We start from the raw sequence: 236407 nt of genomic DNA, 5'->3' as shown, positions 1-236407 counted from the left end.
TATCACTAAGTTCCATATCACTGGCTGTACATTTAAAGAACTGCTACATTCAAACAACCAAAATCATTAAGGGATAAGGTCAGAGCATTTACTATAATTAAACAAAAGAGCAGAAGGAAGGAAGAGTAGTGGTTTGCCAGAGACAAATTAGAACCACCTGGGAGGTGTTTAAAAGTCCCAAGGGTCAGGCCACACCTCAGATCAATTAAATCAGTATCTCAGGAGTGATACCCAGGCATTATAATTTTTTTAAAAATAAATGCTTTATTTTAGAACAGTTTTAAGTTTACAGAAAAATTGAAAAGGTAATAATGAAGTTTCCATATATGCCACGTCCAATTTCCCCTACTAATAACACCTTATATGAGCACGGTACATTTTCTGCAATTAATGAGCCAATACTGATACATTATCATTAACTAAAGTCTATAGTTTATTAATGTGTCCTTAGATTTTCCCTAATAGCCTTTTTCCTTTTCCAAGATTCCATCTGGAATACCCCAGTACATTTGGTTATCATGACATTTTAGGTTCTTCTTGGCTGTAACAGTTCTCAGAGTCTCCTTGTTTCTGATGACCTTGACTTTTTTGAGGAATACTGGTCAGATATTTTGTAGAATGTCCCTCAGTTGGGGTTTGTCTGATGTTTTTCTCATCATTAGACTGGGATTATGTGTTTTTGGGTAGAATACCATAGAAGTAAAGTGCCATTCTCATCACATCTGATCAAGGGCACATACTGTCAACATGTCATTGATGTTAACCTTGATCACCTGGCTAAAGTAATCTATGTCAGGTTTCTGTAGTATAAAGTTACTCTTTTTTCCCCCTTTCCATATTGTACTTTTTGGAATAAAGTGACTATGTTTAACCCACACTTAAGGAATGGGGAAGTTATGATCTACTTCCTTGAAAGCAGAATAGCCACATAAATTAGAAGTATTTAGCACAGGAAATTTGCCTATTCTTCATTTATTTATTTATTCAATAATGTACTCACATCAGCATGAATGTATATATATTTATTTCATGTTTTGGGTATCAATTCAATACTAAAGTATTGTATTTATTTTGTTGCTCAAATGTTCCAGCTTTGGCTACTGGTAGTTCTTCTAGTTGGCTCTATGACGCTTTGACATATCCCCTTTGTTTTGTGTGTATGCATGTGTGTGAGGGTTGTTTCTTCCTGGAACTTCCTTACTTTTTGGCATACAAGATGCTCCATGCACACCTTCTGTATTTTCTTCTGTCATCCTAGAATCAGCCAGTTATCCAAGTTGTGGTTCATTTAGTTAGAGAATAATATTAGAAACCAAGATCTTGGTGCTAGGTATACTCATTGCTACTGGGGTGTCATTAACTCTACACCCTCTCAGCTGACAGAGCAAGGAAATATGTGTGCATTTACTAACCCATATCTATATAAATACACATATCTATAAATATTTCTATGTGTAACCATCAATATCTATATTAAGCTAATAGGAGTTGATATGATGTCTCCAACTGTTATCCATTACCTCGTAGATTATTCCAGCCTCCTCCTTTTGCTTATCTGTAACCTCCCACACCAACAGGGAGAAACTTAGCTCTCACCATTGTCCATCCATTTACTTAACTGCTCAATTCCAGTATGCATGTAGAGCAGAATCAGAATTGCTAACCTGTACTTCCACAGGAAACAACTTTTTCAGGTAGAGTAGCATGTTATGTTATAGGCTCCTTTATAGCCTTTAGTCTCACAGTCTCCATTCATTTCTAAAGTTGTTTAGGTCAGCATCATTTTTCCTTCACACTCCTCAGTGAGGCTGTTTTAATACATTTGTAATACAGTTAGCTTATTTTGTCATAATTTTGCATTTCATCCTGGAAACCTCCAATCCCCTAAATGATTTGTTAAAGATTCGCATACATTAAAGTTCACTCTTCGTGTTATAAAGTTCTATAGGTTTTGACAAATGCATAAAGTTATATAACCATGATTACAGTATTATATAGAATAGCTTCACTGTCCTAAATAATCCGCTGCGCTTCACTTATTCAACTCTCTCCCCCTTTCCCTAAGCCCCTGGAAACCACGAATCTTTCTATTATCTCTATAGTTTTGCCTTTTTCAGAATGTCATTTAATTTGAATCATATTTTCAGAATGTCATTGAATTTGAGTCATATAATGTGTAGCCTTATCATACCAGCTTCTTTCACTTAGCAGTATGTACTTAAGATTCATCCATATCTTTTTGTGGCTTGATAGTTCATTTTCTTTTATTGCTGAATAATATTCCATTGTGTTGATATGCCGCAGTTTGTCCATTCATGTATTGAAGGACATCTTGGTTGCTTCCATCCATAATTTTAGCAATTATGAATAAAACTGCTATAAACATTCACATACAGGTTTTTGTATGGATATAAGTTTTCAAGTCAATAACTTATTTTTCACATTAGTAAAAATATTTGATTACTAGATAGTATGTTAAGACTGTCAGGCCTCTGAGCCCAAGCTAAGCCATCATATCCCCTGTGACCTGCAGGTATACATCCAGAAGGCCTGAAGTAACTGAAGAACCACAAAAGAAAGCCAGTTCCTGCCTTAACTGATGACATTTCTCCATTGTGATTTGTTCCTGCCCCCCTAACTGATCAATCGACCTTGTGACATTCCTTCCCTGGACAATGAGTCTCATGATCTCCCCACCCTGCACCTTGTGACCTCCACTTCTGCCCGAAAGAGATAACCACCTTTAACTGTACTTTCCCACTACCTACCCAAATCCCATAAAACTGCCCCACCCCTATTCTCCCTTCGCTGACTCCTTTTTCGGACTCAGCCCGCCTGCACCCAGGTGATTAAAAAGCTTTATTGCTCACACAAAGCCTGTTTGGTGGTCTCTTCACACAGACTCATGTAACATTTGGTGCCAAAGACCAGGGACAGGGGGACTCTTTCGGGAGACCAGTCCCCTGTCCTCCCCCTCTCTCCTTGAGGAGATCCACCTACAATCTTGGGTCCTCAGACCAGCCCAAGGAACATCTCACCAATTTTAACTTCGGTAAGGGGCCTCGTTGTATTCTCTTCTCCAACCTCTATCGCTATCCCTCCACCCTTCAATCTCTCCCTTATTTTCAGTTCCTTTCCCTTTCTGGTAGAGACAGAGGAGACGCAGTTTATCCGTGAACTCAAAACTCTGGTGCCGGTCATGGACTCGGGAAGACAGTCTTCCCTTGGTGTCTAATCACTGTGGGAACATCTGCCTGATTATTCACCCACATTCTAGAGGTGTCTGATCACCGCAGGGATGCCTGCCTTGATCCTTCACCTTGGTGGCAAGTACCACCTGCCCCTGGTGGCAGGTACCACCTCCCCCTGGTGGCAACTACCACCTCCCCTCTCTCCGTGTCTCTACCCTCTTTTTTCTAAACTTACCTTTTTACTATGGGCAACCTTCCACTCTCCATTCCTCCTTCTTCTCCCTTAGCCTGTGTTCTAAAAAATTTAAAACCTCTTCAACTCTCACCTGACCTAAAACCTAAGAGTCTTATTTTCTTCTGCAACACCACTTGGCCCCAATACAAAGTTGACAATGGTTCTAAATGGCCAGAAAATGGCACTTTTGATTTCTCCATCCTACAAGATCTAGATAATTTTTGTCGAAAAAAGGGGCAAATGGTCTGGGGTGTCTGACGTCCAGGCATTCTTCACACATTTGTCCCTCCCTAGTCTCTGCTCCCAATGCCACTCTTCCCAAATCTTTCTTCTTTCTCTCCTGTCTGTTCCTTCAGTCTCCACCCCAAGCTCTGAGTCCTTTGAATCCTCCTTTTCTATGGACCCATCTAACCTCTCTCCTCCTCCCCAGGCTGCTCCTCGCCAGGCCAAGCCAGGTCCCAATTCTTCCTCAGCCTCCACTCCCCCACCCTATAATCCTTCTATCACCTCCTCACCTCACACCTGGTCCGGCTTACAGTTTCATTATGTGACTAGCCCTCCCCCACCTGCCCAACAATTTCTTCTTAGAGAGATGGCTGGAGCTGAAGGCATAGCCAAGGTTAATCCTCCTTTTTTTTTTTTTTTTTTTTTTTTTTTTTCAGCCAACCTCTCCCAAATCAGTTAGTGTTTAGGCTCTTTTTAATCAAATATAAAAACCCAGCCCAGTCCATGGTCCATTCGGCAACAACCCTTAGATGCTTTACCACCTGAGACCCAGAGGGTCCAGAAGGCCATCTTATTCTCAATATGCATTTTATTACCCAATCTGCTCCCAACATTAGAAAAAGCTCCCAAAACTAGATTCTGGCCCTCATACGCCACAACAGGACTTAATTAACCTTGCCTTCAAGGGGTACAATAATAGAGAAGAGGCAGCCAAGCGGCAATGTATTTCTGAGTTGCAATTACTTGCCTCCACTGTGAGACAAACCCCAACCACTCTCCAGCACATAAGAACTTCAAAATGCCTAAACTGCAGCAGCCAGGTAGGTGTTCCTCCAGGACCTCCTCCCACAGGATCTTGCTTCAAGTGCTGGAAATCTGGCCACTGGGACAAGGAATGCCCACAGCCCAGGATTCCCCCTAAGCTGTGTCCCATCTGTGCAGGACCCCACTGGAAATCGGACTGTCCAACTTGCCCGGCAGCCACTCCCAGAGCCCCTGGAACTCTGGCCCAGGGGTCTCTGACTGACTCCTTCCCAGATCTTTTTTGCTTAGTGGCTGAAGACTGACACTGACCAATTGCCTCAGAAGGCTTCTGGACCATCACAGACACTTTGGGTAAATCTTATATTGGAGGGTAAGTCCGTCCCATTCTTAATCAATATGGAGGCTACCCACTCCACATTACCTTCTTTTCAAGGGCCTGTTTCCCTTGCCTCCATAACTGTTCTGGATATTGACGGCCAAGCTTCTAAACCTCTTAAAACTCCCCAACTTTGGTGCCAACTTGGACAACATTCTTTTATGCACTCCTTTTTAGTTATCCCCACCTGCCCAGTTCCTTTGTTAGGTTGAGATGTTTTAACAAAATTATCCTCTACCCTGACTATTCCTGGACTACAGCCACATCTATTGCTGCCCTTCTCCCCAACCCAAAGCCTCCTTCATGTCTTCCTCTTGTATCCCCCCACCTTAACCCACAAGTATGGGATGCCTCTACTCCCTCTCTGGCAACCGATCACACACCCATTACTATCCCATTAAAACTTGATTACCTTTACCCTGCTCAATGCCAGTACCCCATCCCACAACAGGCTTTAAGGGGACTAAAGCCTGTTATCACTCGCCTGCTGCAGCATGGGCTTCTAAAGCCTATAAACTCCCTTTACAATTCCCCCATTTTACCTGTCCAAAAACCGGACGAGTCTTACAGGTCAGTTCAGGATCTGCACCTTATCAACAAAATTGTTTTGCCTATCCACCCTGTGGTGCCCAACCTGTACACTCTTTTGTCCTCAATACCTTCCTCCACAACTCACTATTCTGTTCTTGATCTTAAAGATGCTTTTTTCACTATTCCCCTGCACCCCTCGTCCCAGCTTTTACCTCGTCTTTGCTTTTACCTGGACTGACCCTGACACCCATCAGTCCCAGCAGCTTACCTGGGCTGTACTGCCACAAGGCTTCAGGGACAGCCCTCATTACTTCAGCCAAGCTCTTTCTCATGATTTACTTTCTTTCTACCCCTCTGCTTCTCACCTTATTCAATATTTTGATGATCTTCTTCTTTGCAGCCCCTCTTACCAATCTTCCCAGAAAGACACTATCCTGCTTCTTCAACATCTCTACTCAAAGAGGTACCAAGTATCCCCCTCCAAGGAACAAATGTCATCCCCTAGCGTTACCTATCTTGGTATAATCCTCCAACAACATACACATGCCCTTCCTGCAGACCATGTTCAGTTAATCTCCCAGACCCCAATCCCCATCACCAAACAACAACTCCTTTCCTTCTTAGGCATTGTTAAATATTTCTGACTCTGGATACCAGGCTTTGCTATCCTAACCGAACCACTTTACAAGCTCACAAAGGGTAACTTAACTGATCCCATAGACCCTAAGTCTTTTCCCCATTCTTCCTTTTGCTCTCTCTCAAAAAGGCCCTGGAGACAGCTCCCACACTAGCACTCCCCAACTCATCCCAACCTTTTTTCTTACACACAGCTGAAATACAAGGCTGTGCTGCTGGAGTCCTCACACAGGAGACAGGCCCATGACCTGTTGCCTTTCTATCAAAACAACTTGACCTCACAGTTCTAGGCTGGCCCTCATGTTTGTGTGGGGCAGCAGCCACCACTTTAATACTTCTAGAGGCTCTCAAAATCACAAGCTATGCTCCACTTACCCTCTACAGTTCTCACAATCTTCAAGCATTAATATCCTTCTCATACCTTTCACATTTATTGTCTGCCCCTCAACTCCTCCAGCTGTATTCACTCTTTGTTAAAACTCCAACAGTAACTATTACCCATGGGCCTGGTTTCAGCCCAGCTTCTCACTTAGCACCCAACACAAGTCCTGAATCACATGACTGTATTTCTTTAATACACATAGCATCTTCTCCTTTTCCTCATATTTCTATTCTTCCAATTCCAAACACAGACCACACTTAGTTAATCTATGGCAATTCCTCTAAACCCAATCAATCTTCACCAGCTAAAGATGGATATGCTGTCATGTCCCATACCTCTATTATCAAAGCTGCTGCACTTCCTCCGTCCACCACTTCCCAACAAGCCGAACTGATTGCTTCAACTCATGCACTCTCTCTCGCTAAAGGAATGCACATTAACATTTACACTGACTCCAAATATGCTTTCCACATCCTCCATAAACATGCTGCCATTTGGGCTAAAAGAGATTTTCTCACCACACAAGGCTCTTCCATTATCAATGCCTCCCTAATAAAGGCCCTCCTTAAGGCTGCTCTTCTGCCAGCCAAGGCTGGAATCATTCATTATAAAGGACACCAGAAACCTACTGATCTTATTGCAAAGGGAAATGCCTACGCTGACAGGACAGCAAAAACAAAAACAAAAACAAAGCCAATTCCTCCATACCCACTAATATTTCAGCCCCTACTCTAGAGGGCCAGTATTTTTCTTTCTCCTCTATCACTCCCACCTACTCTTCTTCTGAAAACCTGCTCTACCAGTCTTTTCCAACTCAGGACAAGTGGTTCTTAGATCATGGAAAATTCATTCTTCCTGCCTCACAAGCTCAGTCCATTCTTTCTTCCCTTCATGGCCACTTCCATGTGGGATACAAGCCTCTGGCTCGCCTCCTGCAGCCCTTCATCCCCTTCCCTTCATGGAAATCCATATTTAAGACCATCACCTCTCAATGCTCTGTCTGCCATGCCAACAGCTCCCAAGGCTTTCTCAGGCCTCCTCCTTTTCCTACACATCAGGCTCATGGATTTACTCCAACACAAGATTGGCAGATTGACTTTACTCATATGCCCCATGTCCATAAATTTAAGTATCTCCTGGTTCAGTCGACAACTTTAACAATAGATCAAGGCCTTTCCCACTAGCTCCAAAAAGGCTACTGCAGTCATCTCTTCCCTTCTAACAGATATAATTCCCTGATTTGGCCTCCCTTCTTCTATTCAATCTGACAATGGTTTGGCTTTTATTAGTCAAATCACCCCAGCAGTTTCTCAAGCTCTTGGTATTCAGTGAAAACTTCATACCCCTTACCGTCCTCAATCTTCAGGAAAGGTAGAATGGACTAATGGTCTTTTAAAAACACACCACACCAAGTTCAGCCTCCAACTTAAAAAGGAAAACTCTGTATATTTTTAAATGAAGAGTGTTGTTTTTACCTAAATCAATCTGGCCTGGTATATGACAACATAAAAAAAAAAAAACAAAAAACTCAAGGACAGAGCCCAAAAACTCGCCAACCAAGCAAATAATTACGCTGAACCCCCTTGAGCACTCTCTAATTGGATGTCTTGGGTCCTCCCAATTATTAGTCCTTTAATACCTGTTTTTCTCCTTCTCTTATTCGGAACTTGTGTCTTCCGTTTAGTTTCTCAATTCATACAAAACTGCATCTAGGCCATCATCAATCATTCTATACAACAAATGCTCCTTCTAACAACCCCACGATATCACCTCTTACCATAAAATCTTTCTGCAGTTTAATCTCTCCCACTCTAGGTTCCCACGCTGCCCCTAATCCTACTTGAAACAGCCCTGGGAAATATTGCCCATTCTCTCTCCATACCAACCCCAAGAATTTTCGCTGCCCCAACACTTCACCACTATTTTATTTTGTTTTTCTTATTAATATAAGAAGACAGGAATGTCAGGCCTCTGAGCCCAAGCTAAGCCATCATATCCCCTGTGACCTGCATTATACTAAGTCTTGAAGTCAGGTAGTGCGACTCCTCCAATTTTGTTCTCCTTCTTTAGTATTGCGACAGGCTTTTTTTTAATACTTTAAGTTCTGGGATTCATGTACAGAACGTGCAGGTTTGTTACATAGGTATACTTGTGCCATGGCAGTTTGCTGCACCCATCTACCCATCATCTACATTAGGTATCTCTCCTAATGCTATCCCTCCCCTAGCCCCCCACCCCTGATAGGCCCGGTGTGTGATGTTCCCCTCCCTGTGTCCAAATGTTCTCATTGTTCAACTCCCACTTATGAATGAGAACATGCGGTGTTTGGTTTTCTGTTTCTGTGTCAGTTTGCTGAGAATGATGGTTTGCAGCTTCATCCATGTCCCTGCAAAGGACATGAACTCATCCGTTTTTATGGCTGCGTAGTATTCCATGGTGTATATGTGCCACATTTTCTTTATCCAGTCTATCACTGATGGGCATTTGGGTTGGTTCCAAGTCTTTTTTGCTATTGTGAATAGTGCCGCAATAAATATACATGTGCATGTGTCTTTATAGTAGAATGATTTATAATCCTTTGGGTATATACCCAGTAATAGGATTGCTGGGTCAAATGGTATTTCTGGTTCTAGATCCTTGAGGAATTGCCACACTGTCTTCCACAATGGTTGAACTAATTTACACTCCCACCAACAGTGTAAAAGCGTTCCTATTTCTCCACATCCTCTCCAGGATCTGTTGTTTCCTGATTTTTTAATGATAGCCATTCTAACTGGTATGAGATGGTATCTCATTATGGTTTTGATTTGCATTTCTCTAATGATCAGTGATGATGAGGTTTTTTTTTTCATATGTTTGTTGGCTGCATAAATGTCTTCTTTTGAAAAGTGCCTGTTCATATCCTTCACCCACTTTTTGATGGGACTGTTTGTTTTCTTCTTGTAAATTTGTTTAAGTTATTTGTAGATTCTGGATATGAGCCCTTTGTCAGATGTATAGATTGCAAAAATTTTCTCCCATCCTGTAGGTTGCTTGTTGACTCCGATGATAGTTTCTTTTGCTATGCAGAAGTTCTTTAGTTTAATTAGATCCCAGTTGTCAATTTTGGCTCTTGTTGCAATAGCTTTAGTGTTTTAGTCTTTGCCCATGCCTATGTCCTGAATGGGATTGTCTAGGTTTTCTTCTGGGTATTTAGGGTTTTAGGTCTTATGTTTAAGTCTTTAATCCATCTTGAGTTAATTTTTGTATAAGGTGTAAGAAAGGGGTCCAGTTTCTGTTTTCTGCATATGGCTAGCCAGTTTTTTCAACACCATTTATTAAATAGGGAATCCTTTCTCCATTGCTTGTTTTTGTCAGGTTTGTCAAGATCTGATGGTTGTAGATGTATGGCATTATTTCTGAGGCCTCTGTTCTGTTCCATTGGTCTACATATCTGTTTTGGTACCAGTACCATGCTGTTGTGGTAACTCTAGCCATGTAGTATAATTTGAAGTCAGGTAGCATGATGCCTCCAACTTTGTCCTTTTGCTTACAATTGTCTTGGCTATATGACTCTTCTTTGATTCCATATGAAATTTAAAGTAGATTTTTCTAATTCTGTGAGGAAAGTCAATGGCAACTTGATGGGATAGCACTGAATCTATAAACTACTTTGGGCAGTATGGCCATTTTCATGATATGGATTCTTCCTATCCATGAGCATGGAATGTTTTTCCATTTGTTAGTGTCCTCTCTTATTTCCTTGAGCAGTGGTTTGTAGTTCTCCTTGAAGAGGTCCTTCACACCCCTTGTAAGTTGTATTTCTAAGTATTTTATTCTCTTTGTAGCAACTGTGAGTGGGAGTTCACTCATGATTTGGCTCTCTGTTTGTCTATTATTGGTGTACAGGAATGCTTGTGATTTTTGCACATTGATTTTGTATCCTGACATTTTGCTGAAGTTGCTTATCAGTTTAAGGAGATTTTGGGCTGAGACAATGGGGTTTTCTAAATATACAATCATGTTATCTGCAAACAGAGACAATTTGACTTTCTCTCTTCCTATTTGAATACACTTTCTTCTTTTCTCTTGCCTGATTGCCCTGGGCAGAATTTCTAATACTATGTTGAATAGGAGTGGTGAGAGAGGGCACTCTTGTCTTGTGCCAGTTTTCAAAGAGAATGCTTCCAGATTTTGCCCATTCAGTATGATATTGGCTGTAGGTTTGTCATGAATAGCTCTTATTATTTTGAGATCTATTCCATCAATACCAAGTTTATCGAGAGTTTTTAGCATGAAGGGGTGCTGAATTTTATGGAAGGCCTTTTCTGCATCTATTAAGATAATCATGTGGTTTTTGTCATTGGTTTTGTTTATGTGATGGATTACATTTACTGATTTGCATATGTTGAACCAGCCTTGCATCCCAGGGATGAAGCTGACTTGATCATGGTGGATAAGCTTTTTGATGTGCTGCTGTATTCGGTTTGCCAGTATTTTATTGAGGATTTTCACGTGATGTTCATAAAATGAGCTAGGGAGGAGTCCCTATTGTTTGGAATAGTTTCAGAAGGAACAGTACCAGTTCCTCTTTGTACCTCTGGTAGAATTCAGCTGTGACCCTGTCTGGTCCTGGGCTTTTTTTGGTTGGTAGGCTATTAATTACTGCCTCAATTTCAGAACTTGTTATTGGTCTATTTAGGGATTCAATAGGGTGTATGTGTCCAGAAATTTATCCATTTTTTCTAGATTTTCTAGTTTATTTGCACAGAGGTGTTTATAGTATTGTCTGATGGTAGTTTGTATTTCTGTGGGATCAGTGGTGATATCCTTTTTATCATTTTCTATTGTGTCTATTTGATTCTTCTTTCTTTTCCTCTTTATTTGTCTAATTAACATTCTATCTATTTTGCTAATCTTTTCAAAAAACAAGCTCCTGCATTCACTGATTTTTAAGGGGTTTTTTGTGTCTCTATCTCCTTCAGTTCTTCTCTGATCTTAGTTATTTCTTGTCTTCTGCTAGCTTTTGAATTTGTTTGCTCTTGCTTCTCTAGTTCTTTTAATTGAGATGTTAGGGTGTCAATTTTAGATCTTTTCCATTTTCTCCTGTGGGCATTTAGTGCTATAAATTTCCCTCTAAACACTGCTTTAGCTGTCCCAGAGATTCTGGTACTTTGTGTCTTTGTTCTCATTCGTTTCGAAGAACTTATTTATTTCTGTCTTAATTTCATTATTTACCCAGTAGTCATTCAGGAGCAGATTGTTCAGTTTCCATGTAGTTGTGCAGTTTTGAGTGAGTTTTTAAATTCTGAGTTCTAATTTGATTGCACTGTGGTCTGAGAGACTGTTACGATTTCCATTCTTTTGCATTTGCTGAGGAGTGTTTTACTTCCAATTACATGGTCAATTTTAGAATAAGTGCAATGTGGTGGTGAGAAGAATATATATGCTATTGATTCAGGGTGGAGAGTTCTGTAGATGTCTGTTAGTTCTGCTTGGTCCAGAGCTGTGTTCAAGTCCTGAATATCATTGTTAATTTTCTGTCTCATTGATCTGTCTAATATTGACAGTGAGGTGTTAAAGTCTCCCACTATTACTGTGTGGGAGTCTAAGTCTCTTTGTAGGTCTCTAAGAACTTGCTTTATGAATCTGGGTGCTCCTGTATTAGGTGCATATATATTTAGGATAGTTAGCTCTTCTTGTTGCATTGATCTCTTTACCATTATGTAATGCCCTTCTTTGTCTTTTTCGATCTTTGTTAGTTTAAAGTCTATTTTATCAGAGTCTAGGATTGCAACCCCTGTTGTTTTTTGCTTTCCATTTGCTTGGTATATCTTCCTCCATCCCTTTATTTTGAGCCTATGTGTGTCTCTGCACGTGAGATGGGTCTCCTGAATACAGCACACCAATGGGTCTTGACTCTTTATCCAATGTGCCAGTCTGTGGCTTTTAATTGGGACATTTAGCAAGTTTATTTTTAAGGCTAATATTTGTTATGTGTGAATTTGATCCTGTCATTATGATGCTAGCTGCTTATTTTGCCCATTAGTTGATGCAGTTTTTGCTTAGTGTCAATGGTCTTTACAATTTGGTATGTTTTTGCAGTGGCTGGTACCAATTTTTCCTTTCCATATTTAGTGCTTCCTTCAGGAGCTCTTGTAAGGCAGGCCTAGTGGTGACAAAATCTCTCAGCATTTGCTTGTTTGTAAATAATTTTATTTCTCCTTTGCTTATGAAGCTTAGTTTGGCTGGATATGAAATTGTGGGTTGAAAATTGTTTTCTTTAAGAATGTTGAGGAGCCAAGATGGCCGAATAGGAACAGCTCCGGTCTACAGCTCCCAGCGTGAGCGACACAGAAGAAAGGTGATTTCTGCATTTCCATCTGAGGTACCGTGTTCATCTCACTAGGGAGTGCCAGACAGTGGGTGCAGGTCAGTGGGTGAGCGCACCGTGCGCCAGCTGAAGCAGGGGCGAGGCATTGCCTCACTCGGGAAGTGCAAGGGGTCAGGGAGTTCCCTTTCCAGGGGTGACAGATGGCACCTGGAAAATCGGGCCACTCCCACCTGAATAGTGTGCTTTTCCGACAGGCTTAGGAAACGGTGCACCAGGAGATTATAGCCCGCACCTGGCTCAGAGGGTCCTATGCCCACGGAGTCTCGCTCATTGCTAGCACAGCAGTCTGAGATCAAACAGCAAGGCGGCAGCGAGGCTGGGGGAGGGGCGCCTGCCATTGCCCAGGCTCGCTTAGGTAAACAAAGCAGCCAGGAAGCTTAAACAGGGTGGAGCCCACCACAGCTCAAGGAGGCCTGCCTGCCTCTGTAGGCTCAACCTCTGGGGGCAGGGCACAGACAAACAAAAAGACAGCAGTAACCTCTGCAGACTTAAATGTCCCTGTCTGACAGCTTTGAGGAGAGCAGTGGTTCTCCTCGCACACAGCTAGAGATCTGAGAATGGGCAGACTGCCTCCTCAAGTAGGTCCCTGACCCCTGACCCCCGAGCAGCCTAACTGGGAGGCACCCCCCAGCAGGGGCAGACTGACACCTCACAGTACCGGCCAGGTACTCCAACAGACCTGCAGCTGAGGGTCCTGTCTGTTAGAAGGAAAACTAACAAACAGAAAGGACATCTACACCAAAAACCCATCTGTACATCCCCATCATCAAAGACCAAAAGTAGATAAAACCACAAAGATGGGGAAAAAACAGAGCAGAAAAACTGGAAACTCTAAAAAGCAGAGTGCCTCTCCTCCTCCAAAGGAATGCAGTTCCTCACCAGCAATGGAACAAAGCTGGATGGAGAACGACTTTGATGAGTTGAGAGAAGAAGGCTTCAGATGATCAAACTACTCCGAGCTACAGGAGGAAATTCAAACCAAAGGCAAAGAAGTTAAAAACTTTGAAAAAAATTTAGACGAATGTGTAACTTGAATAACCAACACCGAGAAGTGCTTAAAGGAGCTGATGGAGCTGAAAGCCAAGGCTCGAGAACTACTTGAAGAATGCAGAAGCCTCAGGAGCCGATACGATCAACTGGAAGAAAGGGTATCAGCCATGGAAGATGAAATGAATGAAATGAAGCGAGAAGGGAAGTTTAGAGAAAAAAGAATAAAAAGAAATGAGCAAAGCCTCCAAGAAATGTGGGACTATGTGAAAAGACCAAATCTACGTCTGATTGGTGTACCTGAAAGTGATGGGGAGAATGGAAACAAGTTGGAAAACACTCTGCAGGATATTATCCAGGAGAACTTCCCCAATCTAGCAAAGCAGGCCAACATTCAGATTCAGGAAATACAGAGAACGCCACAAAGATACTCCTCGAGAAGAGCAACTCCAAGACACATAATTGTCAGATTCACCAAAGTTGAAATGAAGGAAAAAATCTTAAGGGCAGCCAGAGAGAAAGGTCGGGTTACCTACAAAGGGAAGCCCATCAGACTAACAGCGGATCTCTCGGCAGAAACCCTACAAGCCAGAAGAGAGTGGGGGCCAATATTCAACATTCTTAAAGAAAAGAATTTTCAACCCAGAATTTCATATCCAGCCAAACTAAGCTTCATAAGTGAAGGAGAAATAAAATGCTTTACAGACAAGCAAATGCTGAGAGATTTTGTCACCACCAGGCCTCCCCTAAAAGAGCTCCTGAAGGAAGCGCTAAACATGGAAAGGCACAACCGGTACCAGCCACTGCATAATCATGCCAAAATGTAAAGACCATCAAGACTAGGAAGAGACTGCATCAACTAACGAGCAAAATAACCAGCTAACATCATAATGACAGGATCAAATTCACACATAACAATATTAACTTTAAATGTAAATGGACTAAATGCTCCAATTAAAAGACACAGACTGGCAAATTGGATAAAGACTCAAGACCCATCAGTGTGCTGTATTCAGGAAACCCATCTCATGTGCAGAGACACACATAGGCTCAAAATAAAAGGATGGAGGAAGATCTACCAAGCAAATGGAAAACAAAAAAAGGCAGGGGTTGCAATCCTAGTCTCTGATAAAACAGACTTTAAACCAACAAAGATCAAAAGAGACAAAGAAGGCCATTACAAAATGGTAAAGGGATTAATTCAACAAGAAGAGCTAACTATCCTAAATATATATGCACCCAATACAGGAGCACCCAGATTCATAAAGCAAGCCCTGAGTGACCTACAAAGAGACTTAGACTCCCACACATTAATAATGGGAGATTTTAACACCCCACTGTCAACATTAGACAGATCAACGAGACAGAAAGTCAACAAGGATACCCAGGAATTGTCAGCTCTGCACCAAGCGGACCTAATAGACATCTACAGAACTCTCCACCACAAATCAACAGAATATACATTTTTTTCAGCACCACACCACACCTATTCCAAAATTGACCACATACTTGGAAGTAAAGCTCTCCTCAGTAAATGTAACAGAACAGAAATTATAACAAACTATCTCTCAGATCACAGTGCAATCAAACTAGAACTCAGGATTAACAATCTCACTCAAAACCGCTCAACTACATGGAAACTGAACAACCTGCTCCTGAATGACTACTGGGTACATAACAAAATGAAGGCAGAAATAAAGATGTTCTTTGAAACGAACGAGAACCAAGACACAACATACCAGAATCTCTGGGATGCATTCAAAGCAGTGTATAGAGGGAAATTTATAGCACTAAATGCCCACAAGAGAAAGCAGGAAAGATCCAAAATTGACACCCTAACATCACAATTAAAAGAACTAGAAAAGCAAGAGCAAACACATTCAAAAGCTAGCAGAAGGCAAGAAATAACTAAAATCAGAGCAGAACTGAAGGAAATAGAGACACAAAAAACCCTTCAAAAAATTAATGAATCCAGGAGCTGGTTTTTTGAAAGGATCAATGAAATTGATAGACCGCTAGCAAGATTAATGAGGAAAAAAAGAGAGAAGAATCAAATAGATGCAATAAAAAATGATAAAGGGGATATCACCACCGATCCCACAGAAATACAAACTACCATCAGAGAATACTACAAACACCTCTACGCAAATAAACTAGAAAATCTAGAAGAAATGGATAAATTCCTCAACACATACACCCTCCCAAGACTAAACCAGGAAGAAGTTGAATCTCTGAATAGACCAATAACAGGAGCTGAAATTGTGGCAATAATCAATAGCTTACCAACCAAAAAAAGTCCAGGACCAGATGGGTTCACAGCCGAATTCTACCAGAGGTACAAGGAGGAACTGGTACCATTCCTTCTGAAACTATTCCAATCAATAGAAAAAGAGGGAATCCTCCCTAACTCTTTTTATGAGGCCAGCATCATCCTGATACCAAAGCCAGGCAGAGACACAACAAAAAAAAGAGAATTTTAGACCAATATCCTTGATGAACATTGATGCAAAAATCCTCAATAAAATACTGGCAAACTGAATCCAGCAGCACATCAAAAAGCTTATCCACCATGAACAAGTGGGCTTCATCCCTGGGATGCAAGGCTGGCTCAACATATGCAAATCAATAAATGTAATCCAGCATATAAACAGAACCAAAGACAAAAACCACATGATTATCTCAATAGATGCAGAAAAGGCCTTTGACAAAATTCAACAACACTTCATGCTAAAAACTCTCAATAAATTAGGTATTGATGGGACATATCTCAAAATAATAAGAGCTATCTATGACAAACCCACAGCCAATATCATACTGAATGGGCAAAAACTGGAAGCATTCCCTTTGAAAACTGGCACAAGACAGGGATGCCCTCTGTCACCACTTCTATTCAACACAGTGTTGGAAGTTCTGGCCAGGGCAATTAGGCACGAGAAGGAAATAAAGGGTATTCAATTAGGAAAAGAGGAAGTCAAATGGTCCCTGTTTGCAGACGACATGATTGTATATCTAGAAAACCCCATTGTCTCAGCCCAAAATCTCCTTAAGCTGATAAGCAACTTCAGCAAAGTCTCAGGATACAAAATCAATGTACAAAAATCACAAGCATTCTTATACACCAATAACAGACAAACAGAGAGCCAAATCATGAGTGAACTCCCATTCACAATTGCTTCAAAGAGAATAAAATACCTAGGAATCCAACTTACAAGGGACGTGAAGGACCTCTTCAAGGAGAACTACAAACCACTGCTCAAGGAAATAAAAGAGGATACAAACAAATGGAAGAACATTCCATGCTCATGGGTAGGAAGAATCAATATCGTGAAAATGGCCATACTGCCCAAGGTAATTTACAGATTCAATGCCATCCCCATCAAGCTACCAATGACTTTCTTCACAGAATTGGAAAAAACTACTTTAAAGTTCATACGGAACCAAAAAAGAGCCTGCATCACCAAGTCAATCCTAAGCCAAAAGAACAAAGCTGGAGGCATCACGCTACCTGGCTTCAAACTATACTACAAGGCTACAGTAACCAAAACATCATGGTACTGGTACCAAAACAGAGATATCAATCAATGGAACAGAACAGAGCCCGCAGAAATAACGCCACATATCTACAACTATCTGATCTTTGACAAACTTGAGAAAAACAAGCAATGGGGAAAGGATTCCCTATTTAATAAATGGTGCTGGGAAAACTGGCTAGCCATATGGAGAAAGCTGAAACTGGATCCCTTCCTTACACCTTATACAAAAATCAATTCAAGATGGATTAAAGACTTAAACGTTAGACCTAAAGCCATAAAAACCCTAGAAGAAAACCTAGGCATTACCATTCAGGACATAGGCATGGGCAAGGACTTCATGTCTAAAACACCAAAAGCAATGGCAACAAAAGCCAAAATTGACAAATGGGATCTAATTAAACTAAAGAGCTTCTGCACAGCAAGAGAAACTACCATCAAAGTGAACAGGCAACCTACAAAATGGGAGAAAATTTTCGCAACCTACTCATCTGACAAAGGGCTAATATCCAGAATCTACAATGAACTCCAACAAATTTACAAGAAAAAAACAAACAACCCCATCAAAAAGTGGGCGAAGGACATGAACAGACAATTCTCAAAAGAAGACATTTATGCAGCCAAAAAACACATGAAAAAATGCTCACCATCACTGGCCATCAGAGAAATGCAAATCAAAACCACAATGAGATACCATCTCACACCAGTTAGAATGGCGATCATTAAAAAGTCAGGGAACAACAGGTGCTGGAGAGGATGTGGAGAAATAGGAACACTTTTACACTGTTGGTGGGACTGTAAACTAGTTCAACCCTTGTGGAAGTCAGTGTGGCGATTCCTCAGGGATCTAGAACTAGAAATTCCATTTGACCCAGCCATCCCATTACTGGGTATATACCCAAAGGACTATAAATCATGCTGCTATAAAGACACATGCACACGTATGTTTATTGCAGCATTATTCACAGTAGGAAAGACTTGGAACCAGCCCAAATGTCCAACAATGATAGACTAGATTAAGAAAATGTGGCACATATACACCATGGAATACTATGCAGCCATAAAAAATGATGAGTTCATGTCCTTTGTAGGGACATGGATGAAATTGGAAATCATCATTCTCAGTAAACTATCGCAAGAACAAAAAACCAAACACCGCATATTCTCACTCATAGGTGGGAACTGAACAATGAGAACACATGGACACAGGAAGGGGAACATCACACTTCGGGGACTGTTGTGGGGTGGGGGGAGGGGGAAGGGATAGCATTGGGAGATATACCTAATGCTAGATGACAAGTTAGTGGGTGCAGTGCACCAGCATGGCACATGTATACATATGTAACTAACCTGCACATTGCACACATGTACCATAAAACCTAAAGTATAATAATAATAATAAAAAAAAAAAGAATGTTGAATATTGGCCCCCACTCTCTTCTGGCTTGTAGGGTTTCTGCAGAGAGATCTGCTGTTAGTCTGATTGGCTTCCCTTTGTGGGTAACCCGACCTTTCTCTCTGGCTGCCCTTCACATTTTTTCTTTCTGGTGTTCTCTGTATTTCTTGAATTTGAATGTTGGCCTGTCTTGCTAGGTTGGGGAAGTTCTCCTGGATAATATCCTGAAGAGTGTTTTCCAACTTGGTTCCATTCTCCCCATCACTTTCAGGTACATCAATCAAATGCAGGTTTGGTCTTTTCACATAATCCCATATTTCTTGGAAGCTTTGTTAGTTCCTTTTCATTCCTTTTTCTCTAATCTTGTCTTCATGCTTTATTTGATTAAGTTGCTCTTCAATCTCTGATATCTTTTCTTCTGCTTGATCAATTCAGCTATTGATATGTGGGTATGCTTCACAAAGTTCTCATGTTGTGTTTTTCAGGTCCATCAGGTCATTTATGATCTTCTCTAAACTGGTTTTTCTAGTTAACAATTTGTCTAACAGTTTTCAAAGTTCTTGGCTTCCTTGTATTGGGTTAGAACATGCTCCTTTAGCTCGGAAGAGTTTGTTATTACCCACCTTCTGAAACCTATTTCTGTCAGTTTGTCAAACTAATTCTCCATGCAGTTTTGTTCCCTTGCTGGTGATGAGTTGTGGTCCTTTGGAGGAGGAGAGGTGTTCTGGTTTTGGAATTTTCAGCCTTTTTGTGATGGTTTTTCCTCATCTTTGTGGATTTGTCTACCTTTGGTCTTTGATGTTAGCAAACTGCAGTTGCGGTTTTTGTGTGGACATCCTTTTTATTGATGTTGATGCTATTCCTTTCTGTTTGTTAGTTTTCCTTCTAATATTCAGTCCCCTCTGCCGCAGGTCTGCTGGAGTTTGCTGGAGGTTCATTCCAGACCCTGTTTGCCTGGGGGAGGCTACAGAACAGCAAAGACTGCTGCCTGTTCCTTCCTCTGGAAGCTTGTTTCCAGAGGGGCACCTGCCAGAAGCCAGCTGGAGCTCTCCCGTATGAAGTGTCTTTCGACCCCTGCTGGGAGGTGTCTCCCATTCAGCAGGCACAAGGGTCAGTGACCAACCTGAGGAGTCAGTCTGTCACTTAGCAGAGCTCAAACGCTGTGCTGGGAGATCCGCTTCTCTCTTCAGAGCCTACAGGCAGGAACATTTAAGTCTGCTGAAGCTGTGCCCATAGCTGCCCCTTCCCTCAGGTCTTCTGTCCCAGGCAGATGGGAATTTTATCTATAAGCCGCTGACTGGGGCTGCTGCATTTCTTTCAGAGATGCCCTGCCCAGAGAGAAGGAATCTAGAGAGGCAGTGTGGCTACGGCGGCTTTGCGGTGCTGTGGTGGGCTCTGCCCAGTTCGAACTTCCTGGTAGCTTTATTTACACTGTGAGGGGGAAAACCGCCTACTCAAGCCTCAGTAATGGCAGATGCTCCTTCTCCCACCAAGCTCGAGTGTCCCAGGCCGACTTCAGACTGCTGTGCTGGCAGCGAGAATTTCAAGCCAGTGAATCTTAGATTGCTGGGTTTTGTGGGGGTGAGATCTGCTAAGTTAGACCACTTGGCTCTCTGGCTTCAGCCCCCTTTCCAGGGGAGCAAACACTTCTCTCTCACTGGTGTTTCAGGTGCCACTGGGGTATGAAAAAAACCTCCTGCAACTAGCTCAGTTTCTGCCCAAATAGCCGCCCAGTTTTGTGCTTGAAACCCAGGGCCCAGGTGGTATAGGCACCCGAGGGACTCTCCTGGTCTGCGTGTTGCGAAGACTGTGGGAAAAGCATAGTATCTGGGCCAGAATGTATCATTCATCACAGCACAGTCTTTCACAGCTTCCCTTAGTGAGGGGAGGGAGTTCCCCAACCCCTTTCGCTTCCTGGGTAAGGTGATGCCCTACCCTGCTTCTGCTCGCCCTCTGTGGGCTGCCCCCATTGTCTAACCAGTCCCAATGAGATGAGCCAGGTACCTCAGTTGGAAATGCAGAAATTACTTGCCTTCTGCGTTGATCTTGCTGGGAGCTGCAGACCAGAGCTGTTCTTATTCAGCTGTCTTGTCCAGGTCCTGGGCATTTTTTTCTTTTTCTTTTTTTTTTTTTTTCTAGCTTCCCAAATGACTCCAATGTGTAGCCAAGGGTAAGAATCACTGCCTTGGAGACAACTGGGAATAGAAATAAGAACATAGATTTTAAAGTCAAGCAGCCCTTTGTTCAAATTCATGGTCTGTGTTTCAAGCCATTTGAAATATTGGGGCTTTAGTTTCATGTTCAGAAAATGGAAGATTAAAAGGCTTATTCAGGGTATTTTGTCAAAGCAACATTTTGGAAGAACCCAACATAAGGATGAGCATGTAGCAACTGACCAGTCAAGACAAGTTCTCTTTTCTCTACTTTGAGTGCTTTCTTGACTGTTTTCTTAGTGTACTCTGCTTTGACCAAATATTATGAAAGATTGGCATAACTATTACTATGAAATATCTCTCCATAGATGCATGAACACACAAAATGGGTTATAATCCAGCATTTTGCTTCTCCTAGAAAATGGCTGCATAGATTCAAGAAATAAGCTTGTTTGACATTTTTCTTTTTAGAAGGGAGTGATTCATGTTAAGCCCAGGGGACTTAACTGGTCTATTTTTATTAATTATTTGAGGAAGGGAATAATCTGACTACATGAAAACATTAATAGGAGAATAAGAAGCAAGTAGCACAAGTGATTTTTAAAAATAAGGGTGAAAAAAGTATGTGCTTTTTAAAACAAGGCAAGCAGCAAAATGATCAGGAAGGACATATTTGAAGCAATGATGGATTGTTATGACTGTAACTCTGTACTTTTTTATTTGAACCATTATATTAGCACACATTTACATAAAGAAAATTATTAGGTAAAAAGCACAGTTTAAAGATTTTTGTATAAATGCCGTCTTATTTTCTAAAAACTAATCCTTTGTGTTACAGAGTAAAAAATTACATCTACAAGCAAGCAAACAACAATAAAACACAAAGTCAGAAAAGGCAAAAAGAGAACTAACATTCATCAAGTTAGTTACTCCAGGTTTCATGCTAGGAATTACATACATTTAAATTACTTAATCCTGTGACAAATTTAATACAATTCTCACTTCACAAAATCTCAGAAAAGCTAAATAACTTGCCATGAGGCATACCTTTAACATGGCATGGCCAGGACACTTCGCAACTGTGCCACAAATCCAGGCATTGCATTCCCATTCCAGGATTCATTTTGCTATAATGCTCTGGTTCTTTCATTTCTGAAAAGGAAAAAGAGTGTGGGGTCACAAAAATATCTCCAAAGTTTTATATATCTTATTTTTTCATTTTTATTTTTAAAATGGATTACCTATTGAAATGATAAAGTTTTGGATACATAAAACTTTCAACTTTGGTTACAAAGTACACTAATAAAATTTTCAGCAATTTCTTTTTGTTTTTTACTTTTAATTTTTATTTTTTTAATTTTATTTTCTATTTTAGATTTAGGGGGTTTGTTACATGAGTATATTGTGTGATGCTGACCTTTGGGTTTCTAATGATCGCCCAAGTAGCGAACGCAGTACCCAATAGGTAGTTTTTCAGCCCTTGCTTCTCTCCTTCCCTCTCTCCCTCCCCACTTTTGGAATCCTCACTGGGGATTCTATACATTTTATAAACTGAATTTTAAATCCTGCTTATTTTCCTGTATGGATATCCCAAGAATTCTGGTTCTAAGTAGTTATGAGAGGAAAGAAATCTGTCATTACTTGCAGGACATAGGCAGGCACACTTTCACAATGATGCCCCAAGACAGTAAACTCCTGTCGCATCTCCTCAGCTGTCATTAGTGAATCCCAGAGGCCTCCATTCTGCTTTCAAATGATCTGCCAGCCCAGCAGCAATGGCCATAATGAGACTCAGCCACAGCATAAGAGATGCTGGCTTCTCACAGGACCGCGGGACCAGGCCCACCTGTGCCTCTCCCTCAGCCACAAGCATTAAGCCCAGAGAAATTCCTCACAACAAAACTGAAGACAAAACTCAAATGAAAATATCAGGAGGTCAGAACTGGTCACAGAAAACATGGAAGAACCCAGTTAAAAGTTGCTGTTTCCCAGCTTCCCTTATGACAGGTACTTTTGTGCATAACCTCTCTTCATTTCCCTGAGGCGAGGTGATGAGACATAGACCAACAGCATGGAAGACGCAGCTCTAAGAAAGGAACTGTTAGAGAACTCACAGCAGCTAGCAGGTGTGAAGCAATGCAGGAGTAATTAAAGATACTCTAAGAGAAAACAACCCTCTGTCATGTAAACTAAGAGGGAATGGGGAATTGGTGATTTAAATTTTATGATATTTTATTCACAATAGAGCTGAATGGCATTACCCTCATATGCATGCTGGGAATTCCAGGTGGGGTGATTTGTAAGTCATTTGTCTAGGGTCTGACTGTCCATCTTGAAAGCCAGAAATTTAGCTTTGTCCACCTCTTCAGAGCTACTCATTTTCTCCAAAACTTTCATGCTAACCTAAAACACATACAAAAATGCTCAGGTTTTTGTTTTCAATTTATAATATTCTTGTTTTTATTTTAATAGGACAGAATTTTCTATTAGTTATTACACTCACATCAGGATACCATCCTAATAGCAGTTAGCTCTTGCTGTGTAACAGCCATGCAAAACTCAGAGACTTTTTTTGCACTTTAATGGATGCAAATCAGAGACTTAAAACAAGGTATCATTTGTTTTTTTCTCACGTATCTAAGAGCAGCTGGAAAATGTTGACAATCTGGGTCAGGTTCAGTTAATCTCTCCTGGGCTTTCTCAGGCCTTTATGGTCAGCCAGTGGTTGGACTACAGGCTGGCTGATCAAAGAAGGCCCTACATATGTGTCTGGTGTTGTCTGGCCATCAACCAGAGTAACAGGAGTCAATAGGCCTCATTTCTCATCAATGAACAGGTTGGCCTGAGTATGACCCGATGGTGGTTGTGCAGGGTTCAGAGAGAGAGAGAGTTAAGCATTCAAGGCCTCTTGATGCCTATGCTTAGAACGGACACGCTATTCTTAGTTACTCCATCTTGAATAGGGGCTAGGTAAAGTGGGTAACTCCATCTTGAATAGGGGCCAGGTAAAGTGAGGATGAGACCTGCTGGGCTTCATTCCCAGGTTAGGCATTCTTAGTCAAAGGATGCTATAGAAGGTTGGCAGGACTGGTACCACAAGATGCAGGTCATAAAGACTCCACTGATAAAACAGGATGTGGTAAGGATTCCAGCAAAAACCCACCAAAACAAAGATGGGGATGAAAGTGACCTCTGGTCATCCTCACTGCTCACTATACATTAATTATAATATATTAGCATGCTAAAAGACACTCCCATTAACGCCATGACAGTTTACAAATGTCATGACAATGTCTGAGCTACTGTATATAGTCTAAAAGGGGGAGGAACCCTCCGTTCTAGGAATTGCCTGCCCCTTTCTTGGAAAACTCATGAATAATCCACTCCTTGTTTAGCATATAATCAAGAAATAACCATAAATTTACTCAGTCAAGCAGCCCATGCCACTGCTTTGCCTATAGAGTAGCCATTCTTTTCTTTCTTAATAAACTTGCTTTCATTTTACGGACTCAACTCAAATTCTTTCTCACACGAGTCTGGATTGGGAACTCTTTCTGGTAACACCATCACTTCCACGACATTCTATTGGCCAAAACAAATTACAAAGCCAGCCCAGGTTCAAGGGGGTGAAGAAATAGTTTCCACCCTCTGATGGGATGAGTTGCAAAGTCATATTGCATGTGGGCCTAGATACCGGGAGGGAAATAGTTACAGCTATTTAGGCATCAATCTATGACACTACCCATTCTCAGGCTCTTGGAAACTGAATAAGCAGAGGTTGCTTGATGAATACAAAATCAAATATAATTGAATGATGCTCAGGGATTATTTCAACCAAGCGTCAAAAGAACTTAATGAGCACCCTTGCTCCAAAACTGGAATGTACCAGAATACCAGACTCACACTTTCTCTCTCTCTCTCTCACACACACACAAACGAACACACACACACACACACACACACACACCCCTTACATGTCCCTTTGGAGATAATCTCTCAGTGTGGATTCCTTCTTCAGATGTCTGCCACTAAACTCTTCTATTATGCATTGCTTTTTGCTGGTTTTACTCTTAGGGTGACACCTGTTTTCACATAGTAGATTTACTTTCTGTGATCTCTATACCAATGACTGTGTTTGTTTTTTAGTCAGTTATGGCTACTGAAATTGTTTCAGGAAGAAAGGAGGAAGACATTCTCTCCTTAACTACCACCTACCTTCTCAGGAGTATAAAGGCAGTGGCACTCCTGGAATCTGGAATAATAATCCTTCTTTTTTCTTTCATTCGTTATGACTATGATCAGGAATTTCTGGCCCAGTCAAATGGAAGAGCCCAATCTCTGTGGGCCATAGCTTTATTGCACAATTAGGAATGTTTCCTGAACTAATTTGAAACTGAAACCTGGTAATTTTGTGGAAATTCAAGGAGCCCAAACTCTGTTAGAATAAATTAACATTTTGGTTTTCCATATTGCTTTGGAATGAGTCATTCTGTAAAAATTAGTTTTCTAGGTCGCTATTTCATTACACAGTGCCCTCCTTATAAGAGCCCAAGGGAAAAGTTTCTCTCTGATCTCAGAATGGGAAATGCACACTGCTTTCTAGTACTTAGAATGGTTTCGTGGTGACTCTTATTACAGATAATGAGGATCATGGACATAAGGGCATTGCCTTCTTTGCATTTCCTGCTGGACAGCTTAGCACCAAACCTGAGACCCATTTATAGCTGATTGACAGGCCTTTTTGGTGTGAATTTTAGATGTTAACCTTGTGCTAGCTTTGCCTTATCTTTCTTATTTCTATATACAATCTGTTCTGCTTCCTCATTCAAATATTTTTATATTTATATTTTTCTACTTAAGATACTTATTAAACAGCCTTAAATATCCTTGGAACCTCAAAGAGAGTAAATTAATTAATTAAATATATAAATATCAACTTCACAATCATCTATTTTGGTGGAACCCTTACTTTTTGAATTCAGATACTCAAGCTGAGTTAATCACCCTTCTCAATGGTTTATTTCATAATCTTTGGTCCAACAAGATCTCTATCATTTTATTTATTTTTCCTTTATCCCACTCTAATTCCTCTACTGCCCCAAGGCAATCATTCAAACTATGTCCTTTTGTTAGTAATTGTTCTTATAAAGCATATAGTTTTATATAAACATGGACCTTAACTATATGCAAATGTCATTGTTATCTACCTCAACCTGTTTCTTTTTTCATCCAGCTTTCTGCTGAATAGTGTGAATCGAATGCATTTTGCCTCTCCACTCCCCAAATTGCCTCTAGTTCCCCACCACCAAGAATATCCTGCGATGACCAGCCTTAATCACAGGGAGAACACTTTTGAGAATGAAAGGGTGATATTAATAATTACACTAGAACAGCAGTTGTACACTATGACTGTCCCAGGCAAGTTAGGATGCCTCATCACCCTATTCCTATAGGGCCCTTGGAAACTCTTGGATAATTTTTTTGTGATATGGTTTGGCTGTGTCCCCACACAAATCTCATCTTGAATTGTAGTTTCCATAATCCCCATGTGTCATGGGAGGGACCCAGTGGGAGGTAACTGAATCACGAGGGCAGGTTTTCCCATTCTCTCATGATAGTGAATAAGGTTTTTCCATGTTCTTGTGATAGTGAATAAGACTCATGAGATTTGATGGTTTCATAAAGGGCAGTTCCCCTGCACATGCTCTCTTGCCTGCCACCATGTAAGACATGCCTTTGCTCCTCCTTCACCTCCCACCATGATAGTGAGGCCTCCCCAGCCATGTGGAAGTGTGAATCCATTAAATTTCTTTTCTTTATAAATTATCCAGTCTTGGGTATGTCTTTATTAGCAGCATGAGAACGAACAGACTAACACATTTTGTGGTATACATATGCAGGAATGAATTTGGCTTTCCAGGTCAGAAAGTATACATAGGTCTAATCTGCTCTTACCAATAGAGTCCTCTGTAGAAGTTCTACACCAGTCTACAATCCCATCAGCAGTGTGTAAGCATTCCCATGGCCCCACATCCCTGTTAACACTTGCCATTATCCAGCTTCCTAATTTTTGCCAGTCTAATACATGTAAAGGAGTATCTCATTGTTTATTTTACATTTTTCTGTCATCTAAGTTTGAACATCTCTTTACAGTCTTGCTAGCTTTTTGTATTTTCTCTTCTCTGAAGTTTAACTCTTCATCATCTTTGCCCATTTTCCATTGATTTGTCAGAGATGAAATTTTTCTACAGTGAGTACATATTTCGTTGTCTTAAATGGTGCATAGCAAGCATAACTATACTTTCTTGAAGAACTAGGTCACATGATGATGATATAAGTAACAATGCTGTAATTATAAGATACTATAGACCACACCTGTAATCTCAGGACTTTGGGAGGCCAAGGTGGGTAGATCACATGAGGTCAGGAGTTTGAGACCAGCCTGGCCAACATGGTGAAACCCTATCTCTATAAAAACACAAAAATTAGCAAGGTGTGGTGGCAAATGCTTGTAATCCCCGCTACTCGGGCAGCGGAGGGAGGAGAATCACTTGAACCCAGGAGGCAGAGGTTGCAATGTACCAAGATCACGCCACTGCACTGCAGCCTGGGCAACAGAGTGAGACCGTCTCAAAAATGAATAAATAAATAAAAAGATACTATAGAGTCTAGAGTTAAATGGGTACCAACCAATCAACATCTAGGAACACTTTTCACATTTAGCCATTTGTATCTTTCTCTTAAGATAAAATGAAAGATGCTCAGCTGTATAATCTACTAGATAGTATAACCTGGCTGTCTTTCCAGAAAATTATTCACTGAGTCAACAACTAAGGAAACCACATTCCAAATGATTTCTTTGGACTCTAGCAAATTTTTTTTTAATTGCAGCTATCAATGTCATCTGTCTTAGCAGCATCTTCCCAAGAAGCACAAAAAATAGATTATGGGTACTGCCAGTCAACTTTTTTTGTCTCTTTTATATAACTCACCCTGCTTAAGGATATGAGGGATGATTATCTTGCATCATTTAAAAGTTTGATTGGGGCTGGGCGCGTGGTTCACGCCTATAATCCCAGCACTTTGGGAAGCTGAGGCGGTTGGATCACTTGAGGTCAGGAGTTCGAGACCAGCCTGGCCAACATGGTGAAACCCCATCTCTACTAAAACTACAAAAATTAGCTAGGCGTGGTGGCAGACACCTATAATCCCAGCTACTTGGGAGCATGAGGCAGGAGAATCACGTGAACCTGGGAGGCAGAGGATGCAGTGAGCTGAGATCACGCCACTGCACTCTGCTTGGGCGACAGAACAAGACTCCGTCTCAAAAAAAAAAAAAAAAAGTTTGATTGGGACTTCAATAGAGGAGTTTTACTTGAAAACCTGTACTTTTTTTTTTTATTATACTTTAAGTTTTAGGGTACATGTGCACAATGTGCAGGTTAGTTACATATGTATACACGTGCCATGCTGGTGTGCTGCACCCATTAACTCGCCGTTTAGCATTAGGTATATCTCCTAATGCTATCCCTCCCCCCTCCCCCCACCCCACAACAGTCCCCAGAGTCTGATGTTCCCCTTCCTGTGTCCATGTGTTCTCATTTTTCAATTCCCTTCCGGGAAAATAACACCTTTAAAGAGATGATAGTGGAACAAAGATGGAAAATAAGTTTATTTCACATAATACCAATCGAATTGACAATGGTTGCCCAGAATATCATGTTGAGAAAAATTCAGAAGCTGAGTACAAACTCAGTAGGCAAGATAGCCAAGATGGATTAATAATGTCTGCCACAGTCCTGTTGTGGGGTGTTAGTATGTATGCCATGTATTTGTTATTTCTACCTAAATAGACCCTCACTTCGTCTTTAATGTTTGACTATGAAAAAAAATTCTGGCATAGGTATCCTTTAGCATTTCATCTTGAATGTTATGAGTTTCAAAGCTCAGTATATTATTTACAGGATGAAGAAAAATGCTTCATGATATCACCTCTTAACTTCATTTTCTTTTCTGGGAAATGCTTGATTAACAGTACAAGTCAATGACCATGAAGCACTGAATACTTTCTATGTGCCTGGCACTGATGTGAGCACTTCATATCTATTAACTCATTTAAGCTACACAGAATATCCATTTTACAGATAAAGGCACCAAGGCCCAAAGAGATTAAACATCTTTTTAAGGTGCCAGTAAGTGAGGATTCAAACTCAGAAGTCTGACACTGTAATTATTGCTCTTAAATATTACATCATGTTGATGCCTATAAACACCTTATCAAAAATGAATGCTGTTTTTCGAGTAAGATACTAATGAAAATGGTTTCCAATCCCTAGGCACTTGGGTACTGAGTGGGTACTCAGGTTCTAAGCTCATGATACTGATGTGGAAATTAGAAAGACAATATATAGAACTAATTAGAAAAAAATGTTGCTTATCAATCCATTTGTTTCTGAAACGTTCAGAATGTTTATTTTATCATTCCCTGTGATGAGGTTTATAAAGTCAGGATCAGGATCATCCTATGAAGTAATTATTCCTATTAAATGAATGAAGAAATGGAGGCAAGAGAAGTAGCTTGCCCCTAGATCACACAACTGATGAATGATGAAGCTAGGATCCCAAGCTAGGTGGTCTGACTCTAGAAACCAAGTCTTTTTCTTTTCTTTTTTTTCTTGAGATGGAGTTTCACTGTCATCACCCAGGCTAGAGTGCAATGGCACCATCTCGGTTCACTGGAACTTCTGCTCCCGGGTTCAAGTGATTCTCCTGCCTCAGCCTCCCAAGTAGCTGGAATTACAGGTGTGCACCACCATGCCCAGCTAATTTTTGTGTTTTTAGTAGAGATGGAGTTTCACCATGTTGGCCAGGCTGGTCTTGAACTCCTGACCTCAGTCCACCCACCTCGGCCTCCCAAAGTGCTGGGATTACAGGGGTAAGCCACCACATCCAGCCTGCACCCAAGTCTTAAAAGTGCTCTGTTACTCTCTACTCAGAATTTACAAAGCTTTACTTTAGGTTTACTCCAGTTTAGATACAGGTAAATATCTGAAACTCACTTCAATTGCTTACCTCATTGGCCAGTTGGAAGCATCAAAACTTGCTGTGTAACACTTGGAATGCTTATTAAAAATCAATCAGTTACATCATTTCTACAAAACAGTTCAGGATAATGACTGTTCATAAATCAGGTACTTCTTCCCCTGCAAAAGTCACTGAATTCTTCAACTTTATGACTTCTACTTTTAAAAAAACTTGTTTTCCAATATGATGACCTCCTCTGATAGCACCAAGTCCCCTAGAGGAAAATACACATAGCTCAAACACCTGTGCTGCTCTTATAACCCTTTCTCTTCTGCAATTAACAATGGGCCAGAGATAAAGGGGCGAACCTAAGATTTTTCCAATGGGCACAAGTTTGTCATAGATCCCATAGGATGGTTTCAGGGATGGTGCTAATTATTTTGCTGCTTGTAGGTATCTTACCAGCAACTCATATAATCCCAAACATTATGATCTGTTCCTGTGAATCTGTGGAGAACTAACTGTGATTTTTCCGAAGCTAGAAAAAGCAGAAGCAGGAGTTGAACCCAGATCTGTCTGGTATCCAAATCTAGGCTTTTCTCACTGTTTCAATTGACTCAAGATAGTGTTTGTCTGATCTGTTATGGATATGCCTACCTAACTGTTTCCCACAATTCTATAGGTGTCCTCAGCTATTGGAGCCTCAGAAAACCCCTTTTAAAGCCACATCTCTCTCACACTTAGTATTGCGAATGCTTCCTGAAAGAGCCTATTCTCTCAGCAGCTGGTGATATTTGATTTGATTAACACCCTGGGACCTATCACCACACTTAAAGATGATGCCTAATTAACTGCTTACATTAAAGAGCTGGCACTTTCTGCATTTGGTTCACACTTCCAGCCTCAATCATGTTTTCGTTTCAGTAATAATATTTACATGATTAGCAAATAGTCAATTCATACTCTGGTGTGGACCTAAGCTGTGTTTGGGACTTCCCAAAGCAGATGTCCTTGACAGGTGTAAAGAACTAGGCTTTTTTCACAGCAAGAGTCATAAGCAAGATCTTCTGCTCATTTGTCAATGAAAAATTATGTTTGGATCCACAAATATTAGTTGAGCACTGACCTATTCTAAATGCCAGTCATTATATTTCCAAGGCCCCCATACACCCTCACTAGTCATATTAGACTCATCTCAGTTTTGTTATCCTTTTTCTTTCTTTCATTGTATATTTATTTTATTTACAAATTTATTTATTTAGATGCATAGATTAGGAAAAGTCATTCTACGTTAGACAGTCAAAGTTTTAAAAGGCATTTACAAAGGTCTCTCAAGTGATTTTCATGCAAAAACCAGAAATACATAGCCTTAATGATACTACAATTAAGTAAGCTTGTGATGTTAAATGACCTCCAAGATGTGAATGGACATTGAAGGAGCACAGAGAGTTTCACCCCAAAATATAGCTCCCTGATATAATGAATATTTTGAATTGGAAACTCTTTGAAATCAACAGGCCTTGGAAGAGACTTTTTCCCTGTCTTCATAAGGACTGGATGCAACCACCAAGATGAACTATTGCTTTTCCTTTCTTTCCTTGTAATCTTATCATCTATTTCAAGAAAGGAGAGGAAGAACATAACTAGACCAGGCCTAACCTTTTTACAAAACGATGTCTGTCTCTCAGGTTCATTCAACTTCCAAAGAGAACCACAAGTCAATCTGTTCACCACCCACCCCCTCTGCAATCCACTCATTATCCCAAGTCTCCAGTCATTTTTCCCAGTAATCATTTAATGGCCCTCAACAGAATTACCTATATTCTCTATGTTCCCCCTTGCCTCTAAAAGGTTATATAAGTGTTTGGGCCTCATTGGGAAATAGGGAAATCACTCTGATTCTCCCTGTGTGCATGGTTAAATAAATTTGTATGCCTTTTCTCTTATTAATCTGCCTTAACGTAAGTTGATTTTTCAGTGCACCCTCTGAGGGCAAGGGGGAAGCTTCCCCTTGGCTCCAACAAGGTCAAACTGGAAAGAAGCAAAGTGCCACAGGGCTATTCTATGCTTTATTTATTTATTTATTTATTTATTTATTTATTTATTTTTGAGACAACGTCTCGCCCTGTCACCCAGGCTGGAGTGCAATGGCGTGATCTCGGCTCACTGCAACCTCCATCTCCTGGGTTCAAGCGATTCTCCTGCCTCAGCCTCCCAAGTGGCTGTGATTACAGGCATATGCTATCACGCCTGGCTAATTTTTTGTATCTTTAGTAGAGACGGGGTTCCACCATGTTGGCCAGGCTGGTCTCAACCTCCTGACCTCATGATCCTCCTGCCTCGGCCTCCCAAAGTGCTGGGATTACAGGCATGAGCCACCATGCCTGGCCCTATACAATATTTTTAAATCAAGAATTTGGGTAATGATATAGAAAAGCAAGATTATATCTTCTGGTAACAGGAATTTGGAAGGGAGAAGCCAGCATTTTGGATGACAAAGTTCTTGACAGACTGGACAATGGGTTGAATCATAATGTCATGAAATTTAGTAGGAACAAACGCCAAAAAACCACCAGCACAAGTACTAGATGGGGAAGATGTGGCTTCATGGCAGCAAGGGTGGAAAAGACTTGAGGACTGCACTTACACGAGACAAGCTTATATGAGACAATGGTGTGACGTATGGACCAAGTCCCTAATGCATCTGTTTGGCTGCACCTGTAGTGTACCAAGGCTTAGAATGGTGAGAGCTCTGCCCTCACTTCTGCTAGTCAGCTCACTCTTAGATATTACATTCTGTTTAGTTGTATGTAGGTTAACCAAAAATGATATTCTAATAAGAACACTTTTGAGAATGAAAGAGTTGCTAGTAATAATTAAGCTCAGAAAATAGCCATAAACTAAGATCCCTGGACACATGGGACCTCTGTTAGCTAGTTATAAAAGATGCAGACAAATTGGAGGATATTTGGAGGAAAGGCTCAAGGAAAGGAAGGTTCTCAAAGAAACAGACAATGATAAAATTAAAGGGGTGTTCAGCCTGGAGAAGAGTAGCCCGAGGTTTATAAGAAAGTATTTTTTTTTGAGACATTTAAAAGCAACAGGTGGAAGAGGGGTGGGGCTTGTGAATTATGGGTCTTGAAGAATAGAGAAAATTACAGCTTCTCAGGCCAGCCCAAGAGGAAGGGAATGAAAAGCCAGTCTCCAACCCTAGATGTTACAATTTTATAAAACAAATTTGGAGTGCTTAAAAGACACCAAATCTCCAAACTGCACCCCCACCCCAATTCCAATTCAATGATGACTATTTTCTGTTGTTGTTCTAACTGTCCCCAGGATGGACCCTGTGAAAGACTTTTTGAACATCAGCCTAATTACCACCATCAGTTCCTGTTCACATGCCTACTTACTTCTTCAAAAAAAATCTAAAAAATAATTCTTTCTTAATGAAACCCAGCCATTTTTCTTTTAAAAATGTTATTTCATGGTCTAAATATATGGTAGTTCCTCTCTCTTTTTAAGATCTTGATAGCTGGACTTTATAGAAGTTAGACACCCACAGGTTTGTGATTCACTGGGCCCCCTCTATAGTTTCACATATGCCTTTTTCGGGGAACTATTTGGACTTGAGAATCTTCTTCAATATTCTTCTCTGTAAAGACCAATGCAAATATCACGTTATACTGAACGAACCTAAGACACCAGTGGTTGTAAGATGCACCACTATTATGTACCAGTAAGAGAGAATAAAATGCTGCCAATTACACTCTATTCCAAATTTCTTCACAAGTAGAGTATCCAACTCCTCTGAGTCACTTTCAACTCAGAATTGGCAGATTTGTTCCCGTTTTTCATATGATATTGGTATCCATGTCATCAAGAACATTGAAAATCCAGCATTTATTTACAAAACATTCTAATATTATCTTTGAATCTTCTTCCAAGCAACTAACACTTGATCTAGAAGCTTTGATGTTACTTTTGAAAAAATCTAACCAGCAGATGACAACAGTAGATTTACTTTTTTATCCAGTAAATCAGGATTTACTTTTTCTTAGTTTGTTGACTGAAACTTTGAGGGGTTGAAGTTGACCAGTTATGCCATTGTGACTAACAACAAAATTTATACTGCATGGGCAATGACACAACATTCCAATGCCACCAGACCAACAGATGTCTGGAATGTTAAAATGTAAAGTATGATTGTATTAGATTTGACATAAAATAATAACTCCTTTTGCATATCTGCCTTCTTGTCTTAGGTGATACCCTTACCTGATAATCTGAGCACTGCTTTCCTAGCTGACTGAGATAACCTTTATTAGCTCCTTTTTACTTTAGCTGAGCATCTTCTCAAATGCTCTACTGGGTTGTCCTTATTTCTATCTTACGTACAACCTACTCTACTTTGATAATATTCCTAATCCTTCCATTTCAACTAATTTTCCATTTTATGGTCATCAACTAATAGAAAACAAAACAAAAATGAAAAGGTCAACCAAGATTTTGCATCTCAAAAGAAGACACACTTCATCTCTCACTGTTTTAAAGAAGAGCTACACAGCTTTATGGTAAAGAGACAGTTCTTAGCCATGGTTGTGAGAAAAAATAATTTGTAGAGATATTTAAAATGTAGACTGCAGTGGGATTACATAAGACCCACTCACTCTGACTCTTGGAATGAAGGGTGAGGCTTTCAAAGAAGCAGGCATTTATATCTCAAAAAGTTCCACAGATTAATGTGACATGTCATCTAAGTTGCAAACCCTCAGGAAGATAAGGAAATCAGGCATTTTCCAGTTCATCTAGGGACAACTTTATTGGCACATATGAACATAAATTTGAAATTAAGAGGGCTTAAGTCTAAGTGGGCTGCAAAAAACAATCCACATGGACAGACCATGGTTGTATTCAAACCATGATATTCACACCATCCTGTACTCAACATGATTCAGCTAAGGGCTGTGAAGGACGCTGTGATGACCAGACATGGGAATGGGTATGGTGAAAGCATAGGCAGATAACAAAGGATGAGATTTCCTTTTATCAATATCCCAACATCCCAATTGATGCCTGGTCTGAAGAAACAGAGAAAGTCATCTTTTCCTCCATTCTTCAGCCATAGCTTTCCATGGCCATTTCAGGGGCAAGATGACTTACAGTATAATTAAGAAATAGTTTCATGAATTGGGGATATCCTACAGCTTTAGAGTGGAGGGTGCTACTAATGAGGGCTTCTATTTGGAAAAAATTCAAATCCCTGCACCAAAGGGCTCAGAAGGCAGGTTTATGGCTACGGCAGAGCTCTGATATCCTCTCCTAATCATCTCCATTTTTAGCAAAAGCTCTTCTGAATTTTAGATAGACATTAAGATCCCCCATGTTGCCTGGGTAAAGTAGATAATTGGTGATTCTACTCTTGGCTCTATTGCCTTTTAATTGTGCCAGGGAGTTCAGAATGCAGTACCTACTCGAAAGCCCAGATCACCTCTTGCTCACCTGTAGATCCAGGGACCTTTTGTTTGTGACCATGGAAGAGTGTAAGACTGATTGTCTCCTGTAAGCTTCTTTTCCTTCTGGGCCTAAAGCAGAGGCTGTAAGCAGGAATACCAAAAGCACAAATCATTGCAAATCAGTGCTGATGGCTGAAATAAATACTTATGCTGTTCTTTTACTTTTGCTACCATGTATTGAACAAACACTATGTGTCAGGCCCTTTATATACAGTCTTATTTATTCCTCACCACAACCTATGTAGACATCATTGTTCACCCCCATTTTACAAAGAAAAAACAGACTCAAGTTAAGCAACCCCCAAGGTCACAGAACAAGTAAGTGCTGAATCCAGGAATTAATCTCAGATCTGATTCCAAAATCAAAGGTCTCTCAAACATTGGGTGTATTTGAAAGGCAGTGAGGAAAAAATAATATGTATTGATGGATGGATAGCAGAATGAGTAGATGGACAGATATGATAACATAAATATAATAAAGGGTATATTATAGAAACTAATGGTCATTACATGGGTGTTAAATGAATGATTTTTTAAACTGTTTTGTATGTTTGAAAAAAATTGAAATAAGTTAGGGATAAAGAAGAAAATTGTGAGGAATTCAAAGACATTGCCAATTAAACATTCTTGTAAGCATCTGTCTCATGTTTCACTAACTATGTGTTTTAGAATTTTAAGTTAATTTAGTTTGACAAATATGTGTTAAGGCTTTATTATGTAACAGGCACCAAGATACCTGCCAGCCTAGGATGCTAAATTCATTGTAGGTGCTGGGGCTGCACAAGATGGAGCTCTTCTGGGGTTTACAAATTAGCAGCTGACACTACCATGACCAAAAACCTGCAATACAAAGCTGACTTGATAAAGGCCTATCATGGACTTGTGAGGTGCTGAAGGAGCATGAGGATGGATAAGATAATAATAGCTGAGAGGTTTGGAAAAGTGTCAGGGAACAGACAAAATTGAAATTGCGCCTTAGAAACTGGGGAAGATGTCAAAAGGACAGGAAGAGGAGCAGTATCTGAAGTAGGGGCTTTGGAGCAAAGGCACAGAGGTGGGACAGGGCCTGCAAAGAATGCACAGGAAAAGAAGAGACTGTTGGAAAAGAAGGAAGGAAATGCTGGGCATTACCCACCACAATGTGGAACCAACTTTCACAAAGGAAATGTTTGACAATTATTAGAATTCTCTCAGATTTTACTTTGTTGAGCCTTCGTTTACTTTTCAGTAAAATGGGAATAATATCTGGTCTCACAGACACTGTTTAAAGGATTAAATGAGGGAAAATGGTGAAAGTTCCTAGGAGAGTGCCAGCCACATGGTCAGCACTTACTAAGCAATGCAGTCTGAGCTACACCCACGAACCTGAGGCTGCACATAGACTACATAGCAATAGTCAAGATTTGTGTTAGGCTGTAAGACAAATCTTGATTGTGAATTGTGTTACAATTCTCCTAAATTCCAGAAAGGAGGAGCTAAATAGTTTTGTCAGGTATGACTGATCTTTTAATTAACTTATTGATTGAATGACTGGTTTTACTTTGGGTTCAGGACTCAATCAACAAATTCAATTGTACAAGAAGTGAAACTTTATTTTTCTGTAACCACTTATCTATTTTGAGCCTATCTTCAGTGTTAGAACCTAATTTCCCTCAGTTCTACACCCCCATCCTTTTCACTGAGTTCCAGGGGTCTGACATTGTACCAGAGCAATGGGTGGAGGGAATTATCTCTTTCTCTGTATGATGCTATCTCAGCACTAGCCTTGGGTGATATGACCTTGTTCCTGGTAGGTCTTCACCACTGAGCTGTTCCCCAGCGTGAGACTCCTTCAGGCGTGGCACATTTTCTCTCAACTGTTGCCAAGCCCCTTGTTGGCACAGGAAACTTTATTGCACTGCTCAGGCCACAGGGGCACCGGCAAGCTCTGTGGGTCCTTCATTACCATTCTGGTGGGACTTTTGAGCACAGAAGACTCATTCTAACATTTGTGGGCTGTGCTGGGGTACACTCAGTTCTTTGAGGCTGGCTCAGAGCATCTGTCCCCTGGATACCACTCAGCCATTTCTGTTCTGGGGTTTTGCAGTCTTCTTGAGCTCTACTTGGAGGTGATGGCAACCCCAATCCATCTTCAGTTCTGTCATCCACAACCTTCTCCTCTGAGGAGCAGGGTATAGAGTCTTTTTCTCAGAGGAGAGGGGAGCCACCAGCATCTAAGAGCTGTCTCTGCTTCCCCTTCCGCCTCTACTTTCCCTTTGCTCCTCCCCACCTTCCCACAGCATCTAACAGTTCCCTTTCCTCCCCTAGCTCTAGCACTGTCCTCACAGCATGCCTGGAAAACTTCAGGTCCTACAAGGGGTGGGAAGCCTTGCATCAATTCAGCTTAGTGTCTTTATGACAAGTTCCCTCAGGGTCTTGACTTTGGAAAATCAAAAGCCTTTTTTTTCCTGCTCTCTGGTGAAACTTCTTTTTTTCCTGATAGAACAAATGATACCTAAATGGGTTTGGGGGAGGATGCAGAGGCAACAGGAGCTGCCAGAAGAGGAAAATCAGTTAATATATTTTAATATATTTAAAATATTCTGCCAGTATTCTCCTCATCCCTTTAAATTGACTTCATCCCTTGAACAAGGTGGGACATTTTTCCTCCTACTTCTTACATCTCAGAATTTCAGTTCCAGGTGACCTGCTGTAGGCTGGGCTGGAGTGGCACTAGGTGACCCTAATACTTAAAGAAGATGAATCACACTTCTTGAAAGCTGCCTCACCCTTAGAGTTATGGCCAACTCCCTGGAGGTTTCTTCAAGAAATTCAGCCGATGGCTCCCCAAGCTGCTAATCACCTAAGTGCATGATACTTTAGAAATAACACTTGATTTCTAGTATTTGCATGGCTGGTGTGCCTACCCTACAGTCTTTGAAAAATTATAACACAAGATTCTTTAGTTGGGGCTATGTGCTTCACAAGCTTCACGTGCTAATAATCACAACAGGGAATTAAGTATTGCTCATACTGCCACCTGTTCACGTATGGCTTCTTTCTTGCCTTGCTGGTAAGATTTCTGCTCCTCCTCATCCTTTAAGGCGTGTCTTTAGCTTGATACTGGAGTCATTTCTTTGGTTTCAGTTACCCTCTCTGGTTCATATGATAGTCTTCTATATCAAGCTTGGAGCCTGAAAGAGAAGTAACTTGTCAGTTAAAAAAAAAAAAAAAAGATAAAAGCCAAAGATCAGGATGTTTGAGAAAAAAAAAAAATTAACTTGGTTCTTTTCTTCACTAATTACCCACCCCAGACAAGACCCCAAGGAGTTTCATTTCTAAAACATAAATCTCTATATTAAGAAGACCCCCAGTTCAGGTCAATAAATACTCATAGGGTCTATCTCTCACCATGAACCTGCACAGGTAAGGGCAGAAAACTCTCTCTCCATTAAGTACTAAGAAACTTTCCTTGTCACAAATTAAAGTCCTCTCCGGTGGCCAAAGATTTATCAGCAACCTTGTTCATAATGATCATCTTACGAATGGTGATTAAGAAAAATAAATCATTTCCTCTTGCTAATAAATTGCTCCAATTGCTTCAAAATGGCAGACTTTCTGCTGAAATGAACCTCCCCTGGGCCAATAATAATATTCCTAGAGAAAAACTGGGGAAGTAAGGTGTTGAAATGCGGTGGGGCCCATATTTCCAGCATCTGAAGGGAAACAGCAACACATGGCTTCAACATCTTACCTATATTCTTCAACAGCCCCTAGAAGAAATGTTGACCTCAGATGAGCTGAGATTTTGTTCATCTTCACTCATCCGAAGAGTTACACCTTGATTATTCAGTTGAACTTTTATTATTTAGTAAACAAGAATATAAACACCCAAGATTTGGTGTTTTATCAATTACAGCCTTTGTCTTCTTAATTCTGTACAAAATACAAAGAAATTTCTCTCCCAACATCCTCCCTCAAAATAAAGCACATGCTTTAAAAAAAATCACCTAAGCAGACTTTTTCCAAGAAGCACATATAGTACTTTTTATTCAAGGCAACATGCAGACCTGTTAAATTTTTTTTTTTTTTTTTTTTAAGTTTGCAGTCTTCTCTGAAGACTTCAATAAAGCAAAGGGAGCTCATATGCCTCACCCAGTCTGCCCAACTTAAAGTAGTGTGAGGCAAGAATCATCCACATACAGAGTTAAACAATGAAATTTTCCAAGTATATACATGCTGTGAGAATCAATAACCTCTTCTCAAACCAGCAAATTGGTTTCAAGTATTCAGTTCACTGGTTACATCCAACAGCCACAATAAGAGGCCACCTCCCGAGTGAAAGGGAAGGTGAAGATGAATTCTTGAAAAATGCGTTCTCATCAGAATTCCTGTGCTTCTTACTGCATGGAGGGTGTTTGTAAAACTCTTCAGAAAGAACATTGAGTTTAATTTCAGGCAATCTTTTTGTTGATTTTTTTCTCACTAACTTTAATTTTCTTATGTGAACTGTGATATACAAAGGCAATCACTTTCGGAGTAAAATTAAGAATGACAAAAGTAATTTTTCAAAAACTTCTGTAGAAATAACATGGTTCAATTAAGTTTATAGAATATGCCCAAAAGAAAAATATAAGAATATTCACATGAAGAAATATTAATCTAGTGCTCCGAAGACCAGAATATATACTCCAGGGGCGTCAGGGGCAGGAATCAGGAAATAGAGATAAAAGTTGCTTTTTGAGATTTTTCTCGCCTTAAACCTGAATGCTTCATGCTCTGAAAGAATCCAGTTATGGGAACACAAATTACCTCATCCTCAGTTTCACTTTAAAATACAATAAATAGGTTACATTTTCTTTTTTTCTTTTTTTTATGAGATAGAGTTTTGCTCTTGTCACCCAGGCTGGAGTGCAATGATGTGATCTCAGCTCACTGCAACCTCTGCCTCCCGGGTTCAAGCAATTCTCCTGCCTCAGCCTCCTGAGTAGCTGGGACTACAGGCACCTGCCACCACGCCCAGCCAATTTTTGTATTTTTTTTTTTAGTAGAGGCAGGGTTTCCCCACATTGGCCAGGCTGGTGTCAAACTCCTGACCGCAGGTGATCCGCCTGCCTCGGCTTCCCAAAGTGCTGGGATTACAGGCATGAGCCACCTCGCCTTGCCACAGGTTACATTTTCCAGTGTTATTAAGTTGCTTATGCAAATTTAAAGTCATGAGCATGACTTCAGGATCTGTGCTTTTTATGCCAAGTGCTCCTCTTTCTCAGAATTTTAACAATAATGTTTTTTTCAGAGTGCTGTGCAGTATATCATCTCATGAAAATAACTCATGGCATAATTTGATGTTTTCTCAATCTTAGATTTCTCTTTGCAGCCAGGCTATTCTTTCTAAAATAAAACTGATATTCTCTAGAAAGATTTGCCTGAAGCAATTGGCGTTTCTACTGAGCTATGTTCTGGGAATATTTGTCAGAAAATCTGGTCATTGAAAGCAGAATTGTCTGTGTCCTTCATTCCCAGGCAAATAACCTGTGTTTTCTCTTTTCTTCCTTCCTTCCTTCTCATTCCCTGAGGGCATCCACCCTTCTCTCCAGCAATCCATGTGTCATCACCTCCTCAAACTGCCTTTCCTCCCATGCTCTCAGATGGCTTCTGCACCAATCCTTCTACCCTTGGAATCTCCTTTTCTTTTCTTCCTCTTGACATGGAATGTTAATACAGAAATTCTTGCAAAAATATGGCTACCTTTATAGTCTAGATAAAAGAAAAATCTTCCTCCAGCGGGGTAACTTACGTTTTCTTTTTTTAAAATTTTTTTTGGGGGGCAGTTTTTTAAGTTCCAGGATACATGTGCAGGGTGTGCAGGTTTGTTACATAGGTAAACGTGTGCCATGTGGTTTGCTGCATCCATCAACCTATCACCTAGGTATTAAACCCAGCATGCAGTAGCTATTTTTCCTGATGCTCTCCCTCCTGCTGCCATACACAATAGGCCCTGGTGTGTGTTGTTCCCCTCCCTGTCTCCGTGTGTTCTCATCATTCAGCTCTCACTTATAAGTGAGAAAATGTGGTATTTGGTTTTCTGTTCCTGAGTTAGTTTGCTGAGGATGACGGCTCCCAGCTCCATCCATGTCCCTGCAAAGGACGTGATCTCATTCCTTTTTATGGCTGCATAGTATTCCATGGTGCATAATACGTACCATGTTTTCTTTATCCAGTCTATCATTGATGGGCATTTGGGTTGGTTAATGGGATCTAATTAAATGAGATCATTGATGGGCAATTGGGTTGATTCCATGTCTTTGCTACTGTGAATAGTGCTGCAGTGAACATACGTGTTTGTGTATCTTCATAACAGAATGATTTATATTCCTTTGAGTATATACCCAGTAATGGGATTGCTGGGTCAATGATATTTCTGGTTCTAGATCTTTGAGGAATTGCCACACTGTCTTCTACAGTGGTTGAACTAATTTACATTCCCATCAACAGTGTAAAAGCATTCATATTTCCCTGCAACCTCGCCAGCCTCTGTTGTTTCTTGACTTTTAATAATCGTCATTCTGACTGGCATGAGATGGTATCCCATTGCGGTTTTGATTTGCATTTCTCTAATGATCAGTGTTGTTGAGCTTTTTTCATATGTTTGTTGGTGGCAGAAATGTCTTCTTTTGAGAACTGTCTGTTCATGTCCTTTGCCCACTTTTTAATGGGGTTGTTTTTTCTGGTAAATTTGTTTAAGTTTCTTGTAGACCTTGGATATTAGCTCTTTGTCAGATGGATAGATTGCAAAAATTTTCTCCCATTCTGTAGGATGTCTGTTCACTCTGATGATCGTTTCTTTTGCTGTGCAGAAGCTGTTTAGTTTAATTAGATCCCATTTGTCAAATACTTGCTTTTGGTGCAATTGCTTTTGGCGTTTTCGTCATAAAATCTTTGCCAGTGCCTATGTCCTGAGTGGTATTGCCTTGGCTTTCTTCTAGGATTTTTGTAGTTTTGAGTTTTACATTTAAGTCTTTAATCCATCTTGAATTAATTTTTGTATAAGGTGTAAGGAAGGGGTCCAGTTTCAATTTTCTGCAGATGGCTAGCCAGTTCTCCCAGCACCATTTGTTAAATAGGGAATCCTTGCCCCATTGCTTGTTTTTGTCAGGTTTGTCAAAAATCAGATAATCATAGATGTGTGGTCTTACTTCTGAGATCTCTATCTTGTTCCATTGGTGTATGTGTCTGTTTTTGTACCAGTACCACGCTGTTTTGGTTACTGTAACCTGTCGTATAGTTTGGAGTTGGGTAGCATAGTGCTAGCTTTGTTCAGTTTGCTTAAGATTGTCTTGGCTATACAGGCTCTGTTTTGGTTCTGTATAAATTTTAAAATAGTTTTTTTCTAATTCTGTGAAGAATGTCAATGATGGTTTAATGGGAATAGCATTGATTCTGTAAATTACTTTGGACAGTATTTTCTACTGAAGTGCACGTACCTTCAAAGGGACATATATAGAAGTAAAGGAAAAGGGACCTATGCTAGCCAGCATATCACAGGGCTCATGAGCAGCTTCTTCCTTTGAATGGTCCCTGGGCTCTCCTCCATTCCCATCACTCTGGCCCATCCCACACTCACTACTAGAATTGCAGACCTCAGAACATGTCTTGATGACATCTTTCATCTATGAAGCTCTGGAAATTGCTAGTAATTGGAATTCTCTTTCCCTTCATAGCATCCAAGTCCTTCTCAAAGGTCATAGGGACTTAGTAAATGTTAGGGCTTAAAACTACTATTTTAGGGACACCTCATCTATTCAACAGGCCTTTATGGACTGATCTAGAAGTACTACTAACACTAATTATATTTTATTTACTGATAACCTTAAACCCCTATTTGTTAAAGGAATTTTAGCATTATTAATAGGATTGTTGATGACAAGCCTACCACCTAAGAAAAACTATGAGTTAGAACCAACTGAATTACACACCTAATCTTTGATAAAGAGTATATAAGTTGAAGGCTCCTCCTTGTCTGTTTGCTTGTTTTTCACATTTTTTACCTTTCTGCATATTTATTTATTCAACAAATATTTGATAATCCCCTGCTACACATTCTATTAGGTGCTATGACTAAAACAATAGGCTAAAGCAGACAGCTCCTGCCCTTGTGGATTTTACAGTCTAGTAGAATAGACAGACAACCAAATACTGGGGGAGCGGGGAGTAAAGTTGCTACAATAACAAAAGTTAAAAAGGATGGGTACACAGTGCTATACTAGGAATAATCAGTCTAGTCAGAGAGTCCAAGGAAAGCTGAGTAAAGGTGGCAGAAAAGAATGTTCCAGGAGGAACAATATGTGCAAAAGCCCCATAGCAAAGGCAGCTTGGCAAGGCAAGGGCCTGAGGAGAAGTTGATGTTGGCTGGTTGCGGTGGCTCACGCACATAATCTCAGCACTTCAGGAGGCTGAGATGAGCAGATTGCTTGAGCCCAACAGTTCAAGGCTAGCCTGGGCAACATAGTGAGACTCCATCTTTACCAAAAACGAAAAAAAATTGCCCAAGCATGGTGGCACATGCCTGTGGCACATGCCAGCTACTCAGGAAGCTAAGGAGGGAAAATTGCTTGATTCTGGGAAGTCGAGGCTGCAGTGAGCCATGATCACACCACTGCACTCCAGCCTGAGCAACAGAGAGACCCTGTCTAACAAGAAAAAAAGAAGCTGATAATCAAGAACATATATAAGCAGTGGAGTGGGGTACATGATGAGGCTGCACAGGCTGAACTTTATGGGGCTTTATGAGGAAGAGTGAAGGAAGCCACTAAAATTACCTGAAAAACATTTGACAGGATCAGTTAGGAACTTTAGATCAGCTCTACAGTCACAGTGTGACAAGAGCAGCTGTCCACCATCTACGTCTTGAAGGCCATTGCTGGAGTTCTCATGAGAAATAAGGGTCACTTAGACTAGAGTGGATGGAGACAGACTCAAGATAATGGTAGATGGGAAAACTCACAGGATCTGGTGGTGGGTTGGATAAGAGGGCTGAAGCTCAAGAAGTATGGCCAAATGACGCTTAGGTTTCTGATGGATCCTAGTTTAACTATTTGGTGCTTTGCTCTGTCGTTGGCTGTTGCCTATGGTTTTTAAGCATGAAATATTTTTTTCTTCATGCTCCTACTTCATCTTGAAGGGAAAATTCTCTATTGCTTCAAACCTAACAATGCAGAGAGTCCCTCAGCATTATTCCACCAAATTCCCCAAATAAGATTCCCAAACAATTTCTGTTTCTAATATTTTAAGTAAGTTTGATCTCTCCCCCATATATATTATTTCTGTCTAGTATAATTTCCTTCATTGAAATGGGAAATCAGAAAGTGTGATATAGTGGTGAAAGATTTTTTGCTACAAATCATTGAAATCAACTTGAACCAACTTTGACACTAAAGAGAATTTATTACAAGAATATGAGAGTGTCTCATGCAATCAAATGCAGAAATGCAAACAAAACAGGAGTAGGATGGAATCCCTCACATTCTCTCTCCATATTATCTGTTCTTCTCTGTATGGTGGCTTCAGTCTCATCTTGGAAGGCCGGTTTTCTCCGCACTTAAACCCACAGGATTGCCCCGTAATAGCTCCTGTGTTTATATGCTCTGGTTTTAACCACAAGGACTGACCTTGTGATTTGTTTGTCCTCAGTGTCTCAAGGATGGAAATGTAGCCTAGCTATGGGTCAGGTGTTCACCATCACTTCACTCTGGCTGGGGGATGACTGGATACAAGAGTTCAAGGAAGAACTAGCCAACACCAATTCTGAGTTTTCAGAGAAGGGAGAATTGTTATAAACTTGGCAGACATGCCACATGGAGAAGGAGGGAAACAATAGCTCCTTTGCTTCAGTGAACATGTGTTAAGCACCAACCGTGCTCCAGGGCCAGGCTAGGCTTGTGGATATAAAAACAAGTACAAAAACTTCTACTTTCAAGGAACGTAACATGCAGCACTGACTGTGAACACACCTGTAAAGCAAGGCTTATTCTTATCCCCTCATTGTCAGTGTGAGGAAGAGGGAATTAAAAGGAATACAGAGCATAAGGGTAGGCAACGAAGTCCCGAGAAAGCAGTCCAAATCAAGTACCTATAATAAGCAAAAGTAAAGAAGTGGGACCCATAAGAACTGCTGGAAGTTTGGGCGGCTGAGCTGACAAGAGTACGGTGTCTGTGTAGTTGATGTGGTAAGAAATGAGGCTGAAAATTTATACACGACCCTTCACTGAGGATTTATAAGTAAGGGGGAGGGATGAGTGAAGAACAAAGGGAATAGATACACACAGGCCAGGCAATAGAAAGATCCCTTCCAGACTTGTGGCTTGATTACCAGGTAGTTAACCTGCAGGCTATACATTTCCAATTTTCCCCAGTGTGTGACATGCCTGTCACTTTGCAGATTTAGTTGTGTTTAATCTTTCCTTTTCAAACAATGCAGAAACAAGCTACATAGTTAATGTAGTGACTTTGACCTACAAAAAAGAAAAGTTCGTATTATTTCCTTCAGCTTCCTTATCCAGCACAATTTCCCTTCCATCCTTTATCCTCTCAAGCTCTTTGTTTCCTTTTATGATAAGTTTACATTCAGATTAGCTACCTCTCTAGAAAGCTTTCATCTCCTTTTCAACTTCTTTTATTTCTGGCCTCACCAGATTTTATTTTTGCATTTTCAGCACTCACTAAATCTCTATTCATTTCTCTGAGCATTGCTGTCCATTTTAAATTTCTATAACACTTTACATCAATAGTATTATTTTTCACTTTTCCATTGCTCTTTCAATATGATCTCAAAGTGCAGAACAGGAGATATTAAGCCAATTTTAATTGAATAAGTAATTTAAACATCATTCTTAAAAAAACAAAAACACTTAGAATTCACTCCTTTTTTACTTAGAATATTTCCCCATAGGGATGAAAATTGGTTCTTAGGGGGCAAAAATATCTTAGATATCACAGTGGTTTGTAATCCTCCAATCCTTAACCCTATCCAACTGCATAAACAGATATATACCATATCTGTTGTATAAAATTTCATGGGAAGAGGAAGCAATTTTTTTAAGTCTTAAAAGTCTCCTTAATGGGGCAATAATAAAAAGAAATAGAAAATGCAGAAGAAAACAGGTTTAGCTCTAACTTACACTTACATAGTGTATAAATATACAAAAGTTAAATGCAATCTTTCATTCGATCTCTACAAAGATTGAGGTGAATTGGCTATTTATTAACATCTTTCTCAACATGTAGATTGATTACCAGAAAGGTAACTTCCTAGTTGTGTGACTTTGATGGCAAATTCCCCTCCATCTATGATAGCATAAAATACACATTTCTTTAAAGCAGAGATTCTCAACTTCAGAACTACTGATATCTCGGGCAAGATAATTCTCTGTTGGGAGGGTGCATCCCTTGCACTGTAGGATGTTCAGCACATCCCTAGCCTCTACACAGTACATGCCAGTAGGAACTTCCTATCACCAACTGATGGGACAACCAAAAATGTCTCCAGACACTGCCAAATGTCCCCGAGGTAGTGGGATGGAAGAAATCACTCCTGATTTAGAACCACTGATTTACAGCCTACTTAAAAGAAAGATTACTGTTTTTAAATTCATATGCAGTTTCATAATAGCCAAAAGTTACTGAGCATTTACTATATACCAGGCACTTTATATGAATTGGCTCAATAATCCTCCCCACAACCCCGTGGGGCAGATACTAGTATCATGCCCATTTATGAATAAGAAAACCTAGGCCATAAGCATTGCAGTTTGTAAGTGGCAAAGCTGGGATATATGGGTACTCGTGTTGCATTTATATCACAAAGAAGTGCTTGAACTACTGACTCAAATACAACTATTTTCATTTATACAAAATTATCTGTATCATGATTATGATTATGATGTTGACTTTAATTTAAACCCAGGTCTGAGAAATGAACCATCATGCTACACTATTGCTTTCAGAACTAAAATGTCCTCAGCTATTCTCCTAAATTCTATATGCTTAGTATAAACTATATGCTTAGTATAATTTCATTGTTGTAGAGATTACATATACTGTAGTCACACATCCACAGATATATGCAGAAAAAAGGCTGAAAATGCACATATCAATTTAACAGGATTTATCTATGGGAAGTAGGATAATGAACATTTCTAATTTTTATCTTTTGCTTACCCATATTTTCAACCTTTGCTACAACAAATAAACTTTCAAAATTATAAAAGTAATAATTTTTTAAAAGATTTGATGAGTTAGGTGAATAAGGATAGAGTTTTGGGGGGTAGAGAAAAAAATATTTTGTTAGATAAGTTCCCTAAATTTGCATTGCTTACACACTAACAGGAGTACCATGTCCACAGATGACTAGAAACTAGACCAGTGGTTCTTTGTTCTCTAATTTTCTACTGAGACTAAATAATACCCTTTTCCAAATTTTCAAGAAGAATTAAATTTAGGGACAACATTTAAAGTTTTGTCCCTGTATATTTTCTTTAAATCTTAGATATTTGCCTCTACTTGTTTCCAGAAAGACTACGAAAAGGCAAAATAAATAACTGAATTAGAAGCAAATAAGTGTTTGGGAAAAACTTGGACATCTAAGTAGATTACTTAATTTGTGGGATTGGTAGTCACACAATAATATTATTTTCTTTTTGGATGATTGAATTAAAAATAAGTACTTCATGACTTCCAAATACAGTGACAGCTAAACAAGGTTGAACTAGATTGAGTTCAAGGGTAGGCCCTGCACCTGATTTTTCTTTATAATTCCCATCAATTGGCATGCTGTGGAAGCCCATCATGATGTTAATGGATTTTAATGAATGAATACAATGAAGAAAGTGTTAATGTTTTAAGAAGAATAAGTAAAACAACTGACATGAGAATTGAGAGGAGAGATGCCAGGCTGAGTTGTGGGGACAGAGACTGGCTAGTTGTTCACCAAACAATATCTCCTTTCTCACCTGGAAATGCAGTTAGACAACATTCCCAGCATGCCTTGCATTTAGGTGTGGAAATGTGATCCGTTTACATCCATAGGAATGTGGGCAGAAGGCAAGAAACTACTTCTCGACCTGGCCCATAAAAGCTACCAGCTGAAGAAAGAAGACCATGGGCACCTGGTGGAAGGTAGAACTATGGAATGGAAGAAGCCCGAGTCCCTGAAACTCTGCCAAGATAAAAACTGCCCAACTGGAAACACCTACACTGGACTGTTCAGACACAAGAAAATAGGTATGTTATGCCTCTGGAATTTTGGAACTGTTTGTTACATCAGTTGGCTACCCTGACTAATACATTTGGTTCAACCTGAAACCACAAATGCTCAGAAACCAAGCCTGGAACTGCTGCAAGCTTTTTCTATTCAGCGGATTCATAAAATCTCTAACTAATGCTGCCATCAATCTGTTTTGTTTCCAGAGATAACAGTACCACTGTTATTAAGATAAAGGCAAGTGTGTAAATAAAGCACTTAAGGTCACAGCTGAACTTAGACATATGGAATAAGAAAATTCCCTTGAACAATATGTACTTACAGAGGTCTGTCTTCATTTTCATGTACCTTGAAATACTAGAGGGTTTGCTTGTTTTCATCATTGGCAGAAGATAAGCATTAGCAAGAAACATTGCCAGAAATACAGCAAGAACAAAAATGCCTCTGGAAAAATATGGAGAGAGGGTTGCCCAACAGATCCAGGGTATCATCCCATCCCATCTATGCCATCCCATTCCCAATGAACATTTACTGAGTACACCCATGTGAGTCAATGTACTTGTTACTGGAGATATGAAGATAAAAGAGGCAGCCCCTGCACTCAGGAAACACCACGTGCAGGAGACAAGCATGTGCACAACCAGCTCTCTAGTGTGAAGATATTTCCAGGCTATTCAAATAGGCATAGTGGGACACTGAAGAACAGGTGCTTACCTCTACCTGGGATAATTTCACAGAGGCAAGTGGTTCTTAAGAGTCCCAAGTCTACCCTTGATAAAATAGCAACTTCTTTGCCTTTTCTCCCACTATACATAAATTAACAGCTTTGGCTGAACACTAGCTGATTATCCAAAGAAGGTGCAATAAAAAAAATATGGAGGCTCCCTTATTATCAAGAATTTGAGCACATGCCACCTATTTATCTGTATTTGCTAGTCAACATCTGTTAATGCTATATAAACGCTAGAAAAATAAAGAACCTACACCTTATTAAATTTACAATAAACATAAATTTACTGTATTTCTCCCTGTAGTCAACAAATATCTTGAGGGAGACACTTTGAGACTATGCAAATTTCTTTGTTCCTCAAACCTTTGCCCACTGTGTCTAGCATACGTCGATGGATCCATCTGCAACAATCACCACTGTGGAGGTGGCCTGGGGCAGTTTTCTCTCATTCTTTCCACATTTATTAATTGAAATTCTATGCAAAAAAAAGAGAGCTGCCACTTCTCCATATGCAATCAATCTTTATTCTCATGGATTACATATTTGAGAATTCACCTGCTTGCTAAAATTTATTTGTAACCCGAAAATCAATACTCATGTCATTTTCTCGGTCATTCACAGACGTGTACAGAACAGCAAAAACTTTGAGAATTCAACGTGCTTGTTCTCAGCTGAAATCAAACAAGGTGATACTCTGCCCTTCTTGTTTCAGCTCTCATCCTGTAAACAAGTGCCCTTTTTGCAGTCTATTGAGTGCCATATTTTTCATATTTTTGTGCCTTTTGTTGGTCATTTTGCTGTTTAAAATGCCCTGAAGCATAATGCCGATTAGCTGACTAGTATTCCTAAGTGCAAGAAGGCTATGACAGGCCTGCCAAGGAAAATAACATCCATTAGAGAAGCTTCATTCAGGCATGGGTTATGGTGCTGTTGGTGGTGAGTTCAACGTTAATGAATCAACAAAAAATATTAAATAAGGTGTTTTTAAACAGAAATACACATGAAGCAAGATTATCTATTGATTAGTTGACAATAGCTCACAGAAATCTAAAGCTATATTTCCCGTAAGAGCAATGGGTCAGTATTCGCTAATTCAGTGTTCATAGTGACTTTATAAAACACAATCACCATGAATAATGAGAAGTGACTGTATCTATTCAACCCATTATTTATTTGTGTCCCTATGAACTCATGGTTCATATTTATATTCTTTAATGGACTACAATCCAGTACTATCATTATGTATTTTGTGGCTTAATTTTTTCCATCTTTGGCCATTTGAATAGCAACTTTATAGTGGAAAAGTCTAGTGGTGACCATTTCCACCAGGTGATCAACACCAATATCACCAATAACAATACATGCTGACATCATGAAGGCCATGATTTGATGCACCTAGAAGGATGAGGCACCATTTCTATGGTACTCTTGACAGGGATGCATAATCTCAGTTCAATCATGAGAAGATTCCAAATGGCCTGAACTGATGAGCTGATGTGCAGCAAAATAACAGATCAGTACTGTTCCAGCTGTCAGAATCATGAAAGACAAGGAAAGATGGAGAAGCTGTTGCACACGACAGGAGACCAGAGAGAAATAACAACTAAATGCAACATGGAATCCTAAGTGGAATGTTGGAAACAACAACAAAGAGACATGAATGGGAACCTTCAAAGTGAAGTTCAACTGAAATCTTTAGTTTATGGTACTGTACTAATATTAATTTCCTTGTTGTAATAATTATACTATGGTATGTAAGACGTTAACAATGGAGTGGCACAAGGACATACAGAAACCCCTCTGTACTGTTTCTGCAATTTTTTTTGAAAGTCTAAAAGTAGTTCAGAATTTTAACCACTGGGTCATCTTGCACACTCCTGGTTGCAGAATTTGTGGAAGGCAGCAGTGAGGAGGTGGGTGAGAAATTCAGTTTCAGAGACCATTAATTTAGTGAAGTATTCCATCTTCCAGATAGTTTCTCTAAATCCAAAAAAAACTGGAATAGTACAGTAAATAAATGCCTTCTATTTTAAGATATTACAGAAGGCTTAGTTGTTTCTAGGCAGGATACTTCACTTCTAGCTGGTGACCTTAGACAAGCCATCATTTCAGTTTCCTCATCCATAAAATGAAGGGACTGAAAGCAATAATCTTATCTTATATCTCATATTCCTTAGAACATAAATTCTTATGATTCTAAATTAAACTTGTTATTCAGCATTTGAAATCAGGTTCTGCAAGAATACTCTTTTGGATGGTTATTCATTCTGCTTTCTTAGTAAAAAGCAGCAGTATTGACATATTACAGAAAATCTAGTAAACAAATCATCATCGTTTGAAGAAATTCTGTGGCAGTGCTCCCTGAAGCTCATCTACAAGATAGATACAAATTACATACTCATAAACAATATAAACATACCTAAGAGATCAAGAATTATGCAGCTCTTTAAAATGTATAAGGTGCTAGGCCGGGCGCGGTGGCTTACGCCTGTAATCCCAGCACTTTGGGAGACCGAGGCGGGCAGATCACGAGGTCAGGAGATCGAGACCATCCTGGCTAACACGGTGAAACCCTGTCTCTACAAAAATAGAAACAAATTATCCAGGCGTGGCGGCGGGCGCCTGTAGTCCCAGCTACTCGGGAGGCTGAGGCAGCAGAATGGCATGAACCCGGGAGGCGGAGCGTGCAGTGAGCCGAGATCGCGCCACTGCACTCCAGCCTAGGTGATTGAGCGAGACTCCGTCTCAAAAAAAAGAAAAAAAAAGTATAAGTTGCTAAAACATTACATGGGAAAGCAGGTTATAAAAGTGTACATATGCACATATATAATGATCCCAGATAAACATTTTCTCACACAAATATTTTTAGATGGGGGTGTGGTAGAACTTCTAATAGTCTTGTTGACTGTTATTTTATGAGACATAAGTCACTGATATAAGAAAAATATACGCTATATACTGATAAAATGTAGCATTCAGAATAAACGATAAAATATCTATATACATTAATCGTCGTCATATCATAATGGAAATCACAATTTTGTCAGACATTGCTAAATCAGCTGAGAACTTTAACTTCTGCCTATTTCATGAGTGATTCCATCGGGGAAATACTAGGAGAGTAGGATGAGAAATAAAGCAATGGATTTAATAGTGCTCAGTGCATGATCACTTTACCAGGGTTTCAGAGGGAGGCAGGGGATGGGGAGATTGAATGTGAATCGTTTGTGGGTTCATGAGACAACTTCTCTTCCTTCTTTTTTCATGTGACAAATCCATCAGTTTAGTTGAACAGTAAAGAAGGAAGGAGAAACAAGGTTAAAGACAAGAATGGAGTTCAGTCTGTGGCCTTTCGCATGGGTAGTAATTCTCTGCCTCATTTAATAGAGACAAGAAAGGTACTCTGTTAAGAATTATAAATTTAAATATTTTGAGCTACAATTAATACACATTATTTATTTATTTAAAAGCTAATAACTCATTAGGTTTAAAATAATCCTCTAATCACTAATAAATTCAATTTGAATATTAAGATCTGTTATTAATAAAATAAATATGGTGACCAAATTAGCATAGGATAAATACCATGGACTCTTGTCGTCCTTAATTAACTTGGTCAAATAATTTCATTCTCTGGGCCCTATTTCAGCATCTCTAGCATGGAAATAATGTAGGTTATATCACATTTGATTATAGTGAAGATTAAATAAAATAATGTACATAAAATGCTTAGCACAGTATCTAATAAATGCTGTATATGTATAAACTATTAGTATAAAGTAACTTTTAAACAGATAAATTATGTATGTATATGTGTGCTTAATAAATGTGTGAAGAAGATGGGAAAGAAATATAGCAAAATATTAACAGTGGTTATGTATGGGCAGTAGGGTTATGGTACTTATGTTTTTATTTATTAGATTTCTTTATTTTGCCAAACTTCCTACAACAGACAGATGTTTCCTGTATAATGAAAAAATATATTGTTTTACAAACTAAGCAAAGTAAACAAGAACTGTAAACCCACAAATACATTTATTTATATCTTTTTTAAATTCTCAATGATCCATTATCTAATCTTTTCTGACCCAGAGAAAAAGATAGATATTGATGGTTCATTTTCACTTTATCTTAATAGAAGTTGGGGTGGGTTTACCAAGCATCTTCATAGACAGAAATGCAGGATAATAAAAAATTAATTGGGGAAGAGTGAAGAGCAAAGGAAGAAGATCTCCAGGAAGAGGCTGAACTAGAAAAAAATGAAGAGACAGGAAAAGAACTAAGAAAGAGGGCATTGCCAAAATTCTCACAGACCAAAGAAAGGTTGCCAACAGAGCATCAGAAGGAAGAAAAGACCAGACTTTACTGTGGGATATTTTGTGCAAGAACCATCCATAGGAATTTTTAAAACTCTATTGGAGACTTTTGGACTCCAGCCCTACATGTATGGAGCTTGGAAGTTGCTATTCCACCTTAACAAAAATTAAGCTGAACAAACTAAAACATCAAAAACTCTTCTTAAGTTTGAAAAAGAAGTGAGATCACAATTGCCACAAATAAATCAAATACCTGGTAACACAGCTAACAAGGGAAGTGAACGATCTCTACAGGGAGAACTACAAACCATGGCTCAGAGAAATCAGAGATGACATAAACAAATGAAAAAACTTCTCCTGCTCACAGATAGGAAGAATCAATGTTGTTAAAATGGCCATACTGCCCAAAGCAATTTACAGATTCAATGCTATTCCCATTAAACTACCATTGACATTCTTCAGAGAACTAGAAAAACCTTTTTTTTGTTTTTGAGACAGAGTCTCACTCTGTCACCCAGGCTGGAGTGCGGTGGAAAAATCTCAGCTCACTGCAACCTCTACCTTCTGGGTTCAAGTGATTCTTGTGCCTCAGCCTTCCAAGTAGCTGGGAGTACAGGTGTGCACCACCATGCCCAGCTAACTTTTGTATTTTTAGTAGAGATGGGGCTTCACTGTGTTGGCCAAGCTGGTCTCAAACTCCTGGCCTCAAGTGATCTGCCCGCCTTGGCCTCCCAAAATGCTGGAATTACAGGTGTGAGCCACCGCACCTGGCCCAAAACTGTTTTAAAATTCATATGGAACAAAAGAAGAGCCCAAATAGCCAAGGTGATCCTAAGGAAACAAAAAAGCTGGAGGCATCACACTACTCAACTTCAAACTATACTACAGGGTTACAGTAACCAAAACAGCATAGTACTGGTACAAGAATAGACACATAGACCATTGGAACAGAATAGAGAACCCAGAAATAAGACTGCACACCCACAACTATCTGATCTTTGATAAACCTCTCAAAAACAAGCAATGCAGAAAGAATTCCCTATTCAATAAATGGTGCTGAAGAACTGGCTTAGGCATTAGCAGAAAATTGAAACTGGACCCTTTCCTTATACCATATAAAAAAATTAACCCAAGACGGATTAAAGACTTAAATGTAAAACCTAAAACTATAAAAACCCTGGAAGACAACATAGGCAATACCACCCAGGACATGGGCATGAGCAAATATTTCATGATAACACCAACAGCAATTGCAACAAAAGCAAAAATTGACAAATGGAATCTAATTAAACTAAAGAGCTCCTGCACGGCAAATGAAACTATCAATAGAGGAAACAGACAACCTACAAAACGGGAAAAAATTTTTGCAAACTATGTATTGGGGTGATCAGACCCAACACCAGGTCGTGGAGGCGGCCAAGTCTGGCGGAGTCAAAGGATTGAGAAAAAGACAGTTTGAGAAGTAAAGTGGGACCAGAGGGCCATCATGATTGTGGAGGCTGTGAAGGCCCTGAGCTCTGGGAGCCCACACTATTTATTGGTAATCTAACAAAGAAACAGGTGGTGAGAATGCGGGGGTCAAAAGGGCGTGTTGCATTAAGCACATGATTTTACAGCTGTGACGGTTTAGCATTTGCTCTGCTATTTGAGATAATGGAGAGGAGGTTCTTTTAACTAAAGATACAATTGATCCCAGGAGAGCAAGGGGCAAGGAGCCAGCATGTCTAGACACATTCCAGAGCCACAAGCCCTGGATTCTATCCAAGCCACAAGGGATTTTATGCCCTGGGCTTAGATTATGGTGAGTCAGGGTAGCCTTCCACCCTTTAGCACAGGCCTTGGTGTTCCAAAGGCCACAAGGCATTTTAGACCCTGGATCCCGGACATGTTCCAAGACTCTTTTACATTATGTCAGACATGCAAGCCCTGCCTCGGCTTCTCCCAACATTCAGTTTTTCCCAAAAACTATGCATCTGACAAAGGTCTAATCTCCTGCATCTATAAGGAACTTAAACAAATTTACAAGAAAAAACAACCCCCTTAAAAAGTAGACAAAGAACACAGACACTTTTCAAAAAGAAGACATGCATACAGCAGCAAGCATATGAAAAGAAGCTCAACATCACTGATCATTAGAGAAATGCAAATTGAAACCACAATGAGATACTGTCACACACAAATCAGAATGGCTATTATTAAAAAGTCCAAAAATAATAGATGCTGGTGAGGTTGTAGAGAAATAGGAATGCTTTTCCACCATTGGTGGTAATGTAAATTAGTTCAACCATTGTGAAAGAGTAGTGATTCCTCAAAGACCTAAAGACAGAAATATCATTTGACCCAGCAATCCCATCACTGGGTATATACCCAAATGAATATAAATCATTCTATTATAAAGACATATGCATATGTATGTTCATTGCATTACTATTCACAATAACAAAGAAATAGAATCAACCCAAATGCCCATTAATGATAGACTGGATAAAGAAAATGTGGTACATATACATCATGGAATACTATGCAGCCATAAAAAAAGAATGAGATCATGTCCTTTGCAGGGGTCATGGATGGAGCTGGAGGTCGTTATTCCTTAGCAAACTAACAGAGGAACAGAAAACCAAATATTGCATGTTCTCACTTATAAGTGGGAGCTGCACAATGAGAACACAGGGACACATAGAGGGAAACAACACACACTGGGGCCTATCAGAGGTGGGAATGGAGGAAAGAGGGGATCAGGAAAAATAACTAATGGATACTAGGTTCAATACCTGGGTGATGAAATAATCTGTTCAACAACCAACCATGACACATGGTTACCTATGTAATAGACCTGCACATCCTGCACATGTATCTGGAACTTAAAATAAAAGTTTAAAAATAAAATTATTTCCTTTGTGTTGATTTTAGATAGCCTGATGACTATACACCTTGGTGATATCTTTTTGCAATGAATCTCTCAGAAGGTCTTTGAGCTTCTTGTATTTGGATGTCTAAATCTCTAGCAAAACAAGGAAAGTTTTCTTCTATTATTCCCTCAGATAAGTTTTCCAAATTTTTGCTTTTTCTTTCCCTTCATGAACACTAATTATTCTTAGGTTTGGCCATTTTACATAATTCCATATTTTTTGGAAACTTTGTTCATTTCTTTTAATTTTTTTGTTTATTTTTTTCTGGTTTAATTCAAAAGCCTTGTCTTCAAGCTCTGAAATTCTTTTCTCTACTTGGTCTAGTCTGTTGTTAAAACTTTTGACTGCATTTTGTAATTCTCTAAAGGTGTCTTTCATTTCCAGAAATTTTGATTGGCTTTTCTTTAAAATATCTATCTCTTTAGAAAATTTTTTCATTCACATCCTGAATTGTTTTTTAAATTTCTTTATGTTGGTTTTCACCTTTCTCTTGCATTTTCTTGAGTAACTTAACAATCAACCTTTTGATTTCTTTATCTGGTATTTCGAATATTTCATCTTGGAAAAAACTCACTTTAAATATAAAGATGCAGGCGAATTAAAAGTAAATGGATGAAGAAAGATATAACATGCTTACACTAATCAAAAGAAAGTGAGATTCACTATATCAATTTCAGACAGAGCAGACTTTAGAGCAAAGAAAGTTATTAGGGATAAAAAATGTATTACATAATGATAAAGGAATAAATTCACCAAAAAAAATAATAATCCTTATATGTATGTACCTAACAACAGAGTGTCAAAATATGTGCGGCAAAAACTGATAGAACTGTAAGGAGAAATAGATTAATCCACTATTGTAGTTAAAGACTTCAACACTCTTGTATCAGGAATGAACAGATCTAGCAGGCCGAAAATCAGTAAGGGTATAGCTGAACTCAACGATACCATCAATTAAATGGAAATAATGGGCATCTATGGAATACTTTATCCAGTACAGCAGAATGTACACTCTCGCCAATCTCACATGGAAAATTCACCAAGATAGACCACAAAGGAAAAAAGGCTATTACAAGGGAGAAAAGACAGTCTTTCAATAAGTTGTGCTATAACAACTGGACAACCACATGCAAAACAAAACAATACAAAACAAAACTAGAAACAGACCTTACTCCCATCAGAAAAATTAACGTGAATAGGTTGCAAACTGAAATGTAAAATACAAAACTATAAAATCTTTAGAAGATAACATAGGAGAAAATCTAGACAACATTGGTTTTTGAGATGAGTTTTTAGATACAACACCAAAGGCGTGAACTATGAAGGAAATAATTAATAAGCTAGATTTCATTAAAACTATAAATTGCTGCTCTATGAAGGACATTGTCAAGAAAATGAAATGGCAAGACACAGACTGGGAGAAAATATTTGAAAAGACATATGTGATAAAGAACTATTATCTGAAATATACAAAAAACTCTTAAAACTCAACCATAAGAAAATAAACAACCTGACTAAAAAATTATCTAGAGAGGTACAGCAAGATCTCCAAATAGAAGGCTCCACCAATTGACCTCCAAAGGAACACAAAATTTAACAACAATCTCCATAAAAAAAGCACCTTCATAAGAACAAAATCAGGTGAGCAATCACAGTACCTGGCTTGAACTTTATATCATTGAAAGAGGCACTGAAGAGGATAGGAAAGACAGTCTTGAACTGCCAATGCCACCCCTCCCACACCCCCTGGCAGCAGCCGTGTAGCACAAAAAGAGAATATGTGTGTTGGAGGAGGGAGAGCGCAGTAATTTAGGGAATTTACATTGGAATTCAGTGCTGCCCTGTTACAGTGGAAAGCAACACTGGGAAGAACTCAGCTGATGTCCACAGAGGGAACGTTTAGACCACCCCTAGCCAGAAAAAAATTGTCCATCTCAATGGTCAAAACTCAAGTTCCAGCAAGCCTCACCATCACAGGCTAAAGTGTTCTGGGGTCCTAAATAAAAGTGAAATGCAGTCTAGGCCACAAGAACAGCAATTCCTAGGCAAATCCTAATGCTGTGCTGGGCTCAGAGCCAGTGGACTTGGGAAGCATGTGACTAAGTGCAATACCATCTGGGGCAGCCAAGAAAGTGTTTGTGCTATCTCTCCTTCAACCCTGCACAGTGCAGCTTGCAGCCTCTGAAAGAGACTCTTTCCTTCTGTTTGTGGGGAGGAGAGGGAAGAATAAAGAAGACTTTGTCTTACAGCTTGGATACCAGCTCAGCCACAATAGAATAGGGCACTGGCCAGAGTCCTGAGGCACCCATTCCAGGCCCTAGCTCTAAGATGACATTTCTAGACATACCCTGGGCCAGAAGGGAATCTGCTGCCTTGAAGGGAGGGACACAATCCTGATTGGATTCATCACCTGCTGACTACAGAGCCCATGGGCCCTGAATAATCAGCAGCAGTAGCCAGGCAGTACCTGCCATGGGTCTTGTGTTTAACTCTAAGATGGACCAGTTGTGGTGGCTACAAGGAGAGCCTCCTTCTGATTGAGAAAAGCAGAAGAAAGAGTAAAGGGGACTTTGTCTTGCAGCATAGGTACCAGCTTGGCCACAGAAGGGTACCAAGCAGGATCTTAGGGTCTCTGAGGCTAAGGGACAGCCTTGGCCTTAGCTCTTGGACAGAATTTCTGACCTGCTCTGGGCCAAAGGGGAGCCCACTTCCCTGAAGGAAGAGTTCCAGGAATGGCAGCATTCACCACAAGCCAACTGAAGAGCTCTTGAGCCTTGAGTAAACATTGACAGTAGCCAGGCAGTGCTTCCCATGTGTCTGGAGCAGTGGTGGCCATAGGGAGAGACTCCTCTGTTTGTGGAAAGGGGAGATAAAAGTGGGAAGGACTTTTTCTTGTTGCTTGGGTGACAGCTCAGCTGCAGGAGAACAGAGCACCAGGTAGATTCCTAAGGTTTTTGACTCCAGGCCCTGCTCCCAGATGGCACCTCTGGACCTACCTAGGGCCAAGGGGAACTCATCACCCTGAAGGGAAGAACAAAAGCCTGGCTGGCTTTGCCACCTGCTGATTGTAGAGCCCTAAGGTCTTGAGTAAACATAGGCAGTAGCCATGTAGTGGTTATAGTGAGCCTTGGGTGACACTAGTGCTGTGCTGGCTTCAGGTCTGCCTCAGTACAGTCCTAGTGGTCGTCACAAAGATGTTTGTGTCACCCCTCCCCCAGCTCCAGGCAGCTCAGCACAGAAAGAGAGAAAGACTCTGTTTGGGAGAAAGTAAGAGAAGAGAATAATAGTCTCTGCCTGGTAATACAGAGAATTCTTCTGGATCCTATCGAAGACCACCATGGCAATACCTCTACAAGGCTGCAAGAGCCACAGCGTTACTGGACATGTGGTGCATCCCCAATGCAGACATGGCTGCGGTGGCCAAAAACATAGATAACAATACCCAAGTCCCTTTGAATATCTGAAAAGCCTTCTCCAGAAGGATGGGTATAAAAAAAGCCAAGACTGCAAAGACTACAATAAATACCTAACTCTCCAATGCCCAGACACCAGCAAACATCCACAAACATCAAGACCATCCAGGAAAACATGATCTCACCAAACGAACTAAATAAGACACCAGAGACCAATCCTGGAGAGCCAAATATGTGACCTTTCAGACAGATAATTCAAAATAGCTGTGTTGAGGATCACAGAGAAGGATTTCAGTATCCTATCGGATAAATTTAACAGAGACTGAAATAATTAAAAAAGAATCAAGCAGACATTCTGAAGCTGAAAAATGCGATTGATATACTGAAGAATGCATGAGAGTCTCTTGATAGCAGAAATTACCAAGCAGAAGAAAGAATTAGTGAGCTTGAAAACAGACTATTTGAAAATACAGAGGAGACAAAAGAAAAAAGAATAAAAAAACAATGAAGCAGGCCTACAAGATCTAGAAAGTAGCATCAAAAGGGCAAATCTAAGAGTTACTGGCCTTAAAAGGGAGGTAGAGAGTGAGATATGGGTAAAAAGTTCATTCAGAGATAATAACAAAAAACTTCCCAAAACTAGAGAAAGATATCAATATTCAAGTACAGGAAGGTTATAGAACACTAAGCAGATTTAATCCAAAAAAGATTACCTTAAGTCATTTAATAACCAAACTTCCAAAGGTCAAGGACAAAGAAAGGATCCTAAAAGCAGCAAGAGAAACAAATAACATACCATGGACCTCCAATATGTCTGGCAGCAGACTTTTCGGTGGAAACCTTATAGGCCAGGAGAGAGTAGCATGACATATTTTAAGTGCTGAAGGAAAAAAAAGTTCTATTTTACCCTAGAATAGTTTATCCAGCAAAAATATTTTTCCAACATGAAGGAGAAATAAAGACTTTCCTAGACAAAAAAAACCTCAGGGATTCCATCAACACCAGACCTGTCCCACAAGAAATGCTAAGGGGAGTTCTTCAGTCAGAAAGCAAAGGATGTTAATGAGCAATAAGAAATCATCTGAAGATACAGAACTCACTGGTATTAGTAAGTGCAGAACAAAACACAGAATATTCTAGCACTGTAATTGTGGTGTGCAAACTACTCATATCTTAAGTAAAAAGACTAAAAGATGAAATGATAAAATTACAGTAACTTTTCAAGACATAGGCAATACAATAAAATATAAATTGAAACAACGAAAAGTTAAAAAGCAGAGGGATGAAGTTAAAGTATAGGTTTTTTTAAATTAATTTTCTCTTTGCTTGTTTGTTAGTTTGTTTATGCAGTCATTGGGGCCTACTTGAGGGTGGAGGGTGGGAGGTAGCTGAGGATAGAAAAACTGCCTATCAGGTAGTATGCTTATTATCTTGGTGACAACATACCATGTACACCAAACCCCTATGACATGCAATTTATCCATAGAACCAACTTGCACATGTACCCCTAAAACTAAAACTAAAATTAAATTAAATTAAACTAAAATAGAGATAGCATATGATCCAACAATCCCACTGCTATGTATATACCCAAAAGAAAGGAAATCAGTATATCAAAGAGCTATTTGCACTCCTATGTTTATTGCAGCACTATTCACAATAGCCAAGATTTGGAAGCGAGCTCAGTGTCCATCAACAGATGAATGGATTTAAAAAATGTGGTACATGTACACAATGGAGTGCTATTCAGCCATAAAAAATCATGAGATCCTGTCATTTGCAACAACATAAATGGAACTGGAGGTCATTATGTAAAGTGAAATAAGCCAGGCACAGAAAAACAAACTTTGCATGTCCCCACTTATTTGTGGGAGCTTAAAATTAAAACAATTGAACTCATGGAGATAGAGAATAGAATGATGGTTACCAGAGGCTGTGAAGGGTAGTGACGTGGGATACTGGGGATGGTTAATGGGTACAAAAAAATAGTTAGAATGAATAAGATCCAATATTTGATAGGACAACAGGGGGACTATAGTCAATAATAATTCAATTGTACATTTTAAAATAACTGAAAGAATATAATTGGATTGTTTGTAACTCAAAGGATAAATGCTTGTGGTGATGGATATCTTGTTTACCATGATGTGATTATGCATTGCATATCTATACCAAAACAACTCATGTACTGCCTATAATGATATATACCTACTATATGCCCACAAAAATTAAAAATTTAAAAGGATTAAATATGGTCGTGTGCGGTGGCTCATGCCTGTAATCCCAGCACTTTGGGAGGCCGAGGTGGGTGGATCATCTGAGGTCAGGAGTTCAAGACCAGCCTGATCAACATGGAGAAACCCCATCTCTACTAAAAGTACAAAATTAGCCAGGCGTGGTGGTGCCTGTCTGTAATCCTCACTACTCAGGAGGCTGAGGCTGAAGAATCACTTGAATCGAGGAGGTGGAGGTTGAGGTGAGCCGAGATCACACCATTGCACTCCAGCCTGGGCAACAAGAAAGAAACTGTCTCAAAAAACAAAGAAAAAGGTTTAAATACTTTTAAAAATGCCTTACCAAAGAAGATATACAGGTGGCAAAATAAGCATAGGAAAAGATGCTCTACATCCTGTGCCATCAATAAAATGAAAACGAAAATGAGATACCTCTCCACACCTATTAGAATGGCCAAAATCAAGAACACTGGTAACACCAAATGCTGGCAAAGATGTAGAGCAACAAGAGCTCTCATTTATTGCTGGTGGGAATTCAAAATACATCCACTTTGAAAGACAATTTGGAAGTTTCTTAAAAAACTAATCATACGATCATAAGATCCAGCAATCATGCTCCATGATATTTACCCAAAGGAAGTGAACGCTTACGTCAACATAAAACATGCACATGGATATTGATAGCAGCTTAATGCACAATTTGCAAAACTTGGAAGCTACCAAGATATCCTTCAGTGGGTGAATGGATAAACTGTCCTAAATCAGACAATGTAATATTATTCAGCACTAAAAATAAATGAGTTATCAAACTATGAAATGACATGAAAGAAACTTAAATGAATATTAATAAGTGAAAGAAGCCAATCTGAACAGACTATATACTGTATGATTTCAACTATATTATATTCTGGAAAAAGTGAAACTATAGACAGTAAAAAGATCAGTTGTTTCAAAAAGCTAGGGGAGATAAATAGGTAGAGCACAGAAGATTTTTAGGGCAGGGAAACTACCCTATATGATATTCTAATGATGAATACATGTTATACATTTGTCCAAAACCATAGAATGTACAACACCAAGAGTCAACCCAAAGGTAAACTATGGACTCTGGGTGATAATGATGTAGGTTCATCCACTGTAACAAATGTGCTACTCTGGCAAGGGATGTTGATAATGGGTGAGGCTATTCATGTGTGGGAATAGGGGCATATCAGAAATCTCTGTACCATCTAATCAATTTTGCTGCGAACATAAAACTTCTCAAAAGAAGTCTGTTAAAAATCTATTTAATGTCTGAAAAAGAAAATACAATTAGCATTAACTGTTGTATTAGTCAGGGTTCTCCAGATGGACAGAACTAATAGGATATATATATATATATGGGAGTTTATTAAGTAGCATTAACTCACATGATCACAAGGTCCCATAATATGCCATCTGCAAGCTGAGGAGCAAGGAAGCCAGTCTGAGTCCCAAAGCTGAAGAACTTGAAATCTGATGTTCAAGATCAGGAAGCATTCAGCACAGGAGAAAGATGTAGGCTGGAAGGCTAAGCCAGTATAGTCTTTTCATGTTCTTCTGCCTGCTTTTTATTCTGGCTGTGCTGGGAGCTGATTAGATTGTACCCACCAAGATTAAGGGTGGGTCTGCCTTTCCCAGCCCACTGACTCAAATGCTAATCTCCTTTGGCAACACCCTCAACAGACACACCTAGGATCAATACTTTGCATCCTTCAATCCAATCAAGTTGGCACTCAGTATTAACCATCACAACTGTGTGCCATGCCTCTGAGTAACCATTCTTGAGGACTTTTTGTAGTCATGCTCACAAGTTAATGACTATTTGTGTTTCATTTTGAAACTTCATAAAGAGACTTCAGACAGTGATAAGGATCCAAACAACCAGCAGATTAGACAAGACACATTTTTTTTCTTATTGTTTAGAGACAGGGTCTCACACTCACCCAGGCTGGAGCACAGTGGCTATCATAGCTCACTGCAACCTTGCACTCCTGGGCTCAAGCGATCCTCTACTTCAGTTTCTGAAGTAGCTAGGACTACAGGCTTATGCCACCACATCCATTTACTTTTTAGTTTTTTGTAAAGATGAAGTCTTGCTAAGTTGCTCAGGCTGGTCTCAAACTCCTGGCCTCAAGCAGTCCTCCCACTTTGGCCTCCCAAAGTGCTGGGATTACAGGCATGAGCCTCCGCACCTGGCCTTAGACAAGAAACTTTCTATTCACACTTCCTACTCCTAATTAAGCATCTATTTTTTTTTTAAGACCGCTATTTCCAGTGTTATACATACAATTGCAAAACTAACCCCTTATGTAAAGAACTGCCAATGACCTTACATAACCCACTGGTAGACTGGGGAGCAATCTCTTCAGGCCTTCTCCCTTGGATTATGAAATTCCCTTAACAAACCATGATGCTACTGATGTACCATTCATCACTGAAAGATATTTTCCAGTGGGGCTAAAATATTTACGCTTACCTAACTACTAGTAATACTATTTAATCTTCCTCGGGGGCCAATTTCCCACAGCCACTTATGGTGAAAGGTACAACCAGTGACTGTAAGAGAGAATCAAGCAGATAATATAACTAGGGATTGAATCCATGAATGGTTTCATTGAATCCATGTACCAGATGGCTGCTCATCATCCAGTCAGAAAAGAGTTAGGGTTAGACAGTTTCAAAATAAGCTGGTAGGCTATGAACAGAACTAAAAATACAATTTAATTCTACTGAGTTCTATTTTTGGGAATAGCTAGGGGCTATTTACTGGTACATCCTTGGTGAATTATTAAGGGTTACTAAATAGACTAAACTTAGTATATTGCCTGAATTTACCAAGGATTTATTCTATATTTTCCTAAAATGGCTTAGTGCCAAGCAATACTTGCCAATGTTCAAAAGCTCCCACTGGGCATGCCCCACATATAAATAGAATTCCTGCAAATTTTTAGAAACGGTACTTAGGGAGGAGCCTCACCGCTGTTGATTTGAGTTGGTCAGGTTTTTAATCACTGCTAATTTTTCTTTTTAATTATAAATTCCTCTCAGTTGAGCATCTTCATTATGGATTTAGTTTGTGCAGGGTTGTTCAGTTAATAACAACTACTATTTGAGTGTTTAGTCTGGGCCCTAGGCTGAGATCTTCACATGTTCATTTGTTGCTCTTAACACCCTTTCAAGACAGATAATAATATCATCCTCATTTTACAGATGAGGAAACTAAGGCACAGAGAAACTAGACAACTTGCCTATGATCATACAGCTAGACACTGCGGAAGCAGGACCCAAACTCAGGGATCTTCATGGTAGGTTGGAGGTCAGCAAACTGTTTCTGTAAATTTTTGGCCAGATACTAAGTATTTGGGGCTGTGTAGACTGTAGGGTCCCTACTGAACTATGTTGTAGCCCCAAAGCAGCCTTAAACATTACATAAACAAATTGGTATGGCTGTGTTCCAATAAAACTTTATTTACAAAAACAGACAGTAGGCAGGATTTGGTGTCTGGGCCACAGTTTGCTGACTCTTGCTCCAGATCCCTTGCTCTTAACCACTATGCCAATAATATTTGTTCTCTTAGGTTTCAGTGAAACACATATACAGACTAGGAAACTAAAATGCTCCAGGAGCTATATACTGAGACACAAAGGCATTGCAATTCAAATATTAATCAACTATGCCTTTATTGATCAAGAAGATATGAAATGTATGCCTGTATAGCAGTATGTTTATTGCTGATGTGAAGAAATTTTGCTTGCCTTTTTTTAGCTGCAAATTATTTGATTAAACTTATATTGCAGCATTCTAGAATGCAAAATCTATACATAAGCTTACTATTTTAAAGTAGGCATAAAATCCACATATTTTGGGCCTCAATGCTTTATATAATCTAGTTTGAACACATAAGGTAGAGAGTCAAGAAGTCTTTTGAACCACTGGGACGGCTATAGTCCAAAAATATTTGAGAGCCATCACTCTGAAGAAATGAGTAGGAAAGCTTCTGGGGCCAAATCATATCTTGGAGGAGATCCCAAATGGCAACAGCAAGGAGTGAGGGCATTTTATACTCAGCAATAGTTTAACACAATGATTCCTGTTAAGGGCTAAATTGTGTTCCCCCAAAATTCATGTTTGAAGACCTAATCCCCATGTGACTATCTTTGGAGATAGGGCCTTTATGAAGATAATTAAGTTTAAATGAGATCACTGGGGCCCAAATCCAATAAGACTGATGTCCTTCTAAGAAGAAGAAAGGACACCAGAGCTAATGCTTTGCCCATGAATACACAGAGAAAAAGTCATGTGAAGACACAGAAAGAAAGCAGACATCTGCAAGACAGGGAGAGGGGCCTGACCAGAAATCGACCCTCTTGGAACTTTGATATTGGACTTCCAGCCTTCGGGACTGTGAGAAAATAAATTGTTATTTAAGCCACTCAGTCATGTTATTTTGTTATGGCAGCTAGAGCCGCCCAATAAGTGTCCAACTTGTGAATGTAAAAAATTATATGAACTTCCACAAGCTATTAGTTATTCTATCTTCATTAACTGTTGACTGAAATGATATATAAATACATATATACACACACAAATAACTAGATATAATGAATTCAGCAATACCTGTATGTTACTAATCATAACAACATATAAATATATTTGTGGGAAAAAGTTGTATACATATTTGGGAGATTTGATTTTATTCAGGTTCAGATAATGCTTGATATTAATGTGTTTTCACAATCAACACCCTTACAACAGTTACTCCATTGACTTCTTGGGATCCTCAGTCTCTGGGGTGGTAATCATCTATTCCCCGTCCCTTTTAAGTCTGGCTATATTAGGATTAACTTGGGCTCAGTCCCTCTTCTGCAGCTGCTTCTCTTGATAGAGGGCATGGCACACACACACTCAGAATAAAATGTGTTAGTCACAGTTTGTATAAATGATCTAACTGCAGGGATCCCATGAGCAAGGACAGATTTTTAGACCAGGAAAGAGTCATGGCAGCAACGGGATTAAAAGCTAACCTGTTGCTATCTATCTTACTGTCTTATTTGCCTGAGACTAGAAGCTCATTAGGAAGAAGCACCAACATCTTCATCTTAAACCTCTTTCTACATCCCTTATGGAATTTATAATTGCACAAGCTTAGTTAACATTGTTTAACAAAAGAGGGGTCCAAACCAGGTGTTTCCAAACCTGGCTCATCATCAGTGTTACCTAAGGAGTTTTTAAAACTGTGGGTGACCAATCCTACCCTGTGCATGTCTGAAGGGTAGAGATCGGAGGACCTGCATTTTTACTATGCTTCCTCTGTTAATTCTGTTGTAGCCATTTCAGCACCATTTCTCAGATTTGCATTTGATAACTGTATTAGATGAATATAGCTAATGGCCTCAATTAATGGTCACCCCATATCCTCACCCTTTGCCCTGTAACTTTGTGGTGCCATGTCACTGTGACTCTGAGCTTGCCCCAAGTGACTTGTTTTGGCCAACAGAATTTCAGCAAACTTGATGCAAGGAGAGACTTGGAAAAGTGCTTGCCTGCATGTCTCCATTTTCTCTCTTCAACCCCTGTCACTGCAATGAGACTACTATCCAAGGCTAGCCTGGTGAAAGGGTGTGAGAGACACATAAAATAGGGCTGAGTCATCCCAGCCAAGGCCACACTAGACCACCCATCCTCTAGCCTACTCACCAGCTGGCTGAAGATGCGTAAGTAAACCCAGTTGAGATCAGTCAAAACCATTTCAGACAGCAGTATCACCCAGTGAACCGTAGACTTGGGAGAAATAATAAATGGCTATTATTTTAAGCTACTAAAGATTGGGGTGGTTTGCTCCAAAACACAGCTAACTGATACAACAACCACGATGCAGACCAACTGGAGGGATGGAGCACCTAAACTAAAGGCTGGTGTCAGAGAGACTTGTAGAAATTTTCAATGTCTATTGCATAGGATGATATTAAAAAGAAGAAAGAGGATTTTCCAAGGTCAGGTATATGAGAAGTGCCAGGTTACAGTTTAGTTTAGTTGGTTTCTTTGTGTCTTCCAAAGAAACAGCATGTAAGCAATGTTTCCCAAATTTATGTGACCACAGAACCTTCTTTATCCCCCACTCCCAAACTAAGAATCAAACAAAATGAATATTCCATACAGATACGTTGGGACATTATTTAAGATAAATTGGTCTTCATCCTGCTCAATGTTGTTCCAAGGGGTAGGGCTGCATTTAAGGCATTATAGTTATAGGGAGAAGAATTGGGGTTAAACATATTCAAGCAAGGATTTGTCAACTATGAGAGTTATCCAAAGATGAACTTGCTGGCCTTGTGAAAAGTGACTCTAAACCCCAAAACTGAAGGTATTCAAAGAGAGAGAAATCTGAAGTGACAAGTTAACTTCCTTGAAATCTTTATTCCCCAATAACATGACAAAGGCTTCCAATTACTTCTTTCAGCTCTAAGTGGTGTGACAGTTCATTTTATGTGTCATCTCGGCTAGGCTATGGTGCCCTTTTCTTTGGTTAAACACTAGTCTAGATGGGATGTGAAGGTATTTTGTAGATGTAATTAACATTTGTAATCTGTAGATTTTTTAAGTAAAGCAGATTACGTCCCATAATATGGGTAGGTCTTATCTAATCAGTTGAGGGCCTCTTAATAACCGAGGCTTCCCACAGAAAAAAGAATTCTGCTTCAAGACTGCAACATAGAAATCCTGTTTGAGTTTCTCTCCTCCCGCCCTGCCCTGTGGATTTTGAACATACCAGACCCCATAATTATGTGAGCAAATTCCTTAAAATAACTAGAATAATTCTCTCTTTTTCCCTCCCTCTGCCCCACCACACATTTACACACACACACACACACACACACACATATGTATATATGTGTATATATACATATGTATATATATACATATGTATATATACGTATATATGTGTGTGTATATATGTGTGTGTGTGTGTGTGTGTGTGTGTGTGTGTGTATATATCCTATTGGTTCTGTTTCTCTGGAAAACCCTGACTAATACAAATAAATATCAAACATCATTTATATTTTATCACAATCCTAGACTAAAATACCCAGAAGTTCTACCCTGCTTCCTAACACTTGCCTTGGAATCAGAGTGTTAGGTTTCCCAGATTTCTGTGTGGTTCCTCTAAGGACTCTTGTGGGTAGTCAGCAGAGAACCAGAACTCCTAATTACATTATTGTGGTAGCCAGGAGGTGACATTTCTCATATTCCCTTTTTAAGAGGGGCAGATTTTATGAGTCACCTTGGGTGGCATAGCAATTTTGCAGCTGTGTAATGTTTGTGAGAAACTGATAGTCCCTCATGAACCACAGTGACCCAACTTGGCAGGGCCCCAGCACCTATTTATGGCCTGAAATACGGGGGAAGAGGTCACAGGAGGAGGTTCTCTCTTCTGGAATTGAGCCAGACAGACGATAACACTCTAGGTCAGAGTTAACACAGTCTGATTCACTGCAACATGTTCTCTGAATGACTTCCTAGGAGCCTAACTGAACTACTACAAATCCAGTGTTGATATCCAGTATTTAGCCACTTAGAAAAAGATTAAAAAAAATAAAAAAGAGTAGGTCAATAATAAAAAAGAAGGCTTTAAGAGAAATAAACAAAAAATACCAAGTGTAGCCCAGGGATAGTGGGAATATAGACCTGCAACAACCCCCTTGCTCAGTTAGGTGCTCTGTTCGCGTTACTCAGAAGACTTCTCACACTGCAGCTGCCACCAACAGTAACTAGTGCCTTGAGGACAAATTCTTGTTTTTCCTTGCCTAGTTCAATACCTAGCACATAGCAGGAGCTTAAAAACTATTCACTGAGTCAATGAGCTACTAAGGACATAGAGCACTTCACATCCACATAGCTATTCAGCCAGGATTGTTTTTCATCCTGTCATTGAGCTTCACAAGCCCAGTATGATCCAGCACCTGAGAATATTTCTTTCTAAACTAGCCCTGATACACGTGTGCAGTTTCTGGGTTCTTAAAATCTTTAGAACTAAGGTCCTTATATTTGGGTACTGTGTTTGTATTCATTTGCTAGGGCTGCCAAAACAAAGTACTACACACTGAGTGGCTTAAACAATAGAAATTTATTTTCTCATAGTCGTGGCTAGAAGTCTGAGATTAAGGTGTTGGCAGGGTTGATTTCATCTGAGGCCGCTGTCTTTGACTTGTGGATAGCCATCTTCCCTTTGTATCCTCACATGATTTTCCCTCTGTAACTGTCTGCATCCTAGTCTCATCTTCTTAGAAGGACACCAACCACATTGGATTAGGGCCCACTCTAATTATCTCATTTTATTTCATTATCTCTTTAAAAATCTGTCTCCAAATTTAGTCACATTCTGAAATACTAGGGCTTAGGAATTTGACATACACACTTCGGAGGGTCACAAACACATATACACACACATATAAGATACATGTAATAGATAAATAAATCTTTTCACAGCTTTAAGGTCAGAAAGCGAATGTCTTTACATCTGTTCTATCTTAATGTCTTTCTCTGATTGCATACTTAGAACCCTCCTTTAAGTGTGAAGGAAGAAAAACTATAGGATACAATCTCTGTATCTTTCCTCTAATTAACAATTAAACTAACTTTAAACTAATTAATTGATTTCTTTTTCATGTATCTCAAATTTTTTATTTCCTCTTTGTATTAAGCTGTTCTTGCATTGCTGCAAAGAAATACCTGAGACCGGATAATTTATTTAAAAAGGGGTTTAATTGGCTCACAGTTCCATAGGCGTACAGGAAGTATAGCAGCATCTGCTTCTGGAGACACCTCAGGAAGCTTCCAATCATGGCAGAAGGCAAAGGGGGTACAGGCACGTCACATGCAGGAGCAAGAGAGAGTGGAGGTGGGAGGTGCCACACTCTTTTAAAGGATCAGATCTTGCTAGAATTCACTGTCATGAAGATGGCACCAGGCCATGAGGGATTCACCCCATGACCAAACACCTCCCACCAGGCCCCACCTCCAGCACTGGGGATTACAATTCAACGTGAGATTTGGGCAGCAATAAATATCCAAACCATATCACTCTTTTAGAATTCTTGTAAGCTGAAAGAAACAGAAACACAGGAGTCTAGAAGTGGCCCACAGAGAAGTTGTTATGTCCTGAGCTCCTTGAGAAAAGGCTGAGTCTTATGTCTGTATACTGTGAGCATATACTACATTACCTGGCATGGAATGGTTGTTCTAAAAATATATAGGTAAATGATGTGTGCAGGAAAACAAACTTCATGCTAGGTTCCTAGCTTTATGTTCCAGAATCACATTTGCCCCCTAAGCAATGTTAATATATGCTGACTTACGTTGGCCCACTGCATGCTTAACTTTTTAAAACACATTTATATATAATTACTTATTTCCTGGTGTTTCAACAGACTTGTTTGCAGCCATTTAAGTTAAAACAAAAGATAAATGTCTGCAGAATATTATCTACACATAAACAAAACCCTAATAGCATCAATCTGTGAGACAGCATTGTCCATTCAGAGATGAACTTCACTGAAACATACACAGACTGTCACTCATGGAGCTCCCTTGACTCCCCATTGCTAAGAGAGTGTATTCAAGAGTCACATACCTATCAGGGTCAGCCTTGCATCTGACCTTGGCTTTGCCCTGGCCAAAGAGGCAGCACTAAGAGGCAAATGTGGGAATTTGGTTAATCTTCAGCACCTTTCTTGTTTAATACTATCAAGGTATTCCTGTAATGGGCCAGTAATCCACTGATAAGGAGACTTTGTTGCTGAAAATCTTGAAAATTGAATGTCTAACTTTCTATATCTGACCCGTGGCTGGTTATTTAACTCTGATCCTTGAATGAATGATTCTGATCTGGTTAACCTCCTATCTTCTGTCTCTGGACCAGACTACATATACTCTAGATCCTGTTATGACATGGTTGTCTATCTAGAAGGGGGGTGTGGAAATAAATGATAATTACTACAACACAGTGACTAATCAGCAAGTTGTTTTCTATTTGTTCATTCAGAACAAAATTAAAACAAAGAAAACGTAAACTAGCTGGGCATGGTGGCTCATGCCTGTAATCCCAGCACTTTGGGAGGCTGAGGCAGTTGGATCACTTGAGGTCAGGAGTTCGAGACCAGCCTGGCCAACATGGTGAAACCCCATCTCTACTAAAAAAATACAAAAATTAGTTGGGTGTGGTGGTGCATGCCTGTAATCCCAGCTACTCAGGAGGCTGAGGCAAGAGAATTGCTTGAACCCAGGAGGTGGAGATTGCAGCAAGCCGGGATTGAGCCACTGCACTCCAGCCTGGGTGATAGAGTAAGACTCTGTCTCAAAAACAAACAAAAACTAAACTTATTATCCTCCCTATTGAGACTGAGGAATCTTGATTAATAGATACATAGATGGGTCACAACTTAATTTCTTGAAAAAATTCATTATCAGCTGTAAATCAGCTGTAACCTAATGATTCTGTCCTCCCATTAAACATCAATGACCAAATCCTGGAATGCCACTTGCCGGCACTCACCAGCATTGCCATACAGTTTCACATCACTAGGTGGGGTTAAAAGTGTGATAATGATGAATGCTGAACTCAGAGTCATAAGGACAAAAGTTCAAAACTCAGCTCCATAGTAGCTGTATTCTCTCAGCAAGTTACTGAGCCTGCTTTCTCAGTTCATCAAATCAAAATACCAGCATCTAACCCATAAAAGAAGTGCCACAAGGATTAAATAAGATAAGGAATTATGCCATCAATTAGTCAATGTATATTTACCGAGTGCATATTAAGTGCCAGGCACTGTTCTGGGACCTAGGGAGAACATCGCTGTGAATATCCCTGGTGGGACTTTTATGTTGGTAGGGGTAGAGGAAGTGATGGAATAGACAATAAATGAGCAGGGCAAAGACAGACGATGAGTAATACAGCCTGGGGATAGGAGTCTGTTATTTTATTAATAGGGTGACCAGGGAAGGCTTCTCCAATGAGAGAACATGCACAGAGCTTAGAATGAGGTGCAGGAATGAAGCGTGTACGTATGAGAGGGAAAGAACTTCCCTATCCCCTAGACAGAAGAGCCGGCACAGATGACCCAAGGCAGGAACATGTGGAGGAAGGCCGGTATAGAGGAAACAGAGTGAGCAAGGGGGAGATGTTGGAAGATGATGTCAATAAGGTGGCCTTATATCATCTAGGGTCTTGTAACTAATGAATGGACATTTGGATTTTATTCTCTCACAGGAAGCACATGGATGATCAGGGCAGCAGATATGAACATATGTGTGTTTTAAGGGAGCACTCTGGCTGTTGTTTTGAAAAAGATCAATAGACAAGGCTGGAAGTAGGGAGGCCACTGAGGAAAACATGGAGGTCTAGGTGAATAAGACTGGAGGCCTGGACTAGAGTTGCAGTCTGGAGTTGGGGAGAAGCAGATGGGATCGGGATTTTTTTTAGATGGAGCCACTAGGATTTGCTAATATATTCGATGTGGATATGAGACAAAGCACATGTACATAGTGTTACTCAGTACATGTTGATTTGGGGACTCTGTAGAGAGGCATCCTTCCTAAGAACACAGATCTAAAGAAGTTAGATTGCACCTAGGCATAAACTCTAAGATCAGGACACAATGGCTCATAACCAAGGTCTGCAGTGTCACTTTAACAGGACAGCCCAATTCCTCTGCCAATAAGATGAGACCTCAAAGGTTTTAATATAGCTAAAGAAGGCATGTCAGCCAATTGAGGGTTTCCCACACATAGAAACATATATAAAAAAAAAATTATAGAGGCAGAAGCTGACTGTACCTTTCCAAATACCATCTGGAGGATGGGAGCATTTGCCAAGTGATTTCATTTATTATGGTTCCATTGGCACAGCCATCTCTATGGTAGGGATTGATACACGAAATTACAGCTAATTGACTTTGAGTATCCTAGACCTTTGGCAAGATAAGCCTTATTGTGGAGACAGATGCTGATTGCTTGGTAAGTATGGCAGGCAATAATAAAGGAAACCTGGCTGGTGCTATCACAAGAGTCCAGTAAATGGCTATTAATAGGAGAGAAGTCAACAAATCAAGAAATCATTGTTCCTTTGCCCAAGCGAAAGAATTGTAGTCAAACATAGGTTCTTTCTTCTATTGAAGCCTGATCTGTATCATCACCTCTAAATTAAAGGACAATAAGACTTGTCATGTATAGATGTGTTTGGATAAGAAAGCACTGTAATCATTATTTTCAACCTTGGTGCTAGGCAGTGAAGAACCTAGTGGATTATTTTCAATTACTGAAATACCAACATTAAATTTTGTTATCTCTTGCATAATTCAGTAGAAAACAATTGTTCCTACTGACTGACCCTAGAAAATACTTATTAAGTGTTTGTTAATGCATGAGATTTATCAGGTTTTAGAAAACCATTCCACATAAATGGATATTTCAAATGATTGATTACAACCCACAGACACACCAATACTTTAGGTACACTGACAAAAATAATTCTAAAATAGATTACACTCTTCCTTGCCCTCTTAAACAAAGGACACTGAAGATAGTTCCTACAGACTCAGAATCATCACTGTGAACATTAGTCATCATGATGCTCACAGGAACCACTGACCTCCATAGAGGGATATGTCCCTGCACTAAATGGCCACTCTTAAAAATAAAATATTAGCCGGGCACAGTGGCCCATGCATGTAATCCCAATACTTTAGGAAGCCAAGGCAAGGGGTTGAGGGAAGGGAGGGTGGTGATTGCTTAAGTCCAGGAGTTCAAGGCTATGGTGAGCTATGATCGCACCTCTGCACTCCAGTCTAGGTGACAGAGGAAGATCCTGTCTTTAAAAAACAAAAAACAAAACTTAAAAAAATAGATAACAATTTTTCTTTGGTCCTTCCCTAGCAAACAACAACTTTCTTTTGATTGCTATTGTTATGTCTGACTTTGCAGGGTGCTATGGGCTGAATTGTATCTCCCCCAAATTCATATGTCGAATCCTTAACCCAATGTGATGTGTTTGAAGGTGAGGCTTTGGGGAGGTAATTAAGGACCAATGAGGTCATGAGAGTGGGGCCTCTATGCTGGCGTAGTGCCCTTATAAGAAGAGACATGCAAGAGCTCGCTCTTGTTCTCTCTCCATCTGCACATACCTAGCAAAGGCCATGCAAGAAGGAGGTCATCTGCAAGACAAGAAGAGAGCCCTCACCATAAACCTGAATTAACCAGCACCTTGATCTTGGACTCCTAACCTCTAGGGCTATAAGAAAAAAAATTCTGCTGTTTAAGCTACCCGGTCGACAGTATTTTGTTATGGCAGCCTGACCTGACTAGACATAGGGTGACTGCATTTCCATTTCTGATTCACTGCTTCTAACCTCCTGTGAACTGCTTGATTAAATTTTGCTTAAAATAAACATTTGGATATGCTCCATGGGTGCTGTTTCATTTACTTTGACTGTTTAGGTGTCTTCATTGTCTACTTTCAAACTCCAAGTTAAATTCTGGCATTTGGAAGTTCAGTATTTACATTTGTTTTCTAGGCTGCTAATAACTAAAAGCTGTTTGGCAAAGTTAACAATGCAGACCATGATTTCTGTTTTTTGTTTTTAACTTAAGGAAAAAGGGAAAAGCCTTCAATTGTTCCTCACATCTGAGTTAGGAGAAGAATCTTGAAGCCCTCTCAAATTCAGACAGAAAAGAGTTCCCTTTGAGAAATCATAATTATATTCTGACTGTTAACATTTTTGGTGTGAATGGTTGAAAGATGGGGGCAGGTGGAGCAAACATTAAATGCATACACTAGCATTTATTTTATCTTCAGGGATATACTTAAGATGATATTTTTAGATGCTAGCCCTTCCTCAGAGTGTGAGAGTATTTGGGAGCAAAGGAGGATTGTTGCTTATGAAACCTCTGGAATAATAAAAGTAATTAGTATGCAGTTCATATCAAACCTATAATTACTGTGGTTGGGTGACAAGATATGCATCAACTGCAAAAGACTATTATTCTCAGAGTAAATAATGCAACTTCTGACTAGTTTTAACATTTGCTGTAGGTAGAAGAAGCTAGAAGCTTGTGGGGGTGGGGGACAGGGTAGGAGAAGGCTGAAATGTTTTTCTAAGATTTTAGCAGTTGGCTTAACAATGAGTGGCTAGGATACTTAACAGAACGGGGTCAAGGAATATCTGATGAGGACCCTGCTTAGGAGATGAAATTTTAAGATTGCCAATTGCTAATAAGGCTCTGAGGAGAAAAAAAAGTACTTTTTGAGTAATGACTTGTTATTTCACGTACATTTCATGCCACGTATATATTACTGAGGGTTCCAGGATATAAGAGAGGAAAGGAAATGGAGCTTAGTTATAAAGCAAATAAAGAGACCATTTACTGATTTCAACTTCCACCTTTGGAGCACAGCCAAGTGTGTCATGTGGGTAATATATAAAATGGATACAAATATTCTATGGGCCAGGTGCCAGAACTTTAGGAGTGGCAATTAAAAAATTTTAAAATCCAAGAAGAAAATGATTTGACTCTCCCCTGTCTATCTGATAAGCACAGATTCCTAGTAGTGCAGTTAGGTGTCTACTATCTCTCTCCCCAGCAAATTTTACAGTCTGGCCAAGCGTAATAGCTTAGAGACAGTAGGGCAGCTAACAAATGTTTGTGTAAGAAATAGCTACATTTGTGAGACAGTTTACTAAACACTCTCACCTACATTATTACTATAGCCTCCTAAGAGAGAATGTGTTATTCTTCCCAATTCACAGATGAGGAAGGCAAAACTCACGAAGTTGAGTTCTTTGCCCAAGATCGAACAGCTTAAAAAGGGATCAAAGAGAGGTTTCTAACTCATACCTGCCTCTAAATTCAGTGCTCTTTCCAATGACTGTCTGAAAACAATATGCTAGTTGTAATTCTGTTGCATTAGTATACACACTGTTTTGTAACTGCTATGTCTGTGTATAATGTTGGCTTTTATAATGTGAGTTAATTGTCAAACAAATCACTTTCATGCTGAAGATGGTGTAGAGAAAATAAATCAAGTCCAAATTCAAAAAAGAAAACAATACACACCAAATAAAGAGGCACATTGATCCTACAGCCCTGGGCTTGAGCACAGCCTGGCAGCACAATAAATATTAGCTTCAGAGTAACAATCCACATCCAAATAATTGGTTTCATACTCTACCTTCCATTCCTAACTTATTTCAGATACCTAAGTCTACCCAAAAGTACCATGACATCCTGGCTTAGAAAGAGCATTTCTTTATATACCCCATCATGCACCTTTTTCACTGGGAAAATATGTATTTGTTTACAAGCTTTCTGACTGTAATTCATTGCACAACTCTCAATCGATTGTCTGTGGGCAGCACCTGAAAGACAGAGCTTATTTGCAATGAATGACAGAGTAATTTCTAGTGATGCTCAAGCTTATGGACCAGCAAGACCAAATGTCTTAAGTGAGATTGAAAATGCCACCACATCAAATGGTTTTGAAAGTTTTTCAGTTTTAAGACTTTCCAAAGCATGCACAAGAATCACCAAGTTACTCATCTATGCCAGTAGTTTGCATTGAAAATAATTTCAAAGGCTACTTTTACATGGTGATTCTGACCCAAGATTTTGTTTTCCAGAAATGTCTTATTTCAACTCTTTGATCCTATCTTCCACCTGGACTATTTTGTATTCTATTCTACAACACATCCTTTATAGCCAATTTATCTCACCTCCACCAAAAGGTCATGAGAATTTCAGGGGTTTCTTCCTTTCTTGAGTTGCATTAACCTCCTCATTTAAATCATTAAGTTTGACACTTAACATGTGATCATCTGTAATTTCTTCACACATATAGTGTTTTATTTCTTGTCAAGGTAATACCTTCTCTAAGGATAAGGACTATGTATTGTAGACTTCATACTATAGCAAAACCCCACAGATGGATAAAGTAACTACACTAATTCTTTAAAATAGTGGGAACATAAAGGGAACTGATTACACAGAGATAGAAGAGTTGAGAAGCCAAACGGAGTATGGCAAACCACAAGAGAGCAACAGTAGGAAGCCTCTACCATCCTTAGAGGTGGGGGGAGTAACGGAAAGAATGGGATCAGCATAACTCAGGTGGCAGGGCCTTCCAGTAAGAGCTGGAACCTTGAAGGAGACAGAGCTACTGTCAGAGAAACCATAGAAAACATAAATAGAAGTGAGAATACCTTGACTTCTCTTCCCTGCTCTCACTCTCCAACTTTCTACCAGTGCCTCCTTTTGGTCACATATCCTTGGAAACCAAAGAGTGAGGGAGCTTCTATCTATGATATACATCAGAGAAGAAAAGGACCAAGGACTAGATCTGAGTATAAACGAGCAATTTACAGAATGGTTATCAATAAATTCTCACAGGTAGATACAGATATAAATGAATTCAGATGCAATCATTGTATATTACAATTCAATTTTCCCTTTAAAAATTATTAGTATGAAAAACTGCAGGATGATAGACTGTTTAAGGAATGTATAGAACAGGCTTTTGCTTCTGGTAATGGTAGACCAGGAGATATGGACTAATTATCCTGCTGAGGATAACTAAGATATACGCACTCACACACATATACATTCTACTTGACAGCATTAGAGAGCTAACATAATAGTAAAGATCCAATGTTTGGGGTTTTCCTCTGGGGCATTTTCCAATTCAGGAAGTGGTAGCTAAACGGATAGGTAGCACTTGTGGCAGTCTCATGCGGATAAAGTCACAAATGTTGGATTATTGGGCTTGGTAACAGAGCCTGGGTCACCCTAACAGTGTTGATCCAGATGTAGACCAGCTCTTCTAGGAACTTTAGTTCAGCTTTAAATCATCTTTATCCCTGAAATTAGATTACAGTGATTCTAGATACAAGAACCACCAGGCACTTAGAAGAAAACATAAACCTTCCCTGCAGAAAGAAATTATTATAGGCATCAAATTATTTAAGCAAATAATTTTTCAATACAATTTCTGAAACAAAATAAAAGCAAGAAGCCAAGAACAAGAGACAGTAGAATCAACAGATAATGGAAATAGACCCACTGTGGATCCAGATATTAGACTTTCAGGCATGAACTTTAAAATAACTATAGTCACTAAATACTGATAATTGCTGGAACTGGGTGATGAGGTCTTTCAGGTTCATAGACTTTTCTCTCTACTTCAGTATATATCATAATTTTTATATGGAAAATGAAAAAAAAAGTCTATGAGCCAATCCAAAGAGAATTTTAGTTGCTGCCTTTGCTGCTACCTCATCAAGAACACACTGAATACCACTGCCTGAGGAAACACCACATCATCTCTCTGACATTCATTGGTATGGCATAAATAGCAATGAACATAGACTACATAAGAACATAACTATGTGTACTCTTTCAAGGAAATAAAAAGAATTCAGCTCAGATTATAAATTATTTCTTAAAGGATTTAAGAGATTGGAAAATAACCAAGTAAAATTCTGTAACTGAAAAATACAATAGGCTGGGGCGCGGTGGCTCACGCCTGTAATGCCAGCACTTTGGGAGGCCGAGGCGGGCAGATCACGAGGTCAGGAGATCGAGACCATCCTGGCTAACACAGTGAAACCCCGTCTCTACTGAAAATACAAAAAATTAGCCTGGCGTGGCGGTGGTGGCCTGTAGTCCCAGCTACTCCAGAGGCTGAGGCCAGAGAATGACGTGAATCCAGGAGGCGGAGCTTGCAGTGAGCCGATATCGCGCCATTGCATTCCAGCCTGGGCGACAGAGCGAGACTCCGTCTCAAAAACAAAACAAAACAAAACAAAAACAAAAAAAATACAATAAAATTAAAATTTCAATGGATCAGTTTAGAGCAGTTTATACCACAGCACAAGAGAGATTTAATGATAGATAACTAGTGCACAGGATCAGGAAAAAAACCTCAGATTTAAGCATAAAGAGACAAAAAGTTGGAAAATATTTTTAAAAGAAAGTAAGTGTGTAGTGAAAATAGTGAAAATCTCTAAGACACATCTGAAATACTGAAGAGAAAGGAGAGAAAGAATGACACCAAAACAGCAGTTGAATAAACATTAGCTGAGAATTTTCCAAAATGATGAAAAACAACAAATTGTGGGTTCAAGAAATTTTATGAACTCCAAGCAGGTTAAAGAATCAGTTTAAAGGAAAAACTTTGAAGATAAGTTTTAGGCACGTCATGGTAAAACTATTGAACCTCAGATATAAAGAGAGAACATTTAAATACAGCCAGAGTAAAAAGAAAATTGCTTTCTGTGATGGTTAATACTGAGTGTCAACTTGATTGGATTGAAGGATGCAATATTGATCCTGGGTGTGTCTGTGAGGGTGCTCCCAAAAGAGATTAACATTTGAGTCAGTGGGCTGGGGAAGGCAGACCCACCCTTAATGGGATGGGCCCCATCTAATCAGCCACCAGAGAATATAAAGCAGTCAGAAAAACGTGAAGTGACGAGACAAGCCTAGCCTCCCAGCCTGCATCTTTCTCCTGTGCTGAATCCTTCCTGTCCTCAAACATCAGACTCCAAGTTCTTCAGTTTTGGGACTTGGACTGGCTCTCCTTGCTCCTCAGCTTGCAGACAGCCTATTGTGGGACCTTGTGATGGTGTAAGCTAATAATAAACTCCCCTATCTGTCTACCTACCTACCTATCTATCTATCTGTCTATCTCCTATTAGTTCTATCCCTCTAAGAGAACCCTGACTAATATACTTTCAAAGAAGCAATGAGAACAATAGCCATCTTCTCAAACCATAAAAATCAAAGTTGAATGTCACTGGAACAATTTCTTCAAAGCAGTAGCCTTTTTGAGGCATGAAGGAGTGACTGGGAGAACCTAAGAGAAGGACTTCTGGGCCTCTGTCAGTGTTTTACTTCTTGATCTGGGGTTGAGTTTGATAACTCATTGAGCTAGATATTTACATGTTTTGTGCACTTTTATGTATGTTTTTAATAATTCAAAATAACTTTAAAAAATAGATTGTGGTAGAAAGAATTCTAATTATTCAGTAATCATACAATAACTATCATACTGCTCTAGCTCTACTTAAAAGCACATTATATCGCATTGTAAAATTTTAGACTACAGAAGGAAAAGGCTGAATATTTGGGAAAAAAAGTTTTATGGGTTCCAGATTTATAATTAAAGGTAGTCTAACCTCATCTTTCTTATTTGTGATTTTAAAAAAAGCCTGATTGTAATGACTGAATAAGTCTGCCAATCACAAATATTCACATCAACAATATGTTAAAGATGCTTCTAAAGTGGGTAGTTGAGATGTCTGAAAGACATTTTGCTGTAAACCCTTAACTATCCACCATCTATGCTCTTTGTATTGTTTGTCAAAATGTAATAAACAAAGGGGAAAGACTAGGTCTTTTAATATTATCACAAATGTAGAGTAAAGCATCATTGGTTGTACGGTCTTACTTTGCTTTTCTCTATAATAAATTTGCATGCTCTCAAAATTACAGGAATAGAAATGGATTGACACTATTCATTGCAGTGGTGGTAAGGCCATATCCATGCTGCCTGTTACACTCTCCAGGGTTGCCATGAAAACATGAAGAGAAGCTAATTGCACATAGTAAGAGTTTTAATTGACAAGTACCTGACCATTACAGCAATTTCTACTTCCAGAAGTATCCCAGCTGACATTGTTATAGAGTAGCGGAACTGAAAAAAGTGAGACTAATTGGAGCAATTAATTAAAAACACAAAATTAGTTTCCATGGCAGACTTTTTTTTTTTTTAACTTCTTTTCCTCATTGCTTGAGACTTGTGAGGGTTTTATTGAGTTTTACCACATTGGGGGTTGTCTGTGCTGATAATTAACAAGGGAAGACTGGAAAAAGAGGGATTCAGCCTGCAGCCGAGCCAGGTGAGAAGGCTTGGCCACTTTTCTCTCTGGCAAGCCAAAAACAGAGCAAAGACCTGAGGCCTAATTAGGAATACAGGATGGGGTCTAAATAAGAGCTGCTGAAACTGAGAATTTTGATAGCTCTTGCCAGATCCTCGATCTGTAAAAAAGTAAGAGAAGGATTACTTGTTTATTTCCCAACAACATGGGGAAGACTCTTCAATGATTATGGTGTTGGCAGAACAGAACACTGTCCCTTTGCAGCTGATCATTGCTGCTGCCCAGCCTAAGTTTGGGCTATTTCAAAATTTGGCAGCTGGCTTCTAGAATCAAGTTTGATTTTCCTTTTTTATTCTTTCATTTATTTATTTATTTATTTGGCTGCACCTCTGAGTGTTATGAAGAAATCAAAACACCTCTAAAAAGACATGAAGAGTCAAGAAAGGGACATATTCTCCTTCATTCACAACCCAGTCTCACAGAGACCTGACCCAGTTCTCACCTGAAAACATGCCTAGAACATGCCAATAAGGCTGGAGTACAGGATAAATCACAAAAATCTCTAATATATCTAAAATCAAGGTGTCAAGCTGAAGCTTGCACCCAGTTACCTGGCCACAAAGGAAGCTGAAAGTGAATGAGTGAATTGAAAGTAAAAATCCTTATTAGTAAAACCCTTCTCTGGAAAAGGTCACTACTTGATTTCATGTGTCGATCTGTAACACCTTCCAAAACTTCACACCTAAACACCATCACACTGGGCCTAGTAGTCAACATATTTGGGGAAAATAAATATTCAGTCTATAACAATACTCATATTTTTAATCAATAAATTGTACAGATAAAGCTCTAGATTGACTATAAGAACAAACCAGCAATCCTGAGAGGACCCACCTCTGAAGGAAGCGGACTGCTCCTGCAGGACCCAGGAGATACCCCAAATACCCCTTGGAGGCAGAAAGCCTCAGGCAAGTTTTCAAGCCCGTCTTCCCTGCACTTGGAAACAGACTTGGGGCTGCTGTGGAGGGCATGGTGGGAGTGACACTGGACCTTTGGTTTGCGTGGGAGCTGGGTGAGGCCTGTGATTGCCAGCTGTGATTGCCACTTCCCTGACAAACTGCATGACTCAGCAGAGGCAACCATAATCCTCCTAGGTACACAACTCCAGTGACCTGGGAATCTCACTCCCATCCCCCACAGCAGCAGCAACAAGACCTGCCCAAAGAGAGACAGCTCAGACATGCCTAGCCCCGCCCTGACCTGATGGTCCTTACCTACCCACCCTGGTAGTGGACGACAAAGGGCATATAATCTTGGGAGTTCTAGGGCCCCACCCACTGCCAATCCCTCTCCATATTACTACATCTGATGCTTTCAGGAAAGTGCCACCTCCTGGCAGGAGGCCAACCAGCACAAAAATAGAGCATTAAACCACCAAAGCTAAGGACACTCAATGGAGTTCATTGCACCCACCGCCACCTCCACTGGAACAGGCACTGGTATCCATGGCTAAGAGACCCGTAGACAGTTCACATCACAGGACTCTGTGCAGACAACCCCCAGTACCAGCCCTGAGCCAGGTAGACTCACTAGGTGGCTAGACCCAGAAGAAAGACAACAATCACTGCAGTTTGGCTCACAGGAAGTCACATCCATAGGAAAAGAGGGAGAGTACTACATCAAGGGAAAACGCTGTGGGACAAAAAAAAATCTGAACAACAGCCTTCAGCCCTAGACTTTCCCTCTGACAGAGCCTACCCAAATGAAAAGGAACCAGAAAACTAACTCTGCTAATATGATAAAAGAAGGCTCGTCAACACCCCCAAAAATTCACCCTACTTCACCAGCAATGAATCCAAGCCAAGAAGAAATCCCTGATTTACTTGAAAAAGAATTCAGGAGGTTAGTTATTAAGCTAATCAGGAAGGGACCAGAGAAAGGTGAAGCCCAATGCAAGGAAATCCAAGAAATTATACAAGAAGTGAAGGGAGAAATATTCAACGAAATAGATAGCTTAAAGAAAAAACAAACAAAAATTCAGGAAAGTTTGGACACACTTTTAGAAATGTGAAATGCTCTGGAAAGTCTCGCAGTAGAACTGAACAAGTAGGAGAAAGAAATTCAGAGCCCAAAGACGAGGTCTTTGAATTAACCTAATCCAACAAAGACAAAGAAAAAGAATAAGAAAATATGAACAAAGCCTCCAAGAAGTTTGGGATTATGTTAAATGACCAAACCTGAGAATGATCGGTGTTCCTGAGGAAGAAGACAGTTCTAAAAGCTTGGAAAACATATTTGGGGGAATAATCAAAGAAAACTTCCTTGGCCTTGCTAGAGACCTAGACATGCAAATACAAGAAGCACAAAGAATACCAGGGAAATTCATCACAAAAATATCTTCACCTAGGCACATTGTCATCAGGTTATTCAAAGTTAAGACAAAGGAAAGAATCTTAAGAGCTGTGAGATAGAAGCACCAGGTAACCTACAAAGAAAAACCTATCAGATTAACAGAAGATTTCTCACCAAAGGCCCTACAAGGTAGAAGGGATTGGGGCCCTATCTTCAGCCTCCTCAAACAAAACAATTATCAGCCGAGAATTTTGTATCCAGTGAAACTAAGCATCATATGTGAAGGAAAGATGCAGTTACTTTCAAACAAACAAGTGCTGAGAGAATTCAGCATTACCAAGCCATGACTACAAGAACTGCTAAAAGGAGCTCTAAATCTTGAAACAAATCCTGGAAACACATCAGAACAGAACCTCTTTAAAGCATAAATCACACAAGACCTATAAAACAAAAATACAAGTTAAAAAGCAAAAACAAAAGAATGAAAAAATCAAAGTAGACAGGCAACAAAGAGCATGATTAATGCAAAAGTACCTCACATTTCAATACTAACATTGAATGTAAGTGGCCTAAATGCTTCACTTAAAAGATACAGAACAGCAGAATGGATAAGAACTCACAAACCAACTGTCTTCTGCCTTTAGGAACCTCACCTAACACATAAGGACTCAGATAAACTTAAAGTAAAGGGGTAGAAAAAGGCATTTCATGCAAACGGACACCAAAAGCAAGCAGGAGTAGCTATTCTTATACCAGACAAAACAAACTTTAAAGCAACAGCAGTTAAAAGGGACAAAGAGGGACATTATATAGTGGTAAAAGGCCTTGTCCAACAGGAAAATATCACAGTCCTAAACATATATGCACCTAACACTGGAGCTCCCAGATTTATAAAACAATTACTAATTGACCTAAGAAATGAGATAGATAGCAACACCATAATAGTGGGGGACTTCAATACTCCACTGACAGCACTAGACAGGCCATCAAGACAGAAAGTCAACAAAGAAACAATGGACTTAAACAATACCCTGGAACAAATGGACTCAACAGATATATAGAGAACATTTCATCCAACAACTACAGAGTACTCATCTGTTCAACAGCTCATGGAACTTTCTCCAAGATAGACCATATGATAGGCCATAAAATGAGCCTCAATCAATTTTAAAAAAATTGAAATTATACCAACACTCTCTCAGACCACAGTGGAATAAAACTGGAAATTAACTCAAAAGGAACTGTCAAAACCATGTAAATACATGGAAATTAAATAACTGCTCCTGGATGAGCATTGGGTCAAAAATGAAATCAAGGTGGAAATTTTAAAAATTCTTTAAACCGAATGACAATAATGACACAACCTATCAAAACCTTTGGAATACAGCTAATGCAGTGCTAAGAGGAAAGTTCCTAGCCCTAAATGCCTACATCAAAAAGTCTGAAAGAGCACAAACAGGTAATCTAAGGTCACATCTCAATAAACTAGAGAAACAAGAATAACCCAAACCCAAACCTAGCAGAAGAAAGGAAATCACCAGGATCAGAGAAGAACTAAATGAAATTGAAACAAACAAACAAACAAACAAAAAATACAAAAGATAAATGAAACAAAAAGCTGGTTCTTTGAAAACATAAATGTAATTGATATACCATTACCAAGATTAACCAAGAAAAGAAGAGAGAAAATCCAACTAACCTCACTAAGAAATGAAACAGGAGATGTTACAACTGACACCACTGAAATATAAAAGATCATTCAAAGCTACTATGAACACCTTTACACACATAAACTAGAAAACCTAGAAGAGATGGATAAATTCCTAGAAAAATACAACCCTCCTAGCTTAAATCAGGAAGAATTAGACACCCTCAACAGACCAATAACAAGCAGTGAGACTGAAATGGTAATTTAAAAATTACCAACAAAAAAAAAAGTCCAGGACTAGACAGATTAACAGCAGAATTCTAACAGACATTCAAAGAAGAATTGGTATTCTTTTGACACTATTCCACAAGACAGAGAAAGAAGGAACCCTGACTAATTCATTCTATGAAGTCAGCATCACCCTAATACCAAAACCAGGAAAGGATACAAGCAAAAAAGAAAACTACATACCAATATCCTTGATGAACATAGATGCTAAAATCCTTAACAAAATACTAGCTAACCAAATCCAACAACATATCAAAAAGATAATCCACCATGATAAAGTAGGTTTCATGCCAGGGATGCAGGGACGGTTTAACATACACAAGTCAATAAATGTGATACATGACATAAACAGAATTAAAAACAAAAATCACATGATCATCTCAATAGATGCAGGAAAAACATTTGACAAAATCCAACATCCTTTTATGATTAAAAGCCTCAGCAAAACCAGCATTCAAGGGACATATCTTAATGTAATAAAAGCCATCTATGACAAACCCACAGCCAACATGATACTAAATAGGGAAAAATTGAAAGCATTCCCTCTGAGAACAGGAACAAGACAAGGATGCCCACTCTCGCCACTCTTCTTCAGCACAGTACTGGAAGTCCTAGCCAGAGCAATCAGACAAGAGAAAGAAATAAAGGGCATCCAAATCAGTAAAAAGGAAGTCAAACTGTCACTGTTTGCTGACAATATGATCATTTACCTTGAAAACCCTTAAGACTCCTCCAGAAAGCTCCTAGAACTGATAAAAGAATTCAGCAAAGTTTCCAGATACAAGATTAATGGAGACAAATCAGTAGCTCTTCTATACACCAACAGTGACCAAGCAGAGAATCAAATCAAGAACTCAACCCCTTTCACAATAGCTGCAAAAATAAATAAGTAAATAAAACACTTACGAATATATCTAACACTGGAGTCAAAAGACCTCTATAAGGAAAACTACAAAACACTGCTGAAAGAAATCATAGATTACACAAACAAATGGAAACATATCCCATGCTCATGGATGAGTAGAATCAATATTGTGAAAATGACCATACTGCCAAAAGCAATCTACAAATTCAACACAATCCCCATCAAAATACCGCCATCATTCTTCACAGAGTTAGAAAACACAATTCTAAAATTCATATATGGAACCAAAAAACAGCCCACATAGCCAAAGCAAGACTAAGCAAAAAGAACAAATCTGGAGGCATCACGCTACCTAATTTCAAACTATACTATAAGGCTATAGTCACCAAAATAGTGTGGTACTGGTATAAAAATAGGCACATAGACCAACGGGACAGAATAGAGAACCCAGAAATAAACCCAAATACAGCCAACTGATCTTCAACAAAGCAAACAAAAACATAAAGTCGGGAAAGGACAGCCTTTTCAACAAATGGTGCTGGGATAATTGGCTAGCCACATGTAAATGAAACTGGATCCTCATCTCTCACCTTATACAAAAATCAACTCAAGATAGATTAAGGACTTAAACCTAAGACCTGAAACTATAAAAATTCTAGAAGATAACATTGGAAAAACCCTTCCAGACGCTGGCTTAGGCAACGATTTCATGACCAAGAACCCAAAAACAAATATAATAAAAACAAAGATAAATAGCTGGGACCCAATTAAACTAAAGAGCTTTTGCATGGCAAAAGGAACAGTCAGCAGAGTAAAGAGACAACCCACAGAGTGGGAGAAAATCTTCACAATCTACACATCTAATAAAAGACTAATATCCAGAATCTACAATGAGCTCAAACAAATCAGAAAGAAAAAAAAAGCAATCCCATCAAAAAATGGCCTGAGGACATGAATAGACAATTCTCAAAAGAAGATATACAAATGGACAACAAACATATGAAAAAATGCTCAACATCACTAATGATCAGGGAAATGCAAATCAAAACCACAATGCGATACCACCTTACTACTGCAAGAATGGCTGTAATCAAAATATCAAAAAACAGTAGATGTTGGTGTGGATGCAGTGATCAGGGAACACTTCTGCCCTGCTGGTGGGAATGTAAACTAGTACAGCCACTGTGGAAAACAGTGTGAAGGTTCCTTAAAGAAATAAAAGTAGAACTACCATTTGATCCAGTACTCACACTACTGGGTATCTACCCAGAGGAAAATAAGTCATTATTCAAAAAAGATACTTGCACACGCATGTTTATAGCAGCACAACTCACAACTGCAAAATCGTGGAATCAGCCCAAACGCCCATCAATCAACAAATGGATAAAGAAACATTGACATATATATATACACATATATGTGTGTGTGTGTGTACATATATCACATATATATATCCATATATACATATATGTGATATATATATCCATATATACATATATGTGATATATATATCCATATATACATATATGTGATATATATATCCATATATACATATATGTGATATATATATCCATATATACATATATGTGATATATATATCCATATATACATATATGTGATATATATATCCATATATACATATATGTGATATATATATCCATATATACATATATGTGATATATATATCCATATATACATATATGTGATATATATATCCATATATACATATATGTGATATATATATCCATATATACATATATGTGATATATATATCCATATATACATATATGTGATATATATATCCATATATACATATATGTGATATATATCCATATATCACATATATGTGATATATATATGCATATATACATATATGTGATATATATATCCCATATATACATATATGGGATATATATATCCATATATACATATATAATCTCCATATATACATATATGACATATATATCCATATATAGATGTGTGTGTATATATATCACATATATATGTGATATATATATCCATATATACTACACAGCCATAAAAAGAAATGAATTAAAAGCATTTACAGTGACCTGGATGAGATTGGAGACTATTATTCTAACTGAAGTAACTCAGGAATGAAAAACCAAACATCGTATGTTCTCGCTGATATGTGGAGGCTAAGCTATGAGGAAGTGAAGGCATAAGAATGATACAATGGACTTTGGGAGCTTGGGGGTGGAGAGTGGGAAGGGGGCAAGGGATAAAAGACAACAAATATGGTGCAGTGTATACTGCTCGGGTGATGGGTGCACCAAAACCTCACAAATCACCACTAAAGAATGTACTCATATAACCAAACACCACCTGTACCCCAATAACTTACAGAAAAATAAAAATTAAAATTAAAAAAAAAGTGCCAGTCTGCAAAGGATGTACTCGGGGTTTCCTTTGCAACCTTTTTCTAGATACTTTGGTAGGAAATAACATTCTACAAGGCTCCCTTCTAGCCATCATCAGTTTCTGTTCCCATCAGGTGGAGCTAGAATCATGATGACAAGGTTATGTAAAGAGTGTGCACGAGTAAGCAAGTAATATGAGTTAGGCTTCAAATAAAGCTCTTTTTCATAACTGCTTTCATGATCTAGTACATGTTACATCTGAAAAAGAAGATGAACATAGTGATTTTTGGTCACAAGTAAACGAAGTCTTTCTTTCAGTATTTTAGTTCAAGCCCAGAATTGTAATTACATATTTTTGCCTTTTACTTTCACATATTTAAGATGAATAAAGCATTATGTAGTGGCAAAATGCTGACCAGTTCTATGCATCCCTACATATCTTAAGAGAAACAATAGTGCACAGCCAGAAAACAATGCAAAACCCGCCTGAAAATCTCTCAGCTAAAAATCTGGACTAGGTAAACCTTGTGATTATTATACAGAGGTAAGAGGTTAAGTTTGCCTTTATTTTGCAACTTGGTTCAACACTTAGCTGTCATAGCAATGACTGAACATTTGATCGATTTCTCTTTAACTTCAAACAATTTGCATTTTCTTGGCCATCCCTCAGTTGAATGCACATAAATCATAACTACTTGTGTTCAGTAAATATGTACATCACATAGTTGATCAAAAATTGATGATGCTCCAGTGATTAATGCAAAATGCCTAAAGGTATTAATTGCCTTGTATACCCAAGGCTTTGACCTCACTCCAACAAAATCAATTAAGGCACTGGCATAAGAGTTTCCAGCACAGAATAAATCTATGTAACCTCAAATTACATTCATTACCCAAACTGTTGCAATCATTGTGTCAAAATCAGAGTAGTATACTGGTAGTTAGGTGGCAAAAGGTACCAAGATCAGCCTCCTCACCTTACCAGGACTTAGAGGAGAGATATCTACAAGAAACAATGGTAATTAGGAAACAAATACCTATCATTCTCTATGTTTGTGGGCCACAATTCAAAGCTGAAAGTTTGAAGAAGTTGTTATAGACAATCACTCTCCACCATTTGTTTCTATTTGAATCAGGCCTACATAGATTTAGGCTGAATCAAGGTGACTTACTGGAATAAGGCAATATGTTAGTTAGTTTTTATTAATATAAAGGAATACCAGAGAATGGGTAATTTGTAAAGAAAAGAGGCTTATTTTGGCTAACAGTTATGTGGGATGTACAGGAAGTGTGGTTCTGGCATCTGCTTTGGGTGTGGGCCTCAGGGAGCTAATTACAATCATGGTGGAAGACAAAGGGGGAGCCAGTGTATCATATCTTGAGAGGGAAAAAGGCAGGGGCAGGTGCCAGGGTCTTTTAAACAACCAGATCTCGCTTGAACCACTAGAACAAGAACTCACTCATTGCTGTGGGGATGACAGCAAGCCATTCATAAGGAACCTGCCCCCATGACCCAAACACCTCCCACCAGGCCCATCTCCAACATTGGAGGTCACATTTCAACATGAGATGTAGAGGGGACACACATTCAAACTGTATCATTCTGCCCCTGGCCCCCCAAATCTCATGTTCTTCTCACACTGCAAAATACAATCATCCTTCCCAATAGTCCTCCAAAGTCTTAATTCATTCCATCATTACCTCAAAGTCCAAAGTCTCACCTGAGACTTAAGACCAAGTTCCCTCTACCTATGAGCCTATAAAATCAAAACAAGTTATTTACTCCCAAGATACAATGGTGGTACAGACATTGGGTAGACATTCCCATTCCAAAAGGAAAAAATCAGCCAAAAAAAAAGGGACAACAAACCTCATGCAGGTCTGAAACCCAGCAAGGTATTCATTAAATCTTAAAGCTCCAACATAATCTCCTTTGACTCAATGTTCTGCATACAGGACACACTAGTGCAACAGGTGGGCTCCCAAGGTCTTGGGCAGCTCTGCCTCTGTGGCTGCTCTCACAGTTTGGAATCTGGTACCTGAAGCCTTTTCATGCTGAGGGTGCAAGCTGCCAGTGGCTCTACCATTCTGTGTCTGGAGAGTGAGAGATTTGTTTCCACAGCTCCACTAGGCAATACCCTGGTGGGGACTCTGTGTGAGGGCTCCAACCCCACATTTCCCCTTGGCACTGCCCCAGTAGAGGCTCTTTGCAGGGTTCCAGCACTGTAGCAGGCTTCCGCCTAGGCACCCAGACTTTGATACATCTGAAATCTAGGGAAAATCTGCCAAGCTCCTTTCATGTTGGCATTTTGTGTGCCTGCAGACTTAACATCATGTGGAAGCTGCCAAGACTTACAGCTTGTGCTCTCAGGAGTGGTAGCCCCAGCTGTAGCTGGAGCCATTTGAGCCATGGCTGAAACAGGAGCAGTCAGGATGCAGGAGGCAGTATCCCAAGGATGACCAGGGCAGCAGGACCCAGAACCTGATCCCTGAAACCATTGTTTCCTCCTAGGCCCCTGGGCCTGTGATGGGGCCATTCAGATCTCTGAAATGCCTTCAAGGTCTTTCTCCCACTGTCATGAATATTAGCACTTGGCTCCCATTCAGTCAAGCTAATGTCTCTAGCAAGTGGTTGCTGCATAGCCTGCTTGTGTTCCTTGCCTGAAAATGCTCTTTCCTTCTCTATCACATGACTAGGCTGCAAATTTTCCAAAAGTTTATGCTCTGCTGCCCTTTTAAATATAAGTTCTAACTTTAAGTTATTCCTTTACTCCCATAGCTTATCATAGGCTGTTAGAAACAGCCACACCACTTCTTGAATGCTTTGCTGCTTAGAAATTTATTTCACCAGATACCATGGGACATCACTCTTAAGCTCAAGTTTCCACAAAGCTCTAGGTCATGGATACAATGCAACCATGTTCTTTGCTAGGGCATAACATAGGTGATCTATGCTTCAGTTCCCACTTAGCTCCTCATTTCCATTTGAGGCCTCATTAGTCCAGCCTTCACTGTCCATATTTATATCAGAATTTTTGTCACAACTATTTAACCAATCTCTAAGAAGTTTCAAATTTTCCCTCATTTTCCTGTCTTCTTCTGAGCCCTCCAAACTCTTCCAACCTCTGCCCATTACCCAGTTCCAAAACTGCTTCCACATTTTCAGGTATCTTTATAGCAACACTCCACTCATTGGTAACAATTTTCTCCATTAGTCCATTTTCATTGCTATAAAGGAACATCTGAGACTGGATAATTTGCAAAGAAAAGAGGTTTATTTTAGCTCACAGTTCTGTGGGCTGTATAGGAAGTGTGGTGCTGGCATCCGCTTCTAGTGAGGACCTCAGAGAGCTTGCAATCATGGTGGAAGGTGATGGGGAAGTTGATCTATCACGTGGCAAGAGAGGAAGCAAGATAGATTGGGGAGGGGGTTGCCAGACTATTTTAAACAACCAGCTTTTGAATGAACTACCAGAGCAAGAACTCACTCACTACCATTAGGAGGCCATCAAGCCATTCATGAGGGATCCACCCCCATGACCCAAATACCTCCCACTTCTCCCTGCTTCAATCAAAAGCAGGACTCAGAACAAACACCTCCCAGACCCACCTCCAAAATTGGAGGTCACATTTCAACATGAGATTTGAAGAGGGTGCACATCCCAAATATATCAGGCAGAAACAATCAGGAACAGACAACACTAAGAAGCAATGATTTTCCCTAGTTCTTTGCCCAAGACCGAGCATTGCCACTAGGGTGAAGAAAATAAAAGGAAGATAAAGTAGGTGGGCCTCATCCCATTTAGGAACAGCCTTGGCCTTTTAATTCCATTCTTACATGGAATATTTATAAAATGGCAAGCTATAATCAATAGCTAAATGTGACATTGACTAGTATTTGGGTGAACCAGAAATGCTTTCTGCTGAAAGTAACAAAAAAGCCATCTAACACTGACTTAACCAAGGGTGTATTTTCCTCATGCAAGAAGGCTGCAGGTGGGCAACAGTTAGTGTTGGTTCAGGAGGTCAAAGATGGCAGAGATGGAATCTCCAGCATTCTGTTGATTTTTCTGTCAGTTCCATTACCTTATGGTTGCAAAGTGGCCACCAAAGTCCAGGCATCACATGTGAATTCAAGCCTAGAAGTTAGAGAAGAGGGTTCCAGTATCAGTATGCCTTTATTCAGAAAACGAGCCTCTTCCCCAAAGCTCTCAGTAGAATTCAGTTTACATATAATTGGACAGACTTTTGTCATATCACCACTCTCAGCTGCAAGACAGTATGGAGAAGTGAATATTTGGACAGGTGCACAAGGGAATTCTCTTCCTTGGGGAAGAACAAGAGGTAGGGCTGGAGGCATGATAGAAATGAGGAAATGAGAACCTTTAGGAAGATCACATAGTAAATATGTGGCATCAGATTTTGAAGTAAGATCAATAGAGAAGAGAAGGAAACATTCTCTTCCTTTATTTCATACACATACGAAAATAATTTCAAGAAAGAACAGAACAATACACATCAGCATATATTAGCAGGATGAGTGAAAAGGGCTTCCCTAGACTAACTCAATCAAAAGGAGGACTCAGATCATATCTGGAGCTTCACTGAACCTTCCTCAAAACTGGCAGGCCAAAGTAACAGGCAATTACAGTCTTCTTTAGTATTTTAATCTACCAAACAATAAGATATGGGTAAATAATGCCACACTAAGACACTGAAGAAACCCTTGCATTTGACAATGCATGTCCTGGTATTGAAAATGCCTAAATAAATTACATATTTCATAATCAATTGAAGAGTGATGACAAAGACAAGACAAGTGGCATTTACTACTTCTTAAAGAATTTCAAATATAAAACTTAAAGATGAAACATGAAAAAGTGGAAAGGGCTCTACAAAGCTTTTCTAAGAACTAATTGACAATATGGTAAGGCTATGGGGGGTAGGGCATGCTATTTGTCCTTACTTTTTCCATGTATATGAAAATCCAATTGAGGCAAAATATTTTTGCCATGAACATAATTTCACAGTATATTTTTCAAGCTAATGAGACAGAACATATACTACTTAAATTCTAAGTACCCTGATACCAAAATGGTGTTGAAGAAGAATATTTTTCATTTACACAGTTAGCAAAATGGTTCTGAACCCTTTCTATCAACTGGAGTCATTGGGAGCTTTTAAAATTACAGATGCATTGGCAATCCCGCTGCTTAAAAATTCTAATTTAATTGGTTTGGGGTAGAGCCCAGGCATAGACATGTCTATTTGTTTGTTTGTTGCCCCTGTGTTGATTCCAAAGTGAAGCCAGAGTTGAGAACCATTGGATGAAGAAAATAATACTCAACAGCGTTGAAGATGCAGTCAAGTTGGAGCACACAGAAACACTGAGTAAAAATTAGTATCATCTGTCTAAAATGTAATTTGGCAATATCTCATATGCCCAAACAATTGACTCTCTTTCTAAGAATATACTCTAAAGAAACAGGCAAAGAATCAAAGATTAATATACTGAAATGTTCACTGCAACATCCATAGTAAAAACATCCAATAACCATATAATTAAATAGCCTGACACATTTGCATTAAATATTTTCAAATAAAAATTTCAAAAATGAGAAACCACTAATGAAGTTTATATAAAAGTAGAATACAAGTGTATATATTATGGCATAAATAAAATTATATGAAAAATGCATACAAAAAAGCAAAGTAAGAACATTAAGGTAGTAGTAGCAAAGTATTAACAGTAGTCTTATGGTGTGATTACATTGGTAATGTTTATTTTTATACTTTATGTATTTTTTGAATAATCTATATACATGTTAATTTTATAATCAGAAAAGCAAACATTTCTTTCCAAAGTCTTTGGTTGTAGCATTTGCGGATCCTTCATTTGTTTAGAAAACCCTAATCTGATTGCTGCCATATGAACTGAGTATAGGGACTTCTAGTTTGAAGAAAAATGTAGGTTTTCATCATTAAATGATGAGGTCAATAAGTTGGGGACGTAGTTCTCAAAATACTTTTTAAGTTTCCATAGCTTCTTTATGAAATGAGCTCTTTTACTTTATATAAAATATAATTTAATCTCAAAATGTAATTCTAAAATAAGTATAACTGTATGTAGTCAGAATGTATGACAAGATTAGCCCAATTTTCTATACTATTATTGTCAAGGATGTTAACATACTAGGGGAAATTTAACCAGCACTGTTTCTCAATTTGTTAAATATACTAAATAATCTGTGATATAATAAACAACAACGTTGTAGATATTCATTTGTAAGGATATTCCCCTAGGCATAGATACTTTTACTTCTCTTCTATTTGTTTCCCTTTGTTCCAATCATCTTCCTCCCAAAAAGAAATCTAGTACATTGCCTCTCTGAATGTAAATATTTACAACATTTACATTTGCAATATTTAGTTTTGCTTCATGGGAGTTCATGGCTGAGCCAAGCACACTGTAGCATTGGTTTTCAATTTTACATTCCCAAAGGAGACAGCTGGCTTCATGTCATGGTTATTGAGTTAATTGCTGTTTTGATGACTTGGCGTAATGACTTGTATAACCCTTTAATTTAAAGCATTTCAGAAAACATACACAGACGCTGTTGGGTATGGACAAGAGTCCAGTCTGAGTCACCATGCCACACAAAAGATGGAAGAGAAAAGCCTCCACTTCCATGCCAGGCTGAGAATTTAGGAGGAGAACCTGACCACGCTACTACCTCTGTAGTGTAAGAGCTTCTTGCTATTAACTTGTCAGCCATCAGTAAGAAAAGGGGCTCTTGATCAATGATTTGGGGGAGCTAGACTTGAACTTCTACTATTCAAGTCATGAGGCTTGAATACGCTAAAAGGAAGTGGTGGGTAGTTACCATGAGACACACAGAGGAATATTACAGCTTATATGGATTAAGGTCAGCCTAATTAGTGCATGGAAACAGCCAAACTAAAAGCCGTGTGATTAGAGAGCCTACATGTGTTAAGGGCAAAGATAATGGGCTATAGATTGTATTTTAGGGAGGCCTAGCAAAGGAGCGACATGTAAATGAGCTCACCATAACCTACACAACATGCAGTTTGTCTCTGAGCACTTCTCACCTGCTCTACAAGCTGGCTTTTCCCCAGCACCAATCCTGAGATCTTGTTTTTGCTTTCAAACAATTGTCTGCCTAATTCCCACTAACTCTAAAAGAGCAAAGGGGCTGGCTGGCAACACCCCAAGTGGTGATGCCCCTCGGGTCTATTCACATTGTGGAGCAAGAGGAGAGGGGGAGGTGGAGAAGTCCAGAAAAAAGAACCTGTCTGCGGCCTTGCAGGATCAGCAGCTTCTGTGAAGGGTCTAAAGCAGCTCCATCTCACTGTCATCATCCCAGGACAATAGGGGGAGATGGGGAGTATGCTACAATGAAAGAAACTTAGAGATGACTTGAGACCTCACTTAAATTTAAATGAACAAATCAAGACAATACTGTCATTTCAGAAAAGCTGCTGACTGTTCATCTAAACTTTATAGTTTAACCTATCCCCATCTCAACTCTGCCAGACCCCAGAAATTCAGCAGGGATTTAAGACTTTGCTCTGGGAGAAAATATTAATAATCATGCGATAATAACAAATAACTATTGAACATTTACTATGCTTCAAGCACTATGTTACAACTTTAAATGAACTTGGGTAGGTATATTATCAGCATCATCATCAATTCTGAGATGCAAAAGTGACCTCAGAAAGGTGGACGGTTCTGTTCTGAACCAAATAGGAGGAATGGGTGGGACCAAGATCAAATGCAGGCAGCCCCATGACAGGGCTGTGTTGTGAACCACTGTAGGAGGAAGGAGAGGAGTGGGAGAAAGAGAGGAGGCAGAAGAACAGTAACTGTGAGGCAGCCACGCCTGAGTGCTAATTCTATGCCAACCTCTTTGCTATCATGAAACAGCATAACAACTTAAGATAGTTTGTTTCATCAACCCCCATTTTACACATGAGGAAAAGGAGGTTTTAAGGGATTATATGACCCCCAGCTGGTAAATGCTAGAACTAGCATTAGAATCCAGACAGATGCTCTAGTGACATTTGACTCATATTCTTGCTGCTGCCAGGAAGAGGCACTTACTGAGCAGTCTGGCTGGAAATTTGAACTCTGAGGATCTTCTAACTTCTAGTAGGATGAGGAAAGTTTTCATTTCAGTCTCACTTTGTTTGATGTTTTATGTTTGTTTTCCTTAAAAAGCATGAAATTGGGGTTAAACGCCCTCAAACACTATAACTTAATCCTGAATAGAGGTGGCTTAACAGCACAGAGAGAAAGTGGATCAATTACTCTTCCTCAGGACCACAAGTCCAATCACTAGGGAGTAATAAGACCAAAGAAAGCTAAAAATGGAACACGTAAAAACAAAGAGATGATTGTTATTTAGTTTTATTATTTTTCATGGACTACATCAAGTCTTTTCCCCCACAGCAAGTACCATCTACAGCATAAGCCTCGAATCTCAGATGCTTGTGGGAGGCTATTACCCATCGCATAATTTCCCTGGTATTCGGTCAAAGTGAGAAGGGATGATGAAAATTTTGGCAGGCTTTATACAAGGCTGATCAATATTTTTAATTTCCCCATTTATGTGTCACTACAATTCACAGGTGAGAGGACAAGTTAACCAGATACAGCATAAGACAGAAAACCAAGCAGATACTCAAGTCAAGGCAAAGAGAGAAGGAAAAAAGTAATGGAAAGAAGCTGAAGGAAGAATGGTTAAAAGAAGCAAAACAGGCCAGGCATGATGGCTCACGCCTGTAATTCCAGCACTTTGGGAGGCCAAAGAGGGAGGATCGCTTAAGCCCAGAAGTTCAAGACCAGCCTAGGCAATGTGGCAAAACCCTGTCTCTACAAAAAGTACAAAAATAAGCAGGAATGATAATGCACGCCTGTAGTCCCAGCTACTTGGGGGGCTGAAGCAAGAAGACTGCCTGAGCCCAGGAGGTCAAGGCTGCAGTGAGTCATGTTAGTGCCACAGCACTCCCGCCTGGGTAACACAGTAAGACCTTGTCTCAAGAAAAAAAAAAAGGAGTAAGAAGGAGGAGGAGGAGGAGGAAGAGGAAAAGGAAGAGACGGAGAAGGAGGAGAAGGACAAGAAGCTCATAAAAAGCTTACAAATGCACCACTGCACATACAATGAAGGTGGCAGACCCAGTCTAGCCAGGACTAGAGTGTCCACACATACACCTAGCACTAGCCCAGCATCGTCAGTCTCATTATCTGTGTCACTATCAATGATGACAGTGGCTTCAGGTCCCAGACTTAATACCAAGAGAGGACCTAGAAGAGAACCTTGGAACTGTGGCCAATTTCAACATGCCTCCCACTAAGATCTGTCTTGGTAGGCAACAAGTTGATGTTGACACCTCAGGCTCTAGGTTCCCTGGCACTGCTAAGTTTTGGTGCCTTTCTTCTTGGGTACCCACTTACCCTTAGGGATGGGAAAATTGGCAATAATGGGACAAAGCTGTGCAGATCTAGGGGCACAGTCAACATTTCAGTCAGTTAGATAGCCAACCTCTGTCTACCTTCAAGTTTGCCCTGATGGGTTAGGATGAGGAGACTGTATCTGAGCCCATTGATTGTGTCTTCAACTAAATTAGGCAGAGCTTGGGGATGGTGTAGATTTAAGAACATCAAATTCAAACCATCACATAGCCAGAAAATCAAAAAACAGCCATGAGGCCAGGGTTAGATATATAGACATTAAAACCATTTAAAAAAAAAAAAAAAAAAAAAGAACTATGAAGAATGAGATCAGGAATGCTGAAGACCCAAGTCAGGTTTCCTGGAAAGGAAATGGGAATTAGGAGCGGTCACTAATTCTGCTAAAGTCTCCTGCACTTGATTCTTCCTCACAAGTTTACTCCATGGCACATCAAATCTACTTATTTTCCCATACAATTTGGGTAAGAGTAGATATTCACTAAATTTGCTTCTGGACTACTCACTGCCCCCATTTAGCACAGCACCCCCATCAACATCTAATAAATTAATGACCTAAAGCAAGAGAACAGCCTTCCATGAGGCTTCTGGTAACACAGCTGTGCAAAGGGTCATCAGATGGATCTTCTGGCTTTGTGAGATATTTAATAGAGCAAGAGGAAGAGAATGGAGCCTGAGCATCAAAAAGGACTTTAATTGTATTTGTTATGTTTTCTTTTATTAAAAAAATAAAATTGGGGGTATAAACTGTTAATTAAATTTTACATGGCATTATTATTTTTTAAAAATATGTCAAAATGAAAAAGAAGAAACCAAAAGGATGATGAGACTGAGGGAGGGCAAAGGAGTGGGAGAGAGAGAAGGGTAGGACTAGAGGGGAAAAATGAAAGAGAGGGAGTGAGACTGATGAAGAAGGGGAGGAAACTTCCATTTGAAAGGCTCTATGAGGCGCTTAGTAAACCCTATGGTGAAATGACATGGAACTCAGCTCTGTCAGAGGTTGTAAGTACTCAAAGTAAGGGATAAACAAAGATAAAGTTCTAGAAGCCACAGATATGAGACAGAAATTCTTTGGATACAGGGAAGGACCCAGAGAAGTCCTTCTAGGAAGTACTACCAGAGGCTCCAAAGGAGAGAAGAGAATTACAGTCGATGGGTAAATTCCACCCATGTTCCCAGAATTCCAGGGACCTGGTCAACACCAGAACCTCCCATCAGACACTTTCAATGCATTTATACAGTTCAGTAAGGAAATGTTATTCTGGCTTTAAAATAGGAGCCAATAAAGAAAGAGAATTCTCTTTACAGTTAAATTATGAATTTTTCAGGAAATCGAACTTTTGTATGATGGGGTACCTATGCTGCATTTACATCTCCGAAACCTAAGTATGGGCAATAAGAAAACATACCACCTAGTGGCAGACTACCTGTTGTGCTACAAACACAAAATCCATTCCCTTTTGATATAAAAAAGTTTTTTTTTTCCTTATAAGACTTTAATATCCAGTAGTGAAACTAGCAGCTTATAAAATTTGCAGTATTGGAGAGAAGAAAAAATTCCAAATATATATTATTTCCTTTCATTAACTGAATACTAGATAATGGAAGAGACTTTATAACTGCAGGAAGAATACATCCTCTCATTAATCCCAGCTGCTTAATTAAATCAATTGGAAGTCTCTAATTTCATTGTGTCTTTTCAGATACTTAAACCCATTTATTGGGAGAAGAAGATTTTAGATGGCTAAAGTCACATTTGGTTGAATTTCTTTAGAAGACATAATCTCTTAGTGCAGAAAGGGATTGTCTGAGACAATCAACTGACAGATTCCCTCCCAGTACTTTTGAAGGCTGTCAGAGGACAAAGCAATCATCATACACAGTGGGGCTGATTCCTATACGCCACATATGATAAAAAGAAAAAAAGATTAGCCTCCTCATTCAATAGTCACACTTTAGTCCCTGGAGAAGGTAGAATTTTAGCACAACATCTGGCCAGCAGAAAACTACCACGATTGAAGAAAATGTATTTACCCGTCCCTTCCTGGAACAGAAGGTAATTCAAAGTAGCAAAGAAAAAAGTGACACATTTCAAAACAATAAGGGGAGAAAAAAGTCTGTACAAGGTCAAAGAAGGAATATCAGAACCTAATGGTCATTCAAGATATGTCTTCAATGACTTTGTGGTTGTATTTAAGCATCAGAAACATTTCTATTTGGGGAAGGAGAGATACAAAATTTAACAAAGTAAGTAGTAGATAATTAAGAAGTGTCCGTATATGGGGCTGATTTGAGTGTAAACACCAGTCTTCCTCTGTAAGTAACAGATTACTGGCCGGGCTTGGTGGCTCCTGCCTGTAATCCCAACATTTTGGGAGGCCGAGGCAGGTAGATCTCCTGAGGTCAGGAGTTCGAGACCAGCCTGGCCAACATGGTGAAACCCCGTCTCCACTGAAAGTACAAAAAATTAGCTGGGCCTGGTGGTGCGTGCCTGTAGTCCCAGCTACTCAGGAGGCTGAGGCAGGAGAATCGCTTGAACTGAGGAGGCAGAGGTTGCAGTGAGCTGAGATCACACCACTGCACTCCAGCCTGGGTGATAGAGCGAAACACCATCTCAAAAAAAAAGTAATATTACTTTTGCTACCCGCCACATCCCCCCAAAAAAGAGAAATTCTTGACTATGGAAAAATGTGATTTCTGGAAAGCTGCTTTTAAAAGAGAAAAATCTTGCCAAATTGTACTACCGTATTATCATGACCCACCACTGTTCTATTTCTACCTCTTTTTATGAATGGGCAGAACTTAGGCACGTTTATGTTTTAAAAAACATTACAAAAGGTGCACTTGTTCCGTCTTGAGATAAAATTGAATCACTAATGCCACATTCATGGGGAGCCCCATGTGGTTAGTAAATTTTCTTGGGGCTTATGTTCTCCCAGTCATTTCCCCTTCTGATTCTCTGTTTCTGCTGAATAACTCCCCACACGCAGCTCTCACCTCCTACATCCCCTCTGGCCTCTTTATTGATTCCCAGTCTATTTAAACAGCCTCTTTTCCTAATTTTCCTAAAGCATCACTTACTCACGGCAGGGGGTATATGATACATTTTATAGAAGGTCAGAAGCCATGATGGGGATTATATTACAGCAGCCCAAAAATCCCGATAAAACAAACTATAATAACTAATTTTATGGTGCTTAACTGAGTGAAAAATGATTTATAAAATTGTATGCCTAGTCTTTTGCGGGGGGTCGGGGGAAGGGTCTTGCTCTGTCACCCAGGCTGGAGTGCAGTGGTGCTATCACAACTCACCACAGCCTTGAACTCCTGGGCTCACCACAGCCTCCCACCTCAGCCTCCCAAAGTGCGGACATTACTGGTGTGAGCCACTGCACCCAGCCTGTGTGCATATTCTGATTGTTAACATCACCCACTAGGAGGACAAAAAAAAGAGAAGGAAATATACAAAAGTGTGAATAGTGGTTATCTTAAGTTAATAAAATTATTGTTCATTTTTTTCTTCCCCTTCCTCTCAAACTTTCTACATCTTCTTTGATGCACTTGCCTCTCTACATGGCAAGGTGGGTGACCTTTTCTTCCAGCCCACATATCTCTGGGCTTCCTTTTCATATTTATAATGGAATGTCATTTCTGCCCAGCTTAGTGAACTGTTGCAAGCCTGTGGCTTTGCACTTTCCCATCTGCTGAGAAGAGTTGCATTCCAGGTACTTATCAGAGATGACCTCTAACTCTGTGCTGCTCGATATTTCGCAAAACTTCAGTTGAAAATAAATAGTGTAAATGGCAGATTGCCTGGAGGTTATTTCTTTCCCTTTATAGAATTATACTTTGGCAAAATGCCAAGAATGAGGGACGTTATACAAAGAGGTCCGACGCAATTCAGCCGCAGTCACTGCGGGGCATTTTAGGAACCTGATCATCAGAGCTCAAAATACTTTTTATAAGTAACTGTGAGAAAACTCACTTCTGTTCGTAACACCAGGGACAACTGAGCTCCTCCTAAAAAACTTCATTTTTTTAAATCACATAACCAAATGGGATTTTCCTCTTTGCTCTAGTCACTAGGAAGCCTTCAGTCAAATTTTTATTCCACAGGTATACATTTTCCATACTTACCTTTGCCATATTTATCCTTCCCCTTAGTCCTCATTTATTTGATATTCTTATTTTTTTATTGTCTTAAAGTTTTTATGAACCAAGACAGTTATAAGAAAAGCACTTGCCCCACTGTTATAAAGGAAAACAAATTTGAACAATTGCCCATGGAATGATGGAGACATATGGTCAGAACTTCTTTTCACTCTTCAGTGAAAAAGACAGACAGCATCTTCTTTGGCAAAACAACACTGATCAAGGAAAAGAAGAATACTTCAATATTTTCTCTGTGAATCCTGGGCTGTTTTCCATAGGAAAGCTGGATCTCTTTAAGAAGTTTTGAGCTGGGAAATGTTTTCATTAAACATATTCAAACAGTTTTTCTTTGTGGTTTGTCCTAGGAAAATGTGTGTGCATGAGTGTACCTGGTTGCTTGTTTTGCATCAACAAAAGGACATCTTAATATTCACTTTTTGGGAAAAGCACTTATATAAGAAACAATCACATGAGTTTCTGTTCCAGGGCCCTTGCAGAGCAGTAATAGGTTCTAGCTCTGCTTAGCTGGGGATAAGTCACATGAGACAGCAAACCTGGAATTTCATGGCAGAGCTTGTGTATACCTCCTGTTGTATAAAGGTTATTGTGTGATCATCATACTGCCTTGTTACTCAGGCTCTTTGGAACTCAGTAGGAAGTATTAAAAGTACACAATTTTAAGTATTAAGGGTTATAGAGAAGATGTTGCTATCATGTTTAAGACATTCTCTTCAATATAATCCAGAGCTGGCTTGTTTTTCCCCCTCAATGACTTTCTAGAAAAACTCTCATCCTTTTTTGCTGAAATGGAGCCGTACCTTTTCGCAGGATTGTTCTGTAGAGGCTTAGTTGTCACTAATGCCCTTCCCCACAAACATAAGCCCCCTATTATTAAAAAATCAAAAAGTAACAGATGGAGGCAAGATTGTCAAGAAAAAGGAACTCTTATATACTGCTGGTGGGAGCATAAATTAGTTCAACCATTGTGGAAGACAGTGTGGTGGTTCCTCAAAGACCTAAAGATAGAAATACCATTCAACCCAGCAATCTCATTACTGGGTATATACCTAAAGGCATATAAATAATTCTATTATAAAGACACATGCACATGTATGTTCACTGCAACACTATTCACAATGGCAAAGATAGGGAATCAACCTAAATGTCCAACAATGATAGACTGGATAAAGAAAATGTGGTACATATACACCATGGAATACTATGTAGCCATAAAAAAGAATGAGGTCATGTCCTTTGCAGGGACATGGATGGAGCTGGAGGCCATCATTCTCAGCAAACTAAGGCAGGAACAGAAAGCCAAATACCACATGATGTCATGTATATGTGGGAGCTAAATGATAAGAACACATGGATACACCGAGGGAAACAACACACAATGGGGGGATCAGATGGTAAAAGGTGGGAGGAGGGAGAGGATCAGGAAAAATAATTAATAGATACTAGGCTTAATATTTGGGTGATGAATAACCTGTAGAGCAAACCCCCATGACACAAGTTTACATATGTAACAAACCTGTACATGTATCCCTGAATTTAAAAGTTTTTAAAAGCCCCCAAAAGATGACTGTATGACTGTAAGCAACAACAGTTAAGTTGTTGGAGTTCACTGGAGTTAACTAAGTTCTTACTATGTGCCTGGAACAATGCAAAGCTCTTTACGAAGATCTCATTGTCCTTCACCACCAACCTTCTAGGTAGGTGCTGTGGTCTGAATATTTGTGTCCCTTACAAATTCCTAAGCTGAGTCCTAATTACCAACATGATAGTATATGTTGAACATGATAGTATATATTAGAATATGGGGCATTTGGGAGGTGATGAGGTCATGAGGGATTAGTGCCCTTATAAGAGGCGTGAGGATGCGGATTTGCTCCTTCTACTATATGAGGATGCCTAGAAGTTGCCATCTACGAGGAACAGGCCCACACCAGACACCAAATCTGCTGGCACCTTGATCTTGGACTTCCTAGCCTCCAGAATTATCAGCAATAAATTCTGTTGTTTATAGATTCCATTTAAGGTATTTTGTTAGAGCAGCAGGAATGGACTAAGACAGTAGGTCTATCTCCATTTTAGTGTTCAGGCTCAGACCACTGAGTAACTTGTCCAAAGTCAAACAGCTACCATATGAACAGAAACAGGATTCAAACCCAGATTTGTCCAACTCCCAAATAAATACTCTTGAATGTGACGTCATTGGGACTCCATTTGTCCAGAAGAGCAGAAAGTCTAAATCCTCTTTCCATGGCTTGTTCACCCCAATAGAGCTAAGAAGTTCCAGGTACTTGTTCATGGGCAGAGGGTCTGCCAGTCCTACTTTCTCCCAGTTAGCCGCCAGAGCCAGAACTCAGTCATGCTTCTTTGATCTCCAGAGTACCATAATAGCTTGCAACAGAAGACAGTTGCTTTAGAAAACAAAATTAGTCCAGAAACCTGGTGTCCCATGAAGTTTAAAAAGGTCTTCCACTGACTAACCCTGACTTCACTAGAAGGCATGGTCAGCTCCAGCTATGTCCAAAACAGTTTAAGTGAGGCTAGGCCTCTACCCTCGAGTTTCTTATGACAATGTTAGCATTCCCAGAGGGTGTCTTGGAAATATGAAGACACATTTTAGTTGTCATAATGACTGAAGGTTTTATGTTGCTGGCTTTTAGTGGGCCAGGATTCCAGACATCCTGCAAAGCAGGTGACACAGCCTACATATCAAGAAAAATGGTCTACAGGCGACTAAGGCAGGAGGGTCACTTAAGGCCAGGAGTTCAAGACCAAACTAGGCAACATAGCAAGACCTTGTCTCAAAAAATTAGCAAATAAATAAAACCTTAGCCAGGCACAGTGACGCATGCCTGTAGTCCCAGCTACTTGGGAGGCTGAGGAAGGAGGATGGCTGGGAGCTCAGAAGTTAAGGCTGTAGTAAGTTATGGTCATGCCACTACACTCCAGCCTGAGCAAAATAGCAAGAACCTGGAAAAAAAAAAAAAAAAAAAAGGTCTACATGCCTCATATATCCAAAGATGTTCCAACAGGCATCAAGGGTTTCCCACTTATTTATAATTAACAGAGCAAAGGTTTTGATTTTGTCTTATATATAAGCAAAAATTACTTTTTTATAATTTTATAACTGAATTTTTCAGGATTGCAGCTACTCTGTCTAGAAAAGGGAAGATTGCTATGTATTTAACTTGGAACATCACCAATTGTGGCTCACCATTTCAGAAAATCATGTCACTAACAGTGACGCTACTTGTGATATGACAGTGCCCATTCTATTCTACTATACCAGTATCATATGGATACGATGGCCTATGGGCTGCCACATTCATGAAGATCCTACATGTGCAATATCTGACCACTGCATGTTGTCTTCTGATGTGGTTTGGCCATATTGCTTTTTTATAAATTATTTTCCCTTCATGTTTCCTTTATATTATACTCAGGACATTATTTTGATTATTTTTTATAGATTATATATGCTCATATATCTTATCTATGATTTTCATTTCAGGACAGGGAAAGGGCATTTCAAGATATTTCTTTCCTGAAGGGGCAACTGATAGCATTGGGAATCACTCTACTCTCCTACCTAACAGAGTGCAAGTGAGTAATATGAGTAATGTGGATCTTCAGGTTAAAAAAAAAGGAGGCTTCTTTACTCATTGTTATCTCAGCTGAGGATGCTCTATGCCAAAAGTGATTTGGGCTACCAGCTGCCATATTTTTAGATTCAAATGCCCAAGCCATTTGCTCAAAGCAGAATCCTTTGCTTTTTGGAAAAAGGCAGGATCCAATGCCATTGCTAACATCCAGCACAACTCTGTCTGTCCCCATAGGCACTTTAATACAGGGACCTTTTTTATATTCCTATGGCATTGGATCACCCAGCCCACTCAAAGGTTTCTGTAACCTGAAATTACAAGAAGAGGAGTTTGAGAGATTTCGGTCCCTTCTCTCCCAGGAGGGCCATTAAAATCCTTATGGAAGTTTACTTACCTCTATCCTGCTTTCTTCCTTACAATTTTAAATTCTTAATATCTGTACACTGTCCCAGTGAAAACCTCACTGGACACTCCACCAAAACTACTGACAGTCACTTTATATACTCATTCTCCCTTTGGATCCAGATGAAATGCTATAAAAGGCCAGAGGTTGAGCAAGAATTATTTCCTTTCCCCAACTGAAGAAAGTGAGGCTCAGAAGGAGTTACAGGACTTTGTCAAGGACACAGAGCTCATGAATGGCAGAGCCTGGACAAAAACCCTAGCTTTTGAATCCAAATGCCAGCATGGGTCACACCATATTAAGGTGATGGAAAATTTTTCAAAGCCATCTCAGAGTCAAACAAGTTCCTTCTACAACACGTCTTTGAAAGTTTTTTCCTTCTCTCTTAAGCAAGGTAACTAGAGTCATCCTCTAGATAAGCAGAGAAAATATTACTTACAATTTAGATGGCACTTTATATTGAATGTGGGCCAGAAATCCTTCTAACACACACAACTCATGCACACTCATACCCAAACTCCCACCTGTTACAGGCTCAGCTGCTTATTGATGGAATGGGACATTTACCTACACAACTTAAAATCTTATCTGGGGGCTGCAGACTTCATATTGGAATTATCAAACATTTCCAGCTTATTAGCCCCTGCATTCCTGAATTCAAAGGTCCTACAGAGCCTGAGGAAGAGCCAGAAGTTTAAAGAGTGCACTTTTTAGTATGTTTTCCTGCTCATAATGAGGGAGCTTAAGGTCTCTTTATGCTCTGAAATCCCATGTTGCTTTGACAAGAGCCACTCTTCCTTTCCCTTAACAAACACTGGGCACCCACCAGTCTCCTCTCAGGGCACCTCTGAACTCTGGAGAGCAAAGCAATGCTCTCCTGAGCATCTCTGAGAGCTCACCCAGATCCAAGAACCACATGCAGCTCTGCAAGGGAGAGTGGCTACAGGCTTCTGGGACCTGGAAAACTGGTGCTTGCTACTACCAATAGGAGCATCTTCAGGCTGAACATAGGACAGACATGGGTACCCCCACCTCCCCAGTGCCTACTTGTCAGAGTTTATATGTTAAGACTGGTACTTGATCCACATTGTCTATGTCAATGAACAAGTACCATAGATTCACATTCAGTGGTTAAAATTACACACAGTGGATCCTTACTGTTAACTTCTTTTCATGAAACAACTTTAGTACAAGATAAGTGTCTCTTGTATCTGGTCCAAGACTCTGTGCTGCCATGTTACACAAGAATTACAGTACAAAGTGTCATGTCTATGAGAGGTTCATGCTATGTCCTCCAAAGGACACAACTTTATCAAGGCTTTAAACATTTTTGGTCCAAGTTCTGATTGCAGTAGAATTTCAGTGGTTATGGAAGACACGATAAGTATAGTCTGGATACAGATTACCCTCATTAGTCACTTAAAGGGTGCTTTAAGTGTGTGCACGCTGGGGCCTCCTACTGTGGGCTCCGTGGTTACAGTCCCAAACATTACAAATGTCAATGCGCTTGAAGAAAAGGTTAAAAACAACAAAAGGAAGACAAAGTTACATGGCAAAAAGAGAAATGCTCCTGGGATCGCCAACCTTATTAAACATGACAACACGTATATAATGACAAAAATTCCACAGATCCACTTCCACATGATACTAGAGATCAAGACCAAAGGAAACACAGGACTGTAGTAGGTATTTCTGGGTGAGAAAAGGGAACATCATTTTTGGAGGGAAAAGGGAATTTCTGTGGGGGTAGGAGTTTCTAAGTGCCCACACCAAGGGGTTGATTTAGGCTTGGGAAGGGAAGACACTGAAAATTTATCAGCATGGATTATGTGTATGACAAAAAAAAGTTGAGAAGATGAATTTGGCAGTGAAATTTTAAATAGATGCCACAAAACATCAGTCTCTTATTTAATCCATATAAATCAATAACTCCCACCAAACCCCCAAGAAGATTTTTAAAAATTAACCAGGGAGTTTTTGGGGAGAAAAATACAAAGACACACCCTACCCCTGCACCCCCCACCCCCCAAATCCAGATAACCACATGAAAGGCACAGTCAACTTGCTACTTTGGTTGTAAATCCAAATATGTACACTGCCAAGTCTAGATACAGGACAAGTATTTATAGCTGAGCAAAATTTAAATGGCCAGTAACTTTTCCTACCAGAAATACTTTGGTGATTAAGGAAAAGATTCTGGCCAGGCGCAGTGGCCCACACCTGTAATTCTAGCACTTTGGGAGGCCGAGGCAGTCAGATTATTTGAGGTCAGGAGTTCGAGACGAGCTGACCAACATGGTGAAACCCTGTCTCTACTAAAAATACAAAAACAACAACAAAAAAATAGCTGGGCATGCTGGCACGCGCCTGTAATCCCAGCTACTAGGGGGTGCTGAGGCAGGAGAATTGCTTGAACCCAGGAGGCAGAGGTAGCAGTGAGCCGAGATCGCGCCACTGCACTCCAGCCTGGGTGAAAGAGCGAGACTCCATCTCAAAAAAAATAAAAGAAAAGAAAGATTCTGATGATGACCAGAGGCTGGGGGAGGTGGGGAGGGAGGGAATGGAAAGTTGTTGATCAAATGGAAGAAAGTATCAAACAGAAGGAATAGATTTTGAGATCTATCGCACAACAGGGTGACTATAGTCAATAATAGTGCACTGTATATTTCAAAATAACTAGAAGGTGAATTTCAAATGTCTCAACATAAAATATGATAGGTGAGTGAGGTAATAGATATGTTAATTAGGTTAATTTAATCATGTCACATTGTATACATATATCAAAACATCACATCACACTCCATAAATGTATACAATTATGATTTGTCAATTAAAAATAATATTAATCAATTTGAAAATATACAAAAAAGGAAAAAAAAGATTCTAATAGAAGAACTATTCTATCTGACAGTATATGAGACCTGTTAGTACAAACCAGCTGAAGCCAGTTCATATCAGAGACAAAGGAAATGGGAAAAGAATTTGACCTGATGAATAGTTCCTGTTTTCACCTTCAATTTCCAAATAATCCTTGCTGCAATATTTCCGGTAATTTCTCCAATGAATAGTCTCCTGAAGTGAACTTGATTAGAGGAAACAATATTAGATCTATAAGGCACAGCTCCATTTCTCTTCATATTCTATAAACTTTCTTCCAGGGGCAGGCCCTCCCGAGATTTCTTAAGAGAGCCAAACAGAAGACAGGACAGAGATTAGGTGGCTAGAATCAAAAAAGGAAATACAAGCAGCTTTAGTGGATGAGACTTAAATTTCTTTGTAAAAACAGAAAAAGAAGTTATAATTGCTGCAAATTATAACTATTGATTTATTTTTCCTTCAAGTTACTAACAGAATTTTTAACTGCCATACTTTGCTACAAGATCCTAATCAAAACAACAGAGGGAAAAAGGATGCTTCATTCCCCTCTTCAGGGGGTCCTCTAAAACTCCAAGTTTTACCTGAGGTGATCCAATTTGGTACCAAGTCATGCTAACACAAATACTACTTGGTATCTCTTGTTTTGTTCTCATTTTATTTTTGTCTTGCTCCACAAACAGATGTTAGAGGAAGGCCAGTTCTAAGAATGGCCACTGGCAAGAAAAAAATAAACTATAAAAGTTTACAGTGTGCCTTTTTAAAGTATAAGACATGGAGTTCATCAAGGATCTCACTTAGACTTCATCTATCCACATTAAATATTAATGCCATCCTTCTGTGTATGAGACTTAGAACAGTCAGGGGACACTTTGCATAAATTCACTGAGGAAGCTGATCTGTGCCTTAGCTCCTCCTAACTGCTGAAAAGGGATTATTCTCCTCAGAATTCGTCTGCAGCCTCCTCCCAGGGAGTACTGATGTCATGTTTGCAAAGCACTTTGAACCTACTCAGAAGAAAGGCAACACACAAACTCAAGACATTCTTCTCATATTATGTAAGACATAGTAATCATTTTTTTGCTTCACATTTAGAAAACTGCCCCTCTAGCCAGGCAAGGTCTATGACGAAATCACTGCAAAGGAAAGATGAGATCTCCCATGATCTTCATGTATCTTTTGTTGCTTGTTTTGAGGAGTCTTTTTAAAAGCTGTTTTTACTGATATGAATACTTCACATATTTATAGGGTGCGTGTGATATTTCGTTATGTGCATAGATGGTGTAATGGTTCAATCAGGGTATTTGGGGTACTCATCACCTCAAGTATTTATCATTACTATGTGTTGGAAACATTTCAAGTTCTCCATTCTAGCTATTTTGAAATATATAATACATTCTTGTTAACTATGGTCACTTTACTATCAAACATTAGAGCTTATTGCTTGTGTCTAACTGTATATCTGTATCCATTAACCAGCCTCTCTTTATTGTCCCCCCTATCCATTCTCTTCCTAGCCTCTGTTATCTGTCATTCTACTCTCTATCTCCATGAGATCAACTTTTTTAGCTCCCTCATGAGTGTGAGAACATGAGATATTTGTCTTTCTGTTCCTGGCTTATTTCACTCAGCATAATGACCTCCAGTTCCATCTATGTTACTGCAAATGACATAAACTTATTCTTTTTTTATAACTGAATAGGATTCCATTGTGTAGCTATACCACATTTTCTTTGTCCATTCACCCATTGATGGGCACTTAGATTGATTCCATGTCTTTGCTAATGTGAATAGTGCTGCAATAAACATGCAAGTGCAGGTATCCCTTTGATATACTGACTTCTTTTCTCTTGGATAAATACCCAGTAATGAAATTGCTGGATAGTATGGTAGTTCTGTTTTCAGTTTATTGAGAAACTCCATACTATTTTCCATAGTGGCTGTACTAATTTACATTCCCACCAACACCATATAAGGGTTTCCTTTTCTCCATATCCTTGCCAGCATCTGTCATTTTGTTTTGAGCAGTCTTTATGCCAGCCAACTGTCTCTCCATCTCTTCTTTGTCTTTTCTTGCAGTCCCTGGCAAATGGGAGGAAGGGAGGGAAGAAGAAATATACAGAGAGAAAATTAAACAATGATCCATCCTCCTTGTAGATGCCCTGAAAGGTGCCTAGAGTTCACCAAGAAAACCTGATTAAAAGATCTCTTCCCATATTCCAATTCAATTCCACAAACATCATAAGCCCTTCAAGTATTTAAATCATAATTTTTGCCTTCACAGTATTTACTTCTCATAGCAGGAAAATAGAAAGCTTTGATTGCAAAGAAGGACACTGTTGATATTGTGGTGTTATCAATATCAATTGTGGTATTATGGCTAAGAATGCAAAAAGCAAATATTAAAGTCAATAGCAGTCTCAGGTATGTCTCATTCCCCAAGTTTCCTCTCCCAATCCCAACATTTCCCCTCTCCATCTCTATCCACAAAGAGACCTCTCTGGTGCTTCCGAATGACCTTTCATTATCTTCTTCCCAAAGCAAATCCAAGTCAATTTAGGAACGAGGTCTGATTTGGGTCATTAACCTTCAATTATCTTTTAATTTGGGTCAGTAACCATGACCAGTTCTTCAACTATACAAGGAAACTTCTCCCAAAGGGTGAAACTTCTTATTTCTCTCATATGCAAGCCTCGTCCATTCAGAAAAACAATGAGACTCTGAAAATTGCTGTGATAAACACGCCTTCTGAGAGAGTTCAAATGTCTCCTGAGGTCGGGGGAAACAGAATCCCAAAATAGAATTCCACTTTCTACCAGGTCTTAAATCTGCTCCCACCATGGTTTAGCAATAAAACTACAGCCTACACCTTGTTATCCTATCACAGGGACAGCTGAAAATCACTTTTTTTTTTTGAGATGGAGTCTTGCTCTGTCGCCCAGGCTGGAGTGCAATGGTGCGATCTCAGCTCACTGCAACCTCCACCTCCCAGTTTCAAGCGATTCTCCTGCCTCAGCTTCCTGAGTAGTTGGTATTACAGGTGCCCACCACCACACCTGGCTAATTTTTGTATTTTTAGTAGAGAGGGGGTTTTGCCATGTTGGTCAGGCTGGTCTCAAATTCCTGACCTCAGGTGATCCGCCAGCCTCAGCCTCCCAAACTGCTGGGATTACAGGCGTGAGCCACCGTGCCTGGCCAAATCACTATTTCTTTATGTTCAAAAACATACTTTCCCTCCCACACAATTCATTCAAGAGCTCCTTTAAGATCTCAGTGGAAGACCTGGCTCCTGCTAAAAGTGCTTCTCCAATTACAATAGAATCCCCTTAACTCTTTGATCTGTCTATCCATTTATTCCAGACTTCTGACTCTAGGAATCATTAAGTGGTCTTTCCTCTTTTAGATGGCAAATTCTGTCATGCCTCATAATTGAGTGGGCACTCGATAAATGAATGCTATAGTGCTCTGAGAAATAATACTCTTCCTATTGGCAGCAAATATAAGAGAAACTTCCTTAGAAGCACTATGAATTACCACTTAACAAGCCTGAGTTTTGGCTCCTGCAGAAAAAGCAAACAAAACAATAACAACTTACCCCTGAGAGCAGCCACATTGCTATCTGGTTGCTGCCCTCCAGTCACCTGGCACACTGTAGGTCCCACAAGAAGGTGCTCGACAAGTCCTTGTTGGTAGATTGATTTGTAAAGGCATGAGACCAGTGATATGTAATCCATCACCTGATAGGTAGACACCAGCTGGTTTCCAAACAGTCTAGCTGTGCCCAGCTTCTGACCTCCCATGGTCCTTGGCTCCCTTACAGCTGAGAAATCTAGCTGGATGTGAGATGCTGGGCCAGGAGCAGGATGCACAAAGCAATGACTGGGAGGCTGTTGTGGAACACTATGAGGAATTTGCATTTGTTTCTCCTGCCACAGTCACCACAACATCCCTGTCTCCCTAAGAGTGCATTCTCATTCAAAACCTATCCCACAGCTCCCCACGCCCCACTCCCAAACATGTTATTCAGTTGGCCTAGATAGAGCTGTTCCTGTGTTGATATTCTTAAAAGCTCTCCAGGAGACTTTAATGTACCATCAGGGTTGAGGACCACAGTCTTATATTGTTCAAATCCTAGGCCCGTACCTGTAATTGCCTCTCTTATACATTGAAGCTGCTGATTTATTATATGCCAGGCACTGTTCTAAATGCTTTATTATAAATGTATCCAACCCTCATAAAAAGTGGGTGTTCTTCCCACCCCCATTTTTCAGGTGAAAAAACTAAGGCATAAAGAGAGGCTAAATAATTTGCCCAAGATTTCACAAGGTCACAGCCAGGCTTTGAACTGAGGAAGACTCACTCCAGCACCCACTCTCTTAACCATTAACCAATACTGCCTCTCTGCATTCATTCAACACACAAAGGCTTGCAGGTACCACATGAGTGCCCTCTAGATCCCATACAGACATAATCACTTTTTCAGATAGTCATATTCATAAATACTCATATCCAAACAAATCATCTCTTGATCAAAAACCTTCAATGGCTTACTAAATGCTTTGCGGATAAACAAACAAACAATATACAAATGCCTTCCTTAATTGTACTTGCCTTCCTCTCCGGTATCTCCTCTGGGATCTATCCTCCAAAAATTCTGAGTTACTTGCAGTTTTTACATGTACCGTATAATCCTAAAGCCAGGCTCAAAAACTGGGCCTCCCCTCCACTCTGCAGACATGGTCATTACCAGCATTAGAACTCCCCATAAATGTGTTTCCAAAACAATATAGAGATGCTAGGACATAACCTTCCCAAATCGCCAGGCTGGAAGGAAGCATATTCATTCAGAAACTCAGCCCTTCAAGGAATGTGAACAGCAGTATAATATGAATTTAAACCTCCTTACATAACCAAGTAAGAAAACATTAAATAAATCAACTCTCTACTTCCACAAAACTCTTAAAAGTTCAAAAATGAAATATCAGGGTGAAATGGTAATACTTAAAGAACTTGCTGCATTACTCTAACTTGCAGATTAAAATTCTTATCTTCTAATAAGCAATCTATGCTTAACTAGCTCGGTAGAGGCCACAATGCCTCTATTTCCATAGAAACTCCCATTGTAAGAGTGTTTTAAATGCTATAGCCCTATATTCCAAAACCTCCTATAAATTACATTTATGACAAGTGAGAACAATCAAATTTGGGGCCAGAGTCGTAGGAATTAATTATCAGGGCTTCCAAAAATAAGTGGTACAGTATTTCATTCCTGCATTGTAAACCAAAGGAAACAAAACTCAACCCTACAAAACAGAGAACCCTGGTGAGTTCACAATGAAGCCTAGAATGCGCCCTACATTGACCTATTTCAACTTAAAATGTAAATAAACTACGTGTGTTTTGCTTTACATCTCCCAGTTCCGTAAATCCACCCACAACCTCCTCTGATACTGCATTTACATCTGTCATTGACTGGACAAAACCCAGCTTGTCCTTGCTCTGTTGTGAGATAGAACATCTTTCTATTAGGCCACCCAAGTTCTAAGTAATCTCCTTCCGCACAACCCAGATAAAAATCTCGCACATATAGAGCCATCTGACTTCTCCTAAGTCTAGCTCAGAATGTCTCAACTGTGGCACCATTGACATTTTAGACTGAATAACTCATTGTGGGGCCTAGTCCTGTGCACTGTAGGATGTTCAGCAGCATCCCTGGCCTCTGCCCAGTAGAGGGTACATCTCCCAGGAGTACATCTCCCCCAGGCATGACAGTGAAAAATGTCTCAAGACATTGACAAACATTTATTGGGTCTACAATTGCTTCCAGTTAATAATCATTTGTCTAGCCTCATATTCAAACCATTTTGGAATTTCCACTATTTTTACATTTGGCCACATTTTTTACTTTCCAAAATTGTTCAAAAGCAGTGTGTAAAATTGTCTTTGGCCTTGGAATTTCAAAAACCTTGTTGTTACCAGATTGTAACCCTCAATCGGCATTCATTTATAATAAGTCCACATTAACCCCTGATTTAGAGTGGGGAATTGATTTGGCCAGGTTACACAAGAATACAGTTGTTCAAAACAGTCCTTACTAATACCTGTATTCCTCTTCCGAATGCCCTCCAGGAGGGGTTAGCCATGTGGTTTCTACTGGGTGGCCATGTGCAGAGTTTTGCCTATTGCTTTCAGGTAAGCACATTCCATCTCTTAAGAGGGCACTTCTGTCATTTAGGTAGCAAGTAAGAGAAAATGCAATCTAAACTGACTTCAGCAACAAAGGGAATTTTTTGGTGCAGGTAAGTGAGAAGTCCCACAGAATGGCAGCTTTTGAAACAAGCTGATCTGGGCTTGGGCTTACAAATTTGAGTGCCATTTATTTCAGTTTCCTCTTCTCCATAAGTCAGTTTCATCTTCCAACTGGCTTCCTTCAGGGTGGCAAATGGCAGGAGCAGTTCCAGCCTTACGTCCACACATCTCATTACTTAGAAGATAATGCCTTTCTAGCCAAGCAAAAGCCCTGAGCTTCATCGTAACTGAACTAGCTTTTGTAATGTGCCTAAGGCTGAAGCATCCAATCAATGCCAACAGAGGAAGGCCATAGGTTGACTGGCTGAGGCCCTTAAACCAATCACAGTAGCTAAGGGGGAAAGTAATGTCAATGGGTTTAGAACAGTGGTTCTCAAAGTATGCTCCCTGACCAGTGGCATTAACATCATCTGGGAACTTACTAAAAATGCAAATTCTTGGGCCTACTGATTCAGAAACTCTGGAAGTGGGGCCCAACAATCTATGTTTTAACAAGCCTTCCAAGTGATTCTGATGGAAGCTAAAATGTGTGACCCACTGATTTTGACCATCAGGTCCTACTCATGGAGCCTAGAAGGGGTGAATCCCATTCATTTCCCTGGGCTGTCACACAATTAGAAAATAATGGAATGGAGGCCTGGGAAGTTACCATCGAAACACTTCAGAAGGGGATGGCCCCAGAAGAGGACAGCTCATTTCACTTCTTACTTTCTATGCTGAGGCTGTGGGGTAGAAATCACAGTGATGAGTACTACAAATTAGCAAGTTAGTTTGAAGATTATTTCTGATGCCAATATTATTAGTCTAAGGACCTTGAAGAAAAATAATGACAAGCCTCACCTTAGCATTTTCTATGGGTCCTAACCTACTCACTTAGGAGAAATTTGACAAATTAATTTACACAAATATGACAGAAATAAACCTACTTAGCAATTAAACAGCACTGAAGAAGTCATTCTCTGAAACGGTTTCTTAATCATGACTAATACTAAGAATCAACTAGAATAGGGTTACATATACAGATTCCTGGGTTCTACCCTAGACCAATTGAATCAGGATCATCAAGGGAGGGGCCTGAGAATCTGTACTTTTAGCAGACATAGCCAGTGATACACAGGGATTATATATGTTTGGAAAATGCTTCAAAGAGATAAAGCCAAAAAAACAAGGAGAAAAATCTCATGGAGGAATTATTTGAATGCTTCTGACTAATCAAACAGTAGTTTCTTCCTCTTATTTTTATTTTTATTTTTTTCGAGACAAGGTCTCCCTGCGTCACCCAGGCAGCAGTACAATGGCATGATCACAGCTCACTGCAGCCTCACCCTCCAGGGCTCAAGCAATTCTCTTGCCTCAGGCCCCCTCCACCCCCAGTAGCTCAGTCTATAGGCGCGCACCATCACGTCCAGCTAGTTTTTTGTATTTTTTGTGGGGTTTTACCATGATGCCCAGGCTGGTCTTGAACTCCTGAGCTCAAGTGATCTGCCTGCCTCAGCCTCTCAAAGTGTTGGTATTACAGGTGTGAGCCACCGCACCAGGCCTCCTCTACTTTCTTGAATGCACTCCCTCACTACTGGGGCCTCTAACTAATGTTTCTTCCTCTAGTCTGACCCTATCCCACACCCTAAACAAGTTGCTTTCCATACCATTGTCACAGTAAAAGAAACTGGATGTCAGGCCTCTGATCAAAATCTATCACAAGTCCTTACTATGGTTCATAGGATAAAATCCAAAGCTTTAGCATGACATCCTAGACTCCAGCTAATCCAGTCCTTGCCTTTCTTCTTCAGCCTTACTTCACATTGTTAGTGCATTTGAACTCCACCCTTGAACCACCCTGAATCCCTTCCATTGCCTTGAATACATACTGCTCTTTTGCCTTTGTGCCCTCTGCTCACCATGGTTTTCCTTCCCTCTTCCCCTGGTGTATCAGTCAGGTTAACACTAGGTTATGCTGAGGTAACAAAATCTCAGTAGATGAAGATGACAAAGATTTACTACTCTCTCACCCATTCTATGCCAGGGGTTGGCAAGTTTGTTTGATTTTTTTTTTCTAAAGGGCTAAATGGTAAATATTTTAGGCTTTGTGAGCAACATACAGTCTCTGTTGCACACTATTCCTCTTCTTTGTAAAACCCTTTTTAAGTGTAAAGATCATTCTTATTTGTAGGCCATACAAAAACAGGTGACTGGCTAGACTTGGCCCATGAGCCCTAGTTTGCTAAACTCTACTCTATGTGACCAGTGCTAAAGACACGTAGACAGCAGGGAACTACTCACATGGGTAGTTCTAAATGAATCTAATCACTCAGAGACCTGGGCTAATGCAGCAGCCACCTCTAAAACATTTCTTGTCACCATGCAGACACAAAGAGAGGGTTTCACATAAGCAATTAAATGCTCCAGTCTGAAAGTTGCACCCTGTAACTTAGGCTCACAAATAATTAGCCAAAGTTAGTCGTTCGACCCCATCCAACCATAAGGGGGCCAGGACGTCCAATCCTACCATGTGTTCAGAAGTGGGGAGAATTCAGATTGCTGGGTAAAAATTATGAAAAAAGCTCAGAGACAAACGCTCTGTGAAGCCTTTTCTGATACCTTCATCCTGCAGCCAGAATAGCTGCTTCTTCCTTGCAATCTTATAGCACTTTAGGCATCTCTTAATCAGAGTGCTATACATAGGGTACTACAGTTGCCCACTTGCCTGCCTCCCCTACCAGATGCTGAGCTTCCTAGATAAGCACTTCTGTATGCCCACTACTTTGCACAGTGCCTGCTAGCCAGGGATGCTCAGTATGTGTTGCTTCAACAAATAAATGAATGTGGTAGATTGTAGGAGTGAATGGGATTTACTCTGCATTTACCTGAAGGCATCGGGAATCCAGCAGTGTCAACTTCTCTGAACCCAGTTAGTTCAACCATTTTAGTCTCCACTTATGATCAATTAGCTGTTAGTTCAACCACTTCAATATCCACTTATCATCAATTTATCTTTTTAGTTATTAGCTACTTTCTATCATAATCCAATGAATTTCTCCATACAACCTTTTTCTTCTAATAAACAACGCCTTGCAGAGAGCTGGTCCTTGAAGCCACGGAGCACTTTGATATAATGTGGGTTGGTTTTGTTTTCCGTTTACAGGCCAAAAGGCAGATACAGAGAGGCATAGTGATTTTTCCCAAGTTACACAGTCAGTCAGAGATGGAGCCAAAAGTTATGCTTTCTTTTGAGTCAACAAAAAAGCTACAGGATTGAACACAGAGCTGCAGCTAAGTTCACCGAAAGTTTATTTATATCCCTTGGAGAATTAGAAAGTACTCACACACATTTTTCAAAGATAAGTCTTATTATACCATATCAATGTATAGCTTGTAGTATACCTATATCTCTAGTAAAGTATTAAAAACAAGTCATATGACTGTTTATTAATGCTGCCTCTTTTTGTATTGATTCCACCCATCCCTTCTACTCCTTTCCTCTTCTGTAAAGCGGCAGCTCATCAGATGGCATTTCAGAACCCTGAGAATATGAAAGACATCATGCACTAAGGTTTTCCAATCACATCTCAATGCCATTAGGTGAATAACACCGGCATGCATCTTCACTACTAAATGTCATAAAAACAAATTTTAGTTGTTTCACATGCAACCTGTGTGGCTGCTGCAGTTTGTATCAACTATGTAACCACAGAGTGGGCAAAATAGCATTCAAAATGAGCTATAGTGCAAGATCCCATCCATACCTAGAGTTAAGCCCTTTCATGCTTAGCAGTCACAATCAGGATACCTTTGGCCCAAAGAAACACAACCTGACTTGGAATTTTCCTCTCCTGTGTGTCTCCTGGATATAGTAAGTTCCTAATAAACATCTCCCCTGATTGCTAGCCTTGACAAATTTCCAGGAGAACCAGGGCAAGGACAAGACAGTGAGACAGTGCCCGCTGCTCTTCAGATCACCAACAGAATAGAGTCAGAATATGATATTATTGAAATCTTCGAAGTTTGAATCAAGATAAAAACAACTTTTTAAAAATACCTAAAAACCTTTTATTTAAGAACGTGAAATCGCTCGATGTGCCCTCCCACTCTGGTTAGATGCTTAACAGACCACAGCAGACAATGCACCTCAACCAGGGCTAAGTGTGCAAGAAAACTGAAGTACACAAAAAGCAAATTATAGACTCAGGTACTGTCAGGCACAAAAGAAGAATCAATTCTTTCTAGGAGTCTTGCCTTTGCTTCCTTTATTCTTTCCTCGATTCTTGTAATTGAATGTTACAAAGTATACCAAGAGGAATAAACGTATGGGGCCCCTCTCTTCCAAACAAGAAAAGGTTAAGCTTTTAATTACAGGCCCCCAAACTATCATTTTGTGCAATTAGCAATTAACTATAATCGTTGATGAGCAAATGCAAAGCTGCGCTAGCAATTTCCCTTCTCCTCATCCCAGGCTGGGTTATTTCAGTCTTGTTCTATTACAGAGGACCAGCCACAACCGCGCGCACTCTCTTTCAAACACACACACTCTCTCACTTAAAGACACATTTAGTTTTCAGCAAAATGGCATCTCAGCGTGCGATTGAGACCGGCATCCCAAACCCCACATTGAGCAGCCCAAACGTTTGGAGCCCCTCCGCTTCATCACTTTCTAAGTGGATAGAGGAGGCCCGAAGAAGATGCTACCTACCAGCCTCTCTCAGGGTCGCAGGAGAGGGTGGTAGAGAGATGCTTGTTGCCCCTGGAAACTGCAAGTACCCCCCAGGTGAACGGCCCGTTAGTGGGGAGGCGGCGGCAATAGCAACGATAGTTGCATCAGCGCTAACCGCTGCTGCTGCATGTTCTGCTGGAGGCTGCTGGGAGGGTACAGTAATGACTGTAGGGAGCGCACAGCTGCCGCGGCGGCAGGTTCCCTGGATCAGGAAATTAGGACAGGCACCGGGGATTGGAGGCGAGGGCGGTGCGCGAGCCAACCAGCGGCCGCCCCGGGCCCCCGTGAGCCCTAGGCGGACGCGCAGAGCAGCCGAGCCCCTAGAGCAGTCCGGGTGGCAGCGGCGGCGGCCACGACCACGGTCACTCACACACGCACGCTCACACTCGCACACTCCCAGCGCGGGCACCCGGCTGCCCGGCGCGTGTAAGAGGAGCGCGTCGAGGGAAAGGAGGGCTGAAGCCGCCGCGCTCCCGCCCGCCCGCCGCGCCTCCCGTTGACCACTCCCCCTCCTGCCCCCTCCCCGCTCCTCACCCGGCGCTCCAGCCGCCGCCGGTGTGGGTGCTCCGGTACCGGCTCCTCTCTGTTCTGTCCTCTCTTCTGCTCTTGGCTCCCCACCCCCTCTCCCTTCCCTCCCCTCCCCTTGCCTCCCCTCCTCTGCAGCGCCTGCATTATTTTCTGCCCGCAGGCTCGGCTTGCACTGCTGCTGCAGCCCGGGGAGGTGGGTGGGTGGGTGGGTTGGTTGGTGGGGAGGAGATTGTGCAAGTTGTAGGGGAGGGTGTGCCCTCTTCTTCCCCGCTCCCTTCCCCCTCCTTCTCCCCCGTTCCCCTCCCCTCCCCCACCTTCTTCCTCCTTTCGGAAGGGCTGGTAACTTGTTGTGCGGAGCGAACGGCGGCGGCGGCGGCGGCGGCGGCAGCACCATCCAGGCGGGCACCATGGGCACGTCCGCGCGCTGGGCGCTCTGGCTGCTGCTCGCGCTGTGCTGGGCGCCCCGGGAGAGCGGCGCCACCGGAACCGGTGAGTGAGGACGCGCCCCTCCGCCGGCGAGCGGGACCCAGCCGGGGCACCGGGAGACCCCGAGGCGCAGGTCTCCGTTTGCCCACCCGCCTCCTAGGAGGCGCCTCTCGGCTCTCCTCGCCTTCTCTCCCTCCCCTCCGTGGTGGCGCCTCTGAGCTGTCAGCGCCGAGGCTAAAGGGAGCCGGGCTTGGGGAACAGTGGGGTTTGGGGTGTCCTGACGCCTCGCCTGAACTAGTCTTCGATCCCTCACACCGCCTCCCCCAAAGCCGCTGCTTTGCCTGGTTTCTCGCCCTCTTGACAGGGGCTGAGGTATGTAGGCTTCTGAGCATTGAACAATGGTTCTGCCTCCTCTGCCAGGCGGAGTGTTAGGAAAGAGGTAGAGGGCCGAGACGTGCGCGGCAGCCCCGGGCGCGCCCCTCGAACCTCAGGGAGTGTGGGAGCGGACGGTGGGCGAAGGTGAGCGCCTCCGGGGACCGCGAGCGCCAGGTGCCGGCCGGGGTTCACAGTCTTCCGGCGGCCGTGAGCGGGCGCACGTTCGGTGGGCGGCAGCCGGGAGGCTCCGCGGAGCCGAGGGCAGTTCGCAGCCTGCGCACCCAGACTGCGACTCCCCCGGCGCGGGGCCGCCTCTCCGGCGTGCGGGGTAGGGGAGGAGCGGGGCTTTACGCAGGACTTTCCTCTGGGTGCTTCTCCTCTCCCTTTTCCACATCTCGGGCGGCATTTGGAAACCTCTTGGGTCTCTCGTGTAGCCGAACGGGGAGGGGGAGTGGAAGGAAGACTTAATCAGGTTAGTTTGCTGCTCCTCCTTCCCAGTGACGTTTCCTCGAGAGGAATTGAGTCCTAGGCTAGTGACTGTAATTAGCCTTCATTCTAAACAACAGATCAAAGGAGCAGCGCGAGAGCGAGTGTGTGGCCCTGTCTTGTTGGGAAGGGCGGTGGTGACTACTGTCAGGTCCCTAGAGTCTGCCGCAGGGGCTTGGGGGCCCTGCCTGGTCTTCAGCCGGATTCCTACTTGGGGTCTCATAGCTTTCCTGGACAAGCGACAGGAAGCCTTTCTAAGAGGACTCAGTCAGAATCCTAGCGCGTCCCCGAAGTGATCTTCAGATGTGACGCCAAGGGGCTTGCTTGCCAGCTGCAGGGAATTGGGACTGAAAGCCGCCCAGGCCCTTAACACCCATTCCAGAGTCCCTAGCTCCCGTCGCCAGGTGGCTTAAGGGGCCCTGCCTGCCTGCAGTCATGTGCTCCTGAAGTGAGAGCGAACTTTAAAGTATGTGGTCAAGGAGCCTCCGAATGCCCCTGCCCTTTGGTTGCCACTGTCCGGAGCGTGTGAACTGGGACTGGCCTTTCTGCCCTCTGCGATTGGTTAGCGGTGCGATCACGTTTAGGTTGGTCACATGGTTCCGCGGACTCTTAAGTGAGCAGCATGGGAAGTGTTATTTTCAGTGGAAAGTAGGAGACTCCACAGGCTCTTATGGGCTGTTCTCTCAAATGCCTTCCCCTGCCTGGACTCTTTGAAGAGGACGAATGTGTAGTGAACATGGAATCTGATGTGTAACAAGCCTGAGAGCCTAGAAAAGCTCTGCTTACGAGCGTTTTCAAACGCTAGCATTAATCATAAATAGATGAGTAATACTAACTTATTAAACGATTTCTCAGTATAGTGCCATGACTTGCATTATGCCTTTTGTAACATTTCAAAACACTAAAGTATACCAGAAGGAGGGACAGTTATCCAGGAAAGTGAGAGAAAAGTTTCGTTTTTGCTGCATGTCCCTTCCACTAGACTAGAGGTTAACTTTACCTTATCGAATGCTAGGAATGTACCTAAACTACTGACGTGAGTTAGTCAAAGCCAGATGTTCACCTTGTATTAGGCAGGTGAGGATCCTTTTCACTTTGTCACATGTGAAATATTTGACATGCCATGAACAATGGAAAAACAAATTCTTCAAAGGAAAGGAGGCAGATTCTTTCAGAACTGGAGGAAATCTGGGCTGAGGCAGGTATTGACCCTAAACCAACCCCAACTGGCATCTGTCTTAAGTTCAAAGTCCCAGGGCATGTGGGCTGACTTTCTACCCTGGAGCTTCTACGCATACCCCTTCTGTCTACTGGCACATGGTGCTGTTCCACAATACTCCTGGACAAGACAGGTGAGCACTGCGACTCTGGCAAGGAACTTAAAGCTAATGAGAAGTTGGTATACCTGATTGCACAATTCCTGGGGGTTCTAGGACATTTTCCTCCAGCCTAAGTAGTCAAGATTAAGATCTGTGATATGATATATTCTTTAAGGCCAGAGTCTAAACGAACCAAGGTTTTGTGAGAGCTATTCATATATGGCTAGCAACTAGCCTAAGAGTAGAAAGAAAATTCCCTCATTGTGAGAAGTGGGTTGGTGTTACTGGTGGTAGTAATAGACCTGGAGGTAGGAAACTGGTTGGCACGGAAAGTAAACTTGGCTCATCCAGATAGCACCAATGAAGGTATGACGATGATAGTAACCCTTATCAAAGACTGATCACTCATGTGAGCAGGGACTGCGTAAAGGAAGGTCACCAGCCAAGCCCTCCTTGGCAGTCACAGCTTCATGAAATCTAGTGTAGCTTTGTTCCCTGAATCACCCTCTTGCCCACTTTATGTGGCATTTACCTATAATGCCTGTCCTGTGTCATTTTGATTGCTTTTATGGCCTGAGTCCCCAGATACTTAAATCATGTGTAAAGGTCAAGTAGAGCTGCCAAATATTACGACTTTAGTACAATAGACTGCTATTTAACACTAAACATTGCTAGCAAAGGTGACAGCCTCCATGCTCAAAAGATGTGAAGACCTGATCCAAGTGTCTCTACCTGTCATAAAATTGAATAACCGTAAACTTGACTTGAGTAGTTTTATTACAATTTTGGAAGAGGAAAAAAGTTGTTACAAGCCCCTTCTGCTCCAGGAGAGGTATCAAACTGATTAAGACTTAACAAGAACTCCTAGAGTAGAACATGACCATAAGATCAAGGGAACAGATAGTACCCAGCCGTATGGCTTCGGGTTTTGATCCCAAACCTTGAAGACCTGGCACACAGCATAGAAATACAGCTAATTCTTTTTAAATATCTAGCCCATTTTCTATTTCTCACAGAATGTAAATTTGTTCTTTTCAGTGCAGGGAAAAGTGTTTAAGACGAGGCAGTTGCCTACATGACTGAAAGTAATGATTGCATTCACTTTGGATACTGACTTTCATTTGGAAAACCACCTTCACATACTAGTCTATAAGAAATTAAATGTATTAAAGGGCTTGATGAGGTCTATAATGATGTTCATTGTAAATGTACCTGCCTTAGGGAGCTCCTTGTGGTGGCTAATACAACTGCCCTCTCCATGCTTAGTTGATAAACTCAAAATTGCTTAGTTTGGTCCCTACTAATTAAATCTCAAAAGAATACTTGGACAACAGCGTGATAGACTACTTTAAAGGCAAACATTCCAGAAATACTGTCTACTGAGGTTATGGGCGAGATATACTTGTTAAGCAGAAGTAAGTAGTCCAGGGACAATTTTTTTCTGCCACCTAAAGAGTTTTGGGCTAGAAAATCTGAGGACTGATAGTTTTTCTGAAGAGTTGGGGCAGAGTCTAACCTAGCTATAGGAGAATCTGGCTTTTAAGTAAAAATCATCTCAATTTTACTGTCTGCATTTTTCAAACTAAATCAGTGTCTCTTTGCTAAGTTCTTCTATTGGCTTGCAACAAAAACTCTAAACACTGTTAATACCACTTAGTTAAGTACACTAACTGCACTGCAGGAAACAAATGAGGTGGCAGGTGATAACACAGGTTGAGTGTCCTTTATCTGAAATACTTGAAACCAGAAGGGTTCCACAGAGTTTAGATTTTTTCAGATTTTGGGACATTCACACATACATAATAAGGTATCTTGGGGATGGAACCCAAGTCTAAACATGAAATTCGTTTATATTTCACATACACCTTATACACATAGCCTGAAGGTAATTTTATAGAATATTTTTAATGATTTTATACAAGAAACAAAGTTTTGACTGCAACTTGTCACGTGATGTCAGGTGTGGAATTTCCACACTTACGACATCATGTCAGCACTCAAAGTTTTGGATTTTGGAGCATCTCAGATTGCGGATTAGGGATGCTCAACCTGGACCATAAATTTAGCATACTTTTCCCATTGAGTGAAGTCTCCTAGGAAAGCTTGGGCCCAATAGTTATTTTGAGTCTCTAAGTAAGAGAATGCCTGCTAGGTCCTGTGAGAGTAAGTATGGAGATTCTGTTAGAAACGTTTCAATGCTTGCTTAGAGATCCTTTGCCTACTTTGTAGTTTAGAGATGCTGGAAACTATAAGATGGAGCCTCTGGCTAGAGCAGCTGATTTTGCCAACTCGGGGGGCATCTAGGTAGCCTTTATGTATATAGACGAGGTGGTGGGGATCGGGGGACTTGCAATTTGCCAACCAAGGGACATAACAAAGCCTCGACGATAACCAGCATTTGTGAGTTATATCACGTTAGAACTTAATAGTTCTCCCACATGATGTGAATAAACAGGGTTTCTATTTTATAGACTGCCTCTAATTTTTCATTTTTTTTAAGAAAGACTTCCCCAGATCTGAGGTATTAACTGATCTATATGTTCATTAAGTAGGTTGCAGATTGATGTTGGTCATCTTTGTGCATCTTCTTGAAACCACTTGATGTACATCTACTGAGTACCTACCATATGGCACCAGGCATGGGGACAGAGTGACCACAGCACTGGTTCCTTCCTTTGTGGCACTTAGTCTAGTAGGGGAATCAAAGCAGGAAACAGCCAAAGACCGCTTGAAATAGAAGCTCTGAAGAGGAGCGAGCGGATCCAGTATTTAAGACTTAATCATAAAAGAGGCAGATAGCAGCTGAAGATTGCTGGAGTTTCCATATGCTATCTGGGTTCTAGCTTATGAAGTTTCCCTAAAATTACCAAGAACTTAGACTTTAATTTCAAAAAGCCAGAAATGATTCGATCTCTGCAGATAGTCCTACAAAAGTGATATGATTCAAGCAACAATAGATTACTGCCAGTATTACCAAAGAGCATTAAAACATGTCAGAAGTAAAATCTGGGTCTGATATATCAAACTCAACCTTACCAGTTAGCCGCAGCTAACTTTCTCAGGTGTTGGAACCTCTCTTTTCACATGGAAATGAAGCCAACACACCCAAAGGGACACACTCATTCTGACAGACAAGTGTGTGAAAATGCACTGTTTTTAAACGATAAATTGCAACAAAGAGGCCGGGCGCGGTGGCTCGCACCTATAATCCCAGTGCTTTGGGAGGCTGAGGCGGGCAGATCACGAGGTCAGGAGTTCGAGACCAGCCTGGGCAACATAGTGAAAGCCCATCTCTACTAAAAATACAAAAAAATTAGCTGGGTGTGGTGGTGCAAGCCTGTAATCCCAGCTACTCAGGAGGCTGAGGCAGGAGAATCACTTGAACCCAGGTGGCAGAGGTTGCAGTGAGCCGAGATAGCGCCACTGCACTCCAGCCTGGGCTACAGTGCAAGACTCCATCTCAAAAAAAAAAAAGAAAAAAAAAAGAAAAAAAAATGCTACAAAAATGAGGTGAAGGTACCTAGGTAACAGGGACCTTTATAACCTAGAGTCTTTCAAAGTATTCTAGCTAGTAAAACAACCAGTCACACTTGGTTTCGAGTTCTGAAAAAGCTGGGGAAAATGTTTTTGACAAAAGTTTTTAGTTCAGACCAGCTTTATTAGTAAACTAATAAATCAACTCATGCACCCAAGACTACCAACTAGTGCCTAGAGAATATAGGATGTCAGGGACCAGGTCCTGAGTTACAAATGTAAACTGCAGGCCATGCCTTAGGGGATCTCTGTGTCTAAAGGTGAAAAATGGTAGCTGAACTCATCTCCTTGGGTGATGGCTCTGTGACAGGGACTATTATGAGAAAGCAGCCAGACCATACCTAGTTTTTCCAAAAAAGGCATTGAGGCCTCATTCAAGAATACAGTCTGAGCCCACTCCTGGTGAATGGGTGGACAAGGGCAACATGAACAAACTGAGACAAAGCAGCCATGAGGAAGGGCAAAGCCATGGGGAAGTGAGTGGGTCCCCTTTGAGCTGTTAGCTCAGCCCGTATAGCAGATGATGGGTAGTGACCAACAGGGAAAAGTCTGAGGAAATTAGTAGAGAACTTAATCCTAGAGACAGTGGTAAGTCGAGAAATGACCCCATTCTTGGTTATTCTAGGTTGCTTGAATCACTAGGTTGCTTGATATGGGTAGAGAATGTGGCAGCCTGGAGGCAAAGGAACAAGAGATTTAAATTTAGATCAGGTGAGAGAGGAGGGCTTGGGCATTGCCAGGGCTTGATGGCCAAATGTCAGGGAAGAATTTGGGCTTATTTCTGGAGTACTGATTTAGAGTAAGTAATGGGGCCAATCAAAGATAGACCACACAGGGAGGGAAGGGTAGATTTTAGAAGAACCTCTGCCTAGTAAGACACCCAAATAAATTTTTTCTGCAAAGTAGTTTTGAGGGCTTTACTCACGTGTTACTATCATGTGTATTGTAAAAAAGGCATTTATCTCCTGTGTCCCTCCTGTGATGAACATTAGGCCTTATGAGGGTGTTATTGGTGTATGTTACAACCCTGAAAATGAAAGAGCCACTTACATTATGGGTAGAAGCTGTAGCTTCTTAACCTTAGTGCAGTGGTTCTCAAAGTGTGGACCGAAATTGGCAACATTAATTCAATGTTAATTGAGTTCGTTTGTCAACATTGACTCATTAGAAATGCAAACTTGGGCCCTGTTCTAGACCTACTGAATCAGAATCCAGGCTGGGGTCCAGCATTCTGTGTTTTAACAAGCCTTCCTGGGGATTCTGATGCACACGGGAGCTTGAGAATGACTGACTTAGTTTATCACTCACAGAAGCTAACAATTTTCAAGGTATATCTGATGGAGGGCCTTTCCTCTGACTTGAACCCTAGACAAGAAAACCAAGAGCTGTAATCCTTTTAGAAGACTTGCTGAGGAATTCTAGCAACATTTTTAAAAACTTAGAATGAGGAAGGAAAGCAGGCCTCCATCTCAACAACAAGGCTAAATCTAAATTGATGCTTAGTAACACAGTATCTGGAGCCAGTGCCTGGGTTCAACTCCTAGCTCTGCCCAGGGTGATCTGGGACAAGTGTCTGTACTTTCCTTCTCTAGCAGGTTTCCTGATCTGTAAAAGAGGAATAATAGGGCCAACTATGCAGGATTAAGAATTTTAAAAGCTAAGAGATGTGAAGTCTTAGAGCAGTGTTTGACCAACAACAAAAACGATTCAGTTATATCCATGATTCTTAAGATCAATTTGATGTAAATGGAAAAACTGACAATTGAACTGTAAAATTCACTTATTTCCATGACTCAGAAGAATTAGCCTACATATTCACCACTTTTTAGTAGCCCCCGAACTAGTTTTTTTGTTGCTGTTTGTTTGTTTTTTTTTGAGATGGAGTTTTACTCTTGTTGCCGAGGCTGGAATGCAATGGCACTATCTGGGCTCACTGCAACCTCTACCTCCCAGGTTCAAACAATTCTCCTGCCTCAGCCTCCCAAGTAGCTGGGATTACAGGTGTGTGCCACCATGCCTGGCTAATTTTTGTATTTTTAGCAGAGACGGGGTTTCACCATGTTGACCAGGCTGGTCTTGAACTCCTGACCTCAGGTGATCTGCCCGCCTCAGCCTCCCAAAGTGCTGGGATTACAGGCATGAGCCACCGTGCCCAGCCCGAACTGGGTTCTTACAATGTGTCAGAGGCTGACTTCAAGGCCAGAACACAACCTTTGTGCTTGACAGCTCAGAACATTTCCCTTAACACCTGTTGTGGTACTTGCCTCTTAACAAACCCTTCTCCCCTTAGGAAAACTTTTTTGCTGACTCAGAAATTTGCTTGTCCTGAAAGGAGTTTTAGCTTACAAATAGAAACACTGTCATTAAAGTGGCAAGCAGTAGAAGTGAACTAGACTAAAAATAAATGCCCTTGGTGGCCCCAGAAGTGCCAAAACGAACGGACTGAAGGAATTCCAGCAAATAACACCCATATGCTCAAGCAATGAGTAAGGGCATGAGAGATGTAAATGTTTGGCCCTGGTGGCCCCAGCAGTGTGGCAGCATGAGCCTCTGTGCAGGTTGAAGTACACTCTGAGCCTGGTACCCAGAGACACTTTCTCTATATTCTGGGCATGCATCTTGGAGTGCTCCTGCCAGGGTGCTGCTTGGAGCCCCATAGGAAGATTTGTAGTCCATCTGGAAGGCTTGGTATTTGCTGGAAGGCCTATGCAGTTTTTTACTGAAGCTTATGTATTATTCCTCCATGTCAACCCCTACAGGGAAAATTAGACAATGGTGGCTGACTTCTATATGCATTAAAAACCCTGAGTTTCCCTCTAGGACATTGGTGTAGACAAGGAATTTATGAAAAAGACCTCAAAAGCTTAGGCCACAAAAACAAAATAGACAAATGGGACTTAATTAAACTAAAAAGCTTCTGCACAGCAAAAGAAATAATCAACAAAGTGAAGAACAACCTGCCGAATGGGAGAAAATATTTGCAAACTATTATCTGACAGGAGACTAATATCCAGAATATACAAACTCAAACAACAGGGGGAAAAAATAATCCCATGAAAAAGTGGAGAAAGGACGTGAATAGACATTTCTCAAAAGAGGACATAAAAATAACCAACAGATACATGAAAAAATCGTTACCATTACTAATCATTAGAGAAATGCAAACCAAAACCAAAATGACATATCATCTTACACCAGTCAGAATGGCTGTTACTAAAAAGACAAAATACAACAGATGTTGCTGAGTGTATGGAGAAAAGGGAAGTCTTATACACTGCTGGTGAGAATGTAAACTAATACAGCCACTAAGGAAAACAACATGCAGATTTCCCAAAAAGCTAAAACTGGAATTAACATTTGATCCAGCAATCCCTCTACCGGGTATCTACTCAAAGGAAAAATCAGTATATCCAAGGGATACCTGCACTGGCCTGTTTATTGCAGCACTGTTCACAATAACAAAGATACAGAATTGACCTAAATGCCCATCAATAATGAAAGGGTAAAGAAAATATGGTACATATACACAATGGAATACTATTCAGCCATGAAAATGAATGAAATCATGCCATTTGCAGCAGCATGGGGATGGAATTGGAGGTCATTATGCTAAGGGAAATAAGCCAGGCACAGCAAGACAAATATCTTATGTTCTCAATCATATGTGGAAGCTAAAATATTTCATTCCATGGAGGTAGATGGTAGAAAGACGACACAGACTCAGAAGTGGGGGGAAAGGGAGGGCAGATGAAAGGAAGTGGGTTAAAGAATACAAACATACAGTAAGGTAGAAGAAATAACATCAATGACTGTAGTTAATAAAAATGTACTCGCGTAATGGACACCCTAAATCCTCAGATTTCATCAGTATAGATTCATTACATACATGTAACAAAATTTTACATGTACCCCATAAATTTATACAAACACCACCAAGAAGAACCCTGCATTTCTTGGAGCCAGTGAACTGCCAATGTGTCTGTGTAGCAATGTTAACTATTTAGAGAAGCAAGGCTCCCAGGAAAATAGGTCCTTGAAGTAAGTGTGCATAGTCTATAGTCTGATTCCATCTATATAAGTGACAGTAAAAGTGAGAATTTTTTGACGCTCCAGGAATTCATTCATTACAAATTTAAATAGGCACATAAGCGAGTAGGTACAAGTGACTTCCAACCCCCTCACCCAAAGGAGCAAAGATATTCTGAGTATTAGAGCTGGAAGAAAACTTGGACAATTTCTTAATAGAACCCTTTTCAAATTCTTACACCAAAATCCAATATTCAAAAGAAAGTCTTGGTAGAGGCAGAGGTGGAACACACAGGGCCCCTGCTATTGTGGCCTTTCCCTCCACTTCAACCACCCCCCTAGCCTGAGGCATTCTTGTGAAACCTCATGGCTTTGAGGAACCCACTAACAATTGCATTGTACCCCATCTTCTCACCTGTCTGAGCAGAAGTGCCTAGCACTTCTACTTCCAAGGTATTTTTTGAGGTGTCATCGGCTTTAGCTTAGCCCTAAGAATTAAAAGAATCTCGAGTGTAGATGATTTCAAGCTCAACTTGTTCCCTTTATGAAAGTATAATACTGAATTTGAGACTTAACTTTCATGGATGGAAATAGACTGCAGGTCCACAATCCTATAATCCCAAAGCTTTGGAAACCAAAATTTTCTTAACTCATTTGGTGCTTTCAATTCTCCTAGAGCTCTGCACAGCAGCAGTCCCAGCTGAGCACCAGAGGTGGATAGGTAGAACCTTTTAAAAACTTGAACAGAAAACTTAACAGTGTTCCAGTCAGGTGGCTAAGGGCTGGGCATTCGATTTAGTGTCTGAGCTCTCCCTCTCTGTGGGAAGCAGAGAATTAAACAGAACTAGGGATCACTTTCTGCCCAGTAGCAGTCCCTCAAAACAAAGTACTTAGGAAACTAGGAAATGAAGAGGCATAGCCATAAAGCTTAAGGTCTTTATTTGCCTGTCTTTAAAGAGTCCTTTATAAAGCCAGCTTGTCTTCCCACCCCCACCCCAATGTCATTCTTTTAAACAAGCAGGGACATTTTAGTAGCACACTGTACTCCTAATGCCTATTGCTACTCCTTATTGGAGAGAGAGAGAGAGATAGAGAGAGAGAGAGAGTGTGTGTGTGTGTGTGTGTGTGTGTGTGTGGTTGAGAGGGAGGGTAAAACACAGCTTTATGATGATCAGGCAGAAGCTTAAGTGGAAATATCTCAGATAAGAAAAGCTAGAAATTAAACTCCTTTTTGGCTTCGGATATTTTCTTAGTAGAAAATGCTGATGCCTGTCCTGAGTCTCCTCAATATAGACTCTTGGAGCAGAGCTGCTAGGATTTTAATAGAATTTATTACTGTTGATAGCTTGTATATTACAACTAAATTCAGAGACCCTCTTTAAGGCAATAGTAGAGTAAATATCAGCCTTGGGATACTGTATGCCCATATTTAATCCCAGGCCACTCTGAGTGCCTATGAAATCTGTAGCTTCAAACTCATTCTTAAGGAGGTTGTCTTCCAGGTACCTTAACCCTGGGGTGGGAAACTATCAATTGACACTGACCTTTAAGTTCCTATTCAAATCTGATCACAAGGTTCCCATTTTGACTATGTAGATATCAATGTCAATGTTGTTGTCTCATTTTGACTTAATAACCTTTGGTAACTAAAACCTTAAAAAAAAATCAAAGGCTTTCAGCCTTTACTATATCCTAACTCCAACCTGACTATTCTTTCCAAGTATATTTATACCTATGTTCTCAGGCTACAAATCATTCTTTTTCTGTTACTCAAGGTAGAGTCTTACCACTTTCACAGTCCCCAAAGGTAGTAAGGTTATATAGAACTACAAGACATGTACCCTTAGCATTGAGAATATTGCAAACATATTAAGAATCCAGTGGCAATGAGGGGAGAGGGGAGAGGCACCAGGTACCTCATATTTGGTTTAGCAGTATAAAACCACACAGGTGATGCTTCCTGACAACAATCTCTACCCTCCTCTAGTTCCCCTTCTAAATCCCTAGTATATTACAACCAATAAAACATGTGAGGAATGAAAAAATATTATGAAACGAAGGTAGGAAACCATTCTGCTTTGTAACTGGGTCCTAGCTTAATTAGACTCATGGGAGCAGAGTGACAGATGCAGTTTTAAAAGCAACGTATTTAATATCCAAGGAAGTAACCACACCCATATGGTCATCTTGATTTGGGCCAAATTTTCATCTCCCTGGGAAGAGCCACAAAGCACAAAATGCTCCCAGACAGCAGGGAGTAGCTGACACTAGGGAGACCAACTAGGGTATTGTGCACATAACACAAGAGTTCCAGTCTGCGCTTGTCTCTGTAATATCAGTTCTTATGCCAGCATGCCACAGCTGCAAATGCTGAAAGGTGGCAGGAAATCGGAAGGCCTTCTGCTTGGACACCCTCCCTAAGTAATCTGCGTGAACTATATGATTCCACTGTTTTTCTCAAATATTTGCAGTACATTTGCTTTAAGCGGCCACATCTGTGGCTTTTATCGTGAAGCAATCACATCCGCCAGAAGGACAGAACTGCTAATGATAGGAAGCACCTGAACATTGGCTGGCCTGTGCCGGGCAAAACACCAACTATCCCACTTAGAAGTCTTAGTTCACACCATTGTGTGAATTAAATATCCATACATTAAGCATAGAAAAACAGATTCAGAGAAATAGAATCTACATCTTCAGCTCCACCTCACTTTCCTTTCCTCTTTTCTTTAAGTGACAAATGATCTTCCTTTCCCTCTTAACTATACTTTCTTGTTGCTTTTATCTTGGAGCTGTTTTTTAAACCTGTGTTTTTCCAATTAGACCTCAGTTTCTAAGAGGAGGAATCTTGTATTAAATCTCTATTTCTACCCTATTCTTGCTGCTCTTTCTAAATCCTCTTCACTGTGCTTGTAATAGAAACATCATTAATGGATAATATATGGATGTGGACAAGAAAGAAATGCCATTAAAGGATTAGGACTTGGCTGATTATAGCCACACACGTAGTTTCAACAAATGAGAGAAATGAGTCCACAGGCAGAGATGATGCCCCTTGTGGTCTCTGGGCAATCTGGATTCCTTCTATTTTGGTCTGGCTCCATTTGCCCAAGATCACTATTCCAGCCACCATGCCCAATTTTCAAGTACTAGAAATGAACAGATGGAAAGAAAATGGATCCTCTATCCTCTTAAGGACATTTCCCAAAATTGTATATACCATTTTAGTTTACATTCCATTAGTCAGAGTGTAGTCCCTTGGCTGCACCTCATTGAGAAAGGGGCTTGAAAATCTAGTATTTAGTCTTAGCATGTACCCAGCTAAGAACACAATTACTGTCAGTCAGTGGCTGAAGATCCATCCTGCTCTGGCCCTTAGGATGTTATAGCCTGCCAAGTCTGCAGTATCCTTCTGAGAAGGTCCCCATCCATGGGTATTAGGTATCTTGAATCTATAACTAATCCTTGCTTTACTGAATGTTCCCTTCTTATGCTAGGGAGAAAAGCCAAATGTGAACCCTCTCAATTCCAGTGCACAAATGGTCGCTGTATTACGCTGTTGTGGAAATGTGATGGGGATGAAGACTGTGTTGACGGCAGTGATGAGAAGAACTGTGGTAAGTAAAGAGTTTGATGACTTATGCATTTTGTTAAAATATGATGTTATCTTAATCTGCAATGTATTGAGATTCTGAAAATAAAATCCACTTCTAACAATTGCTTTGAAAGAATCTATACTTCTCTGTGTAAAGGAATAAAATTGAATGTTTGACATGGGGTTATCAACTTGAGAATGGAATGATAAGGTGATGTTCCATTTAAATGACAGGACCTAGTTTATCTTAGATCAGACAAACATGTGGAATAGGAATCTGGGAGAAGGGAGAAGAGGACCAGAAATAGAGACAAATAGAAGATTGCTTAGAAGGGACTTTTTTCCCCTTTTAATTTTCAGATGGCTCTGATCCTAGAAAAGAAGGCAAGCCATGGACATGAGAAAATCCCATAAAGTTTCAGGGGGTTAATTAACCCCTGACATAGAAACTACAAGCCAGCACAGATCAAAGATCAGATAAGGATTCTTTTTTAATTCTCTGCCTACAATAGTTGCTAATTCTAAAGCATTAGCAGGGCGGAAGACATTCTCTCCCCAAGAGAATGGGGATACAGTGTCACATCCATCAATCAGCATCTATTAAAAGATCATTGTGAGAAATGCCTATGTATGCAATCTATACAACCTCATGTCAAGCCAAAATAGCTGAGAACTGCATGGCAAGATTATATTTAGATACCATGAATACATGCTGAAGTTTGCTCTGGGATCCCTTTGTTCAATGTTGTAAACATTCTGAAACAATATTCTATGTGAATATTGGTGCTAACATTGTCATTTATCTTTTAAAAGATGTTATATAAAGATGTTCACTATACAAGGTAGAAATACAGAAGAAAAGTAGAGACTAAATGTAGGTTTCATCAACTGCCATCTTGTTATGCCTTTACCTACTTCTTCATGCATCATTACTAAAATGCTATACAGTATGCATCATGGCAGACCTTGTTCTACACCTCATCTCTCTGAGCAGTATCATAGGTGTTTTCATGCCAATGTGTAAAGCAGATCAGTAGCTCCTTTAGAAGCATAAGGAAGTCCATTCTACCGTCTCAGGGAAGAAACTCACATCCAGTCTCAGGACCAAGAATAGTTCTCCTGTGCAACACTTTCCCATCATTTGCATTTTAACACTAAGATTTTAATCTATTCCACAAGACATTGAGTCTCATGCTATTTCTGGGTTACCTAGGTAATTTAGTTCTATTACAAAATATCTCCCTAGAGAGTCCTCACTCTTGTCAACTATTTTCCTGTTGTAAGTTGCAATTTTTTTCCTCTATTCTAAACTATATATTTGGCAAAACTCATTGCTTGTTCTTAAAAAGTAATTATTCTCTTTATGTTGCACAAGTCTTCTTTTATCATCTGACTCAGTAGGAACTAACCTGGGTCAACTTGGGATTTTTCTAAAATAGTCTTGTATAAGTACTCTCTACTAGCCACGTGGTAGGAGAGTTTGGCAAAGAAAAAGAGGTAGATGTATATCTAATCAAGATCATTTGAAACAGGAAAAATTATATCCTTAGCCAAAATTTGTCTCTACTTCCCATGTGTGACAGTAGAGAAAGAAAGTGGAAATATTACAGTCAGGGGAGGTCTGAGTGCTTACTTTGTTTCTCTATGGAAGAGGAAAGCTATAGAATTACTTAAAACTTCCAAAGCTGCCTCCTATTTTTAGTCTAGTCTCTTAATATGGAACTTGGTTACAATATTTAGCATAGTTCTTTATTTCCAGTATGTCAATGGGCATAGTCAACTTAACCTTAGATTCTATTAGCCATGTGCTTCTGTTGGTCCCATTAACTCATTCTTTTATAATGTTAGGCTGAGCTAATTAATCAGAAACCTAAGTACTCTAAATATGTAACTGCTAATTCTCTTCCTCTGTGGCACATCTAAATTCCTATTTGTCTCTCAAGGCCCAGTTCACATATCCTTTCTTTACCCTCCCAGTCTACGATCCAAATGAAGAGAGATAACCCTATGGCAATGTGTCTGTCTCTGTTTATCTTTTGCTCAAACACTGTGGTATACAGCCAATCTTTCACATCCTCCTTACGTTTTCTAAGACTTAAAATCATGGGGGGCCAGGTGTGGTGGCTCATGCCTATAATCCCAGCACTTGGGGTGGCCGAGGCAGGCAGATCACGAGGTCAGGAGATCGAGACCATCCTGGCTAACACAGTGAAACCCTGTCTCTACTAAAAATACAAAAAAATTTAGCTGGGCATGGTGGCAGGTGCCTGTAGTCCCAGCTACTCGGGAGGCTGAGGCAGGAGAATGGCGTGAACCCGGGAGGCGGAGCTTGCAGTGAGCCAAGATCGCGCCACTGCACTCCAGCCTGGGTGACAGAGCAAGACTCCATCTCAAAAAAAAATAAAAATAAATAAATAAAAAATCAGTCAATCAATCAATCATGGAGTCTCTTTACAGCCATTCCGCTACTCCCTCTTTTGTAACTTCCAAAGAATATCACAAGTTGAATTATAGCAACTAACCCTGCAGACCCTCTGACTTCTTCCTCCATGCTCAGGAGAACATAGACCTTGAATAGCACTTAATTCATTAACACTAGTGTTTGAGTTTTTCAGTGATTTTAGAAACAGGCATGAATCTAAAGCTAGCATGGCCAGTCTTGTCTCCTTGGCTATGTAATTCAAGGAGATAATCCTTTATAGATCATCATAATTTGTCAACCCATCTTGAGTTCTAGAAATTAACTGTAATCACTATCTCTCTCCTTTACAATATCTTACTCTGAACCAGAGTGGTCCAAGGGCAAAGCTCTGAGAGTTCTACCTGCTTTACACCAGTGATTTGGGAAACAGTCCCTTTCGAATGTTCATCAAACTGAATTTTTCACTTATTTACCTTCACAGAATATATGTTATAGAGGAATGTTTTAAAATAGAAATTTGAGTAGAAGGTATAAGCATATAGGCAAGAAAGAATATAATCTAAGAAAGACAAGCTTAGGGTATTCTGTGTGGCTACTTTATATCAAGATTCATCCTGCTCTGTGATTCCTTCATGGATAGGATAATCCTATCCGATTTGCTTAGGACAGCCCTGGTTTATGCTTATCTTCCAGATATAATTAACAGTGTCCCCTTTCTGCTGAGACTGTCCCAATTTGGACAAAAAATTGCATGGTAACCCTAAGTATAGGGGAAAGACCTGCCCCAGGAAGAATTAGCAACAGAATCAATTCCTCTCCTTAGGCTATTTTAACATTAGCAGTCAGTTATGGATATTAGCACTGACAGCTTCAATGACTTTTAGCTGGTTGATGTTAGCCTACCCCTTGGCTAGAAAGGCTAAAATCTTCTCTCCCTTGAATTCTAAATACAACATCTCTTGTTACACTGATTGAGTTTTCTCCCCTTTCTACCTGATGAGTTCCTTTGCCCCTGTAGACCAGTATGGGTGACAATATTCAGTACTGGGGTTTGGCCTTCATGCTCCACACTAAACACATGTGTTGTTAAGGGATGCCCCTTGAACTGTATATTAGTCAGCTCAGACTGCTCTCACAAAAATACCATAAATGGGTGGCTGAAACAACAGAAATTTATTTCTCATAGTTGTGGAGGCTGAGAAGAGATCTGCCAGCAGATCTGATATCGGGTGAGGGCTGTCTTTCTGGTTTGCAGATGACCATCTTCTCACTGTGTCCTTACATAGTAGATAACAAAGAGAGAGAAAGCAAGTGCTCTGGTTTCTTTTTATGAGGGTGCTAATCCCATTCATGGGGGCTCCACCCTCATGACTTAATTACCTCCCAGAGGCCCTACCTCCTAATAACATCATATTAGGGGTTAGGATTTTAACACATGAATTTTGGGTGGAGACAAACATTCAGTCCCCAGCAAGCAGTTCTACTATGATCCAGTCAGAAGATGGAATGTTTAGCTGTTAAATGAAGTACTTGAATGACTTGGAAGAAATGCATGTAGAAAATGAAAGTGTTACTTAATCTCAACATTATAAAACAGGCAGGAAGTTAAATGTAAGGTATCTCTGGGTTGTAAGATAATGGGCAATCTCTGTCTGACCTTGACTTCAGTTTCCTCCAAGTCTCTCAAGTAAGCATCTTCCTCCTCTGAAAAAAAATAATAATTTTTCTGAAGTTTCCCCTGGATATTGGCAGTTGAGTGCCCATTGACTCAGCTTTTTTTAGAGCAAAACATGCCAAAATGCAGTATGAGCCCTCATGTGAAGCTAGGGCTGTGGGTAAATGACTTCAACTTTAACCCTTCAAATAAACGTTTGTAGTAAAGAAGACGTGTGCTGAATCTGACTTCGTGTGCAACAATGGCCAGTGTGTTCCCAGCCGATGGAAGTGTGATGGAGATCCTGACTGTGAAGATGGTTCAGATGAAAGCACAGAACAGTGCCGTGAGTGTAACTTGCTTTGGCCTTGAACTTTCCCAAGTTGTTTGGTGTCTAACATTTCTAAGTATTGCTTAATCTACTACTTGGTATTCATTTCTCTTTGCCTGCCTTAAAGTTTAGGTCAATTGACTCCAAGGGCAGTCAAATCATTACCAGTTTATCAGCCTCCTTTAAAGAATGTTCTCCCTGGTCCAACAAGACTGACATTCTCTTGGGTAGCTTCACTACTGAATACTTAAAACTGAAGTCAGCAGATTCAATCAAGAACTCCTTGACTAGGTGCATAGATTTCAAATGTTTGATTATAATGACTGAGCAGATGGTACTCTGGTCCTGGAAGCTAAGTCAAGAAGTGAGGGTTCCCTATGGGCCAAGCAAAAGCTTTTAGAAGCACAGCTTATCATACTATTAAAAAGCTATTACTGAAGAGGTAAGGTAGCTAGTAATTGGGTGATATAGTGACTTCTGACACACATGTAACCTAAAGTTACTAAAATGGAGATCTTACAGCTTGTTCTTAAATAAGAGAAACTTCATAGGTATGCAAGTATATACCTGTGTCCTTAGGAAAAAGTCTATGAGACCATAAAGAATGATGGTTTGGGATCATATAAATTGAGATCGCATGAATGTCAAGGCAAAGAAAGTCTTAGAGTTTGAGTCAGTAGAGGCCTGCACTGGTAGAAGCACTAAAAAAGGACTAACATGAACACAATTTAGGTCTAAAATGTGATTATGAAAGAAAATCAAATAGAAAGGAAGATAAGGGTGTCACTTTCAATTTTCTAGATAAGAAGTGAGGTGAGTAATATTGGTCAAGGCAAGTGAGTTCAAGGCCTGTGAGCTAAAGACAGGTTGTATAAAGATTCAGCCTCAAGTTTTAGTGGAGAATGACCTGGTCAAGTCAAGCATTAGGGCATGCTTCTACTTTGCAAGATGCCAATCTAAAGGAGGTTGTGAAGGAGGCCCATAAAGGAATCTAGGCAATAGAAGATTTTGTAGGTGTTTGACCATCTGACTTTTCATGTATTTGAGATTAGATGACAATATCTGGGTGTGCTCACTTGATATCCAACAGATAAATAGTGGTCTAGAGCAGGCCAGCCAATAAACTTCACCACGCCAAGTAAAACAAAAGCCAGAACTGAGCACGCCGTGGGACCTCGAAGGAGTGACGTGGTCAAGGCTGTCAGGTACACTGCCAGGTGGCATAGGTTGGCACAGCTTCTAAGGAATGGAGCTGATGAAAGAGCTCCCCAGGCTTCAGCCAGTTAGTAGAATTTCACCAGTGTGCCAGGCTACTGAGTCACAGGTATTAGCGCTTCCAGGCAGCACAGGAGCAGCAGCTTTGCATTGATCAGTTTTGAGGCTCTTTTGAGACTGTATATCATCAACAGATATGAGAACATGCCGCATAAATGAGATCAGCTGTGGCGCCCATTCTACTCAGTGTATCCCAGTGTCCTGGAGATGTGATGGTGAAAATGATTGTGACAGTGGAGAAGATGAAGAAAACTGTGGTAAGAAGATCAGTGTTGAGTGACGTAATCCAAAGACCCTTTTCTTAAAGGAAGGGTGGGCAGGGGGAGACTAACCTAAGCCTGAAGACACACTGACATTGACTCACTTTTCAGTGACTTCACTATCTGCTCAATTACTTGTCCTTCATAACTGCCCTAAAACCCTAAAAGACATTCATGTGGCAATTGACCATTGCTTGGTGTTTCTTTTAGGCAAATAGAAATAAGAAGGTAAGTCATTCAAGGCACTTATATATAGAAGTAGCTCAGGGAAGCAGCAAGTGTGTGGGCTTTTGTTTTGTCAGTAATTCATGTGTCTTTTGCACTTTGACACAATAAAATTAGAAGGTGAGTAGGGTTGGCAAACACATTCATAGGTCTAAATTTGATTGGGTTATTGGAATAAATTATTTGAGTATTATACAAGCATTTCTTTGCCCATGAACTAGATTCTGGCATAACTTTCCCAGAAAAAAAAAAAGACACAGAAGCATGAATTAACATCTTGCCTCAGATACCCAAAGAAAAGTCTACCCAACTGGTGATACCTTTGTCTCCTGTTGCAGTTCCTGTCTCTGAAAGCTAACTCTGCTTCCTATTCTTTCATGTTTCTGGTCTTGGAAAATCTTTAATAAAATGCTGCATGTTGAAGGTGAGGGCCTGGGAAAATCACTAGGCTGAGCAAACAGTGCTTTGCATGTTCTTTCAAGCTACTGCCCTTTTTATAGGGCCTCTAAAACCTACAGCTCCCAAGTCTGACAAGCATGGGCCTCCTGATATGGTAGTAGTCAATGGAGCTCAGGGCACTTACAGTTGAAACACCAGTCTTGTGTGTAGAAGTCGCCTCCTGAAGTCAATACCACTGCACCTAGTCCAATGAGTTTTAGTGTTCAATCCTAGAATTGAGTTTTCTGTATTGGTAAGCCCTGGTGCTGCCAAGTGTTTCCCTTATAAATCTAGACTTTGCTTCCCAAGAGAGTCGTGGTCTCTATTCTAATTGCCACCAAATTGTGACCGTGAAACGTTTGGCAGGAATTTAAGTCAAAGTACCAATTGGCTAGTAGGACTAGCTTATCATTGTCAGCATACCTGATTGTTAAATGGTGATTATAGCCCTGGCAGTGACTTTTTCAAAATAGAAAGTGTTTAAGACTTGTTATTCTTGATCCTTATTTAAAGGACCAAAAAGAGGAACCATGTATGGTGGTATGTGGTTCACCTCTTTTGGTGACAAAGTCTTAATGCTTGTTGTATTACGTTGCATGATATTCTCAACTAGTGATAAGATCTGACAAGCAGTATGTTGATTCAAGGACAACTCAATCTCTGCCTTCCAAATTGAAATCCGTTGTTACAGTTTGTTATTTATCACGGCCACTTTTAGAGTCAATTGTGGTTCTCATCTCAAATTAATTTCCAGTCTTCAACTATTTTCTTGGTTCTTTATTTCTGTTCTTCTTATTTATTGCGTGCCTTCATTTTTTGTACAATGAGACTGTACAAAAGTTCTTGATTTAACTCCATTGTAGCCTTTAAGTTGGGCTAGTAAGTTAGGATTAATGAATAAAGATCAATGTATTAGATTTTGGGACAAGAATCTTGAAAGGACCAATATTGATGCACTTTCAATGGGGCATCCTCTCTCTTAATAGGCAATATAACATGTAGTCCCAGTGAGTTCACCTGCTCCAGTGGCCGCTGCATCTCCAGGAACTTTGTATGCAATGGCCAGGATGACTGCAGCGATGGCAGCGATGAGCTGGACTGTGCCCCGCCAACCTGTGGCGCCCATGAGTTCCAGTGCAGCACCTCCTCCTGCATCCCCATCAGCTGGGTGTGCGACGATGATGCAGACTGCTCCGACCAATCTGATGAGTCCCTGGAGCAGTGTGGCCGTCAGCCAGTTATACACACCAAGTGTCCAGCCAGTGAAATCCAGTGCGGCTCTGGCGAGTGCATCCATAAGAAGTGGCGCTGTGATGGGGACCCTGACTGCAAGGACGGCAGTGATGAGGTCAACTGTCGTAAGTAGCTTTCTAGCATGGCATGTTCAGTTCTCTTCCCTGTTATCAACTGGGACAATTTGCTGGCTTCATTCCATGGTGTTTCCTCCCTTTGTAGCCTCTCGAACTTGCCGACCTGACCAATTTGAATGTGAGGATGGCAGCTGCATCCATGGCAGCAGGCAGTGTAATGGTATCCGAGACTGTGTCGATGGTTCCGATGAAGTCAACTGCAAAAATGGTAAGGGTTTCTTCTTGTTGGTTAAGCAATGGATTGCTCTGACCAGACCCACTCATGGAATCTCTCTTCTTTGTTTCTCTTTGTAGTCAATCAGTGCTTGGGCCCTGGAAAATTCAAGTGCAGAAGTGGAGAATGCATAGATATCAGCAAAGTATGTAACCAGGAGCAAGACTGCAGGGACTGGAGTGATGAGCCCCTGAAAGAGTGTCGTAAGTGTACTTGTTGTTCAAGTACAGGCCCTGGAAGTTTGATACAATCCAGCGTAGCTAACACTGTGTGGACCCCCCGTGATGGCTAGTTAAAACTTTTGGATGTACTGAAGTTCAATTGTAGACTTCAGAGTGAAACTTCATGACTTAAAAGCACAGGTAGGACAAACTAGTTTATAGTTTTTGTTTTCATTTTTTTGTTTGTTTTGTTTTTTTTTTTTTTGAGATGGAGTTCCACTCTTGTTGCCCAGGCTGGAGTGCAATGATGCAATCTCGGCTCACTGCAACCTCTGCCTCCTGGGTTCAAGCAGTTCTCCTGCCTCAGCCTCCTGAGTAGCTGGGACTATAGGCACCCACCACCACGCCCGGCTAATTTTTTTTTTTTTTTTTTTTTTGTATTTTTAGTAGAGACAGGGTTTCACCATGTTGGCCAGGCTGGTCTCGAACTCATGACCTCGTGATCCACCCACCTCGGCCTTCCAAAGTGCTGGGATTACAGGCATGAGCCACCACGCCCGGCCCAAACTAGTTTATAGTTTAACCTCCTTAAAGATAACTGATCATCAATAGAGAAACTTGACTAAATGCTTGACCAATTGGTAACTTGCCAAGGAGATAGATAATCCACCCTGAAATATATACCTATAAAATAAATGATTAGGTCTTAGACAAATCATGGGTTTGACCAGGCCAACTAGATAAGTTATCACAAATAGCCTGGGTTTTAAATGTGAAAGAAGATATTAATTGAAAATAAGTTGTCAAGTGACTGCTACATTTTTATTCCAGATATAAACGAATGCTTGGTAAATAATGGTGGATGTTCCCATATCTGCAAAGACCTAGTTATAGGCTATGAGTGTGACTGTGCAGCTGGGTTTGAACTGATCGATAGGAAAACCTGTGGAGGTGAGTCTAAGAAGAAAACCCGGACCCTGCGAGTGATGGGAAAGGGTAGTATGTACCTAGTAAGGTATAGGAGCAGGAAGACTAATTCTGATTCCCCTCCTAGATATTGATGAATGCCAAAATCCAGGAATCTGCAGTCAAATTTGTATCAACTTAAAAGGCGGTTACAAGTGTGAATGTAGTCGTGGCTATCAAATGGATCTTGCTACTGGCGTGTGCAAGGCAGTAGGTAAATGAACTTGGACTGGTGTGGCTATTGTACCTTTATGAGTAAGTGCCTCTAAAAGGTACAGCGAGTGACTACAATAGTCAAACTAAACATGAAATTGTACTTGAGAACAATGCTGCTAACCTCATAATACAGCAGTATAGGTTAAATAGCAGATCTCTCCCCTAGATGTCTACCTTGATCATTCCTTTTGCATATGATACCATGAATATCTACCAGGTTTGCATGCTCTCTGTTTCCAAAACTTGAGTGCAACTCACATAAGTGACTTATTCATCACCCACCCTGTTGTTGAAGGCTGTAACCCCAGGACTGCCTTCCTAAACCGTAGGAAGCACTTGCAGGTCCCAGGGGCAGGAACTCCAGAACAGATACTATTGAGGTATTCCACAATACCTTTATTTTCTAAGTTCTCCTCTGCTGGGAGGAGGTGGTTTAGAAAGACCTTGCCTTCTTAAATCAAAACTAAGTAACCCTGACTTCCATCTTGCAGGCAAAGAGCCAAGTCTGATCTTCACTAATCGAAGAGACATCAGGAAGATCGGCCTAGAGAGGAAGGAATATATCCAACTAGTTGAACAGCTAAGAAACACTGTGGCTCTCGATGCTGACATTGCTGCTCAGAAACTATTCTGGGCTGATCTAAGCCAAAAGGCTATCTTCAGGTAACTTTCAGTTCCTTTTGTGGTGTCTTGACATAAGTCATTGTCACTTGGGAAGTAATCTATGGGATAGTTCGGAGGAGTTTCTTTTGTGTCTAGCCCCATGTAGCATCTAATTACCTGGGGACATTAAGTCTAATGCTAATTCTTTATTAAATTGTTATCACTTCCTAATTAGAAACTAACAATTGTCTATGAAGTAAAAGATGACATCTTTCATATTTTTTATATTTTCTCCCTTTTCTCTACAGTTAATTGAGAACTGTTCATTGTTGCTACAAATAGAAATGGTAGTACAGCCTTTTCTTAATGGGAACTATAGAAACTCACATGATGGATACTGAAACAAATAGCTTCACTTAGAAATTTGTTGTTCTTGTATATAGAATACATACCAGCAACTAGATAATCTACAGCATTATTAATTTAGGATCAGTAAGCAGCATGGTTAAATAATTTGAGTGGTGAGCTGTGGTGTTAACTAGATTTCTTTCTGAACAAAGTCATTGACCATTTTGTAAGCAAAAAGTCCATTCTCCAAGCTCTAATTGTGTCAAACTCTTAAATTTCTTGTGACCTATTCTGTTTCAGTGCCTCAGTTGATGACAAGGTTGGTAGACATGTTAAAATGATCGACAATGTCTATAATCCTGCAGCCATTGCTGTTGATTGGGTGTACAAGACCATCTACTGGACTGATGCGGCTTCTAAGACTATTTCAGTAGCTACCCTAGATGGAACCAAAAGGAAGTTCCTGTTTAACTCTGACTTGCGAGAGCCTGCCTCCATAGCTGTGGACCCACTGTCTGGGTTTGTAGTCTGTTTTCCATCACATAGCCTTTTGGAATGGTATCTGTGTAGGTCAGGAGCTTTCTCATACCTGAATTAGTACTAAAATCTCAAGGTTTATGAGCCCTCTACAACAAAGAATTAGAATTCTAATTCAAGATATCAGTTTTGCCCCAGTTGAGTGACCCTGGGATGCCCTTATCTATATGACAGGTCCTTCTGTCTGACTCTGGTATGACTGACTGCTGGTTGACATTAATGAATTAACATTCCTGATTTGATGTATGTACCAAAAGCTGTATCTGAACCCTTTTGTCCACCCAGTTTCTACGCAAGTGATTTTTTAATTTTTGACTGAATGCTTTGCTGGGCTAGCTCTGGATGATCAAACCTAAATGACAGCCTGAATTGTGAGGATTTGGGTAACCACATTGCATCTAAGTGTGCAAGTTGTCTGAAAGTCCAGCAGAAATAAACAGACCTTTCTAGAAACATTTCACTAAGGGGGTTCCGTAAATTGCCACTAAGTAACATAGAAGAGCAGCTTAGGAAGTTGACTAAGGCTGTAGTCATCACAACTGGCCCCCATGCAGCCTCATTAGAACTCAATCAATCAGCCAACCCCTGCTATGAAATTTGAAGGATGTTCGTCTTTCATTCCTCTGAAAGAAGTGACCTTTTAAAAAGGAAACATAACCTTGTGACTTTGGGCTGAAATTTAAATGTCAGACAAACATAGATTATTATAGTTAATAATGAGCTTGTAGATTCTTAATATTCAATTTTATTTACCTAGAACATAATTTAGACCCTTAAGTGTTACTATTTGTCACTAGAGAATGCCTTGAGTTTTCTGCTCAAATTTTAAGTTTTGTTTCAAGCTACAACTTTATTCCTTCTAAACCACTGAGGCTTATTTCTCATTTAATTTTTCACAGCTTTGTTTACTGGTCAGACTGGGGTGAACCAGCTAAAATAGAAAAAGCAGGAATGAATGGATTCGATAGACGTCCACTGGTGACAGTGGATATCCAGTGGCCTAATGGAATTACACTTGGTATGTATGTTCTTCCTTCTCGACCACCCACTCGACTATCTTCTTAGTGTTTCCATGTATCTCCATGGTGAATTCTGGACTAGCAGATGACTCTACTGCTTCTGCCTAAATTCTAGCAGGAATTTTCAATGGGAGTAACTGAACAACACTAGTAAAATGGTGGATTAACAAATTACACGTTCCATAATTACTGGCCTGTTGTCCATCTGGGCCTAATATGTGACACAAATTCAGTGAACGCTGGGTCTTGGGTGCACTCATACTAAATATTCTGGGCATGAGTGCCTTTGCATTTCCTGAATTGCAGGCTTTTAACAGTTTTCTTCTGGCTTTTTGGAGGAGAACAACAAAATGGTAGCCTCTTTTAATATTTTCTGTAATGTGAGTAATATTTCTTAAGTCATTTACTTTGAGAATCTCAGGTACCCTGTTAGTCCCCCAAAGTGAATGTGGATACAGACTCTGCATGCTGCTTCGCAAGGTTCGTGTGACCCCTGTTAAGAAACCCTGCTGGGGAAAGAACCATGAAAGTAGAATATTCATTCGTTAGATATTTTAAATGGAAGCCAGAGTAGTAGTGGCTTGTCATGTAATGACAATTCTTTTCCTACCTAGACCTTATAAAAAGTCGCCTCTATTGGCTTGATTCTAAGTTGCACATGTTATCCAGCGTGGACTTGAATGGCCAAGATCGTAGGATAGTACTAAAGTCTCTGGAGTTCCTAGCTCATCCTCTTGCACTAACAATATTTGAGGTAAGATGTGTCTCACATCGAAGTGTGTACTTTGAGGTACTATATCACTTTGAGAAGAAATAACAGACATAGCGGGAGGAGGGAAGAGCAGCTGAACGTGGCTTGAGAAACTGCTTTCACTTAAAACCTGATACAAATTAGACACTAATTCCCAGAAGCACTTCAGACCTAAACTTGATTCTTTTACAGTTTTATATCTAGTGTCCCAGCTCAGCATTCAATAAACTTAGTCCATTAAATGAGAAGTAAACGATGATGACCTTAGAAATCGACTTGTGTTAATCCTGGATGTACATGCTAATTGTGGGGTTCTGTTTTAGGATCGTGTCTACTGGATAGATGGAGAAAATGAAGCAGTCTATGGTGCCAATAAATTCACTGGATCAGAGCTAGCCACTCTAGTCAACAACCTTAATGATGCCCAAGACATCATTGTCTATCATGAACTTGTACAGCCATCAGGTACCGTGGAGAAGCACAGTCCTTCATAACTACTTTAAGGGAAGCAGCATGATACAGAACCTGCTGGATGTCAGTAGCTCTTGGCAACTCAGCTTTCTTTAAAAGGGAACTTTTGCCCTCCCGTACCCTACCTTAAACATTTCACACGTTATTTTTTTTAATTTCTGCTGCCTTAGAGAAATGGCTTCTGAACTTCAGCTCCTAGCTTTCCTCCCAAGGCTCAGTGTCAGAGCTTTTATTTCTGTTTCATCCATGTTCCCTTGGCCTTCAGCCCCTCTTGCCAAGAGTAGTGCAGTAACCTCCAAAGTAGCTTTGGTGCTACAAGCTTTCTCTACTGTTAGTTTGCTAGGATTTTTGCAATGAAGTGCCACAAACTGCCTTAAACAACAGAAATTTATTATCTCAAAATTCTGGAGGCCAGAAGTCTGAAATCAAGGTGCCAGGAGGGTTGGTGCCTCTTGAGGGCTGTGAGGGAAGGGTCTGTTCCAGGCCTCTTTTCATGGTCTGTTGACGGTGCTCTTCCCCTGTGTCTCTTCACATCATCTTCCCTCTGTATATGATTGTGTCCAGCTTTCTTTTTTTGGAGACTGAGTCTTGCTCTGTCACCCAGGCTGGAGTGCAGTGGCACAATCTCTGCTCACTGCAACCTCCGCCTCCTGTGTTCAAGCAATTTGTGTTCAAGCAATTCTCATGCCTCAGCCTCCTGAGTAGCTGGGACTACAGGAGTGAGCCACCACGCCCAGCTAAACTTTGTATTTTTAGTAGAGATGGGGTTTCACCATGTTGGCCAGACTGGTCTTGAACTCCTGACCCAAAGTAATCTGCCTGCCTCGGCCTCCCAAAGTGCTAGAATTACAGGCGTGAGCTGTAATACCAGTCATATTGGATTAGAGCCCACCTTAATGACCTCATTTTAACTTGATTACCTCTGTAAATACCCTATCTTCAATATCTCCAAATAAGATCACATTCTGACATACTAGGACTTCAATATATTAATTTTAGGGAGAAACACAATTCAACTCATAACACCTACTTTCCCCCTGTGACACATCTGATGTAGGATTGTGTAGATTCTCAAACACATCGGGTTATATTATCTCCTGCTGAAAACACTTGACTGGTTCTATCTAAATAAAACCTTCACACCTTCCTAAGGCTGAGTTTCCTTCCACTTTGTTGGAGCAAGTCAAGCGAAAACCAGGAGAACATGCCTAGTCTCCTTTCTCTGAGCCTTCATGCTAAACCTTGGGCAAATAGTGAGAGCCAGTCCTGGTCCCTCACCTCCCTTCCCCACCTCCTCTTTTGGCATCTATCTCTTAAAGGCATAACTTTTCCAGTCTATCTCCAAGAGGTCCCTTATCTGGTGTCCTTAGAGCATGCTGCCTGTACCTTTATACTTATTCTTCCTTGATATTGCTCTCACTTGAAGGATTGGCAGAGTAGCCAAGTTTAAGCTCCTGGGGGCAAGGACTCAGGTCTTCAACACGTAGAACAAGGCTTTATATGTACTAGGCATCAGAATACTCATTTTAATGGTATTTTTTTCCTGACTAGGTAAAAATTGGTGTGAAGAAGACATGGAGAATGGAGGATGTGAATACCTTTGCCTGCCAGCACCACAGATTAATGATCACTCTCCAAAATATACCTGTTCCTGTCCCAATGGGTACAATGTAGAGGAAAATGGCCGAGACTGCCAAAGTAAGGCATTTTGTGTTTCAACCACAAGTAGAACCTACAACAAGCAATATAATAAGACAAAAGCTTGGATTTTTAAGAATTCTGTTTTAGCTAATTCTTTGAATAGATCTGAGAAGATATCTGCTACTGTTGTATGCCGGGTTATCATGTCATTTCTTTAGAACTGACTTTAACCCATTTCAACATTAAATGAGTTTATAGGAGACTAAAGTGTCAACATACCTTATACTAATTTGTACCAATTAGTCCCTTAACAGCTCTGAGCTAGCCAACTTGCAGGTAATTAAATGAGACCTTAACATTTTTCCTCAAAAGAAGGAGGACAGAAATTATGCTTAAGGAAGGCCATGGTTGCAGAAACCTCATTGCCTTAGTGGGTGACGCTACCCTAAAATAACACTTAAGCCAAATTTGCATTTAGTCTTCTGTTCTTAGCTTTTGATTAAGTGGCAAATTAAACTCATTTGTGTTATCAAGGAGCTCGTTTGGTGAGGCTGGTGAGGTTTTTATTAGCGTAATTCATGGTCGGGCAGGGATTAGCTCAGTTTACCAAGAAATTAGTTGCAAGACAGTCTGGTATGCCTGGTATACCAGAGCATCTTGAGAACATTTCTTGTAGTTTCCGGGAACATGGGATATTGTTTAGAGGGATAAAATATGGTTGTCCATCATTTTGAATTGTCAAATGCCAAACACCGACTGTTCTTCACAAAGTTTCATGTATCTCTTTTTTGCATGAAGATTGCTATTTCGACACATCAGCTGTACAACTTAGTTCAGCAGTGGTTTGTCTATTTTACCTGGTTTTAAAATAACCTTTTACATGGCTTGTCTGGACAAAACAGCTAGCCATTCTGGAACCTTGGCATTAACCAGGTTCTTGGTTTTTATAATTCAGGTACTGCAACTACTGTGACTTACAGTGAGACAAAAGATACGAACACAACAGAAATTTCACCAACTAGTGGACTAGTTCCTGGAGGTATTGAGCTCAGTACTGCAAACTGTTAATCTCAACTAACAGCCACACTCTTTGTATCTATAGCTTAAATAATTAATGCAGCCTTTAACTACTACTTCTGCCCCAGTTGGTAACCTATATTTAAACACCAAAGACTTAAAACTTGCATATCTTTTCCTGACTGATCTTTAAGATTTCTAGTAGAGAACTGTCAGTGAAATGGCTACTACAGCATGTGACTCAAATACTTCTAGGCCAGAGTTGTTCCTGGTGTTCAATTGTAGTAGATACTGAACATTAATATTGGATGGAAAGGTTTTGGCTCCTTACCTGATGGGAAATTTCTAAGTCTGAATACAGATCCTTTTAAACTGATTCCTTTTATTCCTCTGTAGGGATCAATGTGACCACAGCAGTATCAGAGGTCAGTGTTCCCCCAAAAGGGACTTCTGCCGCTTGGGCCATTCTTCCTCTCTGTAAGTAGATTTCATACAAGTCTGGGTTCAAGAACTTCTTAGATACCAGATGAAGATTTTTTGTTCATCTGGAGCTACCCCTTTCATGGCCCTTTATGCTGTCTAGCATTTATGACACTGAATTACATTCACTTTCTCCCCCACATAATACACTAAATTAAGGCCCATATCTTTCTCTTCAGTTGTGCCTTTGGCACAGTAACTGGCATGATAAATATTCAACAGTTAATGCTTTCTACTTCCACACTGTTAGCCTGGCTTATCCCCTTTTATAATAAGTCTCTTTAACTAGTGTACTGTTCTGTTCCCCCTTTGAAATGTGTGTAATGCTTCATACAGAGGAGATGCACAAATGCTTAAATGCTAAGAGTTACAGGACTTGTTGAGGGTAAATTAAAAGCAGTTAAGAATTTTCAAACCTATGGAAAAGGACCTCTAAAACTATTACGAGACACGCAAATTATAAGGATTTTGCTATAAAAGCCTTTGTCCTAAATTAATAGATTCCAAGCTTAGCTAACACACCAGGACCACCTGAATAGCTCTCCACAACCTACAGCAATTTTAATTTGGTGAGCCTAAGGTGGGACCGAGGACCCTGCCCTTGCCTGGATGGATGTGGCTAGTCCAGCTCCAGTGCACAAAACTACCTCTGGGCTGAACTTGTTTCAAGCTCCTGGCCTATGTGTATTCCAACTTCTAGTTATCCTAGCTCCATAAAACGTGGCATTTTTACTGATGTCAATTATTATGGATTCCTGAACGTTATTATCTTTCTTATATGTTCCAGTACTAGACTTAGCTCACTTAGCTACCCTCTGATTTTTTTTCAGTGCTCTTAGTGATGGCAGCAGTAGGTGGCTACTTGATGTGGCGGAATTGGCAACACAAGAACATGAAAAGCATGAACTTTGACAATCCTGTGTACTTGAAAACCACTGAAGAGGACCTCTCCATAGACATTGGTAGACACAGTGCTTCTGTTGGACACACATACCCAGCAGTAAGTCAGCTTTTATACACCATGGCTTGAAGTGAGACTTTTCAGAAAGGAGACCTGGGTGAGAGAGAGATAGCCATTAGGATGATGGAGTTACCAAACACTTCATCTGCTACCTGGCTATTAGACAGTGTAGCCTGTTAGAACATAAATCAGCCAGTTGATCAGCATCTAACCCTCACCAACTGGCAAGTGGGTCAACTTAAGGTTAGCATGAACCAAGTAGCTCATTAATGAACTATTAAATCCATTGCCTACTGGATATTTGAAAGTAAATTAGCATATCATATATAGGGGAGTTGGCTTAAAGTCAGTCAGTGTATTGAGTAAGATTCACTTAGCCAAAATTATGATATGCTTTGCTTTAAAAAGTATCCCACCACACTTAGTATAGCTAGCTTTTCTTCCAGCAATAGTGACTCACTTGTTCTTCAGATGAAACCCAAGTGGAGTATTTGGCCTTCACGTAGGAAACAGGCTGAACAAAACAAGTATTGATCACTCCCCTCTCAAATTCCGGCGAAACATGGAACAGTGGTCAATTCTTGACACACACATGGATTTTCACATTTTTCCCCAAGACTTATGATCATTAAGTAGAAAAGACAGAATCAGTCACACTATCTTATCTCACTACCAAGCAGGTATAGTTGAATTCAAGTTAAATGCATGAATGATACAACTCGGTACTCTTTTGTGTCTGACTTTTCTTCTGAGCACTCTGAGTGTTTGAATGACCAACTGAAAAGCAAGGTCCATTTTAAAGACTAGACTTGCCATCAGTGAGTGATCACCAAGCTCATTCCATACTTCTTCTTTTCCACAGATATCAGTTGTAAGCACAGATGATGATCTAGCTTGACTTCTGTGACAAGTCTTGACCTTTGAGTCTAAACAAATAATACCCCCGTCGGAATGGTAACCGAGCCAGCAGCTGAAGTCTCTTTCTTCCTCTGGGCTGGAAGAACATCAAGATACCTTTGCGTGGATCAAGCCTGTGTACTTGACCGTTTTTATATTACTTTTGTAAATATTCTTGTCCACATTCTACTTCAGCTTTGGATGTGGTTACCGAGTATCTGTAACCCTTGAATTTCTAGACAGTATTGCCACCTCTGGCCAAATATGCACTTTCCCTAGAAAGCCATATTCCAGCAATGAAACTTGTGCTATAGTGTATACCACCTGTACATACATTGTATAGGCCATCTGTAAATATCCCAGAGAACAATCACTATTCTTAAGCACTTTGAAAATATTTCTATGTAAATTATTGTAAACTTTTTCAATGGTTGGGACAATGGCAATAGGATAAAACGGGTTACTAAGATGAAATTGCCAAAAAAATTTATAAACTAATTTTGTACGTATGAATGAAATCTTTGACCTCAATGGAGGTTTGCAAAGACTGAGTGTTCAAACTACTGTACATTTTTTTTCAAGTGCTAAAAAATTAAACCAAGCAGCTTAACCATGGTTTGTGCCTGTTCCTCTAGGATGAACTCCTATCCTGAGTAGTATCAAGTGTTCTAACTAAATGTGTGAGCTATAGTTCTTGATGTTGTATAACTAAGCCTGTAATTGGGCTGGTTTCTCTTACACCCAAGTACAGTTAAAAAATGAAGTACTGTTTAACATTTGCTCCCGAAATATTTCTTACTGTGTAAAAGAAGCTAGCTTAGTCTGTACCTAGACTTCCTCTTGGCTAGAGGAGTTTCTTTTCCATTAACTTGGTTCCTGATCGAGAAACACGTGCTAAGATTTCTATGAATTCTGCTTCTTTATAGTTAAGTCTCTGTTTTCAATGTTCTGTCATTTATATAGGTCAAGGACAAGTGCCTTCTAAGGCATGGATAAGGGCTTTCTTCTTATAAAAGTCTAGACTGTCTTACTGTGAAGATGGCCAGGGAGGATAGCAAGCAATGGCATTCTTGAACAATCTAAAGCAGAGTTCTCAGTGTGGTCCTGAGAACAGAAGCATCTGCATCACCTGGGAATGTGTTAGAAATGCAAGTTCCCAGCCCCATCCCAGACCTACTGAATCAGAAACTCTGGGGGCAAGGGCCGAAACCTGCTTTCATAAGCCCTTCAGGCAATACTGATGTAAACTAAAGCTTATAAACCACTGTTTTAATGACTTCATGAAGAATATAATTGTAATATCACTTAAATTTTTATCCTGGCTGGGATGGGGCAGATTCTTAACTATGGACAATTTCTGGAACTCATAGTATGAAGAGCAGATGAAGAGTTTGAGACAAAGAAAAAATTGCACAGGGAGTTTAGTGAATTTTCCATCAGGTTGGCCATTACTTTCTTTCTCTAAAGTCTCAGGATGTCTGGAAGCAAGGAAAGACAAGACTTGAAGCACCGGGTGGATGCTGTGTGTCACAAGTGAGGTGGAGAGTTGGCTGCAGAAGGTACAGCAATTCCTCTGGAATTAAACGACCGACCAACACAGTAGCAAGAGGATGAAGAGAAGATGTTTTGAGTTGCTACATGAATCAGTGGATGACTCATATTTCACTTGCATATGAAATATAAGGCAGTTAACATCTTGTTTGTGGCTTAAGCAAGGAAATTAATATTACTAGATGAAGGGGAAGTTGGTTCTCTTGTCTTAAGGGATGCCCCCTTGTGATTTTGGTCAACTGAATGAAAAAGAAAAGATAGCCTTGGACCTTTTTTTCATGGGAGGTTTGGAGGTCAAGCATGTAGAAGGAAAAGGCTGTAGTCATGAACATAGAACTGTCTGCTCTCCACCTTTTCCTTACTCTACATTTAGTCATCACACTGAACAGGATGTGGCCTGCTGACAGTGAGTAGCTGAAGTGCCTATTTGGTAAGTAGGTTAGCATTCATCATGAACTCTGAAAGCCATTTCAGAGTTTGGCTGCTGCTCTGACCCTGCTATGGTACAAAAAACATGGATTTTTTTTTTTAACTGGAGTAATACCAAATTTCCTTTAGAAGCTTGAAGTTTGATACTATTGCTTTCCCCATTATAAGGATTATACAGTATTAATTAATTATAAGGCCCAAAGTTTGTTTTGGCAAATAAAGTATTATTCTCTATCATCATCTTTTGAATTCTTTTCCCTAGTATGTTCTTTCATGTTCTGGGTAAAATTTCCAACCCTCAAAGAGTCTAAAACGTCTCATTTTTTTACCACGTCCTCCCCAGTAAGAAGCCAAGGTACAACTCATTGTACCTAAGAGGTACAAACTCATTTGTAGAAACAAAGTAACTAGATATTCCTATTGAAATAAGAGTAGATATATTGGTGGGCCAGGCATGGTGGCTCACGCCTATAATCCCAGCACTTTGGAAGGCCAAGGCAGGAGGATCACTTGAGGCCAGAAGTTCAAGACCAGCCTGAGCAACATGTTGAGACCCTGTCTCTACAAAAAAATTTATAGAAATAAAAGAAAAAATAGTTATATGACTAAACTACTAGTTAATACAGCTTGCAATAATAGTGCATGAATGATAAGAGGCCTCGGCTTTATCACCCAAACAAGAACTTGAATTCTATGTAAAATGTGTTAGGATAAGTTTGCTGTGTCTCTGGAGTGTAATGTAGAAGATAATTAAGAGGTAAAATATGAAGCTTATCATACACTAAAGGAGAATGTTTGGAGTTAGATGAGCCTGTCACACAAAGTGAAAGTGGACCCTCCAGAAATTTTAGGAATTGCCACAAAGATTGATGATAGATGAATAAACAGATTTGTGGCCTCTGGTAAAGAAATCCAGCCAAGTTCCTCTGTCCAAATTTTTAAGTGCCCTTTGCAAGCTATCTATTTGGCAAAAAATAGTCCCAGTTGTTCAACTAGCTCCCTTAAAACATTCTAGTAGGTGTTTTAAAGCCTAGGTATCTCTGCCTTTTTAGTTCTTGATGAATACAAGGCAAAAAAAAAAAAAAAAATTGAGGCTTGCACTTTGGCATTTGCTTCTGTTCCTTGTATCTGTGGAAGTCAAATAGCCCTTCTCAAAAATGAGAAGCCAAGCTTTAAATAGCAAACTATAGGGTATTAAAAGACTAACTCTTCAGTTAAGAACACTGTAGAAATGGGAGACCAACTTAAAGTCTACCTTTTAACAATCTTTACCCCAAACCTAAAGATTCTAGGGGTCACTTATCTCTATTATGTAATCTAACTGGAATAATTTCCTAGAATTCTTACTAGTGAAATCTTACCCAAGTAAAACAATTTATTATTTTGAATCCAAATGAAAGCTATACTTTTTGCTTTCAATGGTGGCAAAAACTTGCAAAAAGCAGATATACTTTTGCTAATTTAAGTTCAAGTACAATGAGTACAACCTGCTAATCTTGATCCCCAAATCTGAGCCCTTCAGTTTCATAATTGTTTTATCCTGAATGTAGTTGTGACACAGACATTTCTCAAAAGAGTCTGATACATCAAACTCCTAACAAGTAGGAGTAGCAACTAGCAAAAGAGTAGAAAGAAGCTTCCCTTATTGTGGGTGATGAGGCGGTGCCTAAAAACCACATATATATATATATATATATATATATATACATATATATATTCCCCTATGTATTACATATTCTGCAAGCCCTGTTAGTGGGGAGATGGTGGTGGCAATAGCAGCGATAGTTGCGTCAGTGCTAACTGTTGCTGCTGCACGTTCTGTTGGCGGCTGCTGGCCAAGTGTGCACACTTAGCCCTGGTTGAGGTGCATTGTCTGCTGTGGTCTGTTAAGCATCTAACCAGAGTGGGAGGGCACATCAAGCAATTTTACTTTCTTAAATAAAAGGTTTTTAGGTATTTTTGGTATTATATATTCTCTAAGGCCAGAAGGGGCTTATAATGACTTTTCTTCTCTTCCAGAATTGTAATATTAAAAAACTACTCGAGTAAATATCCTAACAAATATGATTTTTCTTGGGAAAACTAAAAATTGTACATCCATGCTTCAGCCATATCATGGACCTAAACTATGAGAGTTCAGAAATATATAAAAGTAGAAAAATCTTCAAAGGTACTTATTTCCAAATATGGAGGGAATGAATCTGAAGATGGAACAATGGCATTTTTTGTACTTATTTCTCTCTAATCCAGCCTGGAGGATTTTTAGCTCAAAACAGTTGCATGTGAAGGATATCAGCCATCTTTGCATATCCCTTTCATATCTACCTTCACACACAAAAGCTGAATGCATTTTACCAGTGAGGCTCTAGATATGAAACTTAGGGATCCATAGATAAATAAGCTACTAACAAACTGATAACAGTGGTGGTCCATCTCTCTATCATGTCTCCTGAGTCTGTTTCATGTTTTTGAGCCTGGCTAATCTAAGAAAAAGAACAAAGTAGGATCATGACCCCGTGTTCTCCTGTAAATCTCACTGTAAAAATCTCAGTGTAAAAACACTGAGACAGGAGTGAGACCAGCTGCGGGTGGGGAGTTAGTGCTCTGCAGGTTACCTCATGGCATATCAAAAATGGCTTTTTTCTTCACTGCGCTCAAGGAAAAAGTCAGATGGGTGGCAAGGTGGTTCTGTTTAGAAGCAGCAGGCAATGTAGTTAACAGCATAGACTTCTGTGTCTTGTGTGTGGTACCTTGGGCAAGTTACTAATTCCCTCTGTAAAGTAGAGAGTATAGGGACTGGCTCACTGTGACAAGGTAAGATTTAAGTGAGATGCACACAAAAAGCTCAGCACAGTGTCTGGCATCTAATATGTGCAGGGCAGATGTCACTACTGAATATCACATCAATGCTAGGTCTGTATTTACTGCCGCACACAGGAACCAGTAAGTGACTTTACCGGTGAAAGTCACAGGTACCTTTATCTATGACGAATGTGATGTGTTAGATGCCGACCCAAGTGTTCTCCACTACACCTGTCTAAAGAGATCTAAGTCTGATATTTAAGGAGTGATAGCATCCTGCATAGTTAAGAAGGCTTAAAAGACTGCATGGTTTAAACCCTAGAAACACAGATGGGATGTTTCTGCCTCATTCTTTTGACTACCTCCTAGAACATGGAAACAAATATTTGGGAGCCTGCATAGTCTTTAGATGGCTGCCAAAGCACTTAAAATCTCCTTTAAATTCTTACCATATGCTTACTTTTGTACTCAGTAAGTGCTCCCAAGTCTTTTACTTGCTCTTCACAGCAACCCTAATAGGTATCTCCATTTTACATATGTAAAAACTGAGGCTACAAACAATCTATGATTCCAAATCCTGTGTGCTTACTGCCATCTTCTCTTAGAAGGGGATGCGGTACTTTACAAAGATTGAGCTGGATGTTGCATTGCATATTTGCTGAGTCCCCCTCACTGCTGATGTTAGGATCCTTCAACAGGTTCTCAGATGCCAGTTATGGCTGGCATCCAGTATGGTGGTATAATGGAAGTGTACCACTACCACTACTACATCAGGTCAGCACAGATTAACTCAGTTACATGTTATACCTTCAAGATGCTAGACATTCCAGAATTATTTTCCTTGGCCATCCAAGTGAAATAGAAGTAGATTGTTGGATTGCAAAGAAAATGATAAAGATTCCCTAAAGGAATTTATAAGCAGGCAACTTCATTCCTGTGCATAAGATATTGGGAGAAAACAAACTATACCACAACAAATCTTAAGTTTCAAGGCTCTCCTATAGGGAGAAACATGGTCAAAAAGACAGGAAGAACTGTGGCTTAGTAACTCAATGATGCTATAACTCCAGGATTGGATCTTAGGTATTCTGGAATCTACCAGATTGGTAGAACTACCAGACTTGGGTATTTCTCAATTAACACGCATGCAAGGAGGAAGAGAGTTTTTTGAACAAAATGACTGGCTTTGACAAAACTATCTTGCTCTTTTTAAATGTCACTTGATACTAAAATGCGATTTAAAAGCATGTAATGCCTCAGGAGTCCAGCACATACAACCAAATTATCATGCTCAGGATCTTCAGAATTCTAAAGGCACATATTAGAATGCAGAGTCCTGATGACCTGTCAATAAGCTTTTTTTTATTAATGAACTGTACATTTAAATAAAAGTTTATTTTTGGGATAATTGTTGTCAGCCTTTCCTTTTTCTAGAGACCTTTTATAAAAGCTTTTACTCAAATCTTTTTCCTTTTCTCAACTGAATCACTGAAGATGACTCAGTCACCCCTTTCTAGGAAACAAGTAGGGCCACTCAGGTCTGAACTCTTCAGGCTGAAAAACTGAGAGATGTTCCCTTTCTTGCCATATTTAGTACAGTTAGTGCCTCACCATGGACAGCCAGTATATTATCCTCTCAAATTTCCCCTCTCTACCCTTGCCATGAAAAAGACAGAAGTCAAAGCTACTGTTACTTAGTTAGGAATGTTAGCCTAGCACTTCCTTCTTGTAGGTGACTGAGAACAGGCGACACCTGGCTAAAGGGGGGCATTTCCCAGGGCAGCAGGATAGGAAAGGACATTACAAGTAAAATCATTTCGATGCTGTCTCCTCATCAGTTCTTAGATGGTCTGTGTTGAAATTCGTTTATAAGGCTAAAACTTTTGTGAGTTGTAGATATATTCCACCTAAAACTTTTCTAAGCAAAGGCCCCAATTGTTTGAATTAGTTTGGGCACTGAACCTTGAAATTGACTCAGAGGATCCAAAAGAGTAGGAGAAAAATAAGTAAATCAAAGGAAAGAGAAACAGTCAAAAAATATTTTAAACCTCAACGGTGAGTCTATAATAAGTGAGATGTTGCATTTTGTTTGAGATGTTGATCTCACCAGCTTTGCAGTGAGGTGGATATAAGTTTGGATGTTTTTCCACTACTTAATCAGCTGTGGCCACAAGTAAGTTGCTTACCATCCAAGCTGATGTCCTCTTCTGAAAATCACAACACCTACTTTCATAGAGTTCTCATAAAAGAAAGAGGCAACACGTATAAAGTGCTTCATTCAAAGAACAGCTGCTATCTCCCTCTAGCACCAAAAAAAAAAAAAAAAACGATTCATCTTTTTTAAAGTAAAAATCCTTATGTCTATTCGGAGATCTGATTTTGATCTGTACTCTTGTATTAAAATTCCATTTGCAAGTATTCCTTGTTAAATCTCCCCTTGAAATGCTAGCATTTGGTGATCTTTCTTTACTCAAAAAAATCAAGATGATTAATCATCCTCCACCTATTAGCTTTGCAGAAAGCCTTGTGTGTGACCCTCTGCTGATTAAAGAACACAGATGATTGGTTTAAGTTCACCAATTATTCAGAAATGTATTTTTAATTAGTGGGGGTAAGAAGACAGACTATACCTCATACCACTCTAGAAGATATAGCACGCTCTTTGGATTTATCAAGCTCAGCAAATATGATTGGCCCACAATCTAGGAAATGTGGAATGCTATATTTTATGCATGAATATTTAATGTTATAGTGTTCAATTCAGAGGCATTTCTTGCCTACTAGTTGATTGAGGGCAGAGAGTATATTTTAAAACCTTAGTCATTGTTTATGTTTTCTTAAATTTACTCACTTACGTGTGAGATTTGCTGAGGATTACTTCTTTAAAGTTTCAGGGAAATTTGCCTTTTGGCCTGACCCCAAACAAGTAGCCCTGTGGTTTCCTAAGCAGGACTTCTAAATGCTGGAAGATAATTTTAGATAACTAGATAGTAACTGGCATTCCTCCTCAGACCTCAGGGGACTTAAAGTCACAGTTTCTAAAAGGTTCCAGACAGTTTTATAATTGAAACATCCTAGATGAAACATCAGTTATGGGGAAGCACAAACATTTCTTAAACTTGTAACAAAATTGAGGAATGATATATGGATCAGCCACATCAGAAGGTATCCCTCCTTGTAGCCACACATAGACACCCCCTACATGTGCTGTCTTTCATTCATTTGTTTAGTGCCTGCTATGTACCAGGTATTGTTCTGGATTCTGGGGAACCAGTGAAAACATGACAGGCCAGAGCCCCATCCTTCATGGTGCTCACTCTAGCTGGGAGTTAGGCACTAAACAGACATTTATATGTTAGGCAGTGATAAAATCTATAAAGATAAACAAAACAGAGTAAGGGACTAGAGAATAGCACAATGTGCTGTTTTAGATAAAGTGGTCAAGGAAGCTCTCCAAAGAGAGGACTTAGCAGACAACCTGGTGGAAATGTGGTATGAGCCCACTGAGGCATAAGACTGGAGGCATAAGACTGAAGGTATGAATAATGAATAATGAATCCTGAGGCAGGAGCATGCTTGATTCCTCTAAGAAGAAGCAAGGTGGCCTTGGTAGCAGGAGGTGGCAGAGGCAGAGTGGGAGGAGAGAAAGGAAGAGGATCAAGTGATGCCGATTTCAAGAGCTGTGGTTGGGACTCAATTTTTTTTTAAGTGACAGGACTTTTTTAGTGGGCTTGGGGAAATAGAATGACATCCAATTTTAAAAGGCTCACACTGGCTGCTTTGTTTGGAATGGACGGCTGGGAGGCAAGGGTGAAAACAGGGAGATAAATTAGGAGACTCTGATAGTGGCCCTGGTAGATGGACATGATGTGAGCTAAGCCAGCGGGGATGAAAGAAAGCTCTACTCCAGATTCAGTCCATCACAAGGGGTGTGTGCACAGGCTGTCTCCCCAGAGTGGGGGGAATTCAGCCTGTAGATGGTCCCTTAATCCAGGAGAATCTCACCAGTTCCTATCTCAGCCGTGCCCTCTGCCTGTGGGATATCTGTTTGGCTGCCTCCCTGATTGGGCAGGGATGATAGGCACAACCCCAGGACGGCTGGAAAAAAACAAGGCTGTATGGAAACCGGGAGAAAAGCCGTGCCTCTCCTCTCTAACCGAAAGAATTCAGGATTCAGAAGAAAAAAAGAGCCCAGAGCATGAATTCCAGCCCCCAGAAAGTTCAAAGACTTCAACCATCCAAAGGAAGTTCTTTTTTACCTTCAACGTAAAGGCCTTCCAGGGACATATTTTGGCAGCATCATTTTAATGTGGAATTCCATGCTAGCTCCTGAGTAATGATCTCTGGAGGAATGTTTGTATGAATGGCATCGTTTTTTAAAAATGTGATGGCATTAGGCAGGGTCCAGCATATCCTATCTATCCAACTGCTTCATATTTTCCCTGTTACCTGTCTGGTCTCTAAAAATATTGGAGAACTATCAAAACTACTTTCCCTAAGACATTTTAGAATCCTGGTATTTCTGAGTTAAAAGGAACCCAAAGGTCACTGAGTCTCTGATAGTTGTCTGATATAGGAGGCAACAGGCCCCATTGAGGAAGCAAAAAGTGGCCACCTAACATTACCAGGAAGGAGACCTCATTCAGCAATGTCTTAAGTCACCCACAGAGTAACAATTGCTCTCACAGTAAGCCCGTAGATTCAACAATAACTTGTGACTCTTTAAGATAAAAAAAAAAAAAAAAAAAAAAACAGGAATGGATGCTGTTTGGGAAAACAAAGCCTCCTAAAGCCAAAACTTTCAGGAAAGGATTCTTTTTATGTTCGGAAGTAAGGTGAGTCTCTGAAATGCATCCATGCATGTCAAAGAAGCCAAGTAGTAACAAACAGCTTATGAAACAGAAATCAGCCTATTCCCAGACATTAGCCCCAGTGCCTATTTCCATTCAGAAAAGAAGGCCAACCTCCCATATGTCAGGATCCACTAATCTCCGGGGAGGACTATGCTGAGAACAGAGACTACGTGCCATTCTTCCTCTCTTCTCCCTCCGCTGCAGCAGGCACTGTGTTCCCAGTACTCTGTGAACTGTCTCTATTATGAGACAGATAATATTTCAATGGGCCTACTTAATATTGTCAGTTCACCAAAAGTGGCACACCAGTTTGTATGCAACTTCCAGTCTCTCAGAAATCCAGTGAAATGGGGGTGGAAAAAGATCATCTAAAACCAAAACCAACTGTAGCTTCTTTTGCCTTGGTAGGAGGGCTAGGAATGCCCCTGGGAAGGGAAATTTCTCTATAGCTACAAGGGAAGGAAAATCTGTGGATCTATCAAAGGAGGTACTGAGCCAAGTTTGGGAAGTAGGCTACAGATGGCTGCATTGCTCTGTATTCCGCGGAGAGAAAAGTCAAGTCAGGGATGAGGAAGTAGCTGTGAAGCAGCAAGGTGGAAAAGAGGACAGAGCCGCATGGTGTGCCGTGGAAATTTGGAGCTCAAGGTGACGAACAAGAATATCCAATACGCAATTTTGGATTGCTTACATTTTTGGCACTGTAAGCCCTATTACCTCCGTGATCCTTCAGTAACGTCTGTGGCACACACTAACACATTGTGGGAGTGGCTTTTGATGAAAATCATAGATAGGAGCCCAGTCTTAGACCAGGGTTGATATGGCAACAGAACAGAGAAGGAACTTTCAGAACAATTTGTTAACTGAACGAATTAAGTCACTGAAGAGCTTAGAGTCAGAAAACATAAGCAACCCAGGGAGTCTTAGAACTCTGGCTGGGATACTGGACTTTCTGCAGGATGTGGAATGGGAGTTCAAGCCTGTATTATCTAGATATTCAAGGACAGAATGACTCCAGATGATGTCACAAGTTATTAAATGTGGTAGGTGGGATCAGGTGGCTTTTAAATACTATACACCCAGCATTTTGCTAGTCAGGATACAGAACTAAGTATAGCAATGGCTTGTAGGATCTTGGAATATCTCGAACTATGGAATCATCTTTCCAAAGTGTGAATATGACCATGTCACTCCCTATCTAGGATGACTTCTTGATGCCTGCAGAATGAAGGCCAAGGTCCCTAGACTCAGGCTCAAGATCACCATAACCTGACCCTGGAGCCTGCTTCTTGGCCCCGCTATGCCCTGCAGTTCCCCAGCCCAACTCAGTAATGCCCAACTCTTTGCAACCGCTCCCCTTTCCCCTCCTCCTTTACTGCTGTTTCCTGTACAAGACTGTGCCTTTGCTCCTCCTCTTCCCTCTGCCTGAAGTGCCCTTCTGGCCTTTACTTATCTGGCTCTTATTCTTCTTCCAGGTCTGGGCTCAGATGTCTCTTCTTCCAGGAAGCCTTCCCTGTTGTCCCGGTTTGGGTCATGAGTCTCCTATCTACCTGGCATATAATTCTACAATAACATGTATATCATCAGGTTGAGATTATGTATATGTATATAACTTCTTGACTGAATGAAACACAAGCTTCTTTTATATAAGAATTTAGTCTTTGCAATCTTTGTGCCCTGAGTACATAGCAAAAAGTTGAATGCTTTTTAAGTGCTCAAATACTGGATTGTAAAACTAAATTGATCCCATGATTGCAAACCATAGATTATTTTGTAAATAAGCATCACAGTATTTAGGCCTCCAAGTAAGCACTGTCTCTTGAAAGAAGTTTTCATAAGAGGTTGTTTGCCTATCCCAGTGATTTCCTACTCAGCACACAAGTTACAGGTCCTATTGTGGATTTATATTCAGGGAGCACAAAGCTGATTTTTGCATACATACTGTTATTAAAAAAAACCCTTACATCTTTGAAGGTAGATTTAAGATTTTGAAACAGCAAAATCGTTGCACTTTCCATCAGGGAACATAGTAATTTGTCATGCTGGTTAATGCCCTTTTGAGACCCTCCATAGCTGTCCTAATGAGGTAGTCCTACAGACTGTATGTACAGCTAATAGCATTGATACGGTTTGGCTGTGTCTCCACCCAAATCTCATCTTGTAGCTCCCATAATTCCCACGTGTTGTGGGAGGGACCGGGTGGAAGATAATTGAATCATGAGGATGGGTCTTTCCCATGCTGTTCTCGCGATTGTGAGTAAGTCTCACGAGATCTGATAGTTTTAAAAACAAGAGTTTCCCTGCACAATCTCTCCTTTTGCTTGCCACCATCTGTGTAAGATGTGACTTGCTCCTCCTTGCCTCCCAGCATAATTGTGAGGCCTCCCCAGCCATGTGGAGCTATAAGTCCATTAAACCTCTTTTTCTTCCCAGTCTTGAGTATGTATTTATCAGCAGCATGAAAACAGACTAACAGAGCAAATTGGTACCAGTAGAGTGAGGTACTGCTGAAAAAATACCATAAAATGTGGAAATGAATTTGGAATTGGGTAGCAGGCAGAGTTTGGAACCGTTTGGAGGGCTCAGAAGAAGATAGGAAAATGTGGGAGAGTTTGGAACTTCCTAGAGACTTGTTGAATGGCTTTGACCAAAATCTTGATAGTGATATGGACAGTGAAATCCAGGCTGAGGTGGTCTCAGATAGAGATGAGGAACTTCTTGGGAACTAGAGTAAAGGTGACTCTTGCTATATTTCAGCAAAGACACTGGTGGCATTTTGCCCCTGCCCAAGAGATTTGTGGAACTTTTAACTTGTTTCTTGAGGAACCATTACTCTGATAGACACAAAAAATAATTCCTCCTATCCCCCACCAAAGCAGCCCACAAAGGTATCTCCATCTCCTGAGAGTGTGCTGTCTGGCAAGAGAGATGATTTACAGTATCTGGCAGAAAAAATTTCTAAGCAGCAAAGCGTTCAAGAGGTGACTTGGGTGCTGTTAAAGGCATTCAGATTTAAAGGGGAAACAAAGCATAAAAGTTCCAAAAATTTGCCACCTGACAATGCAACAGAAAGGAAAATTCCGTTTTCTGAGGAGAAATTCAGGCTGCCTGCAGAAATTTGCCTAAGTAACAAGGAGCCAAATGTTAGTCATCAAGCCAATGGGGAAAATGTTTCCAGGGTATGTCAGAGACCTTTGCAGCAGCCCCCCACTACATCACAGGCCCAGAGGCTTAGAGGGAGAAAATGATTTTGCGGCCCAGGCCCAGGGTCCCTCTGCTGTATGCAGTCTAGGGACTTGATCCCCTGCAACCCAGCTGCTCCAACTATGACTAAAAGGAGTCAAGGTACACCTTGGGCTTTTGCTTCAGTGGGTAGAAGCCCCAAGCCTTGGCAGCTTCTACATGGTGTTGAGCCTGCACATGCACAGAAGTCAATAACTGGGGTTTGGAAACCTCCACCTAAATTTTGAGCGTGTATGGAAATGCCTGGATGTCCAGGCAGAAGTTTGCTGCAGGGGTGGGGCGCTCATAGAGAACCTCTGCTAGGGAAGTGCAGAAGGGAAATGTAGGGTCAGAGCCCTCACACAGAGTCCCTACTGGGGCACCACCTACTGGAGCTATGAGAAGAGGGCCACCATCCTCCAGACCCTAGAATGGTAGATCTTCCGACAACTTGCACCGTGTGCCTGGAAAAGCCACAGACATGCAACACCAGCCCATGAAAGCAGTCAGGAATGGAGCTATACCCTGCAAAGCCACAGGGGCAGAGCTGCTCAAGGCTGTGGGAGCCCACCTCTTGCATCACCGTGACCTAGATGTGAGACACGGAGTTCAAGATCATTTTGGAGCTTTAAGATTTGACTGCCTGCTGGATTTTGGACTTGCATGGAGCCTGTAGCCCCTTTGTTTTGGTCAATTTCTCCCATTTGGGTTGGCTGTATTTACCCAATGCCTGTACCCCCATTGTATCTAGGAAGTAACTAACTTGCTTTTGATTTTACAGGCTCATAGGCTGAAGGGACTTGCTTTGTCTCAGATGAGACTTTGGACTATGGACTTTTGAGTTAATGATGAAATGACTTAAGACTTTGGGGGACTGTTGGGAAGGCAGGATTGGTTTTGAAATGTGAAGACATGAAATTTGGGAGGGGCCAGGGGTGGAATGATATGGTTTGGCTCTGTGTCACCACCCAAATCTCATCTTGTAGCTCCCATAATTCCCACATGTTGTGGAAGGGACCTGGTAGGAGATAATTTAATCATGGGGATGGGTCTTTCTCATGCTGTTCTCATGATAGTGAATAAGTCTTACAAGATCTGATGGTTTCAAAAATGGGAATTTCCCTGCACAAGCTCTCTTTTTGCCTATTGCCATCCATGTAAGACATGACTTGCTTCTCCTTACCTTCTGCTATGATTGTGAGGCCTCCCCAGCCATGTGGAACTGTAAGTCCATTAAACCTCCTTTTCCTCCCAGTCTCGGGTATGCCTTCATCAGCAGCGTGAAAATGGACTAATACAAGCATCATCTTCAAAAAAGCACATAACCAGGAAAAGGAATTACATTGAATGGTAACAGTCATCTAGGTTACTATACACTGGTGGGGTTATTTTTAAAGTTATCCTATAGCTTGATAATCACACCTGTTACTTAGTTTTTTTGTGTTTAGAATTAATTTGCCAACTAAGTACCTTAATTAAGCATTGCTTGATCCCACAGTCCTCATGGGTTCTTACCCTAGTTATCAGAGAGTTTAAAGTCAACATTTAAGTCTATGATATATTAAGCATATACTACAGGCACAAAAGGGTTCTGTGTACTCTGAAACAGATTATTGAGATGAAGTCCCTCTTATGTATAACAGTTTAATGGCAAAGCAAAGCTCAGTGGGTCCCAAATAAACATGCCAGACAGATAGCACACTCTCTGAAAGCTCAGGAGATGGAGATATCTTTGTGGGCTGCTTTGGTGGGGGATAGGAGGAATTATTTTTTGTGTCTATCAGAGTAATTGTTTCTCAAGAAACAAACCCCACTTTAAAAGCCCAATGAAACCAAAAGATCCACCCAGAAAACATTTAAACTCATAAAATTTTACATTTAATTTCAGGAATTCCTGTATCTCCTAGTGTCTATCTATATGGGGATTCTAAAAAGGTCTATATAGGAAGTTAGAAACCTCTGTTTTATATACATTTAAATAAATTCACATTATCTATGCCTGTTCTCTTTTTTTTCTAAAATCCCACATGTAAGTTCTCTGAGATACCATCAAAACAGAGTATTAATGGGTGGAAAAAATATCTTATTTAAAAGTAAAACATAGACATTTCTTTATGGAATTGTAACATTTGGAAACTTATTGACAAAATATTCAACTCCAAGGATGTAATATTGGCTTACGCTATGAATATACCAAGTGTGTATATTTTGAATCTTGCAAACTAGGAATCACTTCATCACCATCCCTGTATTGTCCCTCTGGAGAGGCAGTATGCCATATGTAGAAGCATGAAAGCCAGAGTTAAGAGATTAGAGTTCTGATCTTAGTTTTGCCACTTACTTATTATAGTCGTGGTCAATTATCTTCCATCTCCATGCCTCCATTTCTGTATCTGTACAATGAGTGAATGATAAAATTTGACTTAGTTGCTTCACATAGTTGTTATGAGGACCAGATGAGATAACAGATGTATACAATCCAAATGTGAGCTTTTTTGTTTTGTTTTGTTTTTAAGGCACTTGAATAAAAGACATTTGCCATGTGTACATTTTACAAGTTCAATTTCCAGAAAGAAATTTTATTGAGGTTTGACATCACAGACTTTACAATGAAAATCACTGTGCAGGATGTTCTGTGTTTAAAATAACACCACCCATGTTGACAATGCCAAGTCATTCAAACTAATGCCAAGTGAAAGCCATTCCCTAACAATGCTTTTTCCCAACAACACTTTATTATATCAGAAAGGTGTTTAGGCATTGTTTGGGTTGCAGTCCACAGTTCAGAAGGAAATGCTGAAAGATGCTTTCATAAAACTTATATTTGGGGAAATATTTTCATAAGCTGAAAAGGGCTTATAAAATATGATGGTTTCAACCTTAAGACAAATTCATATTATTATTTTTAGTTTAAGTTACTAAACTTTTAAGTTGGCACTGGCCTGGCCTATCCTATCCTGAGAGCCAATGCAATAAAATGAAACTCATTGAGACTGGCCATTGCAATCTGATAAATCGAATTTCAATATTGTTTAATAAAAATAATAAACAGTGTGGAATGAAATATGTTGGATATCATGCCCAGAACAGGAGACCATGTTTATTCAAAAGGACAAATCTCCAGTATTGAAGGAAGGTGGCAATATTACAGAGTTGTATTATGAATAGGTCCTTCAGATTTGTTTTGTTTTGTTTTTTTTGAGATGGAGTCTCACTCTGTTGCCCAGGCTGGAGTCAGTGGCACGATCTCAGCTCACTGCAACCTCCGTCTCCTGGGTTCAAGCAATTCTCCTGCCTCAGCCTCCTGAGTAGCATGCCACCACACCTGGCTAATTTTTTTGTATTTTTAGTAGAGATGGGGTTTCACCATATTGGTCAGGCTGTTCTTGAACTCCTGGCCTAGTGATCCACCTGCCTCAGCCTCTCAAAGTGCTGGCATTACAGGCATGAGCCATCATGCCCGGCCCCAGTTTTCTTTCACGACTCTTTAAACCTAGAAAGAAAAGAAAATCTAAAATCGTCTTTAAAAAATTGCAGTCACTTAAAAATGCTGCAGTCTAACTCTGGTCTTGGCTTCACTTTTCTTTACTTCATAAAGTAAGTGTCAAGCCAGGTTGGATTTATTTAGCTGAATTAGAAACCTGAGGGAGCAGAATTAATTTTTCAGTGACGATGGTTGCAGCCCACTCATTGCCTCCCCATATAAAAAAATCTTTCAGACTATTCACAGTTTTCATCAAATGGGGTCAGTTTCCCTTCTATGTAGGAAATTCCTTCCAGTCTGTGAAAGATTAAACAAAAGCTTTTTCTGCAGGAACTTTGGAAATTAGAATATAATGTTTTCCTGATTGTTTATATTGCCCTCGCTGCCAACATATTTCCTGCCCATGGCTGCCAGATTCATCTCTCCAAAACTCACTTTGTAAACATCATCTTTTTACCGTAGAAATTATCGCAGGTTTCTGAGCAAAGTCGAAGCTCTTGAGCCTGGCATCCAAGGCCTTCCAAATGGCTTTGCTGGTAAATTCGACCAAATATTTCAGAAAGAAATAATACCATTATGACCTAATCTCTCCAGAAAATTGAAGAGAATAGAATATTTCCCAACTCATTTTAAGAGATCAATGTTACGCTGATACCAAAACCAGATGAAGACATTACAAGAAAATAGATAAATATTCCTCATGAGCAGATGAAAAAATTCTTAACAAAATATTATATTAGCAAATGAAATCCAGCAACACAGAAAATGGATAATACAATATGACCATATGGGGTTTATCTTAAGGATGCAGGGCTAGTTTAACAATTGAAAACCAATTAATGTAATTTGTGATATTAATAGATTACAAAAGAAACCAAGAGATCATCTCAGTAGGTACAGAAATAGTATTTGACAAAATACAGCATCTATTCCTAATAAAAAAATCTCAGCAAACTAGAAATCGAAGGGTACCTCCTCAACCTCACAAAGAGGATTTACAAAATGTTTATAGCTAACATCACACTTAATAGTGAAAGACTGACTGCTCTCACTCTAAGATCAGGAATAAGCCAAGGGTCTTTTCTTTCACCACTTCAATTCACTATTGTATTAGGGATTCTAGTCAATACAATAATACAAGAAAAAAGAAATAAAATGCATCCAGATTGAAAGGAAGAAGTAAACTTTCTTTATTCACAAATGACATTATCAACTGTCCAGATAATCTTACAAAATCTATAAAAAGTCCTAAACTTAACATGTGTTTAGCAGTTGCAGGATATAAATGCAGTGCACAAATATCAATTGTCTTTCTATAAACTAACAACAATTAGAACATGAAACTTAACAATACATTTTACATCATCAAAAATATAAAAACTTTAGGTATAAAGCTGACAAAAGATATGAAGACCTGAACGTAAGAATGTAGCCTATTTTGATAAATGCTACATATGAATTTTAAGAGAATATGAACTCTGCTGTTGTTGGGTGGAGTGTTCTGCAAATGTCAATTAGGTCAAATTAGTTGATGGTGCTGTTCAAATTGTATATATTCTCACAGATTTTCTGTTTTATCAGTTATTGAGAAAGGTACTGAAATCTCTAACTGTAAATATGCATTGTCTATTGATTCTTGCAGTTCCATCGGTTTTTGTCCATATATTTAATGCTCTACTCAGAAAAGTCCTGTTCTGTTTGGAGACTTCTCAAAGAATTTAAAATAGAATTACCATTTGACCCAGCAATTCCATTTACCCAAAGAAATATAAGTCATTCTACCATGAAGACACATGCACACCTATGTTCACTGCAGCACAATTCACAATAGCAAAGACGTGGAATCAACCCAGATAGCCACCAACAGTGGACTGGATAAAGAAAATGCAGTATGTATACACTAAAGAATACTACGCAACTATGAAAAAAATTGAGATCATAGTCTCTGCAGCAACGTGGATGGAGCCGGAGGCCACAATCCTAAGCAAATTAATGCAGGAACAGAAAACCAAATGCCGCATATTCTCACTTATATGTGGGAGTTAAACATTGCGTACACATGAACACAAAGAAGGGAACAATAGACACTGGGGCCTAATTGAGGATGAAGGATGGGAGAAGGGTGAGGACTGAAAAACAACCTATCAGATATTATTCTGCTTACCTGAGTGACAAAATTATCTGTATACCAAACCCCTACAACACACAATTTCCCCGTGTAACAAACCTGCACAGGTACCCCTTGAATGTAAAATAAAAGTTGGAAAGAAAAAACAACAAGAAAAATCCTGGTCCGTGCCTGACAATAATAGCTTGTGTGAAAGCACACGTGCACACTCACACACACGCATGTGAGGGCACCTATCAATCATTGTCACTAATAAATGCAAATGAAAATATTCCAAATAAAATGCTAGCAAATTAAATTCAAAGATACCATAAAGGGCATAATCCACCATGACCAAGTCATAATTATTGTGCTATGCTAGAAAAATTTAATATTAAGAAATTAATATGGCACATCAATGGATCAAATAAGACAAACCTTATAATATAAAACGTCCAAAAGGCATTCTGTAAAATTCAATAAGCAATTTTAAATAAAAGCTCTCTGAAAACCAGGATTACAAAGACACTTCTTTAAAATGATAAAAATACACAGCACTTTTAAATCAATAGCCACTTTCATACTTAACGATAAAATACCCCAGAAGCGTTTCTTCTGAGAGCCTCAATAAGACAAAAACCCTGGGTTCGGCTGGGCGTGGTGGCTCACGTCTGTAATCCTGGCACTTTGGGAGGCTGAGGCCAGTAGATCACGAGGTCAGGAGATCGAGACCATCCTGACAAATACAGTGAAACCCTGTCTCTACCAAAAATACAAAAAATTAGCTGAGTGTGGTAGCGGGCGGCTGTAGTCCCAGCTACTCAGGAGGCTGAGGCAGGAGAATTGCTTGAACCCAGGAGGCAGAGGTTGCAGTGAGCTGAGATCACACCACTGCACTCCAGCCTGGGTGACAGAGTGAGACTCTGTCTCAAAAAGAAAAAAAAAAAAAAATGGGTTTTTTTCCAAAGATATTTGCAACTTGCTCACTTCCATTCTTCATGTTACATGTCCCCAGTGGCCCCAGGGCTCTTGAATTTATTCAGTTCATGCCAGAGACAGTTGTTGTAGGGTACTCAATAGGGCTTGGTGTCATAGGGTTTATACCTCAGTGTCATAGGGCTTATACCTCACATCTAATTTGGCCAAATAATTATGGCAAAAGCGTCTGTGAGCCACATAGATTAAATTATGTAGAAAATAAAAAGTCAAAATTATTGGGAAAGTAATTTCCTTATAGCTGCATCAAATGAGACAAACTTTTCTTATAACTATTTGGTCTTATTTTCAGAGTTCCATTTCCTGGCCTGTCTTATTAACACATCCTTTGTCCTACAACTGAAATACTTAGAGCAATAGGAATTATACAGTGAGAATATTTTTTGTTTTAATAAAATACTATTATATTATGCATATTTTATTGCCTGCATTTTTTCACTTAGCCATACATTATGACCATTTTTCTACATAATTTATATTTGGCTAAATTATTATTGTATAGGCTGCATAATATGTCATGATATAGCTGTACCACCATCTACTTAATCTTGTCCCTATTTATAAGCATTTGATTTTGCCTCAGATTTTTCTAAAACTGGGTTTTTAAGGAATATTCCCACCTCCTCCACCCACACAGCAAATAGAAAACTCATTAGATTTTCCTCATAACCCAGATCACTCTCTCTCTTATCTTAATAACCAAGTTTACACTCTGGAAGAAATAAACCAGAACTTTGAATGAAAATAGGGTGGAACAAGTTGGGAGTAAACATTGTCTATTTTCAGAGCCCCAATCTTCTTAATTCCCAGAATATTTCAGCCAGATTTATACATGCTTCTATGCACACACACGACAGGGGACTAAAGGTTTTGATACGACCAAGAAAAAGGATCTGTAGTTGCTGATGGTCAGAATTCCCTCTAAAAATGGCAAGGTACTGAACAAAACCATGTATAGAGAAAATCATCAGTCAGCAAGCCCTACTCATGCACACAGAGTTTTAATCAACATTTTAGTTCCTCACTCTTAAGTACGAACAGCCAAAAGATCACCCAAATTTTTTAAAAGCCTTCCAACATGAAAGGCAGACTAAATTGAACAAGAAAAAATAACTTCAGAAGAATCCATGTCAATGAAGAAAACAGAAGAAAATGTTTTAAAAAATCTCTATAATTCATAGCTTTGAAACATAAAATACTGCATATATAAAATAAGAATTGGATTTTATAAAAAAGTAATATTCCAAAAATAAGAAAATTTTTGAAAGTTAAAAATACTATAACCAAAAATAAACAGGTCAGTAAAATAATTCTAAAATAAAATGGAAAAAAAAATTCCAAAAAGTAGAAAAAAAGTCAAAGAAAGAGAAAATAAGAGACAAAATATGTGACAACTAGAGGATCAGTCTTGGAGGCCCAATACTCAAAGACAAAGTTCCAGGAAAAGTTCAGAGAAAATGAGATAAAGAATATCATCAAAGTGATAACATGAGAATTTACTGGAAGAGAAAAAAATGAGTTTTCAGACTGAAAGGACCCCCCCCACACCTGACTGTCAAGCAAAATAAAACACATACACCCCAAGATACATCACCAAAACATTTCAGACAACTGAGAACAAAGTGGAGATCATAAATATTTCCAGAAAGAAAAAATAGGCCACAAATAGATCAGACAACCATATGTCACTAGACTTCTCAACAACACCAGACACTAGAAGAAAATGGAATGGTTTTAATATGCTGAAGAAAGATTAGTTTAACCTAGAATTCTATATCCAGTCAAACTATTAATCAAATGAGAGAAGCGTGAAATAAACACGTTTTCAGCCACGCATGCTCTTAGAACGACTTACCAAACTGAAAGTTAGGTGATTATTTTCAAGAAAATAAAAAGTAATTGTACAAGAAAAATAATAAAAATACACAAGATTCAGTATTTACATTGTTATGAAAAACAAGAATAAGATTTACATTGTTATAAAAATATAAGTGCAACAATTAATAATAGTAATCTACAACTCAATTACTATAATCAAAAATTGTGTAATAGAAGGATATAGAGAGGAAGAATGTGGAGGCAGAGTTGTGAGGAGTTTTAAGTGAGTAAAATTCTCATGTTCGATAGTAACACGTCAATTGATAATCCCTAACTCAATAAAAAATAAGATTTAGCAGTAAAATTTCATCATTTAGAAGATGAAGTGAAATACTAGCATTAATGGTAGTAAAAGTTAACAGTACTTGTCTCTGGGTAGCTGGGATCAAGAGTGGGAAAGAGGTTAGAGAAGGGACCACAGGTTTTCATTATAATCATTGCAGAACTTTTTAATTTTTAAAACAGTGCCTACATTTTGTTTATTAAATAACTTCAAAAAGAGCATGAAGCAAGGACTTTGATGGCATGAACACATAGGGTTGAGGAAGTTCCTTTATGCTTTGGTGTAAGGAAGATAAAATGATATTCCAATAAACAGGGTGACCTCTGAATTCCACAATGCACTGAGGAATGTATAGGCTGTGCCAGCAATGCCAGAGGCACACAGAAAGGAATATGCACTGTAGTTGAAATAACTACACAGAAAGTTTTTAAAACATTCACCTGGATCAGAAACTGCTTTCTCTGCCAAAACTCTTGCCTTAGCCCAGCCAGGGAATACCATCTGTCAGAGATCTAGGCCTGTGGTATGATTTGGCTGTGTCCCCACCCAAGTCTCATCTTGAATTGTAGCTCCCATAATTCTCACATGTTATGGGAGGGACCCAGTGGGAGGTAATTGAATCATAGGGGCAGGTCTTTCCTGTGTTGTTCTTGTGATAGTGAATAAGTCTGATGGTTTTATAAAGGGGAGTTCCCGTGCACACTCTCTCTTTGCCTGCCAGCCTGTGAGATGTAACTTTGCTCCTCATTCATCTTGCTCTATGATTCTGAGGCCTTCCCAGCCATGTGGAATTATGAGTCCATTAAACCTCTTTTCTTTATAAATTACCCAGGCTCCAGTATGTCTTTATTAGTACCATGAGAACAGACTAATACAGCCTGGATCAGAGAACCAAATTTTGCAAAATGGAAGGAAAAATAACTGAAGAGATGGAAGAGGATGGAGGGAAGACACAGGCACAGGGAAAAGAGTGGGAGAGAGCATGAATTAATCACCTATTGCTTGCCTGCCGTGTTTCAGGTCACTGTGCTAAGCGTATTACCTCCACAGTAACATAGATTCTCACATCACAATAATTAGGCATTTCTATTATCTCCATTTTACCAATAAGAAAGCTGGAACTCTGAGGAGTGAACTTGCCTCACCAAAGCCACACCATTAACGAATGGTGGGGCTTGGATTTGAACCAAGTCTGACTGATGCCAAAGTCTCCTGTGCCATGACAGAGAAAAAGAAACCCAAAGAAACAAGCTTCCCATGCTTCCTGGGCATATTAAAATGTCAGGTTTGTTGTTTGCTTTTTTATTTATTTTTTTTTTTATTTTATTATTATTATTATTATACTTTAGGTTTTATGGTACATGTGCTCAATGTGCAAGTAAGTTACATATGTATACATGTGCCATGCTGGTGCGCTGCACCCACTAACTCGTCATCTAGCATTAGGTATATCTCCCAATGCTATCCCTCCCCCAATTGTAGGAAAATATGCTTAACATAAAATTGACCATTTTAACCATTTCAGTGTATACAATTCAGCAGCACTAAGTACATTCACAATATTTGCAATTGTCACCACTATTTCCAGAACTTATTCCTATTCCCAGACAGAACCTCTGTACATTAAACAATAAAAACTCCCTATTCCCCACATTCCCAGCTTCTGGTAAATTCTATTTTACTTTCTGACTTTATGAATTTGTCTATTCTACTTACCTAATGTAAGTGGAATTATACAATATTTATCCTTTTGTGTCCTGCTTTTGTTTTTGGCTTAATTTGCTTCCGGCTTGTTAACTATAATATTTTCAAGATTCATTCTTGTAATATGCATCAGAATGTCATTCCTTTCAAAGGCTAAATAATATCCCATTGTATATACGTAATACAGTTTGTTTATCCATGCATCTGTTGATGAACATTTGGGTTATTTTTATATTTTGGTTATTGTGAATAATGCTGCTATGAACATTGGTGTGCAAATAACTGTTCAAATACCTGCTTTCAATTCCATACTATTTATTTTTAAGCCTCTTGTTCTCCTTTGACATTACTCTCTAAAAGTTACACTTTTTCTCAAACTTTTTCCCAAACCCATTCTTCTACCCCCACTCCATGCTTCAAATATCTTCAGCCCATGAGGAAAAAACAGTGGAAAAGTCTACTTTTCCAATAGCTCCTTGTACTCTCTGGACCTACTTAATTAATGATCAACACAGTTACCCCTTTATTTATTCATCCGACAAATATTTTGAGCACTGCTTTTATGCCTGACACTGTTCCTGGAGCATGGATACTTCAATTAACAAAACAAAGATTTCTGCAAAGATCATTGAGTTTACAAACGAAGGTCGTTAAGTTTACATTCTACCTGTTGATTTTTCTGACTCTAGTTTATCAGAACATTTCCAAATCACAGGGATATTTTTATAGGACAGAAGAAAAGGAGCCTTAGTCATTCAAGAATGCAAGTCTCAAATTTGAGTGCACTGATGGAAGAGAAAACATGACCCTTCTGAAAAGATTTGGATCCCTTCAGAAGGATGTGAGTGATTGTTTGACCCTCACTTCCCTATGCTAGAGAAGAGATGAAAGCAGGAAAGCAAGAGGAGGAGAAAGAAGCAAGAAGATGAAGCAAGACTCTTGGTTCCAGCATTAGCGTAACTTGCTTTGATAAGTCCCATTTCCAGGAGCTAGATATAAGGTGCCCGTATCCTTTCATCATGATGTTTGAAAGCTGAGATTCCCCAGTGGTTTCACTGGATGACTTAATAGAATGCAGGCACTACATTTTTGCTGAACTCAAAGTCCACTGAGGATTCTAAAGGAAGTTTTGAGTCTCTAACAAGTTGGAAAAGACTTTTGCAATTTTGCTCCACATAAAGGCACAGCCTCCTACATTTTTTTAAGATAAAAAAAAAAAAGTCCTGCCACTATATATAGTACACTGCTGAATCTGCAAACGATTTTATAAAGAGCCATGTCTTTCTTGGGTCTGAAGCTACTTAAAAAGCATCAACGCCATTGCAAACTGGAGCATTAGATTTTCCCCAAAAGGCATGGATTTGGGGCCAGTAACTGACATCAACTCAAAAGCGAGTCTCGGATGACTACAGACCCAGCTGGCCTGCTGGTAACACAGTGCAGGGGTTGGTTGACATATTTAGGGCACCAGTTAGAATTTGGCGAGAACCAAACCAGTATACTTTTATTTTTTCCAGTTCAAAATCAAGATTACAAACTGACACTGAAAAGTGATCTTGAAGAAGTGTGCTTCCCTAGTTTGGACAGGAAGAGTCAGAATACAAAGAACTGGTTACATTCAGTGACACATACCAACATTAATCCCTCTACCAAAGCAAACCAGGGCTGCCAGAGTCAGCACATTATGTTCTAATACCCAAACAACTTGACCGGAAATCAACCCCCAGCAAAACAAACCGAAACAGGTTTACCAACATGACACTACCTGAATACATGTATTAGATTTGCTCTTGAGCCCACGAAGCAGCTGGAACAAGGTTTCCTTGGGTCCCTTTTTTTTTTCTTCTGCCATCTAACATCTCTAAATACAAATTCTATCTAACCTGATTTTTCTGGAACAGCAGTGTTCTTTAGGATTCCAAGTTAGTATAATGTCCTCAGGCAAGTAAGTTTCAATAAATGATAATTGAAATTAATGTTAAAGCCTGGGTTATCCTCAAGAAAATTTTATAATGAAAATGTTCAACTGACACCTTCCCTTTGGAGGGCCTTAGGACATAAGAAGGAAAAACACAAGCTAAGATATGAAGGAAGGAAGTAGAAAGCTTCCTCAATGAAGTATAAACATGGTATACTGCAAGGTGATCTCAGTTATGCCGGAGGAGCCAATTATGACTTGTTCTTTGGGCCAACCTGTGTATTTTAACTAGGGTGACTAACCCACGCACACCCTCTGCAACCAGCACCTAATAAATAAAAAGAGGCTCAAGCTTCTGAGCCCTGGTTATGTAGAGGATCCTGAGCCCTCTTTCCCTCCTTGCAATCCTTATTCCTGACCTCCTCCTCTGTTCTTGTGTTTACCTGCTGCCTGACCTATGAGTATCATCCTCCATTCTGCCCTCACTCACTTTTGGAGGGGCTTTACTCCTTACATTGGTCGTTTTGGTACCTAAGCTCAGACTCTCCCTGCTTTAGAACCTATAGCCTAACTATTTTTCCCAGGCAAGCCATTGACCTTCAGGTGGGTGCCTCTCAGCTCCATGGGGAAACTTAGGCTACACATCCAACATTCTCCACTCCAGATTATACTATTATAGGTGACCTCCACAGGCACTGACATTAGGATCACTGTGCTAACGCACCACATTAAAGGAAGTAGAGAGCTATATGGGAGAATACATTCTGACCTTGGATTTAGATAACTTGAGTTCCACCCTAATCTACCTATCTCTTACAGGCTATGTGACCATATTACATGGTAAGTTCAAACTTCACTTCTTAGCACACAAGGTCCTTTATTGTAGGATTCCTGACAATTTTTTTTTTTTTTTTTTGAGACTGAGTCTCGCTCTGTTGCCAGGCTGGAGTGCAGTGGCACGATCTTGGCTCACTGCAACCTCCGCCTCCTAGGTTCAAGTGATTCTCCTGCCTCAGCCTCCTAAGTAGCTGGGACTACGGGCGCATACCACCATGCCCAGCTAATTTTTAGTAGGGACGCGGTTTCACCATGTCGGCCAGGATGGTCTCAGTCTTTTGACCTCATGATCCGCCCACCTCGGCCTCCCAAAGTGCTGGGATTACAGGCATAAGCCACTGTGCCCAGCCCCTGACAATTTTTTTTAATTCATCGCCTATCACTGCCTCCATCACTTCATTCAATTTAACCATACAGCCCCAGTGATAATTGCTCACGCTCTGGTAAACCCTAGTAGCTTTTGTGCATGTTTTTTCTTCAGCCTTAACCGCATTTCCCTTCATTTCTCCTTGTCCTACTTGTCCTTTGAAATACATCTCAGAGGCCATCAGTAGAAAACCTCCATCACTATGCCATCATCACTATCTCTCGCCTCCTCCTCTGGGTTTCTTTTCTGGAATCATTGATGTACACATCTGCTTTCCCTAATGGACTGTAAACTCTTCAGAGTCAGGCACTGTGCCATATATATATATTTTTTAATACAGAGTCCCATTCTGTCACCCAGGCTGGAGTACAGTGGAGCAATCTCGGCTCACTGCAAACTCCACCTCCTGGGTTCAAGCAGTTCTCATACCTCAGCCTCCTGAGTAGATGGGATTACAAGCATGAGCCAAAACACATGGCTAATTTTTGTATTTTTTAATAGAGATGAGGTTTCACCATGCTGCCCAGGCTGGTCTCAAATTCCTGGCCTCAAGTGATCCTCCTGCCTCAGCCTCCCAAAGTGCTGGGATTACAGGTTTGAGCCACTGTGCCCAGCCCATATTTGATTTTAATGTCCTGTCCTGAAATATGCCTGGAACAGAGCAGTACTCAGTAAATGTCTGTAAAATGAGTAAGTGCTCACCTGCATCCCATGCCTGCTCTTAATCCTCACAAGGTCTGTATTAGTATCTCAGTTGGCAAATGAAGAAACCAAGGCTTATCTTATATTGGTGAATTATGTGATTTCAGTCACACAATTAATGAAAGACAGAGATGATTTGTGAACTCAGGCTGGCTTGACCCTAAACCCCGTTCTCTTTTCACTACATCAGCCTTCTTCTACTGCATGGAAGAAGAATAATGAATCTGAAGTATGCAATTCACCTCATGTGGACTTATCCTTCCTATGTAGACTTCTAGACCTTGACAGAATAGAGTACGCCATGTATCACCACCTCCAACCAGTAGCTTTACCATTGAGATAGGCCTTCTATTTGTGAAAAGCTATAAGCCCACTTTTGTACTCTTGTAATATAAAATTTCCATCCCATCAAACCTGTAAGAAAGAGAGAGGAAGGGCAAATGAGTGGGGAAGAAAACACAACCGGGAGAAAAGAAAGGATTTATTTATTTAAGATCAAGAAAGCTAAGTCAGTCCATGACTAAGAATGTCATGAGCACATAACTCAATGGAAAGCCTCATTTGCTGCAACTGGTAGAACTTGTCAATCAAGGTTCCAAAGACCTTTCCTTTCAATACAATCACCCAGTTGCTCTGTTTTTTTCTTTTCTTTTCTTTTTTTTTCTTTGAGACAGAGTTTCTCTCTGTTGCCCAGGCTAGAGTGCAGTGGCTCCATCTTGGCTCACTGCAAGCTCCACCTCCTGGGTTCATGCCATTCTCCTGCCTCAGCCTCCCCAGTAGCTGGGACTACAGGTGCCCGCCACCGCACCTGGCTAATTTTTTGTATTTTTAGTAGAAACAGGGTTTCACTGTGTTAGCCAGGATGGTCTCGATCTCCTGACCTCGTGATCCACCTGCCTCGGCCTCCCAAAGTGCTGGGATTACAGGCGTGAGCCACTGTGCCCGGCCTCTGTTTTTCTATAACAACTTCCTTTGTGTGGCTTTGGACGTCTATTCTTAGAGTTCTATGGTGCCTTCGATAAGCAAAGATTGCTTTAAAATAAAAGCATCCGAGCAGAGTTTTGGACACCTGTCACCAGAATCTTGGGAAAATTCCATGTAACTAAGAATTAAGTTTGCAGTGTCTTTTAGACGAGTGCTTACCATGATCCACTGCCAAAGTCCAAAATGTGTGTGTGTTTATGTGTGTTTGGGATTGAAATAGAGAGAGATACTGTTTCATACATCTCATCTCTGTCTCACCACAGTATTATCCAGCAATTAACAAATATTGACAAGTCTAATAATAGTTTATCCTTGGCTAATCCTATAATTTGCTCCCATAATACTATAGGCTAATCATGTACAGGCCTGAACTTCTAGCAAGCTTGCCTCAGCACCCAGCTTCCTGCTGTAGGTGGGACACTGAATAAATACTGAATTGACATTTCTCTATTTTGAAGATACTGACACAGATGTGAGTGCTTTGCCTGTATTTTATTGATTTGGTTATTGATGTCAGTATCTTGTTCTTGCCATGGATTTCACAAAAAAAAAAAAATTGGAATAGATTCCTTTTGTCTGCAACCATAAGAAAAATAAGAGTAAAGAAACTTCTTAACCAAATACAGTTACCTTGTTTCAAAGTGGAAATATTCTACTACATCTATCCTGATAAATCATTTTTAAAATAGCCTGGATCTGTAATATTTCTTCACGGTTTATAAAATTTGCAATGGGAATGCCTTTTCTTAAAAAAAAAAATACTAGACTCTTCCCTATTTTAGTAAAGTTTTTGCTTCTTAAAATTTTCCATAGCAGGAGAAGGGACAAGAAAAATGCCTCCTTATTTTCTACCCATGAAGCTCCATGTTACAGCCAATGAGGGCTCTTTAATTTTCAACGGCCATCTGCATAAATACTATAAAGATAATATATTATTAGGATTATTTTGGCTACAAGTAACAAAACAATAAACTTATCTAAACCATAAAGAATTTACCATTTCACTTAATAAAAAAATTTAGAAGAAAAGCTGCTTTGGTTTTGTTATCTCAGAACTTGTACATGTCACCATGTCACCATGGACTCAGATCCTTTCCATATTTCTGCCCCATCACTCTGGTCTTAGCTTTCCTCAAACTGACTCTCTAATGATTGCAAGATGGCTGAATAGCTTCAGGAGTGAAGTAGAGGTGCTTTCTTTCAAGCAATGGGAAGACTGCTTTCTTCGAGGGGTCCTATCTTACCAGTGAAGAAACTTTTCTAGAGCCCCAGTAGCACTTTTTCCCTAATTGACCAGAGTTTCTCATTGGCCAGAATGGAATCATGTGACCATGCTCACAACAATCATAAGCAAGAGAAATCAAGCCACTGTAATTGGCTAGTGCCACCTTTTAGCACTAGGTCTGAAGACCATGTCCTCTGAAACTTATGGCAAGATGGAGGAGGGTAGACATAATTTAGACAGTAACAGAGTTCTGATACAAAGGAGGAAAGAGGAATGACTTTTGAATCAGACAAGAGTCTACGGCAAATGCAAAAAGGAAAGTTTCTGCAATCTGGTCATTTTTTTATCTATTTAACCAATGTTTCCTGTGCTCTCTATGTGCCATACACTGTTTGTTTTTGAGATGGGGTCTCACTCTGTTGCCCAGGCTGGAGTACAGTAGTGAGATCATGGCTCACTGCAGCCCCATACTCCTGGGCTCAAGCTATCCAGCCAACTCAGCCTCCTGGGTAGCTGGGACTATAGGTGCATGCCATAATGCCTGGCTAACTTTTTTTAAAAAACTTTTTTTAGAGATGGGAGTCTCACTATATTGCCCAGGCTGGTCTTGAGCTCCTAGGCTAATGTGATCCTCCCATCTCAACCTCCCAAAGTGCTGGGATTATAGGCATGAGCTACCATGCCCAACCTGGCCATACTCTGTTCTAAGTAGCAGGTGACACCATAACAAGAAAAAGCAGATACTGCCTCTGCTGTCATGGACTTCAGTCTACTGAGCATTTCTTGATTGTCCACATTGTGCATAGTCCCAAAGCTGCAAGGAGGCTTAGAGAGCAAATATCCTAACTCTCTCATTTTTAAGGTAAAGAAACAAGCCTGGAGTGACTAAGTCATTTGCTGGACCTGGATACACCTGATTTTGGATTATCTTCAGATTGTACTTTTTGGGGCACCTGTTATCCTGGGTACAAAAGCTTTTTAAACATGCAAACAGAAATTGTCATATGCCAACTCAAAATATGACTTATTGTAAAACATTTAATGTTTCAAGAGAACTATTTGCTTTATGAAATGATTCATAAGATTCATTTAGACAGTACCTCTATGCCATTAAAATACATTTTCATTTATAAAAATAGTTCATAATCTTTTTGGACGTAATCTTGGTGAATGATAAAAATTCAAATTGTATACTTGTATCCTACCTCAAACCCCATCACTCTGTCCTTTCCAGATCTGTGTAGTGCAATCAACCCCTGTGGGTGGTAAGAGAAACTCTGTACCCCTGATGGGTCATTTGGAGCCTTCAGAGTCCTACAAGGGATGGGTCCTACAAGGGATGGGTCCATTGTATACTCTTTTCCTCTCCATTCTGCACACTGGTAGTTAAGACATGTTTGTACCTACAAATTTTGTCCACTTCCTCTGGGATCCCTATTAATAGGTGATTGCTTAAAAGATTCAAAATCATCCAGAGTTCTGCTGTGATCTGGACATTAAAACTGTAACAGAAGTAGCCGAGTCTCTGGTCAGAAACTTTACTTATATTTGTGCTGAATTGTTAGTTCTGATTACACTTTTTTGAATTTATTCTACAAAAAGAATCACAGAGGTGCATAAATGCAGATGCACAAGGATATATATTGCAGCATTACTTACAGAAGGTAGACATCAGAAACAATCTTAGGCCAGGCGCATGGTGGCCCACACCTGTAATCCCAGCACTTTGGGAGGCTGATGCAGGCAGATCACTTGAGGCCAGGAGATGGAGACCATCCTGGCCAACATGGCAAAACCTTGTCTCTATTAAAATGCGAAAAAATTAGCCAGGTGTGGTGGCGTGTGCCTGTAGTCCCAGCTACTCGGGAGGCTGAGGCAGGGGAATCACTTGAACCCAGGAGCCAGAGGTTGCAGTGAGCCGAGATCACGCCACTGCACTCCAGCTTGGTGACAGAGCAAGGCTCGGTCTAAAAAAAAAAAAAAAAAAAAAATTAGCTGGGTGTGGTGGCATGCACCTGTGGTTTCAGCTACTTGAGAGGCTAAGGTGTAAGGATCGCTTGAGCCCTGCATGTGGAGGCTGCAGTGAACTGAGACTGCACCACTGCACTCCAACCTGGGCAACAGTGGAAGACTCTGTCTCAAAAAAGAAAGAGATTTTTTTAAAAAAGAGAAAACAACAACAAAAAAGAAACAGTCTTAATGCTCCTCAATATATCACGACACATGCCTGAACATCACATGACCAATAAAACAAAAGAAGTAATTCTATGAACCAACATGGAATGATCACCAAGAAACCTTAATAGAAAAAGCTCAGTGCAGGACAATACATATGCCATGGAGCCTGTTTGCAGACAAATTAACAAGGAAACAGAAGGAAAGTATAGTATATCTACATGCGCTTGAATATGCAGGGAATGCCTGTAGAACAGCAGTCAGCAAACTGGCCCAAAGGCCAACACCAGCCCACTACCTGTTTTTGTATTTTTTAAATATTTTTAATGGTTGAAAAAAATAAATAGAAGAATAAATTCAAAAGATGAATATAATGGCATGAAAATATATGAAATTCAAATGTCAATGTCCATGAAACTTTCCTGGAACACAGACACACGCTTTTTTTTTTTTTTTTTTTTTTTTTTTTTTTTTTTTTTTAGTGGCAAGTGCCACTCTGCCCTGCTAATTTTTATATTCTTAGTAAAGACAGGGTTTCACCATGGTGGTACAGGTGCCAGCCACCATGCCCGGCCGACACACTCTTCATACTATCCACAAAATAATGGTACAATTGAATAGTTGTGATGAAAACTTCATGGCCCACTAGGGGTAAAACATTTATTACCTGGGGCTTTACAGAAAAAGTTTGTCCACCCCTGGTCAAAAAGAATTTACAGCAACTAACAGCTATAGTTTCCTCTGGGGAAGAGCACTGGCATTTAAAAACAAGAGCAGGAAGAAGACTTAGGTTTTACTTTCTACCCTTTCATGTGTGTGTGTGTATATATATATACATGTATGTGTCTGTATTTATATACACACATATATACGTATATCTATATACGTATATATGTGTGTATATATACGTATGTATGTATATATATACACATATACACACATATATGTACACACATATATATACACATACATATATATATACACACATACATATATACATATATATATATATTTTTTTTTTTTTTTTTTTTCTGGAGACGGAATCTAGCTTTGTTGCCAGGCTGGAGTGTAGTGACACATTCTTGGTTCACTGCAACCTCCGCCTCCCGGGCTCAAGCAATTCTCCTGCCTCAGCCTCCCCAGTAGCTGGGATTACAGGCAAGCGCCACCACATCCAGCTAATTTTTTTTTTTTTTTTTTTTTAAATAGAGACGGGTTTTCACCACATTAGCCAGTATGGTTTGATCTCCTGACCTCGTGATCTGCCCACCTCAGCCTCCCAAAGTGCTGGGATTACAGGCATGAGCCACCACGCCCGGCCTCTTTCATATATTTTTAAATTTTGTGCAAGGGTCAAACATCTCCTATTTTAAGAAAATAAACAATTAATTTGTTAATAATGTCCTTAGATTATTTGATTAATAATCCAATAAATCTTTGAAACTGTCCATTTGGGATAAGAAATAGTGTATCCTTGATGAGGTATTCTGTCATTGGCGCGACTCCCTGAGATGATCCTTGGAGTGTCAGAGAGACCAGGAAACTGGACCAGTATGTGTCCTATATTATTTTACCACTGCATTTAAAAGAGTCATCTCTGTTCTGAGGAAGAAAAAAGCAAATGTCCTTATTTCTTCTGATGGAAAAATAAAAATACATGGCTATTTTTAAGGTTCATGCTACATTATAGTGCATCATAGTACTTCATGATCATTTTCTCTGTGGCTACATTGAAAAAGTAAATGAAAATCTTCCCTGTGATTGTCTGGACCCAGCTGCTCAGGCACAGAGGGGAACTCCCTGACTGCCTGTGATGGAGACAGGAAAGGCATCTGGAACCTGGAAATGAGCAATCTGGGCAGAGATCTAGATTCTAAACTACATCCAGGGTTAAGAACATTCTCTAAAGAGCATCTCAAATTTTTTTTTTTTTTTTGAGACAGAGTCTCCCTCTGTCTCCCAGGAGTGCAGTGGCACGGTCTTGGCTGACTGCAACCTCTGCCTCCTGGGTTCAAGCGATTCTCCCACTTCAGCCTTCCAAGTAGCTGGGATTACAGGTGCGCACCGCCAGGCACGGCTAATTTTTGTATTTTTAGTGGAGATGGGTTTTCACCATGTTGTTCAGGCTGGTCTCTAACTGCTGACACCAAGTGATCTGCCTGCCTCGGCCTCCCAAAGTGCTAGGATTAGAGGTGTGAGCCACCACACCCGGCCTGCATCTTGAAAATTAATATGAACATAATTAAAAAGAAAATATAATGAGAAAAATAAAAGAAATGCAATTCATACCAAGTATCTGAAAAAACCTTAATGAGAAAAGTGTGTGACTTTATACATAGAAAATAATGAAACTTATAATAAAGAAGGCTTGAATTAATATAGAGCCATATCTTCCATGAGTAAATATTTGAAAGATGCTAATTTATCTCCTTCCCCCACCCCAAGAAAAATTCACAGAATGATTTCTTCTGAAGTTATAGGAAAGAATAACTGAGCTGAAATATTTAAAATAATTCTAGAAAGCATGGCAGCAGGAAAATCTAGAAAGATAGTGCATTGGTGTCTCCTGCCTTTCCTAGACACACAGCTCCTCCTCAGCTTTCTGTCATTCCCCTCAGCCTAGCATCCACTCAGGCAGTGAATTGGCAAAACTGCACACACACGTTACACACACTGCACACCAGTGTGGTGTGTCCACCCTCTGGGCCAAATGGGAGCCTGGGAGGCAGAGGCAGCAGAAGGTAATTCCAATGCAAGGATCTGAAGCAGCCAGCTCCTGGGAATAGCTTGATCTCCTGAGATTCCTGAACCTCTGTAGGGAAAGTTGACAAAGTTGACATTGGCCAGTCTCGCCAGGCCCAGAGAAGCTGATGAGGAGCTTTGAGGGTGGACTGAGGGGTCCCCCTGAGGCTGGGAAAGCCACGGAGAACCTCCCTCCTCCTCCACACTTCCTCATGCCATGATAGGGAGTTGATTGCTTCTCACTGCAGCCCAGCCAGTTTACAGGGTCAGATCACCAAACCTTCTGTGTCTGTTTCTCAGGCAATCTCACCCCACCCTCAATCCCAGTTAAGGTATCCTAGCCACTGAACTCCAATGATCAGCAAAGAAAAATAACCAGATGCTAAGGGGGCTCAACAATTAGAGAGAGGAAAAATAAACAAGGATTAGCTGGTCCCTCATGAAATAAAGCTGACTGGAACAGGCAGAGGGCAATGTACTAAAAAAAAAAATGAAAAAGTAAATGATAAAAAGAGTATTTAAAGGAATTCAAATTCAGCACATAACAAAAGACTTCTTAGAAAACATGCATTCATTTTTTTTTAAGTCACTAAGTGAATTTAAGGAAATGATGATCACTGATGATACTCAAATTCAATGGCCTGGAAGATAAAAAGGATAAAATAAGTAAATCCTCAAGAAAAAAAATACAAAGGTCTAGTAATCTTGAGGAAAAACATAAGTAGACCCAGGAAACCAGCACTAGAAGAAAAAGAAAAGAAAAAAGTGAAGAGATGGAGAAGAAGCAAAAGTTAAAAAAAACCTTCCCTTAAAAAAAACAAAACTGAGTTTTTAGATTAAAAATGCCTAATAAACTTCAGGTAATAGTATTGAAAGAAGAGAGACATTTATCCATATTTTGGCAAAACTCCCAAACTTCAAGCATAAAGAGAAAATCTTGAAAAGTTCTGGGTTGAAAGGACCCAGAAATTATCTTTTTCTTTGAAAAAGATAATTCTATAAACTTGGAAAAGCTTCATCCTAATGCTAGTAAAACAGAAATAAAAGAAAATAATTACACATTTCTATCAGAAATATAAGAAAATGGTAAATTTATGTGAAATTTTATGCAGCCAATATAAACAGTCATTAAAATGATTCTATAGTTACATGGAAAAGCACAGATGTAAGGAAAAACAACACATTATAAAGTAAAATAGCAAATTATAGAATGTTATGCAGTATAATTAAAACTATTTTTAAATGTTCATGAAAAAGATAGAATAAACAAAGATACAGTAGTTGGGTTAGAGTCGTTAGAGGAATAAGCAAGATAACTATAGTTGGGTTAGCGTCGCTAATGGAATTACAGGTTTTATTCCCTGTTTCATACTTTCTATAATGTAATATTTTAGTAATAATTTTTTGAGTTAATAGTTTATATAAAGTTCAGCTTTTGCAAGCAAAAAAAGGAGTTATATTTTTAATAAGTGACACGAAGAAGTCACAGCTATAATCTGTAAACGCTAAAGGAAAGTTCCTACATAGCACATGCCTTGCAGCTAAGCCAGATGATCCAAGGCTCCAGGATCTATATGCCAAGAGCAAAATCAAATTTTAAGCTTGATATTGCTTGGGGGAGGGGTTTGCCCTAAGACTTAGATGGTTAAATTATTTATTAGAAGAAATAAGAGCAGTCTGAATTTCCTTATTTGCCTGTATGTTTATACCGATTCAAACCAAAGTTTTAGGGTAAAATCTTGTCTCTCTGAATGCATTTCCTCTGGTTCATCCATACTTACTCATTAAGCTCCTCAATCTATACAGTGGGAGAAAGAAACACAGCCCCTGATAGTTGGGAGCTGGCTGGCACTAGCAGTTAGGTCTTGGTATTGCTACTATAGAAAACAATGCGAGACAAGGCCATTCTATCACTGAGATAAAGTGAGACAGAAACACATTCACCCCATAGTCATGTCTGAGCAGAGACAAAAATAAGGCCACTGTGAAAACTACCAAAATAACCAAATATTTCTCTCAGCTTATGAGAGAGACTATAGCTTCTTAATAATCACAGCTTTAATCACACTTTATTCTTCCTGCCTTCTCGATAAAAATTCAGATACCCAGTCAGAATTGGCCCAATTCCTGACAGCACCGTATCCAGAGCAAACTCATGCTTCCTTGAACTGTCTCCAAAATCATCTAACACCACCTCAGATCCCATAATGTAAACCTCTCACACCTCCTCTCTGTGCTTCCACCTATGTGTCCCCTTGATATGCAGTCTCCCTCAGTGCAACAGGCCAAGAAAAACCCAACTCAGTTTGACTTCAGGTGCATCCCTGGTGGTCTTTGGCTTTACAGCACTGTCAAATGGAATCACATCTTTATTCCTGGCTCTTTTTTTTTTTTTCTTTTGAGACAGAGTTTCACTCTTTCACCCAGGCTGGAGTGCAATGGTATGATCTCAGCTCACCACAACCTCCGCCCCCCAGGTTCAAGTGGTTCTCCTGCTTCAGCCTCCCAAGTAGCTGGGATTACAGGCATGAACCACCATGCCTAGCTAATTTTTGTATTATTAGTAGAGACAGGGTTTCACCATGTTGGTCAGGCTGGTGTTGAACTCCTGACCTCAGGGGATCCACCTGCCTCGGCCTCCCAAAGTGCTGGGATTACAGGCATGAGCCACCACGGCTGGCCTATTCCTGGCTTTTGTCGCCTTTAACGCAAGCAATCAAAACTTACTTGGCAAGCCAGAATTCTATTTGTAGGCTTTTGCCATTGCTAAACTCATTGCTCATTGTTATCCAGTACTGATCGATGCTCATTTAAAAGAAGCAATATGATGAACTGCCTGCAGCATATGTAATCCCTTTCTTCCTCTAAGACCTTGAAAATCTAAGGCCTTGGATTAACTGAGGACTTACTGTAGCCTAACTGAATTAAACTTTGGTATAATGCTGTGACAGCATTCAATAAACCTCATCACTTGGCCACTGTGAAGATGCTGAAAATGCCATTCATTACATAAAGCAGTTTTAGAACTCTCAGGAGAAATGTATTTCTTTCGATAATATCAGGAACAGTTTTACTTCTGAGCAATCAGTTTGTTTCCATTTTATATACAGTGTGAATTGTGTAACTGTAAAGTTTCCATTTTTAAGTTGGTTTCTTGAAAAGCGAGCCAAATCTGTAGCAAGATGAGCATGCTCTCCGATGTTTGTCTCATTCCTGGCTCCCTTTAATTTATCTCTGTCCTTGTTTTTCTTTTTCCCCATTGCCAAATGTATGTTATCTTGCTTCATTTTATGTACCTGTGTAAGCCTAAATATACCTTTTAAAAAAAATTGGAAAGGCTGTGAAGAAAGAAAACTCAAGCCTGAAATGGTGTGATACCAATTACAAAGCAGGGTACCTGTCTAGCAGAAGGTGAGAACAGTGGACGAGCAATTGAAATCTGGGCTTTGGGGGCTGGGTGGATAAGGGACCACATCAGGACACTGGAGGAGCAGAACTTAGCAATGTATATGGGAGGTGCAGTGAGCAAGACAGGAAGGAACCTCGTCTGATGGTCCTGTAAAGTTCATGCCAGAGAGATAAGCCTTAGAATGCAGAAGAGGAGAGGAAGATTGGAGAGAACCTAGAAAACAAGGAGCAGGAGTCTAGGCTTGATGTAGATCACATCTGTCCTTTCTGTGTGTCTAACAAACACAATTGCCTATGTCCCCACATTCATGAGTCAGCAATGCAGGTGGCAGAAAGGATACCGTATTAGTATAATACAGGGCTGTTATAACGAAGTACCACAGACTGAGTGGCTTACACAGCAGAAATTTATTTCTTCACAGTTCTGCAGGCTAGAAATCCAGAATCAAGGTATCAGCAGAGTTTATTTCTTTTCAGGTCTCTTTCCTTTGTTTGTAGATTGCCGTCTTCTCTCTATGTTTTCATATGGTCTTCCTTCTCTGTGTGTCTGTATCCTAATCTCTTCTTATAAGGATACCAGTCATAGATTGGATTTGGGTTCACCCAAATGACCTCATTTACCTTAATGACTTCTTTAAAGACTATCTCTCCAAATATAGCCACATTCTGAGGGATTAGGGATTAGGACTTCAGCACATGAATTTTGAAGGTACACAGTTCATCCCATGACATGTAGTAGTTTCTGGAGAGGGCACAAAGCAGATGGCAGCTAATATCCAATGAGAGTCCACATGGAAAATGCAATTTGTTTCTGTGAGATGCAGCAACTCCTGATGGAAGGAAGTTGGGAGAAATGAGCATTTTGAAGAAGCACTTTCCACTTACCTTGGCATCCGAAAATCAACTAGGGCTCATCTTTTCCAAATACCTCTGATTAGAGGCAGCAAGGGAGAAGGGTGAACTTTGGGCATAATGAAGATGACAAAAGAATTTTACTGACAATGACTATAATGAAAACTGTGAACAATTTATGATTTTATCCTCAGTATAATGAGTGATAAAGGACAGGCACACAGTGACTCACAATAGCTATGTAATTCCATCATCACTAAGGCAGAGGTAAGAACACACACAGTGGGACTGGGAATAGTCTTCTGACCTTACCTTCACTCTCTTCCATAGAAGCCACACTGTCTGGCTGACATGTCCAAATCTTTCCTCTCTGTTCTAATTACTTATCAGAAGAAGTTCATAGACTTTGCTAACATACCATCTCAATATCTTTAACTGGGAATGCATCAGTTGAATTCTGTAAAAGCAGGCTTTGCTTATTCTCAATATTCCCTGTTTAAAAAAAAAAAAATGCTGGCTGCTTCTGACATGTTCCCAGTTAAACTCATGCTATCCTGTATGCCACTGAGCCTCTCTTCCTCTCTAACCTGTGTTTCAGATTGCTTTCAGCAGCTGTATGTGCTTCATAGAAACAGAATTCTCTCCAAGGAAAAAAAACATCATTTCCAGTAAAATCACCAAACTCCAGCCTGCTATGTGAATGGAAGGAAATGTTACATTCTTTATAACAGGATGAATTACTTCCTGTTGTGAGTCCAATGAAAAATGAATCATTGGTTAGGAAGAAACATAGGGCCCATGACATTTTCAGTGCTACCTATTATCTTCTTTCCAATAATAACTCCCGATGTTATAGTCACTTCAACATTGAGTTTGCTAGACTAGCAAGTAAATTCCCTTCTTGCCTTTATTGCAATCCTTTCAAGTTGTCTTTTGCTCTTCTGTGCTACCCCATCCATGCAATGTTTCATGAGTTGGCTGCTATCCCTGAAGGTTATACCCATTCCAAGTTCAGTTGACTGAGGTTGCCTCAATTATTATTCTAAATGGATCTCTTTTTTTCATAAGATAAAAACATTATTTGAATAAAAGTGGATGTCAGATCCAATTTGAGAAGGCTTAAGCTTGAGAAAGAGAAACTAATTGGAAACTATTGAGTAAAAGGTTGAAAGTAAGAAAATTCTGGTTGTTGCATTCAAGGCAGATGAGTTTAGGAAAGGACTGAGGAGAGGAGGATGGGTTGGGAGGCATTCACAGCAACCCAATCCTGAGGTGACACTTCAAGGGCTTGAATTCCCCAAAGCTATGAGAAATGAAGGACCCTAGAAACAAGGAATCTTAGAGAGTGGCCACAGTAAAAAGAGAAAAGAAAATAGGTCAGCCAAAAGGACAAGACAAGGGCCACTGGGAAAGATGGCATCACCAAAGTTTTGAGGCAGAAAACTTTTAAGACCTTATAGCCCAAACTGCTTTAATGTTATTTAATTTTGTTTATTTATTTTTGAGATGGAGCCTCACTCTATCACTCAGGCTGCAGTGCAATGCTGCAATCTCAGCTCACTGCAACCTCTGCCTCCCAGGTACAAGCTATTCTCCTGCCTTAGCCTCCCAGGTAGCTGGGATTACAAGTACGACTCATCACTCCCAGCTAATTTTTGTATTTTTAGTAGAGACGGGGTTTCACCATGTTGGCCAGACTGGCCTCAAACTCCTGACCTCAAGTGATCTGCCCTCCTCAGCCTCCCAAAATGCTGGGATTACAGGCATGAGCCACCACACCTAGCCCCAAACAAATTCATGCTTCAGAGTTGAATTCAATGTTACAAAATCTTTGGTCCCAAACTCCACACCCCTCTGCTAGGAGGGACATCGGAATACACCAGCAAGGTCATGGAGGATAAGATAGTCTCCACAGAAACTATTTGCCTCCAAATATCTTTCTTTGAACAACCCTGTAACCCGATTAGCTTTCTAGCCTATCCCCATTTTGATACTGATGGGGTGAACAGCAGTAATTTATGTTGTCATTGAAACTGCTCAGCATCACCACCTGTCTCCCTCCACTGAGTTGGTGGCACTGATTTAGTGACACTGCCTTTGTTGGTGGGAACAAACAACTGCCAAAAGTTTGAAGAAATAAAAGTCCATAATTTTGCCCATCCAGAGGAGAATAGGTAAAGCCAGGACACATACTAAAATATTTTCCCCTGACATTCTCCCTTCATCCCTTACTAAGGAATAAATATCCGGCTTCTGGGTTGACTTTATTTTTTAGAGCCCACTATGTAAGGTCAGATTGGGCAGTGATTGTTGAAAGATGAAAGGAGGCTGGCAAGCAGGCTGACTGAGGAAGCCCACACGGCCTGCCTTAAATTCTAGTCCCGCCACTTTCCAGCTGCGTCTCGGGCCATTATTTAACTTCTCTGAGATTGAGTTTCCTCATCTGTACACACACACACACATACACACAAAACAAAAAGCCAAGATGATAATGCTTCCTTTGCAAGTTGTAAAGAAGAAAAATACATAATTTTGACAACATAGGAAATGCTTTAGAAAGAGCAGCTTCTACTGCCATTAAGAGAAATCGTATTTCTTGACCATATTCTTTGTGCCAGGCAATGGCCAAGCACTGTTGACATAAATTTCCTCATTTAATCCCCAGATCTGCTTTATGCAATAGATACTATTAACCTTGTTCAGACAGGTACAACTATTAGCCCAAAATTAATTGGCTCATATGGGCTGGCCTCAGCTGTCACCCTAGACCTGTTTTTCTCCAAGGTTTCTTCTAGCAGATGACAAGTTTGTCCATCTTTCAAAGACCTAGGCTGGGACATTTCTCAAGGAACACTGTGATTTCCCTAGACTTGTATGACTTTGCTGTGAACTTGCTGGGTCGTGTAAAGTTGTTACTTTGGAGGTAGTTAGGCTGCTACACTTATTCAGCTGCACCTCAAAGGGAACTGGATGGGTGTTTACATCAGGTCCAGTTATCTGAGTCTCTGACAAGTGAAATGCTACTTTCAAGTTGTTTTGTTGAGAACTCTGAGAGCTCTTTACCCTCGGATCAAGGCAGAATGGGTACCAGTATTTTAAGCTACACATTGGTCCATAGATAGATAAGTAGATAAATAATTAGTCAGGCTTGTCCAGATGAAAAGGATCAATTGTGTGTGTGTTTGTGTGTGTGTGTGTGTGCACATACGCATATACATATAAATATTTATTACTAGGAATTGGCTCATGCGGTTTTGGCAACCAAGTCCCATGATCTGCTGTCTGCACGCTAGAGACTCAGGAAAGCCAGTGGTGTAATTCTAGTTGAGTTCAAAGGCCTGAGAAGCCCAGAAGCCGATAGCGTAAATCCCAATCCAAGTGCAAAAGACCAACCTGACAGCTCAAGTAGGCAGGCAGGAAGAAAGACACATTCCTCCTTCCTCTACTATGCAGGCCCTCAATGGATTGGATGATACCCACCCACATTGGGGAGGGCAATTTACTTTACTCAGTCCACTGACTCAAATGCTCACGTCACCTGGAAATGCCCTCACAGATACACCCAGGAACAATGTTTATTCTAGGCTCCCCTGGTGCAGTCAAGTTGGCAGATAATACTAACCATCACAATAGATACAGAGATAGACGTATGTATAGATAAGGATGTGTGTGTGTGTGTGTGTGTATACACACACATATATGTGTGTGTGTAATCACTGGAACCCTTTATGTTGCACATACACGTGAGTGTGTGTGTGTGCATGCGTGTATGCATCTGTGTGTCTGTGTCTTTGTTGCTAGTTAAGATTTTTCTTTTTGAAGGCTGGGCACTGTGGCTTATGCATGTAATTCTAACACTTTGGGAGGCCGAGGCGGGCGGATCACTTGGGCTCAGGAGTTTGAGACCAGCCTGGGCGACATGGTGAAAGCCCATCTCTACCAAAAACACAAAAATTAGCTGGGTGTGGTGGTGTATGCCTGTGGTCCCAGCTACTTGGGAGGCCGAGGTGAGGTGGAAGGATCACTTGAGCCTGGGAGGCAGAGGTTGCAGTGAGCCGAGACACTCCAGCCTGGGCGACAGAATGAAACCCCCTCTAAAAAAAAAAAGATTTTTCTTTTTCAGCACCAGACTCATAACCTACAGTTTGGGATCCTTTCCCAAATCAGAAGTTTCCCTGGCCCCTCATAATTTCTTTGCACCACTATTTTTTTTTTTTTTTTTTTTTGAGATGGAGTCTTGCTCTATTGCCCAGGCTGGAGTGCAGCGGTGCCATCTCGGCTCACTGCAAGCTCCGCCTCCTGGGTTCATGCCATTCTCCTGCCTCAGCCTCCCAAGTAGCTGGGACTACAGATGCCCACCACTGTGCCTGGCTTTTTGTATTTTTAGTAGAGACGGAGTTTCACTGTTAGCCAGGATGGTCTCGATCTCCTGACCTCGTGATCCGCCCACCTCGGCTTCCCAAAGTGCTGGGATTACAGGCGTGAGCCACGGCCCCCAGACTGCACCACTATTAATATATCCTTGTAATTTCCATCAGAAATGTCTTCCTGAGTTCTATATTCTGAAGCCAACTATTCATTTTCTATGTATGAAGTTATCTAGTTTTTCTGACCAAAATACAGCTGAGACCTTGCCTCTTCTATTTGAAATGGAACAAGAAATTGCAATTAGTGTACTAGATTTACAAAAATAAATTTTAAGCCTAAAGAAGCCAAGTTTTGAACTTTGGCTTCTGGTGTTAGAGCCCTCATTCACATCACCACATTCTGCTGCTTCCCAGTAATGCCAGCTAAGTATCATTAGAAACAATAGTGATCAAAAAGTAGAATAGAGACTACCAAGGCGGGTGAGGTGGGAGTAGCGGGAAATCATTGTTTAATGGGTAAAGAGTTTCTGTTTAGGATAATTTAAAATTTTGGAAATAGTTGTAATGATTATACTACATCATGGATGTATTTAATGCCACTGAATTGTACAGTTAAAAATGGTTAAATGTTACGTTTGTTGTTGTTGTTCAAAAGGTTCAAGCAATTCTCCTGCCTCAGTCTCCTGAGTAGCTGGGATTACAAGCACGTAATTTTTGTATTTTTAGTAGAGATGGAGTTTCACCATGTTGGCCAGGCTGGTCTCCAACTCCTGACCTCAAGCTGTCCACCTGCCTCGACCTCCCAAAGTGCTGGGATTACAGGCATGAGCCACCGCACCTGGCCAAATGTTATGTTATATGTTATGCTTACATTTTATGTATTTTACCACAATAAAAAAAATACACCAAAAAAATAAATACTTGTTTAGCAATTCATTTAACTTATTAAAGCCTCGGTTTCTCCATCAGTAAAAAGGGTGACAATAACACCTAAGCTCAAAAATTGTCGTGATAATTAAACTCTATTACACCAAAAGCACCTAGCTTGGTATTTTGGGGGTGGTTATACAGCCTATCACCCCTTCATCTGATGGCTTCCATCGGCTCAACCCACCAGCCAGGGGTGGGCTTTCAGCAGCTGTGTTTTAATTTGCCTAATATGGCATGTATGACTGTACTGTTTGGCACAGAGCCCATTGTGGTGCTCAGCCTATGTTCATTAACTTTCCTTTGCCCAATGCTAATACAACTTGAGTACCCCAAATTCAAAAATCAAAACTCCAAAATGTTCCAAAATCTGAAACTGAACACTGACATGATGCTCCAAGGAAATACTCATTTCAGATTTGGGAATTGCAGATTTGCAACTTACAGGTTGACCTGTAAGTATAATGTAAATATTCCAAAATCTGAAAAAAATTCAAAACTCAAAATAATTCTGCTTCTAAGCATTTCAGATAAGGCATACTCAACCTGTATCTCCATTTATTTATACTTACTGGGCTCAGCTAGCGGAGTTGGGAAATGTGTGCGCTAATGGGAAGCTTCTCTGTGATTTAAAAGTGGTAGCGCACTATCTGAAAATCCCTAACACTTAACAGGTGCATAATGAATGTTTGTTCAACTAAATTGAATTGAATAGATGATAGACCACAAGGGAACCAGAGAAGAATGAGGATGTACTACTCAGAGACGGTTCTTGATGCACGTATCAGGGACTCTCAATCCATAGGGGATATAAACAGTATTTATTGTTGGTGAGGCAACTATGTTTGTGGTACACTTGATTACATCCCAGATTTAGGCTATTTTTTAAAAGCTTTTTTATGTGCAGTTTTACTACCTTGAACAACTGGAGCCAATGGGAAATTGGTGTTTGGGGGATCATCTGTAATGAAGAAAACTGCAGTAATAGGTACAAAAAGCAGATTCAAAGGCCACAAGTTACTTAATCCCCAGTTTAGGTGATGTAAATTAAAATCTGAAAAATGGAACTAGGCATTGATTGGGCTCACCTTTTATTTTTAAGGTTGCATAGAGTCTGTTATAGGAATGACCATTATAATTATGTAATTTAAGTTACACTGCTTTTAGATTCAGAGCAAGGAACATAAAACTTTATTCCATAAATATACAACTTCTAGAGGTATACAATAATTTCATTTTATATTTTCGTTAGGTTAAATGAAGAAGACAGGGTTGAGTGAAAGCAGAAAAGGGAATAATAAGGCAAGAGAGAGAGACAAGAGAAAAACCAGGCAAGGGTAGGTCAGATAGAGGCCCAAGGAAAAGAAGAAACCCACATAAGGAAGATATAAATAGAAAAAGAATGAAGTGCATAGTAGACATAGAAGGACAACCCAAAACTCTCAGTTGGTTCTGAGGTCAGTGAATGAAACAAATTGGACTTCTTGCAAACCAGGGAATGTGGGAGCGATCATCTGATTGGGCTAGCTTGGGTTAGGTGTCTTCACATGGCCCAATCAGCTACAGTCATACAGGCCATATTAGGCAAATTAAAACACAGCTGCTGAAAGCTCAACCCTGGCTGGTGGGTTGAGGGGATGGAAGCCATCAGATGAAGGGGTGATAGGCTGTATAACCACCCCCAAAATACCAAATATGCCCCATCCTTCCCTGAAACCTTTTAGTTCCCTTCTGGTGAACCAGTCCAGTGGTTCTCATACCAGAGCCAATGCAAAAGTCACCTCAAGGGAATTAACACACAGTTTCCCAGGCCCCAGGTTATTTTATTTATTAATTTTTTTGAGACAGGCTGGGGTGCAGTGGTGCAATCACAGCTCACTGCAGCCTTGACCTGCTTGGCTCAAGAAATCCTCCTGCCTCAGAAGTGAACAAGACAGACAGAGACACACAGAAACATGGAGAGCCACTGAGAGACTGATAATGAAGGAGTCAGGCCTACTCTTCCCAATGGTTATGCTACCACTTCTGACACTTGGGTGGAAGAGAGGTGAGAATGAGAGACAGAACAAGCAGGCCAGAGGTCCTTGAGCAACGAAGTGGGTCCTAGCCCATCAGTGCAGAATAAACAAGAGAGAGATGACACTTTCAATCATTAACCTTTCCACATATATAGCAAATATGGCCTAAAAACTATTCCAGAGTCAGTTCAACACACAGAAACTTTCTCTCCTTTGGGAGAAATTAGGAAGAGGTTTGAGAAAAACAGCAGATAGAGCCTTGAAACAAAATTTTTGTAGTACTCCCCAAATACCATGCTACACGTGCTACCTGAAGTGAAAAGTGACCTGATGGCATGTAATGATGCTAAAGAGACAGTAAAAAATTAGGTATGGAAGTCTATTAGATGAGGTTAAAAAGCCTAGGCTATATCCTGTAGGTCAGTGCTGCTTGCTGTCGTGGTCCATGAGGATGCAAATTCTCCAGCCCCATCCTGGACTGCTAACTCAGAATTTCAGATTTGAGGCTGGGTATGGTGGCTCATTGCTGTAATCCCAGCACTTTGGGAGGCCAAGGAGGGAAGATTGTTTGAGCCCAGGAGTTCAAGGCCAGCTGGGCAACATAGCAAGATCCCAACTTCACAAAAATTAAAAAAAAAAATTAGCCAGATGTAGTGGCACATGCCTATAGTCCTAGCAACTTGGGAGGCTGAGACAGGAGGATTGCTTGAGCCCAGGAATTCAAGGTTGCCATAAGCTATGATTACACACTGGACTCCAGCCTGGTTGATAGCGTGAGACTCCATTTCTAAATTTAAAAAAAAAAAAAAAAAAAAGTAATGAAAGAAAGAAAAAAAATCTTTTGCTTTTTAAAAATTTTTAATTATTTTTATTCTTGTTGTCCTGTGTCACCAGGTAAATGTATCCACCTCATTGAGGAGGCAAGATTTCAGTATTTCTGGGCCCCCTGGGCTTTATACTATCATACTACCATCAGAACCTCACCTTATTTTTGACAGAGGCCATTTCATATAGGGAAAATCCTGGGCCCAAGAATCCATTCCCAACCCTGCCACTTTGTGGCCCTGTGTCTTCCTTCCTTCCAAGCCACATGAGGATTTCAAACACTGACATCACAAGGCTGTTTTAAGGCTTAAATGAGAAAATAGCTTTGAAAAGTGCTTTTGGCAACTATGAGACTTCAGCCCTCTTTGCTAAGCTTCTGTTCTTATCAAAGAGGGCTAAGCCTGGATCTCAGTGTTCAGCACAAAACTTGCTATCTGGGTGCTCTTTCTTGGTTGAGTGCCTATTCTTATCTTGATGACCCTCACATCCAAGGAAATGATGTTGAATTTGGAACCCAGCAATTCTCAGCTCCTGTTCAGACTGCTTTCTTCCATGTAGCAATAGTCATTTGTTGTATCTTCAGCCCCCAACATAAAATAGGAAAAACTGATCTGTGACTACTTAGCTCAAAATTTATTAACTAAACATCCCTGCCTTCTGGAATCTTATATGGCAAGTGGAATCCAACCATGATGACATCATGTTACCAACTATATAATGAGACCTTCCTACAGCTGACCCATTGATATTAAATAAATACTGGGGCGGACCAGTAGGGATACCACTAATACATCCTCCTTGATTCATAGCCATTTTGCAAAGCACATTTCAACAATCTCCTTTGTTGCCTTCTAGAGCTCCCAAGCCACTACATTATGCATTGTCATATAGTACTTTATGAAGTTACATGCACCAATATGTATCCCAGCATCTTTTTTACAGAGCAACATTGAGGTGCATCAGCTTAACTAAATAGATTCTCCTATCAAGACTGATTGGTCTCGCAGTAGCTGCCACCTTACACTCCAGGACAAACTGAGAAGGTGGAAGCTGGCTCCAGATCGGATGGAAACTATCTTTTGTTATGTACAAGACACTCACATCCTTGTCTTATCATAACTTCAAAACAGCCAAGCAATTTGGGCATTGTTAAATCCTTTCATCAGATGAGGAAACTACAGGCAGAGAGGTTAAGCCACTTGTACTTGGTCACACAGTTAATGTCAAAAACCAGAATCCAAATGCACAGGTTTTGTTGTTAAGAAGTAATCCGTCAAAATAGCAACAAAGTGAGACCTCCATCTTTACAAAAAATAGAGAAAATTAGCCAGGTGTAGGGTACGCACCTGTGGTCCCAGCTACTCAGGACGCTGAGGAGAGAGCATCACTTGAGCCTGGGAGGTTGAGGCTGGGGTGAGCCATGATCGTCCCATTGCACTCCAATCTGAATGACAGAGCAAGACTCTGTCTAAAAAAAAAAAATAATAACCTGCCAAAACAGGTATATGAACACATCTTTTAATTTATGTTTAATCACAACATCACACAACACACTTACTTGCATTCCTAAGTCACAAGTGTGGCTATGTTCCCCATCTTTCATCAGCTCTTAGGAAACAGTGTATTCCAAAGCCTTCACTAACAACTTGCCTTACATTTCATGACCTCCAAAGATCCTGAAGATAAAACACGTCAAAGGTCATTCTCTTTCTTTCTTGGCATTGTTCAGGCACAGCCTAACTCAGCAGTACTTGCCACCCATACCACAAAAAAAACAGATGAACAGAGAACTGAGCACTGAGGTTTTATCATGGAAACAGTGTTCTCAAATATCAATCACAGAGCTGTACCTGGGGGGCGTGAATTTGAAAGGATAAGGCAAAAAACCTCCTAAAATCATTCACCTCTGCTCTCATGAAATGGTTGACAAAGAATGGCATTGATTAAAGTGATTTAAAACTGGCATGCTGCAATTGTCTTATAAACTATTCTGAAAACTGGTTTTCATGAAAATAGAGAGAAGGTAATGGAAAATGGAGGTGAACAGGACCTGGGACAGAAGCATTCCAAAAACCTGGTTAGTCCCCAAAACTCATCAGTCTGATTACCATATGCTTCAGTTCAACTCCATCTTCAAGCCATGAGTCCCATATTTCGTGGTGAATTAGCATCCTCCCAGGAGCTTTTAAAAATGCAGATGATCAGATCCAAAGAATAAGTCTCCTTGAGGAGTGGGCCTAGGAATTGGTATTTAACTTTCACTTATAATTAGTTTATTCCAATGCTGCCAGTCACTCCAGGAACCAACTCTCTTAACGGACAATGACACACAAGGCAATTTATGAGAAGGAAAAAAAAAAGTCCTCTGCAATTTAAATCGGAGTTCCTTGCGGTCTGAAATGCTTCTGGGCGGTCAGAAGGCTGGTATTCCGCAGCAGGGCAGCATGAGCTCCTTAGTACGCTTCACCTCTTCTACCAAGTCCCACAAGCCCCTTGTTTATCTTTAACATCTTTTCTGTGTAAGGAAATGCTAATCATTTTGTAGTGTAACATTTCCATTTGTATTCCGGACCATGGAGGAGGCAACACCCTGCTGCCAGACAAACCTATCACTTTCCCATGAGGACACTTGCATACAAAGAAGAGGGTTCCCTGAGCTGCTTGAAGCTTCTCTTTTTCTTCACATGTGGGTGCCACAGCTGAGGCTCAAACTCAACAATAAAAGAAGGACAGAGAGCAATTTAATTCATGTCTAATTCCCAAAGCTAAGTTGTTGCTTAAGTAAGCAGAGGCTTCTGGCTGGCTCCTCTTTGTGAAATAGTCATATCAAATAACATTTGCAGAGCACTTTTTTTTCCAAATTGTTTTTCTTTTCATTACTATCTCACCTAAGCATCAGAATAACCCAGAGAAATAGGTATTACTTCCTCCATTTAACCTGAAGAGACTGAGGCTCAGACAAGTTAAATGACCTACCCAAGGTCACACAGAAAGGAAATGAAAAAGACATGATTTGGAGCCAGGTCTTTTGACTTCAAGTCTTCTTATGCAATTGTCCTGCCTTTTTAAGGACCTAACAAATATTGCTAAATGAATAAAGGAAGTGGGAGATGGATAGATGGATAATCTCTTATGAAACAAACACAGTGGTAAACATTCAAATTAACTTTAATATATACACTATTGGATATAATCAAGGAAGATGTCAAACTTAAATAAAAACTCTGGAAATGGACTGCCAAAAAGAAACCCGAAGTGTGAATTTGCTAGCTGGTCTTACCACGTTAAGACTCTGAAACCACATAACCTGAGTTTGAATCCCAGATCTACTACTTACTAGCTTTGCAACCCAGAGTAAGTTACTTAACTGCGTTCTGACTCAGTTTCTTTGTCCACAAAATGAAAGTAATAATAATAAATGTTCTAACATACAGAGTTGGTTGAGGATTTTGAAAATTAAACATATTTAATGGATTTAGAACTGTGCGTGGCACACAATAAGATATCATACATTTCTTTGACATTAATGAAAATAGTTCCTCATATATAATCTACTCTCAATTGTCTATGTGTGGATTATTCAGTAGGTTTTAGGTTTTAGTTGGGGCTGGTTTGGTACCCTTCACATACAGAGATCTATTATCTCAACAGTTAACTGCCCTTGGGAAAAGAGAAGGACATTTGCAGAGCAAGTACCACGTGCCGGGCACCAGGCCAGATACTTTATACATACCATCTTACTTAATTCTCACACCACCACCACCAAGCAGCTATTATTATCCCCATTTTAGAGATGAAAAAAATCTAAGGCTCAGATTTAAATAAACCCTAGCTGGTAAGTGATGAAGGCAAGATTAAATTAAGCGTTTCTCTCCCCTGATCTCTTGCTCTTTCAGACTGTCTCTTGTTCAATATGGATATGAATATGATCCTTACTAAATTCAAACTACATTAGCCGCATGTGGTGGTGTGCACCTGTAGTCCCAGCTACTGAGAGGCTGAGGTGGGAGGACTGCTTGAGCCCAGGAGTTCAAGACTGCAGTGAGCTATGATGATGTCACTATACTTCAGCCTGAGTGACAGAGAGAGAGAGAAACCCCAACTCTAGAAAAAAAAAATACAAATAAATAAAATTTAAACTACAACTACGTGCCTTCCACACTAATCATGCAATATATCACACCTAGCTCCAGCCCCGGGGCAAATTCTGATGACCTGTACGAACCACTTCTTGGGAGATCAAAGGGCATAGGAAGATCAACCACTCTGTCAAGCCACCATCAAACCAACGCTTTCCCTCAGCAGCAAAAGTGTGTCCTGTGCTGCAACATCCAAAGTACTGGAATAATAATAGTGTGTACCTTAGAAGGTAGTTGTACTGATGGTAATTAATTGCTCTCACCACACAGCAAGCACCCAATAGCTATTGGCTATAAAAGGCAGTTCAGGACAATGTTTAAGAGCATAAACTTGGGGCTGGTGGTTCACACAATGAAATTGTGGTGGCTCATGCCTGTAATCCCAACACTTTGGGAAGGTAAGAGAGGAGAAGTCTAGGAGTTCAAGACCAGCCTGGGCAAAATGGCAGGACCCCATTTCTATGAAAAGAAAAAAAAATAGCCAAGCATGGTAGCATGCACCTGTAATCCCAGCTACCCAGGAGGCTGAGACAGGAGGATAGTTTAAGCCAGAAAGTCAAGGCTGCAGTGAGCCATGTTCATGCCACTGCACTCCAGCCTGGGCAAGAGACCCTGTCTAAAAATAAATAAATAAATAAAGTGTGAACTTGGAAGCCAGATTGTCTGTATTCAAAACCTGACTATGTCACTTAGTAGTAGGGAGACCTTGGACAAGTTATTTAGTTTTTTGTGTCACAGTTGCTCAACTATAAATTTAGGATAACAATAGTATACCTGAAAGGGTGTTGTAAGGATTAAATGAGCTAATATAAATGAAGCCATAGAACAGTGCCTGGGGAAAAGTGACTGCTATATAACTGTTGGTTTTTATTATTAAGAAAATGTGGAGTTGCACTGAAGAAAAATGGGTTGGTGAAATGTGGAAAAGTAGGCATCTACATATATTATTGGTTGGATTTTATATCTGTGCAATGTTTTAGAGGGTGATTTGACAATATCCAGCAATATTTTATTAATAAATCTGTGTGCACCTTCTGATTTGTTAATTCCATACAGAAATATAAACTACAGCAGTATGAGTGTGTGTGTATGTTAAGAGAAGCAACCAGGAGTCAGAAAGAACTCCCTTAATCTAATAACGATATCCATCAGAAACCTATAAGATGGTATTCTTAAATGGAAAAATATTAGAAAATCCCCTTAAAATCTAGAACAGAACAAGGATACTCACTATCATTTCTTCTAGTCGATATTATACCAAAGACTAAGCTACCCGCATGGAGAAGAAAAATAAATAAGGATTGGAGAGAAAGACTCAAAGCTGCCATTAAGTACATAGAAGATGATTGTCTACATAAAACTCAATAGAATCTATTGAAATGTATTATTACTGAAATTAAGAAGAGAGCTAAATAAGGTAACTAGCTAGGAGAATAATGTAAAAACTTTAATTTCTATAAACCAGAAACAAATAGAAAACATAATTTTTAAAAAGATATATTAATTATACACTAGTCTGTAACAAATTATCCCAAAATTTAGTTTAAATTTTGTTGTTTAAATTAAAACAACAAACATCTCACAGAGTTCAAGCAAGCCTCAGTTCTCTCCATGTGGACCTCTCTATAGGGCTGCTTGATTATCCTCATGACATAGCACTGCCTTCTTGCACAAAGGGTGCTCTGAGAAAGAGAAAGAAGAAAGCCAAAACCACAGTACATTTTATGGTGTCATTTTAAAATTACTTCTGCCTTATTTTATTCCTTAGCAGCAGCAAGTCACTAAGTTTATCCCACACCTAACAGGAAGAGAATTAAGCCCCACCTTTTGTTTTTTTTTTTTTTTTTTTTTTTGCCTGCCAGGGACTGAAACAAGGAAGCACCACCTTTTAAAAGGAAGAATTTCAAAGAATGTGTGAACATATTTTAAAACCATCAGGAATGTCATATACAAAACCAGAAAAATTTTAAGTTACTTAGAAATAAATCTAATGAAAGATGTTTAAAACCTTAGAGAGAAAAATTTTAAAACTTTAGTGAAAGACATTAAAGAAGACCTAAATAAATGCAGAGATACATGATAAGTAGTCTTAATAGCAATTATTCCAAATTAATATAATAATTCAATTTAATTCAAATCTAAGGCCCCAACAGATTTTTAAAAAATGTGTGGAACTTGAAAAGTAGATTCTGGGCTGAGTGCGGTGGCTCACACCTGTAATCCCAGTACTTTGGGAGGCTGAGGAGGGCGGATTACTTGAGGCCAGGAATTTGAGACCAGCCTGACACTCTACTAGCCAGTGTGGTGGTATGCACCTGCAGTCCCAGCTACTGGTGAGGCTGAGGTGGGAGGATGACTTCAGCTCAGGAGGCGGAGGTTGCAGTGAGCAGGGATTATGCCACTGCACTCCAGCCTGTGTGACAGAGCAAGACTCTGTCTCAAAAAGTAGAAAAGAAAGTAGATTCTAGAGCTTTTATGGAAATAATTCAAAGGTCCAAGAATAGAAAACAAACTCTTGAATGAGAAACAGTACAAGATTGAAGAACATGACCCACAGATACCAAGACTTCTTATAAAGCTTGGTATCAATGGCTGTTAAAACAGTGTGGGATTGCTTCAGCAATAGACAAACCAAGTAATGGCAAAGAGAGGACCAGACACAGACCAACTATAGAAATTTGATATATGCTAGAAATAATATCACAAATTACTTGGGGATGAGTATACTATTTAATAAATACTACTCAGATAAGTGTTTATCCATGGAAGTAAAAAGTAAAATTGTATCCATATCTCAGGCCATATTTTCAGATCAATGGATTCCAGATAAATTTTAAACTTAAATGTAATAGAAAATTATAAAAGTTACCAAAGAAAATAAAAGGATATATCTTTGTGACCTTATGGGAGGGCTTCCTAAGCAGACACAAAAAGTGCTGGCCATAAAAATGATTGATAAATTTAACTACATATTACTCAATATTGTCCTAAAGTTATGAGCAAATTCAAAAGACCAGAAAATGAAATAATCTATGTAAACATTTAAAAAGTAGAGATAAAACTTTAGATTGATGTGATTTTATTTCCAGAAGCCCTGAAAACTCTAGTTAAAAAAGAAAAATGTCTAGAATTAATAAGAAATTTGATAAGATGGCTAAATGCAAGATAAATATACAATGATAAATAACTTCTCTTTATACTCTCAGTAAGGCCCAAGAAATGGAAATGGACAGCTAGGCATGGTGGCTCACGCCTGTAATCCCAACGCTTTGGGAGACTGAGGCAGGTAGATCACTTGAGGTCAGGAGTTTGAGACCAGCCTGGCCAACAATGTGAAACCCCCACCTCTATTAAAAATACAAAAACTAGCCAGGCATGGTGGCAGGTGCCTGTAATCCCAGCTGCTTGGGAGGCTGAGGCAGGAGAATCGCTTGAACTCAGGAGGTGGAGGTTGCGGTGAGCTGAGATCGCGCCACTGCACTCCAGCGTGGGCAACAGAGTGAGATCCTGTCTCAAAAGAAAAGAAATGGAAATGGGAGATGTTTCATTTACAAGACAAAGTGAGTAAAATATTTCAGGAGAAATTTAACAAGGCAGGCTTAGGACTTTTATAAATAATCTATCAAATCCTGCCAAAAGTCATAAAATAAGATCTGACCAAATGGAAAGACAACTCTGGAAAGTTTCTCTACATTCATATTTGGGTAAAAATTTTAAACAGGGGAATGGTCTTGTTCTATTTGCAGAATAATTTAGAATGCATGTGAGCTGGCATTTGCATTCAGCCATTCAACAAATATTTACCACTTACTAAGTGCCAGCCTCTGGACTACACATAAATAATAATCTAGACTTGGTCTGTGTTCCCACAAACCTGATAATTGAGTAATAATGGAAGATAAGGTTTAAAAATCACAAAACATAAGGGCTGATGGAAGAGACCTTATATGTTACCTATACTCATGTCATTATTTCACAGATGTAGAAACTGAGCCCAGAAAGGACGTGTTTTATTGAAGTTCACATAGCTAGTAGCCGAGCTGGGACTACAACTCAGTTCTTGTGACTTCCACAACATATCATTCTGCCTCTCAATTATAATATGAAGAGTTTAAACTATTCTTCTCAGCATAGTCTAATCTAGTACTTAAAGAGATTTTACCGCACAGTTAGGACACACAAGTAGTGGGATCAGGCTGGAGAAAAAAACTAAGCATTGTCATGGTACACATAGTCTATTAATATTTTGTTAGGCAACAAATAAAGTACATACAAACAAGAGACTACCAGACAGCTATTAAAAAGATGATAGAAAACTAGACATAGATCTACACTTGGAAAAATGACTGTTACATATCACTGAGTGAATAAAGGTTGTAGAATGTTACATTTATCCATATTCCATAGACGTAAAATTTATATATGTCTAAATACATGTGTGTGATCAGGGAATACCATGCAGCCATGAAAAATGAGTTCACGTCCTTTGCAGGGACATGGATGAAGCTGGAAACCATCATCCTCAGCAAACTAACACAGGAACAGAAAACCATACACTGTATGTTCTTACTCATAAGTGGGAGTTGAACAGTGAGAACACATGGACACAGGGAGGGGAACATCATACACTATGGCCTGTCAGGGGGTGGAGGGACAGGGGAGAGAGAGCATTAGGACAAATACCTAATGCATGCGGGGCTTAAAACCTAGATGACGGGTTGATAGGTGCAGCAAACCACCATGGCACGTGTATACCTATGTAACAAACCTGCATGTTCAGCACATGTATCCCAGAACTTGAAAAAATGTGTTAAATTAGATGTATTAAATATATATATATGTGTGTGTATACATACATGTGTATATGGATAGAGAGAGACAGCAAGATGCAGAGATCTCTGGATGAATGTTCATGATGATGTAAACAGTATATAGTTATTTTGAGTTGTAAGATTTCAGGTGGATTTTATTTTTTCTTTGTACATTTCTCTACTATTAATTTTTTCTTATATTGATCAGGTATCTTTATTAAAGCAAAAAAATTTAAAATACAGGCTGATCTGAATAACCCCAGGTATCAAAAGCATGACCAACCAGTGGGTTGAAACAAATGTTCATATTAGGATGTAGATTGGATATAGAGATTATAGCAGAGCTTAATCATCCAGAAAAAGAAATAAGGGAAGGAATTTGTATTTAGGACCAAATGCACCTTTCTAAAATTCACAAATATTCTGGGATTTATCTGTATGTAAGTAAGCACCACAATAATACAAGAGATTCAGAGTTTATATTTACACACAAGGTGGCAGTTAGTCTTAGTTGGCGTATCAACAACCAGTCCCAAACATCTAGAGCCCCAACCATACTATAAAACAATACTATAAATACTGGGAAGTATAGTAATCACCTTCCTGAACTCCCTTGTAACTCAGATCTGGCCAATCAGAAATAAGTGAAGGTTGCTGGGTGGGGCTTCCTTAAACAATATCCTTTTAAAAGGGGCCTCTTATTCCTTTTTTTAAATTATTAGTTTGTTGTTGTTCTTGTTTTGTTTTTTGTGGTTTTAGAGACAGGGTCTCACTGTGTCACCTAGGCCAGAGTGCAGTGGTACAGTCATAACTCACTGCAGCCTCAAACTACTGGGCAAAAGTGATCCTTTCATCTCAGCCTCCCAAAGCACTGGGATATAGGCCTGGGATACCATGCCTGTCCTCTTTTATTTTTTATTTTATTTATTTATTTTTTAGCAGCCTGAAATATAGACTTAATTCCTGGAGGTCCAAAAGTCATCTTGCAATCATGAGGATCAAAGCTATGTATTAAAGATGGCAAAGCAGAAATATGGAAGGATCCTGGATCCTTGATGACATCCTTAGCACCTCCACCAGCCCGGACTGCCAATCTTTGGGCATCTTGTCATAGGAGAGAAATAATGCTTACATGTTGAAGCCATATTTAGTATTATTTCAGTTACAGGCAGCCTAACGTAATCCTAAAAGGTGGATGCAATATAACGTCCTTAAATTGATTTTATCTAGTCATAGTTTGCGATGTTCTTATATAAGCAGGAGCTAAAATTGACTTTTGCCAAATTAATTTTAGAAGAAATCAAGAGTGAAATTATGGGGACAAGGAAAATCATTACCTTTCTCAAAAAAAAAAAGCTACTTATTAATCACAAGCCCTTTCGCAGCACCCAGCACAGAGTTACATACAAATAGTTGCTATGTCAATTATGTAAATAATTTTTATTTATTCCATAAACTCTTTCAGGCAATTACTTGCTAATTTATTTCCAGTTTGATCTTCAGTCCAAAATACTGACTTATCTCATGCCATTCTCTGAAATCAGCTGCACTGCTTGAAAATTTAATCCACATCAACATAAAAACATTATGCAACAAATTATTTAAATATATTATTTATGCTTTTCAGTGTGTGTAACTCACACGCACATTCATCACTTAAGGTCTAACTCTTCTGTTCTGACTTTATGAGTAGCCCCTGTAATGCAGAGATATATTTTAGAAAGCTATGTGGAAAGTATTTATCTACACTATATAATTTTGCCATGACCAATAACTGTTGACCTGTACAAAAAAAAAAAAACCCAGCTTTTGGAGTAAAACTGCATAGGAAATTTGTATAATATAATTGAGTCATCATTAATCATTTGCAATCCTTTTCCTTCATCACATTTATTAATCCTTGAAAGATTCAGAGAATGATTCTATTCCAATGTTCTACACATACCATCTGTTCAAGCACATTCCTTATATTCTTACTAGGTTTTCACAGATGCCACTTTTGAAATCGGCAAATCTCCTCAGGAGCATCATCTGGCTCCTGTCACCCCTACTCCAGGGATCCCTCGTCACTGCAGTAATGCCAGTGTCAGAGCAGATGTTCCATAATCTCTGGCACATTTCCCTTCCTTGGTAGAGCTTTTGAATGCAAATTTTGAGGTGAAAAACAATCCTTTGAGTGAAAGCATTATCTGCAAATGCTTTCTCTCTGCATCAAATGCAGCACTCAGGCATCTTATTTCTGCTCTTCTGGAGGCTTGGTCAGAGAGAACCTCATTGCTCACAGCAGAGGGAGCGGAAACACAGCAAGACCCAGAGACCAAGAGAGAACACAAGGAAACCAAAGGAGGTTAGGTGTAAAGCAGTGTTAAATTATATGAGACTAAACTTTTGAAGGTCAGTGGGGCTGTGCCCCAACAGAAAATAAGCAAAGCTCTGGTTTGGACAGAAGAGAAGATATTGTTTAAGAAAGGTATGTGACATTCAACTGTGACTATGTAGGCAACAGAAAATGGAGAGCAGAAATCTTCCACAAAATTAGATCTGTGAAGGCAATTAGTTTGGATAACTGAACTCAGCTCTTTTTTAAATGCCAGGATCTGATATTTAAATTACTCAAAAACATTCCCCCTAAATCTATAACTTGCTTGTTCCGCATAGACACAACTTCAAAGTGAAAAATACATTCAAGGAAGCAGAAACAATATCAAGTTAGAAGAATAGGGCACTAACCTGGAGTTAGAAAGGATTCTAGAGTAGAGTGAGTTAGGTGCTACTAACTCACCTGTGAGATTTGGGGCTAGTCGCCTGACCGATCTGACACCTCAGTTTCCTTATTTCTAAAGTGAGCAGTGGAACTAGTAACCCTGGGTCACTGCCAGCTGGAAAATAGCACAACACCGTGCATGCAGTACAAGCAGGTACTCCTACTTCATGTTGAATTAGCTTGCATCCACTTCCAAGATGCCAAAACAGATGGCAAGATCTGTTGCATCAGCTGGGGCAAAAATAATAAAAAGAACCATGTTGAAAGACAGTCCATGTATGTTTAGGAGGAGCAATAAATAAAGACCAGTAATAAAAGTCAAGATTTTCTAAGTGAGGGGCATATCAATAGGGGCTTCATGTTCAGTTACCACAGTCCAGAGAACAGAAAGATGCCCAGAGATGCAGATACATGTGTCCCAGATCCAGATCCAGCTCTGCCGACCAACAGCAGGCTGAAAACCCACATCTCTAAGTCTCAGGTTCTTTATCTTTTGAAAAGAGAATTAAAGTGGATGGATGTGCTTTGGGAAAATGGATGCACACTACAGATTTAAGCTTTATTACAAGACATTGATAAAAAGAATGCTTAGTTACAGCCTCCTCTTCTCCCCATCAGTTACTCTTCCTTTTTCTAAAGTCACAGACAACTTTAATTTAGTCAGCAAGAATTTCAACCGAATAGGACACTTTGTAATCAATTGCTGCTCCCATTCATTCCACATCTCACCTATGGTGAGACAGGCAAATGTAAAGAGGAAGTGAACAAATAATTCAATTACTAGAAGAAATTTACCAATTACTAGAAGAAATTTAACATAAGCTTTGGGGAGGTGGGGGGAGAAAGACCTACTCTTTTTTCCTTTGTTGAGAGTAGAGAGATTGTTGTGTTTTTTAGAATAATTTATTTTTGTTTGACTATCAAATTATCCAGCTATTTATTTCAACTTCCCATTTTACAATTACAATCTTAGTCATTTACTTTCAAAGGCCCTAAAGGAAATGTAGTTTCCCAAGTAAACGCCAAAGTTCCCTTCTGTCTCCCTCTCTCCCTCTGCCTTTCAGAACTAGGTCTGAGTAAATTTGTAAAGTTGTTTATTATCAGTACTCTTGCTATTCCTACCATTTGCCTTAGTTTGACTCTTTCAATATTATTCTCCCCAAGCCATCCTGAACCCATTCTGAAATGCCCCCATCCCAAGCCTGCTCTCTACTTGCTCATGCTTCTCAATCCTGTCCCATCATCCTATTCATTTTATCAAAATTCCTTTCTCCCTGTCACATTCCTTTTTAGTCTCAGAAGTAGCAGGCCAGTTTATGCTGGCAAACTCATTTGATTAAAAGGTTTAAGAACCTTGTGTATTTAAAAGAGATGGATATGGACGCAGCTGATAGCTTAACACTGCCCTGTCCAACATGGTAGCCATTAGCCACATGTGACTGTTCAAATTTAAATTAATTAAGGCCAGGTGCGGGCGCTCATGCCTGTAGTCCCAGCATTCTGGGAGGCCAAAGTGGGTAGATCGCTACAGCTCAAGAGTTTGAGATCAGCCTGGACAACATGGTGAAATCTAATCTCTACCAAAAAAAAAAAAAAAAAAAAATTAGCCAGGCATGGGGGCCACACCTATAGTCCTGGCTCCTTGGGAGGGTGAGGTGGGAAGATGGCTTGAGTTCAGAAGGTGGAGGTTGTGGTGAGCTAAGGTCGTGCCCTGCACTCCAGCACGGGTGACAGAGCCAGATCCTGTCTCAAAAAATATATATATTAATTATATTAATATACACATTGATTTAATATATATTAATTAAAATTAAATCAAATTTAAAATTTCCATTCCTCTGTGGCACTTGCCATGTTTTAAGCCATAAGAACATTACCATCCACATAGAAAATTTTATCAGTCAGTGCTGCCTTCACATAAAGTAATTAATGTTAATGGTGGACTAAAAATGTAACCATTATTTCTGTGCTAAGAAACCCTACAGGTAATAAAAATGAACTTACTTGTATGTTATAGGTGTAGAGTCAGGAATTGGGGTAGGAGGTGGATAGATGAGGGAGAGATGACTGTCTTTTGAGGAGTACTTATTATGTGCCAAGGTTTAGGCACAGACCAGGGAAAAATAGAGAAGTATTCTCTTTTTATATCAGCAGATGTTCCAGTAACCCATTTTACGGATGTGAAAACAGAACCTAAAAGAGCCTAAGTAATTTGCCCAAACTTTGTAACTAGAATATAAAACCAAGCCTATATGCATTCCAGTGTTCTTTTTACTGTACTATGCTGCCTGTAAATCTCTGTCAACAAGGAAAATCCAGCCACTGTTCCTCAAAGGTTATTCGTTTTCTTTCCTTCAAAGTGGGGACTGGGGCTATGTCAATGCAGAGTAATATTCTTTAACTTTTTATGTTAAGATAATGGTAGATCCACATGCAGTTGTAAGAAGTCATATGGTAAGATTTTGCATATCCTTTCAATAATTTTTTTAAATCTGCTACCATACTAGACCCCCTTCTTAGTGCTGGGGCCACAGAGACAAGATCATCCTTTCCCTTAAAAACTTCAGAGGAGATGAGGAACATGCAAATAAATCATTCATATAGAGTTGGCTAAAGCAAACATGTAATGCAACTTTCACCTATCGATTAACAAATAATAACAATAATAATAATAATAATGACATTCTGGCCAAGCTACTGTAAAACAGACACTTAACTTCTGTTTTCTCACCTATAAAATAGGATTAATAATAGCACCTATACTATAGGATAGGTGTAAACATTAACATAACTGTATCTGGACATTCTATTTACTATTTAATATTGTATCAATTGTTGGTATTCTGGTTTCTATTTTTAAATTTTTCTACAATGCACTTATGCAACTTTTAGAGAAAAAAATTTAATCACTCTTAGTTAAAACAAGTGTCTCATGTTGTAAGATAGTGGTATATACTATCTTAATTGAAGACACTGAGATGGGACAGCTGATTCACCTTGGAGAAACACAGCAATGTCAGAGAAGAATCACTGAAAGAGAAAGACAATGTCTGAGCTGACTTTTGGAAGCCAAAGATATAAGAAGAAGGTCAGAAGAGAATTCAAGATAAATGGATTATCAAGCAAAGACTTAGAATCTTAGTAATTTAAAGGCAAGAAGGGGACATGAAGGTCATCCAGTCCTACTTTCCACCCTCTGCAGGTCTCCCTTGCAGCCTGCTTGACTGATTCTTAAATGCATTCAGAAAGAGGGTGTTTGTATCCAGGTCTTGAGATTTGGGAAATAGAAAATGTTTATCTAAAAATGCAAGTCTTTTTGGTTATCAAACTCAGACATTGAAATGAAAGTGCAGTTATGTCATTCTCCCATTTAAATTATGTATTCATCTCTTGAAACTGTTCACTATTGCCACAAGTAGATATATATTAAACTAATAATACCACATTGGACACTATATCTCATACCCTAAACCATAATATGTCTAATCAATAACCAATGTTACTTTAAATAAATAAAAATTTCTGACAACTATCAAAAAAAAAAAGAGGGTGCTTTCCCATGGAATACTATGCAGCCATAAAAAGGAATAAGATTATGTCCTTTGCAGGGACATGCAAGAATCTGGAAGCCATCACCCTTAGCAAATTAAGACAGGAATAGAAAACCAAACACCACATGTTCTCACTCATAATTGGGAGCTGAACACATGGACACAGGGAGGGGAATGATACACACCGTGGCCAGTCGGAATGAGAGGTGACGGGAGGGAGAGCGTTAGGACAAACAGGTAATGCATGCAGGGCTTAAAACTTAGATGACAGGTTGATAGGTGCAGCAAACCACCATGACACATGTATACCTATGTAACAATCCTACACATTCTGCACTTGTATCCTGGAACTTAAAGTAAAATAAAATTTTTAAAAAAGAGGCTGTTTTCCACATTATGAGTCAACCATTGTTGGACAGTTTTATTAGAAACTGTCTATATATGTGTATACTCATCTAATGTTGCACTTACATGCATATACATTAGGGCAAAATCCAAGCAACTACTCATGCCAGGGGTGTAATAGTCACTTAAGTGTGGTCTACTCAGGTAATATTCCTCAATCTACTGTATGGATATGGTGTTTGTGCTTAGCTTCTAGATGCCATACAAACATTACTAACTCCATAGTTTTTAAGTGTTGAAAGTTTGGATAAGTGGTAGTATATGGGTTAGGTGTGGTGGCTCACACCTGTAATCCCAGCATTTTGGGAGACCAAGGTGGGTGGAACACCTGAGATCAGGAGTTTGGGACCAGCCTGGCCAACATGGCAAAACCCCATCTCTACTAAAAATATAAAAATTAGCCGGGCATGCTGGCGGGTGCCTGTAATCCCAGCTATTCGGGAGGCTGAAGCAGAAGAATTGCTTGAACCCAGGAGGCGGAGGTTGCAGTGAGCCGAGATCATGCCACTGCACTCCAGCCTGGGCAACACAGTGAGACTTGGTCTCAAAAAAAAAAAAAAAAAAAAAAAAGTAGTATATTATATCAACTGAAAAAGAAGAAGATAAAAATATGAAAATGGTGATATTTTTACTTTTTTTTTTTTTGAGACCAAGTCTCACTCTGTCACCCTGGCTGGAGTATAGCAGCATGATCTCAGGTCACTGCAACTTCTGTCTCCCGGGTTCAAACAATTCTTGTGTGTCAGCCTCCTGAGTAGCTGGGATTACAGGCACCCGCCAGCATGCCCAGCCTGGCTAATTTTTGTATTTTTAGTAGAGATGGGTTTTCACCGTGTTGGCCAGGCTGGTCTCAAACTCCTTACCTCAAGTGATCCACCTACCTCAGCCTCCCAAAGTGCTAGGATTACAGACATGAGCCACCGCACCCAGTCTTTACTTTTTATAATAGTATAATTGGTTCTGAAGAGAAAAGGTGAATTTATGCAACATGCAAAATCTATTATGGCAGTACTCAGCACAATATAAAGAAAAGATAGACTTGGAAAGCAATTAAGTGTGTGGCTAGCAAAACAACATCAATATTGTATACCAAAAAGGGAACGCTAGAAATACATTTAGGAACTTAAAGGCTAAGCCTGGTAAGAAGCTTTACCATAAGCTTGTAGGTCTGAGGCCTATTGCAAGCTAAACAACATCGGTGAATGCCATGCTAGCAGATGCAGACCTCGTAATGTTACCTGTCTCAACAACTTTGAAGCATAGTTAAAACTCAACTAAGTGACAAAGATAGTACCACAAATCAGTGAGGAAATGATGGATTATGCAATTAATGTGTTGAAACATCTGGATAAAAGCTTGGAAAATAAAGTTAGGCCCCTAGTTCACTCTTTACATCAAAATTAATGTCTGATATTAAAAATAAAACTATAAAAAGAAAAGTTTTAATTACAGAGAGGTGAAGCCTTTTCTAATACTACACAACACCCAGAAATCATAAAATAAATATTTTTACATGGAAAAAATATTAAAGGAAAAACTGAGAAAAAATTTGCAATCCATATCACAAGTAAAGGGTCTTTTTTCATAATATATTAAGCTCTCCTACAAATCAATAAGAAAAATGTAAACAATTCAATGGAAAATATAGGCAAAGTAGATGAACAGACAGTTCCCAGAAAAAGAAATAGCTTTTAATCACATGAAACAGTGTTCAATCACATTTATAAGAAATACAAATTAACCCACATATCATTTTCACTTGCAAAATTGGTAGAGTTAAAAAAGTATAAGAAGACATTTTCAACCATTGATGGTGAATTGTAAATTGGTAAAACTTTTATGGAGAGAAATTTAGCACTACTAATCAAAATTACAAACGTGCAATCTTTGACCTAGTAATCTCTAAGAATTTATCCTTTATATATCTTGAACATGTGTAAAGTGATGTACATATAAGGTATTTGTTGCATAATTGTCTATAAAAGCAAAGGTAGAAACATCCTGAATGTCATTAGGAAAGTGCTCAGTGGCTATTTTTAAAATAAGTTAGATATTTGTGTTCAGATATGAAAACATCTTTCATATGGCCAACTGGAAAAGGCAAAGTGTATAGCATTCTATGATTTCTATTAATAATGAAGAGGTATTGAGATGATGGATAAAGGTAGGTGTATTTTTGCTTATATATGTTTAGAATATTTCTGGAAGGATAGCCAAAAGGCAGTAATAGTGGTTGTTTCCTTGAGGTACACCTGATGGCTTGAAATTATGGTTGGGAAAGACATAAACTTTCTACTGTAATATGGCTTTGTACCTTTAAAATTTTTTATCATGAATGTGTATTAGCTATGCAAAATAAATTAAATCAAAAAACCAATTCCCTGCTCAAAGCAAATCCCTCCTGCTTCTCTCCTCCCCAGTATTTACTGCATCTTTTGTTATCCTTGCATGTTTATATCCCCAACAAAACCAGGAGTTCTTTGACTGCTACAACTGTGTCTCCATCGTTTTTGCATATCCAGCATTTGCACAGTGCCTTAATCATGAAAAGGTTTTTTTTTTTTTTTTTTTAAAGTGATATTTTGAAGGATGAAGAAGACCCTTTTTTTTTGGGTGGAAGTCAGGCTCCCTTTAAATACGGCCTAATACTGCTGAGCAGGGTTGTGAGGCCCTAAAAACATCTTCCTACCATTCCTGGAATTCTACCTTGCAACATGTCCCTATCCTTTAAGAGAAAGGGAGGAGACAAAAAGGAGACAGAGAGAAGCTGAAGCTGACTCAAAGATCTGACTGGACCTGAGCAGTGCCCCAGGGAGAATCCATTTGAAAAAAAAAAAAATGTGCTCATGTGAATGGACAAGAAGGAGATGGCTTTAGATCTCATATGCTCTAAACAAAAAGTTATGCTGAGAGGGAAACTGACTTGTCATGAAGTCAGCTTTGTTCCGTTGCTATGCGTCATCCCTGCTAATGGTGAGTTTACCTAGGGCAGAGGCTACCATCTCAACCATGAAGCTGAAGACACAGGCATCCGTATTCTACAGCTAATTCAGTTGATTTCATCTCAGCACACATACATTGAGCACTTCCTAAGAGCAAGGTTGACCGACATTTTTATTAGCAATAATCTCTGCCTTCTTCTGATTCTCTAGAGATTTAAGACCACATAATCATCCTCTATGTCACAGGGTCAAGGGAGTGGGGGAGGAAATGGGCTAAGAGGTTCTAAATCTCTCCTAACACTTGCTTCTTCCAAATCAGCAAGATTAGAGCAGTCAACAGCTGACTGCGTTCAGACCCTGCAGGCTGGGCTGGCCTGCCCAGGACCTGAGGAGGGGCAGCTCCAGTGGCAATGTCTGAGCCCCTAGGTGTGCTGGTCCAGGCTGGCCTCTCTAAGACAGTGCAGGCCACGTGATCCATCCTCTGAGAGGCAGTGAACAGGTTAGGGACCCTACAACAGCCAGGAGGAAAAAGCAAGGAGTCCACTTTCCGCAGCCATGCTGAAACAGAGCGAGAGGAGACGGTCCTGGAGCTACAAGCCCTGGAACACGACGGAGAATGAGGGCAGCCAACACCGCAGGAGCATTTGCTCCCTGGGGGCCCGTTCCGGCTCCCAGGCCAGCATCCAAGGCTGGACAGAGGGCAACTATAACTACTACATCGAGGAAGACGAAGATGGGGAGGAGGAGGACCAGTGGAAGGACGACCTGGCAGAGGAGGACCAGCAGGCAGAGGAGGTCACCACCGCCAAGCCTGAAGGCCCCAGCGACCCTCCGGCCCTGTTGTCCACGCTGAATGTGAACGTGGGTGGCCACAGCTACCAGCTGGATTATTGCGAGCTGGCCAGCTTCCCCAAGACGCGCCTAGGTCGCTTGGCCACCTCCACCAGCCGCAGCCGCCAGCTAAGCCTCTGCGACGACTACGAGGAGCAGACAGACGAATACTTCTTCGACCGCGACCCGGCCGTCTTCCAGCTGGTCTACAATTTCTACTTGTCCGGGGTGCTGCTGGTGCTCGATGAGCTGTGTCCACGCTGCTTCCTGGAGGAGCTGGGCTACTGGGGTGTGCGGCTCAAGTACACGCCACGCTGCTGCCGCATCTGCTTCGAGGAGCGGCGCGACGAGCTGAGCGAACAGCTCAAGATCCAGCACGAGTTGCGCGCCCAGGCGCAGGTCGAGGAGGCGGAGGAACTCTTCCGCGACATGCGGTTCTACGGCCCGCAGCGGCGCCGCCTCTGGAACCTCATGGAGAAGCCATTTTCCTCGGTGGCCGCCAAGGCTATCGGGGTGGCCTCCAGTATCTTCGTGCTCGTCTCCGTGGTGGCGCTGGCGCTCAACACCGTGGAGGAGATGCAGCAGCACTCGGAGCAGGACGAGGGCAGCCCAGACCTGCGGCCCATCCTGGAGCACGTGGAGATGCTGTGCATCGGCTTCTTCACACTCGAGTACCTGCTGCGCCTAGCCTCCACGCCCGACCTGAGGCGCTTCGCGCGCAGCGCCCTCAACCTGGTTGACCTGGTGGCCATCCTGCCGCTCTACCTTCAGCTGCTGCTTGAGTGCTTCACGGGCGAGGATCACCAACGCGGCCAGACGGTGGGCAGCGTGGGTAAGGTGGGTCAGGTGTTGCGCGTTATGCGCCTCATGCGCATCTTCCGCATCCTCAAGCTGGCGCGCCACTCCACTGGACTGCGCGCCTTCGGCTTCACACTGCGCCAGTGCTACCAGCAGGTGGGCTGCCTGCTGCTCTTCATCGCCATGGGCATCTTCACTTTCTCTGCGGCTGTCTACTCTGTGGAGCACGATGTGCCCAGCACCAACTTCACCACCATCCCCCACTCCTGGTGGTGGGCCGCGGTGAGTCCTTTGGCCCTGGGCTTTCCCATCCTCTTCCCCAGCCCAGTGAGCTGCTCCTCCCTTCCCTGGTTATCAGCCACCAGGCTTTGGCTTCTGATCCTCTTCTTCCTCCCCACCCCCAATCGCTGCATACAGCTAACAAAACGGCGGTGGATGTCAAAGTGTTGGAAAGAGAATCTCAGCAGATCAGTAAGTCACTGAATTTGACTTAGTCGTAGAAATCTCCAAATCTAGATTTAGTCTTCAAAGCTTTGAAAAATAGATTTTAAAGAAGATTCATCATCATTACTGTTATTTAGCAGTTATTGAGCATCCAGTGTCCTGACAAAGCTCATCTCATTTTGGCATCACAGCCTTTGAGATGGTCATGACCACCATTTTTTTTAAGGGGACAAGCAGAAATGGCTTCAGTTTTTGAAAGAAACTGTAGATTTATGCGGAGAAGGAGGTGAGACTTGGCTGAACCACGTCGACTCTAACTGAAATCCCACCACCTCTGGTTCCAGTTAAATCTGAGTGTGGAAAGAAGCATCTCAAATTGAAACTTGCTCTGACTTCACTAAAGTTCTTTCAGGACCCTGTATTATTGCCCCATTTTACAGATAGTGAAATTGAAGTACAGAGAGTTTGAGTGTGGACACACAGCTAGAGGTGGCAAAGCCAGAACTGAAACTCAGGCCTCTCCAACTCCAAAATCCATGCCTTTCCCACACCCAAGCACTGTCTCTTTCAAGTTTTAGTTCTTTTGCATGCATTGCTGAATTTGTACAGTTAGTGTAATAGCTATTTTTTGTCATTGTTTTCTTTGGCCTTTGCCTTTCTATAACTTGTGCTGTTTACTCAAATATCTGTATTTTGAGTTGTGGTAGCTGAATCCCTGGAAATAAATGTTAATCAGGTCTTCTCAGATCGATGAATAAGTTGGCATATATGAAGGAAAGAATTGAATGTATGGTTTCTTTAGTTTTCTTTTGAAAAGTAGATTGTAATACCTTTAAAGACATTAAGCAAATATAACTAGTTTTCCCATGTCAGAAAGTAGATATTTTCAACATTAACATTGTGTATGTCATAAACCATAGTCTGGTATGCACTTCTGAGACAAACCAACCCAAGGCCACTGACAGTGCAATGTAGCATGATATGAGATTTAGAAAACCTGATTCTAGTCCCAGACCTGTCAATAATTAACCATGACCCTGAATAATTAACTGTGAAACCTTAATCCCTCACTTCCAGTTCTGCTTTCTCACCTCTAAAAGGGGAGGTTGGACATGTAAAAGTCCGCAGTTCAGTGAGTCTGCCTTCCCTTGAAAGCAGGGAGCTCGTATGTATAGAGGATATGTGAGCTTTCTTCAGTGGCAGGATGACACGATGCTTTTCTGAATGAGCTAGCCAAATTCTGCTTCTCTGATCATATTCCAAATGAAGGAAGGTCATCCCTATAGTAGATAAACCATGTGTACAGATGAGGCTCGTGGTTGATGATTTGTCCCCAGCAAATGACATTTACTTTGGAGGTGACTAAAGCAGGAAAGCAGAAGAGTAAATCCACACGCTGATGATATGATACAACACTTGAGAGTCAAATTTCTATTCATCTAAACATCTTTAAAGGCTAGTGCATGTAGGCACTGGATCTAGTACACTCTCTGATACTGCAGTTTTAACCCACAAAAGTTTTTTCAACCTTTTGTATATTAACAAATACTTTGATAAAAGTTATGTTACTTTCAAAGGGCTATGGCTAGAGAAAAAATTTTAATTAAAATAAAATACATAAAGAATATTACTCATGTTGTATTTTTACCAGTAAATTTTTTTGAACTGAATACCCATTGATCTCACTTAAATTTCTGATCTGTTCAATGTACAATGAATTCTAAACCTTTCAAATTATCTCTTTTTATGTTAACTGGCATTATTTAACTCAAAATCAATGTTTTTCATAAATTTTACAAAAATTGAATCACCAGTTTTTATCAATAATAAATATTACCAATTATTGCTCTTATCTGTATGAATTTCCTTTTGAAGCCATTATCTCTGTCAGGCACTATTTTCACAGGCCAAATTTTGCACATTCCAACCATCCCATTTACAAACCTTACCCTTTATCAATGGTCTTTGTCCATTTTATTCTGAAAATTATTTATACCAGTAAAATTCGTTATAAATTAGATAAAAGACTGATCATTTGTATTTATTTCTAAACTAATCTATGAAAACAATGGGAGCAATTGCCCTTGAATATTCTAAGACCTCTCTGTTCCCCAGGACTGCTATGTTGTTAATCCAGTTCTTCTCTGTACCTCTAACTACACTGCATAATACAGACTAAAGGTTCATATTCTCAATAGAGCAAAGAGAAAAGAACATTTTGAATTGATGTGGACAACATGTCTTGTTTCCAGTATGTAGATGCAAAGTGAAAAGAAACAAAATATTAGGACGAATTTGTCATGTAACACACAAAAATTCACCTTATTCATTCATTGAACAGTAAGTTTTTGAGTACCTCCAATGTGCCCAGTAGTATTCTAAACACTAGGGATACAGGGTAGGAGAAGAAAAAACAATGAAGTTTTTTTCTCTTGTGGAGCTTACATTCTAATGGAGAAAGACACATAATAAATAATTTCAGGTATTGGCATAGCTTGTGTGGGATAACAAGATTGAGAGTGATTTAGGCGGTAGAGTCTGTCTTTAGTAGGATAGTCAGAGAAGCCCTTTTGGAGAAGATGACATTGAGATACATTTTGAAAGATGAAAAGAGACTCATCTAAATGCACCTGACTAAACAGATATGACAATCTGAGAAGAGGATTCCTAAAAGTAACTGATCTAGTGGTTTCTAAGCATTTTATTGATCATGCATCTTATTTTTAAAAATTTGGGGCACATACCCATGATAAATGTGTATTTATTTATAAATAAATTAGAGGTTATTTATTGCCATAATAACGATGCATCACCAACCACCCTGAAACTCAATGGCTTAAAACATCAAGCGTTTATTTAGCTCATGAATTTAAAAGTCAGCGTATACTCTGGTTTCAACTAGAAGTTTCTTCTCTTTCATGAGGCTGTCGTTACTCATTCACATGCCTGATGGTCAGCTGGCATGAAGGGAGACACTAGGCCACATGTCTGCATTCCTCTAGCAGACTCCAGCAGCCACATGTCCATGGCTGTGGAAAAGAATAAGAGAGAGAATGCAAGCCCCATCATGCAAACACTTCATAAGTGTCTGTTCATGGCATTTGCTCAGCCCATTGGCCAGAGTAAGTCACATGGCCAAGCTGCACGTCAAAGGGCAGGGCAGGTTAGCCCACCCACCATAGGAGGGCACTGCAAAGTTATATGGCAAACAGCTTGGATACAGAAAGATGTAAAGAATTAGTTCCAATAATGCAATCTTTCTCCTGCAGTAATATATTACTGCTCAAATATATTATACATATCAGAAAGTATACACTCACAAATTGAAACTTTAAAGATGAGATAAAGAAAAATATAATTGGCATTTTATTTCACCATTGTGGGGCTGTATCCTTTGTGAAATATTCATCCCACATTACAGAGAGTTTCTCTTATCCATTCTTTTATGTATTTTTAATGCTTTCAGACAACACCAAATCTGACTTGCTTTTAATAATCTTTCTTCTCTCTATGCCAAGGATCCTGCAAACTTTCTCTGTAATTCAACTCAGGGATTTAAGAAAAATACAGTAATTTTCATTATTGTGAATTCTCCTGCAGCTGCAAAACAAATCCCTCCTGGACATTTATGTCTACAAATGCTCATGTATTAGGATGTAACATAGACCTGTCTTTTTCATCTGTCAAATGGAGGTTATTTGTGAGCACTAATGTAATAGGAAACATATGTAAACTGCTAGTCTATAGTAAGTCTGCAATAAATAGAAGCTACCATAACTGACTAGTTGATAGTCTTTATCACATGGAAGCAATAACCTTTGCTTCTACATTCATTTGGGAAGAAAATAAAACAGAAATGAGTCTTTTTCTACAGAGGAAAAGAAAGAACCTATAAAACATACGAGAAGGTCAGCTGTTCCCTCATGGGAAAACTTCTGAGAGTCCAGATAAACAGGCCCACGCCTAAAGCAGCTCCAGCCATCTTGGGGCTCTCTGGATTGCCTGGGGGTAGGAAATGCACAGCACAGCTAAACAAGAACAATGGGCTCTATGATGAAGCTGTAATCATTGGCCTCCTGTGTGGGTATAGTTTTTTTTCTTTTACTTTTTTTTTTTAGCCTCAACATATTACATTTTTTTTCCTTATTTTTTTTTTGCTGGGGGTCGGGGGGTGGGGGGCATGGATATGTTTTTAAGTAGAAAAGAGTAAGTAGACTTTCAATGAACCATTTCCTTCTGAGTTTTCCAGGGCAAGTTAAAGCTGTAGAAACCAAACAGGAGACTATGGCATGAACTCATTCCTTCAAAAACTAACTTTTCAAAAAGAAAATTTATCTCTAGTTGAGGCACCAGATCATTTTGTCCCAGAGACCTTGCTCCCATCTTTGTTTCTCTAAGGTATGTTTTCATTACCTTGCCAATAGGTGGCACTTACAAGATCACTGAAATTATTTTATTTTTGTTCATTGATTGCTTTGAGGAAACCCATTTGAAAAATAAATTAGGTTGCAGTCAGGAAAATAGATACCAAGGTGAATATTTCAAACAGGGAATTTAATACAAGGAAATAGATAGTTGTTAGAAGACTAGAAGAAAAAAAAAAAAGAAGACTGGAAAAGCAGAAAGAGAAAACTGAGATAATCCAGAGATTGGTAATTGCAGGGAGTAGCTATTGGCCCTAGAATTGGGAGAATAAATGGGAAAAGGTGTTGCTACCAGAAGCTGAGAGTCCAGAGGAGGGGCCTCTGTGTAGCTGTTGCAGGGACTCCTAAATTGGCACCATGAGGCTGATGCCAGGAATGCCAAAAAATGACTGAAACGTAACTATTGGCTGCAATTGGAGGAGTGACAGCAGAAACCAGAGGCAGGATAAGAGACCCTTATGTCCTCATACCATCTTCCAGTCTCTTATAGGCAGAACATAACTAGAAGACAGTGGGCAAGAGAATCTGGGAAATGTAGTTTGCAGACTCCCAGTTCTGGAATTATAGAATAAAATACAGAAGGGTGTCAGGCTTGGGACTAAGAGACAACATATAAATATCTGGCACAGAAAGTAGTAGAGTTCTAGCTCCTTCAGAAATAGCACAAGAGCTATAGACGGGGTAAAGGCTCTTAGGCATTGTTACTACTTTTGATCTTATGGATTCCCAATTTTGGAGTGGTCTCCTTTTATGTCTTTAAAGTATGTTCCTCATGTTAGCCAATACGATGTGAGTGGAACACGACAGCATTGTTGAGGGCAGGGAGAAATGCAAGGAAGCTGAGGATGTGGAGAGCATCATTATTGCGCACCTTTCTGTGGATAGATTAATAGATCTCAAAGTTACATTTGTGGTTTTGCTTTAGCTGTGCACACCTACCGCTTATTGTACCACTTACAAACATGTCAGAACTGTAATATACAGATGAGGGTTGTTGTTCTCCTGAAGGTAGTCACCCATGACCTCATTCTAACAGTGCTTCCACTAATCAAGACATTCTTTGAATTCCACTGAGGAATTACCTTCAGAGTTTGTGACACATCCACTTGTTTCTATGTTGCTAAATCTTTATCTTTTTAAGGCTAGATTCAATATTTAAAATAGTTAAGACACTTTGGTTTAAGATTGACACTTAGAGTACGCCATCAAGGTGGATATGACCGCTTGCTGCCACTGAATCTACTGTGCAGACTATAATTCAAAACAGGAATTCCAAATATACTTGTTGCAATAATAGCATGAGTAAGTACAGCCTTTGAAGCTAAATCCTTTGAAGGACAACATGTATTGAGGCTTATAATAATTTTATCCAAAAAAGGTCCATCTTCACCACCTCTGATTCCTTTGGAAAACAGAAAGTGTTATTTTGAAAAATAAGTTTTATTCCCTAGGATCATAAATTCCTGAATGCATGGACTACTGGGTGCCAAGATTTTTTCTATTCCTTGTTCATTATGAGGGAAACAAAGTTGTCTTGTTAAATGAGAAATCCAAGTATTCTGAAGTTTTGGAGAAAAATTTGATGCTTATCCTCATAATATATGGCAGGCCAGGATTTGTTGTTTAGTGAGTAAACTGCCAGGGGAAGGTCACATTCTGGCTTTGGGACCCAAGGCTAAGGAAAGTACGTACGTTTACAGCAGAATGGTTAAGTTTCCAGTTTGCAGAGTTGCTGAGCTAGCCAGTTTTCTTCAGTATATTAAGATGGATTGTGGAAATTTTGGTCACATTTCCAAACCCAACTCCTGCTAATGTGACAACTCATTCTGTGAGGTCACTTGGGTCAGTCTGGGGCCTTCAGCTTTTAATTCCCATCTAGGGAGAAATGGCTTGGCCTATGCAATGTGGAAAAAAAGTTCCCCAAAGCCAAGGAATCCTGAGTTCCTCCTGGAGCCAAGGAGCAAGAAACAGATTACTTGTTGAGTCAAATTATTCACAAAATAGACAACACATAAATTAACTGTAAATTTTGAATAAATTATTGGGGACCAGTCACACATAGCCTTCTAGCAGAAGAGATCTGTTCTCTAAAAATAGATTGAAGATATACAAAAATATTTGGATCATATTATGCACATCAGATATTTATTCTTCTTTAAGCCAATTCTCTTTGCTTTTGACTTTTCAAAGTTCAGCCAAAAAAAAAAAAAAGAAGTTTGGCTTAAGGGTGAAGCAAAGCCAGTATGCAGAATGATCAAAAGTTTAAAATAAGCAGTTTATCTTAATTATTTTCTTCTTCAATGTCTTCCTGCCCTCTCCCATCCCCGCCATCCTGAACCCTTAAGTGACTTGTTTCCTCCAAGGCCTCTGCATTGGACTTCCGTGGATGCCTCATGTTCTAAACCAGGGTCCCCAATCCCGGGGCTGTGGACTGGTACTTGTCTGTGGCCTGTTAGGAACCTGGCCACACAGCAGGAGATGAGTGGAGGGCCATCAATCATTACCGCCTAAGTTCTGCCTCCTGTCAGATCAACCACAGCGTTAGATTCTCGCAGGAGTGGGAACCCCATTGTTAACTGCGCGTGCGAGGGATCTAGGTTGCTTGCTCCTTATGAGAATCTAACTAATACCTGACAACCTGAGATGGAGCAGTTTCATCCCGAAACCATCCCCTCCCCCAACCCCGTCCATGGGAAAAATTGTCTTCCACAAAACCGGCCCCTGGTGCCAAAAAGGTTGGGGACCAGTGTTCTAAACTACCCCTTCCTGCCACTCACTCCTAAATCCTAACTCCCTTTAGGCCTCCTCCAGGGAAAGTTGACTAAACTTTCATCCAGAGGTGTGAGTAATGGTGTTAGTGACAAATGAAAGCTATTGTTCAGCTCACACAACTGGAGAGAGATCAGCCTGGGGTTCTTTGACTTTTGGTGTGGTCAATGACAAGAAACACACACCCGGACACAGGAAGGGGAACATCACACACCGGGGCCTGTTGTGGGGTGGGGGGAGGGGGGAGGGATAGCGTTTGGAGATATACCTAACGTTAAATGACAAGTTACTGGGTGCAGCACACCAACATGGCACATGTATACATATGTAACTAACCTGCACGTTGTGCACATGTACCCTAGAACTTAAAAAAAAAAAAAAACACACACACCCACTCACGCAACCAAGAAGACTTTGAGATTAACCCACAAGCTCACTTTATCACTGCCTCACATCACCCCTTGGTCCAGAAGTTGGGAAAAGGAGATTCTCTACTGGAGCCAGAGGGCAGAGTCAGGGAGGAGCTTGTTTCCACAGCCTGAGGGTCTGATAAGCGTAACATATATAGAGTTGCTGGTGTAGAATGCACTCAATAAATGTTGGTCTTTGTCTCTCCTCAGTGGGGGCCAGCTTCAGGATGGGGGACCCTGGGATTGCCTACATGATATATATATACTGATATTGCTTACACACCCTGTGCCAGACACTCCTTCAATTCCTGTAGCAACTCTATGAGGTAGATACCACACATTTCAAAAGTAGAAACTGAGGCCGAGAGAATTTAGGTGATCTGCCCAACTTATTCAGCTGGGATTCAGAAGTGGATTCAGACCCTAAGTCTACTGTAGTCCCTGTTTCCTTCAGCTTATCTACACCACATTGCCTCTCTTGGATGCTTGCTTGTATTCTGACCCTGCAGAAAAAGGCTGCATGACCTCTCACCAGAGACAGGGCAGCGAGTGAGAGGAGATGCATCATCAGCCCCAGAAAGGAGGTGTACCCTTCCTTTTTTCGTGGGCTGGATGGAGCTGTGGTTATCAGTGCCCTCAGTTTTGTCCAGCTGGCTCACATCTCCATTTCATTCTAATCAATCAACTGCACTATTCCAGGTTCAAACTAACCCTTACATCATCAAAACAAAAATATTTACACTGCTAAGCTAACGGCCACCTCAGCATGGATCAACAAGATGACCATATGCTTTACTGCCGTCTGCTGGAAAATTATGGCAACAACTACTCAAATACACAAAGCAAAGAGTGCCTCCTGGAGTTGTGCAACGCAAAAATTTTTACAACTGTGAGCAACAGCTCTGCTTAAAAGGCTTCTAGTAATTTAGCCAATACTCTGGGGATCAGAGGGAGTACATGAGGCATAAAAAACAGTCCCCAAGGAATTTTCACAGGGTTTTCTCTGATAACTGATAACTAGTCCCATGGGTATCTGCATTTTAAAACAGAAGCTTGTTGACACAGGAAAGGGAACATCACACTCTGGGGACTGCTGTGGGGTGGGGGGAGGGGGGAGGGATAGCATTAGGAGATATATATACCTAATGCTAAATGACGAGTTAATGGGTGCAGCACACCAGCATGGCACATGTATACATATGTAACTAACCTGCACATGGTGCACATGTACCATAAAACTTAAAGTATAATAATAATAATTAAAACAAAACAAACAAAAAACCCAGAAGCTTGTTAACCTAAATAAATCTCCAATTAGTGGGATTTAAATCAGTATGACAAGAGTAACGGGAAGTATTTCATGCAGGGGTGAACATAGTTTTGGTGAGTGATATCTTACAAAAGTCCGTTTACAAAATAATGAGAGTGTTTCTCCAGACATCTGCAATTAAAGCATCTTCATATAAAGTCTCTCATTTGAACTACATAACAACTTTGAAAAGTGTTATAATTGCCTTCATTTTAAAGATGAGAGGAAGACAATGGAAGAGTTTCATGCCTTTTGTATGCCTGGTACTGTGTTCAGTGCTTTATATTCATTTTCTTATTTAGCCTTCACAAGAATCCTGAGAGTTAGATGGTTGTCTCCTCTTTTAAATAAAAAAAGAAAAAGAAAGAAAAAAAGAGAGAGAGTGAGTCTGAAGGTTTTGCCCCAGGTCACTCAACTGGAAAGATTCAGAGTCAGGACTTGAACCCATGTCTGTTCTAAGCCCAAGATTTTTTCAATACATACAGTGTACAGGCAAACCCAGGGACCCACTATCTTGAATCTGGTCCCAGCTGAGTTAGGGAGGCAAAGATCATTTACTGAGCACGTTCTACACCAGGAACTTAACATACTATTTTAAATGCTCTTTACAACAACCCTTTCAAATAGGTATTACCTCCTCCCATATCTTACATTCAAACATGCATGAGTCGTAGTCAAGATTTCAGCCAAAGTCTTTCAGCTCCATCCATAGCTTCTGTTCTTTTCATGACACAGGTCCTACAGGGAGTCTTCCTGGTACCTCCTAAAGCAGGCTCCATGGGAAGCCATTACACTTCCCATGTGTACCCACGGGGAGGACGCTTCCCTGCTTGCTCCTCTCCCTTTCTTCTCCTCCCCGATCTTAGTGCTAACAATTCCATCCTGCTTTCCTTCCTCTACAGGTGAGCATCTCCACCGTGGGCTACGGAGACATGTACCCAGAGACCCACCTGGGCAGGTTTTTTGCCTTCCTCTGCATTGCTTTCGGGATCATTCTCAACGGGATGCCCATTTCCATCCTCTACAACAAGTTTTCTGATTACTACAGCAAGCTGAAGGCTTATGAGTATACCGCCATGCGTAGGGAGAGGGGAGAGGTGAACTTCATGCAGAGAGCCAGAAAGAAGATAGCTGAGTGTTTGGTTGGAAGCAACCCACAGCCCACTCCAAGACAAGAGAATTAATATTTTATAGGACATGTGGCTGGTAGATTCCATGAACTTCAAGGCTTCGTTGCTCTCTTTTTTTTAAATCATTATGATTGGCAGCAAAAGGAAATGTGAAGCAGACATACACAAAGGCCATTTCGTTCACAGAGTTCTGCCTCTAGAAGTACTCATTTTGGCCCAAACTCAGAATGTCTCATAGTGCTCTTTCGCTGTGTTGTGTGAAACATCTGACCTTCTCAATGACATTGATATTGAAAACCTGAGAGAAGCACAGCTTAGATTTTTCTTGTAGCTTCTCGTGGCATCTAGCTCAATAAATATTTTTGGACTTGAGTTGACTTGAGAAAATTTTTTTTACTTTAAATTTTTTTTAAAATTCTTAACTTTCCAGAGAGAGGGAGTGTTACAGCAGGAATTATACAAGCTTTGGAGTTAGACCAACCTTAGTCAGAATCCCAGAGCTACCAGCTGTACGGTTTTAGGCAAGTGACTCTAACCCTTTAAGCCTCAGTTTCTTCAACTGTAAAATGTAGGCAATACTCACCCTGCCAGCCTGAGCAACATAGTGAGACCCTGCCTCTACAAAAACTTATTAAAAATTATCTGGGTGTGCTGGCCCACACCTGTAGTCCCAGCTACTTGGAAGACTGAGGTGAGATCACTTGAGCCCAGGAGTTTGAGGTTAGAGTAAGCTATAATCACATCACTGCACTCCAATCTAGATGGCAGAGTAAGACCCTGCCTCAAATAAATAAATAAATAAATAAATAAATAAATAAATAAAACCACCTGCCTTGTAAAATGAATCTGGGGATAATAGATATGTGTAAATGCTCAATAAACGATAGCTATTAAAATTGTTTAAGTGGATGTTATCTAATGAAATCTCTAGACCAGTGGTTCTCAAAGGCAAATTCATTCCTCAGAGGCCAGCTGATGCCTAGAGATGGTTTTGATTGCCAATACTGTGAGGGGCAATAAGGGAGAATTCTGGCATCTAGGAGGTAGGGGCTGAGGATGTTGCTAAACATCCTACAAGGCAAAGGACAGCCCCCATAACAAAGAATTATCTGACCCAAAATGTCAATAGTGCCAAACTGGAGAAACTCTTGTCTAGATTTAATGTGGGAGCCCCCAGATTGGACTTGTGAAACATGCCTAAATGTACTAATCCTCCCCCATTAGAAGGAGCCCCCATACGGTCCTCACCAACTCAGGCCTCCTTTTTCTCTCTCTTTTCCACAAAAGGAAGAAAAAAAAATAGCCTACCTCCTGAACAATTGCTGTGGGCAAAAGGAATTAAATCAATGTGGCCTTCCACTCTCACTGTTTGTGGATTAGAGAACCAGTGCCCACAGGAAATTGGTCCTTTCTCTCCCTGTAACCTTTTCCTCTTAATTTCTTTGTCCTTCAAAGAAATTGAGACTACTGGAAGTGGAAGTGTTGAGAATTAAAGGCTCCTTTGAACTGAGCACACAAAGATTGCTCTGTAACTGGAACTTGCCATGCAGACCCTCAAATTTGTCTCAGGGCATGGCTGGACCTATACTTGTGTCATAAGAATAAATTGCCGATTCAAGCAACAGAGAGAGAAAAAGATAAGAATAGTTGCCTACAATGAGAGGCAATTTGGACTGCATATGGAGCATATAACTTTAATACTTAATATATCCCTCAATAAGGTATTGGATTACTTTTTAATTTAGGAAGAAATGGAAGCTTGGAGAAGTAATTCCACTACGTTCACACAGCCAGTAAACAGTGGGACTGGGGTTCAAGACCAGGTCTGTCTGATCCCCAAGGCTCTTGGTGGAGGGCTAAACTTGTGTTATCAGCATCACCTGGAGGGCTTGTTAAAGCCGAGCATGCTGGGCCCTGTCCCTGGGGTATGAATCAGTAGGCTTGGGATGGAGCTCAAGGATTTGCATTTCTGAAAAGTTCCAGGTGATGCTGATGGCGCTTGTGCAAGGGAACACATGTTGAGAGCCAGGGGTCTAAATCATTTTGCTCTGCCCTCCCATAAGGAGCTATGATTATGAAAGGAGGCTATAACTGGCAAACTCTATTTAGATCCCACTCCCCCTTACTCCCAAGTGTTCTTATCATCAGCAATGACCTGGCCTCTGAAGGGTGAACAGAAGCCCTACTGTCCTAAGGTTGCCAGATAAAATACAGGATGCCTCGGGTGTCTTACTCTGTGCTGCTATAACTGAATACTACAGGCTGGGTAATTTACAAAGAACAGACACTTATTGCTCACAGTTCTGGAGTTTGGGAATCCCAAAATCAAGGCATGTGCAGGTTCGGTTGTCTGATGAGAGCTGCTTTCTGTTTCCAAGATGGTTTCTTACTGCTGCATCCTCCTGAGGGGAGGACGACTACTTTATCCTCATGTGGTAGAAGAGCAAGCTTACCAAACACCACATGAATCCCTTTTTATAAGGACCTTACGTACTTTCAGGAGGGAGGAGCTCTCATGGCTTAATCACCTCTTAAAGGATCCACCTCTGAAAACTATCACATTGGCAACAGCTGAATTTTGGAGGAGACACATCCCAACCATAGCACCAGTTAAATTTCAAGATAAATAATTTTTAGTAGAAGCATTTTGCAAATATTGCATGGTGTATACATCTACTAAAAAACTGTTTATTTAAAATTCAAATTTAAGGTGTCCTGTACTTTCATTTGCTAAATCTGGCAATCCTGTACTATTGCTTTTGAGTTTCCTCTTATGGATGAAAATTACCCCCAAGTCCTAAAAAACCCACCCAAACAACAGGCCTGTCAGCCAAGGGAGACTTCTCTCCCCTCTTGCCAAATATAAAAGAGAGAAATTTCTAATTAGTTTCTTTGCCAGATACAATCATGCAAACAAAGTTACAACGTGCAGGTCTGGAGCACAGCTTACATAACCACCTAACACCCTCACTACAGCAGCCGCCTCTTCCTGTCGACCTCCAGCCTTCCTGCTCCTTCTGCGGTCTCCAAGGGGAGGGATTTACTGATGAAATGCATCTGCTGGGGCTGTTAGGAAGGGCCAATGTCCATCATCCCGTCCCTGCTTGAAGCCCAGAGAGAACGGTCCAGACCTTCCCAGCAGAAGAGACTGCCTGAGAGAAAGGAGTAGGGACCTGTGGAGGAAGGCTCAGGAGAGGTCTTGATGACAAAGATGGACTTTTCCAGATCCCTGGGAGGGAATCTGGGAAACGACAGTGGCCCACTCCTCCCAATCTCACTGGCCACATCTGCTCAGCACTGCCTTCCCAGCAAGTAAGACTGACAGATTGAAGGAAGTTAAAACAAAAAGAATGTTTCATAAGCCTCACTGTGTACCAGGCACAAAACCAACATTATGTCACTTAATCCTTCAACACTCCTATGACATAGGTTTCAAGGTGGTCATTTACAAAGGCTTAGCTTCCTTTAACTTGACATGGTCTTTGGGTCTGGGTTTGAAACCTGGCTCTGCCATTGACTAAGAGGTTAAGCCATATGAAGTTTCCATTTGCATTTTAAAATGTCTGAATAGTGGTAATTTCACATGGCATAACTGAATAGTTGTGTGACCACAATTTCCCTCAGCTTCATTTAAATGGAGATGATAACGATGTCTTTCTCAGGGTTGTGGTGGTAAATGATATGATAGATCTCTTAATGTACTATTTGACACATATTTAGTGCTAAATAAATTTAGGTCACTATTATCACCATCATCATCACTATTTTGCTAGCTGGATAGGAAAACTATACAAGTCCAGACAGAGTCACCTGTCATCGAAGAGACGATTCTGTGGGTGAAGACAGCTTTTGAATCTTGTTGCCAGCCCCCTAGCCCAACCAGTGGTATGCACAAGGATCTAGATGAGTCTGTCCAATAGAACTTTCTGTAATGATGGAAATTTTATTATGCACTGTCTGATGCAGTAGCCATCAGCCATGTGTGGCTAGGGAGCACATGAAATGCAGCTAACATAACTCTGGAACTAAATTTTTTATTTACTTAATTTTAATTAATTTTATTTTAGATTCAAATGTCCTCGTGTGGCTGGAGGCTATCAAATTAGACAATGCTAATGTACAGTGCAACGTAGCCTCTTCTTCTGCCCTCATGGTGGGATCTCAGGAGGAGTGTTTGGCTTTTTGTGGAGGAGTAGAACCAAGAAAAGAACAAGAAAACATGACAGTACCCCCGTTCTGGCCCAGCCGCTGGAATGGGTTTCCAGGCCAACAGGTGCGGCATTGTAAATAGATAGCGTTGATCTGATTGGTGGACTGGGATGGCCTCCTTTGTTAAAGAGAAAAGAAAATCTTCCAAAGTATAAGCAACAACAAAAAAGAGCTCTGAAAAGACCATCTCCATTATTCAAATGGGTCCCAACCTTCATCCCAAGGGGCTTTGGGGCTCCCTCACTTGTGCCTGCCCAAGGCCATACACATTATCTTCTTAATCTTCTAACCCAGACTGGGCCAAAAACACTTCCCCTGTTTCACCTTAGCTTCAAAAAATTAGTGGACATGTTCACAAGAAACTTTTCTCAAATTTAAGGGGAAAGCATTAATTATCACCTGCCTCCAAAGATTCCAGGTTCAAGAAAATAGTTTGCATTTTGTTGAGCTCCCAGTTCCCTCCTCCCAGGCTGATGTCCTGGTTCCCCAAGTCGAGGGGAATGTGGTCCCTACACTCCAGCTTTCGTTTCCCTCCCTGGTTTCCTCTGATGTGATGCTTTTAAAACATGTGAATTTTGTATTCTACCTTCTATGTCTATTCTGGTGTGCTAAGCCTTCTCCCTCTGTCCTCCCACAGCCATTATTTACCCTTTTCTGCCCTGCAGCATGACCAAGCGGTCTTGGAGAGAATGTTCTGGGTGTGTACTCCTCACCCTCTCTCTATCTACTGTCTAGTCTAAGCAGTAGTTGAGTTCCTACAGCCGTGGCTCAGTTGAGTAGCCTTGTTTAACCACAGCATTCACAGGTCATAGAAACACCTTTCCCTCCTGTTGTTCCCTCAGGCCTATGAGTAGTAATGGCCTCCCACTGTTGCTAACTCTTGAATATCTTACCGAACCTTGTTGGTTCTCTTCATCCAGATCATACCTGTGTGTGTAAATGGAATCTTTATTAAAATCTCTTCAATTAAATTGCTTGAGTGTGCCATCTATTTCCTGCTGGAACCTTAATACATCTTGTATTGTTTAAGAAAAATATATTGTGCATATTCCCCAACTAGCCACCAAATAGATGAG

The 236407-nt window shown here is 40.1% G+C and overlaps 3 protein-coding genes and 2 long non-coding RNA genes across 9 annotated transcripts; 2 read left to right on the top strand and 3 right to left on the bottom strand.

Moving 5' to 3' along the window:
- Positions 1-20664: 20664 nt before the first annotated feature.
- Positions 20665-38350, bottom strand: LOC129043444 (uncharacterized). Of its 2 annotated transcripts, none has more exons than XR_008504469.2 (4): positions 38337-38350; positions 35304-35398; positions 21828-21932; positions 20665-20822 (listed from the first exon to the last, which is right to left on the bottom strand). It is a non-coding gene; the product is annotated as an uncharacterized LOC129043444 (long non-coding RNA). The 2 variants fall into 2 exon arrangements; XR_010123307.1 differs by lacking the exon at positions 38337-38350 and adding an exon at positions 23042-23183 and having other exon boundaries at positions 35304-35402.
- A 73697-nt stretch (positions 38351-112047) lies between these two features.
- Positions 112048-122542, bottom strand: LOC134737937 (serine/arginine repetitive matrix protein 1-like). Its single transcript, XM_063650131.1, has 3 exons — positions 122039-122542; positions 113775-113916; positions 112048-112261 (listed from the first exon to the last, which is right to left on the bottom strand). The coding sequence occupies exons 1-3, from the start codon at positions 122540-122542 to the stop codon at positions 112125-112127; spliced, it is 783 nt and encodes a 260-aa protein (XP_063506201.1). The 3' UTR covers positions 112048-112124.
- On the top strand, positions 122077-154357 carry VLDLR (very low density lipoprotein receptor). 4 transcript variants are annotated; one of them, XM_054500149.2, is made up of 19 exons: positions 122077-122213; positions 135388-135507; positions 139785-139907; positions 141302-141424; positions 143077-143448; positions 143546-143668; positions 143755-143877; positions 144667-144786; positions 144890-145015; positions 145509-145680; positions 146269-146487; positions 147405-147523; positions 148139-148278; positions 148599-148740; positions 150298-150444; positions 151343-151426; positions 151801-151881; positions 152715-152884; positions 153708-154357. In XM_054500149.2, the coding sequence occupies exons 1-19, from the start codon at positions 122132-122134 to the stop codon at positions 153741-153743; spliced, it is 2622 nt and encodes an 873-aa protein (XP_054356124.1). In that variant the 5' UTR covers positions 122077-122131; the 3' UTR covers positions 153744-154357. The 4 variants fall into 4 exon arrangements, with proteins under 4 accessions (XP_054356124.1, XP_054356125.1, XP_054356126.1 ...); XM_054500150.2 differs by lacking the exon at positions 151343-151426; XM_054500151.2 differs by lacking the exon at positions 141302-141424 and having other exon boundaries at positions 122082-122213.
- Positions 152830-233557, bottom strand: LOC129043445 (uncharacterized). Its single transcript, XR_008504470.1, has 4 exons — positions 233422-233557; positions 168938-168989; positions 167780-167903; positions 152830-152938 (listed from the first exon to the last, which is right to left on the bottom strand). It is a non-coding gene; the product is annotated as an uncharacterized LOC129043445 (long non-coding RNA).
- Positions 218644-232014, top strand: KCNV2 (potassium voltage-gated channel modifier subfamily V member 2). Its single transcript, XM_054500153.1, has 2 exons — positions 218644-220918; positions 230895-232014. Exons 1-2 carry the CDS (start codon positions 219563-219565, stop codon positions 231174-231176), a joined length of 1638 nt encoding a protein of 545 aa, XP_054356128.1. The 5' UTR covers positions 218644-219562; the 3' UTR covers positions 231177-232014.
- Positions 233558-236407: the final 2850 nt, after the last annotated feature.

This window comes from Pongo pygmaeus, chromosome 13 (assembly GCF_028885625.2).
Source record: "Pongo pygmaeus isolate AG05252 chromosome 13, NHGRI_mPonPyg2-v2.0_pri, whole genome shotgun sequence".
In the NCBI taxonomy this organism is placed as follows: Eukaryota; Metazoa; Chordata; class Mammalia; order Primates; family Hominidae; genus Pongo; species Pongo pygmaeus.
Note: the sequence above shows the minus strand (reverse complement) of the source record. Positions and strands in the feature narration are given on the sequence as shown.

Coding starts and splice junctions, on each gene's coding strand:
- VLDLR (XM_054500149.2), top strand. CDS start 122,132: ATGGGCACGTCCGCGCGCTGGGCGCTCTGGCTGCTGCTCGCGCTGTGC. Junction 148,741..150,297: donor TGAACTTGTACAGCCATCAG/GTACCGTGGAGA, acceptor TTTCCTGACTAG/GTAAAAATTGGTGTGAAGAA. Junction 151,427..151,800: donor TAGTGGACTAGTTCCTGGAG/GTATTGAGCTCA, acceptor ATTCCTCTGTAG/GGATCAATGTGACCACAGCA.
- LOC134737937 (XM_063650131.1), bottom strand. CDS start 122,542: ATGCTCAGAAGCCTACATACCTCAGCCCCTGTCAAGAGGGCGAGAAAC. Junction 113,917..122,038: donor CTTCCGAAAGGAGGAAGAAG/GTGGGGGAGGGG, acceptor TCTACCTATCAG/GTGATGGATTACATATCACT. Junction 112,262..113,774: donor CAATGTGGCTGCTCTCAGGG/GTAAGTTGTTAT, acceptor CCCATTTGCCAG/GGACTGCAAGAAAAGACAAA.
- KCNV2 (XM_054500153.1), top strand. CDS start 219,563: ATGCTGAAACAGAGCGAGAGGAGACGGTCCTGGAGCTACAAGCCCTGG. Junction 220,919..230,894: donor ACTCCTGGTGGTGGGCCGCG/GTGAGTCCTTTG, acceptor CTTCCTCTACAG/GTGAGCATCTCCACCGTGGG.